This window comes from Sander vitreus, chromosome 1 (genome assembly GCF_031162955.1).
Source record: "Sander vitreus isolate 19-12246 chromosome 1, sanVit1, whole genome shotgun sequence".
Lineage (NCBI taxonomy): Eukaryota > Metazoa > Chordata > Actinopteri > Perciformes > Percidae > Sander > Sander vitreus.
Genome location: NC_135855.1, coordinates 36823890 through 37096389, shown reverse-complemented (window position 1 = coordinate 37096389; position 272500 = coordinate 36823890). Strand labels below are relative to the sequence as shown.

At 41.1% G+C, this 272500-nt stretch overlaps 7 protein-coding genes across 25 annotated transcripts in view; 2 read left to right on the top strand and 5 right to left on the bottom strand.

The window, feature by feature from the left end:
• The window catches only part of otog (otogelin), an 86340-nt gene extending 13039 nt beyond the window's left edge, over nucleotides 1-73301 (bottom strand). Inside the window, exons 1-45 of the mRNA XM_078258779.1 lie at nucleotides 73226-73301; nucleotides 72831-72888; nucleotides 72024-72081; nucleotides 69959-70064; nucleotides 67236-67337; nucleotides 66028-66185; nucleotides 63742-63863; nucleotides 62804-63012; nucleotides 61311-61441; nucleotides 61091-61197; nucleotides 59913-60022; nucleotides 58352-58477; nucleotides 58013-58121; nucleotides 57548-57594; nucleotides 55883-56028; nucleotides 52285-52417; nucleotides 49431-49608; nucleotides 47544-47668; nucleotides 45704-45916; nucleotides 43316-43481; nucleotides 41496-41570; nucleotides 40725-40768; nucleotides 39851-40016; nucleotides 28915-29022; nucleotides 28144-28282; nucleotides 27445-27579; nucleotides 27061-27207; nucleotides 23679-23798; nucleotides 23163-23279; nucleotides 22351-22507; nucleotides 22067-22093; nucleotides 20958-21134; nucleotides 12413-12691; nucleotides 10395-10512; nucleotides 9758-9837; nucleotides 6552-9373; nucleotides 5633-5810; nucleotides 5218-5369; nucleotides 5029-5118; nucleotides 4728-4914; nucleotides 3240-3460; nucleotides 2701-2839; nucleotides 1990-2178; nucleotides 1392-1601; nucleotides 1174-1278 (exon numbers count right to left, since the gene is read on the bottom strand). Of these exons, the coding sequence (XP_078114905.1) occupies nucleotides 1174-1278; nucleotides 1392-1601; nucleotides 1990-2178; nucleotides 2701-2839; nucleotides 3240-3460; nucleotides 4728-4914; nucleotides 5029-5118; nucleotides 5218-5369; nucleotides 5633-5810; nucleotides 6552-9373; nucleotides 9758-9837; nucleotides 10395-10512; nucleotides 12413-12691; nucleotides 20958-21134; nucleotides 22067-22093; nucleotides 22351-22507; nucleotides 23163-23279; nucleotides 23679-23798; nucleotides 27061-27207; nucleotides 27445-27579; nucleotides 28144-28282; nucleotides 28915-29022; nucleotides 39851-40016; nucleotides 40725-40768; nucleotides 41496-41570; nucleotides 43316-43481; nucleotides 45704-45916; nucleotides 47544-47668; nucleotides 49431-49608; nucleotides 52285-52417; nucleotides 55883-56028; nucleotides 57548-57594; nucleotides 58013-58121; nucleotides 58352-58477; nucleotides 59913-60022; nucleotides 61091-61197; nucleotides 61311-61441; nucleotides 62804-63012; nucleotides 63742-63863; nucleotides 66028-66185; nucleotides 67236-67337; nucleotides 69959-70064; nucleotides 72024-72081; nucleotides 72831-72888; nucleotides 73226-73301 (8662 nt within the window). The remainder of the gene's footprint in view (nucleotides 1-1173; nucleotides 1279-1391; nucleotides 1602-1989; nucleotides 2179-2700; nucleotides 2840-3239; nucleotides 3461-4727; nucleotides 4915-5028; nucleotides 5119-5217; nucleotides 5370-5632; nucleotides 5811-6551; nucleotides 9374-9757; nucleotides 9838-10394; nucleotides 10513-12412; nucleotides 12692-20957; nucleotides 21135-22066; nucleotides 22094-22350; nucleotides 22508-23162; nucleotides 23280-23678; nucleotides 23799-27060; nucleotides 27208-27444; nucleotides 27580-28143; nucleotides 28283-28914; nucleotides 29023-39850; nucleotides 40017-40724; nucleotides 40769-41495; nucleotides 41571-43315; nucleotides 43482-45703; nucleotides 45917-47543; nucleotides 47669-49430; nucleotides 49609-52284; nucleotides 52418-55882; nucleotides 56029-57547; nucleotides 57595-58012; nucleotides 58122-58351; nucleotides 58478-59912; nucleotides 60023-61090; nucleotides 61198-61310; nucleotides 61442-62803; nucleotides 63013-63741; nucleotides 63864-66027; nucleotides 66186-67235; nucleotides 67338-69958; nucleotides 70065-72023; nucleotides 72082-72830; nucleotides 72889-73225) is intronic.
• A 4933-nt stretch (nucleotides 73302-78234) lies between these two features.
• Nucleotides 78235-87896, bottom strand: aph1b (aph-1B gamma-secretase subunit). The gene is made up of 6 exons (XM_078254205.1): nucleotides 87607-87896; nucleotides 84788-84958; nucleotides 83728-83801; nucleotides 82432-82554; nucleotides 81670-81797; nucleotides 78235-80467 (listed from the first exon to the last, which is right to left on the bottom strand). Exons 1-6 carry the CDS (start codon nucleotides 87717-87719, stop codon nucleotides 80300-80302), a joined length of 777 nt encoding a protein of 258 aa, XP_078110331.1. The 5' UTR covers nucleotides 87720-87896; the 3' UTR covers nucleotides 78235-80299.
• Nucleotides 87897-88618: 722 nt separating this feature from the next.
• On the bottom strand, nucleotides 88619-98702 carry LOC144520462 (troponin I, fast skeletal muscle-like). Its single transcript, XM_078254193.1, has 6 exons — nucleotides 98609-98702; nucleotides 95459-95495; nucleotides 93657-93785; nucleotides 90284-90373; nucleotides 89465-89641; nucleotides 88619-88973 (listed from the first exon to the last, which is right to left on the bottom strand). Exons 2-6 carry the CDS (start codon nucleotides 95486-95488, stop codon nucleotides 88887-88889), a joined length of 513 nt encoding a protein of 170 aa, XP_078110319.1. The 5' UTR covers nucleotides 95489-95495; nucleotides 98609-98702; the 3' UTR covers nucleotides 88619-88886.
• LOC144520452 (Golgi apparatus protein 1-like) lies at nucleotides 98572-130588 on the top strand. Of its 2 annotated transcripts, XM_078254169.1 has the most exons (27): nucleotides 98572-98923; nucleotides 109436-109465; nucleotides 111364-111450; nucleotides 112318-112533; nucleotides 114821-115024; nucleotides 116403-116474; nucleotides 116553-116739; nucleotides 117559-117776; nucleotides 118428-118549; nucleotides 118707-118808; nucleotides 119505-119658; nucleotides 119990-120007; nucleotides 121891-122028; nucleotides 123091-123177; nucleotides 123276-123338; nucleotides 124110-124223; nucleotides 124475-124563; nucleotides 124650-124767; nucleotides 125727-125819; nucleotides 125924-126061; nucleotides 126679-126802; nucleotides 126902-127044; nucleotides 127443-127544; nucleotides 127909-128016; nucleotides 128629-128749; nucleotides 128898-129004; nucleotides 129537-130588. In XM_078254169.1, exons 1-27 carry the CDS (start codon nucleotides 98591-98593, stop codon nucleotides 129702-129704), a joined length of 3456 nt encoding a protein of 1151 aa, XP_078110295.1. In that variant the 5' UTR covers nucleotides 98572-98590; the 3' UTR covers nucleotides 129705-130588. The 2 variants fall into 2 exon arrangements, with proteins under 2 accessions (XP_078110295.1, XP_078110305.1); XM_078254179.1 differs by lacking the exon at nucleotides 119990-120007.
• A 2442-nt stretch (nucleotides 130589-133030) lies between these two features.
• pacsin3 (protein kinase C and casein kinase substrate in neurons 3) lies at nucleotides 133031-178984 on the bottom strand. 6 transcript variants are annotated; one of them, XM_078254118.1, is made up of 12 exons: nucleotides 178543-178984; nucleotides 175559-175709; nucleotides 171236-171301; nucleotides 157651-157751; nucleotides 156593-156749; nucleotides 155946-156181; nucleotides 153758-153913; nucleotides 151061-151236; nucleotides 147418-147538; nucleotides 142211-142350; nucleotides 139459-139628; nucleotides 133031-135251 (listed from the first exon to the last, which is right to left on the bottom strand). In XM_078254118.1, the coding sequence occupies exons 4-12, from the start codon at nucleotides 157702-157704 to the stop codon at nucleotides 135136-135138; spliced, it is 1326 nt and encodes a 441-aa protein (XP_078110244.1). In that variant the 5' UTR covers nucleotides 157705-157751; nucleotides 171236-171301; nucleotides 175559-175709; nucleotides 178543-178984; the 3' UTR covers nucleotides 133031-135135. The 6 variants fall into 6 exon arrangements, with proteins under 6 accessions (XP_078110244.1, XP_078110267.1, XP_078110250.1 ...); XM_078254141.1 differs by having other exon boundaries at nucleotides 175559-175628; XM_078254124.1 differs by lacking the exon at nucleotides 171236-171301.
• A 786-nt stretch (nucleotides 178985-179770) lies between these two features.
• On the bottom strand, nucleotides 179771-205497 carry ero1a (endoplasmic reticulum oxidoreductase 1 alpha). Of its 5 annotated transcripts, none has more exons than XM_078254083.1 (17): nucleotides 205300-205497; nucleotides 198519-198590; nucleotides 195066-195159; nucleotides 193999-194118; nucleotides 193310-193393; nucleotides 193171-193212; nucleotides 191989-192065; nucleotides 191777-191850; nucleotides 190580-190700; nucleotides 188521-188582; nucleotides 188399-188425; nucleotides 188212-188304; nucleotides 186030-186276; nucleotides 185360-185429; nucleotides 183172-183258; nucleotides 182039-182175; nucleotides 179771-181868 (listed from the first exon to the last, which is right to left on the bottom strand). In XM_078254083.1, the coding sequence occupies exons 3-17, from the start codon at nucleotides 195138-195140 to the stop codon at nucleotides 181808-181810; spliced, it is 1377 nt and encodes a 458-aa protein (XP_078110209.1). In that variant the 5' UTR covers nucleotides 195141-195159; nucleotides 198519-198590; nucleotides 205300-205497; the 3' UTR covers nucleotides 179771-181807. The 5 variants fall into 5 exon arrangements, with proteins under 5 accessions (XP_078110209.1, XP_078110231.1, XP_078110204.1 ...); XM_078254105.1 differs by having other exon boundaries at nucleotides 198519-198587; XM_078254078.1 differs by lacking the exon at nucleotides 205300-205497 and adding an exon at nucleotides 199558-199655.
• samd4a (sterile alpha motif domain containing 4A) lies at nucleotides 198553-266472 on the top strand. Of its 9 annotated transcripts, XM_078254014.1 has the most exons (14): nucleotides 198553-198726; nucleotides 199848-199955; nucleotides 200040-200778; nucleotides 234070-234666; nucleotides 238389-238676; nucleotides 243931-244040; nucleotides 244905-244991; nucleotides 245895-246141; nucleotides 246445-246530; nucleotides 247824-247942; nucleotides 249675-249876; nucleotides 252221-252347; nucleotides 255098-255181; nucleotides 263548-266472. In XM_078254014.1, exons 3-14 carry the CDS (start codon nucleotides 200583-200585, stop codon nucleotides 263607-263609), a joined length of 2205 nt encoding a protein of 734 aa, XP_078110140.1. In that variant the 5' UTR covers nucleotides 198553-198726; nucleotides 199848-199955; nucleotides 200040-200582; the 3' UTR covers nucleotides 263610-266472. The 9 variants fall into 9 exon arrangements, with proteins under 9 accessions (XP_078110140.1, XP_078110163.1, XP_078110156.1 ...); XM_078254037.1 differs by lacking the exon at nucleotides 199848-199955 and having other exon boundaries at nucleotides 243931-244034; nucleotides 244908-244991; XM_078254030.1 differs by lacking the exon at nucleotides 199848-199955 and having other exon boundaries at nucleotides 243931-244034.
• The last annotated feature ends 6028 nt before the right edge of the window (nucleotides 266473-272500 follow it).

Sequence of the window (272500 nt, the reverse complement as noted above, 5' to 3'; positions counted from 1 at the left end):
CTTCCTCCCCTCTCGTCTTAGTCCCTCCCGCCTGAGATGTGAGTGGAGGAGGCGAGGAAGAGACATGAGACGAAAGGAAAGAGAAGTCGAGGCAACATGCATTTAACAAAATGAAACATCCTTGCTTCGGAGCTGTCATTTTAAAGCGACATCAATTAAATGACGTGTGAAACAGCTGTTGGTTTGCATATTCCAGCTGTGTGCCATGCCTCTTTTATATGTCACACATGTCGAAAAGGTCTTCCGCAAAGGATACACCTGTGCATGCTCGCTTATAGCTCCTCTGGTAAGCCTTCTCTCTCCTTGAGATGAATTTTAGGAATTGAGACATCCTTTAAGATGGCGCGCTAAGATTGATTTCGTTGGTCACAGGCAGGAGGACGGAGGACAGAGGAGACGAGGAGGCACAGAATAGAGAGAGGAGAAGAGCCCAGTGACTTCCTGGAGTCTTGTTGTCACCGTGAGGCAACCAGCTGAGACTTCAGGAAGTCACTGCTCCCTGCGAACAAATAGTAAAGCACATAACCTCCCATAAAACCAAAATGTTTCATTTTTACACTTACGTGGAGGTACGTTTTAAACACATTAGGGGCCCTATCTTGCACCCCGCGCAGCGCAAGAAGCAGAAGTGTCTTTGCTAGTTTAAGACCGACGCAGTTGTCAATTTCCCGTCCAGCGCCCGCGTCGTTTAAATAGCAAATGCACCTGCGCCCATCTGTGCGCCCATGGGTGTGCTGGTCTTACAGGGAGGTGTGTTCAGATGCATTCTTGGCGTATTAGTATCTTGAGGCAGCGGAAAGTGATCGCGCCATTGACCAAAAACACCTATGAATTAAAGAAGACACTAAGTACAACCCTTTTGAACCATGCGCCTGGAGCACGGACCCTTTTGTGTGGATTTAATTAAAATAGGGCCCTAGATGTGTTATTTAGTGAGCTTTAGAGGTGCTGGTAGACACATTTTTGCTTTCGGTACAGTTACTACTGAAGCTGTGTATTCATGAAAGGCACTAGTCACTGTGACAGTGGGTAAACTCCAACTGGTGGAAAAAAAAGACACAAAATATCTTTGTTGGTATCACAGTTGGTTGGTAACACAGTGCATCCCTTATACAATAAAGAGAAGCCATAACTCTATTGATCAGAGTTTATTGATCAGAGAAGAAAACTCACCGCACACAAAGTCCGGACAGCAGGATTCCTGTCTGTAGTACGACACCAGCTTCTCCCCGTATTTACACTCAGGAGGGAGCAGGTCACACAGGCTCTGGTTACACACTGCACACAATAAAACAAAGAGTGAAACATGTAATGAGCCTCAGATATGCTGTTCTCTGGTACATTTTAAACTAAAGAGCGCGTAGCAGGCTAAGGAACCCCCGCGGCCTCACCGCAGACTTTCTGCGGGCAGCAGCTGGTGTCGTCGGCCAGACTGATGATCACCTCCCCTGCTCGATGGCACGCCGGCACCGCCATGCTGGAGCAGTTGTACTCCACGGGAACGATGGTGTCGTTGTCGCAGCGGTACATGCAGCAGGCGTCTTTCGAGGCTTTCCACACATCGCCGTGTGCGCGAGGAACGCCGGAGCTGTCAGTGCAGGCTGCAGACACACACACACACACACACACACACACACACACACACACACACACACACAAACAGCCGTGTTTCTAGTTCTGACGGTGCTGAGGCAGACTTTAAGCACTGATTATCTAGAACATTATCAACAGTTATTTTATAATTACGTCAATACTTTTGTGATTCTGCAACAAGAAGTTTAGGGTTTTGTAGTTTCAAGAACCTACTATTCAACTACTTTGCACTTTTGTGTTAGAAAAAAAATGAAAAGCATCAATCAAAAAGATTAAAGACAGATAATTTGGAGATGTATTTTTTAGGTTCTAACAATCTAATGCCATCAATATCTAATGTTGTTGTCTCCAGTTCAAGACCTCCTGCTCTTTTGTACGGACAGGTAAACTTCTTACCACACTTCTCAGGTGAGATGCAGAGGGCGGAGTACGGTCGGTGGAGGAGCGTTCCCTCGGGGCACACGCAGCCCTCAGTCAGGCCTGAACACTGGTCCGGGTCCGAGTCAAAGTCGTTGTTGGGGCAGGACTGAGACGTGCATGCCGGCAGACAGGCCTGATACCGCAGACTGTCACCACACACAAAGGCTGCAGGAAGAGACACAAACGTCAAATGTCAGTGCCTCAAACACATCACTTTACTTTAGATAAGTCTCCACAGCATAAGTCTGGCAATGTGAGACTACTTTACTTTAAAAGATAATGGTGGAATGAATAGTTCTGAATTGTGCTGAGTGGAATCTAGAAAATGGACTCACCAATGCACACCATCACGTTTTGTTACATTTCAAGAACTACACACTGCCTTAAAGACTCTGCATAACTGACAAAACTGATTGCCTGTGTGGGTGACAGGCGATCAGTTTCGTTGTTCTGGCTGATTCAACTTCTGCTCAGTTTCAAGGTGGTTGATGAACTTCATGTCTACTAATTACAATGATACCATGTACAAAGTCTGTCCCAACAGATGCAAGAAACCTAACAGGTGTGTGACAGATATTTAACCAGAGTTGCAGTATTTTAAAGCTCTGTACACAGAAGAGTATCCCTCCTGCTCAAAGAGCAGCTGCGAGTGCTGATTAATGTTTTAACGGCAGACAGCAATCTTACGGCAGTAATCTGGACTCCTCCACTCAATGCAGATGTTGAATTTGTGGCAAGAAGCCGCGTAGGCAGCCAGCGCCACACACTGGTTGTTGACGTACTCTGCATCTCGTACCCAAACCTCACAGAAGGTGCTTGGCGGGACCTGGAAACAAAGAAACAATCAAATAAATTATTTTAAAAGCTACTGATTTTTATTATTATCATACTGTATGTTAAGCTAGAAGTTATATTGATGTTTACATCATTAGCTCTTCTTCACCAATAAGTCATAATTATACCATTTAACATGATCTCATTAATACACATCATTGACCTATTTGTCAAACATGTCTTTAACTCAAGAGAAGTGAGAGCAATAATGGTAGAAAAGTGCTGATGAATTAAATACATAAGTAGGATTTTGAGGAACTGGTTAATATTGATTTAGACATTTGTTATCTTTTTTAATCCTGCCAAGAAATACAACTTTGATAGCAGCCTTTCAAAGGTTTCAGACATTAAAAACACTGGCTCCTGTGTAAGGAGAGGATGGGTTAACGTACGAAGGCGTGGCAGGGGGAGAAGGCGGGGTTCTGCAGCATGAGCAGGCAGACGGAGCAGTCGCTGGTGGAGCAGTTGAGCTCGCGGCGGCGGCTGTGGCTGACGTAGCTGGTGGTGTTGGGAACCTGCCAGCTGTCGATGAAAATAGCCGGATCCTCGCCCGCGCCCACCGTGGTGCCGTCGGCCAGAGTCAGGTCGTTTGTTGGGTCTCCATCACAGAAACCTGAGGTGGGTGGTGAGAGGCGGATCACAAAAACACTACATTTACTACAGCCATGATATACTGTATGAATCCCTCAATGTGACAAATGGATCCCGGGCAAGCTGGCAGTGTCACCTGGTCACATGGTGCAACACAGGGTGTATCTTGACACCAGGGAGCACCAATGTCGTGCTCATGGTGCTCCCTGGTGTCCATATTCCAGGTTTCGCTCATCTTAACAACATCATTTGTAAATAAAATTACACTTTTTCTCCATCCCAAAGAGGTAACATTTATCTTTCAGGACAAAATTACAATTTACAACAATTTTTTTGCTTCCCTGATACCTGAACTTTTGTTTCGGCCGATACCGAGTACTGATCTGATACTAGTGTGTCATACATTATATTATGTTTTAAAAGGTGTATACTACTGTCCCTGTATGGATGTGATATGATTTCTATCATTGTTGTTCGGCCTGGCTCAGGTTAAACCTTTTGTGAAACCTGAACAAACACAAACGATGACCACCGTAGAACTTTCTTTCATTATAAAGTTTGATAGTGAGTCATAACGGAAAAAGAACATAAATAAACTACTTTAACGTAGATTTTCTTCGGGGCTAAATTACGTGGTATCGGATTGGTGTATAGACTCCAGTACTTTTACGATACCAGCATTTTAGGCAGAATCGGAGGCTTTTCCGATACTGGTATCGGTTTCGAAACATCTCTAATTTTTAGTGACTTTTTTCTGTGTGATCACTCTATTAAGATAAAACTGTGTGGAATACAAGCAAGACAGGTGTTTTAAAAGGAACTATTACAATGTAACTTGTGCGTGGCGTACGACTTCTGGGATTGCTCCGGTGCCGCAGGAAATTCCCCCGGATGCGTGTCTTTTTTCCATTTTCTTCCGCTTTCTTTGTGTTGGAATTTTAAACTCCGGTGGATTTATGAAGACTATGGTTAACTGCTCCTCAGATCTCTGCAGGGTAAATCCAGACAGCTAGCTAGACTATCTGTCCAATCTGAGTTTTCGGTTTCCGGACTAAAACAACTTTTGAACGTACACATGTTCCACCAAAACAAGTTCCTTGCCGAGGCTATTTTGCAGAGGCACGGTGCGGAGCTTAGCGCCGCCCATGACAATTGTGATTGGTTTAAAGAAATGCCAATAAACCAGAACATGTTTTTCTCCCATCCCTGAATGCTACGTGGACTAGCCAGACCCTCCTCCACAGCGTCTGGTGGATGGTCTGGCAAAGCGAGACTAAGACTACCCTTACCACAGAGGCCCATGGTGTGAAGCTTGTTGTGGGAGCTGCCAGTGTCGATCACCATCATGCCAGTGCTGTGGTACCACTGTAGCTTGAGACCAGCCGGGCTGCGGATCAGGTACATGTTGCCTGTGTCGTAGATCTCAAAGCCAAACTTTTTGAATCGAGGCTTAGCGTACCGCGAGTTGACGTAAAGCTGAAAGAGTGCATGTTGCATCAGACAGATTTTATCAGTTAGAAAGCTTTAATATGCCAATGTGACAGTTACAATACAAAGTAAAAATCAGGATAAGAAGAGAGTGCTTCTAACCCTCCTCTGCAGCCTGTTGATGATGATTTGGTTGGATTTGTGCGTGATGTTGAGCGCCACCAAACACAGATTGGTGAAATTCCAGAGCAGCTTTGAAAAGAAAATCAGGTTAAAAAAAATGAATGACAAATCAAAAGTCAGTGACTTCTGTTCCAATCACTCGACCAGCTGAGTGTGATATTGACTTACCGGTGACTCTGAGTCGGCGGGACACTCCTGAACCAGGACACTGACAGTCTCATTGGGCAGCTGGGTCACTATGTATGAGGCAGCCTTGTAGATGGCAACGCTGTTCCCATCGAATGTGATCACATTCAGATCCGGAAACATCGAGCAGCGACCTGGAACACACAGGTGAGATGACAATGAAAGCTGAAAGCAGCTAAAAAAAAATAATAATTATCTGCCGCAGCCGTACATCTTAAGAAAATATCCCTGGTCTGGAGAAATGTAAAAACAACATCAACAATTAGTCCAGTCAAATTTAAAAATGCAAAGCTATGGGCTGAGTCTGAAACTGCAAGTGTGTTTTCTTTGATTTTAATTGACACAAGATTATAAATTCAGAAATTGAACATAGTGTCATTTTTAAGTTTTTCCTCACATGGACAGTCCCACTTTGGGCAGCACTTGTCTCCATTGACCAGGATGGCAAAGCCAAGCAGGCCGCAGTTCGGACGGTCAGAGGTGAATTGGCAGCTCTGAGATTTGTTGAACAAGACGAGCTGGTTGTTGACGCAAATGTACTTTGTGCATTCATCCACGATCTCTGCATACGGAGGCTGGACAAAAAAAAAAATGAAAACCCAGAAGTCACACAACAGAAAATAAAACAGAGAGATGTTTGTAAGCAGGAAAGAAAACTAATATTTAGTGTGTCATAGAGACTAACACTCAACTCAAAATTTACCTAATCTCTATGTCAAATGTTGAGGTTCATTTCAGACCTTATCTGAGAGCATATCTGTGATATAATATTATAATTTCTTTCTGGTGCTTTTGACAGTATACCATGGCCTTCTTCAGTGATTGAAACTTCTTCACACTATCATTACAAGACCTAAGTACCGAATTGTGATTACATGCGTTGCCCTCCCAATATACGACCACGTGAGACCGAAGTGTCCATTCAGTGGACCATGAATATGGTTGAAAGCTACGAAAAAACTAGTAAGTGAACCATAGGTTTAGAATATTTGAACACAGATTAACTGTATGTTTTGCAAAATGCACATATTACTTCTGTAAAATATAAATAAACATGTCTGCTGCTCTAGAGCAGAAGAAACACTAAAAGAACTTTAAGCTTGAAGCTGAAGTCGGTGCTCTTATTTTGAAATTTAGCTTTCCAAATGTTCCTGTAGGGCTTTTTTTTGGTACAAATGTAAATATAAATGGGTCAGGTTTGACAATAAAGTGATGGAAATCATATATAAATTACAAATAAATCCATGATAGAAGTTGTCTTGTTACTAATTAAGAATTATGTGAGTGAAATGAAAAGGTATAATAACTGGACCTACAGTGCACATCCTTGTAGATGATACAGCCAAGGATGTTGTGCCCTCTGTGTGTCTGGTCGTTTCCAGTGGTGTGTAAGGCAACGCCGGTGCACGAGGCGTCGTTGGACCTGGACTGGTGCGATCGACTCTGTCCTGCTCAGTTTGGACCGAGGTGGCTGCTGGGAGTGAGGTCGGCGTGGGAACACCAGGCGTCTGGGTGGAGATCAGGTGTGTGTCAGGTGGAGGTGTCACTGGTTGGGACGTGGATGGTGACACTTCACTCTCTTTGGTTGTCAGGGTTTTTTCAGATGTGGCTGACTCTCTGGCGGTTGTCGTGGGGACGGCTGAAGATACCTTGACTGCTGTTAAAGTAGGAATGGGTGCTGGAGCGGTTACGGTGGTCCGGCCGGTAACTGCTGCGCTTGTGTCGACGCGTTCAGTCGTGCTCGCTGTGGTGAACGACTCGGCGGACGTTGCGACAGTTGTAGGCGGCACTCCTGACGTTGGTGTCATGCCAGGGCTCGGTGTGACAGTCGGTGGGCCGAGAGTGGTTGATCTGGAGATTACTGTTGGGGTCCTTGTTGCCACGGTAACCCTTGCAGTGACCGGCCCGACGGTTGAGCTCTCAGTCGACGTGATTCTGGGGGTAACTCTTGTTGTGACCGGAACTCTGGGCGTCGTTCTGACGGTGGTCGTCCGTGCGACGGTTGTAGTTGTTGTAGCAGGTGTAGCTCTTGCGGTGGACACCAGCCGGGTGGTGACTTTCTCCTGGACAGCCGTTGGCCTCGGAGCTGCGGTGGAAGCAGTTGTGTGCAGCGGAGACCCAGACGGAGGCGGCGTGGTCGTAGCTCTCGTCGACACCTCCACTCTGCCAGTCACCGGATGTGTCGTCTCTGTAATGGGCTGCAGGATGACGGGTCTGAGCGTGGTGGTGACAACACCCGGTGGAGCTCTTGTAGGGATGGTGGTGAGAAGTGTCTCGGGAAAACCAGGTGCAGGTGGAGGCGGGGGTGTAGTCGGTCTCCTGGTTGTGGTGGTGACAATTTCTGCAGTTGAGATTTCAGGAGACGTTGTGGTTTTGGCTGTGGTGGCTGTGGCAGCAGCCGATGTCGCAGAGGTGACAATCGGCTTTGACGTTACGGGAAGGCGAGGCACTTCGGTAGTTTTCGTAGAAGTGACATCGTGGATGACAGTTTCAGAAGTGAGCCCTGCTGTAGTCTTCACTGTGGGGCTGTGGACCAGAGTGGAGGAGGTCTCCCAATGCCATGGCTCTGAGGTATGCACGGTCGACGCAGGATGGGTGGAGCTCTCTGTTTTCGGTAAACGTGGCACAGCGGTGGTTTCTGTAGGAAACACTGGTGTCACAGTTGCTTTCGTTGTGACAGGAGGACCTGTGGACATGGTGGACATTCCTGGAACATCCGGAGGTCCTGAAGTTGTGGTCTGAGTGGTTTTCTCCGCCGTTGGGATGGCGGCAGACCAGGAGGTTCTCTCGGCATAGGGTGTGGATTTGGACAAAGGAGAAGTTGTGGTGTCTGTAATCTTCGGAGATGGAGGTGCAGCCGTTGTTGTGGTTGCTACATGTATTTCAGACACACTGGATTCAAGTATGGTCACTTTCTTTGTTGTTGTTTTCCACTCCAGTCCAGCTGAGGTAGGAGCAGACGGTGCGCGTGTAGTAGGTGCAACATGGATCAGGGTTGACGTTGGTAACTCAGGAACGGTTGTTGTAGAAGTCTTCAGTTCAGTGGGAGTGGTGTGCAGAATTGTCTCTGTGGTAGCCGGCGGCGATGTTGTCTCTGGACTTATGTACGGTGTTGTTTTACTGGTGATTAAAGGTGCAACTGGTGTGACTGATTCTGTGGTTTTAGCTGAAGTGACTGTAGGCAAAGACGCGGCTCCTGTTTCCACAGGAGCTGAGATCGGGAGAGGCGGGGAGGTTGTGGAGGCTGTGCTTGGTAAACCGGGAAGGATGGGTGTAGTTGTCGTTGGGGGACGTCGCTCCACTGTTACAGGCGTTGTGCTGGTGTCTGTGTATGCAGTGGTAGCTGTGCTGGTTACAGTAGTCCTATCTGTAACTGTAGCCCTCTCGGAGATTGGAGCAAGACTTGGACTAGAAGTGGTTACAATCGGAGTAACTGCTGCCGAATGTGTTGTAGCCTCTGTGGTCTCTTTGGTTGTTTGCGCGACAACAAGAGGAGGGGTTGTTATGGTGGTTGGCCCTTCGACAGGGCTTGTGGTCGGTGCTGCAGTTGGAGATGGCTGCAGGGTGGTGGCAGTGGTGGTGAAGAGCGGCTGCGGGAAGTGGGTGGGCTCGGTGGAAGAGGTGAGCCAGAACAGAGACGTGACGGCGAAGGGAGCACTGCTCTGCCCGGACGTGCTGGGGCCAAAAGAGCCGGTGGTGGAGCTCACCGCTCTGGTCGTCCATGCTGTTGTACCTGCTACAGTGGTGGTGGACGACGCTTCAGTCACACTGACAGTGGACAGCGGCTCCTCCACCTCTGGCCTGACAGCAGGGGGCTCTGTTGGAGGAGATGGGGGTCCTGCTGTTCTGGAAAGTTCAGCCGCTGCGGAAGGAGAGACAGGGACTGGGCGGGTCGGCTGGTCAGGGGCGAGCGGCGCCTCGAATGAGGACGTCTGTGTGCTCACGGCAGGAGTAGTGGGGGTGATTTTAGCAGTAGGGCCAGTGTGTGGAGGGGCTGAGGATGCCGTGGTGGTGATGGAGGTCTGGAGGGGTGTGGTGGAGACAGCAGTGCTTTCGGTGGTTGCAGAAGTGACAGCTGCAGAGGTCAGCTGAGCAGTGGAGGGTGTCACAGGCTGCACAGCAACTGGGATCTTAATGCCTGAATCCAAACAATAAAAAGTGTGTTAGAGAAGCGCAGAGCTCGACAGAGACAGTTTATGAGACGGCTTAGACACACAGACAGCTTCCTTTGGGTCTTATTTCATGGGGGATTAGGTATATATGTTATTAATGTTGTGCTTTGTACACTGGAAAATGTGAAAGTCAGTCACTAGTGACAATTGTTGGTCTCTAGTTCACTGGTATTCAGTACACCTCCCCCACCTCTTTCTGTACTATATGGCATGTATTGTATGCCTTTCTGTAAAGCCAATTACCCTCGGGGGACACAAATAAAATTGAAGTTAAGGCATCCCGGTTCCACTAAGAAAACAGTTTAATATCTGAAGCAAAACCCCACTGAAAGAAATCAGAGTATACTCACAGTCTTCAACAAAGACACACCGACGGGTGACCTCATCAAGGACCATGTGTGGGGGGCAGACAGGAAGGCAGCCCTCCACTCTGCACAGAGAGCAACACACAGACATGAATAAAAACCCGTCCGCTGTACAATAAACGTCAATTTTATAAACCGGTTATAAAACACATTGGTTGTGACTGAATCACAGTTAGGCTGGATTTAAACGCAGGTCTTAATCATCTCAAACATCACCTCCACATCTTTTCAATGCAGGCATGATGACTCGAAGAGAAAATCTAAAAAATGAAGATGTGTTCGTAGTTTTGCCGACCGGATACGGCAAAAGTTTAATCTATCAACTGGTGTTGCTCTGGTTGGCTATGAGTGCAGAGGGAATTTGAAAGACAACCGTTTATCCCGCCCCTCGGATTGAGCCCTGCCAATGGTGAGTTCCCAGGCTTGTCAGGCTAACATCCTCCCTGCACTTAAAATAAATAAATAAACATATTTGAAGACCTACTTGGTTAAAGAAGCTCCATAAAATCAGATTGTGGATGACATCAGACATTTATTTGAAGGTCTGTACAGACGTAATCTATGTCTACAAACTGCTGTATGATTTGTCTTGAGAGTAATTGAAAAGGTCAAAAGGTCTCACTGTGGGACAGTGACGCAGGCATCAGCTGACGGGTCGCTGCAGGTCTTGAAGCAGGGGATGACGCAGGAATCGTACCGCCACTGACAACGTGGACCGGGCGGGGCATCCGAGCTGGGGCCTGATGAAAAACACACAACACTCGATGCTTTTACTTCAAGCTCCCAAGACTGTTAAGGCCAGCTCCGGTATCCCTGTCATCTTAAAGAAACAGTATTAACCTATTGAACCCTGAACGTCCACATTTGCAGTAGCTTTAAAGCTTTAAACATTATGATACCACATCTTCTTGTTGAAGCACTCAAAGTTGTATCATGATCACTTTCGTGTTTCAATGGTTGCACCATTTCATAAAATGGAAAGGTTGTGTATCAATTTACACGCAACATATTTGGCATTTTTGGAAACTTGGGAACTTGAAATTGATTGAAATTTGAAATAAAGTGTGTAATAATGAAACCACTGGTGGTTGCAGCAGTGTCAAAAGTGTCAAAAAAAGGTGTATTTTTTAAACTGCTTATACAGTACTTAGACAAAGTAAAAATAATTCTGATGTTACCTCAATATGCAGGAAAACCTACATAGGAAAAGTATATCAGGTTACTAATCTAGACTGCTTAAAGGGACCCTTAAATGTTTTCACAGACCAGTAATGTGATGAAGTTAGAAAGCCATTAGTGTGCATCTGAAGGCAGCACTTGTTATGCATTCACTGCCGTCAGCAGGAAATCCAATCTGCTATTGGCTCCCAGGCTTTTTCCATTAACTAACACAAATGCTGCTGTATTTTTAGCATGAGTGATTAGCCTGGCTGCTTTGACCCCTGACAGCCAGCTGAACCCTGAGCAAAGCTTCTTGAATCCTCACTGAGGCTTAAAAATATAACTAGAACCTCGGCATCGGGACAACATGCCTTTTACGGTCCGTGTTTCCAACTCTTGTCAGGTCAAAATCCAAATATACCATAAAAAAGTTAATAAGGAAGCACATCGACATTAAAACACTGGCTACGTGTTCTCATAGTTATGACCAGGGGCGGGTCTACAGGGGGGGGGGGCCCGGGGTGACACCCGCCCCCCCAATCCATTGGACTAGAGTGGTGTAAATCTGACAAATTTGATTTCCAATGGATCAGAGTCTGTCACTCTGCTGCCTGTTCTGACAATCACTGCCTTTCCATTTGGTAAATGGATATATACTTTAAACACGCATTGTGTAACTGTGTACTTTGCGAACTGTGAAATGTTGAGGCCAGTTTAGAAGTAGAAAAATACTGACCTCACTGTACTTGCTGCTGTAAGAAATAAATGTGCATTGCACTTTATTTATGTTCTGTTACCTATTCTCTGAAAACTGTGTACAGCAAGATTTTCTTTGTTGAAGTTTGAGGCAAGTTTATTGTAAGTGTATTTCACTTTATTTGTATGCGGTTCCGTGAAAAAAATCTTCCCAGCCCTTGTCACATGACCAATTAATGTTTCCATGAGGACTATCCAAATTTGTTGCATTAAGAGCCCATGGAAAATGTGTATTGTATTTGGATACACAATTTGTTGAAAATAAAAACAAGTGAAATTAATAATGAATGTGATGCGTTTTATCTAAATGACATTGTGCTGTTCTATCCTATCCAATATTTCCTATATTTCTAAGCAGATTTTCTATGCTGTATTCTGATAAACTCACCTGGGCCTCCCCTGACTGATTATGAGTTCCCCCGTTTCACCACACCTAAAGAATCCTGCAATTGCCCCTGGTTATGACTTCTGTAAATTATAATAATAACTTATTGCAATGAGCGCGCCAGAAAGCTAATTTGAGAAATGTAGGTGGAACTCTGAAATCCAAACAATCTGGTTGGAGCCTCTGTTTTTCTTTCCTATATACATGTATATTTCCCTGTATATTTTAGTTCCTGGAGGCAGCACAATCATTTGTTGATATAATGTGGTGTTTTCAGTGTGACCGCAGCCTCAGTAACCGTGACTTTCAGTGAGCGCTGTGCGTGTTGTGTTGCTGACCCGTCAGTCTGAACAGCGTGGCCTTGCGGAAGCTGTCGATGTGTCTGTACTTGAGCAGGTGGAGGCGGGCCAGCGTGGCGTGCAGGAAGAAGCCGGGCTTTGCGTGGGACTCCAGCGAGTCGTAGCCGGGGATCCAGGTGTTCCTGTGGAGGACGAAGGTGGCTCCGTCCCAGAATGCCTCGCTCTCCTCCCACTTGGCCAGCCTCACCTGGCCGCTCAGGCTCGCGTGCAGAAAGTAGTTTGGACGCTCGGCCGCCTCGAAGGAAACCCGCGATGTGTCTGTGGAGATGGAAACAAAATGATTCGTCAGTACACCGGGAACCAGGGGAGAGTACAGAAGGCAGATATGGACACACAGGAAACACAAGCATCATCTGCATAATGTAATACATGTGAACATATAATGAATGGACTGCACTGATACAGCGCTGTTTAACCTGAGAGTTTTACAATCAGTGTATTGTTTTAGGACACTCCAACATGGACAGGGGGAGCTTTTGTTGTACAGCAACTCCTGAAAAACAAAAACCCTCTTCAGCTGCTAAACGCTCCACCGTGTCAGCCTGCTAGGAGCTGCTTTGGAACGCTCTGCCTCGTCCAATACGCTCTACCGTCTCTGTGCACTCTTTTCAAAACCAGTTGAAGACCTACTTTTTTAAACAGGCTTTTGGTTGACCTTTCTGCACTTTATTTATTTAAACTTAGCACAAAAAGTAAGGAAATTTGACCTCAACCCCATTGAACACTTGTGGGATCAGCTTGGACAACACAACCACGTTGGTTGACTTGCGACAAATGCTGGTTGAAGAATGGGATGCCGTCCAACAGCAGTGTGTGCCCAGGCTGGTGACCAGCATGAGGAGGAGGTGCCAGGCTGTGTATGGTTCTTCCACACGCTACTGAGGATCCTGTTTGTGAAATTAATAAATTGTTAAATTGCCAATATGTCTTGTTTCTTCAATCATCCAATCCACCAAACACCAAACGAGTCAATGGCAGAATAAGCTGTTTGGCATTGGCAGAGAAGATTTGGCAAATTTTTCATGGACGCAACCCACATACTCAGCGCTGCTGCTCATCCCACAAATGCATGTTCCTTACAAATGGGTACCGAAACCCGGTTCCACTATGGAACCGGTTCCTACGCAAACAGTAGTATTCGGACCGGATTAGAACGCAAATTTCGGTTCCGACTGAAATATTTTCCTTCTGTCGCTCCGGTCAGCGGCAGACTCTTTTTTTCTTTCTCCCTTTTCTGCCGAGTGGCGTACGTGCCTGCTCGCGGTGTGAAGCGTGTGTCCGCGCTATTCTCGGACATGCACTCTACAATCACTGCTGATAGACGGCTTTTTGTACACGCTCCGAAACGGACATAAAAATATCACACTTTCTCTGTTGTCTACTGTTGGCTAGCTACCGTAAATGTAGGCTACTTTTAAAATGGCGTATTTTCCCTCTGGGCTCACCAAAACGGATGTAAAAGCATATTAACCATTCACTGACTGCACGTGATCGCTAGTAAACATGTTACACTTGCTCTGACGACCCTGTAGCCTGGTGGTGGGGGAGGCGGGACAGCATCCCCAAATTGTCTGCCCTTTCAAACTCATACCTGTGTGTTCAGGCCTCTTGGACACCATCTGAGAGAGTTTTCTCCTGTGCAGGACATGCCGTAAGTCAGGAGAGGTGTAGTATCTTGCCAGAGAAGGCAAATATGGTCATTTTTCTGCAAAAGAACTGCTAAAGTTTGAAGCTGGTTGGCATACCAACTCAACATTTTTTGTTATTGTTACTTGTTAATAGTGTAACTGTTATTTGTTAAATTATTGTAATTATGTGTTAGGTGACTTAGGTTTACTTATTATATATTTAAGTACTTTAAAGCATTAATATATTGTTACATTTAAATAATTTTCAATTTAAAAAGCCTTTCTTTTATGTCATTTTTCACTTTTTCAAGAATCGGTTTAGGAATCGGAATTGTTTTAAAAGTACCGGTTCGGCATCGGAATCGTAAAAATCCAAACGATACCCAACCCTAATAAGATTTATTGCCAAAAAACATTGTTACCACAGAGAAATAATCTACCAAACACAAATGTCCTTACTTTTTGTGCCAACTTTATTGTATGTATAACTTTGTGATTTAAATTGTGCACTGTTTTAATATGTATTTTGTTTTATGTAAAGCACTTGATTTTTTGTATCTGTGAATAGCTCTATATAAATACATTTCACTTACCTAGTCTCTAACTGTGTTAGACTCTAACAGTAAAGTCAAATTGTGAGCCATAAAAACCCAAACAATGAGTTGCAAGAAGCCAAAAAGCTATTATATTGTTTTTTTCCACTATTACAATAAGAATATTGATTAGTGCAGCTTTATGATAGCTTTTCCACCTCATTTATTTCAACGATTCCCTCCAAAAATCCTCCCTGTGTCTTGTCACCAACCATTTACAAGGGCAGCTGGATTAATGATTAGATAATCACCTGCATGAATGTAATACAATCAATTTGGTTAAACTCTTTAGTAAGAAAACCATACTGGAATAATGACCTACAAGGCCTGAAAAACATCTAACTGGGGAAACTCTTCTTCTCTGATTGAAAGGGGCTTAGAATTCAGGGACTGAATTCATTTTGTCCAAAAAAAATAAAAGCAAAACTTGGCTTGCTGACCGGCCTGTAGCTCAGGTTGCCATATTATCATTTGGCAATCTGATTTCAGAGCCCTTCTGCCACTAGAAGTCAAAGGAAGTCCATCTTCTCCCTCAGTGTTTTCACTGACGCGCTCAAATCATCCAAAACACTGTCAAGCGCAGAGGAAACAGTGGAAGAGGAGAATGCTGACTGGATGGATTTCAGTCTCTCTGAAAGTTTCAGATTCTGAGCTGAAGGAGGACAGACAGCGGTTGGATGTTTGATATCTACACCAGCATACTATAAAGCTGTTTTTAATACTTATTGTTAGTTTGGATGTGTATTGCAAAAAGGGTAATAAGACATCAAGCTGTAGCTTCAGCCAACACATTTTTCATTTTTCAGACAGCAGAAATCTCTAAGGTGTGTTTTTGTGTTGTCTTGTTTTCAACTGTGGTATTTGAGTATCCATCTATCTCCATCCATCTTCGTCCGCTGATCCGGAGTCGGGTCGCGGGGGGCTGCAGCTCCAGCATTGCACCCTAAACTTCCCTGTCCCAAGCCACATTAGCCAACTCTGACTGGGGGATCCTGAGGCGTTCCCAGGCCAGGGTGGAGATATAATCCCTCCGACTAGTCCTGGGTCTTCCCCGAGGCCTCCTCCCAGCTAGACTTGCCTGGAACACCTCCCTAGGGAGGCGCCCAGGGGGCATCCTTACCAGACGCCCAAACCACCTCAACTGGCTCCTTTCGACGCAAAGGAGCAGCGGCTCTACTCCGAGCTCCTCACAGATAACTGAGCTTCTCCAGGGTTTTTCCTGACTCAGAATCTGCCTTTGGGGGGTGACTATGCACGACAGTAAGCATGATCTGTTTGCGTACAGTAAAAGCAGTAAGTCTGTGTTACCTTATTTGACAGAAATCTATGCATTTGCCTGGTATTTCTGACAGTTTGATAAACAAAAATGCCTATTATGCTTGAGTAAATGAAACCCAAATTAACAAAACTGCTTTAAAAAATAAAATAAATATTTAAATACTAGCATTAAAATCATAGGGATAGTCAGACTCTGGACGGTAAAACTGGACGGTAAAACTGAGATAAGCTGTCCTATTTAAGTTTATGTTCTTCTTGTCCAACAGTTGTTTGGTAAACTGCTATTAAACACATACAGAGAGGAGCTGAACTGCTACTTTTTCTCTTAATTCTTATAATTTCGGCACTGGTGATTTTCCTTTGGTGCTGGCTAAAACGCCAAAAATTCCTCTATGCAGGAAAAAACCTGTTCTCACCCTATCTCTAAGGGAGACGCCAGCCACTATACTGAGAAAACCCACTTCGGTTGCTTGTACCCGGGATCTCATTCTTTTGGTCATGACCGTAGATGAAGGTTGGAACGAAAATTGACCGATCGATTGAGAGCTTTGCCTTCCGGCTCAGCTCTCTTTTTCGTCACAGTCGTTGCCTCTTTTTACAGTGTCAATTTTAAGTAATTTCTATATTAACAAAGAATCAAATGTTTTGTGAAAAGGTTGTTAAGGAAAAACTCAGGAGCAGCACAACTCATTTCACATACGTGAAGAAGGTTCGGGAGACCTTGATGAATTACACAGAAGCATTTAATGAACACTCAATTGAGGAGACAATTAGGCAAGCAGTACAGTTTCAACACGATGTGTTATTGTGCAGTGGCGTCCCAACTCTCTGAGCCCCAACTATCAAGTGTGTGATATCTCAAGATATCCATGGCGCCAAAGAAAAGATGGTCACCTTGAGCATAGTTCTGGGATGCATGAGAAACTATGTCACCTTGTTACTAGGGGGAGGTACGGTTCATGAAAAAACATCCGAACTGCTCGGTCCGCTTGTCTCGGTTCGGTGTGTGTGCCGCACGGTTCGATGCATGCGCAATGTAGCCTCGTGCCCGTCAGGTGCCCGTATGTGACCTCAGACAGTGTGTTTCCCTTTCGCGCGAAAGAAGAGGTGTGGACAAGTTACCAACAAAACGTACAGCTAAAGACCGTGCAAAACATTTCAGACCGTCCTGCCAACCTGTATACATTTTAACATCAATGTGCTGTAACGTTTTTTTCACTCTAAATTCGCTGAAGCGGCTGCAGTTTAGATCCTGTCGGGTCTCTGCAGCGGGCGGGGCTGCTCATTTCTCCCCGCGACTGACGCGCGCACACACACACAAACACACACACACGGTGGATGCAGGAAAAAACGGAGATGAGACGTATACAGGAGGACCTGACAGCTACGCTCGTTATTGTAAGTGCAATGATAAGTCCAATAAGTACTTTATCAAACTGTATGACTGTGTGTCCCAGCCCAGGCCAGGATAGGAAATTAACTGACAATGTAAACTGTTTTTATGTTTAACGTATTCTGACTTATTCAAAAGACGGAGCTTTAAGAGTTCCTCTCTTTTTCTTTTAAAGGATACATTTTTGTAAGAGCTACACTGAAGTTGGCAGTTTGATAAACGCAAGTTATTTCAATTGATATTCTGTAATATTTCAATCTTCATGTGCTAAAAAGGCACATAAGTTCCTGTAGATGGCAATACACATTCTCCTCTTTTTGCCAAATAAATGAAAAGCATGTTGAAATCATCAATGTCTTCCCTCTTGCTGTATCAAAATCTCAGCTAGCTTTCCTCAGAGATGGTCCCAATAATGTGCTTAAAGTCAAGTCAAATTCAGTTTGTGCATGATTACATGATATAACTATATAATTATTTAATAATGTATCCTACATTGTGGATAATTAAGCTATATATCATATGCTGAAGTATATTTCTGGAGTGTTAAAGATTAAAAGAAAAAATAACAAGAACCGTACAGAACCGAAAACCGTGACCCTAAAACCGTGATACGAACCGAACCGTGGGTTTTGTGAACCGTGCCACCCCTACTTGTTACGCTGCTTCCACTGACCTCCAAAAGGAGATGGTCCTGAAACAAAACATTTTACCATGCAGCTGTCTACATAGGCTCCCTGATTAAGACAGGGAGGCAAGGACAGAACAGGTTTGGATATCAGAGACTGGATGAATACTCTCGTCCCCTGCCCTGTGACCTATGATGATCTGATGTCTAAGCTTTCCTTTTAGTCTCATCATACCACTACATGGTGTTTCTGGAAATTCCACCACAGTGTCACTCGTAGTGACAAACCAAGAGAGAATTATAAACAGACTTTTAAACTGGACGACACGGTTCACATCCTGTCCCATGGGCTGAATCTCAGGTCTCTTATTTGATTGCTCCTTGCTCCTCGGTTGAACCGGAAGTTGTTCTGGCCCTCCGACTTGAAGGCCGTCTCATCAGAAAACATTCATATGAGTTGTATGTGTGAACATTGTCATTAAAGGGTAAGTACCGTTTTTTTTCAACCCTATTTTAATAATTATTATTTTAATTTTAATTATGTTTTTGTGTCTAAGTGACTGATGGGAACAACAATCTTTGACATTGGTCCAGTATTAAGCAAGATCGCCGCAGTCGGCAGCGGCGAAACAAGCTACAATGTAAGTTAATAGGACAATTTTCCAGCTTGTAAAGTGGTCACACAGGCTCAGATTAATATTCTAAGTGTCTGACAACATAATGGAAATGATTTCTAAGGAGGTCAACCTGTCTGTTAAAGAGTAAGATCTTTTTTTTAAACATAAAAACATCCGCGAAATTGCATTCGCTAAACCCACCAGACTCCATGTAAATATACAGTAATTTTAGCATCATAAAATACACACATTAAAAGTTGACAGAAACTAAATAAAACTATGAAGAGCCGTTTGGGGTCATCTTTCCACTTTTCCAACCATTACAACTCTAGTTTTGGTTGAAATAAACACATAGTTTACTGATTTACATGTAAAAATATGTTGGCTCTACACACGCTAAAAGTATATATTTTTTAAGCTTTTTTAAATGGAGTGTGGTGGGTTTAACGCTAGCGACTTCAGAGCTGTTTCTGGTTAAACAGAAAGGTCCTAAAGAGGTTTTAAAGGTCAATCTCTGAAGGAATCCTTTCCATAATGTTGTCAGACACTTAGAATATTAATCTGAGCCTGTCAGCGACAAAACAAGCACTTTTGTGAAGGTAAATATAAGCTGGACAATTGCCCTATTAACTTACATTGTAGCTTGTTTCGCCGCTGCCGCGACCTTGCTTAATACTGGACCAATGTCAAAGATTGTCGTTCCCATCAGTCACTTAGACACAAAAACAGAGGAAAATAGAGTCCAGGTTGAAAAAAACGGTAGTTACCCTTTAAGATAAAAGGTTGGGTCTTGTGGTTAAATAGCGTCTTCCTGCTAATTTCTCACAGCCCAGCAGAAAAACAGTCCAGTTGTCTTGTGTGTCTTTCATTCAGCAGCACTCTGTATTCTGCTGACAGGAAAACATATCGCTGTGGTATCTACACACCGATCGACTTTCCCAAACCCCACTACAGAAGTTCCCTTTCATGCACTGATACTGCATCTACTGTATCCTCCATTAGTAACGCAGACACTTCTTTTTTGTTCTATGGTGACACAAAATGAGTGTAAAATAAAACTATAAAGCCTCTCAAATAGCTACAGGGTTCCCACAGTCACTCAGACACAAAATTCGAGGGTATTTCCCCGATTTTCAAGGTCTTGTTCGAGGAAATTCCTGCACACTGCTCTTAAGTTAAGTAGGAATGTTCAACTATCAGTTACATCTAGTATTTCTGTCCATGTCAACTTCTACAAAAGCAAGATATCGCTCCTTTCTGATGCATATGGTTATGAAATATTTGTCATCTGCTGAATTTTCCTCAAAAACTAAAATGTTAGGGGGTAAAACAACACACGGATCAGTGTTGCCTCAGTGTTTTTTACTCCTGAGTCTTGTCAAGTTAGGAAATGCTGATGAAATCCTCTTTTTAGACGCTTGCTATGGCAACACACAATAAATCTCCATGACCACAACACCAGGAGGTGTTCAGATACATAAGTAAATCCAGGGTCTGTTGTGTATTTAAGAAAACAATATTTTTTAAGAAAAGTAATTATGAAACTTTGAAGGTTTTTTTTTCTTCATTCTCACATAGATATCTATGACTTCTGAAAAAAACAAATCCAAAACTGAAGGAGAAGGCAGCAGAGAAAGACGGAGAGTGTGGCACAGAATATGATATGAATAGGAATATATCAAGGGTTAAAGGTCTTTGGGAAAAACATGTCCGTGCTTGTACCTTCAGTAGACTGGACTACTGTAACGATGTCTTTACAGGTCTCCCTAAAGAATCGATCAGACAGCTGCAGCTGATTCAGACCGCTGCTGCTCGAGTCCTCACTAAGACCAAGAAAGTGGATCACATCACTCCAGTTCTAAAGTCTTTACTCTGGTTTCCTGTCCCTCCAAGAATTGATTTCAAAAAGACTCCTGGTTTATAAAGCACTGAATGGTTCAGGGCCAAAATACATTTCTGATCTTCTGCTGCACTATGAACAAGGTCGTCTGGATCAGGTCTGCTTTCTGTCCCCAAAGTCAGAACTAAACATAGAGTTGCAGCGTTCAGTTTTTATGCTCCACATATTCAGAACAAACTCCCAGAAAACTGCAGGTCGGCTGCAAGTCTCCGTTCTTTTAAATCAAGGCTAAATACTTTTCTGTTTGACGCTGCCTTTACTCAAATCAAAGTAATTGTTGATTTCTTACACTGCATTGTATTGTATACCTGTCTTATTCTATTTTAGCTTGTTTTGTTTTTCTATTCTCCTTCTTAATTGCTTTTAATTGTTCTTTTAATGTTTTATGTAAAGCACTCTGAATTGCCTTGTTGCTGAAATGTGCTACAGAAATAAAACTTGCCTTGCCTAAATGACGTCGAACCCTGCAGTCTGAATAGAAGTCACTCACCGTGTGGTCGGGCTCTGCTGAGGCCCGGCGTCATCATGAACTGCGAGAGGACTCCAGGGGGGGCGGCGAAGCTGAGGTTGCCCCACTGCAGGAACACAGAGCCACTGGAGCTGCTGGCTGCCAACAGCGTCGCCCGATCCCTGAAGGTGATCAGCCTGAAGGGACCTTTACCCAGAACTGCCGACAGGAGGCCATGTCAGTGCAGCAGGGATTATCGTTATAGAGCATTCAGGCAGTTTTATCTCATATATTCAACAGATCCTGTATACTGCACTGTACTGTACTTAGCAGCGACACATTTTGCAAACTATACTACTCGCATTTGAATTTTCCGGATGGCTTTTTCCATCAGTTCCAGGCAGCCACTGGTGTCACCATATAAAAATCAAGAGTTACACCATTGTGATTGGGTAATGTCGTGCATTACCCACGTCGTGACGTTTAAAATCAACCAGTGTCTGATGGAGCGGAAGCAAAGATACATCCAGTTAAGTAGCTCAAACTTGCATAAAACAGTAGTATGTTTGTTTCTTCTCACTTATGGTGAAACGGTGCACATGAGCAAGTGACCAAATGCCCACTTCCTCCAGTAGCCACGACTGAAGGTGGACACAATCCTGTTTAACCTTTGACAAAAACACTATCATAGATTGTATGGCTTTAAAGGTGTGTTGCGTTATATGCATTGTATTCACCTTTGCTGTACTTTGGGAGAAGCCAAAGACAAATTTTAGTCAATGAAGTCAATCGATCTCATCTAATCTATTCTAACAGCACCAGAGGCACTACAAGAGCTTCTGTAACATTACACACTAACACATACAGTGAATGACAAAAGTCTATTGATTGATCAAGTCTGACTGACTAAAAAACTCACAATTTGGAGCCATAAAAGTCTGAAAGGCTGTCATGAAACTCAAAATAAATCATTGTACAATTTCCTCTGACACCCCATCTCTGTATCACGCTCAGCTCAGCCCAAGAACAACTTCTTATATTTCTGTGTGGAAAGTGCTTCAGTCAGTAAGCAAAGGTGTGTGTGCGTGTGTGTGTGTGTGTGTGTGTGTGAGATGTATATAGCTCATAGGTCAGTGCAGAGATTTTCATACCTTTGTTGTAGAATTCACAATCGTACGCTGCAAGATAAAGGCACAGAGAAGCACAGAGACAGTTACAATCAACACTATTAACAATAGTAATAGAAGTTACAAAGTGCTTCATAATCAAGAGAAAAAAGTACCACTTTTTAATAAGGCATAAAGTACTTTTTAGAAAGTATGCTTAAACTGTGACTAATGAATGTATTAATGGTTCATTATTACAAGAAGGAGAAGATCTGTATGAACTCTTGAAACAGATTTTCAGGTGTTTGGCTCGCTGCGTTCAGACTCACGGCACAGAGACGGGGAGCGCCAGTCCACAGGAACGCCCTGGTGGCAGCAGCGCTGGGCGTATGCCGCCACGCTGGTGCAGAAACACTCACAGTCGCCTCCACGACTGCAGGCACACGTGTCTGCCAGGCAGTTCATGTAGAACCAGGTAACGTCCACCTGATCACGGAGAACAACAAACACCGAAATGTGCCAAAAATGAAACTGACGATTTAGTTTAAAAAAATTCTTCCCAAACCCTCACGTATGGGTCAGACTTATAACTATAACTAGTTTACATCAAAATACGGTATTATATAGATTCTTAGGACAACGATACAATATTTACTGATATCACAAAGTCTGCCACAATATGATTTTGATTTGATTCAATTCAAGGGCCTGCGACCGATACGAGACGCTAACATAAGCCCATTTAACACAATCAGTTACATTTATATATATTTACAAAAAGCAACTAAAATATGATTTGATAAGTTCATTACTGATCTCTTCCAGACATTTAAATTAAAAACAAACTACTCTTTTTAATAAAAAGAATAAATATAAAGTGATTTCAAAATAAAGGCGCATCTTCAAGATGACGATACGTATTGATAGTTTCACTTTGTTTGGGGACTGAAACAATATGTCGATCCGGATCGATGTATCGTTACACCCCCACTCACGACGTACTGAGCTCGAGAAAAATTGTTTCTCAAGTTATACCCCACCTAACTTTTATTTAATTATCCATTTAAATAAATTGTACACCTAACAATCCTCCTAAGTGTACTCCAAAGAGATGGAGGGCTGTTGTTGTACTGTTACTCACCACCGGGTGGCAGGCCTGGAAAACCTCACTGAGCAGGATGCCACACTGCCGCTTTGCAAAAGGCTCTCTGAGTGGACTGAGGCTGCAGGGGTGTCTGATATCTGGACTGTTCACACACTGAACACACACACACACACACACACACACACACACACACACACACACACACACACACACACACACACACAGTGATGCTCAATTACAACTTTTTCTTAGAGGTTAAGTAGTCAAGTCTGAAAGTCTTGTTTACTGTAATTTGTCGGTTGAGGAAGTTTAGATGATGAATATAATCCGTTGTGAATAAATATTAATGTGATGAGAATCTTTGTATCTGATTTACGAAAAACAACGGTGATTATAACACATATATTGTTAATCACATTAACCATATCACATCATTCAAGTGTTGGAAGCGGATACAGAATAAGAATTTCTTTTTTTTCTGACATTAAAGCTACCGTACTCAGTTGTAACACTGAACAAGCTTGATGATAATGCAGGCGACGTTTCTCTCACCTCTGCTGCAGTCCAGCTGTTTCCAAACTCCTGTGGAGTCGGGGAGTCGATGTTGTCGGGTGTCCGCATCTCGTTCACAGTCTTCATGTCGAAGTTCCCGCACAGCCCACTTAGCTTCCCCTGAACACATCACCAGCATCCCTCTTTCATCGGATCTTTTTTATACATTAATATTCAATTTATATCATCATGTCCTGAATCCAATATCCCCTTAAAAGGTTCCATAGGGTCAGAGTTTACCAAACAAAGTGAATCTCCCTGTCTGTTTTTCTTATTGTGCTTTAAAGGTGCTCTAAGCCATGTCACGCGTTTTTTAGGCTACAACATTTTTTGTCACATACAGCAAACGTCTCACTATCCGCTAGCTGCCTGTCCCCTGAACACATTGTAAAAAAAAATGCTGTCTCTGTAGACAGCCCAGGCTCCACAAACGGCAACAAAAACAAACTGCGCCAACCTGCACCACAAAACATAACAAACAGTCTTCCAGCGTTCCAGCCAATAACCGACAAGAAGGATTTGTTTGTTTTTATTTTTTGGGGGGCTTTTTCCCTTTATTGTATAGTGACAGTGGATAGACAGGAAAGGGGGAGAGAGATGAGGGATGACACGCAGCAAAGGGCAGCAGGTCAGACCCGAACCCGCGCCGCTGCAGGACTCAGCCAACATGGGGCGAACGCTCCCACTGGGTGAGGCCACCCCCGACAAGAAGGATTTGGGGGTGGGGGTAGGGAGGTTAGTGCGCGGAAGGGAGAGGGAGGGGACGGGATGAGGAGGAGGGAGGGGCGAGCTAGCCTCCGTTTTGTTTGAAAATACTTTGAACGTCAACAAGAAGTGACATCACCCAACATCGCTTAGAGCACCTTTAAGATTGGGAATAACAGTCTATGCTCTGACTGCAGCGTTGTTTCAATGCAGCCTCTGACCACCAGTGGCAGCACTGAGCACACTGTCGCTGAGCAGTCCTCCAGTTGGTGAGCGAGGCAAAAAATCATGCACCACGTTTGATTTAATGTTTTATGAATGTCTGTGTGACTAAAATGTTTTTCAAGGCATTGTAAACTCCAATATTTGGCAGAACAATCTCAACTCAAAGTCTGCTTACTTGCTTGTTCTGCAGCCATCTTTGACAGCTAGCTACAGCAACACCACTTGGACAAACTGCGAAAAACTCAATACTTTCACCCAGGAAACGCATGTTTGTTCCTCTGGAGTGATTTAATCCAAACAACATTCTTTTTTTCTAGACTTAACTTGTCGTTTCGGTGCCTAAACTTAACTGTTGTGGCCGAATGACACTGACTTTTTCTGGCTAAACTGAACTACCATTGGCCCCTGATAGGAGCGTCATCTGGCAGTGCCTTTGCCCGGCTCACAGTCACCTATTGGTGGCTGAACACAACTACCAACTGCCGCTGATACGACGGAGCTCTGTACCCGGCGTCGCAGAGCTCTGTAGCGGCTAAACACAACTACCAACTGCCCACAAAAAATAAAAGGAAAATAATATATATATATACAGTACTGTGCAAAAGTTTTAGGCAGGTATGACAAAATGCTGTAAACTAAGAATGCTTTCAAAAATGGAAGTGTTATTTTCATCAATTAACAAAATGCAGTGAATGAACAGAAGAGAAATCTAAATCAAATCAATATTTGGTGTGACCACCCTTTGCCTTAAAGACAGCATCAATTCTTCTAGGTACACTTGCACACAGTTTTTGAAGGAACTCGGCTGGTAGGTTGTTCCAAACATCTTGGAGAACTAACTGGCTTCCTCAGATCCTTCTGTCTCTTCATGTAATCCCAGACAGACTCGATGATGCTGAGATCAGGGCTCTGTGGGGGCCATGCCATCACTTCCAGGACTTCTTGTTCTTCTTTACGCTGAAGATAGTTCTTAATGACCTTGGCTGTATGTTTGGGGTCGTTGTCCTGCTGCAGAATAAATTTGGGGCCAATCATACGCCTCCCTGATGGTATTGTATGATGGATAAGTATCTGCCTGTATTTCTCAGCATTGAGGACACCATTAATCCTGACCAAATCTCCAACTCCATTTGCAGAAATGCAGCCCCAAACTTGCAAGGAACCTCCACCATGCTTCACTGTTGCCTGCAGACACTCATTATTGTACCGCTCTACAGCCCTTCGGCGAACAACCTGCCTTTTGCTACAGCCAAATATTTCAAATTTTGACTCATCAGTCCAGAGCACCTGCTGCCATTTTTCTGCACCCCAGTTCCTATGTTTTCATGCATAGTTGAGTCGCTTGGCCTTGTTTCTATGTCGGAGGTATGGCTTTTTGGCTGCAACTCTTCCATGAAGACCACTTCTGGCCAGACTTCTCCGGACAGTAGATGGGTGTACCTGGGTCCCACTGGTTTCTGCCAGTTCTGAGCTGATGGCACTGCTGGACATCTTCTGATTGTGAAGGGAAATAAGCTTGATGTGTTTTTCATTTGCTCCACTAAGTTTCCTTGGCCGACCACCGCGTCTACGATCCTGAACGTTGACCGTTTCTTTTTGCTTTTTCAAAAGAGCTTGAACAGCACATCCTGAAACAGCAGTCTGCTTTGAAATATTTGTCTGGGAGAAACCTTGCTGATGCAGTATAACTACCCATATACTATATTTGGTTGATCATACACCTGACTACAATCCTACAAAATCCCTGACTTTTTGCAAGTACCTATAAGAATTGATGCTGGTTTGAAGGCAAAGGGTAGTAACACCAAATATTGATGCGATTTAGATTTTTCTTTTGTTCGCTCACTTTGCATTTTGTAAATTGATAAAAATAAACAATCATTATTCATATTTTTGAAAGCATTCTTAGTTTACAGCATTTTTTCACACCTGCCTAAGACTTTTGCACAGTACTGTATATATACATATATATTTCGTATCGCGTCCATCGGTAACTTTGTGGTTTGACCAAGTGGTGTTGCCGTAGGTAGCTGTCAAAGATGGCGGCCGTTCTGCACATGCGCGACTCACATTGTGTATAGACAAGCTCAACTTTTAGATCTACATGGACAGGAAGTCATAAAAAGTTTGAACATCTTTTGTCTATGAAAACTGAGAACCCTCCATCTGCTGATGACGAAGTCGAAAGCTCCCGGACAAGTGAGTAAGAGGAGCATGACTTAAGATTGTTTTGTCACCTGCTGTTTCTAAAGTCAAGAATGAACTGTCGACTTCAAATAGTATCTATTCTCTTCAGGGAGGACAAGGGGAAACAGGAATCTGATGGTAAACACAGTCTGAATATGAAGGAACACATTTTTTTAACTGTATATATAGCAGCTAAATGCAACCTAAAATCTCAACCCTGCACACTCCACTGAGTCAGAAAAAGGCACTGAAACCAGCGTCCTACCTGCCAGCGAGGTCCGACCTGGATGTGGACGGTGGTCTTGCGGTCCCAGAGGACGGTGACGTCTTCCTCAGGGAAATGAACCACTGTGAAGTACCCGGCTGGCCAGATGAACATCCTCTGCTTCCTGTCAATCACACTGGATGGATTCTGCAACAGACAGAGGAGTTTAATTTTACTGATATGTTTTCAAATGTTATATTCGACTTGACTCGGCTATGATTAACCAACAAAAAGAAGTGACAATGAGAATTCCTGCTAATGCCACATAATCCACTTCAAGGTGCAACGACCAAACCTTCACATTTTTCAGCTGCAGATATTTGCGAAAATTCGCTGCTGGCAACCTGCGTCATCCTTTAACACATATATGAAAATATATCTTACTGGCTTTCCAGAGTCATCATCGAATGCTATGAAGGATCTGCCGATGTTGATTAGCAGAGATTTCCTGCAGATGACTCCGCTGTCGAAACAGTCGACGTTCTCGGCGGTTACACCGAGCATCACGTCAGCGCTGCTCTGTGGAGGAGAGAAAACACAAGCACAGGGACTACCAAAATGCTGCTGACAATAAACTGAATAAATATTTATACTTATAAATATAAATAAATATATTATCAGCTACTTCAGAGTTTTTTTTTCACCCACCTACATTTATCAAATGCATGACCATCCATTTCCTTTTTTTTACCTCTGGTGAGGTGGTCTTCTATGAGTGGGTCCCTATTTTGTTTATACCATGCACACATATGCACGCACACGGATGACACGATGCACATGTCTGCCACAATGGCACTATTAATGACAAAAATCCATAGTACTGTAAATAAATACAGAGGAAATGTTTTTTTTTACTTACTTTTTTGAGCTGCCAATGTCACAAAAGGACTGTGTTTACCTTTTTCACTGGAAACTGCAGTGATCAACTGTAGTATCACTATTTTACAATTAATATTATAAAACCCCCAGTTTCAGAAAAAAAAAAAAACTATAAGCCTTAAGTGTACAGATGAATAATTAATGGGTTAAAATATGCAAAAACACATTTTTGGCTCTCTCACTATGAATAAATACGTTCAATACCTTTACAAGATAGACTTTGCATGCACCAACGTAGTCAAACAGCAGTCCATCAAACGTCCTGTAGTGGCGGTCACCGTAAGCCATGCACATGGATGGACACGGATGAAACACACACTGGAACGTCCCGTGCTGGCAAACACTACAAAGACAGCAAAGCTTCAGTGATTCGGCATCAACTTGTTCCCACTTAGTGCGAGGGCCTTTTTTTTTTTTACGTCTAATGGCCTACTTTTATCGAGAGACTCGGGTTTACAGCGGGCAGAAAAGTGGCCAGTGAATTGTCAAAGGCTGAATCACCGCTTATTGCGCTATTAGGCTGTCATCTACATCTTCTTCCCTGGCTATGGCTTGAAGAAGAAATGGAAGGATGGGAGAATGACTGAGATCACTGGGAGAGTGTTTCCTTTCACCAGCGATGAACAGCCTGAAGCAGAGGGAATCAAAGAGTCATACAAGGGCCCGCTCTGTTTCCCCTGTGATAACAGAGAATTATGGATATCAAGTAGCCACTTTCGCTGCTCGGACAATCTCAGGACTTTACGCTTTCAGGCAAAAATCTGACTTTGAAAAATTAGCAGCGTTGTTGGAGATTTGTCTTAATTCTGACAGATATTGTTGGCGAATGATTGGTGGGGATAATGCAAAGTTGAGCGCCATGACAGAATGAATGAAGACCACCACAAGATGTGGAATCACCAGACATCGTGTTTTCATGAACAAAGTTGTCTATAATAGCTTGATCTGATTTTATATGCGATGACATAAACTTACCACTGATGGCAGGGGGAGGAGACTCTGTCGCCGGGGTAATACTCCTTTCCTTTCCAAAGACAGGGGCAGGATGCAGGTTCAAAGCACTCGTCTCCATGTTTCAGCAAGCTGGGAGCAAACACAAACTTGTTAAAGGACAAAACATTCTAAAGCTCTTTATTTACTGCTATGGAAAATGGAGCTTGGATGTAGTGGTTTGAGATCAACAGATTCTGATGATATCACAAATAGTTTACTTGGGTTGAACACTGCAACTGTGGCCCCTTAAACTTACAGAGGGCCCAGATGTTTCTTGTTCAAACATCCGTGAGAAAGTCGCTCACTTCAGTTTGCTTGGTTTGTCCATTGAGAATGATGGCATTCATCAATGAGATTCACCCATACGCCTACAACTATATGACCACTGTACCAAGAGAACTGCAGTAAGAATTTAATCCAAACAGCCACAGGAAACAAACTACAAAACACAAAGCCGTATTTAATCTTTTTGTGTATGGTCTGAACTATAATGAAAGAGACTGAACCAAAATAATGGGAATAAAGCTGCACTGAACATGCTGTAGCAGAGCATTTGGGACTTCCCAGAGTGTCTCGATAAACGTACAAAAGGACCTTAAAGGCTGCTGAAAAGCATTCAGAGGAAACTGTCGTTAAACCAGAAAAACCTTTCAACCAGTGCAAAATGTCTCCACGTGATGACACGTCACTAAGTCTGCCCATTACAAGGCCACATTCAAATTGTTCGCTTTGTCTAACCAACAGTCCAAACCCCAATGAGAAAAGCAGCAAACCTCACATTTAAAGCTTTAGTGTGTAACTTCTTGATATTATTGAACGTCTGTTACATTCAAGCCATTGCCAAATGAGTTGCTACAACAGCAACTCTCTCTGTATTTCTCAGTATGACTATGTTCAGAAGATTGTGTTGTCCGGTGACTATCCCGCGTAGAAACTCGAGTGAAGATAATGACCTCTTCTGAAGAGTCCATCATGGTTTTTTTTTCTCTTTGGCTACTAGCAACTGCGTGGAGGAGGTGTAGGGGTGTGTGCGCGATCACGGAAGGCTTGCATCATGTGGATGCGCCGACAGTGTTGTTGTCATTACTTAGAATTCCTCATGGGGGGAGACAGAAACTACCCACTATAGCTTTAAGAAGCTGGACCTTTAGAATGTTTGCATTATCTTTTCACTCAGAATGATTCATTGATTTTCCAAATAGTTGCTGATGTATTGTCGATCGCCTTATCAATTAATCGTTGCAGCTCTAAGCAGTATAAGATTCCTTATGTGTTCTTTGCTTAGCTATAAAATGCACAAAACAAAGCTGTAATGTTTAACCATTGTTCGTTGAAATGATACTATCATTATATTTTTTTTCCTACCATGAAACCGACCAATCATTCCCTAACCTCAACCTTGAGTAGTTTTAGGTTTTTTAAAGCTAAATAGACTTTACCACAGTGGTGGCAGATCAGAAAACGTTTGTTGAAAGGGTTGTTCGGGACGCACTGACAACCTACATGACTTATGTCATCATTTAGGTGCAAGGCTGACCGTCTTGGTAATTTAACCCTTTTGTTTTGTCTTCCTGACCTCGACCATGCACTTGTTGTGCTGTTTTGCCTGTATAAATTATCACCCATTGCTGTGTTACATGTTCGTAGCCAACTTCATTACAACTTAATGTTTTACACTTCTTTTTGAAATTCATGGTCAATATACCTCATTTACATGAAATTATAGACTACCTATTTTTTTAGTTAGGAAAAGCAGAAATTGCAAATTATTTTTACTCATAGTTAAGGAACGCATGTTGATGGATTATCACAGACTGGTATATGTCAAAGTTTAGTCAGGATACTGTTTTAAAACCATAAACATTTAATTTTTCCTTTTTGAATGGCAACACATAATCACACTTGTTGTCAACAAATGCTATAAAATTGAATAAAACACCCAAAATTCAATGAAAGTAGTGATCATCAACCTTACTTGTGAGGAGCGTTGTATGGAACCATCCATGTTATTTTCGGGGGATTTGGATGAAAGAAACCCACATTTCTGATATAAAAACTTTGAAAACGGGTCAAATCTGTCGCGAGAAAAACATGAGTGTTAAACAAACTTCTCATCAATGGACAAAAGACGAGAAGTAGAGAAGTAGACAGCTAAGGATCTGTGATGTGAAGCCAACCACACTAAGAATAAGCTGATTGAAATGTTGACTGAAATCATCAATAGGCCAATAAAAGAGCCTCCTAAGTCAGTGCAGTCTAATTTGGAGTTCTTATTCAAAAACTGTGGGCTAACAAGATGCTATCATGTTATAACACAATCATGATTTCGGAACTCCTGTGTTCATCTCTAACCCAAATATGAAGACTGTCCTGACTGTGGCCAAGAGAACGACAGAGGCAGAGCCAAAGCAGGTTGGCTTCCAGAGCGGAGCGATGCCAGGAAACAAGAGGGAGAGAGTTTCGGGGGTGGGCGACTATGGATGAAAAGCGGTAGCACTCGTTAGCTACATGAGAAAACCAGACAATTAGGATTCTCAGAGATAGAGAGAGAAACAGTCTTTGTCTGGATGCCTCCATTTGCTTTCCACTCTGCGAGACGAAGCTGATAAGTATCTTGTAATATCCAGGGTTGAGCTATATCCACTGGCGAGGCTGCAGACAATGAAGTGACATGCTGAATGGTCCCGCCACAAACCTCAGGTTCATCTGAGTAGAGTTACACCCCAGATAAAACGGTGTTAACAGCTTCCTTTATCCGCCCGCCAAGCTGCCGTATCAATTACTCTGATCAAAGATTCTACAATCATTCATTCTCCCGACCTACGTGCACATTATGAATAAATCCACATAAACACAGCCCTCATTTTCAATTTAATTTCATCAGACGATGTAAAAGTGGCTGAGGAAGATGCCGTTGCATAGAGTGGCGACAGACGCCAGACGACGCAATGGGTTGACTGCAGTCTGTGATGCATCCAGTGTTGTGCACACCCTCTGAAGATCACAGGTTTAATTATACCAGATAACAAAAGCAGAAACTGTCACACATACTGTTAATAACCTTCAGTGTTCGGCTCATGAGTGATGGTGTGCAGGCTTCCGCCTACAGTATTTTATGAATATCAAACCTACTAAACTATACATCATTTTCATGTGCCGATATCTTTATTGATTTTCTTTTCGTTCACACGAACATAAGGTACAACTTTAAATGCTGACAGAGAATCCAGAGCTCTCTCCTGGGGACAGAGCAGGCCGGTCAGCGGCCCAAAATGGCATCCAGCCCATTCATCCACGTTGTAGTTTTTCCGTTTGCTCAACTGCATGCATTGTGTTCCTGTATCTTTTCTATAATCCTATTTCATTCTTGGCTGTGTGTGTTATCCCATTTCCGCCAGACGTTGAGACATCTCATGGTCCACTTTTACGTTTCCATCCACTGCCTCTGAATGGCTTCTTCTTCTTTCTTAAAGTCTTGGTTGTCTTGGTTGTTACAGATGCAATAGCAAAATGGTGCTTACTGTTGTGTCAAAATGCCTCACACCAAAAACAAAGGTACCAGGGTACAGAGAGGACAAGAAAATTAAAGGAGCAGAGAGCCAATGGCCAAATTTCTGGCCAAAACAAAGCCAGCTGTTGATGTTTCATAACTCAACATGGTTCACAGTTGAGTCATGTCAGCTTTATCACCTGCCAAACTGCATCCTCACTGAGAGGTTTGAGGTTGGTTTGTGTCTTTATTCCATACTGTACGTAACACTCCGTATTAGTTTATAACACCGCCTCTCCAGGTTCGTCTACAGCAGGGATGGGCAACATTGATGATAAAAAATGTTATCCTCACTACCTGAGGGCCAGATTGTGACAGTGCACTTCCACCAGTAGGATACTGTAACCCTTATCATTCAATTAGCCAAGTATAGCTACCAAATGTAAATGACAAAATGTATACCAGCAATCAAAGTTTATTTTACCAGCATCTCTCTTTTTCATATTCAAATGCATTTAGTAATGCTTTTAGTCATTTAATGACCTTAAGACGGAAACAAAACGTCCACATTCCTGAGTGATATAACTTATTTCAGTGCAATGTCTCAAAAAATCATCATTCAATATTGGCACAAAAGTTTAAAAAAAAATAAAAAAAGATCTTTTACAGTTGTATGTACAGTATGTACGTACTGTAACCAAAACCTGATTGTGGTATGCTGCATGGTCCTGTGCTGCACCTGAAAGTCCTTGTTCATATGAGTGCAGCTGGGCTAATTGTCACAAAATGAGGAATGAATGAATGGTCTACATTTTGATCATAAACAAAGTGTGCCATTGTGAGCGAAAACACAATGGATTCTTCTGTCAGCATCTCAGCTAATTATTTCCCATTAGAGGTTTTTAAGTCCTGCTGCAGATGAATACCATGCAGTTGACTTTGAGTTGGGATTCTTTTTTCCTGATGATATTCATCTAAGTGTAGTATTAATATGGCAGATGGAACACCAGCTTATCATCCGCTGTCTGGTTTTAGAAATGAAAACCAAAGACAGCCAGTGGAAGACATGCGGCTCATGTGTAACAGTCCAGCAAAGGCAATGTCTAAAAATGTACTTCTTAAGTCAGGGAGGAATATGAGACTGAGGTATTGGCTTTGTGTTTTGTGATATTGTATTGGTCTTTGGCTCATGTTCACCATCATCCATGACAAAAACAAGGCACAGTCATCTGGTTATGTTCCTCACAGGATACAGGTTGTTTCACAAGAAAAGTAGCTCTCTGAATATGTCCATAACATTATCTTGCACCACAGGAGTTTTCAACCACTACACACAAGAGGACGCAGGCAACGCTACACACAGTTCTGCCTCTGGTTAAACACTATTCCTCTGATGGAAAGGGTGGTTGTAGATTTTACAAAATTCTGCTTTGCAAATGTTTTTTGTGGAAGGATATGCATTCAACACGTTTCTTAGACCTCAAAGATTGCATTTTGGTGAAAAACTACAGAGCCCCCTAGGGATCCTATGGTTGAAAATAAATATATTGATGTAGAAATCTTTGCAAAAAGTACTATACCGTGGAAAGAGAATGCTAAACTGAGCACACAACCGTGCCTGTGGATTTGACTTCATGACTGTAATTTACAGGGGGGGTGGGGGTGTTACAACCCCCTCAATAATCGAAACTGGCCAGAGCAACCCCCGCAAAAACCTATTGTAATTTCCATTACATAAATAAAGACATAATGTGCACAAATGAATGCAGAAAAGGCACAACTTGTTCAAAATTCACCAGAATGCAGATAATGAAGTGTTTGACGTTAAAAATTTCAATTCTGGAGATCTCAACCCCCACCCCAATGCTAAACCCCAAATTATGCCCTTGTAATATGCCTTTATACTGACATGCGGACGGGAGATCGACCCGCCAACCTTAAAGGACAACCCTCTCTACCTCCTGAGCCATAGCTGCCTCATAACATAACACTTGTAATACCTTTAATTTATAGGATATTTATGTGTAGGACCAAACTGAAGACAACTTAACATTTAAAAGACTTACTGTTGGAATTACAACAATAAACACTGCAGGGTAAATCATTTCGGCCTTCAAACACTGTGATAAATCTTTTCTTTTTTTTTCAAAAAGAGAAGCTTGCAGTACAGCCCGGCATTTCTTTATCTACTCTGCTGAAATAAATGGTCATAGATTGTAATGACTATTTCACACAACTTTCTGCTTCTGGTGTGGATGTAGCCAAGAGAAATTAAGTCAATAAACAAGTGGATGAAAACATACTGAAAGCACTGGAGCAACTATCATAGGTGTGATTGGCAAAGGACAAAAAAGCAGGAAAATATACACCGCACCCAGGACGCTGCAACAGAAAAAGATCTGTGTTTATACAATAATTTATGGAGGTGAGACATGGAAAAGCAGTTTTAGAAAGATGGAAATATATTTAAGCCCACCAGGTAGGGGGTCGAGTTTTCCCATGTTATCCTATGGAGACTGACGGGCTGTGGGTCGTGATGGGCACTTATTTGGCTGTGCAGTGCCCTAACCCACGTAAAAACCTAGTGAAACGACATTTTCCACAATAGAAACATGATCTAAATGGGAAAACGTACTGTTCTAGGTATAAAAATGGCAGAATCATCCAAAGTGCATGATATTTCAATAACCGCTTCATGATGACGGCGATTAGTTGTTAACAGACATTGACGAAGACGTACAGCCCAGCAACAATCTATCTAAAATAACACCTTTTGGGAGTACCATTCATGATATGTAGTAAAATATTGAAGTTGTGGGAAGTTTAAATGGCTTAAACTGTATGTTTCATCCGTCCCCCCATGCTGTTTCAATTGTCCCGGCCAGGAGGGATGAATGAAACATTGCGCACGCCCCCACTTTTGATGTAATAAACGGTTTTGTTCAAAGCTGAAAATTTGCACGATTTACAAGAGCTTCATTTTCAGGTCGGAAAAGCCGGAAGAATCACACCCCTGAACTATTGAAGAGACAAATCCCAACATAAGATGGTCAATAATCAACTTCATTCAGTTTCATTCACACAATGCCGTCCGATCTGAGCCACAAACTAAAAGTCTGCCGCTGTAAAAACAACTCCCTCGTTATTCTCAAAATTGTGGAAAACAAGTTTCTGAAAAACAGACTCATGCCTGAACCTTTAAACTGTCTAGTCGTCACTGCACTCTTTAACAGCTGTCGTCAGGGAGCTGAAAGACATCTCTTTGTGTCCATATTTACCCTAAAATTAGCTCACAAACTATCAGGTTCCAGGGAGTTATTAAACACTTGTACCATGACTGGCAAGATTTGTGTCACCATAAAGGTCATCTTGCTAAAACAGGCGAGTAGGAATAAATGAATCACACCGGTGAGGTCAACAAAGGTACCAAAATGCCTACAGGGTGCCTCTGTACCTGTCTAACCTTTTCTCTGTGTCACTGTGTTTAACGCTGTTAGACGACGCACAAACACAAACTGATGCTATTTATAGACCTGACCTGAGAAAGGATGTACGTGTTTCACTTGTGTGGAAATGATTTGACGATGTTGAAACGCATATTCACCTTCATATTTAAAGCTATAGTGCGTAGTTTCTGTCTCCCCCATGATGAATTCTAAGTAATGACAACAACACTGTCGGTGCGTCCACATGATACAAGCCTTCCGTGATCGCGCGGTGTAATTAGATAATTGGAATTTGTATGTTGTTCAACTGGCCATAAATTAAATATGGCTGTATTTATTTTTTGGTGTTAGAAAGTAAGTTTGACTTTTGTTTTGTTTTTTGTTAAATCTCCCAGCTTTTCAGTGTGGCTACACAGTTGTAATTAAACTCATCCCTGATCTACTGGCTCAAAGTTAAATGTCCCCGAAATTTTTGGACCTCTTTTTTTTCTCGGATCAACTTACCTGTCATACGTTTTCTTTTATATTTTATATTATATTATATTTTATCATTGGTTGTTTTAAGGTTCATAAGGTTACGTGTTTAAGGTTAGAACTAGCTCCGTATAAAACCAATAAAGATATAAAAAATGATATTTAACGTGGCCAGGATAGCTTATTAGTAGAGATTCATTGCTTTCCTATCATTAAAGGCGGTAATGCCCAAAAAATAATCTTTAAAAAAATGATATTTAACAACAACATATGGTGATTTTACTGCTTTGTTGACTAGATTTCTAGATTGTGACTAAAGAAATTTCCCACTGAGTACATATATTGTCGCAATTCTTTAATAACCAAATTCAAGCTCAAAACACTTTGAGGTTAAAAAAAAAGGTTGATGGTGGATTTTTTAAATATCTCTGGTGTTGACCGACATTACTTGTGTTAAAAAAAACCTCTAAGCATCAGAATTCATTTTGTGTGGTAAGGTTCATTTGTGGGTTACTTGTATTACCAAAAATAAACTTTTAACGATATCACTGATTATTTGTGTTGTGCTTCTTCTTCTGCATTTAGAATATTAATTATATATCAAGTGTGTATTTGAGACCAGATCCTGCAGAACATAGGGCCTCTGTTGCCAGCTACCATCAGCTATATAATCTGTACAAACCCTTCATAAACTAGGATATGTTTTGCTAACCCCTGCCTGTGCATATTGTAATCAGGATGACTCTTGGTTGATGTCACAGAATGAAACCACTTAACTCTCCTTTCAGGCCGACAGCCAGAGGGCATCACAGGGATCACGTGATGTCTGTCCACCTTATCGGCTGGATGTAAGAACTTTTGTCTCATACAGATGATCTAAGACTAGTCAAAAACATGTGGCTACTAGCAGTACAGAACATCACCACATAATAAAATACGTTGTCTCACTAAACATTGGGACTGAGTTTAATTAATGAAAACTCAACAGAAGTTCCAGAAGTTACTTCACATCTTAACATATCAACACATTAGAATTGTAATTACTTTTGTCCTGACCTGTTTGTTTAAAAGAAGACCCCGCTGAATGAACCTGACAAACTCTGTATTAAGTTATACTGTATAAGTTACATTTCTTTTGGAAAAATCAAAATAACGTGAGAAAAATGGCAATTGCGGCCACAGTTGGAAATGCAACTGGCCTAAAAAGAGTCTCTTCCACAATCAAAACACTGAATCAATTTTTGGGGGATTTACAAACACTCCAACATGACTCTTTGTATTATCAGATTAATCCAAGTATTCAATGGTAGCTGTGGTCCTGTGACACAGTCAGCCTGGTACACTCAGAGCTTTAGGGCGTTTTCACACCGACAGCCTTTAGTTCGGTTGAATCGAACTAGAGTTTGTTTGCCCCGCTGGTGCGGTTCGTTTGGGCAGGTGAGAACGCGGCAATCAAACTCTGGTGCGCACCAAAAGTGGACCAAACAAGCGTACCGAGACCTGCTTGAAGAGACCTGCTTGAAGAGGTGGTCTCGGTACGCTTTCAATCGAACTCTGGAGCGGTTCATTTGCGGTGAGAACGTGATCCGTACTCGAACCGCACCAACTATATGTACTCCGCAAGTCTGAGCTAATGTCTCCTGTAGTCAGGTGTGTTCAGCAATCTGCGATGCAGCAGAGCAGCAAACTGTAGCAGCTTGCAGTGTTTCTATCACAGAAATAGACAGCGGTCAAGCTTGCCGGTCATCACTCGTATCTCCGTGGTCAAACCAGCTGCCGCTAAAATTGGAGACAGACGCCGGCAGAGCAGAGCGAAGTCTCGGTGACCAGAGCAGACGTAGTAACGTCTCTCACGAAACAATGTCTGATCATTTTAATGAAATGAGCTGGTTTGATCACTAGACCAGAACACAGGACCTTCTTCCTGTATTTACTTTCTTGTTCCCGCCCCCAGACATATCCGACCAATTAGAGGGCTGGACATTCTTGCCTGATTTGTAATGACGCATTTTGGTACGCTTGGATTTTTCCAGGTGTCAAACCAAACCAAACCAAACCAAACCGACCGAGGGCAAATCGCTCCAAGTTTACTAACTCACCAACTGATTCAGACCAAAGCAAACAGGTGTGAAAACGCCCTTAGATTTCACCACACCTCAACAGTCATTTCTTAACCTTTAGTCTCCAGGAAAGGTCATGCTCTTTTGCAGAATCAACCTCGGTTCACCTTCATACACATAACACACCGTCCTACAACAACAGCTGAGCGGGACAACTACAGTCTGCTACAATCGGCCAATAAGCACAGGAACATTTGGGGGTTCAACTGCACATTATTTCAAAAATGTTAGCTCCTAGAAAAATCTAAATAAGTGTCAGTCAACGACAAGCAGGGCTGCACTGTGTAGGGAAAGTGTGTGCAATGTTTGATAACTTTGCAGGATATTGCTGCGGTGATTTGACCTGTGAGGAGGATTGACAAAGAATGTCATGGGTGTACAGTATGTGCTACAACTAAGGGTGTCACGAGTCTTCAAATCAACGACTCGATATGACTTTCGATTTCAAGGTGAGGATTTGATTACATTTTTAATTAACAGTAATGCCATAACAAGAGCCACTAGATAGCAGAAAGGTACTTTGCAACAACAGTTTAAGATTCTCAGGTTTATCTGTGTTTTAAGCCTCCAACGTCTCCTTCCAGGCAGCGCTGCCTGGAAGGCACTAGGATTAGGCAATGGTTATGGTTAGGGTTATGGTTAGGGTTAGGATTATGGTTATGGTTAGGGTAAGGTTATGGTTAGGTGCCTTGAAGTCAATGGTCGTAGCGCTGCCTGGAAGGAGACGTTGGGGACTTAAAACACCATTCAGCGTTTCTCAGAGGGTTTTTTTGGCGCAGTTGAATGCACCATTAGTTTAACAACATGTACCTGAAGGCACCATGGAGTCCCGCGAGAACTCACATGCTTTACCTTCGCTGTTTGTTTCCATAACTCACTCACTTACATGGGCAAGTAGGCGGGGGTAGAGAGGGAAAAAATAATACTGGGGGAATCGCTGGTCCTGCTTTGGATTTCGGTAGTCGCAATTTAAAGCTTTTTACGATCAACTGTTTCGTGTTAATTGGAAATTGTGACAACCCTAGATACAATAGATTGTGTTTGCTGACATAAAAGTGTTAAATGGGCTGGCGATTGAATTTTCAAAAAACATTTGCAATTTTTTTTCCAAGTGCAAAGTCAATTTCACATTCTCTTTACTTTTTACTCTTTAATTGTGGCATCAGAAGTAAAGTTGGAAGGAAACCAAGAATGATTTAATGTTGCCAGCAGTGATGCACATGCAGACACTAAAATTAAAACTTAATTTGTTTTATTTAAGATTTCTACAATGCATTATGCACGCTAAAAAGAGGCAAAATAAATGTGGCGTTCGATTAAATTGCTTCAATGTAATACGGACAGTCATGAACTTCCAGCAAAGTAACTTGGGACAAGGCATCACTCACCCAGGAGGGCAGCTACATCCGGCCACGCAGGGCTCATGTGTCGAGCAGGTGAGGTTGAGCAGGTAGGACTCGCAGGTGTGCTCGCAGGCCACGCCCCTTCCCGACAGGAGGCCTTCGTCCCCCTCTGAGCAGTTCTGGTAGAGCTGACCAGCTGGACACAACATGTCTGCAAGAGGAGATAAAAAAAACTCAGTTGCTACAATGGAAAAGAGTTCTTCTCAGCTCTGAGGATCTTCGAGAAACAACATAAGATCCAGGAGCTCCAGTAGTATTCTCTACCACACTCTAACCATCCTCTTTCAATCAACCAATCAAGCAATCAAACTTTATTTGTATAGCACCTTTCATACAAAAGTCATGCACCACAAAGTACTTCACATATTAAAACAGAGACAAAGTCACCCCATCCCCGTCCACAGACACACACACACACACACACGCACACGCACACGCACCCACACCCACACATAGACACAGACACACACACACACACAGATTTAATGTAAAAGGCTAAAAGGCAATCAAAGCATAAGGCGAGGAGACATTATCATGAACCAGCATAAAACAAGCAAAACCCAAACCTACAATGAGGAAACACTACAAAAAACATCCCTTCCCTCCTATGTTTTCTGTTGCTTCTTATAATTAATGTTGGCTAAATAGAAATATTAGTATAATCTTTCCATGTTTATGTTTATTACTGTGATTGCCATGGTGTAAAAGACTCTTTCACCCACTGAGCCACAAAGACGCATATGAAAAAAGCACAGATTTTATGATCAGAATAGAATAAAATACATTAATGCAAAATGTCCAACAAATGGATCTGACCACTTATTGTCAGCTTAAGAAATAACTGATCAAAGCATCTTACCACCGTTTGTTGTTTGGGACACCAGTTTACCGTTCAGGCAGAGTCTGCAAGGAAACACAGACAGGGCAGGATGATGGTGATGATACATGATGAAGGTAAACACAGAAACAACACAGGAGGTTAACACATTAGCATAATATTACACATTAAATACAATAATCTCTTGAAGACAATTAGATTGTGATAACAGTTTCTACTCATTTCTAGTTTTTTTGCTTACAGTTTTCCACAGCCCTTTTAACTTTTTCCCTGCAAGACTAGTAGAACAACATTGTCTGTATATTAGTATTAGTCTAGTGTATTGTCCCGTTCTTACTGTCTAATATACTTATAACACTAACACTAGTGAGGCTTCAGACTTTTACTTTTGTTCACTGTAAATATTCTGAATCAAGTTCCTCCTGTTAATACAGGGAGCAGCGCTGTGACTGACAGGAGGCGGAGCTTCATGTAACCACAAAGCCTTTTTAGGAGGAAACGTGAGGAGATCTGACCCACAGCAACAACAGACATCAACAGACAGCTCTGTCTCTGTCCTGATACATGTGTTCTGGTTGTAGCTTCTCATCCATGGTAATGAATTAGCTTAACTAAATGAACTGCAGCCTCCAGTTGTTTCTCTCTTCGTTTTGCTAACTTAATTGCCTGAAGTCAGTGTTTCTTTAATCATCATCAAGTAACATTAAGTTAATGCTGAAATAGTCCTTTAAGATGTGGTAATGTTTTGAAGGTTAAGATGCAGGAAGACAGAGACGGAGGAGAGGATCTTACTGAACACCTGCTGACGTCATGATCACGTCTCCTGGTTCGTAATCGGTTCCGAGGAAACTGCAGGGGCACTCGCTCCTGAAAAAACACAACCAGTTAACAAAAACAGAGCACACACAAAATATCCCCGATGTAATTATGTGGCTTAAGCCTTTTTCCAACCAAGTAGTTACAGGAACGTAGTTATAGGAATGCCCTGAAGTAGGAGCTAAAAGAGTTACAGGAACTGCGGCTGGCTGCAGTATAGGTCATAATAAATCCCGCCCCTTCAACCAAAGTACATGTCAAATATCTGGTACGCTGCTGCCACTGCTAAGGACAAGGGCAGAGTGCAGCGAATCATCCGCTCTGCTGAGAAAGTGATTGGCTGCAATCTGCCGTCTCTCCAGGACCTGTACGCCTCCAGGATGCTGAGGCGGGCACACAAACACTTGAATCTCTCCCCTCATCAGGACTAAAACCTCACGCCCCGGACCCCCACCCCCCCATCCCTAGTCACTACACTTTGCACTAACTATACATCTGCCCATTGTGCATACTAATTTATATATTTCTTTGCATTCTGCACTAATGCCATTCAGCCTCCTTTCTCTTATGCTAAACAGCTATTTTGTATATATTTGTTTCTGTTTCTGTATTTATTGTTTATTTCTTATTAATGTTTAATATGTTTGTTTATGTATGTATGCACCTATCGCTAATTCCACATAGGGTAACTACTGTGGCAATAAACTCTTCTAATTCTGATTCAGGTAGTCCTTATCGGCTGATGTTTGTTTAAGTGTTCATTCTTTAGATATTATTTATTTGATGTTATAAAAACGGGGTGAAACGCCATGTTTTTTTTGGTGATGGATGGATCTTTGGTGATGTAAACCAGACACTGCTCAATTTGTTCATTATTGTGTAAAGAATTATGTTAAAGAGGGCTTTGTGTTACCTTAAACAGTGTATTACAGGTAAGTGGATAGGGGACAGATAAGCAGGTTTTAGTGGAGGAAATCAGTGCTCAAGGTGTCAAATCCACAACAAACCTTCAACAAACGTAATATTTTCAGACACACATATTATCAAAAACAAAACATCTGAAAATAACAGAGGATCTCCGTTGTGGTAAACTGTGTTTAGTTTAAGCTGAAAGCCTTGTAACATATAGGCCAGCGCCACACATCGGCCTCTGTACTACAAATTCTTTCTCACTGGTTATCAGATATCTGTGTCGTCCCCAGCCCGAGCGGGAATGAAAGGGGGGTTTCACGGTGAATTCCTTGATGTAACTCTATCACAAGGTAAGTAAGGCACCGCGCAGCACTAGGATGTAAAAACCTGGGACATTTAAGAGGAATTAAGCTGCATGTCTTCTAGGGCAGAGCAGTCTGAAAGGGAGGGCACAATTACTGAGGTCCTCTGGCTCTGTAACGTCTGCAGGAAAGACACAAGGCTTTCCACTTAAAGGCTGACCTAAACTTCAGAGCAGATACAAATATCACTTTGAGAGGATTTGTTTGGTGGAGTGACTCCAGCCAGTTAGCCGTTTAACGGGCTTCACAACCTTCAACAACACTGCAGCAGGCAGCGCTGGAGCTTGGACACTTGGTGACTGATTCCTTCCTGCTTCCTGAATTTAACACTAAAAGCTCAAAATACAGTTACAAAATATATTAAAAAAATATATCATTATGGTATAAAAGCCCCTGTTACAGTGATACGCATTACATATATCTCCTTGTGTTTCTATTTTGTGCACAAAAGTGAAAGAAGGGTTGTTGTTTTTATTGATTTATATTTTGTTCAGCGACCCCCACCGCCTCAGCCAGCCTTACCTGTGCACGCAGGTGTGTGTTCGATGGTTGTAGAAGGATCCCGGGGGGCACACACAGCCCTCCTCACACTCCTCCCCACAGTGCTGTGGGACGGAGAGGGCGGAGCAGCGGCGCTGGCAGGACGACACACAGGTGCCGTACTCCATGCTGGCAGGACAAGTGACCGCTGCAGCGAGAGACAGTGTTAATGGGACGATTCAGATTTCATATTCCATATTACCTCAGGGCTCTACAGAGCAGGAAGCTACTCAGTGTGGCTTACAACACAGCAACCTTTGGATGTACAGTTCTAATGTCCCAACATCATCACATTTAAACCTGCAATAACTTTTTTTTTAGGGCAGTGGAAACACATTTTTAATAACTTTTAATAGTTACCCCAATGTTTTTACTTTTGCTTCATTTATCTGCGTTTATTGTCTTGTGAAGCACTTTGTAATATTTTTTTTTTTTAAATGCTATGTAAATAAATGTATTATTATATTATCAGTTGAGGAGCAGGCTATAGCGGTCTGATAAGCACACCTCTTTTTATATGTACACCTCCAGACATTTTCATTTTCAAAGTTAGTCTTAGACTTAAAGCTATAGTGCGTAGTTCCTGCCGCCCGCATGAGGTAGTAACGACAACAAAAATGTCACCGCGTCCACATGATACAAGCCTTCCGTGACCGCGAACCCCCCCTCCTCCACGCATTTGCTAGTAGCCAAGCAGGACACGGAGGATTAAAAAAAAAAACATGATGGACTCTTCAGAAGAGGTCATTATCTTCACTCGAGCTTCTGCGCGGGAAAGTCGCCGGATGCCACAATCTTCTGAACAAAGTCATACTGAGAAATACAGAGAGAGTTGTAGCAACTCATTTGGCAATGGCTTGAATGTAATGGACGTTCATTAATATCAAAAAGTTACGTACTAAAGCTTTAAGTCTTAATATAGTGTGCAGGGATAACATATTTTTGTAGGCCGGCCCCGGAAGTTAGCATTGCCCTGGTTCTCTCAACAAAAAGCCAATTGGATTTGTCCATTGGATTTTGGATCATAGCAGAAAAAAAGCTCTGTGGCAAACAAATGTTTATGATACTTACAAGTTTTGCTCAGCAAGATTATCTTCACAAATTAACTCCACTTTTATGATTTTTGAAACGTAAATGCAATCGCCAGAAGCAGAAAGCTAACGTTAGGCCATAAACAAACTACACCACGATTGATTGACTACATTACCACCACTAAGCTTCCAACTGATTCCGCGTGTTGGGGGTTCTGACGTTTGTAGTCTCAGTTAGCCACTTGTTAGCCAACGCCTTTTATAAGAAGCCTTTTCCAAGCCATTTCACAAGTTGGGTATTTGCTGACGTATTTTAGAACAAAACGTTAAAATCTCTTAAGCTTGGGGCGGCCTCTAGCTCACCCAGTAAGAGCATGCGCCCCATGTTGGCCGAGTCCTGCAGCGGCCCGGGTTCGAATCCAACCTGCGGTCCTTTGCTGCGTGTCGTCCCCCATCTCTCTCCCCCTTTCCTGTCTATCCACTGTCACTATTATGTTACAAAAGCCCCAAAAAATAATGTTAAAAAAAAAATTCTCTTAAACTTGTGTTTAACCGCAGACCTTATTTGGGCATCTACACAAAAACCCATCAAAAAATCCCATCGATTTCGAGACGAGGGAACTGTAGTGCAAAAATGCTAACTCATTTCTGGGTTTTAGGACTCATTCCTGCAACACTCTTTTTGAGGCTGTTTATCTGATTTTTTTTACAGATGCAGTAGTAATACTGTAAATAGACTTTAATGTGTGAAAACGTTGAAGTTCCCCTTTAACAGCTGTAACATTAAGCTACTGGAACAATGCATCCATAAAGCATGGTATCACAACCATTTTTATTAATATATGTTTATGGGCAACACATCCTCCTCACGTTAATACCTAATTTTCTCTCTTCGGATCCGAGATAAAGTGTTATTTTATCATAAACATTGCAACTTTACGTTTCAGAGACAGACGATAAGCTTTCTGATTTTGTGATAGTTCTCCCAAATCCCAAAGGTTTATGTTCTGAAACTAAACACAGAGTGGGGTGAAAGTTTGGGATTTGGATTAGATACAATATTGGGCACTATATCGAGAAGAAAAGAAAGAAAAGTCTGAGAAGTAGCATGGCCGGCCAATCAGATTTCAAGGATGGCATCCTTTGGTTTCGTGCCTTCCTTCAACGCATCATTATTATTCTAACAACCCTTTTTTCTGCCGTTAAACTAGCAAAAGTAGATTTGTACACACCCTAAAAGCACCCGCACCAGGCGCCTCACGCCGTGCGCTTAGATCGTTACAATAGGGCCCAGCGTCTTTGACCTGTATGCATATGTGTCAGTATGCTGAATGCTCACCACAGTCGGATATCTGCGATCGAAAGTCAACGACGATGGAGAATCTGCGGCAGTGGCGAGCGTAGTGGGCCAGCGCAGAGCAGAGGCAAGGCGTCCCGCACTTACAGGTGTCCGAGCGACACTGCTGATGGAAGGATGTCGGGCTGAGGTACTCGTGGCAGGCGGAGAACAGATCCTGGTTCAGCACATCACACATCTCTGAGGCATAGGCCACTGAGCAGGAGAAGGAGCAGGTCGATCACACACATGAACATATTAAAACAGGGAAAGTTATTTTGACACGCGACAAACACAGTTTAGCGTTGACAGACAACTTTTTGCTTCAAACTATTTTATATGACTTAAATATCGACCCTGAATAAATTATAAATGGACTATGTTTGTTTCTTGACGTACAATTATATCAAGTATTTCTAAATCCTTGTAATTTCCCCCCGGGGATCAATAAAGTATCAGTCTCTCCAGAAAAACAGATTATGCGATTGCATAATTCAATGCATAATCAGCCAAAGTCCGCATATTTATGCGGGGGCCGCATTTCTTAAAATACGCCGCACTTTCGCCGCATAAATTGCCGATTTCTGCGCAAAATATGCGGGGCTTGCATGATTTCATAATCCCCACATTTTCGTTGCAAAAAAGTTCCATATATCTGAGCAGAAAGTTGAAAAATGTTGCGTTTACTTCACACAAGAGCAGTCATTTTCCCCTGTTGCCATGGGAACGTTATGAAGTGACGTAATTACGTGACGTTAACATCATCGAAAAGCTGCAAACCCCGCGACGAAGCCACGGTGAAACCGCCGTTTTTGCAAGTTTGCGCAATTTCATCGCATAAAATTGCATAAATATCCCGCATATTCCATGAAATATGCGGGATATTTAAGAAAACGTGCCGCATAATGAAGGATTTTTGCCCGCAACAATCACAAAAAAACTCCGCATTTTTTTTTCTGGAAGGACTGGAGTACGTCTTCTTATTATTATTATTTTATTACTGGGAAAAATAAAAATCTGCCTACAACATGTTGTAAATACAACATTGAAAGTTGGATTACCAGGGTTACCGTGCCAGCGGGTGAAAGCCAATGACAGATTCACTATCGTTTTGGAACAAGCTTTGTCCGTTTGGCACTATCGCTATATTTGCGTTTTTTCGTCACTGTGTCCATCATTTAGTAGCTTCCTGTTGGATGCGTGCATTAAGACATGGCACCTGGTCGTTACACTATTATAGAAGTTGACGCCCAGAAACACAGCAACGTAAGAAAGTACAGGCAGAGGGCAGCGTCTGCCGATACAGATACCACCACACACTTCTAGTGGCTCATAAGTGATTATTGAGAGAGATTACTTTTGTATTAGTCCATAAATACTTTTTTAGGAAAATCCTACTCATTGTGCCATTAGAGGAGGTAGAGCGAGCCGTCCTTTAACTACAAGGTGGGCGGTGTGCTGTCTGCATGTCCAAGTATCTTTGAGCAAGACACTGAACCACAAGTTTGTCCCGATGGGCAGTCCAGCGCCTTGCATGGCTGCTCCGCCACCATCGGTGTATGAACGTGTGTGTGTGTGTGTGTGTGTGTGTGTGTGTGTGAATGGGCAAACGAGAGGCAAATTGTAAAGCGCTTTAAAAAGGCGCTATATAAATGCAGTCCATTTACCATATCACCATCACAATATACATTCGCATATTTTGAGAGGCTTTTATATTTTTTACCTGATATTAACACACTGAATATTCAAAGATACAAGAGCATAACACATCATTTATAACATTGTGAATGTCCTGTTTCCCACTACTGAAACAGAAAAGGCTAAAGCAGAAAAGAAAACTGACCGGCCTGCTGGTGTGTGTCACAGGGGTCGAGCTGAGGCGCGCTCAGGCTGGTCGAACAGGCTGACGAGACTCTCCAGGCGTTTCCAAACAGGTGAGGAGTGCTTTCTATCATACCTGATGGAGATCTGCGGGAAAACCAGAGCAAAGATCCATTTAACAACAACATGGGGCGAGAAAACAGAAAACAGCAAACTCATTTTGTTTCGAGTTTGAGTTCCAAAGGCTTCAATGAGATGACTTAAGACCGGAATCATTTTTTTGTTGCACAAGAAATTTAAAGAAAAGCCATAAAGCAACTCTCTCTCTTTAACGCAGTGACAGATCAGCGTGGCCACGGAGTTAAAATGAAACATTTTTGTAACTTTCGAAGGGAAGGTGGAAGATTACGTACATGCGAACTTAGAGAACATTTGCTATCCAAATGTGAAATTTAATTTTGACGCCTAAGCGGCTCTGTCTGCAGCCTGCTGGCTACAAGTGATTGACATGACTACAATGCTACATTTACATTGCCACGTTTTGGCTTAAAAACAAACATTTACAGCTCGCATTCAGACTTCAGACGGCGTTTCAAAGCCCTTAAACCGGAGAAATTTGAAAATACTTCTGACCCCGTTTTGGTTTGGAATCTGCAGGGTTGTGTTGCAGTCTCAACAGCCGCAAATGGAGACCTTAGGCAACACCGACACTGACGGCAATGTTTTCACCGCCTGATTGGGTCATGACGTCTCGTTCTCTGAGACTAAGCTAGTAATGTTACCATGGCAACTACCAGCAACAGGCGGAGTATACATGCTGCGTCGTGTTTACCCTGGCACGCGCATGCCCAGTATACGAGAATGTTGATGAGCTATGCGGTTTGGGCGTGTTAGTTTAAACTGAGATTAGTTCTTCTTCTTCTACTGGAGCTAAAAACACTTGTGTGCACGGAGATCCCTTTTGGCTCAAAACTGCTTAAAAACCAAAACGTAGCGATGTAAATGTAGCCTCAGCCTCCCAATCGATTGGTCAGATGGATCCATTTCGCTTTTGGAATTAGTATAACAGAGGACAGGAGCTACGGCTGTTTGAGTTTCTGACTTACTGTTCTGTTGGTTTTGACCACTGAATGTGTCTGAAACAACCAATAATCCATACAGATTATTTTTTAGGGCTTATCCGCCTTTAATTTTTAACAGGACAGCTAGGTGATGAAGGGGAGAGAGAGGGGGAAGACATGCAGGAAATTGTCACAGGTCAGATTTGAACCCTGGACCTCTGCGTCAAGGCATAAACCTCTAAATATATGTGCGCCTGCTCTACCACTGACCCAACCCGGCCACTAATCCATACAATTTAACTACAGTAGTTTTAAGGCCAGTAAAACCAAAACAAAATGTTAAAAACACAACAGTAGTCCCCAAAGATAAAGAAAAAATATAAAGTAGAGGATTGTGCAAGTCATCATTTTAACTGCAAAGTCTTTTCTGGAGAACTGTGGGCAAAGTGAGTTCCAGTTCTCTTTCTAGTAGCATGCAACCGCTTCAGTCACCAACTGTGATGTATATCCATTTACAGCTGTTATAACAACATCCGCCCTTTATGGTCGGCCATTACGCTGCGGCACAGTGGAGCCCCTATCCCACTAACAGTAAATTCCTTGTTGAAGTGGTGTGTCCAGTTGGGCGCTCATCTGGCCCGCCTAAAAGAGCTGATCAGAGAGCGGGGCTTTTGATGCCGAGCCGCCGAGCCAGTGTGCATTACTGAGAGAGAGTGTGAGAGAGAGAGCACTTCCCCATCGCCTCCCTCCCTGCCTCTGAAACAGGAGTATGCTCTCGCTTTTTATCATCGAGGAGGGGGTTAAGGGAGGGCGCGGGAGGGGTCAGAGGTCAGCCAGCACACACTTACAGGAAGTCATCTTGGATGTTGCCGTTGAAGGTGCCGCACAGGCCCACCGTGTCGTCCTTCCACAGCTCGTCGGCCTGCAGGTAAAGGCGAAACTCTGTCCAGCTGTACTGCAGACGCAGGCCGAAGGCCGTCTTCACCTGGAGGAACATGGACGACAGCTCCTGGATGTGGAAGACGTCTGTGGGAGATGTGGGAGAACAACAATTAGGCTTTCAGGTGGCAGTAGATGAGATAATAAAAGCGCACGGTGCATTCACTTCTGCACAAAACATTTGCATTTCTATTAGGGCTGTCAAAATGATCGTGATAATGCTTTTAACGCACTTATTTTTTCCACGCGTTAATTGACGCACACGTATTTTGTGATTGTGGCCTCAGGCGGCTCCGTAGTTTGGGAAATCAGGAAGCGATGCAGCAGTAACATTGTTGATGGCTCACAGAAAAAGATAAAGATAAAGAAATGGATAAAGAAAAGGGTTGTTTGAATGGCACGTTTAGTTTCAAAGCCCTTCCAGATAGTTCTCTCCACAAGACTAAAGTTATTTGCATGTACTGTCGATGTGAATAGAGTTACCACCGGAGTACGTTGAGTCTCAAATACCACTTGAATATTAAAACTTTTCCAGAACCCAAACTGATGTCCTTAAATTTCTTGTTTTGTGCAACCAAATGCCCAAACCCCAAACATATCTAACTATCTTACTAAACTTAGCACAAAAAGTAATGAAATTTGTGTTTGATAGATTATTTCTCTGTGGTAACAATGCTTTTTGGCAATAAATCTTATACCGTTGGAAAGCCTGTTTAGTTCCCTTTCAGATGGTGCCCCATTTGTAAGGAACATGCATTTGTGGGATGAGCAGCAGCGCTGAGTATGTGGGTTGCGCCCATGAAAAATTTGCCAAATCTTCTCTGCCAATGCCAAACAGCTTATTCTGCCATTGACTCGTTTGGTGTTTGGTGGATTGGATGATTGAAGTTTGAAGAAACAAGACATATTGGCAATTTAACAATGTATTCATTTCACAAACAGGAGCCTCAGTAGCGTGTGGAAGAACCATACACAGCCACAACAGCCTGGCACCTCCTCCTCATGCTGGTCACCAGCCTGGGCACACACTGCTGTGGGATGGCATCCCATTCTTCAACCAGCATCTGACGCAAGTCAGCCTACGTAACCACGTTGGCTTGAGGTAGTCTCTGATAAACCCCGCCCTGTGGGGGGAAACGAGGCTTGTCATCATTGGAGGCAATCTCAATGCAGAGAGATATAGAGATGAGATTCTGCAACCAGTGGCAATCCCGTATCTCCACAGTCTAGGACCGAACTCTATCCTCCAAGATGACAACGCTGGCCCCCACAGGGCGGGGTTTATCAGAGACTACCTCCAGAATGGGGGAGTGGAGAGGATGAAATGGCCTGCCAGCAGTCCTGACCTCAACCCCATTGAACACTTGTGGGATCAGCTTAGGCGTGTTGTTCGTGCCAGAGTGACCAACACTGCTGGTTGAAGAATGGGATGCCATCCCACAGCAGTGTGTGCCCAGGCTGGTGACCAGCATGAGGAGGAGGTGCCAGGCTGTTGAGGCTGTGTATGGTTCTTCCACACGCTACTGAGGCTCCTGTTTGTGAAATGAATAAATTGTTAAATTGCCAATATGTCTTGTTTCTTCAATCATCCAATCCACCAAACACCAAAGGAGTCAATGGCAGAATAAGCTGTTTGGCATTGGCAGAGAAGATTTGGCAAATTTTTCATGGGCGCAACCCACATACTCAGCGCTGCTGCTCATCCCACAAATGCATGTTCCTTACAAATGGGGCACCATCTGAAAGGGAACTAAACAGGCTTTCCATGGTAAAATGTATTGCCAAAAAGCATTGTTACCACAGAGAAATAATCTATCAAACACAAATTTCCTTACTTTTTGTGCTACGTTTTATGATACAAAACAAAGAAATCATCAGTACTGTAAATGTTTTGCATTTTTGCTTGATAAGTGAAAAATGAGTACTCTGTCAGAACGTGTTTGTAACAGAACATAATGTTATGGTTTTGGTGTTTTGTCTTGTCTTATTGTAGTCTGTTTTCTTGTCATTTTTGTAGCCTGGTTTTCTGTCATGTCTTGTTTCCTTCTGTTGTGTGACTATTGGTCTTGTTTTATGTTCTGTTTCCTGTTTTATTTTGATAGTCTGTTCTCTGTCTTGTCTTGTCTAGTTTTACTCTCTGTGTTTTCCCGCTCTTGTGATTGCCTGATGTTTTCCACCTGTTTCCCAGCCCTTTTGTCACCTGCCTCTTGTTACCTCGTTACCCTCTGTATTTAGTCTTTGTGTTCCCCTTGTTCTGTGTCAGATCATTGTATGTGTTTGTTTAGGTCGTGTTTCTCTGTGTCAGCTATTCTCTGGACTCCCTTGGTTATTTTTTTGTGTTTTGGTTTAATAAATCCTCAACTTCAACATTCTCCTGCCTGCCTGCCTGCTCTCTGCCTATGGGTCCTCAACTTCCTGGAACTTAACACATAAAGTGTTCTAAGTATTGTTTCTATCCCTTAATGTACCAAAATATCAGATCATTCTCACACAGTTCATCACAAAACACACTGAAGGCTGTTGACTCCATCAACAGAATGCCACAGTCATGAAAACACTGGGGTGAAAAGGGAGTAATACTCAGAGGGAAGGCATTTTGTGCAACACAATGCAAGCGCTAAACCCAGTAAAGTATTGGGAAAATGTACATTCAATAGCACAGCTGTCATTCAATCCGTCTCTGCCGTGACCCGCAGAGTGCTGAAAGAAGTCTGGCGCTGGATGTGAACAATGTTGGAAGGTGATAAAAGGTGAGAAGGTTACCGTCAGAATATGGCAGGGAGATGCGGTACTGTCCGGCCATGAAGACCTCCCCGACGTGACTCAGTGTAATCTCCATTCTTGGATCCTCGTCAATAACCAGGTTAACTGATTGGAAGCAGGCCCCATCCAAATTCTGCAATTGAGACAAGATGGCTTGATAATGCATGCTGGCATTCTCCCAAACCACAGCAGCAATTCAGATACACAACAGGACACACAATGAGAGTGAAATAATGAGAAGGAAGGAAGAGAGAGAGAGAGAGAGAGAGAGAGAGAGAGAGAGGGAAATTAAAAGCTTTTGTACTCTTAAAACACCCACAAGTGTTTTTATTTGTTGCGGTGGAGCTAAAGTACTCAAATCCTTAAATATGTAGTCTCGCTTTGCCAGACCATCCACACGCTGCAGAGCGGGGGAGGGTCTGGCTAGTCCACAAAGCATTACAGGATGGGAAAAAAACGAGCTCTGGTTTATTGGCATTTCTTTAAACCAATCACAATCACCATGGGCGGTGCTAAGCACCGGACGGAGCTGCTGCAAAATAGTCGTGCGAGAGAAAACTCCGATTGGACAGATAGTCTAGCTAGCTGCCTGGATTTACCCTGCAGAGATCTGAGGAGCAGTTAACCATAGTCCTCAGAAATCAGCCGGAGTTTAAAATTCCAACAAAAAAACAAAGAGGAAGAAAACAAAAATCGGCGAAAATACATGGAATTTGGAATTTCCTGCGGCTGGAGCAATCCCGGAATTGGAACGTCGAGGATATAGACTATTAAATATGTAACAAAAAAAGTAATATATATTTAAGCTGATGAAAAGTGTAAAAAGTGCCCCACTAGCGGCCCCTAGAGGCTGCAATGTGCATTACAACCCACAACACAAAACTGTGATTTTGCACTTTACTTGTGATGATTCTTAAGGTGTGTTCAGACGGAAACCGTTTGTTTATTCGCCGTTAACAGCCAATTTAGTGTACCAACTGTACAGACGTTAGCTCGCTAGCTAGCAACGGTGCGAGTGTGTCTGTTTGTGTTAAAGCTGTAGTGTGTAGTTTCTGTCGCCCCCATGGGGAATTCTAAGGAATGACAACAACACTGTCGGTGCTTCCACATGACGCAAGCCTTCGGTGATCGCGCACCACCCCCACCCCTCCTCCACACAGTTGCTAGTAGCGTTTATCCCGTCAAATCAAGGAGGACAATAAGGATTAAGAAACATGATGGACTCTTCAGAAGAGGTAGTTATCTTGTAGTTTTTACGTCCTATTCGTGTCCAAAGCTGACCGCTGCCGTTGTCCTATCTCAGCGGGCTGCTGCGCGTGAAAGTCGCCAGACACCATTTCTTAAACATAGCCATACTGAGAAATACAGAGAGAGTTCTGTGGAGCTGGTAGGCTTAATTGGCTTTGTATCAACTCATTTGGCAATGGCTTGAATGTAACAGACATTCATTAAATTAAAGGTGCAGTAGGTAAGACTTACAAAACTAGCTTTCTGTCATATTTGCTGAAACTGACCCTATGTTCCAGTAGAACTACATGAAGCAGGTCATTAAAAATAATCCAGCTCCTCTGGCACCACCTACAGCTTGTAGTGTGATTTGCAAAAATCCACAGCTCCCTGTTCAGATGCTCCAATCAGGGCCAGGGGGGGGGTGTCTAACTGCGTGTCAATCACTGCTCATGCACACGCATTAATTCTCCCTTGTGGGGGGGAGGGGCTTAGGAGACCGTTTTGGGCTTTAGCAGAAAGGGGGGAGAGACTGAGAAGTTGTCGATGTTCAAATTTTTTTGGCTAAGTCCTGGATCTTTGCAATCCTACCTACGGCACCTTTAAAATAGTCGCTTAATATAGTTTTAAGCTGACCCTCTAACTGAACACAGAATTCAGCAGAACCTCTGGTGTTATTTCCTTCCAGTCCGTCTTTTTCCCTCTTGCTTCTGTACAATGTGACGGAGATTCATGAAGCCCTGGAATACGCACAAAGCTTTTGCTCAAGTTGAAATATTTTCAACTCACACAGTCATTGATTTGTACCACCGCAGGCGAATTGGCGTCCACTCAAATCTTTCCATAGATCCATCCAAGTATTTGGGCGCCACCATTACCCTTAGCCAGGCTAATAATGAAAGTCTTTGAGTGGTGCAAGAGGAGAGACCACGAGGTCATTTAGAGCTATGTGTTCAATGAACTGTACCCATTAGATTTGAATATTTCTTGTGTACGTCGTGTGACGTTATACTTGCTGCAAAACCTCTTGCAGGGCGTTCAGACAGTAAAAACACAAGGGGTTGTGTTGATGTGGGCATGTTGTTTCAGATACTAGTGAGACGATGAAATATGACCCAGGACGTCCAAGTTTGAATAACGGATCCACAAGTTTGAAAACACTGTGTAGCCATTTATAAACTATGAGACGGTCAAGCAGTCATTTTCTCTTTCGTCACAACGAAGTGAAACAAGTGATCCATTAAAAAATATTGATTATAGCCACTTTAGGGTGATCTAATCCTTTTCATAACTTAGTAGTTTTAGTTGCCTAAATTTAAGCAACTTATAAAATGAGCATTTGACTCAGGAACAGTCATGTGGGGAAGTAATTTTGGAGGACAGTGACAAAGAGTATGGATACAAAAACTGTTTTCCAATCTGTCCAGCAGTAACAACTGATAGACATTGCCATCATTAGGCCAACCATTATGAGAGCAAAACATTTTTTTTAAAAGTGCATGATCAACGCATGAGTGTATTGTACATTTTACATTTAAAACTGTACTTAAGTACATCACTTCAGTAAAAGTGCGACGAGTTGCTCTGTCGCTCTGATGTTTTTAAAGTAAGGAAGCCTGCGCGTCGCTGACAGTAAGCGATCTGCCTCTATGAATCGTCTCTTTCATAAGTGGCAGAGTCTCATAGCCAAAAGGTTTTAGCAACCCCCCCACCACCCCCTCCTCCTTTTACTCTTCCCATCATTCACCTCCTGTTTTCGCATAACCTTCTCTCTGTCCAAGTCTCCCACCCCATCCAGTGCCTCTCTTCACCTCCCTCCTCACTACAAAGCCGTCCACAGCTCTGTCAGTCAGGCCAGATAAGGTAATCCTGTTCAGTTGGCTGTTAGAGGTCTCGGGCCTCGGCTCTGATGAGTGGGACATCTTATATCTCGCCTCCTCCCCTCCATCGCCCCCTGTTTGCCGAGCAGCTCAAAGGCTGCTGGGAAACTGAAGGCTTGGAGAGAGGGGAGAGGAGAAGAAGCTCTCAGTCTATTGTTGCTTTTCGTGTTCATTATCTGCCCTGTTTAGATCGACGACGCTTCCTCAAGGCTTTCATTTCTCTAAGTCACAGCAAGGCTCTTGAACAAAAATGAGCTGGACTCAGCAGGGATTATTGAGCACTTAAGTTATGATATGATCTACATGACAGACAAATTGCATAAACCTGTAAGCCGAGACAGCAGAACACTCGCAGAGGCTGATTGTGGAGGTGGAGTTGTGGGAGAGTTTTCCAAGATGTAGAAACGTTTGTTTCAAAAGCATAGAAAGAAAAAAAAGAAGGGAATTATTTTTGAGATAAATATAAACAATTCAGATTAAACATAACTCACGGCTCCACAGGGGGCATTCTGGACGGTGACTGTGAACTTCCCAGAGTTGCGACTTTTGGCGAGGACATACTGACATGTTGCAGGGAAGGTGTAGATCCGCCCGTCAAAGGATTGAAAATACATATCGCCAGTCACCGAGCACTCCCCTGTAGAGAGAGAGTGAAACAGTTTTCACTGGCACCTCTCTTGCTACCTCTCCAGCTACCAGTCCACCTCCATATTTCGGTCCGTACGGGGAATTGAAGCAGCAACCCTTCAGGTCCCAATCCAACTCCCTACGGAGTACTGCCACCCTAATTTAATCATTCATCTGAGGAAACTTTTAACGTAGAACCACTGTCTGGTAGTCACAGGGCAGATACCTTGCTCAATGGCACTTTCCATGATCTCTACTTAGAAAGCTTCATCTTTCCTTGGCCCATAACTAGGGAACTTTCTCTATTCTTGTTGCCTTAATGAGATGCCTTCTCCTTTCTTGCCTTGGTTCCTTTTTCCTTATTTGTCAGTATGAATTTTCTTTTTTCTTTTCCAAAACTAGGAAGCCTCATTCCTTTCTCTTGAAATAGGAAGCTTCGGTACAACTTCATCCTTCATTGACCCCTACCTCGGAAGCATGCTACAGTTGGTCCTTGCACCAGATTAAGGAGCCTTTTTCTTCCTGGCCACCCGAGTAGGAAACTATCACTTTCATCACCTTGTTATGATGTTTTCTCTTTCCTCCTTTTTGGTTCCTATCTAGGAAAGGTCCGCCATCCTAACCCTTTCTTATAAGTCCTTTTTCCTCCCAAACTAGAAGCCTTCTCCTTCCTTTCCCTTCTCCTAACTAAGAAACGTTTCCTTGCACCATATCTAGGGACTATAATCTCCCTGACTGCAAAAGTAGGAGACATTTCATTTTCTTGTCTTTTGCTACAATGGTTCTTCCTTTCTTGTTCCCTAACTAAGATGCCATTTTACTTTTTCTTCCCAAATTTGGAAGCTTTCTTCTTCCTTTCTCTTGAACACGGAAGCTTTGGCCTGCCTTGCTCTTTTACTTCCTGATGTATTGCTCTCAAAAACTAGAAAGCCTCATCTTTCATTGCCTTGAAGCATCCTCTGACCTTGCACCATATTTCTTCTTTGTCCTTGCCCTTTGTTATGATGCTTTCTTCTTCCTTCTTTCTTGCTCCATAACTAGGGAAGATCTGCCTTCCGTACGTTTATTACGACTCTTGTTCCGATTTTTCCTTTTTTCCTCCCTAACTAAACAGGATACTCCTTCCTTTCTTTCTCACGAACTAGGAAGATTTCCTTGCACCATATCTAGGGACTTTCTTCTCCTTGACTAACAAAGAAGGAGACAAAGTAGGTTCTTCCTTTCTTGTTTCCTAACTGAGATGCCATCTTCCTTGCCTTGTTCCCTTACTATGATGTTTCCTTTTCCTTACACCCTTACAACCTTCCTTTCTTCCAACCGCAAGCTAGGAATATTCCTTTTTTCTTGCTTCCTAATTAGAGATGTCTACGTAGAATATACGTATAAGCTTGAAGAAAAGATAACTTGTCTTTTTTTTAGCATCTTTGGGCTGTAATAAAATGATCACCTACCATCAGCATTGAATTTGAATGTGACCTGCAGCACAGTTTGAGTTTAAATTCAACCACCCACAGAGGGAAGGCACAAACCTGGGCAGCTGTAGTCGGTGCAGTTCCACACTCCACCCACGCATGTGCTGAAACAGAAAGCAGAGACGTCCACAGGTGGGGAACATGAAAGCCTGAGCTAATCGGCAGGATCACTGATAGAAACTGGACACACTGAGCCCAGGTGGTCAGATCTGAGAAGATTAAAAGGACTGTATGGAGTCTGCAGGACAATAACCCGTTTTTTTTTTTTTTTAATACATGATGATGACATGTAATGCAACATGGTCTCACATGTGTCCATCTAGGCTTCATTTAAGATCCAAAGGGAGTGAATTAAGGTTATTAGGGAAAAAGGAGATATCAGAGGTCATTTAAATACTATAAAAAGCATTAAGCTGGTTCTCCTTGCACACAGTTTTATGGGATAATAGAACACTAATTGAACAGGTGAATCAAAGATGTTATCCAGTTACTTCCAGACCAGAGAGGTTAAACACTGCTCACCAGTTGTTGCATTCCTCCTGCAGTGTCTGTCCAGACGGATAAAACATGCCGTGGTACTCGCAGGGACAGTCAGAGGGTGTCACACAGCCTCCGTCCTCGTAGATCAGACCTGAGGAGAGACAACAGTGGAGAACGATAGATAAGAGACACTGAAGATTACTGCTGTTTTTGTCTCATGTGTATAAAAGATGAGTAATTGGATGCAAAAGAAAAGTGATGAACAATTAGGAGGAAATGTAGTTTGTGACAAGACAGAAACTGTAATAAAAGGATTTGCAGGAAATCTTTTTAGGGGAAATAGACACTACAATATATACTACATACTGAATAAAAACTCACCATCAGGACAGTAGCATCCATCCAGGCAGGCCAGCTTGCTGTCTATGCATGTTCGCTCCAGGTTGCAGGACGCAGGGCAGCAGCTGATGCATTCCCTGTACTTTAGACCAAGGGGACACTGCTTCGCTGGTCGCAAAAATGAAGCACAACAAAATATGTCAAAAACTTTCCGTTGAAAAGACTGGGGGTTCTCCATGAAGCGGACAAATCAGACAAGCAGTGGGCAGCTTTAACAGATAACTTGCAGCGTCTGGAGATAACACTACAACCTACAGCCTTAAAACTTGTTTTACAGTTGAATAAAAACCTCTGTTCCACTAGCTACCTTCTTTCTGCTGCAAGTTAACGGTTCTTTAGCTAACCTTAAGTGAGCTACGACAATGCAAACATCTGATTTCTACATGGGATGTGATTACATTTTGACAATTTTACGCAGAATATAAATGTTAAAATGTGTGTTTTTCAGTTTAATTTTAAGGCCCATCTATAAGTTAACACTGCTGCAGTTATGCCGCGTTCTATTTACCTCGGAACTCGGAAGCCGGAGCTGGGAATGACGTCATACCCGAGTTGAATGCGTTCTATTTAAAAGTCGGATTTTCATTGTTTTCATTAGCGCTAGCCCGGTTAGCTATTGTTAGCAATACCAGTTGATAACAACGCATTACGCGTTTTTTTGTGCATGCAAACAGTGTAACATGTCCACAGATAGAAGTTGAACATGCCTGTGTGAACGACTGATTTAGTGACGCAAAAAGACAGAATAGCTTATAACTTTATGTTACTGCAGCTTTTCACAACTGTTGATACAGGGGGCAGCCATGTTGGATTTTGAACTCGGGCTACTGCGAGGTTGTACGAGTTCCAAGCTCGTAAATCCGAGGTCAGGGGGCGTGTTTACGACCTTGACCTCGTTAAAACCGAGTTGCGAGGTAAATAGAACGCGGCATTAATCTTAGCCACAGTTAGCTAACGGTTCTTTAGCTAGCTAACGTATGTTAGGTATCTACACGTATCTGACCGATATAAATTATTGTAGTGGGCAGTAATTATATTTTTTATATTGAATGGACTAACATGTAAGAATTGGGGTTATTTTCACAGTTTTATGTTTATGTGCTGTGCCTTTTTAAAGCCACTGTTCCACTAGCTAGCTACCTTCAACTGCTTTAGCTTATGTTTATTTAGCTAGCTAATGTAGCTAGCTACATCAGGTAGGCTGGGGCAGTGTGATCCATATAGCTACATTTCTTCAGTGGGAAAGGTGATTAAATATTGACAATTTTTATATTAAAGAGACTAAAAATGTAAGGAATTGTGTTATTTTCACCATTTAATTTGATGTCCTGTGCCTATAAATTTGTTAGCTAGCCATTGTATTCTATTTTAATATGAGTATCCTCTACACTGGATAATGTTATTTCAGCCAAACAATACACCAGCTGAATTCCCTGATCTGCACACCATCAACCTACGAAAAGTTCACTGCATTCACCAAAGAAAAATGCAGCTTTTACGGTCCTCTGTGGCACACAGTTTAAAACACCTGGAAAAAACGTACCACATTGAGGAATGTGCTGCCTCCAGTCGTGCAGTGGGTGGTCAGCGTGGGCACAGGCCCGGGCGTACTCGCTCAACACCTGGCATACCACATCACCGTTGGGACCCGACCTTCAACAGAGAAACAGACAGAGAAGGACTCTTTGAAAGGAGCCAAGAGAGGTGTGGCCAAAGGATCCAGGTACGCTTAACTAATCAGACTGTGTGCAGCTCAAACAAATAACTACCCACCAACTGTTATAGTTAATAAATGAGTAAATCTAACTAGGCTTTAAATTGGAAGCTGTAGTATAGCTGAAGTTTGTTGTGGCTGTATCAATCATCTGATAAGGTACATTTGTGTCCAAACACGGTAAACAGTTTTGTCTTTATCTCCAGTCTCTGTTCCACATTACTATGAGTTAACAGTAACAGACTGCCATGAATTATGTTACTTACAGAAGGAAGATCAGACCTGAACAACCAAAAGACACAAGGAAGCTGAGTGGGATCATTTTAAACCAGACAGTAACAAAAAGGGCTTCTATGTGGACACTGTAATGTAAAAATCCAAGAAATCTCAGAACACACCTCAAGTGGCTACACAAAGAAGAATGATGGCCAATACCACATACATAACATAACTGCAGCTGGAATTGAAGATTTTCAAAATACCAACTGCAGTATGTTATTTATGTTAAAAAAGATAAAAATGGGCTATGCTGCTCCAAGCCAATGTCCCCAGTTCTGATCACAGGGTAGTGTACATTGCTGTCTCCCATGGTGCATTTTAAAATACTGCTAGGATGCACCAAAGTCAGAAATGTTCAAATCCTGCACCTAGAGGCTTTAAAAACTCACATGGAAATTGTCCGACAAGTAGATAACTCAACTGATGATAAAAATGAAATGCAGAAATAGTCAGTAAATTGAAAACGTGTGACTAAAATAACCTTGGGATTTAGACCTACAGTATGGGGTGGCCTGAGAAGTATGAGTACCATTCATTCTGCAATTACTGCAAGACAAATGAATGACAGTCATCCATTGTACAGCTTCTTGCACTACTGAATAAATGTTGCCTCTATCTGTTAAGTGTCCCGTCCCCCCCAGGATTTTGGTGACACCCTGACGTTTCATCAAGGGCCACCATCAGGACGAAAAGATCTGAATGGGCAGATCTGAATCTGGTGCACTTACATGCAGAGGTCGTTGGAGCAGCTGGCCATGTAGGACAGTGGGCTGACAAAGTCGTGGCAGCTCTGAAATGGCGGATCCAGCAGCATAGCACACACCTCTTCCACTTTCTGCAGCCACAAAACACACAAAGACAGTTTTTTGTTTTTTTTAACTCAGAACATATAAGCATAAACATTTGTCTGCAGCAAGGAAGCCTACACTTTTTTATTTGACATCTCACCAGCAGGACATGAGCTTCGACTGCAGCACAGGGTGAAGAGAAGCCAGAGAGCACCATGGGACATCGGGCCTCGTGTGGCTCCGTCTCCACCCAGCTATTCCCGAACATTTGTATTTCATGAGTCAGCACGCCTGGGAAAGACAGAAATAATGATTTCTTTTTTAAAGGCCTGGTTCTGCTGAAATGAAGTGAGGAGATCACAATTAAATTGCGTATACTTTTCATCACAGCTGACTACTGTGAACATTTGCTTGTAAAGACTTAAGTGATACATTTATCTGACAGCTTTAGATATTTGACATACAAAACATATGTACATTTATAAAATATGACAACAATACATCATGATTTGGATGTAAAATATATTAAACTACCAAACAGTATATAAAACGTTTCAGGTCAGCTCCCCCTCGACCGAAATACAACAGTAAAATGTTAATTACACATGAATGCATCAGCAATATTAACACGATGTAATAGAGATTTAAGAACCAAATTCTACTTCACAGAATCAATGTTTCCTTATTGTCTGTCTTCTGCTTTTGATTTGCCCATAACTGTAATGGATAATCTTGCCACATCGAAGGTAGTCAATATCATAATATCGTAATGAGTATAAAGCTTATGCTTTTTAAAATGATGAACAGTTAAGTATACATCATTTGTTTTGACAGAGCTAAAACAAAGCCACATGGTCCTATTGTTCTGCTTCCTGTTTGATTCCAAATATTATACGTTTATTTCTGTCATCGTCGCAAGGGCTTAACTTTAGGGTTCAACATTGAGGGGGTTGAGATTGTCTATTAAATAAAGCGACGAAAAACTCGAAAAAAAACTCGAAATAAATGTTGAAAAACCAACAAAAGCCTTGAAAAAATTATCAAAAAAAGCGACAAATGTGGGGGGGGACGTAAAGGGGGTAAAAACACAGCAGAGCCCGTCTTTTCAGGACTAATTTACTCAAGTCGGTAAAGTAGCCTCTAATGAGCAGATTTCTTATAGAAGTACTGACAGGTGGTACAAATACATGGAAAAATCGGGAAAAATATATGGTATATCTTTGGGTGAAAGGGTTAATCCCGGCTTGTGTTGGTAGCAAATTGGCCTTATATGTTACTTGGAAAATCTGGCATACTATAACTAAAGACTTGTTGGCCCATTTTGGCATTTTTTTTTCATTGATTTAATTTACTGTATTTATCATCTTTCATTTTTTCTTCTTTTTTTTTTGTAAAGAGTCGCTTGATGTTTTTGTCAGTACTGTGTTAAAAAAAACTTAGAAAACTGTCGGACGGGACATTTTTATACTTTAATATTTAAATTTTAATTTAATATTTTTCTGCTTATACTTATACATTAAATGTACTTAAGTAAAAGATCTGAATACTTTTTCCAACACCGGATACTGAAATGCTGTAATGAACTAAATTTAGCCCAATTATCACCCTGACATCTAGACCGCAAATAACTGCTTACAGACAAAATGACTGTACCATAACTGGTCTTCAGGTCGTCCTGGACGTCTGCGTTGAAGTTCCCACACAGGCCGCAGGTTCGGCCCACAAACTCGGGGCTGAGTTTGATGTAGACAGAGCCGCTGTGTCCCTCCCAGGCCAGCGTGAAGCCGTGTTGCTGCGTCACCAGAACATACTGAGAGATCTGCTCCAGCTGCAGGTCGTGGATGTGATTAGGCAGCTGCAAACTAAACACAGAGACAGTGAATACACCGCGAATTCAGACACAGTCCTCCCTTTTATATGACGCTCACACTGACTGATATACGGCGTTAATCTTTCTACAGATTTATACATATAAAATATAAAATTTAAATATACAAATACACTTTTAGAGCACATTTCATTCATGTCAAATAAAGCATATAAGGAGCAAGCAGCCTTAGACAAATAAGAGAAATAAATAATAAATCCCAATATTAGTCCATGGGCCAGACCAGATATCAGTACCATCTGAGTGGGCAAACTTTACCAATACGAAATAGTTTATAGGGTCAGTCTGAGTAAATTAATATATGATAGACTTTCCACAGGAGCAGCTTTTCATATTTTTGGGACATTTTGTTATTTTCCCCTATTAGCACCTTTGCATAATTTCCAAAAACCACACAAACTGCCAATATCATATTAAAAGTGATGCAATCTTAAACCTAAGGCAACTAAGATACCTATAAAGGTTGTTTGTTCATCATATCAAAATATAGCCTAGGGATGTATAGCAATTTAAAAATCACAACTAGAATGGTACCGATACGTTAAGTTAAGTTTTGGGTCTTGGCCCATGGAATATATATATAAGCAGAAATATATATGTATGTATATAAGGAATTCCTAAAACAGAGAAAGCGGAAATAGACACATAAATATGTATTTGGTATATGAAGATGTTCAGTTGTGTCTTGTGCTACACTGCTGACCTTTGGCCCTTGAACGTCACGTTGGTGGCGTGCAGCCGAACCTCCCCGTCCCACGGGAGGAAGAGGCTGACAGATCGTTGGCAGGTGTAAGGGGCAGAGCTGCAGCCCGGGTCATTGTGGACCTGCAAACAGCAAGATGCAACGTGGAAATAATATGATAATAATAATAATAATAATGTGCATTTTAAGAGTGAATGCAGATTCATTTCAGTACATCATGAAGATTAACTTGGAGAAGTAATAGCCATCATAGTAAGTGACATATGCGTGCAGCTTCCTCCACATTGAAGCCACTTGATGCAGTTTATCACTGCCCTAAGATTTATATCTGTATATTTAACTAACTTGCTGAATTTTAAATTGTATCACTATGGCACTCGCACTAGTGACTCCTTGGTCGTAAATATTCCATTTGTTAGGACAGACTTAGGCAAATCTGCATTTGAATATTATGCACCATATAAATGGAATAGCCTGCAGTTTCTAATCAAATTGAACAGCCTAATTCCATTTAATCACTTTAAATGTCTTCTTTATGAAGCCATGTATAGTGAATGCACATGTGCATTTTGAGTTTAACATTCTGTAACTTCTGTGTTTTATGTGTGTACTGTGTACTGCAACTGTCTAGTGTATATTAATTGCTATGTTCAGTGGTCTTGTTCGGTGGTATGTGTTATAATTTTGTATGGCATGTAATCAGGGCGTCATTGGAAATGAGAGCTTGCTCTCAATTGACCTTCCCTGAATAAATAAAGGTGATTTATATATATATATATATATATATATATATATATATATATATATATATATTAATACTGGTCAAAAGTTTGGGGTCACTTATTAATTTCCATTCCACTCCATTACAGACAGAATACCAGCTGATCTGAGTGGGTGGCTGATCTTTAATGCAATATCTACATTGCCCATCACCAGCAACCATTCATCCAATGTTCCAAAGGCACATTCTGTTTACTAATCTGATATCATTTTAAAAGGCTAACTGAGAAAACATTGGGGAACAATTTTGCAATTATGTAAGCACATAATGTAATCTAAAAACTGCTGCCCTGGTTAAAAAAAACAATGCAACTGATCTGAGATCTGACAGTAGGTGGCTGAACAGCAACTTTTTTATGTGCAAGAAAACATTCACTTCGCGGTCAGAGAATTGGTCCGATCAATCGTTATGGATACTGATTGTTCTTCAGTTTTGGAGTTAAAGAGAGTTATGTTGACGGAGAGTTTTATTTTGATCATGCCATTCTTTGGACTTCAAATAGACCAGCAGATAATAGACCATTTACAGTACAGCACAAATGAACAAACAATGAACAATTTAAGCCCCAGCTCTAAAAGACTGGTTCAAACGCTGAAACTTGACCCTGAAAGTAACACGCATTCTTGAGCAAAGTGTGGGTTTGTCAAAGAAAATGTCATCTCCTTCTAACATATTCTTGGATTTGCAGCAATGCAGCTACAGTATATATTCTTTTTGTTGATGAGATGCTGCTTATCATAAATACCGGTATTAATATACAATCAATAATCATAATGTGTTTGGATCTTTTCGTGTTCCCTGTTCGGTTTGGTTTTCCCATACACAGATATACTGTATCTGCTGCCTTTTCAGGGGAACAAAGTCCCGGTCTGTTGCAGATGCTTTCAAGGCATAGTGGATAATTGCAGTATTTAATGGTAATTGACTCTAATAACCAGATAGCTTTCACTAGTCTTCAGAGCAAATCTTCTCCTCAGGCTGAGACTGAACCTCAGGAGTCAGAAAGGAGAGTGTGTTTTAGAGCAGGACGCCACCGAGTCCAAACTTTCCTCGAATGGAAGCAGGTGTCGAACCAGAACCTTCTGGGCAGCTTCTTATCGGGAGGATTTATTTTGTTCTGTTGAGTCTGAACTAGTCTATATCGACGACGTTTCACAAATTCCACCGGATGTCCCTAATTTTGGCCGGATGTCCTGTCACCTTCCTCTTTCTTTGCGTTGGCATTTAAAACTCCGGTGGATTTCTGAGGACTATGGTTAACTGCTCCTCAGATCTCTGCAGGGTAAATCCAGACAGCTAGCTAGACTATCTGTCCAATCTGAGTTTTCTGTTGCACGACTAAAACAACTTTTGAACGTACACACAAGACGATTGTGATTGGTTTAAAGAAATGCCAATAAACCAGAGCACGTTTCTCTCCCATCAATGCTGTGTGGACTCGCCAGACTCTCCTCCGCGGCGCTGTGGAGGAAGGTCTGGCAACGAGAGACTAAATCTGAACTAACCTGGACGACGACGCTGGCCTGGGTGGTTTCCTCGCAGTCCTTCAGCAGAGTGTACGTGCATCGCCCGGGGAAATGGTAGTAGAGGCCGTCAAAGGTCTCAAAGTTGTACTGACCCCACGACCGACACGTCATCTCCCTCTCAAAGCCAGGATTCGGAACTGGGCGGATGATTAGAGGGACAAAAGAAATGATTATACCCTTCACTTAAGTTCAGTCTGAAGACACGCTCATTTTTCTTACACACAGGAGTCATGTCACTTATATGAATGAATATATGTCTTAACAAATCATTTAGTTCCATGCATCTTTCAAAATGCTTCATTAATACATTATAGCCATTAAGGGGCAGAAGAAAACACTGAAAAGCTTTAAATATTAAAGCAGAAATATTGATTAATACAGCTTTTTCTGCCAATGGTTCTCAGTGTCTTGAGACAACGTTGTCGAAAAACTTGGGAAAAAAACTCGAAAAAAATCTCGAAAAACCAATCGACCGAAAATCGACCAAAATCACTTGTTAATAAGAATGAGATATTTATAGTGTCAAATATACGTTTGCGGTTGAGCAGTGATGAAAGGACTCAGGTTAGCAAAACCACGGGTGTATAAATACTCTGTTACAAGAAAAAAAAGTCCTGCATTCAAAATCTTACTTGAATGAAAGTACAAAAGTATTAGCATCAAAATATACTTAAAGTACCAAAATTAAAAGTACTCATTATGCACAATGGCCCATTTCAGGATAATATACATTATTTAAGTGGATGTGTTCATCACTTGTTGTAATGTTGCAGCTGGTAAAGATGGAGATCATTTTAATTACTCCATATACTGCTGAGTAGCTTAATCTGTAATAATATATCATTATTTATTAGTTAATTCATATTTTGTATTAATAATCAGAATGTCTTTAGTTTAAAGGAACAATCAAAATGAACAACTCTACTTTTTTTTTTTTTTATTTGGCCTCATTATAAGTCATAAAAGAGCTAAATGTGTTTCGCACAAACCACACACACTGTTCATATTTGCAGTATGCCAAAATGAAATAAACTAAAAAGACTTAATAGTAATTCATTTTATATAGTTTAATCACCACCATATAATGTTGTGAAAATAAGCCTTCATTCTGTAGTTCGTATAATGTTATAATGGTTGATGATGATTGTTGTTCTCATTTCAAACATTTATATACTCCAATGGTTTACCTGTCTGACATCTGTGTCCAGTGGCCTGATACAAGCTGCAGTCACACGACTCCGGCTGAACGCACTGTCCTCCGTTCAGACATGGAAACACACATGGCTCTGCTGACAGAAAACAAACAATTACACACAAGACACTTTGTTGTCTTTGGAAGCATACAACGAAATTACGTTTGGTAACTTTTCAGTGCAAATCAGCAGCAATAAGGAACAAGGTAAACACACGATAAGAAACAAGAGAGCAAGATTAAAACAACATAATAACAGGGTATTGCATAATAAGCTAGGTGTGTATAATAAAGTGTTGGAGTGCTTTAGCAGCAGCTAAGAGGGGGTGGGGGGGTGGGGGTTGCTGCTCATCTAACTCAGAACAGTGATGTTGGTGTTTCACTACAAATTTCACCTGAATCTTACCTGGCTCAACATTATTACAAAAAAAAAAAAAAAAAAAAACAGTAAAATTTATTAAAAGTGTGACGGATTTCTGGTTTCTAATCATGTAGTATTTCACAGGTAAACAGTAAGGAAGAATAGACAGGATCATACATCTATAGAGCAGAAATACTGTATGTTTCTTTCAACCGCCGCTAAATTGTCTCTGTATATCCACGCTAAGAACCACGGAAACAGACGACAAACTATGCGTATCTGCAGGCCTCGGCTTTAAGGAGAAGTCGCCATCTGTCAGCACTCATGGAGTTGCGGGGCCCCAACAAATGTTCCAGTCACTGAACGCACCACCAAACACCAAATGATGGCTCCTCATCCTGCAGTAACACCATCTGCTCGGTGGACTTACAGCTGTCTGTTCAGCCAGCCACGTCCCACGCAAGTAGGTACCATACAGGGGTTTGTTGGGGGCGGGGGGGGGGTCTATTTTCCTTTTGCTCACACGGCGATGGGGAAGTAAAACAGAAGGGTCACTTGTTGATCTGTTTAAAGCCACATTACACAACTTGGCGACAAAAAAAATGGCATCCGGAGGTTTGAAATATGTGGACCTCTTTAGCCAGAACACCTGTCAGGTCTGCAACAGATAAAACTGATGATGTTGTGAGTGTCTCAGGACACAGGACTCCTTCACCTGTTAATGTTTATTGCAGCCCAATCACCCATTACGTTAGTATGACATGATTCTGCAACACACAATTTATGCCAAATATTCAGTGCTAATGTAGGTAATAGTGTGCAGCTTATGTGGCATGTTGACAAGTAAAGGTGTCATATTGTTAGACCAGTGGAGAATCATATCTCAGATCAACAATTAATACTTTTTTCTACTTTGCCATCAAGAGCTAGATGAGAGATCAATATCACTCTCATCTGTCAACGTCTGTGTGCTAGGTCTGAAGCTGGCTATTAGCTTAGCTTAGCATAACTAAGGAAGTGTTTCTTGGTGACCAGCAGGAACAGGCGCAGTTGTTTTTACTGTTATTTTTTACATTTCAGTTGGTAATCAGATTAAACAAATTGAACAGTTTTAGATATGTTGGTATATGTTTCTATCTTTGGACCTGGTTTCAGTCTTTAAATTAAGCTAAGCTAATAGCTCCACAGACATGAGAGTGATATCTTTCTGTCCATCTAACTCCCAGCAAGAAAGCGAATAAGCATATTTCTCAAAATGTCAAACTATTCTGTTAAAGCCACATGTGTAGGGTTTAAAAATGTCAGACATTGGTGTCCTCAAATTGAAGTTTCATAAGGGACAGTAAAACCAATACCTCCTCCCCACAGATCTAAAGTGGGCGCTAAATTACGAATCCTATGGAGAATACATGACATGCCCTACTCTGCCTCTGATTGGCTAATACGTCAAACATGATACTTTACAAACATACCTTGAATCCTACGAATCGATGACCTTAGGGCTTCCTTCGCCTGCCTGGCAAGCAGTGAAATGTTAACTGGACGCTCTTCTCCGCTGACTGTGTTTCCTGGTGAACCAGATGGTGATTGGTTTGATGGTACTGAGCTGGTCAGGGATTGGTTGTGGGATGTTAAGCTGGATGATATGTGCTGTGATGTTTTCAAGCTGTTTATGGATTGATTAGCTGCTATCAAAGGGGTTGGTGATTGATTGGAAGACGTTGCAGTGAGTGATGATTGGCTTGATGTTTTTGAGCCATTTGTTGATTGGCTCAATGGTGTTTGGATGTTTAATGATTGGCTAGGTTCGGTAGTACTGCCTGCTGAATGGTCAGATAAGGTCTTGGCTGGTGCATTGATGTCTGGTGATTGGCTGGCTAGCACTGTGTTGGTTGGTGATTGGCTGGATTTTGCTTTGCTGGTTGGTGACTGGCTAGGTTGTGCCTTCTTTGTTGGTGTTTGGCTAGCTTTTGTTGTACTGCCTAATGCCTTTCTGACTGATGCTGTGCTAGTTGGTGATTGGCTAGCTGGTACTGTTTTTGTTGGTGATTGGCTGGTTTGTGTTGTGCTGCCTGGTAATTGGCTGGTTTGTGTTGAGTTGCCTAGTGATTGGCTGGGTGATACTGTAGTGGTTGGTGATTGGCTGGTTTGTGTTGTGGTGCCTGATGATTGGCTGGCTGATGTTGTGCTGGTTGGTGATTGGCTGGTTTGTGTTGTGGTGGTTGGTGGTTCGCTGGCTGATGCTGTGCTAGCTGGGGTTTTGCTGGTTTGTGTTGTGGTGGTTGGTGATTGGCTGGTTGGTGCTGTGGTTGCAGATGATTGATCAGAGCTGAGGGTCCATGAGAAGGTTGGTGTACTTTCCCTGCTTGAGGACGTCAGGTTGGACGCAGCGGTCTGGCTGACCAGTGAATGACTGGAGGAAGACGTGTTGGTTTCTAACGCAGCAGCTGCTGGCTGGAGGTCCTTCAAGGAGAGAAACTGTATCAACAGGTATTTCGTGCAACAGTTGCAACCATTCAGTCATTCAGCCATAACCTGATCCTACCTAACAATGTTTCAGAGCCTCTTCCAACCAAATATATTAAAATCTCATCATTTTCATATTGGGCATTGGCACTGTTTGGCAAAGAAAGCAAGGGCCCAATTTCCGCCATGTCCTCGCAACACAGTCTGATTCTTTTAATTAATTCCAAAAGTTTAATATAAAATCAAGCAAATCCGAAAAACAAGCTCAGCTCTCGGGTGACGGATTAATAAAGATTTGATTAAAGTGTAAGACACCCAAAGCTTTTACAATTCTATGTTTTGTTGGGGCACAAATTCCTCCCAGAATTACGCTGGTTGTTGCCAAACCAGAGTCCGGACTGGTGAGGATAGAGCCAAGGCAGCGCTGGGAAAAGAAGAGACTTGAGAGAAAAGAGCTGTCATCCACCCTTCATTAACGACTCCTCTGTGACTTCCAACCCAGCTTTCCCATCCCACTCTCTCCTCCAGCAGCCACCACCTCTCCCCCTTGTTGTTGTCTCCCCCATTTTGGATGATTTTTGTTGTATGAGATATGCAGTGAGAGGTTTATCAAGTAGTTTACTAAAGCTAAAATGTACGGGGGGGGGCACTGAGTATCTGGAATATGTTGGCGTGAAAATGATCAGATTTTGGCATTAAAAAACTATCATATCTTGGCGGTCAGATATTGAACAGAAAATACACAGTGAAAAAAAATACTGGCAATCAGAAACCATCAGTCAAACATTGTTTGTACGCTTCGAGCCTCAACGGATACCTGAGCTCTCAAACTAAGGCTTTCATCTGAAAGAGCACAAACAAAGAGTGAAAAGTAGGGGGGCATGGGGGGTGTGTAACAATGAATTATTAATCACTGATTAGTTTCAGAAGATATTGATACTGAGCAGGTCAAACATCTGTCTGTCTATCTATCTATCTATCTATCTATCTATCTATCTATCTATCTATCTGTCTAAAAGATAGATCAGCTCTCTAAACCTGTGACCTGTGCTACTAATTGCTTTGTTCGTTTACTAACCCCCCATAGTTTGGACCGGATTCTCATGCCTGTCTGAGCCAAAGGGAAGCCGGACAAAAGCAGCGACCACATTCAGGCTGATGGAGGCTCCGATAGCGAAAGAGCGAGACAACAGACCGGCTACTGTATATTCCTGCTGGGACTCCCTAACATGTCTGTTTCTGAGTAACAAATGTCACTGTGGAGCAGTTTAACTTTTGCGCGCTGAAGTGCGCATCAGTAGGGAACAATACGGTGCATTTTCAGTTCATCTCTTTACGTGTCACCTTCAGTGTCAGCCTGATCTTAAGTGTACTTTGGACTTTTCTTTGTGCAGAAATACATGTATTTTAAAGACACTTAACGTGTATTTTTGTTCGGCTGTTTGGACTCAACCAGCGCAAATTCTTGATGAAATGAAAATAACTCTGAAATACCACAATACAACCACAAAAAATACTGTCAGTGACAAGACATTTTTGGTATTGAATTCAAATCAGTTTTTAGTCATCTTTAAACTAATGGCTGCCACTTTTTTAAATCTATGATACAAAAATGCTGACAATCGGAATTTATAACTAGACCATCCCACATAAAAATCGAGTGTTTATTTATATATTTACATCCTTGCGTATATTTAAATTGTATAATTTACTCCTATGCATACATTGTCTGTGAATCTATCTTCTGTAAGCAAGTAGAGAAAATATTGGCAGTTTATTCTGGAGCGCTGTGTATAAATGATTGGGATGAAAGCCCTTCAAGGTGACGGTTTGTTCTTGTCTTTTCTTGGGCCCTGTGTTTTGGTGTGAGCGTTGCAGATTTTTCCGTGATCTCTGGCTGTGTGTTTGCCGCCTGAAGCAGCTCCATCAGCATCAATGATCAATGCGGCTGCCTACCTGCCCTCCCTGGGAAGCGGTGTCCCATTTCTGCTGCTTTATCCTGCTGCTCCCGCTGCTGGGACAGAAAGAACAAGGAGAGGTTTGTTCCCGCTGCAGTTTTCCCCCTGACACCACAAACCCACCACCAACCGGGAACCAATCAAACCACCAAAAAACCAAACAATCCAAGAAAAAAAAAAAAAAACTACCAATCAATCAATCAATCAAACAAACACAGCCTGCTCCACAAAATACTACTGACAAAGGGCTACCTAAAAGTTTAACTAGGGCTGCAACAAGTCAATTTCTTCTGTGGATCGTTTTCTCAATCAATTTATTGATCGGTTGGTCCATAAAATGGCAAAACTTGGTGAAAAATGCTCCTCGCGAATCCCACGTTCACATATTTAGTTATATTTAGTGAGAGGATATTCAATATACTATCAGAGATGACTCACATTTAGAAATAATCAAGTCTTCGTTCACTTTACTTTCATAGAGGACTAAAAAAAACGCATTTGAGAAGCAAACAACCAATGAATTTCTGCCAATTTTGCCAGCTAAGAAATCACTTCAACGAGGAATTGATTATCAGAATAGTTTCCGATTAATGTTCCGTCATCGACTAATTGATGAATCGGCCAATGATTTCAGCCCTAGCTCCAACAATAACATGCTTCAGATATTTTATTATTACTTTAAATTAGTATCAATTATAAATTATGGGAATAACATTTTTTTTTGTACAATATATATATATGTGTGTGCTATAATGCACCAAACTAAAAAACTAAAATATTAAGTAACTATAAATATATGACTCACTTATTAAATTCATTCCAGTTAGAAAGGTTCACTCTCTCAACACCCCAGGACAGATGCGCTGAAATCAAGGAAAAGAAATAGTTGAATAAAATAAATAATAATTGAGAAAGTCAGTGCGACTCCAATAAAATGAGAGTAAAAAGTTAACTCAACTGAACAGTTAATCCAGATTAAGACAAGTGACAACAGTTTGGACACTGCTGAGCTGCTTAAAGCACACGTGGGAAGTCAATTCCATTTCCTAATGTATTATAAACACTCTTATAACAAGAACTGGAAAAACAAACACATTTGGGAGTTTGTTCTGCATGTTCCCCCTTTCATTCAGAAATCACACTCCATCGCATGTGCTGCGTAAAACCCGCAGCTCACAGTCGCGTGCCTGGATGACTCACCTTGATAAATTAGGATAAAATACAAAGATAATGAGCGAAAAAGCCTTTTCCAGCTACGTCTTAAATAGGGATCCATTCGTGTTTCGCGGATCCGCAGTCAGTCGGGTTTGGACAGCATCACCTGGTGAAAACCCTCCGGCTGGACTCCCGCTGCTCCCTGCGCTGCTCCATCCGGATCATCCCCGAGCGACCAGCCGCGCGCCTCAAGAACCGCTGCACCTGCTCATTAGCATAAAATATGCGCAGGTGAGCGCGCAGGTGGGCGGGGCCGAGCCGCGGAGCCAAACACATGCATGGGAGCTCTCTGTCTGCTGTGGAGGGGATGATCTGAACCTGCCGAAAACACTTCTTTCTGCAGATTCGGTTTCATTTGACATGATTCACAATTCAATTCAATATATATATATATATATATATATATATATATGTTTTTATATGTGTTATATATGTTACATAATATAACTATAACTAACAAAACACCAAACCCAGTGAGAGGCCTTGTATCCACCAGTTTGCTATTATAAGTCTAAATCAAACCTTTATGATAACATAATGCTCCCACCCAAGGGTGTTACTTTGGTTTGAGAATGAGGGGGGGGGGGAGGTCTGGGTGTCCTCTGGCAAAAAAAAAACAACTTTAAGTTTAAAAGTTTAGGGACTATGGTGATACAAAATCCAGGAAGTAATTAAGTTGATCATAGTCTATATCCACGACGTTCCACTTCCAGGATTGCTCCGTCGCCAGCGGAATTTCCGACGGATTTCGCTCATTTAGGCCGGATGTCCGTTGCCTTCCGTTTTCTTTGTGTTGGCATTTTAACCTCCAGTGGATTTCTGAGGACTATGGTTAACTGCTCCTCAGATCTCTGCAGGGTAAATCCAGACAGCTAGCTAGACTATCTGTCCAATCGGAGTTTTCTGTTGCACGACTAAAACAACTTTTGAACGTACACACGTTCCACCAAAACAAGTTCCTCCCAGAGGCTATTTTGCAGAGGCAACGTTGCTCCGTACGGTGCTTAGCGCCGATTGTGATTGGTTTAAAGAAATGCCAATAAACCAGAGCATGTTTTTCTCCCATCCCGGAATACTGTGTGGACTAGCCAGACCCTCCTCCGCAGCGCTGTGGAGGAAGGTCTGGCAATGCGAGACTAGGTTGATCATAATGATAAATTCTTCAAGAAAGAATAGTACTAAACTATATATAAGAAGAATATGTCTTACTTTCTTTATTGTGTAAAATAGGGTCCGATCACAGAGAATTATAAATATCACACAAATTTGAAAGTGTGTGTGTGGGGGGGCAAATTGGACTGTCCCCTGTGGAAATTACGCCCTACCTCCCACAAGCCATCTGCGACACTGACTTTCTCCCCACATCAAAATCCCGTCTAAAAACCTACCTCTTTAAACTGGATAGTCTGTTGTGTTGTTCATTGCTTTGTAGTTATGTGTGGTCTTCTTTGTGCATCGGTTTTTATCTTTTACTATGTGTATATGTAAGGTGTCCTTGAGTATCAAAAAAGGCGCCCGTGAATAAAATGTATTATTATTATAAAATATACACCCCGGGTTGTGTTTATAGCACCACCAGACAGGTTTAACTAGATTTACAAAGAACAAGAGCCATGTGAACAGTGCCCCTTTGTGGTCCACAGTCAGTGGAGCATCACAGCAGCCCGTGGAGGGAATGGAAATGATCATGCAAAATGAAAATGTGTTTAAAAAAATAAGCTGCAGGGTAAAAAAAAATGATTTCTGTAACTTATTCCTGAGCAGAATATCTGGTTCAGAAGTGGTGAATAAATGATAATTTGTAAAAAAAATAAATAAATAAAATGTATTAAGTCTAATACAAACACTCACTCACTAAAACTCACTCTGGACTCACCTTGCATCTTTTAATTGTCTGATGCATTACTGCACCATACAATTTTACAGTATACTTGCATTTATTTTTGCCTCATTTGCATGTCCACCTCACCAGGTGAGCTAAGCTGCTGTGACGGTATAATTCCCAGCTGAGATTAATAGTGCAGTACAATAGTAAGTACAGCATCTACAAGTACGGTGCATTTGCATGACATTAGAAAGGAAATTGAGCTGAATAAAAAACAAACAATCTACAATGCAGGAAAATAATTGACAGATTTGAACTACAGTTATTAAAAAAAAAGACTTAATTATGGACTTAATTATGACTTTTCCTCTACTGTCACCTGAAAGCTAAAAATATCAACTCTTCATGCAGACAGACTGTATGTGGAATTTGTTCAGTGATAAACTTGATGACCTCTCAATAAATCTTTTCGATTTTTTAAAATCTTTTTAGTCCCAGTTCATATGTTGTTTATTAAATCCAACATTTAAAACTGGGGCCATTAGGGTTAAAATATTTAAGGGAGCATTTCTCCAAAAACAGGCTGTTTCGAAGTGAACCCCTTTGTGTTGGATGGCCTCTCCTCTGGTTGCTGTTGGGACTGTGGCGACCTGATCTGAACCTGAACACACAACCTCCTAACACCCGACAGGAAATGGACACCTTTAATATTGCTGCGGTGACCCCAGTGTCACCAGCTGCTCAGATGAGTATTAGCATGTGAAATCCGGATTTTCAGCAGAGGAAATGCTTCCTTCGTCTGTCTGTCTGCCTGCTGTCTGGGTAAAAAAAAAAGGCCTTTGACTGACTGAAGCCCTCAGAGACCCCAACAGGCTTTGTGTCGCCCAGCCAGGAGGTGTCTGCTTTCATAAATGGAAACAAGACCAGGAGAGAGAGAGAGAGAGAGAGAGAGAGAGAGAGAGAGAGAGAGAGAGAGAGAGAGAGAGAGAGAGAGAATGGGGGACAGAGTGAAACAGGGTTTAAGAAGCAACATTAAAAACAAACTGAGACATTTCGAAATTTGTTTGTGCGATTAGTCTCTTAGATCTCACACACCCCTACAGTTGCTCGTCTTTATGGACGTGAAAACTTAAGTAACTTCTGTAGCATACAAGGTCTCACACACACACACACACACACCTGGCGCCTCCTTTGTGCCCTGCAGACTGCTCATTAAAAGGTCCCATGAAATGACTGATTGTTTCCTGTACATTTACATTTAGAAGTGTTTCTGTATGAAATTAGATCAAGAATACATCTGATGTTATTTTATCTCCTTATTTCCTCACTTCTCTAACCCGTTTGCGTCACTCCGCCCCAGACTCTTTCGATCAGTATGGCAGATGATCAGCTATAGCTGCTCTGTAAGGCTGTACGTAAAGCCCATAATGTTAACATCAACATAACATGCTGATGTTTAGCAGGTACGTTTAGAATGTTTACCATGTTAGTAAGGGTGGGAATCACCAGAGGCTCCATGATAACATATTATCACGATACTTTTGTCACGATACGATATATATTGCGTAAGTATTGTGACATTCTGTGATATAATGCAATTTATTACCTTTTTGAAAACTTTGTCAACATCTGTTTTTTCTAAACAGATACATTTCTCTTTTGGTTCATCTAACAATTGATTTTATTATTCTAGTACCAAGATGTATATAATATGTATTGCCACAAAAAATATCACGATACGTTGCGGTATCGACTCCTCCCCCCCCCCCACCTCTACAGGTTAGCATGCTAACATTAGCTAATTAGCCATAAACAAAAATTACAGCCAAGGTTGACGAGAACGTCTTTAGATTTGAAAGTATTTAGTCAATTTGAAACAATTTTAAAAAGAGATCAGCAAAGTCATTACAATTCATCCTGAGGGGAACATGAATGTCCGTGTTGTATTGGCAGGTGTTTCTATTATTTTTGTCCACCTCGTTTATATCAGCAAACGTAGACTAAATAACAGAAACATCTCTCAGTTCAGCAGCACCACAGACTGCATCCTCCAAAATGACCATACAGATGAATGAACGATTCTTTTAAACAGTTTCAACAAAAAACTACTTCTAACCTTGATTGGAAGAGTTTTGCAGGACTGTATAGCCTGCATTAGCTTTAGCTGGAAGGTGTACCTAGTAAACAGCCTTCTCGATCTGTGTGAACAAGCCAAATTTGATTCTGTCTGGAGTAAAGTGGCAGCGTGACGCAGGAAAGCAACATGCTGAACGCAAAAGGTTCCAAGTTACATCTTTAACTAGTTAACTAGTAGAAAGACGGCAGACTGTCGTCTACACAAACCGTACAAGCAGATCAACATCCAAACTAAATCAGGTGCAAAAGGAAAACATTCATTGTTTAGAAACAGGGTACAAATCCACCATCTACCAGCCAACTGCTGGTCAAATATACAAGTGGCTGGTAGCTTGGCTTCACTCACCAGTAGGGTTGGGCATCGAGAACAGATTCCTACTTGGAATCGGTTCAAAAATTACGATTCCAGTGGAATCGTTTCTTTATTGGAATCGTTTGGGAGGATTTGGTTTCAAATCTGATCACGGGTTACAAATTTAACATTAACGCAAGTTTTGGTTTCCGTAGCGACCAGGCTCTTGTTGCGTGGCAGCCTTGGAGCGCAGTAAGCGGCGCTCTAGTGTGGCTTTATTTTACTTTGAAAAAGCCCCGGTAAAACTACAACCCACCACTGAATCAAAATAAAACGTTCCTCTTATTTGTGAAATAAGCATGTGAGCCGTTTCAACTCCACCCTTCAAAGAACCGGAATCGAAAGGAAGAATCGGAATCAGATTCGTTAAAATCCAAACGATGCCCAACCCTACTCACCAGACAAAACAAACAATGGTTCTACTGAGTGGCTGGTAACCATTTGAACATTCACTAGCCATTTGGTCGGTGGACCAAAACATGTATTTTGCACCCTGTTTGGAACGTATCGGACACATTTTGCTGTAGCTCCTGCACTCGCTCACAAACAAATAACAAAAAACTGAACATTCTAAAAGATCCCAGAGCCAACACTTCCACCTGTTCATGGGCGTATTTATGATTTTGAATTGTGGGTTTGTGTACACAGAAGAGTGAGAAATAAAGTACATGAGCCGTCTGCTAATCTATATAGAAGCTGAGAGTTTTTATTTGACTCCAGTTACCTTCAGATAAGGACTTTAGTATCGTGGTTACGATATTAAACATTTTTCTTCTCGGGTTGCTGACAGCTGCTGCTGCCGGTACCGATTAAAATGTTCTAATTCCTGCGGGACAAAACTTGTGATATGTTAGAGCGATTTGGGATAACAAGAGGAGAAATAATAATGACCACACAACCATGCAAATGAAATTTGTTTAAATGAAATTGTGCATTTAGCCTTTAAATTAGTAACCGTTATCTTTGATGAAGAGCAAAATACTCGAGCGTGAAATCAAACAACTAAAGGAAGTCACGAGGTGACTTAATAAATATTTCCAACAGAAGTAATTAAGTCGTGACCTCAAGACAACTAATCACTAGTCCGTGTGTCCCCTCTCAGCTTCCGTAGCTCATTCGTTCAGCTTTCATTTCAAATCAAAAGGCAAGTTCTTACACAGACTAAAGAGATCGCATCATGAAAAGAGGGTTAAAACTTCTCACTATCTACACATCAGGGAATTAAAAATGCATAAATATTTACACAAAGAGTTTTGGTTCACAAACGATACACCCACCCTTTGAAAGATTTGACACGTCATTTGAAAGGAAGATAGCCGTCAGAAAAGTGGAAAACATTGGAATATGTACAGAATGTAAAGAGTGACGCCAACTTAAAATACCGTTTGTCGGTTTGTTGTTTCTTTTAGAGCGCCGGGCGACAAACGGGGAACACCATCAGCCAGATATCAGATATACTGGATTTTTTTGGATAGAACCTCATCATACAAACAAACTAAGCCTCTGAGCCGCTGGAATCTAAATGATCTTTTTTTTTTTTTTTTGTTTCCTTTGCTTCAAGGGACTTCCACTGCTTTTGCTTTTACGTTTGGTAACACTTTACTTGACGGTATCTACTAGTGCTGTCAAACGATTCAAATATTTAATCGCATTAATGTCATATCGCACATTTTTTATCTATTCTAAATGTCCCTAGATTTCTTTTTGTCCCATTATTTTTTCTCATTTCCATGCTCTTATCAACATGGAAAAGTGGATCGGCTTGCTTTGTGCTTTTGTCGCCTGGCTTTGACGAGGGGGCGGAGAATTGGCATCAGCTGTGCGCTTGGCCATCAGCCGTGCGCTTGGCCATCAGCCGTGCGCTTGGCCATCAGCCGTGCGCTTGGCATCAGCCGTGCGCTTGGCCATCAGCCGTGCGCTTGGCCATCAAGTGGTATTTCAGACTGGACGTGCTGCGATGATAGCTCAGTTCAACAAAACACACAGATCACTTTGGTCTTGTCAATGGAACCAACTTTTTAAAAGTAAACTTTCCATTCAGAATCTTATTGGTATCAAAACGTAACGTTAGCCTACTACTCTTTGGCCGGCTCGCAAGCCCAAACAAGTGTGTGCGGCGTGCCTGTTGTTTTGTTTCCGGTCTAGCTAGATCCGGTGTGGCGTTGTAGTTTTTCTAACGTTACTAGTTGTTGCAACAGCATGTGGAAAAAACTACAAAGTTTGCTAGGCCAAAAAGAACGTTAATCTCGCGATAAAAAAATTGACGCCGTTAAAATGGGTTTGCGTTAACGCCGTTAATAACGCGTTTAACTGACAGCACTAGTATCTACATAAGAGTGACATGACAGTGTCATGAACACACGACACTGTCATGAACCCTAACTCTGACCCTAACCCTAACTTGTCATGACAAAACCCTTAGTTTTAGTAAGACACTTACTAGAAGAAGCGTTATGTCATAAACTTTTAGGACTTGTTTATAATGTTTATGACCCGTTCATGACAGTGTCATGTCACTCTTATGTAGATACCTTCAAGTAAAGTGTAACCTTGTGTTTTTTAGATTTAAGATGATGAAATGCCTCTTAAGTGAAACAGCAGATTAACAGGAGGTCAACACTGCTTATTTGCTGTGTTCTGTGTATGTGTGTGTGTGTGTGTGTGTGTGTGTGTGTGTGTGTGTGTGTGTGTGTCTGAACTCGGTGATCTTTGGATAGAGTCCTGCACACTGCCAGGGCGTGCTGCGTTATCTGGGCCGGTGGTTGGCGAGCAGGAAGTCCCTGTCTTTGCAGGTGATGCAGAGTTTGAGGTTCCTGAGGGAGCCGCCGGCCGAGTAAAACGCCCAGACGCCCATCATGAACAAAATGACGTAGGTGGGAACCAGGCTGCCGAGATACTCGGGGTTCTGGAAGGTCTGTGCGAGAAGACGAGAAACGGATATTAAAAAACAATACATAACATAATCATTTAGTTTGTGGTCTTGGTCGTGGCCTTGACCAACTGCCATGGGCAAAGCAGAGAAAGGGGAGGTAACCCTTCCTCTTATGACGAAATAAGGTTCCAGATTGGCCCATCTGAGCTTTCATTTTCTCAAAGGCAGAGCAGGATACCCAGGGCTCGGTTTACACCTATCACCATTTCTAGCCACTGGGGGACCATAGGCAGGCTGGGGGAACTCATATTAATGTTAAAAAACCTCATAAAGTGACATTTGAAAACGCTACATACACATCAAAAATGAAGTTAAAACACACAATGGCACAGTGACACTACGCCATATTTTCTTTTCAGGCTTTTTTTGGACGGTGTATTACTTTGTTATTTTCATCTTCCTGTACGTTTTTCATGACTGTTTCTGTAATCGTTTTGTTCCACTGAGCTGATGAATGGTCCACCTAGCTTTACCACCTGTTAGCCAACATGTTTCCAGGTAGATCCAGGCCTTTGGGGTTACCGTAGCGACCCGGGTGGCAGAAGCACCCACCATACTTCACCCTGAGTGGCAATCCCGTACTTTACGTACGTTTCCACCTCTAATGACTTGGACGAGGGGTTGGAAAATCGACACTTTTTTTTTTTTTTTTTTTTTCCCACATTTCGACACATTTTTCCGATGCTTTTTTTAAAAATATTTGACGGGGTTTTTTTTAAACGTTTTTGTCGCTTTTTAAAACATGGTTAGTGCCTTGTTTGACGTTTTTTTTTAAACATTTTAATTGCGAAGAGCGCTGCGTTGAACCATCCATGTTCTTTTTGGGCACTTTTGTTGAAAGAAACCCACATTTCTGATATAGAAAATATTGAAAAGGGGTCAGACTTGACCCGAGGACAACAGGAGGGTTAATGCAACACTTCTACCACTATTACGGATTCAAGCAGACTTCTTTTATTGCAAACATGTGAGACTAAAACAATTCTAATAATTTGGGGTGCTTTGCCCCGATTTTGAAGGGCTGCTTTAGCTTTTAAAAGCCACCAGATCTCACTGCGTTTGCAGTGTTTAAAGCCACCGAAGCTTTGAATCCTTTTGGCGGCACAAATGGAAAGAAAGAAAGAAAGAAAGCCCCAAAGCCCACCCAGCCCTCATCGCCCTGAACCCACCCCAGCAACACTCACCAGACAGGAAACGGTGAGGTGGCTTATGACGACAGCAGCCACCGCCCACCAACGCTGCTTCTCGCAGGCGTCAAAGAAGACGATGCCCCAGAACATGTGAAGCAGGATGATGGCCAGGGTCATGAAGGCTGAAAAAGGAAAAGTGTTATGTGCACGATTGCGTAAACTCAAACTAAACTATACCTCATCAAATGAATGTCATTAATGCACCCACTGTTCTTTAACTTCAGAGGAAAGAGGTGGGAACAACTTTACAGACTAAATACATGCTCATGACATCAAGTCCTATATTTCTGGGTGGGACAAAGACACACACACACAGACCAAACAAGAAAAGTACACACTAGGGGGTATCGTCATCGCGATATCAACTGTCGCAATAAACATAATGCAAAAGGCTGCGACATATCGCGAAAGACACTAAATAGAGTTTTTGTGTTTAGTTGAAAGAAAATATCTGTAGAGAACTGCACTTTAAAATGTAACTCTCACTTTTTTAGTGGTTCCTTTTATATTCAATGTTCAATTTGTGAAATAAAAGAATGTTGGAACTTATTTTCTTATTGTTTGCTTTAAACTCAACAAGCAATTTGTTGCAGAACGGAGTACACTTAAATATCTGTTTATTTATCGCAAAAAATGTCGATATTCAACACTATCGCATGTTTTCCTCAAATCGTGAAGCCCTAGGACACACTGTAGCTGACAGCTGTTGAATTTGGGGTTTGTCCAAAAACTGGAAATGTCTGCGTGCATTGGTACCTGAGGACAGGAAGTAGTGCTGCGAGTCTCCATGGATCCCGACAGTCCCCGGTCCCACAGAGTCCGCCAGGATGTTCACCACCGAGAACGCTCCACTCATGAAGCCGAAGCCGAGTCCGGACACTGAGGCAAAAACAACAAAGACATAGGAGTGTTCAGAATAAGAGGAAAACTTGGCTTCATCAACCATTTCCAGGTACTTATAAATGTGGCCTTTGCAACCATTGTGCTAATATCCGTTTCCTTTTTCTGCTTTGCACACCTGTGTGTGTTCTGTTTTCAGTTTTTACTTTGCATTTGTCTCCTTTGAGATCCCTGGCTGTGTGCTCAGGTGTTTGTAATCATGATGTGTACTAAAACTCCTGCCCGGCTGTCAGAATGCCCCGCGGCTCGCATGAAAATAGACCTGCCGCGTATCTTGAGCCGAGCCGAGAGGTCGCTCGGCACGCTTCTGGGACGCGGCTGGTGGATTATCAAACATTGACTTGAATGGCCACAATTGCTCGCGGGGCACGTGACTCGCCCGGAGCGCAGCGCAGACGCACCTGGTGGAAATTAGGGGTTATAGAAGAAAGGACGACTGGACTAAAACCCTCTACTGTGGATGCGGTGTTTTTTTCCTCCATGATGCTTTGTAAGAGACTGTGCTTCTGGCTTTAGCGTGGATTCGTTTAGATTGTAACGGCCCATTTGTTTTTCCGCACATGGCTGCGAGCAGCAGCAGCTGCAGCTGCAGCCTGCCTCCGCTTGTCAAAAATGCCTTCTTACTCTGCTGGTCCTGATAATAAACTAACATTGTGATATGCTTGAAGGGTTTTATATCTATGGATTTTATTGCAGGAAAATCAGGCGTTGATTTGAGAGGCTGAATTGATCAAACATGTGGTCAACTCACTGTCGGCATGCTGCTCAATTAGTCCACACTTTACAAATTAAGTTCATTTAACAAACAAAAAATGTTTCAAACAACAAGCGAAAAGAAATATAACCACTTTGCCATTAAAAACAAAACTGAACTATTTTAATGGAGCCCTCAATAGTAGCTGTGTTATGATGCGTCTTGACATAGTACTAGTACTTCCGTGACAAGTAAGCTGAATTTGATGTGTAAACTTGGAAGAGTACCCCTTTAAAAAAAAAAAAAAGGAATACTCTGTAAAATATAGTCATCAGGTGTGGTTCCGCAGTTGGGAAGCAGGAATGACACTTTTTCCAAAGCGTCATGCAAACACAGTCAGCGTTGAGTAAAATAAAAATAAGAGACAGATAGTGATGTGAAGTGCAGACTAACTGTACCGTAGGCCAGCTGTCGTATGGAGATCGGCATGGTTTCCTCCTGGCTGAGAGTGAGGAGGCCTTCATTAGCTTTCCTGAAGGAAACACACACACACACACAAGCATTTTAGCTCCTAATGTCACTGTATGCTGCTGTAAACAGGAACATCAAGAAGTAAATATGTATGTTAGTTAGAGGAGGATAACCTTTAATAGAAAAAGACGAAAAGGTGAGAAAATGAAACAAACTGGGACACCAGAGAGGACAAACACACCGGGAAACTAAAAATCAGGGTGGAATGATGATGAGAAAAGTGCAGAGGTTTTCTACACAAGTTGAAAGTTGACTTCATGTTAAAAAAAAAAGTCTCAAACTATTGTCTACTGTTAATTTTCTTGTACCCAGTCTGTCAGATTTCTTTGTTTATCTATACAATTTGATATCATTGTGCAATCTGTGTATCTTGTCTCGGTTTTCTTATAGACTTGTGTTAACGGCTATTTGTTGTTTTGTCTTTTCTTTCTGTTAAAAAAAAACATAAAAACTACCGATTACACAACATGGCATCATGATTTTGCGTAAACATACACGCCACTTTCCTAAAGCCAAATGGCGTGTTATCTCTACGCATTTTGAGCTATCCACGTGTATGTCTACGCTGTATACAGCGGATGTAAACATACATGTTATTTGTGTTGGCTGTGTATTTGTGTTATTACTTTATCTGGGTCACATAACAGGGATATAACCCAAAGATGAAGTCACTTAAAACTTTAAATTTGTTCAAAAAGTAATAAGTAAATAAATATTTTTTTAAATTTGACTGAAAGAGACAATTATATTGTTGATTGCAATTATTTCTGCGACAATTCATTGTAGAGCAAAATTTGGAATTGTTACAGCTCTACTCTTACAATGGAGAATGAGATGGAAATGTGATAACAATCATAACAGTCAACAGCTCCGGACCAGTTGAAATGAGTCACACTGAATATAATCAGCATCAGACTGTCCGTGTTATAACACAGACTGTGTCGAGAACATCAGACTCAGGCTGTGAACTACGTGGCAGCGACTTACTTCAGCAGCTTGTAGTAAGCGAAGCGGAAGGTTTCCTGCAGCAGGACGGAGAGCACTACGCCGAAGATGAGGAGACCTTTCTGCTGTGTCGCGCTGTCCTTATTACTGATCTGAACCGAGATGAACCACACAAGAGAGGCCAGCAGCAGAGACACCAGCCAGAAAAACGCTCTGAGATGAAAAATAAACAGATTCACAGTTACTTATAAGAATGAAAAAGCTCTGTAACATGCAGGTGTGACAATAAGTCAATTATGGCAACTGAACAGGGCTGGGTACTGAATTCAATACTTTTTAGGCACCGACCGAATTGCCTCCTTAGTATCGAGTATCGAAAAAAGCCTCGTCATTCAATACCCAATTTTAAAGTGCTCATATTATGCTCATTTTCAGGTTCATACTTGTATTTAGAGGTTGTACCAGAATAGGTTTACATGGTTTAATTTTCAAAAAACACCATATTTTTTGTTGTACTGCACATTGCTGCAGCTCCTCTTTTCACCCTGTGTGTTGAGCTCTCTGTTTTAGCTACAGAGTGAGGCATCTCACTTCTGTTCCATCTTTGTTGGGAGTCGCACATGAGCAGTACCTAGGTAAGGACTACTAGCCAGTCAGAAGCAGAGTATGAGGGCGTGCCACGCTAGCAGCTAGGTGAGCATTATAACGTGTGTTACAAAGTGATTCACGTTCATCACGAAGTAAAGGCTGGACTACAATAGAGCTGTTTGGAGCAGTTTGTGAACAGTGTTTTCTGTTGGAGATGGTAAGTCTCTTTGGGGTGGACTTTTTCACTTTGTAAACCTATAACATGCACAAAAAAGATATATAACACAATAAAAGAAAGGGAAAAAGCCAAAAAGCATAATATGAGCACTTTAATACCTAAGGAGTAAATCTCATCAGCGTCAGTGAGCCAATACGCATGCAGCATGCTTCTGCGAAGATCTAATAATGTTGGTGATTGGCTGTCATAACTACACATCATAGAGACACACAGAAAAAACTTACGTACTAGGAGCTAAAAAAAATAAATAAAAAGATTTGTGCCGTAATGTGTAATGTAATTTCTTTTTGTTAAAATAGATTTCATAAAATTGGTATTGAAAAAAAAACTATTGTTTAGGAACAGGTATTGGTTTTGAAAATCTGTGAACGATACCCATCTTTACACCTGAATGTATTCTTTAGTTTGATCTCAGTCCAGTAACTGTCAATTCTCTGTATAGAGGGTTTTCACCGACGTCACGTTCTGGGCGGTAACCTGGATGCGCGGCCATATTGGAGGCACTCGGTGTTAACAACTGAATGGCGTAACGGAGTATTGTGCAGAAAAAAGCTCATCAAAACGCGTCCAAGATGCAAAGGCATGGAAAGACTTGGACCACAAAAAAGGCGCGATATTTTGAGAAATTAGTTTACTGGTGGTGCAGATCCCTACAAGTTGGCTCCCTCTTCTTGTATCCATGGCGACCCGGTGATTCTTCCTTCAGTTGCATATCCCGATATAGTCAACTACCTGGTTTTCTCGCCGAGCCCATACACAGCGGAAGACCTTAAATCCTACAAAAGTTTGGAGGCTTATAACCAGATGGTGTGTGGATGGGTGAGGGAGACGCAGTACCAAGTCATTAACGACCAATGTGTTGTGAAGGCCAAAGTAAGTAATGCAATAACGTCTTTAATCAACCTAACCGTAACTGTATGATATCATTGTGATACTCAAGGTGTAGCCAAGTGACTCTCAATAGTTGTTTTTTTTCATTTCAAAGACCGAACAAGACAGAGTTTTCCCTCGTAGATCCTGGTTGAGCTTTGCCAACCACAAGCGCCTCCATTCCTCTGATAACGTCTGGCTTTCCTCTCCCTGGTTTTTAATAACTTTTGGAAGTCGATAATATTCCAAATGTTTTTCTCGATCTGACCTATTGGTACAACCTGAAACACGGCAATAATTAACCATTTTCCTTAACGCCGTTCGGGATCTACTTCAGTGCCTGTCATTTGTTGTGATGCGGAGTACCTCCAACATGGCGACTTCGGGTCTGATGACGCGCCGTGAAAACCCTCTATATGTCCAGATGTTGCCTAACATCTATATTGAGGTGACCCGTTTATGTTTTATTAAGCCTTCCTTAGTAGTCACAAATGGCTGTGAATGTGGATGCAGACGTGTGGCTTTTTGGTCTATAAAGTAGGCTATTCACTTCACTTCGCCATTTTTGGCACGACAACAGTATGGGTCGGGTACAAAACCAGGCTGAAATGTCCTTTAAGGATGCTAAGCAAGAGACAGCAGGACATGAACGTTCATTTTTTGTCATTGAAATTATTAATGGCAGGCCACTGCATTTAGCATAAGACATAAGATAAAACCTTAAGTGAACCCTTAAGGTTTATCTTAAGCGGAAGTTCGGTGGTTGAAACAGATGTAAAACCGAATGAGGATCTGAGCATTTAAACAAAAAGGGCATTTACAAGTAGCGTTACTGGGAAACGGAGAAACGAAAAGATAAGCTCATGTTTGGAATCTACAGTTACCGTATCTGTTGTTTATTATTGTACATGTGTGAGAACAAGCCTGGAAAAGCCTAGTATTTAGCCTAGCACTTAATGTATTAAGAATAAGAAAGAAACTAGCAAGATGTCCGAAAATGGAAGCTAATAGTAGCAGCTAGCTAATGAAGCGGTCTGTCTGTTAGCTAGCAAGCTAGCTCTGGTAAATCCTGTGTTTTATCTAAATAAACACGACAGTATCCCCCTGTTATGATGAAGATACGTTAACTAGTCTCCATCTTTGATAAATATAGATTAAGTCTCACCCTGCTATGAGGAAAATGACCCTCAGTGGATCCCGGGCGATTGTAAACAGGAACAGAGAGATGGCTGGGCCGAAGGCGATGAAGGTGCAGCCGAAAAATACCGCCGCCGTCATTTTTGTCTCTTTGTGTGGGAAATTAGCGACCAGCAGCGCCTTGTCTTATTCCTTTAAACGTTGGTTTACAGATGTTTGCCTTTAAATGTTAATATTCGCAGCCTGATGGTATAGTTGATGGGACACTAGCTGGCGTATCACATGACGTCTCTTCTTCTTCTTTAAAGGTTTATTCAATAGATTTGGTGCATTACCGCCACCAACTGGAATATCTAATATTTACATGTTTAAATAAATAAATGACAATGACAATAATAAATCAATTGTTTGTCTTGTTTTACTCTTACTTAAACAGAGTTTTAAGGAGTAGGTCTCCATTCCCAACTTGGCCACTGCCTCTAACAAGATCTTCTTTTCACGTAAGCATCACACGTATTATTTAAAGTGCTCATATTATGCTAATTTTCAGGTTCATACTTGTATTTAGAGGTTATATCAGAATAGGTTTACATGGTTTAATTTTCAAAAAACACCATATTTTTGTTGTACTACACATTGCTGCAGCTCCTCTTTTCACCCTGTGTGTTGAGCTCTCTGTTTTAGCTACAGAGTGAGACATCTCACTTCTGTTCCATCTTTGTTGGGAGTCGCACATGCGCAGTAGCTAGGTAAGGACTACTAGCCAGTCAGAAGCAGAGTATGAGGCCGTGCCACGCTAGCAGCTAGGCGAGCATTATAACGTGTGTTACAAAGTGACGCACGCTTGTCACGGAAGTAAAGGCTGGACTACAATAGAGCTGTTTGGAGCAGTTTGTGAACAGTGTTTTCTGTTGGAGATGGTAAGTGTCTTTGGGGTGGACTTTGGGCTTTTTCACTTTGTAAACCTATAACAACAAAAAAGATATACAACACAATAAAGGAAAGGGAAAAAGCCCAAAAGCATAATATGAGCACTTTAATTTCCATCACACACAAAAAACATTTACAAACAAACTTACAAACACACCCAACCCACATGCAAACACACCACAAAAATAAAAAGACAACAAACACAAAATGCCAGACAGTGTAGCACCCATTTATATTTCTTGATTTATGAAATTATTGCCATGAAACACACAAGAGCACCACATGGTTTCTTTTCTTCATACCCAGTTCCAACCAAATGGAGTCACATGATAAAAGAATTGAATAATTATAGTTAACAGAAGAACAACACACTGCTGTTTAAGCCTCTGTCTCGAACATCTTCTTCCTGCCACCCATCCCAGCCTTGTCTTCGATGTTCTTCCTCCAGTCGCCTGTTTGCTTCTCCTGCAAGGAAAAACATGCAAAGAGCAGCAGCACACACTTTCAAATCATGTCTATGGTAGGCAATAGGTAAGGTAGTCACTAAGGTAGCCATCCACAGATACAGTTAAGGATTCACTGTGCTATGTATTTTTAAACATTAAAACATGATTTATAAAATCATGCCAGCAATTATTATTTTAATAGCTTAGTCTTCTATGCACTAAATAGGTAAGTATAAAGGCTTAAGGCTACCCACACATTATTGTAGGCTCAGTTTAATATGCAACTTAATTTTATACAATATACTGTATGTGCTGTAGTAGGGGGTCCCTGCTCTGTCTCTCTCAGTTAAGTGTTCCTTGGCTTATAAAACATTGAAGACCCCTGATCTAAAATACTCTCTGTTGGTATTTTTTTGCTGGGTGAGCTAAAGTTTGAACTAAACCAAAATTAAATGTAATTGTGCTGTGTACTCTCCTTGAGTGTCTAATGTTAAAATCCAAAGCACGCACCTCCTCTTTGACTTCCTTCTTAACCTGCTTCAGGTTGGCTCTCAGGTCCATGGACACTTTATGTTTGGATCCCAGCAGAGCGGCCAGCAAGGCGTCGGCCGACATCCGCACCTTCTTCAGGGCCGGCTTCTTAAACTTCCCATTCAGATCCTGAACCTTCAGCTTCAGGTCCTCAATCTGACAGAGAAGACAGTCACTCAGACCTTCTGGACGTGTGGTGGGTCTATATGTAAAAATCTACATTGCTGTTTCAATGGAAAGTGTTTGGTGTGGGTTTTCTTGAAGATGCATATAAACTTGTTTACAATATTTTCTATTGTGCATTATTTCTTCTATTGTCCATATTATGACTTAAGATTCAAATTTAACAGTTGAAGTAAAAGAGATGAGGCAGGATAACTATCTGTTTGTTTTTTTTGAACAATTTGCAGACTTTTTAGAACAAACAGGTAAAAACGAAGACTGCTTTGCATTGACGATTCTCTGTCTGGAAGTGACATTCCCAGTTAGTTATTTATTTTTCAGTGGCTATAGTTTTGTTTTATGTACGAAATGTTTAGTTCTAGTTGGACAATTGATGGGTTGTGGCTGCTGTAATACGTTCTCTTTATTTTGTGCAAAGTAGAGAATGTTGTGTGTGGACATTGGACTGAAAGCTGTGGATGAAATGACCCATGTATTGGTGTCGTGTAATTCCGTGCGGGATGCGTCAGTTTGTGGCATGACACATAATTAAAATATCATATGTAAATAAAAAAAAAACAACGTTAGTTAACAAAATAACTGTGGCAGAAGTCAAACTAAAAAAATTAAATCTACCTCCTTGTTGGTCTTGTTTACTTTGAGCTCCATGTCGTATCGCTCGTCGTCCACCAAATCAATCTGCTTGTGAAGTTTCCGGCACAGCTCCTGATTGTTGTAATAGACAGGAAGAGGGGGGGGAGGGTGAGCGTTCAATAGAAACATTTTTGTCTGTTTAATTGTTATGTGTTTGAATATAATAGGTAACACAAATCCACAGTGTCCCAGACAGGATTTAGGTGTTTCAAAATTAAAGCTGCATTACTACCTCAGACCAGGAAAAAATAACAGTAGGAGAGACCAGGGACGGTTGTAACACTTTTGCAATTTTCCCAATAAATCAAGACTGCAATTCACACTGCAAAAGCCACTGCAATTTGCTATATTATACACTTCACTGTGTCACCTACTGAAAAAATGTGTTTAAGTGGTTTTATGAAATATGTACAGGATGCAAAATTGATTTGAATACAGTTACTCCCCCGTTACAAGCGTCCCAGTGTTCAGGGACGGTTGTAACATGTAAGAAATACATCAAATTAATCTATCAAATACTCAAAATGAGAGATTATTTATCATTCACAATTGTGTAACTAGTTATAAAATGAATATTTATTAGGCTACTATTATACTACAACTAACCTACTTATATATTAGAGGTGTGTATCGTCACTGAGCTCCCGATTCGATTACGATTATCATGTCAGCGATTCGATATCACGATGCGTCAAATACATTTTTCTATTAAAGCCATATAGGATATTTAATTCATAGCTTTTCAAGCTTCAAAAACAAAACATTCTGCAGTGCTCTAATACTAAATAAATTGGATACATAAAACTACAGCACTGAGCACATGGCACTTCCTGAATGTGCAAAACATAACAGAATATGTAAACAGAAAGGTTGCTAGGCCTACATTAAATTGTAAACAGAAATAAATCGATTAATATATCGATAAATGTACTACGCCGCTTCACACACAAGTGAGTTGAAGAGAGAGTCTGTTGCGTTAGCTCCGCCTACCCTCTGTGGCAGACCAACCACTGCAGGTTGATCGAAAGTGCGTCACTAACTGATCGCCGCTTGTGATTTTCCCCCGGGAATGTCGCCACAGACACCCGGTTCAAAATACTGCAAATGCAAGGGCTTTCATCAGTGGGCCAATAAAAATTGTGTTATTGTACTAGCCTGGCTCCGCCCTCCTACGTACTTCCGCTCAATTTTCATTTTCCTTCAGTACTCCGTCTGGGTTTGCAGTATATTCTTGGGTTTTCCCCGGTCAACTCTTTACCGGTCCAATCAGCGAACAGAGGGAGTGGCTGAGAACAATGACGTTGAGGACGTGCGCTAGTTTGAGTTGTAGTTCTGTAATGGCGGTGGAGAAAGATGCGAATGCAATCCAGAAGTTAAAGTCCGAGCAAGAACAATCTTTGCTGAGTTTTGTTGGTGGCCGTGATGTTGTGGCCCTCCTCCACACGGGGTTCGGGAACAGTTTGATTTCCCAGCTCACTCCTTTAGTAGTGAAGGAGTTGGCTAAGGCGAACGCTAGCGATGCTAAGCCGACGTCACGACCAAACGTTAGCGATTGGTTATGGCAGATCCAGAGTGGCTCTGGGCAGATCCAATAGTTTTAAACTTCAACAGAGTACCCGCCTTCAAGGAAGTTAACACTTGTCAATGGAGAGTGGCCAGACTCTCTGTACAAATGAAATGTACCAGAGTCTGGTAGGACCAGGCTATTATTGTACCTCATTCAGCGATTAAAGTGACTTAACAGACATTTATTTTTACTTTCTGAAACTGTGTAATGTTCCATCTGATGATCATAAATGACCTGTAACAGCAAACAAGACTAACGCTATTGTTATATAATTTTTATTAATGCCTCTGCCCGGGTCCGATTTTTTCCCGCGAAGTCACAAAATAATTTACGGCAGGTAGACGGCGCTACAGAGCACACAATCTGACGGGTCACAGATTTCGGCTGAACACCGGAAACCTGTGTTTGTGAGTATTCAGCCAAGTAAAAGGCAGCAGGAGATTTCTTTATATAGGCCTTATTGTATTTTTATTACAATTACAATAATTATTGCCACTTTAATTGAAAATCTTCAACATATATACCTTAAAATTGTGAGCCGTTAAACCAAAAAGCGAGCTAAAAGGCGCTAAAAAAAACAACCTCTGTAGAGCTGACGAGAACTGCATGTAGTCATTTTATTATTATTTTATTTAAGAATGAATTGAATGCAGCTTTAAATCAATAATCACACATAAGTATGGTTTCTGCCTTGGGTTTGGCTTATGTATTGTCACATGGAAATAAACGTTTTAGACTAAAGCCCAGGAGGAGGAAGTCGTGATATGTGATTTATGCCCTCCCCGCTGCCCATAATGTGATACTTGTGGCACTTCCAAATGAGCAATCCTCAGATGAGTTACTGAATTTTTTATTTCTTTCTTGGCCGTGACAGCTGGACAGTAGGGGGTGGGGGAGGGGGGAACCGATACAGCATAGCATCGCGATATTTTCCGTGGCAATACTGTATCGATAAACAGACGCCAAGTATCGATCTATTATTATATATGTGTTGGTCAGTTTGTCTGCTTGACAATCCCATTTTGCAGCAATACACTTGAAGTGAGATGAACAAACAGAGAAATGTATCTCTCCAGTGGATTTCACTGGTCTGCGGGTCCCAATTAACACGCAACTTTATTGAACAGTATAACAACAATTGTGTTTATTTGGTTGCGGTTTTTGTACAGTACAAAGACGCACGGCAGCCGTTGTTGAATGCTAAGAAAAAGAATCAATATGTGTTTGTTAAAATAATACGTGTTCAAATGTCACAGGGGGTATTGAGAACCGATTCCAGCTTGGAATCGTTTTCAAAAATTAAGATCCCAGTGGAATCGTTCTTTATTGGAATCGTTTGGAAGATTTGGTTTCAAATCCGATCATCGGTTCCAAATTTAACACGCGCAAGTTTTGGTTTCCATAGCGGCCAGGGGCTTGTTGTGTTGCAGCCGTGGAGCACAGTAAGCTCTAGCGTGGCTTTATTTTACGTTGAAAAAGCCTGGTGAAACTGTAAATCGAATCAAAATAAAATGTTCCTCTTATCTGTACAATAGGCGTGGACCCGTTTCAACTCCACCCCTCAAAGACTCGAAGAATCGAAAGGAAGAATCGCAATTGGAATCAGAATCATTAAAATCCAAACGACGCCCAGCCCTAGCTGTGGGCCAAGTGCAGCAATACATTTACCTCTACAGCCTCTACAGTACAGTCCTGTTAACCTGCTAAGACTAACATCTGTCATGTCGGTCCTGTTTGTCTCTGGCCTCCACCCAGCGCATCTAAGCTAAGGTGATGGAGGACGTTTACCTGGAGCTCCTGCATGCACCCTGGGATGGAGGGGGGGGGGCAGTTCTCCTCCATGTGCTTCATCTTCTCCTCCTCGGCCTCCTTGGCCTCCTTCTCCAGCCACACCTGACCGATCAGCAGCAGCAAGCTCTGAGAGGGAGAGGAGGAGGAGGAGGAAGAGGAGGAGAGAGAGTTCAGAGCACCACGGCAACAGGCTGACGCTGAAGGACCACCATGACAAGTTAAAGTTAAAGTTAATTGCGTGCCACTTGTTTGTGTGTCTTACTCCCTTTTGCTTAGGCCTGCTGCCAGTATAGATGTAATGGTATTTATTTTATTTGAATTTCCTTTAACCATTGTATTTTAGGATGCCTATTGTCAACTGGCCGACTTGACAACTCCCAACTACAGCTGAAAACTAGCCATAGAGGCTAAAGCGGCTCCTTTTATTGTACAGTTAATTAAAAGGGGACTGTCCACGACATTCTAAGCTTAAAAAAATAAAATAAAAAAGTCTTAATCAAGACTTTGTTTATTAGGTAGATAGAAGCTGCTTTTTAACATCTCTTATCATGTATATAACATCGTCTAAATGTCTTAGTCCAATGTTTGTTATTCACAGAACAGAACTACTCTTATTCCATTGCTTCTACTGTAGTGCAGCTACCCTTTTTTTTTTTTAGATTATTCTTTGGGGGCTTTTCCCTTTATTCGATAGCGACAGTGGATAGACAGGAAAGGGGGGGGAGAGAGAGAGAGAGAGGGGGGGGATGACACGCAGCACAGGGCCGCAGGTCAGGTTCAAACCAGTGCAGCTACTGTAATGTCTAGCTTTTCTTTTTCTTTTTTAAAAGTGACTAATGTTATCCAGCCATTTATGTTTTCTTCTCTTCCTATCTTCTTCTTCCTGCAAATGTTGATTCTGGGTTCATGTTACAATTGTTCTGCCATTCTTCATTAACATCCCGGTTCAACAAAGAAATAACATAAGAAATTGTGATTGTGAGGACTACAAATATGTATTTTGTTCTAAGGATGACCATGCATTCATTAACATCATGGAGCATGAATGTCCTCAGCAAATTTCATTAAGTAAGTCTGAAATATATCAACTACATGGGCTGCAAAATCTTCATTATCAGGTAATCTGTTGGTTGTTTTTATACCATACGATTAATATTCATTGTTAGGTCTGTAAAATGTCAGAAGATATTCAAGCATACCTGACACATTTTCCTGTCCTCAAATGTCCAAAACATCCAAAAAAATATTCAGTTTTAAAAACAAATATAAAATCAGAGAAAAGCAATTGTTACAGATTCAATTACTGGAGAGTGTGCAAGGTTGACATTTTATGCTGAGGGTGAAACTAGAGTAAAGCTTCTCTGAGCCTTAAAATGGGAAGGGGTGGTTGGTGGGGGAGTATGATTTGTAATCATTAGACTTTAAGGCGCCATCCCAGTAGATTGTTCATATTTGAGGAAAGGTCGGGTTAGTCACAAAAAACACTTGAGAATTCTTAGTGAATGAATATCCACAATACATTGGGCAGTCAGCTCTCCTTACAGTGCACTCTACTCTCAACCTAAAAACTGAAATCTTGTGTGCGCAAACAAAAGGGGTGATATTTTACATCAAGCAATTATACTGTATTACTGTTGTATTTTCCCACAAAACACTTATTATTATTAAAACGGCTTTGACAGTACTGTAGGCAATTGCCTATGAAAATGTATGATTGCGATGATTAAAACACTGTCTCACAAATTTTTAAGATTTTGGAAAAGAAACTTCAGGAAAATAGCAGCACCATCTGACTCTACCTTGAGCTGATTCCTCCGGCTCAACGACATCTTTTTCCTTTAGAGAAAACAGAAAAAGGAAGAAGAAGGAAGATGATTAATAGGGACTCTGGAGTTTTGTAGATTCTGAAAAAGTCTCCTGAGTTCAGGACCAGGACTTACTCTGCCATCCTGACTGCAGCCGATTCCTGAGAGATGAATGAAAATACCGCAGCTCAGCTTTGCAGTCTCTTTATAAGTGTGTGTGTGTGTGTGTGTGTGTGTGTGTATGTGTGATGGACCAGTTGTCTTCAGAAGCTGCCGGTTAAATTCCAAACAGAGGGGTCGATGCCCGGCAGCTGAGCCTGGAACAAATGCTTTAGGATTTCTTTTTTTCTTCTGTAAGCATCTTTAGACAGTGTGGGACCATGATGAGGACTCTACACAGAATTGGTTCAGATTGTAAGGGTTAGGTTTACCTTAAATTATCTCAAATGAAATGATACGGCTGGTGATGTTCTATAGTTTTCTTATTGTCAACAAATCTAACGAAAAGATGTGTATCCAAAGACAAAGATACATCTTCTTCCTCTGTGCCATAGAGCTCCATTGTTGATGGATCCACACTGTTGCAATGGCTGACATGTTCCTTCATTACCATGAGCGCACACACACACACAGGTTTATTTTGACTCAATACCACACACACAGTCCTACTGCCACAAATACTACCTAAAGCACCAAATGTGGATTAATCCCCCGTTGTAAATAGTCCCCAACAAATTCTGTTTGTTTGATAAAACTACAGTGTACAGCTGTTTTAGGAAATTACTTTGAGACTTTTTTAAATGTGTGTGTATACACACGTCTACGTATGTATATGAAACTACAGGCCTACTGTATATGAAGATTTACGTCTTCAGTAGAAACCAATGGGCTTTATGCTGACTGTCACAGACAGAGGAATTTGGTAAGTATCGAGGGACGGGCTTACACATTTTGGTCTTTGGATTTGTAAAAAAGTCTGAGTAAAACCTCAAAAGTGGCTTGGTTAAATAATTCAGCCAGTAGACTGATTGTGATTCATCACTGAAGTCTGCCTTCAGGAGACAAAGTCGGATATTTATAGAGAACCGTCTGTGATATTTGAAGAGATGATCTTCTACAAAGACAATGAAAGCTCAGTTTCCTAAACTGTGGAGGGATTTCCCTGCCGTCCTTGGTTTCCTGAGTCAGCTCAGCTGTACAACAGCTGATTTCTCCTTTCATCTCTCTGTCCGTTTGTGTCATTTCTGCTATTTCACAGACAGTAATGGGAACTGAGCCGAGAATTATTCCGAATAAATACAAAGACAAATTTGGATAGGCACTCGTGTAAAGTCAAGCATTACAATTAAAGTACACATTTGTAATCAAGTTTTCTATTGTAAAAGAAAGATGTGCTTAATGTAAAGAGATGACAAAGCAGTAAATAGATATTTATATAGCTTACTTTATTTATCTCAGGGAGGAATTTGAAATTAGTATAATAAGAAGAATAATATATAGACCCTTTTTCATAAATATAAAGACCAAATTTAAAGAAGCCAGCTGAGAGGGATAAGATATCTGTTTGGAGGTATATCCTCCAGTTAAAATGAAGATTAAAAAACTCCCACAGGCAATTAAAGTTATTGTTTACCAAAAGAAACCATCTACCGGTCTAACTTTTCATTTTTTTATTTGGTATTAAGTCACAATATGCTTCTTCCATTACACTTCCACTGAACAGCTTTCAAAGATGTTTGTAGATAGACATGTTCTTCTGATATAACTTAATATATCAAAACCCAAATGTAGCTTAATAAGAGAAGTGTGTGACTCAAGGATTACCTTCAAAATAAAACAACTAACTCTGGGAGCAGGACTGACGTTTGATTGGTGGTGAACCAGAACAAGCCTCCCAGCAGCTGTCAGCTCTAAACTGGGAGGATTTATTGCTCTGACTGGTTCCCATTATACCCAGCTGCTCAAACACACTGGGAGGGAGGGAAGGAAGCGCACACACACACACACACACACACACACACACAATGGCCGTATTGTAAATGAATACATACACATGCATATTTATTCAACATGTATATTTAATCACTTTATAGGCCCCTACGTATCTTTAGGGTGAAATTGAGAATATTGTAGAGTCTCACAAACTCACTCACTCATGTTTACCAGGGGCACGTTCAATCTCAAAAAGGTGTGCACCGTTTCCCACGCAACAGCAGAAGTATTCCTGGGACTGGTTGGGAGTCACTGTATACAGAACTATAGGAATTCCAAAAGGTTATAGGCTAATATTACAGGTGAGGAAAATATAGACTGTTGTGTATAGGCCTTTACATAATTGAAAGTTATGAACACATAAATGCATCAATAATTATAATCCAATACTATAATATATAGGCTAATGATCCTGAAATGGGCCATTCTTCATAATAAGTACTTTTACATTTGGTACTTTAATTACATGTTGATGCTAATTCTAATTCTTTATGTGAGTGTAGGTAGGTAGATATACGGTGTATGTGTATGTAAACATGTATAAATAAGTGAAGCATCAAAATGTTTTGTTTAACTAAAGGATAAAAGTAGAAAAAGGGGATAGGACCAGAAAAGGTTTTTTGAACTTCTTCCTACTCCCTTTTGAACATGGCATTTTCTTATTTGAATCATTTACAATAATTTTGAAAAATTGTGCTGAAATGTACATGTCCTTATTTATCTGTTATTTTAATTTTATATATATATATATAATTTTTTTATTTTTTTTACATCTTCAAAATAAACTACTACTACTTTCTTGTGCTGTATTCAATAAATTGAATATTGAATGCTTGCAACAAAGTAGGCTATTTCTATACAGTGGTTAACTAATTTTAAAAGATATGAGTAGCCTACTTCTCCCAAGTCATACATATATTTTTATATATTGAGGATTTTTTAACAATGTAGGCTATACACAAGCGGCAAACTATGGCTGATTTGTTTAATTAAAAAAATACATTCCGAAAAGCTTTTATTTTTGATAAAATTTCCGGAAAGTGTGCATTTAGGCTGGTCAACATGCTTTTATTATGAACAAGCTGACCGGAAATTACGCAGTCTCTTAACGACTAGCTTGACAGTGGTGTGAAGATGGCGGCGTACAGTTACCCTCAGCTGCTGCCGCTGCTGCTGTTATTGTGCGTGTGTCTCTGCGGTTTCGGCTCCGTCCTCGGCTTGAAGGCTGTCAGCGGCCCGGCCGAGTCGCCCAACCCGCCCAACCCGCCCGTCCTCAGAGCGGTTGATCCCCCGGCCAAGGATGCACCTGCCGCCGCTGCTGCCGCTGGGGCCTCTCAGCCTCGAAGGGCGACCAGTTGGAAGCTGTCGGAGGAGGCGGCCTGCCGCGAGGACCTGTCCCGCCTCTGCCCCAAACACACCTGGACCAACAACCTGGCCGTGCTGGAGTGCCTGCAGGACCGCAGAGAGGTAAGCGACTCCCGGTAGAGCTAGCAAGGGTGCACACCCGCCCCCGTTAGGTGATGGGCATCTCCTGGGTGTGTCGCCCCGGTGGTTTAGATCCACACCGGCTGTCAGCATGAAGAGCTGATGGAGAGATAAACATCTACACCTGCGTCAGTGTCCGAGCAGCTGCGCGCACACACACACACACACACACATATACACACACACACACACATATACACACACACACACACACACACACGCGCGCGCTCAACCAGGTTAATTTAGGACAATAGAAAGCTATGTTTTCCTTCTAATGTTATACCTCCAGAAACTACAAATATTTTTTACCACAAACAAACTAATTGTGCAAGATTATGTTGGAGTAACTGTGCGTACACTCTTACAGATGTATGTTTTGTGTATTTCCATTTATTGGGGCCACTGTACTTTTACTGCAGCACATTTATCAGGTAGCTGTAACTTTGCAAAACATGGCTTTAAATACACACTTACAAACGCTACAATAAATTATGCATTATTGGAGTAAAATCAGCCCATAAATGACAGGTAGCCTATATTCACATACTACTAGTCTACTGAATGTAAGAAGAGTAAAGTCCTATAGTACTATAGTCCTGTTTTACTGCTGAGTTACTGATTGTTAAAAAAAAAACATTAACAGTAAAATAAGACTTTGATATTTAAGGTTCAGATGTTGTTCTGATGTATTAAAAGACCTGTCAGCCCCCCCCCCCCATGCCACCAAAGATTGTTTATTTAAGCAGCAGTTAACTGTTTAATAACATTATATGACAAAATAAAGGACTTAATGCTGTTTCACAGTCGTTTCCACACTGTCAGGATAAAAACCAGATAGAGAAACAATGAATTGATTAGTCGCTGGACCGAAAATTATTTGACAACAATGTGCGATCATCTTTTAAGTCTGGCTCCAGCTTCTTAAATGTGACGATTTGGCTGCTTTTTCTCTGTTTTATATCAACATAACTTGAATGTGTTGATTTTGGATTGTTGGTCGAACAAAATAAGCTGTTTGAAGACTGCACCTTGGCCTCTGGGAACTTGTGATTGTCCGATTTGTCACTATTTTCTGACATTTTATAATCTATAATGAAAATCGTTGTAAATTGCTGGTTTAGAATCCTCATTCGGGTGTTTGTGTGTTTGTTTATGTACTCCCCACCTGTGCAACTGGCAAACTATTTGTCTTAAGGGAAGGTGTTAATGTGTGCACACTCCACAGTACAGCTGCTGACTGCGACCTCAGTGAGGTAATTATTAACCTGAGTGAGGTGTAAAGTGAGTGCATGTGTGTGTGCAGTCAGCTGACTTAAAGGGTGAAGTTGAACCACACAGACTCTGCCTGCTTCTCTTGTGTCTCTTTGTGATGAAAAAATCCAAATATTTGTCATCACAATCTGCATCAAGGCATGAGCCTTTGGCAACGGTAGGCAGAAGGCTAATATTAGTAACATTTTCTCTCCCGTCTCTGGAATGCTTCGACGATATTGACACGCGCTTCATTGTGTTTATTGTCAGACTCTTTTTAGACTCTTTGAGAAGTCTGTCTTCCTTTTTCCGGGTCGCTTTCCAGTGAAGGCAGTTTTTGCCAATGCTGGAATAGGCATCTTCTTCTGCAGGATTTTCCGTCATTGAGTCAGGCTTTCACCATCTGAAAGGACATGCACGCATCTGCATTGTAGCACAAACGCCAGTAGGAACGCTTTCTCTTTCTGAAATGACTTGTGATTGGCCAAAGTCTCCCGTCATGGACAAGATTTTCGAAAGCCTGAAACCGAGCCAAGAGGAGGTGCCGGAGTCTAGTTTTCTCTCAGATTACTTGAATTACAATATGCTGAAAGGTTATTATTAGGGATGCAGCGAATCCAGATTTTTGGGGTTCAGCCAAATACCGAATCCACTGGTTAAGATTCTGCCGAAAACGAATAGCGATTCCTACTCCCATCCTCAGTCCATTTAACACAGTAAGCACATTAATGAAGTAAACCACATCCACAGCAGTGTATTTTGGTCCTTTTCTGTCCTTCCTTTGCCGTACCTGAAGTTGCTGCATTTTGGCTGCTGTCTGTATATTCCTTCGTGCACAACTCGTATTCTTTCGGATGTTTCATATGTTTGTATACGGCGATGTTGTGTATTGTTTAGGGTCCTCGCCACCACGAGACAAATCGGCATTGCAGATTGAACATGTAGCTGGACTTGAATGGCCTTCTTTTGATTGAAAGTACTTAGTATCGACACTTTTTCTGCTCACGAGTTCCATTTTCACTTTCTCACAGCCTACTGCGTTGAACGCTCCACCTACGTAAACACCTTCCCGTAATCAACGGGAGTCATTACGTCGACCAGCGCAGTGCAAGCGTAGGGTTCGATTCGGTGGAAAAAAACTCGGCAGAAACCGAACCCCGTCAAAAAGCCCAATATTCGGCCGAATCCTGGATTCGGTGCATCTCTGGTTATTATAGAATTTTTGCCCAATGACGCCAAAAAAACAGCCAACCCCAGCTTTAAAATCATTGTTTTGTTTTTTTGTTTTTTTGTGGGAGATATTTTGATAATCGTTGAATTGTTTAAGTCATTTCTTAAGCAAAAATGCTGGTTCCAGTTGTTAAAACCAGCAGCTTGATGAGCTTTAGGAACTTGCGCTAATAGTTTTTCACTATTTTCTGACATTTTAAAGACCAAAAGTTGATCCATTAATTGAGAAAATATTTTTCAGATGAATTGATAATGAAAAGAGTCCTAGATTCAACAAACAATCATATATAGTGATATTCTGTGGAATATACAGTCGTTTTTTTTCCTCCACTCCCTTCAGAGTTTTGGACTCAGATGTGATGTTGGCAAGTCTGGTGACCCAATTTAATCTGTCCAGTTTTCTCTCACTATCACTCTCTCTTTTTTATATATATATATATATACACACACACACACACACACACACACACACACACACACACACAGAGTTGGATTACTCATCAAACTACGCCAAAAAGGAAACAACTATTCTGTGAAGCTAACTGTCCTAGAGAACTACCTAATAGCAGCACTGAAATATTTTATTTATTTATAATAAAAAAAAAACATTTAAACATTAAAGTCAAGTAAAAATAAAATCAGGTTTCTCAAATGGGAGTGGTTAAATTCAGACATATCAACATGTTATGATTTATGTTATTTATTTTATTGATTTAATTAATTCAGTCAGTCATAGGATCCACACATACAACCTGTCTAAAATAAAAGAGGATGAAGTCTCAGATTGGCTTTTGAATGTTGGTTGACTTTAATGTTTAGATCAGAATTGACATGTCTGTGAAAAACTATTGTCCCTGTTGACGTCACCCCCTGCCTCTCCACTATGCTGACGTCTCACACACACACACACACACACACACACACACACCCCTTCCTGAGTAATGTCCTCTTTACGGAGATAATTACATTGCTTCAACTCTATAACAGCTGTGGCCTCCTGAAGAGGTAAATGGCTCTTATAAATCTGCCTCTTCTCTAGAGAATGCCACCCCGACGCACACGCACACACCCACAGCCTAGCTGCACAGTTTGGTTACAGTTCAGTTTGAGTATCTATTTGTGGTGGTTTAAGCCCTGAAAATCTGACAGTTGAGAGACGTCTGAGAAACGGCACCACACACAGTGATAAACTACCTGCTGGACAGGAAGTCACTTTGCTGCAGCACAAACAGGCCTGTGGCCATCACAGACATTTCCAACCGTGGTCATTGAGTCAGTCTGGCACAGATAAACTGTGGACTGACAGGGTGTAAGGAAGTAGATTATGTCCTTTTTTTTAAAATGAAGACTTTTTGTTCTCCACCAACTAAATATTTGTCGTGTTAGCTGTTAAACGTTCCACTATTGGTTCCCCAGCTCGTCTCTAACTGTGTCTGTCTGCGGTGTGGTGCTGAGCAGGAAGTGTACGGTAGGTTTATCAGAGGGATGAGACTAGGGCTGGGACGGTTACTGCATTACTGCAATACCACGGTCACGTGACGCCTACCGCGGGTCTGAGCTCGTCACCGTCATCACCGCAAAAAAACATTGGCCTGCATGTGTGTGCACGTTGTGTCTAATGACATGGATTCATTGATTCTAATGACATAGATTGTGTCTTGCATGGATTCAAGCAGAGATGGGGACTCGAGTCTGAGACTCTGACTCGAGTCGCACAAACGGCTGACTTCAGACTTGACTTGTGACTCAACCCAAAAGACTTCAGACTTAACTCGGACTCGAGGTTTGAGACTCGTCAACAACCTGTTTTAATGCAATTATTGCCTTTTAAATCAAAATGTATTCATGTATTTCTATTTTCTTTTATTGGCGCATATACGTTGGGGAAACGTATGACGAGCCTCATGTCCCCTGCCCTTTGCCATAATGTGCAACGTAACGCATGTGCTATGCCTTATGTGCGCACACTCAGAGTTGTGCCTTTTGTCAATAGGTTTGCTTTCAATAACTTCGTAAACAGTGACAGTAAGCGAACAGCTAAATGCAAGGTGTGTGGCACCGGATCAACAACGTCGAACTTCATCAGGCATCTCAAAACGCATCCAGGCAGGTCAGTCACTTGCTAATGTGAAAGAGACGTTACATTTAGCATATATCGTCACAGGTAACAAGCTAACCATCGCAAAGTGTTGTGCTAATGCTGGGAACAGCCACATTGTATCTTATAGTTAGTAGTTGCTGAGGCTCAGACATCCATGGCACACAGGAGGCGGCTCCCCAGGAACAAACGCTGTGTCTGTGTGGGCAGGCAAACTCATGTGATGCGTAATTGATCCCGTGAATGATCTGTAGGCTATTAAGTGAACAAGGTATACCCGGTCCACCAACACTGGACCGTCTTGACTGTCTTAATTCTGCACATATTTCTGTTACTGTAGTCCTATTTACTATTTCATTATTTCCGTGTGCACTGTCACCTGCCGTGGAGACGCTGGCCTCACTAACCTCTCCTCTTCTGAGTCGGGTCTCCTTCGCGCTGGACTCAGTTTCACTGAGCATACAAACACTTAGAAAATAAATGGCATTACATCAGTGAGTTCATACTGCTTATTGTGCGTAATTTGGACTGACACTGAGATGCATGTTGTTCTGTAACTGGTGTGGCGCTGCTACTATCCTCTTGATTTCCACTTTGACATTAGACATTTTTTTTGAGTGAAAGATATGTTACATTTAGCATATGTCGTCTAACCATCGCAAAGTGTTGTGCTAATGCTGGGAACAGGCAGATTGTATCTTTATAGTTGTATCCATATGATGTGACCGACTTAGGTTAATATTTCACCAGGTCTGAGGGCTAGAGGGATGTGTTAAGTAGACCCCATGAAGTTATCCTACAACTGATTTTGATACTGTACTGTCTGGATGGTAGCTACAGGACATGCTTTGAATTCATAAGATTTAACAATACAGTGTTAGGGACAGATCAGATGGCCAGAGACTTGAGACTTGACTTGAACTTGCCCCTCAAAGACTTGAGACTTGACTTGGACTCGAGCTCAAAGACTTGAGACTCGACTTGGACTTCCAAAAAATTACTTGTGAACATCTCTGGATTAAGGTTTTCTAAATAAAACTTATCAAAAGATGGAGCAAATCCGACCTTTCGCAAGTTGGAGAGAACAATGTTCCATGGCACATAACATTCACTGTGTAATGTCTTGTATCAGAGAAATGTCTTTGCCTTTCCTACCGTGTATTACGGTAGGAAAGGCAAAGACATTTCTCCATTCTCAGCTGAGGTAGACACATTAACTAGCTTAACAAGCTGCAGTGTTTACCATTGCACATTAGCAATGAATTTCAGCCAGCATGCACGTTTCGTAGCCTAAAACGGAGCGGCTTATATTGGTAGAGAGAGCAACAAGTTGGCGAACTGCCGAGTCGCCCTCTCTGCTCTCTGTCTGCTCAGCTGCAAGACGGGCTGCACTCGGCATTGTCAGCAAACTATTGTATTTATGTTTTACTTTATTGACAAAAGAGCTTTTTCTGAACTGTCTGTGGAATGGATCAACGGAGACGAGAGAAACCATTGTGGCCCTAAATGACAGCAAAACGCAGTAAAGACTCTCACATTGAGCTGAAATGGAAACACTGTGCTGCAATCTTTTTGTACAGTCTATGGCTGCAACATATGTTGTAAGGTTTAAGCCGATGTTTTTTCGGGGGTGACGCCATTCACTTTACCGGCAGTATTGACAATAGATGAAGCCACCGTGTCTTGAGAAGCTCTAGCTTGTTGTTTTATTCTTCACTTTTTCCTCACAGTGGCACTCATACGCTACTCTCTGTTACTGCTCGCTCTCCTTGCGCAACCACACGGGCACTGATGTCACTCACTTCAGGCACACTGCCATTCTCGCTCTAACTTAAGCTACTCTCGTAAGGGGGTTGCGGTATACCGTGATACCGTGGGAATTTCTTGCTCTTCAACCGCAGTAAGAAAGAATCCATACCGTCCCAGCCCTAGCTGAGACTGAACCTAACAGTAAATGTGCCGTAAAAACCGAAACAATGATCTAAAAGACGCTAAAGATAGATAATAGTAGATCATTCTCTGTGTGTTAATCACTTCACAGTCACTTTTATTAACCGATGAAAGAAACCTGGTACAGTCTGGTGCTTGCAGAGCACAAACTGCTACTGTAAATCTTACAACAAAGCTTCTGTTAGCTTTAATGTACAGAGGTTGGTTTCACACTGTGAACGTCTCAGTGGATCGTATAAGGTTTTCTGTGATATAAAGGGAGTTTGGTCACATTACTCCCCTCCCTTCACCCAGACACAATTAGCCTCTGTTACCACTTCAGTATGAGCAGTCTAGTTGATTAATCTGGGCTTGTTTCAGAAGCCTTTGAAATGAATGGAACGGCTCCTTCATTAATTAATAACTCCTGGTTTAACTAATTGGTACTTCTAATCTTGGAGGCCACTGAGGGTCTGTTTCCTCGTGACATTCGTTCCTCTGTCTGTAAAACATTTAGTGGAAATGAGGGTTTAAAGAAGGAGTTTTTGTCTCTGTTCCCGTGAGCCAAGCCAGATATAACATGAAGTGCTTTCATGTCTTTTTGACTGCAAAATAGCAAGAAGCTGTAACAAAAGCTTCTCCTGCTATGTTTCGTGTGATAGTCAAGGATGTTGTCGGAGAGTCTGTTGAAGCACTGCTGCTGCTTTGATCACATTAACTTTGGCTTTAAATATTGGAAGGGACATTTTTTTTGTGGGAGGATGTGTCATAGGCACACAAAGAGCTTTATTCTTCAGAACTGTTGCTTTATGCAGTATGTATTTGTATGTACGTGTACTGTATACTAGGGCTGAAAATATATAAATGCCATTATTTTGACTGGTATCGAATTGAGATATGATTCACGATATTGGAGGAAATGATCATGTGTGTATACTTATTCTCATTGAAAAATATTCAAATGAAAAAAAATTGGAAATGATCATAGTGTTATTTATTTTTATTTATTATTATTTTTTTTTTGGCGAGGATCTGTACCAAACAAAAATGTTTTCTTTAGTTTGTAGGATACGTTTTGTAGGCCAGGACGTCTCTGCTGCACCACAATACTTAATTCAGAATGGTTTGACATATATTTTGCCTTAAACAAATATTGCGCCCCCCCTGCGATATTGCACCCCCCACCCCCCTGCGATTTGGATACTGCAGTAGTCCATATTGCGATTTGGATATAATTGCGATTTATTATGCAGCCCTACTGTATACTGTAATTTGCCCAAAACAAAACTTGTATCATGTGGATTTCTTTTTTTCAGATTCATTAAATAATATAGCTAATATGTAGCATTTCTGCATTAAAGGTGCAATATGTAATACTGACAGTGTTTAAAATAGTTACTGCAGTACAAATTCAAAATACTGGAGAGAGTCGTCTCCCCCGCCCCCTCCTCCTCAGACTCGAAGTTCACGGAGGGTTCCAGGTTGAGACCGCAGAGTCCACAAAAATGTTGCTAGACGCTTGTTGTCTCACATAGCCAGACATTACTTCACAGCACAGCGGAGTAGCTAACGTTATATGCTGGCTATATTGACAGTCCTAGAAGCCCATGCTCACGTGGAGCTCTGTACCCAACTGACACACACACTTTTTCGGCTTAGAATTACAGTAGGAACTGCAAAAAAACACAACAACCTCACCATTCTCTCCACCCAAGTGGCCGGGCTGGGTCAGTGGGTAGAGCAGGCGCACATATACTGAGAGGTTTATTCCTTGACGCAGAGGTCCAGGGTTTGAATCTGACCTGTGACGATTTCCTGCATGTCTTCCCCCTCTCTTTCACCTAGCTGTCCTATCAATTAAAGGCGAAAAAGCCCAAAAAAAAGAAATTACGGGAACAATCGCATAAACACACTGCAAACTCACGGTCCTCTCGATTTACAGTCCGCCTCTCTTGGCTTAAAATAACTCACCTTTGTCGGCTACGGCCGCTGAACTACACGTTGTAAACAGCCGCGGCCCGCTTGCCTGGTCCTCCGGTAACGTTAGCAGTTAGCAGGGTTAGCATGGCAGTGTTAGCCAGGACCAGTCAGGATCACTTTACTGGCTGTGTCTCAATTTGTTTTTGCAAGTAACCAACTCAGGTACTCTAGCTACAATTCTATGTGAGTAGCTACACAAATGTTGAAATGACATATAATGCCCGTCCCTAGTAGCCGTGATAAATTAGCCTGAAGCTAATGCTTACCTGTTCAGGAGGAAATTAGCCAACTCGGCGTCCTTTTGGGCTCTAAGCTGTCTCCATCTTTCAAATACATCTCCAATATTTACCCGGGGTTTGTTACGTCTCTGGTCACGCAACTGTTAGAAACATGCCGTTTTTTTTAGGTCTGGTAGAATTTATCTTCGTTATCCCATTCGTTTAATGGCTGTACTAACGTTACAGCTGTAGCGCGCTGGGTTTATGTTTTTACAGGTCTATCTGGCAACCCGGCCTGGCTGTCAAACTGGGCAGTTGATAACACAGGCCAAAACACAAACAGAAATTCTGTCATGGAATGGACATTTCAAAAGGAGAAAATACTGGCATTAGCATTGTTGTCAGAAAAGATAGTATTTCAACTTAGCATGTTTCCTTAATATCTGATGACACATTGGGGTCATTTGGGGATTTATTACAGTAAATAGATTACATATTGGACCTTTTTAAAATGTCTAAAAACAACTAGACCTATGTTCTATATTTTATTTATTTGTTATTTTGAGTTGTGTACTTACATTATCCCAAATTGTTTCCAACAATGTTCAAATCCAGAGACGTCTGTAGTTTTAACAATGCCAAAATGACACGATCCATGCCATTTGGTCGCTTGTTGATGGCGTCATATCCGCTTTGCACATCCGTAAGACACCAGACACCACAACTCCAGTATACTGAGAAATACAGAGAGCTTTCCCTGGCAACAATGGGCTTAATCTGCATTGTGTGAACTTGCATCATTTATGTATATGTAAAAATTCCACACTCAGTTGACTGAAGCTAACCTGTAGCCTCTGTGTAGCTTCCCCTGGCTGTGGGTGCGTCCAAAGTTAAAAAATAAACCCACTAATTAACCATATTATATCTTGCTTGTTTAATCCGTACACATACAAAAATGTATATATATATATATATATATATATATATATATATATATATATATATATATATATAAAAATAAAGCTATAATGCGTAGTTTATGTCTCCCCCATGAAGAATTCTAAGTAATGACAACAACACTTGGCGCGTCCACATGATACAAGCCTTTCCGTGATCGCGCACGGGCCCCCACCCCTCCCCCACGCAGTTGCTAGTAGCCAAGGAGACACGGAGAATTAAAAAAACATTCAGAAGAGGTAATTACCTTCACTAGAATTTCTGCGCGGGAAAGTCACCGGACGACACAATCTTCTGAACATAGTCATACTGAGAGATACAGAGAGAGTTGTGTGGAGCTGATAGTCTTAATTAGCTTTGTAGCAACTCATTTGGTGATGGCTTGAACGTGACGGACGTTCACTAATATCAAAAAGTTACGCACTAAAGCTTTAAGCACACAGTGCACTCTAACACTACACACACCACATACATAACTCTGTTTGAGTATGGATTAAACAAAGAGATGTAATATCTTAACTGCTGAGCTTTAGCTGTGTGTAGGTGTGTTTTTTCACTTTGGACAGAGTCAGGTTATCTTTGGTTGTTTAACGCACAGACATGAGAGTGGCTTTAATCTTCTCATCCGACTTGCAGAAAAAAGTGTTGAACTATTCCTTTTAATACGCTGGGTTTAACTGTCAGATGTGCCAGATGGAGCACATCTCAAGCATTTCCATCTCCTTGTCAAACTTCCTTGTTCTGTCAGGATGTTTTTTTGTTCATAAATATTTCAATTCACCTGAAGGAAACAGCCTTTGACTTGTGTCTTTCTCTCTTGTTTTTCTGCAGGAATCTGAGATTGCTCCTGACTGTAACCATGTAAGTATTTCCTACAAAACACACATATTCTGAAATGTGCCTTTCTGCATAATGACTACTTTTACTTTTGGTACTTTTAAGTTGTAATTTTTAATGCCACTACTTTTGGACTTTTACTTGTAACAGAGTATTTCTACACTGTGGTATTGCTACTTTTACTTAAGTAAAAGACCTGAGAACTTCTTCTTCTCAATAATCTCTGTTCGCCGTCTAAAAAGTAAAAGAGCTTTGACGATCCTCATTTCACGTACTGTACGCAGTGGTGGAATGTAACTAAGTACATTTACCCCAGTACTGTACTTAAGAACAAATTTGAGGTACTTGTACTTTACTCATACCTGCAAACTAGTCGCTTTTCGGGGGTGTAGAGATGTGTCACCTTTGTCAGCCCTTCTGAGTTTGCAGGTATGTTTACTTGAGTCTTTGCTTTTCATGCCTCTTTCTACTTCTACTCTGCTACATTTCAGAGAGAAATATTGTACTTTTTACTCCACTACATTCATCTGACAGCTTTAGTTACTTTAAAAATTAGGATTTTACACACAAAACGCATGTAGTTTATAAAATCCCATGTTTTGTTATAAATTGAACTAGCCAACAATATAACAGCCTACAAGTCCAGCTGAAATGATTAGACCATTAAACACACAACTGTTTGGATTGTTTCCAGTTTCTAAAATGTGAGGATTTTTCTGCATAATGACTACTTTTACTTCTGGTACTTTAAGTTGTAATTTTCAATGCAGGACTTTTACTTGTAACGGAGTATTCTTACAGTGTGATATTAGTACTTTTACTTAAGTAAATGGACCCTAACCTTAAATACTTCTTCCACCACTGACCGTACGACCATAACTGACCTTAAACTTTCAGTCTGAGGTTTCTCTTTTTTTTTTTTTTGAGGTCCCTGAAGCTCTTCTCAGTGTCTGCTGGATGATACAACTTCAGTGTTCAGAGTTCACTGCAGTTAACGGCAGACAGGTTTATAAAACGCCACAAGGTTAATGAACCACTTGGACTGTCTTCATTACGGCACTGGAAAGCTCTGGCTGCAACACACACACGCACACGCGTTCTTGTTTTGGTGTTATTTTCTGGCCGTCAGTAGCTGTTATCTTTCAGCTGCTACAGCTGGAGCCTGGCTGACAGGAAACCAATCTAAAAAGAGAGAATAGAATCTAAAGACAAGAGACATCTTGGAACTTCTTTTTTATTACTCCATTTAAGAAATCCAAAATGATTAGGTTTAGGGATCCTGTGAGCTGATCTGCAGGGTCACTATTGGGGTACCACAGGAATAAATTGGATAGAAAGGCCATTCCCATTCAAATCAACGTAGCAGAAAAATGTCAGAGCGACAGCCATTTTAATGTGTACTATTGCCATGGCAGCGTATAAACTTCCGTATAAACCGGCATGCAGCAAGTGGCGGAGGTGGGGTTTTGCACTAACCGAACGACCGTGGTGGAAGAAGTATTCAGATCCTTTACTCAAGTAAACGTATGTACCTAAGTAAAAGTACTCGATGCAGAAAAATCCTCACATTTTAGAAACTGGAAACCATCTCAAAACGTAATGCTTCATCCACACAAAGCACATTGCTATCGACCATCAGGTGACAGGCGGCTCGTTTTCTCGTTACCAGTGTGGCGCGGAGGTTATAACCTCTTGGTTGTACAATCATGATGGAAGGAGCAGCCAGGGGCCGAGATGTGCTGAACCGTAGTCCCTAGTGTCGGTCAAGCTCCATAAATGCAGGAATCTTATCATTTCCATAATGCAACTCAACAGCTTCTTATCATTAGATAAATAAACTGGATGTCTATGTATACATGTATGAAAGTTTTATATTATTTTCTCTCTCTCTCTCTCTCTCTCTCTCTCTCTCTCTCTCTCAGCTTCTGTGGAACTATAAACTCAATCTGACCACAGATCCAAAGTTTGAGTCGGTGGCCATGGAGGTCTGCAAGAGCACCATCAATGAGGTCAGTGCAGTGGTGTTGTGTACGTAATACGCATATATACGCAGTACACCCACTAAGAAATCTCCAGGTTTTCCATATACCCACTTAAAAATGTGCAATGATATGCAACAACATAATTTTGTGACAGAACTTTCACTTTCACAGAACTTTCACTATTGTATTCACAAATATGGGGTCGAGTAATGTGACAGCAAACTAAACTAACACTGCAGAACATGCAGAGAGACTTTTCTCATCTTTCATCGACCCGCTCCTCACTGAGCGCAGAGCGTAGTGTGTGCATATCCTCCTTTCACCACACATTTAAGATGAATATAAGTAGCCTATTTTATTTTGTCCTCGTTGCTTTGGGGTCAACTTTTGTGATCCAGACTTAGGTCCCTGATATGAAAGCCCCCTTACTGCTTTATATTCCATTATATTTTTGATATATTTTGAATGTCATCTGTGTTTTCCTTCTCATAGGATACATAAAGGTATTACCAACATAAATTGGTGCATAAAATGTATCAGAATGCAGGATATTAGTCTTTGACGCTCAAAATAACCCTGGCCAAAAGGCCCATTCTGAGCCAGAAAAAAAAAATGGGACAGTATACCCACTACAATACATTAGACTACACCACTGGGTCAGTGTGCACCACGGACGAGGCTCGGGGTTCAATTTCCTGTCGGGTTAAATATCAAAGCAAATGTACCTTTTTAAAACCTCTAAATTACCTCTCTTTAAACTTTATCTCTTAAACTTTATCTCCTTACTAAAGATGAATTTTCAACATCTTCACCGAGACAAACGGCTTTAACTTTGATATGTCTCGTTTAATTTAAGTTGAAGTTAAATACAGCCTGTCTGTTCGATGCCTTCAGATAAAGGAGTGTAACGAGGAGGAGCGAGGGAGGGGCTACCTGGTGTCCTGTCTGGTGGATCACCGTGCCAACGTCAGCGAGTACCAGTGCAACCAGTACATCACCAAGATGACCAGCATCGTCTTCAGCGACTACAGACTGATCTGCGGCTTCATGGACAAATGTAAAGAAGACATCAACAGCCTGCGCTGCGGCAGCATCAACGTGGGACAAAAGGTGAGCAAAGCTACTCGCTACGGAGAAGAAACTACAACAAAGAAAAACGGCGATGATACGCAAAACCGCTCAGTGGTGTTTGGGTCCACATTTCAGGGTCTGAGCATGAAAGATCATTCTTTAACTTGAAAAGCTCCAGTTGCCAGTTATTCTGGTTAGGGCTGCTCAATTAATCGCAATTTTATCGAAATCGCAGGGCTAGTGCAATATCCAAATCGCAGGGGGGGCGCAATATTTGTTAAAGGCAAAATATGTGTCTAACCATTCTGAATGAAGTATTGTGGTGCTGCAGAGACGTCCTGGGCCTACAAATCCCATCCTACAGCCTAAAGGAAAACATCTTTGTTTGGTACACATTCTTGCAAAAATCACACTACATGACTATAGCACATTTTTAGTTGTGTTTCAATGAAAATGAGAATGATGATCCAAAAAATTGATCATTCCCTCCAATATCGTGAGTCATATCGCAATCGCAACATCAGTCAAAATAATCGCAATTTGACATTTTCCTCATATCGTGCAGCCCTAATTCTGGTAGCTTTCAACCGCATCTCACCGTCTTCATCAAGACAGAAGACGGTTAGCTTAGCTTAGCATAAGGATAAAAAGAATCTGCCTAACAGCACCTCGCAAGCTCACAAATTAACACCTTATGTCTTGTTTGTTTAATCCTTAGCAAAAAAAAATCAAAATGTAGAAAAGACAAGTTGTTTTACGGTGACGTTGTCCTGAATGTTCTCAAGAACAGAGCTGACAGTATTCCAAATTTTTGTCCTCCAATGTATTGCTTCTCCTTTATGATCGATGTACTTTATTATCCCCAGTTAGCGTTTAGTAATCCATTACACAGCTTTAAAGTGTTTGTGTGACCTGGATCTGACCTATATGTCAGGTTTCTCAATGTAACGTCTCAACTGATGGAAACTGAAAAGATTGGTTGTCTGTTTTTTAAGATGCTGAAAATTCTTAATTAAGATAGACTTTATTAACCCCACACTGGGGAAATTCCTGTGCTACAGCAGCTCAAAAGAAAAAAAATGACACGCATCAGAATAACACAAATACACATTAAGTAGACATAGGAGAAAAAATATACATAAAGTATAAGAAATAGAAAAAATAGAATTGGTAATAATAATAATAATAAAAAAAACATATTTACACAATAAACACCCTTATACAAACAGACAGTATATAAACACAGATATACAGATGAGTAAGGTGCGGATGAATAGAAATGACATATTGCACAGTTGGAGGTAACACACAGTAATAAATAAATAAATAAATATGCATAGTGCAGAATATTGTCTAGCGATGGCTCATATTGCAGAAACAGCTAGCAGTGCTACATTATGATGTTGCTCTGTTAGGTTCTGTTTTTTTTTTTGTTGGCAGCAAACAAAACAGTTCAGTGTTTCCCACAGATTAGAAAGCAATTTGTGGTGGGGGGGATACTTATTTTCGTAACAATCGAGTATCAAAAACTGAGGCAGACACGCTGTTGGATGCTGTCCTCCTCTCCTACTCTTCCTTCAATGCCTAACAAATCTATCTCTCTCCCTGACCCTGTCTGTCAGCACTGGTTGAATCCTGAAAATATTGTAAACAAATTAATAACATAACTAATAACACTGGTCGGACTGTTGCCTCCGGTTCAGGCTGGTCCTCATCCTCAACACGGGCCTTTTTCAGTCGCGGAAAATACTTTTCAATACTCTATCTGGATTGAAGCAGCAAACATTCAGTGTAAGAGTAAAAAAATGACATAACATTATTTATAATACGTTTATTTGGTTCACAGCTGCTACATATAGTGTTTTGACCTCGACAACCCAAATGCATTTTACCGCAAACTTGCGACTATTTAACTTTCTAAAGCAGGCGCAATCGCTTGTTTGCTAAGAGTCAGGTCGGGACTCCAACATTAACACACTGACAACATTGTATTCAGAATATAAAATATTTTTATAGCACTTTTTAATGTGTGATTGTGTAAAGGTGTTCATGAGATAGGTGTGTGTGAGAGACGCGTGAGGGACAGAGAGACGGAGAGAGCAGGGAAAGGAAATGCAGCTGAACAAATACGCTACGTGTTTTAAATAGCGTTAAAAAAATATATGCCGCAATATGTGGCGGCCGGTGTTGATTGTGTGGCACACCGCCACAAATTGGTCTGTGTGGGAAACGCTGGAGTTGTGATTGAGCCATTTATAAGTTTTTCTATCTAACTTACCCTACTTACTTACTTTACTCATCCTGATTTCCCGCCGTTCCTCGTCAGGACGTCCACTCTCAGGGCGAGGTCATCTCCTGTCTGGAGAAGGCGCTGGTTCGGGAGGCGGAGCAGCAGGATCACGTTCATCGAATCAAAGAGGAGTGCCAGAGGGCCATCCTGCGGGTGGCGGAGCTGTCGTCAGACGACTTTCACCTCGACCGACATCTTTACTTCTCCTGCAGAGCCGACCGCGAGAGATTCTGTCGGAACGTAAGAGACTTAAACAACAGTTTCTACATTCAGATCATGTTGAAATGATATTCAGAATCATCTGCAGCTTGGTTTCCATTTAAAATGTATAAGCAAATTAGAATCAATCAAAACGCAAATACAATGGGGGGGAATGGAGATTTTATTACAATTAACTCAAACCAAGGGTGGTGATGGCGCAGTGGGTATGACACATGCCTTTGGTGTGGGAGACCTGGGTTCGATTCCCACTGCGATACATCAACCAATGCGTGAGCAAGACACTTAACCCCTAGTTGCTCCAGAGGCGTGCAACCTCTGACATATATAGCTATTGTAAGTCACTTTGGATAAAAGTGTCAGCTAAATGACATGTAGTAATAATAATAAAAAGTATTCACACTAACTTCTGGCTGTTAAAAAGACAAATGAGAAAGTGCTCAGAGTCTGCAATCGTTTGAATTTGTTATTCTAAAGAATATACTGTATAGCTCTTTCATCTAAAAACAGATATATTGTACATCACATTTTATAGTATTTTTAATTTTATATTCTGTATTTTTTTTTTCTTTACTTTGCAGTACTTTTTCACTCACCAAAACGGTAGCACAAATTCCTTTTATGTGAAAACCAACTTGATCGGATTCCGATTCGGTTTAAAATCTGCATGAAAATTCACAAAGTGACCGAGTCAAAACATCTCCTTTGTTTCAGCGTTAAGAAATTCTTTCAAAAGTTGACTAATCAGAAACATTTCCAAAAACACAAATACTTTATAAGGTTTATTACAATTTAGTCAAACCAAGTATTAACACTAACTTCTGGCTGTTAAAATTAAATGAAGAGGTGCTCAGTCTGCAATCGTTTGAATTTGTTATTCCAATAATAAACCTTATTTTTGTTGTTTTGTTTTTATCTTATTTAAAAACTGATATATTGTACATATTTTTATAGTATTAATTCACATATTTTAGTACGTTTCTATTTAACTATACAGTATATTGTTTTACTTTGCCGTACTTGCTTTTTATTTTGTATTTTCTCTCACCGAAACGGTAACGCAAATTCCCTGAATGTGCTAATGTACTTGGCAATCAATCTGATTCCAATTCTGAGAAAATGTTTGAAATCTGCATTCAAAATACACAAAGTGACAGACAGTTTTCCCTTCAAGTTGCATTCAGGTAAGTGCAGTAGTTCAAATGTCAAAGAAATCTCCTTTGTTTCAGTGTTAAGAAATCCTTTCCAAAATTCCCAATCGGAAAACCAAATTCCATAAAAACGTGTTCAGGTTTGTTCTGATAACAAACAAACATTAAAAAAGCCCAAGGTGGAGGTAATTATCGCTAGTGAATTAGCGGTTATGATATGATGTCATCTCTTTTCTTCCTCCTCACAGACTCAGGCAGGGGAAGGGAAAGTCTACAAGTGTCTGTTCAATCACAAGTTTGAGGAGGCCATGTCAGAAAAGGTACGGCCAGCTCAGTTGTGTTTCGGGATCTTATAGTGAACTTGTTTTGCTCACTAATAGTCCCCTCTCCCTCAACAGTGCCGTGACGCTCTGACCACCCGTCAGAAGCTGATCTCTCAGGACTACAAAGTCAGTTACTCTCTGGCTAAAGCGTGTAAGGTGGACCTGAGGAAGCAGCGCTGCAGCCTGGACGCCAACCTGCCGCGAGCGCGCGAGGCCCGGCTGTCCTACTTGCTGCTGTGTCTGGAGGCTGCAGTGCACCGCGGTGAGTGGGGGAGGACGGGAGGTTGTTGTCAGGTGCACCTCTGTTCCCTGACAAACTTCTAGAAAAACTAGCAGCAAAGAATTTAGCAGCTAAAGAGCAAGATATTTTTTCTCTGGTGGAGACCAAAACAGAGCTCAAAGTTCAGTAGATATTGGACCTAACATTCATCTGGTGGACACAAACATGACTCCACTTGAATACTAATGTTGCTCTATATCTGCTGGATGTGTAGAAAGGCTCAGACAATAGCAATATCAACTTGTGATAATATGTCAGCATTGTGTTTACATGGTGCCCACAAGTGGTTGTTTATTATTATGATGTTAATACAGTGTTAGTCTCGCATTGCCAGACCTTACTCTACAGCGCTGCGGAGGAGGGTCTGGCTAGTCCACACAGCATTCTGGGACAGGAGAGGCGTCTGCAAAATAGCCTCGGGAAGGAACTTGTTTTGGTGGAACGTGTACGTTCAAAAGTAGTTTTAGTCGTGCAACAGAAAACTCAGATTGGACAGATAGTCTAGCTAGCTGTGTGGATTTACCCTGCAGAGATCTGAGGAGCAGTTAACCATAGTCCTCAGAAATCACCCAGAGCTTAGAATTCCATCACAAAGAAAGCTGAAGGTAATGGACATTTGGCCGAAATGAAAACATCCGACAGAATTTCCGGGCGGCACCTGAACAATCCCCGAAGTGGAACATCGTGGATATAGACTAATACAATGTGAATACATGCCAAATATGGTTTGAAAGGACTTACCTCCCCTTGTGTGATCAGGAATCAGCTGTGTCAGTAATGGTTTGATCTGGTGCTGTGCAGGTCGTCCGGTCAGCGGCGAGTGTCAGGGGGAGATGCTGGACTACCGGCGGATGCTGATGGAGGATTTCTCCCTGAGTCCGGAGATCGTGCTGCACTGCCGCACGGAGATCGAGGCTCACTGCTCCGGCTTGCACCGCAAAGGCCGCACGTTGCACTGCCTGATGAGAGTCGGACGCGGCGACCGCAGCACCACGGTCGACAGCATCTGCCAGAGCGCCGTAAGACTTACTGTGATGCTTCAGTGTTAAAGAGATCCAAACAGCTGAGAGGCAGCACTGCAGCTGGAGGGGTCACTGACTAACAACTGGAGTTATTATCGTGCTTTGCTTTTTGTGTGTGCTCTGACAAAGCTTACTGGGCTATTTTCTTCTAAAATGTTCTTCTAAATAATTCACATACTCAGCATAAATCATTCAGTGTTCCAGCTTTCAGTTGTCGGGCTCAACTGATAGATTTTCTACACTAACGTCTTGTGGCTAAAACTGCCAGTTCAGTTTTAATTAAGAATGTTACATTTCGTTTTTATAACAGCTGTGCGAAGTCGCTTTTTTGCTGAATGACGTATTTTATGTTAGTGTAAAAAATGTCCAGAGATTTCCAAACTGGACCTGCTGCTTTGTAGCAAAGTAGTTTTATTTTATGGAATATTCTGCAAGAAAATAAAACTTTGAAAATGACAATAAAAAAATGTGTTGTACAAACTATATCATATAAACTAAAATGTTTTAAATTCACATATATATATTACATATATACATAGTATTGTGTATCACTGGGGGTTTGATAGGTTATCAATAAATAAAATCTAGAAATATAGATAAAATCCAGCTGCTGACATTAGATGTTTTCCTACTTTGTTTCCGCTGCAGCTGCAGACTTTGATCCAGTCGGCCGACCCCGTAGCCGACTACAGGATCGACCGAGCACTCAACGAGGCCTGCGAGTCTGTCATCCAGACCGCCTGCAAACACATTCGCACCGGAGACCCAATGTGAGCTGCTTGCACGCACGCACGCGTACATACTGTGCACATATTACTACCTTATGTCAAAAATGATCATTTTGTTCTTTAAACTTGATAAACACGAGTGTGTATGTCCCTAATAGTCTCTCTCTCTCTCTCTCTCTCTATCTCTATCTCTATCTAGGATCCTGTCGTGCCTGATGGAGCACCTGTACACAGAGAAGATGGTGGAGGACTGTGAGCACCGGCTGTTGGAGCTGCAGTATTTCATATCCAGAGACTGGAAGTGAGTCTGCATCCACAAACATCTTCTGCTCTTCACCTTTTAACATTATTGACATGACAATTAATATTCCACAGATACAACAAAACGTTTAAAAAGAAAGGGGGGGAGTTCATTCTTGAATTTGGAAATAATTTGACAAAATGATCTTTAACTCAAGTTCCACTTACTTGCTTTTTCCGGAGTCGTCTTCAACATATGGAGATAGCTCATTTGTGTCTCACCTAAGTATATGAGGGATTTGTATGTAAGGACATTTTGTGTTTAAACATGAGAAAATATCAAGCCAGCGTGCTCATTGTCAACTCTGTTGTGAGCCGAATTGAGCCAAAGCAACAATACTGAATTGGCGATAGGAAGAACAAGCGATTGTTATTGGCGTTGTCTCGACAGCTTCCCACTAGAGTTAATGTTCCTGAGACTAGCAGAGTATTAGGGCAATGTGAAAGTAATTATTTGAGTCATGAGATTAAAATCTGATGGATGGATGGAAGGATTCAACAGATATCTCAGATGTCTATGGTGTCACTTTATTCATTTTAAAGAATGGTGTTTATCTTGTTTTTTGGAAATGAACTCTTCAAATATTGTTTCCTCAGTCAAACTATGACTAGTCTTCGTATAATTTGTTTTCACATGGCTCTAATGCCACAGAAGTCGTGGGATAACACGGATAAAGTCCCTCTGTTTGTCTTTCAGACTGGACCCCATCCTGTATAAGAAGTGTCAGGGTGACGCTGCTCGCCTCTGCCACACACACGGCTGGAACGAGACCAGCGAGCTGATGCCGCCGGGCGCCGTCTTCTCCTGCCTGTACCGCCACGCCTACCGCACCGAGGAGCAGGGACGCCGGGTACGACTAGAAACACACTCTCTTTATTTTGCTTAATTGTTTCTTCTAATGCTGGGAAACTTTCTGGCCTTCAAATGTGATGCCAGCTAGGGCTGCAACTAATGATTATTTCCATAGTCGATTAATCTGTCAATGACTTTTTGGTCTATAAAATGTCAGAAAATAGGGATCAGTGTTTAGTTGACAACTAATCGATTCATCTTTGCAGCTCTAATGCCAGCGAGAGGTTTTCATGTATTTTGGCTTCATTTGATCACTTTGGTGAACTCTCACTCTCTGACTGCAGGATCCGCAGGTGTAACTGTTGTTGTTTTTTTTTTAAATTGAACAGGTAAATTCAACCGAGCAGGTACGTGTTTCACCTAAATCGGTCAGTATTGATGCTGGTGATGGGGCTAAATTGATGATGACGGCAAAGATTTAATCTATGTCTGTCACTCTCTGCCAGGCTGGGGTGATTTGATGTGATGGGGTGTGTTTGTGTGACTTCCTGCTCCACAGCAAGGCCAAGCAGTGTTTGTCGCTCTGTCTGCAACAACAGCAACTCAAATCACTAATTTAATTTAGCTGGAAATTAAATAGACCATAAATGTAATTTCTCATGTTATAGCCTATTTAGTCTCGCATTGCCAGACCCTCCCCCCCCCCCCACCAGCCCTGCGGGGGAGGGTCTGGCGAGCAGACTTCATTATTTTTCTGTACTTTGGCGCAGTTATGCTCTGAGCTAAATGTTAACATCAAAATGCTAACATGCTGATGTTTAACAGGTATAATATTGTGATGCATTGCATGGTAATGTTTGCTAATTAATTAGCACTAAACACAGAGTGCAGCTAAGGCTGATGGGAATGTCTTTACTTCTGCAGGTATTTGGTCAAAAACGCATGAAAGTATTGGACAGCTTAAAGGTTTGACCTGATGGTGGCGCCAGATGAAAAGTCAGAGGATCAACAGATTATTACGATCCCTGAGAGAAACATGGATGTCTGTACAACATTTTTTTGACCATCCATCCAATAGTTGTTATATATATATATATATATATATATATATATATAAGGGGTGTGCAAAAAAAATCAATTCGAATCGCGATTCAAGCTCTACCGATTCAAAATCGATTCATATTTAAAAAAAAAAAAAAAAAAATTAAAATTGTATGTCTACTGCAATCACTAGATAGATAGATAGATAGATAGATAGATAGATAGATAGATAGATACTTTCTTTATTGATCCCCAAGGTGAAATTCAAGGTCCCAGTAGCTTACAGACATACTACCACTAGACACACACAACATACACATACATCATAACAGGATGTTAAAATAACAAATCACATGAATAATATGGACAACATAAGATACTAAATAAAAAATCCACATGAATGTACTAAGGGATGTATAAGATATCTATCCATCTATCCATCCATCCATCCATCGGAAAAGTAACTACATTTACATACTGTGAATCGTTTTTTTAATTTTTGAATCGATATTGAATTGAATCGTGAGCCTAAAAATCGGAATCGAATTGTGACATTTTCTGAATCGTACACCCCTAATATATATGCCACAATTTGGCCTTCCTCAGGTGTGTACAAGTACTTATACTGAACATCATTTTAGCTGTTTGTTTCAAGTGGGTGCATTTTAAACAAAAGCGTGAATGTAATGATGAACCGGTTTGGCCCTGCTCGGCCCCGGTGTCTGTCCTGTAATCAGTGTCTCAGTAGGAAGGTCCTCTTGGCCCTGCTTTAGGTAATTACACTCATCAGTGAGAAGAGCCCCGACAGCTTGATCTGATTTGATTATAGGGTCTGTGTTTATATGCAGTGTTTCAGACCTTCAGAGTTAGAACTTTGTAGTTGGTTCACACTTCTTCAAAGAGCTGTTTAAGACTTGGTTTGTCAAAACTGTCACTGGGTGGAAGCTGGTAAATTAAGTCCATTGTGTGCTTCATGCCAGCAAGAAATAACGTATGTAATAAAGTATGCTTGAAAAATGATTAATTGATTATCAAAACAGTTGCCGATTAATTTTCTGTCAATTGACTACTCGTTTCAGCTGTACATATTTGCTTACTTCGGATAAATCGGTCGTAACTACTGTATGACAGGAAACTACAGACTTGGATGTTACAAGTCAGAAACTGGTAATTACGGTAACTGAATGTGTCATTAGGGGCTGGGTAATACATTTTGTGTGCGTGTGTGTACGTGTGTGTCTACGTGTAGTTATCTCGGGACTGTAAGGTGGAGGTTCAGAGGATTCTCCGCCAGCGGGCGCTGGATGTGAAGTTGGACCCTGATCTGCAGAGACGCTGCATGACCGACCTCGGCAAGTGGTGCAGCGACAAGACGGACGCTGGACAGGTGAGGCGGACACACGCGCGCACACACATACTGTTACGACTGCTGATTTCTGTCACTACAGTTTCACTGTAACCCAGTGGTGGATGTCTGAGCGCCCTCTGTTGGTTCATCACAGGGATGGATGCAGTGTAAACTTTCCCGAACCAAATACAAAGCAGGACAGGGCTGTTGACATTTCCCTAAAGTCCTTATTTTCAGGAAAATACACACGGCAAAACACAAGCAGCCAGAAACTGTCTGATCACACAGTAATTATATAACCGTATGAATCTAAGCAAGCATTTCTTGACCGTTTTCGGTACTTGGTGTAACCGATGGTTGATGCATCGCCTGTATAAGTGAAGCCAAAACATCAGTATCGCCACCTGGTGGCTGGCTGAAGCATATGTCATAAATCCCCCTCCATGTTATCGGATGGGACATGGGCCAAACTAAAAAGTCAATGTGCACGTCGTTTTCCCAAAGATGGTTTCTGTCATTTTAGGAAGTTCTTATCACGCTGCTGTCTGTTCAAGTGTCCATTCTTCTGATAAGTTTGGTTTGTATTAGTTATTTGATGCTATGAAAACGGGGTGAAACGTCGTGATTGATTCGCGATTGGTTGGGCGGGTTCATGGGCGGGACTTGGATCCCGCGCTTCCACTGCCAGATCCCCACTGCGCAGACTCTGGCTCCAAAATTACAAGATGGCAGCGCCTGTACCCGGGATATTTTGGCTTCATTTTTGTACAGTGGGAGGAAGTGGAGACGAGGCGTCCGTCTTTGTATAGACCCAATCTCAATGTTTGTTTACAATAACACTCTATGGTTCATCACAATGTCTCTTTTCACACCCAGTTGTGTTAGTTACAATGAAAATTCCTTTACCTTTTAAGTAAGCAAACCTTAAAACTATTGAAAGACCCTTACAGGAAGGTTTTGCATGTTGTAGCCATTTAAATACAAATCTTGTATTTTACTGACTATATTGTGTGTATGTGTGTGTGTGTGTGTGTGCGTGCGTGCGTGGTAGCCATTTAAATACAAATTGTGTATTTTACTGACTATATTTCGTGTGTGTAGGAGCTGGAGTGTCTGCAGGATCATTTGGAGGACCTGGTGTCAGCCTGCAGGGAGGTCGTGGGCAACCTGACCGAGCTGGAGTCAGAGGTCATACAAATTAAGTGGAAATCAGAATTATTGTTCACCTGAGCAGCTCATGTGCTGATACGAGTGTTTCTTTGTCTGTGTCTGTCGGTTTGCTGCAGGACATCCAGATTGACGCTCTGCTCATCAAAGCCTGTGAGCCCGTCACTCAGGCCTACTGCCATGTGAGTACTGCACTTTCCTATGTGTGTACAGGGGGGAGGACAAAACCAAACGACTGGTAATCTAATGAAAGCATATACTGTAGCCGTGCAATTTGCAATGAATCCGAATTTTGTGAAAATGGCAAAAATAGGTTTGTCGCTCGGCAGGTCTTCACATACAAAAAGGGATTTGCCGTTTTGGTGCACAGGCGTGACAGTAAACTTAGTAAGAGAAAGTAAAATAAAAATGTATCGTACTGCAAAAGTCATTAATATAAAATAGGACGTTACAATGAGAAATAAGAAAGGTATTGAAGATATGTGAAATGATCTGTTTCTAAAATGAGAAGAGCTGTACAGTGTTTAAAATGAAGAGGATGAAAAGTGCAAATGTTGAGAGAATAAAGAATAAGTACAATGTGCAAAATATATTATAATAAGCTCACCATGTTGAAGTGGTTAGAGAGGTTTTGGCTTAACACTGCATTCATTTTAACACCTTTGCCCCGTTAATTATGAATATTTATGGTCACCAAGCAATGATTCTTAATTTTATTTCTCTCGGAATCATTAGGACAAACAGCTTCCAACGAAAATCAAAAAAACTAAAGTTGCTCCCTTCTAATGCAGACATTCTGCTTAAATGTCAACTTCTAAGCTCTCGTAATGGCCGCCGGATTGCTGTAAAATAAATTGCTGAATGCTTTCGATTTTAGGTGTGTTTATGGTTTGTTTCCTTTAAGGATATGTAAATAAGTGTGTGTGTGTGTGTGTGTGTGTGTGTGCGTGCAGGATGTAGCTGATAACCAGATCGATACAGGTGATCTGATGGAGTGTTTGGTTCAGAACAAACACCAGAAGGAGATGAACGACAAGTGTACAGTCGGCGTTACACACTTCCAGCTGGTCAGTTACCATGTCAACATCTGCTTCTCTTTACTTCTCTGCTCTGTTACTTTACTTTTTTTCTGGTTCCACTTCCATTACTCAAATGAAACGTAAATTGAAAAGTTTTCATGTTGAGTTAACTGAGGAGACGGCAAATGATCGTACTGTGTCTCGTGACCCTTTTGTTGCTTCTGCCAACGAGGTTTTCAGTCCTGTTGATATCCTAAAAACATGCGAGGTGTGTTGTATGGTGAAATCCCAACTTTCAGGTTCAAATGAAGGATTTCCGGTTCTCCTATAAGTTCAAGATGGCCTGTAAGGAGGACGTTCTCCGCTTGTGTCCAAACATCAAGAAAAAGTGAGTTTGATTTCCATGAAAACATCCATAAAACTGAACCCCCCCCCTAAACCTAATTGACACTTTCCTCGTCCGTCGCGCCCCAGGGTGGATGTGGTCCTCTGTCTCAGCTCCACGGTGAAGAACGACACGCTGCAGGAGGCCAGGGAGCAGCGGGTTTCACTCAAATGTCGTAAACAGCTGCGTGTGGAGGAGCTGGAGATGGTAGACACACACGCACACACACAGGCACACACACAAAATGTATTACCCAGCCCCTAATGACACATTCAGTTACCGTAATTACCAGTTTCTGACTTGTAACATCCAAGTCTGTAGTTTCCTGACACACACACACACACACACACACGCTCACGCTCTCGCTCTCATTCGCTCTCTCTCGCACGCACAGACAGACCTTGGTGCGTGATGCCCTGGCATTACTGGGTTTCTAGGGTTCGCAATGTTATTTGCTGGTAAATTTTCCAGCTAAAACTAGAAAAACCAGAATAGAGAGAGAGAGAGAGAGAGAGAGAGAGAGAGAGAGAGATGTAGAGAGAGAGATATATATATATATATATATATATATATAAAAAATAGATTGTAAAAAGGGTAGGTGTAATAAGCAAATGCTTCAACCTACACCTTTTTGGTCAGTATTGATTATAAACGAGTTTAGATGACACTGTATGAATTAAGGCGACACTTTGTTTGTTTTTTTTACTATAAATGTTATTAAATGTTATATAATAATAATAATAGTAATAATAATAATAATTTAATAATAAATATTAATAATTTTTATTTGATATTGCACCTTTTACAGACAGTCACAAAGTGCTTCACATGATAAACATTTGTTAAAATACAGTAGGATCCAAAACAGAAAATAAGCAAGCCAAAATGAATACAATATGAATGAAGGTAAAAGATGAACCCTCCTGTTGTCCTCGACTCAGATTTGACCCATTTTTCAGATTTTTAAGATCAATTTCCTGAAGATGATTTTTGTATTCCTCTTTTTAGTCAACTTTAGCATGGGTGTCCTCATTTGGTCACATGAGTGTACGTGTATCTATGCGAGCGAAATAAACTAAACCGTGACACTTTGCAGCTAAACACATTTGTCAGATCAGACTCACCTCTTCTCCTCTCCCCTCCCCTCCCCTCCCCTCCCCTCTCAGTCGGAGGACATCCGGTTGGAGCCAGAGTTGTACGATCCCTGTAAGTCCGACATCAGTCGCCTGTGTCCCAACGTAGCCTTTGGTAACGCTCAGGTGAGGAGCATCAGACGCAGAAGAAACGGCTGAACATTTTGTAAGTGTTTCTGGTGTTCTACTCTTCCTCTCTCTCTCCCTCCTCCCCCTCTGCTGCTCCTCAGATGATCGAGTGTCTGAAGGAGCAGAAGAAGCAGCTGAGTCAGCGCTGCCACCAGCGGATCTTCAGGCTGCAGGAGGTGGAGATGACCGACCCCGAGCTCGACTACCAGCTGATGAGAGTCTGCAAGCAGATGATCAAGGTGACGGTCGCCACTGACGTCGACCACGCGTACTTGCCGTAAATGTGCGCGCGCCGTTTTCCGTTGCAGCGAGGAGGGACTATCGGCTACACTTTGGCTGCACTCACTTTTAGTTTGACCTCCACATACAGTTAGATCACTTGGGCAACATGTGAAGGTTTAGATAATCTGGCTCAACAGTTGCTGTTGCGGCTGTAAGCAGTCCAGCAAAGTGCTGCCGCGAGGGACTAAACACAGAGATGAGCACTGCAGTTACCAAATGTAAAGTTACCTTGTGAGTCGAAATAAGTGCCTTAGTGCGGCGGTCAACAAAGTGTTCGCTCCCAGGCTCCCCCACCTCTCTGTCAAAGACCAAAAAACCAACAGGTGAAGCAAACAAATACGTTATCACTTCCACTCAAACCGCGATGAAAACGCCCACCACCTACAATGTAAGTGCACAATACAATAATCAATAAATAACATCAATGAGACCATAAACAACGTACAATATGTGGCTCCTACAGTTGCTTTCGTTGTAGCGATGTCACCGTGTTCCCAGATCTCTGCAGCTGTAATCAAATGACGTAACGAGCCTTTAGGTGTATTGGTTGTTGATGGGAACTTCTCTCCCGCAGCGGTTCTGTACCGACGCGGATGCCAGAAACGTCCTTCAGTGTCTGAAACAGAACAAGAACAGCGAGCTGATGGATCCCAAGTGTAAACAGATGATCACCAAGAGACAGATCACGCAGAACACGGGTCAGTGAAAGGGTTAGTGATATTACCGGGAGATGTAGCGAGTCTGAGCCTGATCTGACTCGACGTCCACCCCTCCTCTTCTTCTCCCCCCTCCTCCAGACTACAGGTTGAACCCGCTGTTGAGAAAAGCTTGTCGAGCCGACATCCCAAAGTTCTGCCAGCCCATCCTGAACAAGGCGAGCGAGGACAGCGAGCTGGAGGGCCAGGTCATCGCCTGCCTCAAACTCAAATACGCTGACCAGGTCAGAACATGACTACATCCCAGTCGGCTTCCTAAAACCTCTGGTGGAGAATCCAGTTATATCTCACTATTACAAAAACATTTAGACAAGCAATCAAACTGGCAGAACGTCAAATAAAAGATAAGGATATAATCAAACCAGCAATAAATACAATTTGAAGCTACAGGTAGGTTAAAGTTAAATCCTAAAAAGCTGTGTTGGTTTTGAAATGACAGGTACTGTACATGGTTTCTACTATAAGGTATACTGCTTCTTTTTCATGACACGTTTTAAACGTGTGTACATCTCTTTTGTATATAGCACTGGTTAAATGAAGACAAGAAAAAAAAAGAGTGATTTTTGGATCACGGTTGGCTGTTGTCTTAATTTGTGTGTTTTGTGGCTGGGGTTTGGTTCAGAAGTTGTCTTCAGACTGTGAAGACCAGATCAGAGTGATTCTCCAGGAGTCAGCGCTCGACTACAGACTCGACCCACAGCTGCAGATGCACTGCACAGATGAGGTACACACACACACACACACACACTCTCATATGGTCTATTTTGAATCACTTTCTCTACATTGAACCAACTTCTTTTCCTCAAATACTTCCCTTGTTGTTTTTGTCCTGTTTCTTCTATTTTTTTTACATTATCATCCTCTCCTTACCTTTCCCTCTGCTTTCTCCTATTTCCTCTCCTTTTTCTTTGTCCCCTCCTCTCCTCTCTCCTCTTTCCTCTTCTCTCATTGCCTTTCCTCTGCTCTCTTCTGTCCTGTTTCCTCTCCTTGTCTCTCCTTTCTCCTCTTCTCTCCTATTGCCTCCCCTCTCTCCGTCTCCTCCTTTCCTCTTCTTCTCCTCCTCTCCTCTCCTTCTCCTCCCCCCTCAGATCTCCAGGTTGTGTGCGGAGGAGGCAGCAGCTCAGGAGCAGACCGGTCAGGTGGAAGAGTGTCTGAAAGTCAATTTGCTGAAAATCAAACTGGAAGCTTGTAAAAGGGTAAGTATTATTTACTATTATTGTTTTGCCCGGTGCACAAATTTAGAATTATTTGGCCCAAAATAGTCTTGACTATCTTTGTGTGTCTTGATATTTATTCAAAAATCCTCAGAAAGTGTGTGGATTGGGTGGAAATGATTGGAGCTGAACTAATTGTTTTGTAAACCTCTCAAAAGACTTTAGTGTTGATGCATAAATCAGTTTTAGGTCATCTTGAGTTAGTTAACAACATAACTTATTCTAATGAAGTTACATTTGTATTATTGTGAATGTGGTAATGCAGTGACTGTATCTACAGGGACTATTTTTTTCTTTTAAATGTCCTCCTCCTGTTGGTGTGTTCAGGTGTCTGTGCACTGTAGGAAAAATGCATTAATTAACCAAGAAACCAGAGTTTTGCTTCAGAAAACATTGACACAAGTTTGTAAAGCATGCATGGACTTTTGTTGGAAAAGGTTTAAAATGTCTTGAAATGTATTTTTTTCTTTTTTTTCTTCGGCTTTTCACCTTTAAACTACTTTTCGAAATCTCATTTAGATGATTCAACATATGGTCTGAATTGATTAGGCGTTGGTGCAGAAACTCCATCTTCCTCCTCTTTCTCTGTTGCAGGAAGTCCTGAACATGCTGAAGGAGAGCAAGGCGGACATCTTTGTGGACCCGGTCCTCCACACAGCCTGCGCTCTGGACCTCAAACACCACTGTGCTGCCATCACGCCCGGCAGAGGACGACGTGGGTGCTTTCACACAATAGATTTAGATTTGTACAGAACATGTTGTTGGTTTGGGGGGGGGTGAGATTATCCATTGTGTGTTTGTATGACAACCGGTTGCTCCCTCTCTCTCTCTCTCTCTCTCTCTCTCTCTCTCTCCCCGTCCAGAGATGTCGTGTCTGATTGAGGCGTTACAGGACAAGAGAGTTCGTCTGCAGCCCGAGTGTAAGAAAAGACTTCAAGACCGCATCGACATGTGGAGCTACGCTGCCAAGGTGCAACACCGGGGGGGGTGCTCTTCACCTCGTCTTTATGTTTTTACTTTAATTCTTCTAGTTCTAGTTCAATGTCACAAAAAGGCATCAAATGTCATCTAAGATACATTTGAATGAACATAGTATGTGTATTACTGTTCTGGTTGTATATCAGCTCATTACACTTAAAGGAATATTTTTGACATTTTGGAAATTATACTTATTCGGTGTTCTTAGCTTAGCATAAGCACTGGAAACGGGGAAAAGCTATCCTGGCTTAGAAAGTTTAAGAACTACGCGTACCAACTTACTCACTAAAACGACTCACATGTTACATCTCATTTGTTTTTTTTAAATGATTTTAAAGTTGTGATTTTAGAGGGAGTTGTGTGTTGAAACCTTTTCTTGCCACCTAAAGAGAAATCATTCCAGCACCAACTCCTCCATTTAAAAACTTGCCGTTTGGTCTTTGAGCTAAGTGCTAACGTCCGTATGCTGACAGGCTGGTGTTGACCATCTCAGTTGACTTTTCATCTTTGTCTCCGGCCTGCAGGTGGCGCCAGCAGAGGGCTTCTCAGACCTGGCCGTGCAGGTGATGACATCGCCTTCCAAGGACTACATCCTGCTCATGATCGCGCTGAGCGTGTGCATCCTCTTCCTGGTGGGTCTGCTGTGCGGGCGGATCACCAAGCGAGTGACGAGGGAACTGAAGGACCGGTAGAGGACCAGAGGGCTCTAACAAAAGACTGACTCCTCGCACCTTCCTCCTCCTCCTCCTCCTCCTCCTCCTCCTCCTCCGCTCTCTGATGCCTGGTCTGTAACCAGCCAACCTGCACAGTGCCAACGCCAGTGCCCACAATTGGAACTCCTCTGTTTATTGGCGGCTGCTGAATATTTGCAACAAAATGCAAAATGGTCCCCCGACTCTCACGAAAAGCTTAAATTCCCTCCATTTGGGCATCTCCAAACTGATCGTCTGATTGGAGCGATTTTTGCCTCGATCGTATTTCTCTCCCCACAAATCTGCTTTTGCCGAGGATGTTGTTTGGGGTCGGATGAGATATTTTCCGGCATCTTTTCAGTTTCCAAATAAGCGCTGTCGATGATGTGACTGAGGGCTGCTGCTTCTGAGGTTCGGATTGCTTTCCACTCGTTGAGACCTGATGCTTTTTTTTTTTGTGATATTTAACGGAGACTGGAGCATGTAGAGCAACGGGACATTGTTTTTTTTGTTTTTTTCTAAGTGACCTGTGGCTGCCTGAATCGCACACGGAAAACTCAAACTTTTGGGGTTGAATTCTTTGAGACGTTCCCGTTGCTTTTCAAAGGTTTTCTTATAAATCATGAAGTCCCATTCCTTTTCGCTCCTGTACAGGATCACGGCCGGCTCGCCAGGTACGGCTCTCTGCATCAAGCTTCGGATTCTTCTGGATATTCTCACCATGATCTGTGTCGCCCCCTGTTCTCTGTTGCCTTGAATGAACGCAATCTGTCACGTAACGCACAGAGAGGCTTCATCTTCTGCATTCTTTAACTGAACCTGCCTGTGCACAAACATGAGCAGTCTTTTCTGTAACTCGTGTAACTGATGTTCTCTGCAAGCTCTTTTTTCTCCAAATGTCTGATAATGTAATTATCAATGGCATACTGTAGGTCAGACTTTATTATTAAACCTGCACTGAGCTGCTAACATGAACATTGATTTCCCCTCGGACTCGTTTACTCTGCAGGCCTTTGGGCCCAGTTCTAAAAATCTTTTGCCATGATTTAAGTTTTTGTTTCTACCTTTTGTTTAAAGTGCATTTACACTCCTACATGTACACAAACAGTAGATAAACTTCAGACATTATGCTTAACATTGTCACTCAGAAGTAAAAAAAATTCAAATGCCATTTTTACACGGAACGAAAAAGGAAAGTTACTGAAGGATGTTTAGCTTTATGCCGACGTTACAACAAATGAAATCAGTTTTGGAAACACAGATTGAAATCCCCTCTTGGTGTTCGAGAGAGAGAGCTGCAAACTGGTGTAAACAGCTGTTTCTGATTTTTGTGAATGCTCAGATTAATACATGTAAACAAATAATGCTTTGCTTTAATGACTTTTTAGTTGAAGCACCTAGCCTTGTCCAGTGTGCTCCGGGCTCCGTGGATTTCTGATGCGTTTTTGTTTTCTTATATATATATATATTTTTTTCTCCCTAACCATCTGGTGACCACCAGGAATTATCCTGCGACCCCCTTGGGGGTCCCGACCCCCAGGTTGAGAACCACTGCTCTACCCGATGCTGATCGTAAATAAAGATCATAACCAGTTTTGTATGTTAAGTCTCAACTTTATCGATGCGCAGTTTTTCCTTTTAACATTATGCCATGTAATATGAAGACGTAACAGATTTATCATTGTGAACTGTTTGATTTTGCTGTACAGATAAAAAAAAAAAGAAGAAATTGTCAATTTAATAAAACTGTCTGCAGGTTTTCATATCTTTGGCTCAACCTGAGTTTATTTATTTTTTTAAATATTATTGTCCTTGACTGAGGTTAATCAGTTTTCATGCTGCTCTATTAAAAAAAACAAAAAGCAGTGGTGGACAGTAACAAAGTATATTTATTTGGTACTTGTACTTTACTTGTAATTCCATTTTTTGCTGCTTTATACTTCTACTCCATTACATTTCAGATGGAACTATTGAACTCTTTACTTCACGAAGTTTCTTTGCTAAATTTAGTTTCTAGTTCCATTGCAGATAATATAATCAAATGTTTTTTTTATATATATATATATACACACACACACACACAATGAGCTCCACCTTTACCAGCTGCAACATTAAAGTAATGAACACAATGATAATCTAATATTTGTTATTCTGAAAAAGTGCCATTTTCCATAATGAGTACTTTTACTTTTGATACTTTAAATATATTTTGATGCTGATACTTAATATCAGGGGTATTTCTTCCACCCCTGCTGTTAGATAAGAACTTTTAGAGGGGGTGAAAATAGTAAAACCTGCATATGTTGTTATCCGAGTGCAGGTTGAACCACCAGATGGCACTAAGATGTGAAACTGTCTGGATGGGGGGGGGTCACCTCATCACACTAGACCAGTGATTCCCCCCCAGGGGTTTATTACATTTCAAGTGTTCAAACACTGACTTTCAACCTTTCAAAGCTCCTTTTTCAGTATCAAATTATGACATTCGCCCCATGGATACGTCTTTGATTTAAAGTTTATTTTGTATTTAGAGGTTATATCAGAATAGGTTTACATGGTTTCATTTTCAAAAAACACCATATTTTTGTTGTACTGTCCATTGCTGCAGCTCCTCTTTTCACCCTGTGTGTTGAGCTCTCTGTTTTAGCTACAGAGTGAGACATCTCACTTCTGTTCCATCTTTGTTGGGAGTCGCACATGTTCAGAAACTAGATAAGGACTACTAGCCAGTCAGAAGCAGAGTATGAGGGCGTGCCCTGACAGTAGCTAGGTAAGGACTACTAGCCAGTCAGAAGCAGAGTATGAGGGCGTGCCACGCTAGCAGCTAGGCGAGCATTATAACGTGTGTTACACAGTGACCACGTTTGTCTCTGAAGTAAAGGCTGGACTACAATAGAGCTGTTTGGAGCAGTTTGTGAACAGTATTTTCTGTTGGAGATGTTAAGTCCCTTTGCGGTGGACTTTGGGCTTTTTCACTTTGTAAACCTATAACATGCACAAAAAAGATAAATGACACAAAAAAGGAAAGCCAAAAAGCATAATATGAGCACTTTAAAGTCAGATTATAGAATATTTTAGAGCACAGTTGTTAATCTAATGATTCAACTGTAAAAGTTTAATGCCAATCCAAGCTGTAGAAGTGTTCCAACTGTGAGTAACGTAGCGCTGTCTGTGGAAAGAAATTAATGGGTTAGGGCTACCCTTAACCTTAACCCTTCCAGAAACCAACTCTATAATGTTCTTACCTGTAATCTCTGCAGATACTACATTAATTACCACGGCACAGTATGAAAGCTAGAGGACAAAACAAAGTCTGTTAAACCAACTGCAGAAAGCTCTTTATTGTTGCTTCCCACTTTATGTTCTGTACATGTTACAATTCTGGAAAGAAAGGGAAAGAATAAAGGAGCAGCACAGTAGCGTTAATAATCTCCATTATCTCTCTTATTATTCAGATTTATACGTGGGTTAACTGAAGCGATGCTCAGCAGAGACAGAGGAGGCTCCCTCACACACTAACCACAAACTTAAACAACAACAAAAAAAACCTAAACACTGAAAAATGATGATCACTTATTTCAGATGTTTAAGGTGCACGTGCTTCATGATCACAGCACACCGAAAGAAAACTAGCAACAAACCACCTTCCGCAGGTTAAATGACCCAAATCTGAACAGTCAACCGTACTCTCCCCGCCTGTAGTCTGCCTAAACATGAAGAATGACCGCTGAGTTGAAGAGAATAAATTAGAAAGTACATAAGTCGACTGTAAAAATGCTATTCTTAAAAAAGAAATGGGTAGCAGTTTACATCGTCCATAATCAAAATCAGTTGACTTAATACAAACATACAGCTATCACATAAAAAGAAAATCAAAAGGAAAGAAAGTGAATTCAGTGTCGCACCTAAAAAAAGCAACCGAAGCATACCGTTGTGGAGCTAAATGATCCAATCAGAAGTTAAAAGGTTTTAAAGGTAACAGGACATTCTACTGGTTTCTACATTTCTGGCCTCGCTGACTAAGGCACTGACAGTCTTTTGTTAGATTTATTATTATTATTATTATATTTATTTCATCTTTTTGATTCCAAACCGGTTCGATTCATCCAGCTGCAGGTCCTCTAACAACCACTAAACGCTGGATCAAAGACTGCACTGACATCTACTGGAAATAAAAGTGCCAAATTATCTATTCAAATATTTTTTTTCACCCCCACAAGAAGATGATTTTATCCAAAGATGAGAATACCAAAGGCTTTCGTAAAAATAGTTTGACATTTTGGGTTACATCTTTGTTCGCTTTCTTGCTCTGCCCAGAGTTACATGTGAAGATCAAAACCTCTATCATATCTCATACAAGACTACAGCCGGTTAGGTTAGCTTAGCATAAAAACTGGAAACAGCTAGCCCGGCTAAACAAAGGTAACAAAATCGAAGCCTTTTCAACCCCGTCATCGTTTGACGTCAGCGATCTGAGTTTTAACCTTGTAAATCGGCGTTTCTTTCCAAAAATGCACCCTTGGAGTTATATTTAACTTACACCTCAATGTTTTTACGCATACACGCGTCTAACTTCGACTTTTTTTAAAAGAAAGAACCAGATGTATTCTAAAGCAGTTGTTATTCTTATGATGATTCAACTGTGAGAGTTTCACGTCGCCCCGAAATGTAGGAATGCTCACGTAACGTCGTCAAAAATCAATGGGACTTTTACTTCCAAAAGAAAAAGACTGTAAAACTCCCAGTCGTCATGCTAAGCTAAGCTAAGCTAACAGGCTGCTAGTTTGACGCTAATATGAGATATGAGAGTTGTATCTAACTCTGCAAGAAAATGAATAAGCCTATTTCCCAAAATGTCAAACAATTGTCTATAATAATATAATAATTGTCTATTGATTTGTTTGATTGATTGACCGATGTTTCAGCCAATCACAGCCAGCCGTTATGGTTGCTCTCACTGCTGCACCACCCAGGTTTTGTCCTCTTTGATTAAATGTGGATTTTCTGACTCTAGTAACTGAGAATGATGGCAGCGAGCAGAAAACCAAAAATCCAGAGTTCGGATAAAACGTCCCATCAGAGAACTTGGGTCCATGTTTCTCTAAAATGTCTGTTCGTGTTGGCCGGCCTCCGGCAGACTTCTCTTCGCCCGTAGAGCTTCTTTCAAAACAACAACGTCGTTGACCTCATGCAGAGTCAACAGCCTTTCACAACGAGGGGACTTTTCCCACTGGCTGAGTTCCAAAAAACGCAGCTCAAAACAACAGAAAAAAACAAAAATAATCTAACTCCGTGACGAGTTCTACAGTCCATCACCAAAAAACGCTCCGGGTTCACTGTCTACATGTCAGCGCTAATAGCTTTTGATTGGTCCTGGCATCTTGAGTGCAGTTGTACCATTGGCTGGGTGACCAGCAGAGAGGGCGGGCCATCAGGATGCCACGGCCTGGACGTAGTTGGCGGGGTAGAGGCCCACTTTGCCGTTGCTCAGCTGTCCCTTACACCAGCCCTGCTCGTCCTCCTCGCCCATCTTCAGCAGCTCCTCGCCTGGAGGGAAGATGAGGGACACCAACGTTAAATCAAAGCAATGGTTTAAATATTGAACACTGGAAGTAAGAGGAACCATTCATTTGTGATAAATATCAATGAAAACTATCTCTTATCTCTCTCTTCATCTTTATTTTGAATTTTGAAAAATAATAAATGAATAAAAGAATAACAAAAACAGTAAAAAAGTCCTACCCCCAGTCTTTACCATAGACAAGTAGAACTAAACTGTCCCAGTTCATCAGTGATCTGGTCCTGGCTCAGGATAAGCTAGCTGAGCTCGGGTAAGCTTTTCCAAACTAAGGTCTCCCCCTCTGTGGTCCCTTCAGCTTTCATTAACTCAGTGTCCCTCAGGACCCCCCCTAGAGGACGGACTAAAAGCTCCTGGTTAAACCAACCAGGGCCACCTTACCTCCAGCTGAAAAGTGAGTCCCCATACAGACCTGAGAGTTTTTTTCACCAAACGCTGCAGCTTCCCAAAACGCTTTAGCCTCTTTCAGCTAAATGTTTATCGTTTTACAGCACAATATGGTTCAGTCTCTATTCTCCCCCACACTTTTTTTTTTTTTTAAGATTATTCTTTGGGCATTTTTAGGCCTGTATTGACAGGACAGCTAAAGACATGAAAGGAGAGAGAGAGAGAGAGGGGGAATGACCTGCAGCAAAGGGCCGCAGGTCGGAGTTGAACCTGGGCCGCTGCATCAAGGAGTAAACCTCTATATATATATATATATATATATATATATATATATATATATATATATATATATATATATATATATATATATATATATATGGGCGCCTGCTCTACCAAATGAGCTATCTGGATGCGCCCCCCCCCCACACTTTTTTATTGTAAGGTCAACCCAAATGAAATCAACATTTCTGTAAATGTGTCCAACTTTCAACTGCAGCACTCTCATCAACCCTGTTTTCAGCAGCAGAACAGAAAATAGCGTTGCTCGTCTCACAAAATAAGACAATAAACACACAAAAAACTATCCTCATTATTTCAAGCCACACGCAACTTCGGTTTATTCCTTTCACCGAACCAGACAAAAAAGTTCAACTTCCGCTTAGAAAATGACATGGGTGACCGGCATTGCTTCCACAGCGTGTGGCGCACAGAGCAGGCGTAGTAGAGACCTCCGTCGGCCGAGCCGGCTCCTCCCGGTTTAGGGCTCTGCCTACTTGAATGGGGATTAAAGGATTTCCCCCGTGAGGCTCTTCTAGACTTTCTAAATGATCGAAACAAACGGATCAAATTCTGATAGTGAAACGAGTCACTTCGCGGGGGTTGTGACGCTCAAAAAAATTTATCCACTCATTTACAGACGCGTAAATCTGTCGGAAAGCGTCTTTTTGAGCCCCACGGCATCACGTGACGGGCACAGAAATTGGAATTCCGCTGTTTGGCCGCTATGTCAAACTGGGTTCAAAGTCCGGCGCACTTCCTGGGGGACCTGGCTTGTACCGTATGCGTCTGCTCGGATTTGAAAGTTTGGTTCAATCAACTTCTCTTGTCCCTCCCTGACTGTGATGAAATAGGCGAGACTGAGGTCCATTACGCATGTTCAAGTTACAGCAACCGGGCACGGTTTCATTACAAACAAGAGGTCAAGCAGCGTCCTACATTAAGTGCAATGTATCTGCCGAGGTGGAGCGCAGAGACGGGGGGAATTTTGCCAAAAGGCAGCTGTGTGGAGTATAGGAGAATATGGGAATAATAATCTTCCAAGCATCAGAAAAACACAGTACACACAGAGAAACTGTTGTCATGAAGATCATTTGATAAAAGAGCTCATTTGCTCTGAAAAGACAAACAAATCTGCATATTTGACTGTTAATACTTTCATGTCTATACGGTGAATAGTGTATGTCTGATGACACCGATTCATCAAACAACAAAGAACGTTGATGTGTGTGTTTTCACTTTCTTCCTTTTAAACACTTGTTTCTTTATTATATTAGCATTCAATTAGCATTCTTGATATATAAAACATCCAGTGGATCAGGAAGAGAAACCCACTCAGAGAAGGTTTTATTTCCAACAAGAACACCTGTGTGAGTATTTAATAAAGCTTTTGTTTTTTCATTCCACGTTAAAAGAGAAAACTAGAGCAGCAGATTGTTCCATCAAAATAAAAGCATCAACGCTCCGACTGTCTGTTCTGAAACACGTCATTAAAAATGCTTTTTTTTTTTTCTTTTCCAGAACCGAACAGATGATGTGAAGCTGCTCACACTTCACATCTGTCACATCTGTCACACATCATGCAGAGAGTTACAGCAGAAACACACAGTTCTCCTGTTATCAGCGTCTTTACATTTGAAAATTTGCCAATAATGACACTTTAAGTCACAGAAAAAATAACTTTATATCTTAATTATGAAAAATGATTATATATATATATATATATATATAAAATTTAGAGATGAAGAGAAATACTTTTTAGTGTTCAAAGAAGTGAAACTTCATTTGAAACTTTCGCAATCATGATCCAATCGCAGAAAATAAGATGGTTTCATGTCTTACTTATGATATATTTTTATAAGATGAAGAGAAATATTGTCTTGCGTTCAGGGAAGTAAAACTCGTTCCATGTCAAGAAGTAATTTTTCCAGACGGCAGCCAAATGAGGAAACAGCTTTCATGTCCAGCTTTTCAAAACTGTTTTATTAATCCACTAAAAGATGCAAAGTTCCAAGTTTTACTTAATTTTTTAAAATTTATTTTACCAAAGTTGAGACGTTTCTGTGACTCAGAATCATTAAAAGCAAGATCCATGAACTTACAGCGAGCAGCTCGACAGGTCACAGCGCTGACTGACATGCAGAGGAAAGATGTCAACGCTGTGCCCACCACATTACAGTTTTACTGCATTTGATCATCAGTACTCATGTCTGAAACAATGTGTTTGACATGAGAGTGTGTGTGTGTGTGTGTGTGTGTGTGTGTGTGTGTGTGTGCGTGTCAAGACGAGAGGCATCACAGGTGAACAAAAAGAAATTAGAAAAAAAAGAAGTATCTTTCCGGACATTTTCAGGCTCTAAAATATAAACTTTTTTCTACTAGGACATAAATGCATTTATGTTCGTGAAGCTGTAATTTCATGAACATCTGCAAGTCAGTTGTTAAAAGGTGCAGTAGGTAAGACTTACAAAACTAACTTTCTGTCATATTTGCTGAAACTGACCCTATGTTCCAGTAGAACTACATGAAGCAGGTCATTTAAAAAAGAATCCAGCTCCTCTGGCTCCACCTACAGCCTGCAGTGAGATTTGTAAAAATCCACAGCTCCCTGTTCAGATGCATCAATCAGGGCCGGGGGGGGGGGGTGTCTAACTGCGTGTCAATCACTGCTCATGCACACGCATTAATTTTCCCTTGTTGGGGGGAGGGGCTTAGGAGACCGTTTTGGGCTTTAGCAGAAAGGGGGGAGTGAGAAGTTGTCGATGTTCATATTTTTTGGCTAAGTCCTGGATCTTCCCAATCCTACCTACGGCACCTTTAAGTTGACCGATAAAGGAATTCATTTTCGCATTTAACTCTGATAAATATCTTTGGGCCATCTTTAGGGAAAAACAAACTACTTAGTGAATGAGGAAAATATGTTTTGACATTAAATGTATCGTGTGAAAAAGATCAGTAAGAAAGAAAAAAAAAAAAACGGGGGGTTGACACAATATAGTAACCCTTTAATAAATACTACATTTACTTTTAAATGGCCTGTAATGTTTGCACTTGTAAGAAGTATTGTAGTGAATTTTATTGCTGTTTTTTTTATAGTTTTAACTTAAGATCAAAACTGAATCATCTCATTATTATTATCATAACGTGTTTTCACCAGATCATAACTTTTCACATTTTCTGTATAAAAAAAAAAAAAGTATAACGTTTTTGTGATAGTTTGATTTTTTTTTTTTTTTTTATCTCTTCATCTTACCATTTCAAAACCTTCTCTTGGGATTAAGTTGTGATATTGAGATAATAATAATTATATATTAAATAATAATAATAATAATAAAACATCTGAATACTTCTTCCATCACTCCAAGTTTTGTCCTTTATGGTTTTTTAGTGCAGCTAAAAAACTTTTCGCTTTGCACATTTTATGAAACGACAGAAGTCATAACACTAAAACCGAAAATCAAAAACCTGCGCTGTGATGCCTCCCCTTCTATAAGCATTAGTAAGTGTTAATACCTGCTTTAAAGCTGAGCTCATCGGCTTCCTGGCCCACGTAATCATAGAGCGCTCTGACTCGCACCGCTTCTACCTGATCCTCCTCGTCCTCCGCCTCCCCCACGCCGTTCTGTGCCAGCACCTTCTTAGGAATCTCCTCGTCTGACCAGTCTGACGAATAATCTTTCACCCTGAGAGAGGAGACACACAAAGTCAGCCAGACGCAAACATACAGAGTCTGAAATTTCCGCCAAGTGTTAGTTATGTTTCTTTGACATAAAAATCATGTTGTTCCCGGTTTCAACAGCACCTGAATGCAGCATCACAAGTTACAGAAATATACAATCATTGCTCAACACATGGTGCACTCAAAGCTCGCACCTCCAGACTGAAGGACAGTTTTTATCCAAGAGCCATCACTGAACAAAATCAAATATTTCCCCACCTTCGTGTCATGAGCTAGATGTGCAATACTGTTTCCATGCTTTTAAAATGCTTATCCATATATGTATTGATTGGGATGACTGTGAATGAGTGTATGTAGTGTATGAGTATTTTTGTGTGTATTTATTGCTTTTATATTCAGGTACGGCACAGCAAATTTCATTGTACACAAGCTTGTGCAATGACTATAAAGTCTATTCTATACACTCTTTTTAAGCACAAAATATAATAAAGTTAAATTGGTTTGGCTGAAGCATGGTTTTCTCAGTTTTTTTAGTTGCTCGACCATCTCCCTGGGTTACCGTGCATCATGTGTACCCCTTTAAACTTAATGTGCCCCAACTGAGGTGTTGTAAATAAACCAAGAGAGGCTCTGTAGCTACGTCACACATCTCCTGGCAACCACAGCCGTCGTCATCACGGATGTCCAGTGGAGAACCGAGTGTGTGAAAATGTCTGAGTGGTAGACGTTCAGGCACCACAGTGAGTTTATGGAACGACAGCGAGCTCACAGAGGAAGACCAGTCTTAGTTTGGAAACCATGACAAAATAACAGATGAGCAGGAAGCTGCTAATAGCTGCACAGAAAGTCACAATGTCTGAAAACACACAATTTTCAACTTATGTCTTCTACTGTACATCATATTCAAACTACTAGGGCCTATTTGAGACAATTTGATGCATAAAAAATTGCTTTTTATTTCAAAACAGCAAAACTTGACAACCTACCTACCTACACACACACACACACACACACCACTTTGATTTTCAGTTGACACCAAAAAAGTCTCTTTGTAAAGCTAAAAGAGCAAAGGTTTAAGAGAGGAAGACAATATTAACAGTATTATTATTATTATTATTATTATTATTATTATTATTAGGTAGGGGTGTGACGAGACACTCGGCTCACGAGACTGAGTTCACGAGACGAGACTTTAACACTGTTTTAAAGAAAACTTTTTAAGACAATTAAGAAATATGACTGGAAATAGTCTTTACTCAGAGAACCAAGGTTACAATGTAACCAAGCCTTTCATTGCAGCAGTAAACAAGGAACTAGGCTGCTCTTGTATTGATTTATGACCATTTTAAGACAAGAGGAGAACAGGTCTCTTTGTTTAATATCATTAAGAGTAAAGTTAGGTTTTGTTTTCTGCTTCCGACTCATTTAAAAAAAGACAGCGAAAGAGAGCGGACTGCGCGATCAGCACGCTGCAGATGTGTGGGTGTGTGTCGGGTGCGAGTGAGAGCGTGAGAGAGATCGCGGCCGTACCATCTAACGTTCTAACGCTGGGTTCTACCGGCAGCTTTGTACAATTGCAACTCCGCTACCGCTCTGCAAAAGTAAACTAAGAGTCAACTTTGGCGAACGGGCAGGTGATCTTCCATGCTAATTTAGAGGCCCAAGGCAGACTCCTCTTCAAAGCCAGATGCATTAAAAGACCAACCAGACTCGTCTACTGGCGGCTGCTCCGCACTTGTGACCGATATTGCGAGATCATTTTTACCTCGACAAGAAATAATTTCGCGAGATCTCATGGGACGAGATCTCGTCACACCTCTATTATTTGGTGGAGTTTAATGTGACTGCTTCCTGCCTCAATCGCAAAAGAAACCTGCTGTTTTCCAAGAAAACACACACGTGAACCGGTATGGCAGTTTTGCAGCAGGTTTAGGTTCCCACCCCCGAGACAACCAGTCCAGTGGCCCCCCAGGTTATTTGAGACTCCTACTCCCATTCCTCCAGTCTTTCAAATTCTAAATGTGAATGTTTTCTAAGACTTTTTTAGAGATTTGCTACAGTTGGAGGACGGTGTGTTCATGGAGCACCGCCAGCAGCAGCATGATGGGATTAGATGAAGAAGTAGAGCAAATGACTTACTGTCAAATATCTTTTGCTTTTGAGAAAACGTACTGTTGGGAGGTGAGTTTGTACAGAGGCTAAATCCAGTAACAAAGTCTCTAACACACAACACACACACACACCTTTCTAGCTGCTAATTAGAGTGCATTTTGTACAGGAGGTTAACTCCTCAGGGTGACTACAAACTAAACTGACGACAAACAAACTAAACGACATGCTCTATATGCTACATGCTGCCTGTGTATCTGTCAGTAACGCACCCACAGACTCAAACCCACATGTATATATTGTGCATCGTGTGTGTGTGTGTGTATGTACACAGAGAAAGGGTGATACAGCTCAGGTTTATACTTCACGGCTTACTCTGATAAACAGAGCAAATAAAACTAGGTGTTGGATCGAGTCCAATAATGAAATAATGAGGGCTGTAGTTAGTCTGCAGCGGACGTGGAGATGTCCTCCTACCTGCTGTCCAGGGTGATGGGACTCGGCGGGACCTCAGTTCCACCCGAGGAGACGATGTTGGTGAGGGTGACCACGCTGTCCTCAGAGTGTCCGCCTCGCTCCTTCCTGCTGATGGAGCGACTCGCCTCCGGAGACCACTCCTACACACACACACACACACACACACAAAAAGTTTAATTCATAAGCAATAAAACGCAACATTGCTCAACTGAATACTCTCAGGGATTTTGCTGCTGTTCAGTTTTGTAGTTTTGTTTTAAAATTCTGACTTATAAAATTCAAAGTCAAATTGTGGTGGCGCGTGGCCGGGTTGGGTCAGTGGGTAGAGCAGGCGCACATATACTGAGAGGTTTATGCCTCGACGCAGAGGTCCAGGGTTTGAATCCAACCTGTGATGATTTCCTGCATGTCTTCCCCCTCTCTCTCCCCCCTTCCTTCTCATCTAGCTGTCCTATCAAATAAAGGCGGAAAAGCCCAAAACATTTTGGTGGCACAGGCCATATTAATTTTTTAACTGCATGTACAGACAGATGCAGCGTGATTGCATATAAAGTCAATGGAAAGACACGACTGCACGAGTTGAACAAGTTACTACATAAAACGTACAGAGACAAGAGAAGAGTTAAACACTGTTGGTTGATAAATATCTTGATATGTTACAGCTAGTAGCCAGTTGCAGTTGTAGTTGGTATTTATATTCCATTCAGAGGATTTATAATCATACAGTACACTGCAGCATTTTCTAATATAGAAGACAATAATCAGATGTAAGGTTATTGAAAAATGATAAATTAAAATTACAATGAGAACAAAACAAAAACACCTGCTGTGACAAAATATGTTGCAAATACAGTAAGTAAATTCATTTATTTCATATGGGTAGAGCAATGAATGTGATTAATGAACATCCGTCAGTATAAAATATGTAAACATGCCGGAGTTAGCAAAAATGCTAATTTACATCCACGTGTTTTTCTGTCTTAGTGGCCATTTAATGATCACTCCTGTCCTGTGGTAGATAATCAATGGAGTCTGATCACAGCCAGACAAAAACAAACACACAGAGAGACACTTTGGCCATAATAACAGGCTGCTGACAGACGTAGGTGGCTGGGGATACAGTTACTGTTATTTACAGTCTCAGTGGAGCACAGAACAACCTCCAAACTATCAGCACTACAGGAGGTTTGCGCTTATATATGCGTGTGTGGACCAAATGGCCTCACAAGCATAAAAGAACACCACACATGCACAGTATGTTCAAGGACGAGACAAAGTGAGGTCATTTTACTGCTCCTCTCTCTTTAAAAGCCTTACATTTTAAGGTATAAGTATGCAGCAGAGGAGTTCAGGTTGGAGTTATGAATGAATGTAGTTAACAGAAAGTCCTCAGAAGTACGGAAAGACAAATGTGTGTGTATGTGTTGGGACAATGGCTCTCTGTTTGCGTGTGAGCAGTGCTGTGGGAACGCCAGGAGATTCCTCAGAGAACAGAAGAGATTCATTGCTTTCTGCCAACATCTACCCCCTTTCTTTCTCTACTCTTATTTTTCAATTCTGGAAAACCTGTGGAAGCTAAATAGATATAAATGTTGACAAATACAGTAATATTAACACTAAAAAGCATTTCCTTATAACTGCTTACAACTACATAATAGTGTGTTAAAGTGGAAAACTGAGGAGTAGGGTTACCGGTTACTGATTCTAAGATTCCTTAAGAAACATACTTTTCAAATCAGCTTATAGATTCCTGAAGGCAAAGATCAGACTGACACACACACACACACACACACACAGGTCAACATACACGTTTGCTTACAATGTGGCCAATCAGACCGAGTGATATGGCAAAATGCAACCACCACATTAAAACACTTTAAAGCTGGGGGAAGTCCATATAACATGTCAAAGAGTTTCCTGCAGCCCTGAATCGGCTAATGTTACTCAAGTAAAACAGCACAGGACACTCAAGTAAAACAGCACATGACACTCTAAAAACCAAAGACCAAGCCCAAAATCTTGGCATTCTAATAGACTCAGATCTCACTTTCACCAGCCTTATCAAAGCAATTACTAAAACAGCCTTCTATCATCTTAAAATATAGCCAGCATCAAGGGTTTTTGCAAAAAGTAAGGGTTTGGTATCCAAACACGACCAAGAGAAGCTCACCCATGCCTATATTTCCAGTATGGTGGACTACTTTGAAGGTCCTTTTAACTGGTCTCCTCAAAGAAACCATTAGGCAGCTGCAGCTCGTTTAGCTCGTTTAACCAGGACAAACCAAGCACATTACTCCAGTTCTGAGGTCTTTGCACTGGCTCACAGTTAGGTGGCTGTGACTCAGAGGTAGAGAGGGTCGGCCCTCAACCACAAGATTGGCGGTTCGACAAGACATTGAACCCCAAGTTTCTCCCTGGATGCTATGTGGCTGTCCGCTGCTCCTAATGCTTAGGATGGGATGGCTTAGAATTTCACTACATTGTACTGTACGATTGTGTGTGACCAATAATAAAAGTTTCTTCTGGTTAAATAAAATATAGTAAAGTGCTGCTACTTATCTATAAATCACTGAGTGGTTTGGGCCCAGAGAATATCTGTGATATGCTAAAAGAATACAAACCAAGTAGAGCTCTTAGAGACATGGTCAGGAAGTACAGCTGTGATGACCCACTCTGTGGGTGGCTCTTTGGTATTTTCCATGGATGTATTATAAGGCGAAGCCTCGTTCATTTCTATTCCTATTCACCAACAAAAAAAGTTTCCGGGGCTTACTTCCGTGATATGCGGCCCACTTTTCAAATGGATTAAAAATTCAGAATAAAAAGAGTCATAACCGTCCCTGTTTGCAGTTTGAGGTGTCCTAGCAGCAGTTTAATGTCTCTTTTACAATGGTGGCCTGTGGGGAAAATCCTCGTTGCATTACTGCCAGTGGCCACTGGACAAAATCAGTGGAAAGGCTGAGCGCTGTTCGTGGGGGCCTGGTATTTTCCCTGTCAGCCGTTTAGGAGGCAGTCCGAGTGGCAGAGGTGTGGCAGGAGGATGAGCCACACTGGAATCCACTCCTCTTGATTCCTACTGAAGAGGGCTGGATATGCAGTTCTCTCTCTCTGTCCTCACAGCCAGCAGGGCTTGTTTTTGGTTTGTTTGTCCTTTGAGTTCTATTAGCTTTGCTTTCCACAGAATCACTTACACCCATGGACTCACTACACCACTGATTAAACTGAAATACACGTTTGATCATTTTTCAAGTATGGTTTAATATGGGTTGAATATATTGCTGTTAATTGAATCCTTAATTATGTGTGGTGTTCATTATTTTGTCATACATTTGAGCTGGTTCATGACAACAGCCCAGAGTCTAAACTAAACATGGTAAAGCAGCATTTGGCTGTTATGCCGCATGCATATACCACAAAGAAAAACTTACATGCGAGCCAAATGCAGCAATTAAAATGAAAAAAAGTTAAAAACATTTGTCTTTTCATGCGCCTATGATTGAGCTCTAAAACTTGCACTCTATTCCTACTACACTTTCAATTCTGGAAGTACATCTCTAGTTTGACCACGGTTTTTATGTACTTTGTATTTTCTTTCAGTCATATTGTATATGTGGATGTTTCTTTGTGCTTTACTTAATGTAAAGCTTATTGAATTGCCCGTGTGTGAAATGTGCTATAGCTATAGGAATAAAACTTTTGTTCTGCATAGCTTTTAAAACACGAGGGAGTTTTGGTTTTCATGTGTCAACATTTGCTTCTTTGTAACCATAAATGAACAACACTGCAGCTCTGCACTGACTGAATTTTGTTCAGCATCGTGCGACCACTTGACAGGCTTTGTTTGTACATGGCCAAAATAATTTACTCACACACATCAAATGCGGAGAACAGACCAAATGGATTTGAAAACATCTGAAACCTTCAAACAGACTTTCTGGGGTCCAGTTGCTGCATTTCTGAGTGTTATATGTCAACTCTTTTGTACGATTCGAAATTCAAGGATCCAGGTGTGGACCACACACACACACACACACACACACACACACACACACACACACACACACACACAGTGTGGTGCAGCCAAAGATAAAGTGGAGGGCAGGAATCCCGATGATTGTATCTCTATTATGACTTGACAATTGGGTCTGCAGACAGAAAATAGGACAATACAACGATTCCGTCATTGTGAATCAGAAACAAAGAGTGAAGAGGGTGTGGTAAAAACCTGTGTGTAACTGATTACAAGCTGTTATTTCATCCTCAGGCGGAATTCACAAAACCTCTCAGGAAATTAAAAAAACTGATCCTTTCTTCCATTTAGAACTTTGGGATTAAAAGGGCTTCTTGAAAGCAAAAGTTACCACAGACTGAAACTGTGCAAAAGGTATATTTGAAATTGTTTTCTTAGCTTAGCATAACGTAGCCTGGCTCTGTCGTGATGTACATAAAAGAATAAGATGTTTTTACGCTTTAGTTTATGTACAGGTTAAACAAATGAGATATAACATGTTAATTATTGAGCTTTACAGGAGTTGGAAGGCTGATTTTGTGACCTGCAGACAGAGCCAGGCAAGCGGTTTCCCCGTTTCCAGTCTTAATGGTAATTTAAGCGACTGCGGCTTCATATTTAACCTAACGTACAGATATGAAAGTGGTTTGATCAAAACCAAACCAGCGTATATCTCAAAATGTAGAACTGTTCCTTAAAAGTCTGTGAAGAAACAATCATTTGTACTTCTGTTTTGTCTTATCTTGTAAATATTTGTTTGTCCTCGGTGGCCTGCAGGTCTGCAGAGCTGTAGTAAAATCTGTAGATTTCCACAAACATCTACATAAAATAAATCTGCGTGTGTGTGTTCAGACATTCCTGACCCCACTCAGAGGTCTCAGTCACACAACAAGGCTTTCACTGGTAGCCTGTTTAATATTCAGTCCGTCTCTTTGACACACACGCACACACAGAACAACGATAGCTAGTACTGTGCAGTACTCTTGTTTTCAATAAGATGTTTAAAGAAAGACTAAATCAATTAATGAAGTTGTATAAATAATCCCAAGAGTGAATTAAAGCGAGTGTGTGTGTGTGTGTGTGTGCGTCTGAGAGTGTGTGTCTGAGAGTGAGTGAGAGTATGTATGTGAGTGCGTCTGAGAGTGTGTGTCTGAGAGTGTGTGTGTGTGTGTGTGTGTGTGTGTCTCCGTCTCCACACCTCAAACTGTGGCCAGTTCATGCTCATGCCCGGTCCGTGGGTGTTCCTCCACCATCTGAGATCTTCGGTGTCATTGGCTGCTTGGATGGTCTGACCCAGGTCCCGGTGCAGGCCTTTGAACCTATTGGGCAAAGTGACTGTCAATCATCACATCTACTGTAACCCCTCCTCCTCCTCCTTTAGGTCTGTCAATAGAGATTTTAAATGCTCTTTCATACTTTAAAGCTACAGTCTCGATTGAACTGGGCTTTATAAATTCAATGTGTTATATTTTAATTTCGCCCGTTAACATGCAGCTCCTCTGATGAATTATCAGACACTGCAACAATGTGAAAGGATTCGCTCACCGTGATGAAGATACAAAGAATAATCACCTTAATCTGCAGCTCCCCTCGGCTTTACGGAGATTCATAGTTTCAGCTTTTGTTTATCTGACTGGTTGCAACTTTACTGTTTTGGTTCACCCTCATCGCTCTCATAGCTTCAAAAACGCTCCAAACACACTATACACAATACCTGCATCAGCAAATAGCTAGTCTTGCTTTGCCAGACCCTCCTCCAAAGCGCGCTGAAGGAGGAAAACGTGCCCTGGTTTAATGGCATTTCTATAAACCAATCAGAATCGTCACGGGCGGTGTTAAACTCCACACGGAGCCGCTGCAAAATAGTCGTGCGAGAAAAAACCTCACATTGGACAGATAGTCTAGCTAGCTGTCTCAATTTACCCTGCAGAGATCTGACAGCAGTCAACAGTAGTCCTCATAAATCCACAAAGAAAGCGGAAGGAAACGGAAAATACACGCATCTGGCGGAATTTCCTGCAGCACCAGAGCAATACCGGAAGTGGAACACAAAGGATGTAGACTAGCAAATAGCAGACAGTTATAGACGAGCTTGTGAACATACTGTAGTGTAGTATAAAGCAGCTTAAGTGACAGATATTTCTCTCAGAGTTGGTAGAGACCAAAAAAAGATAAAAGATTATTTTTTGGGGCATTTTCGGCCTTTATTTTTACAGGACAGCTGAAGAAATGAAAGGGGAGAGAGAGGGGGAATGACATGCAGCAAAGGGCCACAGGTCGGAGTCGAACCTGGGCCCGCTGTGACGAGGAGTAAACCTCTACATATGGGTGCCCGCTCTACCAACTGATCTATCCGGGCGCCCGTCAGGTGCACTGTTGACAGTGTAAATAGGAAAACTGTTTGCTAACAAGTTTATCAAGGTGACAAAATGTCGGTGTTGCGTTTACTACCTTCCTCTGCCCCTAAGTGGCCAAAAAACACAGATGGTATCTAAAAATTACTGACAGAGCCACTAGTAGAGAACAGTTCAGCCTTTTTTTTTATCTCATCAACGTGACTGCTGTGTTATTTAGTTAAAAGCTGCATTCATTGATTTTTTTGGTCACTTTGTGGCAGCAGAACAAGCTGTAAACAACACGGACATATTATCCTCTTTTGAAGAGGTGTATGGTTGTATTGAATGGGTTTCATTTACACATTAGACTGACATGGAGCAACATTAGCATTATTGTGAAGTCACGTTTGTGTTCACTTGAGGAATGTGATGAAGTCCAATATTCTCAATGGTCTCCATTAACTTCTAAGGGACATAGCTGTTTCTATAGCTATTAAATGCTCCACTACAGTATGTTCCCCAGCTAATTTAAAGCCGATTTCCCTTGTTTTATATGATAGTAAACTGAATGTAATGGAGTTTTGGATTGTTTGACATTTGATGACTTCATCTCAGACCTTACATAAATTGTTGGGCACTTTTTAGTCACTATTTTCCGTCATATTATAGACTAAACGATTAATCGAGAAAATTATAGTCTGATTAATTAATTGCAGCCCTTATTTACACATCAGCAGACACAGAGCAACATTAACATTCATTTGTTTCTGGCCATCTGATGAATGTGAGTTCAATGTTCACTCTACTTTTAGCTTTAGCTTAGCAGTTTTGGTCTCCTCCAACTCCTGAGGTCTCTTTAGCTGCTAAAAGCTGCTAAAACTTTACTATGTTCACCAGCTCGTCTCTAACTGTGTCTGTCTGCTGTTTGCTGCTGAGCAGGTAATGTTCAGTGGCTTTATCAGAACGTTTTTGCTAAAAAAAAAAAAACAGCTGCATTCTGCTACTGGAAACATGTTTGATGAGACCACAGAGAGTGAATCAAAACAATTAGGTTGCTGTAAAACCAAAACAATGGCTGTATTCAAGACCACCTACTATATTAGCAGTACGTACCGATTTGGCCAAAATGTGGCACGTAGAATGCAAACAAAGCAAAAACTGCAGTAAGCCAGGAATACACTGTACTGTACACACAATTACACTGTATGTTAGTGTTACTGATTATACTGTGTATTCCGGGGGCTGGGCCTTCAAAATCCTCAAGCCTCTATTTAAAAGGTGGAATTCCAGATAAGACTATTGTATGTGCATATTTTCTAGTAAGACGTATCAGCTCCTTGCTGGCTTGTTTACACTCAGAGGTGATATGAAGGAAAAACTTGCATCTATTCATCTACATCCAACCTTCCCAGGAGCTGCAGGTAAATGACTGATGGGTTTTTGGACACTGGACTTCCTCTTAAAGCCTGTTGACTGTATTCAACAGAAAACAGACCGGAGGCCAGAAATACTTTTACATAAATACATATAAACCTTCCAAAACACATCTAGGAGCTAATGCTTTCCAAACCCAGTCATATGTGGTGGGACAGTTTTTGCACAGGTCTGGATGTTATTACATAGTTTGTCTATGTAATCGTTTTTTGTTGTTGTTTTTTTACACCTTATTAAGGTCCACTCACTAGCTTTTTATGTTGAGCTTTCAGGCACATCTCACAAACTTCCAAAGTGGATGAATTTTGTAAATTGTGATGCTCCAACAGTTCTTTGTCAAACTACTCCAGGGTCAAAACCTTCAAACTCAATATTCCACTAACTGTATGCTTTACAGTTGAGGGATTTTCTTAAATTTATAGTATAGTACATGTACTCATTTACAAAATTGTCAAATACTTTCGACTTTTTCTTGTATTGGGACAAGACAGACAACCCAAAAACATAAGGCCTCCGGCCACTGGCATCACAAGCTAAAAAGCTTGGGAACCACCGCTCATAAGTGTCCTCGTAATTCACTTCAGGTAATGACAGAGCTCAGTCTGTGAGTCTGGAGTTTGGGTTTAGACTGAGGTCACTGTAGGAGGACAGGTGGTCTCTTCTATACTTCAACTTTACTGTTGACTTTGATTTTAGACATTTTACTGTAACGTAAACCTGTAAGAAACAAAAGACAAACAAGTCACTGGGTGGACTTTTTCAAAGTACATTCCTATCAAATTGCATCACTTCCTATTCAAATAGTTAATTAAATATGAAGTTTTTGTTCAGTATTTGAACAAAGATCTGGTCGGACTTTACCAATCGTGGTCACTGTGGTAACAGTGGCTTGTTCAAATACAAATGAGAGGTCAATAGTTAATGGACAACTCCATGAGTTTTCTATTAAGCCCTGTGTACATAGACACATGGTCACACACACATTCAAACCTAAACGTTTTGCATGCCTACACCATCACCTAATCACTCTGTGTGTGTGTGTGTGTGTGTGTGTGTGTGCGCATGTCCTACCCTTCTTTGACGGACAGGTCGAGGTGTGTGTGGATGTCCTGCAGGACGTCTTTAAAGAAGCGCAGCCTCTTGCGCTCGGCCTCCTGGGTGAGGTCGAACACCTGCTCCATGTCCTCCATGTAGCGAGGGTTACAGCGGTTCAGCTCCTCCAGGGCCTTTGTGTAGCGCTCCTTCCCCTGCAACACACACACACAGAGCACACACTGAGCTACTAGGGCGGCGTACACACTTAGTTCAAGTCTACTGCTGGTGAGAATGTGGCTGTATCTACTGTATGGAATGGTCTTCAGCTGTGAGCTGTTTTAAACAAAACTGCATTTTTTTGCAAATGTGCTCTTGCTTGTCCACGTGGGCTCGATGGTGTTTTAAGTCCCCAACGTCTCCTTCCAGGCAGCGCTGCGACCGTTGACTTCAAGGCACCTAACCCTAACCATAACCATTGCCTAATCCTAGTGCCATTGGGGGCTTAAAACACCGATAAACCGTGGGCTGACGCCTTCTCCAAACCACAATAATGTTAAAGAACGATATTTCGTACCTTTCCTTTAATACAAAAGTATTCAAAATAAAAAAGAATTAACCCAACCCAATTCCAGACCAATCTCCTTCTCAGGGAGTCAAATGTTTTTTGTTTTTTTTACTCCTCTCAACTCCTGTAAATTTAAAAAAGAATGTTTAATGTAAAGTATTTAGATGCATAATTGTCGTAAAAACAATACTGTCCATACAAATCAGTTTTGGTCGCTGGAATCATGTTGTAACTGACCATGAAGAGTTCCTTACTTGGCTGATTTCAAAGTAAAGTGATGGGGGGACAAAATCAACAGTCTTTGTTCGGTGTAGAAACTCATCCTAAAGTTCAGCTGTAGCTAAAATGAGAAAATTTGAGCAGTTTGAGTTAGACAAATGAAGTTGGTTTTCTTCCAAAGTTAAAGCTTTTTTTTGTTTCAAATTCCTTGTTGTTTTCCTTATAGAGCTGCAAAAAGAACGAGAGGAAATTTGGTACTTAAAAGAACATCATTTTTTTTTTACAGTGAACAGACAAGCCAACCCAATTCTGGATCCGGAAATGTTTTTCATGTGTCAATCCTCTCAACTCCTGTAAGTTTCAAAAAGAATGCTTGATGCTAAGTACCTAAGAAACATAATATTCCTTTTCAGGATTGGGACACTTGTACCACACTGCGAGCAAACGCAATCATGAAACAGCGTGTGAGGTTTTCCGTCCAACAGGATGGCATGCTAAGCGTTGTTTACCTTGATGACGTGTTGAAGGTGTTGTGGTCCGCACTAACTGCAGTAAGAGCTTGTCTTCTGCAACTTTTCACACAATATGCTCAGTGTGGCTGCTTCTTCTTCTACTATTCCTCCCTTTCATATTCAAAACTTATACAATGAATTAAAAAAAATCATATTGTTTACACAAAGTTATAGTCAACAATAGACTGTGCTGCTGACCCAGTGACAAATGCAACACATCTCCTGTAGCTGCTCCACCATAAAATCCTCCATGTGAATAACTCATGGAAAACTTTTAATGTGGAGGAATAGTATCAAGAAGTGACTGATTAGAATCAGCAGTAACTTAAAGTGGCCATGTTATGCTCATTTTCAGGTTCATAATTGTAATTTGAGATTGTATCAGAATAGGTTTACGTGGTTTAATTTTCAAAAAACACCATATTTTTGTTGTACTGCACATTGCTGCAGCTCCTCTTTTCACCCTGTGTGTTGAGCTCTCTGTTTTAGCTACAGAGTGAGACCTCTCACTGCTGTAACATCTTTGTTGTCAGTCGCACATGAGCTAGCTAGCTGTTTCTCCAACTTCGGCCTGTACAAGGCAGGATTAGCTGGGAGAATTCTTCTAAACGAGGGCGCACTTCCAACTTTGTGTGGAATACCTGCAGAACAGGGACATGTAAGTAGTTCTATATAATTTATTTTGTAGATTAGGGTGAATTTGTGTGTTTTAGCAGTGTTTTGCCATTGAGAACGAGCTAGCATGCTAGTGCTAGCATGCTAACGGTTAGCCCCTAGGCCCTTCGTTTCGGCTAGTGACGTAGAAAGCCGTGCAGATTTTGACCAGCTCACCCGGAGACTGAAGGCAGGTTACATTCAGAAACCGTATCTCGCTCAAAACAGCATGGATGTTTTTTTTTCAAATGTTTATATGCGTGTGGAAGCACCAGAGACACAAAATAACACCCCAAATCACAGAAAAAGTGTTTGTTTTTTTCATAATATGGGCACTTATGGGCAACAAATGAACAAATTACCTATCAACTGAAATGCTTTGTGATAACCTGAACAACACTAAGGGGCTGCTGATACATACTGTCTGGTTGTGTGTCCTGACAGTGAAGTGTAGGGGCTTTTTCAGGTATTGTTTTCCCAGAGTCTACAAATGAGTCGTGATATTGGATTTCATGTCTTTTGGTTGCCTGACACAGCTCTTTGTCTCTTTGTCCCTGTTTTCGATTGACCATTTCCCTTATCGGGACCTGGAGCTTTTTCTCTGCTGTTTTTTTTAAGTTGTTTTTTTTTGCAGAGCAGGGAACAGTAGAGACAAGCCCGGTCACGTTTCATAACTCAAAAACACACACAGGTATGTTTTTTCTGGCATCACTGACACACCTAGACTGGTACAAGTGGAGCTACACATGGGACTGTATGCATGTACTGTATGTGTAAATGTACTTTCTCAGCCTCCTCGGTGCAGCGCTCCGCCCGGGTCGTGTATTTGCGGACTTCCTCCTGCGACTTGGTCGGGTCGGCCTTGGCGTGCGTTTCCCTGGTAAACGCCGTCCACTCCTCCTTCCTGGCCTGATGGTAGCTCTTCTTACAGACCTCCACCTAAACACACACACACACACACACACACACACACACACGCACACACACATATAATTAACTTTTAGGTTTTATACATATGTACGTATATATGTATGTACATAATATATCGTTTTTTTAATTCTCTCCTAATTATGCATATACACACTATTCCTTCTTACTTTTCTTTTCATATTCAGTTTTATTCATTTGGCAATGCTGTCTACAACTTGTATTACTTCATTTATATTTTTTGTTTAGATGTTAACACTATGGGCCCTATCTTGCACCCAGCGCAATTGACTTTGTACACCGACGCATGGATCATTCCTATTTTGCACCCACAGACACACAGCAGACTTTTCCCTCCACAGACTGACGTCGGTAAATTAGGGAATGAACTCGCACTCCAGGGGCGGTTCAGCAAAAAGAGGAGGCGTGTTTTGGCGCAAACGTTCCCTAGTGCTATTTTGCAGTTTCAGAAAACAATTCCACCACAGACCAGGAAAAACCTAGTCTAAAGTCAGTGGCGCGTTATTCAGATGCTATTTTAAGGGCGCATGCTTGGCCGTAATGTAGAGTGTGCACACCGCGCGTACACTTTGCTTCTCTCATCTCACGGACCCAGCAGTTCCCATTTTTGCAAACCATACATAAATACAAGGAAAAATATGACCTTGTTTTACACAACATTTCCATGAATCATGGATGTGTTGATGACATAAATGAGGAAATATTAGAGGACTTAAGATGATGTGATGTTGAACTGTATGTGCCGATGCCACTTAACCTAAATGCCCCAGCAGCAGCACGGGAGAGGAGAGACAGAAGAGCTGCATCGTCTATAGTGAGGTCATCTCGGTCTAATGTTAGACTACATTGCAAAAATATCACCATGCATTCATAACCTCGTGATTCAGTGAGAGTGGGCCCAAAACATCAGAAAGTATGTTTTTGTGACATTTCTTTATTTACATTTTGTCAAAAAGAAAAATCAATAGCAAACGTCAGTCTCCTCGGCTGTGAACCGCTCCTGGCGTGCGCCCATGGATGTATTAAGAGCGTGCGCCTAGCAAATCCGACATTATAATAACAATCCGCCATGGAAAAGCGCGCCTGCTTTTAAAGGGAATGTGAGATAACGCTTTGATTGGTTTATGGCATGTTATGCCCAAACCACACCTATGAGTAATGTAGCTACTTCAGACCAACCCATTTTAGATTTGCATCGGGCGCAAGAGTCATTTATCCCGCCGGTATAATAGCAACAGCCTTCGAGATCCGCCCACAAAGCTTTTGGGTTTGGTGTTTGATACTTGCGTTTCAGATCGTTAAAATAGGGCCCTATATCTTAACTTGCCCCATTTCTTTTTATCTTAGATACAGATTTTGCTTTTACTTGTGTGATTTTCTTTTTAGTTATTAAACAAGCATTGGTGGAAGTGTGTGAAGCCAAAGATTTTCATTGCCAACAACTTCTGTTATTGTTGAGCACATGATAATAAAGAGCCTTGAACCTTGAACAAAGTGGCTCCTCTCAAAGTAGCATCTCTTCCCAATAACAAAGCTATCTCATACTTTGCAGGGCACAAAAAAAAAAAAAAGATAGAAAAATGATGATAGTGAACAAGGTCAAGTACAACAATTATGTTCAATGTTATTTGTACAGACATAATATAAACATATTAGATTATTAAATATATGGTAAAATGCCACTGTAAGTTGGAAGTTAAAAGAGTAAGTGGTCTTGCGATCTCCTCCTATAAATGTCATCAACAAATGTTAAGCTTTTGATCTTGCTACAATTTAATAATCTTTACGTCCTGTTTTAAACAATCTGAACAGTTCTGAAGAGGTCAAAATAAAGACCTTTATAAATATAATGTTATAAGTTGCTATAAACGTCTGTGTGTAGCTCACAGTCGCTCTGTATCATAATGTAAATGAAAGAACGTAAACACAGTTACTACCGGGGAATATGAATCACAAGATGGCCTGATCATATACAACACCGGCGTCTAGTGTTACAAAACAAACCACTCAGACAGCACCTCACCTCTTTCAGTTTGCGGACCCAGGGTTTCTGTGCTTTGCGGAAGCCGTCATCCGCATCCTTGGTCTCCCTGAAGCCTCCGATCATCTGCTTGTGGAAGGCATCCTTCTGCCAGTTGCGCACCTTCTCGCTGTCCTCCCCCGCCAACCGTTCCCGCATCTCCAGATGCAGCTCACTGAGTCGATCTGCTGCCTGCATGAAGGCGTGCCACGCTTTCTCCAGCGTACCATACTGAGGACCTGAGGGACGCGAGTGGGGAGAGGAGACACACTCTTACCATCCCATTTAGCTTTAAACAGAAAAAAAAGACAGCGACCAATCGCCCTTGTTGGTTGGCTTGTTTGTGTATATAACTGTTAATTCTTGGGCCAAGGTCAAGAACGTGAACTAACTCACTGAAATGTTTAACTATTGCAGTGCCCGTTCAAAATGTGCTTGTTCGGGACGGACCAACTGCTTAACCTCCGGTATTGCTTGCAGCTTTCTCAAGAATCGGCTCATCCAAGTAACTTCACACTCGACACTGTGCTTTCTTGGGTCCTGAGCATTACACCTGCCATGACATAGTTGGGTATCCCTAGCAATGCTTTTTTCATTTTTCGTTGTCTGCTGCAGCCTGCAGCCCATATGATCTGGGTTTTTTGACTCACCTTTCTCCACAACACCCCTCCACCTCTTGGCCCAGTCGCTCAGCTGCAGAGAGTAACTCTTCTCTATCTTTGCCCTCTCCTGGAAGCAACTGACGATTTCATTACACAGCCGGTGGCCATCGTCTATCCGCTTCACCGTCCTTTTGTAGTTTCCCGGCTGCAGAGGGACACACACAGATACAGTACACACACAATAAGTGAGGAAACAGAAATAAGACTGAACTTGGGCATTGAAATGCTTCTCTATGGTTATATCAGTTGGTCTTGTCAGTTCAATACTTGTTACCAACATGCTAATATTTAGTGTCGCAAAATGTTAACAGGATGTTTAGTAGACTAGAGATGATATACACAAACTAAAATACATACAAACTGATAATAGTGAAAGAGGACAGACAGAACAGAGAGTGAGTGGAAGGTATGTCGTTTTTCCAGATGGAGGGCTGTGAAGCTGGCAGTCAGTCAGCAGGGACTCATTATGTGTCTGTGCCTCTATCTAAACACCACCTCCGACTGCTCCTCTCAGCTGCTCCAATAGCCTCAACAAGTACACAACACATGGTGGTATAGTAGTATCGTTTCCAGACCAGTACAAAATATAGTGAGGGTATTATTGAATAATACTGTATCTGAGCTGGTGTAATAATTCACATACAAAGACCGTAACGTCTGCCGTTTGTTAACTAAGTAACTGATTTTGTAATTCTGTGGCTCAGTAAATAGAACTGGGTTGTCCTGTAATTACAGGGCTGGTGGTTAATTTTCCCCAGCTCCTCCTGCCCACATGGCAAAGCGTCCTTGGGTAAGATACTAAACCCCTAATTGCAACCAGAATGTTTGCAGCTTAGCACCATGGTAGATCACTGGGCGTTTGAACGAGAGGCAAAATTTAAAGCGCTTTGGATAAAACAGCTACATACATGCATCCAATAATGTGTGAGCAAGCACTACCAGTCCGGTGCATAATGTAATAATTCATCCTTCCCATTAGAGTTTTCTCCTAACGTTAGTAATAAGTCTGCATGTGTGAAGTGTGTGTGTGTGTGTTCCCACTGTACCTCCCAGAAGCTGTCAGAGCTCCCCAGGTCGCTGAGGTCTCCATTGGAAGACATACTGGGGTCGGCCTTACAGCACAGAATGGTGGCAGCTACAGAAAAGACTGCACAGAGAGAGAGAGACAGAGAGAGACAGAGAGAGAGAGACAGAGAGAGAGACAGAGAGAGAGAGAGAGAGAGAGCGCGCTGGTATCAGGTTTCACAAGCTAGGTAATCAGCCTAGTTACTGATTGACAATGGTACAATTTTGTATTTATCAAATCAGACTTATCTCAACACAGAGAGGACACAAAAATCAAGTAAACCGACATCTACCAATCACATTTGTTTCACGGCACCTTTTACACAGTTAAGTGTAGTTCAAAGGGCTCCAAACTGATTGACCAAAAATGTGAATATAACTAAGAAGAGTGAAATAATAGAATCAATAAACGCAAAATAAAATATAAATAATGCATTGTATGTCGAGGGGTCAGGGGGCTTTTATGATTTCCATAAAAGACATCTGTAAAAGAATACGTGTCCTCTGTTTCAGGTATCAGAGTCTTCATCGTCGCTGCCTAACAGGGCTGTTTTCTCCACACCGCTGCCCAATTTTTCTCTTCTACACACAACCGGACTGTGTGTGTCCGACAAACACTGATGCACACACACACATCCGCTCCGTTACTGAGGCAGGAATCTGTGTCAGCCAGTCCCGTTCGTCCACAATGGATCTCATTCATCAGAGAGAAGACGCACAAACATTTGTACAGACTCATCTCTGATAATAACTCAAATACAAATCATATTTAACTGTGTTATGTCTCTGCCTTGTCATGCTCAACAATATCCGCCTGTACTGTACCTTAAAAGAGGCCCTGTGGAGTTTTCTTGTAAACAAATAAAAGTTATGTTTAACTCAATGTGTCTAACAATTGTGTTGAAGGCATTTCCTTCCTCATACATTTGCATTGCTGTTTTTTTAAGTACCCCAAATCCAGTATAGTTTACATTCATGTTTACTAGCTAACTAAGTCTTCTACTTCTCTGCTAGTTGGCGCATTGCAGCATATCTTGGCGTATAATAGTGTGAAACCATTGGCATTGGAGTGTGTATCGCGTCACCCAGGTGTGCACGTGCATGCATGTTGGGCGAAATAAACAAAATGGGGATCCCTTCATTGAAAATCAGCTCCATGGGCGCCCAGATAGCTGTTGGTAGAGCAGGCACCCATATATAGAGGTTTACATTACAATACATTACATGTCATTTAGCGGACGCTTTTATCCAAAGCGACTTACAATTGCTACATATGTCAGAGGTTTGCACGCCTCTGGAGCAACTAGGGGTTAAGTGTCTTGCTCAGGGACACATTGGTTGATGTATCGCAGTGGGAATCAAACCCAGATCTCCCACAGCAAAGGCACGGGTCATATCCACTGCGCCATCACCACCCTACTCGTTGACGCAGCGGGCCCGGGTTCGACTCCGACCTGCGGCCCTTTGCTGCATGTAATTCCCTCTCTCTCCCCTTTCATGTCTTCAGCTGTCCTGTCAAATGAATGCCTAAAATGCCCAAAAAAATAATCTTAAAACATTTTTTTTTTAAATTGAAGAAAATCAGCTCCATAGTGCTACGAGAAGTTAAAAAAAACTCCACAGGTAACCTTTAAAGTCCAATTATAACAAGAAATCATTATTAACACATTAATAATATTAATGATAGGTTTTTAAATAAAAGGAGGGGTTCCCAACCCTGGAGTCTGGACCCCTCGGTGGGTCCCAAAATAAATCTAAGTGGTCACAAGATGAGAAATAAATACAAATATTTATGTTGGACAAAATTATGTTTAGTATTTCTAACTTCTGGCCCCCAAACAACAGCATCATAGTGCGTTTAGATTATTAGTAGGGCTGTCAATCGATTAAAAAATGTAATGTAATTAATTACATACTCTGTGATTAATTAATCAAAATTAATCACATACATAATTAACGGTGCCTGAACCGATACTTTTTTAAGAAAGTAAAAAAAGAAAAGAAAAAAAAAGGGTACTAAACAACAGTTGGTGACAGAACGGCTTGTTTATTGCTAAGGCCATATGGTCAAAATTAAATGATTTAATAATAATGTATAACAATAACAATAACTTATTTCACTAGTAAATTGCTGTTGAACGACAAAAACAACAACCAGATAGGAAAAGGACATTTACAATAACTTCAAGGCTGTAGTTTACCAGTTTCATTGAACGCACCGGCTGTGTTGTTTCTCCGACGGCAGCTGCAGATTGTTACGTACCGGTGTTGAATCCTCTACAGTAAAACTTTACACCATTTAGCATTAGCTGTCAGCATTTTAACCGTGTTTAATCCGGCTACTAGCTAGCAGTAGGCTAACGTTAGCTGCTGTTGAGTATAGTGTTAACTAGCGTCACGTGCAGCGGGGTTTGTGTTTCCTGTAACGTCTGTTTCAGAGCATCAGAGAGAAGTGCAGACATATCAGTGGAACCAGATTTTCGTCTGTATGCAAACGTCAATATGGAATGGATTAATCTGCGTTATTTTTTCTCAGATTAATTAATCGAAATTAACGCGTTATTTTGACAGCCCTAATTATTAGATATTTATATATTGCTTATAAATGTTACATAGGGAGAGGGGGGTGAGGGGAATTAAAGTAAAGTTTTACCGATTACCTATAAGCAAAGAAATTCTACAGAGCGATAACCAACTGCACAGAAAGAGGCCATGGTCATTAAACTAAAACATATCAATTTAATATAAATTTCTCCCTTCTGGGTACTGACTTTCAGTTGCACTCCAACATGACCTGAGAGGACTTCTTCAGCTCTGCAGTGAATCTGCCGACAAACCCTGTCAACAGTTCACTGTGACCTGACTTCTCTATACATTGCCTTCCTCCATGCTGTCCTCCCATTGGACAAAACCTTGTCTCAAGGCCAGACAACTTCCTGTGGCAGACGCAACAAAACTGTAGAGGAAAACATGCCACTTACTCTATGGTAAGTCTTTGCTGTGTGCAGCAATCCTCTGTCCGCAATGATAAATCATTGTTCACTTCCACTGCATGAATCCCGTCAGCACAATCAATCATTGTCACACTCTGGGACCTATTTTAATGATCTAAGCGCACGGCGTGAAGCGCATGGCGCAGGTGCGTTTAGGGCGTGTCCAAATCCACTTTTGCTAGTTTGACGGCGGAAACAATGGTCCGTGTGCCGGACGCATGGTTCAAAAGGGTTGTATTTAGGGTCTTCATTAATTCATCTGTTGTTTCGGGCGTGACATGCAATAAACCAATCAGAGTGTCATCTCCCATTCCCTTTAAAAGCCAGGCGCGTTTGGACCTTGGAGCATTGCTATTATGATGGCGGATTTGCACCTTAATATTTTTATTTGTAATCTTTTGCATGTTTGTGTGCTGCTGTTTTCCCATAGTGTGTGCACGCTGTGCATGAGCCTAGGCGCATTTTACTAATGCGCTGTTAAAATAACAATGAGATGCTGCGCTATTGACTTTAGACCAGGTTTTTGTTGGTCAATGGTGTGATCACTTCCCGCTGCCTCAAGATAGCAATACGTCAAGAATTCGCCTGAACACACCACCCTGTAAGACCAGTACGCCCATGGGCGCAAAGATGTCCGCAGGTGAATTTGCTATTTAAATGACGCGGGTGATGCTCTGTGTTGCTCTGTGAGTTTGTATTTTTAGCACAAATACTGTTTTTACTCATCGATTGACTGTTGATAATGATTCTCTACTCTACTTAGCCGTGCTTTCTCGATGACAAAAACATTCCTGCAGATATTCTGTCCCCTGAAATGCTGGGAGGCTTTTAATGTGAAACAGATTGAGGAAATGTCGAGTTTAAAAGTTTGAAATTAACACAATAAGTGAGGGCAGATCGGAAAATATGATAAAATTAATATATTTAAAAAAAATAAAGGTCTCTAATAAGCTTTTTTCAAAAAACAGGTCAGGTTCTCCTGTAAGTTGAAGTCGATAAAAGCCCCACACACTTTTTGATATTATGTTGGCATATATGCAAAAACAATTGCAGTATATTAATGTTGTATGGGATAGATTTTTATGTATTTGACCACAAAACTTTACATTAACGTCAATGTTGTAGATCAACTGGATTTAAACTCTGCTGCCGAACAAAACCTCAATTTTTAAAGTCAAAATTATATTTGTTTACACCAGTATTTTTGTCTACAACTGCTGTATACAGTATTTCCTTTTATGACCAGTAAATAGACAAAACAAATGTTTATTTGCATCTATAAGTCAAAATCTCAAATCTCAAATTGATTACATTGTGAATATACCTGTGATTTAAGTGATCAAAAACACACCAAGAGGGTTTATTTAATGATGTTATTACTGTAGAAGAGTGTCAAACTGAGTAGACTATACCTTTGTTATAAACTGTTGTTGTTGCTCTCCAACAACAGGCTCAACTTGACAAGACTGTGAGACGTTCCTGGTTATTTCTCCTCCTCCCTGTACTTCACAACGTTCTCTCTCACTGTAAATGACTAGTTGACTCCCAGAATAACAGCATTGGATGTAGATGTGCACTGGGAGCAGGCTGGTGCTAAATTAGATGCTGTGTACAACAGTAGCCTTGGTGAGCTCTGCAGGGAACATTGTGGGAGGGAGTCTAAATAAATAAATAAATCTACAGTTAGCCCAGACTATAAGACTGCAACGACAGAACAAGGACTTGCACTTACTTGTGTGACATGCTAACACCTGGTTGAGCCTTTAATAAAAAGTTTACTATGCATCTGTAGGTGTGTGTGTGTGTGTGTCACAGGTGAATGGTAAGTATGCTAGCAGTGGCGGTATATGCTAGCAGCGGAGGTATCTGCCACCAGCATGCTGGAACATGAGTGAGTATGAGAAAAATGACTTCACCATGGATTGCTAATTACTGCTCCTATATCCTACAGGACAGAAGTGTGTTTGTTTGCGTGCGTGCGTGTGTGCGTGCGTGAGTGTGAGTATCAGGGTGCGGCTAATAGAAAGCAAGGAGGTTTGGCTGCTTGCACTTGTATTATTACTATAACTGCTGTCAGAATAAATACAACTGTTAAAATATCAACAGTGAGCTACCGTTCACCACAAAGAGCTTAATGCAACAGGTTCCCTTCATAGAAAACAGCCACTCAGCCATGAATTTCCCGTACGCAACATTCAAACACAAACAGATCTCTGTTACAGGAGCTGGGGCCTCATTCTAAAAAAAACTACAGCTGTATTTAAGAATAGCATTATCGTTTTTCATCAATTAAGTTTCTAAAACAAGAGAGAGACAAAGCCCCTTCATGTTAATGCTTTTATGTTTGTTTACAATACAGCTGGAAGGTTGGGAAGGACTGGAAGTTCCCTGACTTTTTATTTGTATCTGGTGTTTTGGTTTTCACACCGACACAGCATAAAGCAGGATCTGCCTTGGCTAAAAACTCACTGTAAAGAAGACGTGCAGGTGTACAAGCCAAGATAAACTATCCTGGTATTGACGCGTTATTATAGACCGTACGTAACTTCTAGACAAGTCCCGCCCTACGAAGCAGCTCGATTGGTTGGGGTTAGGAATTGACCTTGAGTGGTTAAGGTTAGGATAGCCGATTGGTCAGGGGATAGGAACTGAACAAATCGGGTTACGTTACCTTTCTTAAGCATGGCTAGTAGTAATAATAGTAGTGTGAATGCTATTGAAGGGTGTGTCTTGCCTAGAAGTTGGGTGGATTCCATAATAACGCGGTACTGACCCACCTCTCTACCTGGTACAAAACTCAGGATCAGAAATGGGTAAAGTGTAAAGAGAGGCCAGCTCTGGCCTTGTTTCTGCCTGATAAACTGAGTTATAACAACGTACACACAGAGCGTCACGCAAATAGTAACACATACTACATGATACATGACTTGTCTTGAGTCACGACAGTCCCATAAACTGTGACGTGTATAGTTTCAGTTTAAGTGTACACGCCACACTTTACTGGACTGGCATGACTCAGCTGGCTCTGGATAACTAAACTAGTGATCAAGAGGGGTAGAGTGACCACAAGACTGCACACGGATCTAGGTGTAGGTTTGTTACCAAGCGAAGCCGCTGGAGTCAACTGAACAGTGTGCAGTTTCTGAAGCATGTTGCGATACCGATAAATATACTGTGTATTTTATATATATATATATATATGTGTGTGTGTGTGTGTGTGTGTGTGTGTGTGTGTGTGTCAGTTTTGACAGAGACTTGACATCAAACCGTGGGATGTCAGTAAATTTGAGTAAAAAACAGACTTCACTGTGGCCGGGTAGCTTCAGTGGGTAGAGCAGGCGCACATAAACATGCCTTGACGCAGAGGTCCAGGGTTTGAATCCGACCTGTGACGATTTCCAGACTTCACTTATCTCATGTAAATGCGCCGCGCGAAAGAGAGATGTGGGGAGGGGGGGATTTCTAAATCAAATGAAGTCCTCCGAGACTCTCCTCCCCTGAAAAACGCTCCCATAAGTCGTTTGTTCAAGCAACAAATATGACTCATGTTGACGTTTATAGTGGCGCCGCCCTCTAGCGGGCGCATTAATTCTGACGGGAGCAAAGCAGAAAGTAAGGTGATGAAGTATAACCCCTATTTTCCACTGGGCGTGTCTGCGCTGCGTGCTGGAGGAGGAATTACGTCACGTACTGTGTCACGTATATAACCGGTGAAGTAACGTAACAAATGTCCATGATTTTAACCCTAACCACGACGTTTTTCTTTTTTCCCCCCTCCATGGTTCATTTATTAGTATCAATGTAGAACAGTCCAGAATAACAACAAAAGTACATACATAAATGAATACTTAAATGAGATAAGCAACTAAATAAAGTAACAGAGGGATGATAAAGTGTCAGGAGCAATTACATCGAGATGGCGGTCTCAGGTTTCTCAAACTAACCACGATGTTTTTCTAAACTTAACCAAGTACTTTATATACCTTAAATACCTAACCAAACAGCGAGCATTTCACACGTTTTAAACCGTAGGGTATTTACCCTGGACCTCTGCGTCAAGGCATGTTTATGTGCGCCTGCTCTACCCACTGAAGCAACCCGGCCACAGTGAAGTCTGTTTTTTACTCAAATTTACTGACATCCCACGGTTTGATGTCAAGTCTCTGTCAAAACTGACACACACACACACACACACACACACACACACACACACACACACACACACACACACACACACACACACACACACACACACACACACACACACACACACACACACACACACACACACACACACACACACACACACAGTCTCCTGGAGGCCAGGGACCAGCTGGAGCTGTAGATAAGTATGGTCAGAGGGCGGAGAGTGGTAGCCGTAGGAGACTATGTACCAGACCATTGTCACCATTAGAGCCAATGTGATGATCTAAAGGAAATCAATTATCAGCGATCTGGAAGATGACGCGTCTGTTTTTGACAGGCCATCATTTCTAAAAACTCAAAGATGACCCCTTGATGATAAGTATTGCACTGTTGCATAGTTCCACGTAGTTTTTCCCCTTTATTACAGGCCCAATCACAAGGTTTGTTACAATAACTTCCGGGTAGAAGACCCCCAAGCCTCCCTTATATACACAATTTAACAGGGCTGAGCAAATGGTGGCGAGGAATAACGTGACATACTCTCATCTCATTTATATTAAATGCATGTTTGATGTTTTCATATTTCAACACTTTCACTAACGTTAGGTTAAAGACCTAAACCTGGTGGTGGCTTCATATGAAACACACACACACACACACACACACAGCAATATCAATCTTTTCATATACATTGGTGCTCCTAAGTTTATGAACCCATGCTAAAGTTGACTAAAAAGAGGAATACAAAAAGCATCTTTTGGAAATTGATCTTAATGCCTTAATTAAAAACATTATGAAAAATCCAACCTTTAAGGGCACCAATTTTCTTTGTGAATGAATAATGTATCGTAAATAAATAAATGTTCTTCCTTAAAATACAGGGTCTAAGGTCTTAAGGGCACCAAAATTGGTGTCCTTAAAAGGTTGGATTTTTCCTTCTTTTTTTTTCTTTTTTTTTATTAAAAAGGCATTAAGATCAATTTCCTAAAGATAATTTTTGTACTGCTCTTTTTAGTCAACTTTAGCATGGGTTCATAAACTTATGAGCACCACTGTAACTATCTGAAAGAAAGCCACTATACTGTACAATATATTGAACTTTCCTTTAAGCATCTGCACTCCAGGTTTTCAACCACCCAGGTTATAAATCATCCCTCTCCTCGAGACATAAACAAACCGTACTGTTTGGATTATACATAAAATCTGTCACTTGAAATAGTGACTGAGGCACACAAGCTGTTTTATCAGCCCTGTTTTCATGTTACAACTTATGGGGATTTCTATGATCTTACAGAAATACCCAGGGATCATTAAAAACTTTAAAAAATCTGTCATCCATCACAGCTTTGTTTTTGTCTCAAGAATGTTTGTGTCAGTTTAGCCCCTGGTTTAATTTCCATTCACTCCATTAACCATCTGAAGGCATCCAAAAGCTACAGGTTGGTCCTTGATCCAAATCTGGGCAGCAGGGTGACCGACAAAGAACAGGAGTGCCGTTGAAAGAGGGCAAAAGTGATGGAAGGAATGCTGAAAGACGAGAGGAATGAGAGAGCGAAGCTCGCGACGTACAAGTGATGAGACGAGGGAAGTGCAGGAGAAAACAAACTCAGTCCGGGATGAGATAAGTGTTGCTTGCCACCGCTGTGTGGAAAACGGAAAGTGAAATAGAGACGTTTACGAGCCTGACAGACAGAGTGAGGAAGAGAAAGAGGAGGTCTGATAGCACAGCAACACACAAGCATCTTCTCACACAGCAACAGCATAGAGGACATGTGGAGCTGGTTTGTCGAGCTCAAATAAACGAAGGAGAAGTGCGCACTTACTACAGATGCAGCCGAATACATTAATCACGTATCAAATGACATAAACAACAGAATTCTACACCTCTACTTCCCTTTGTGCTTGTGTGCTGCTAAGGTGTGGCTGCCTCACCACAAAGACTTAAACAGTCATTTTATCGTGTACATCTGTATTTTAAGGACATACTCGCAAAGAAATCTCTTTTGAGTATCATTTAGCCTGGTTCCAGACCTCTGATTGCTGCTTCAAATTTCTCCCGGTTGGGGAAAACTACTGAGCAAATCAGAGCTTTAAAAGGTGGGATTAAAAACATAAAAGACATAATCTTCCAAGTTCCATCTTTGCTAGCAGAATGTGGACAGAAAAGTGCTAAGAAAATGGCGAGCAGCTGCACAAGTTGATTTACAAAACTTTACTTGTAGAAATAAAACTCTTAAATCTGCCTTTGTTTCTGTGATCAACCTAAAAAATGTTAACTGATCCAAGCAACTGCTACCGCAACTTCTGTGTCAGCAAACAAGACAAACTGAAATGTTGACCTGGTGGTGGCGCTAGATGAAAAGTCAGGGAACATACAGTTGAACATTGGAAAGTGGATAATGCTGCAGGAGTGGTTTGAGAAGTTTCTACTGAAGTGTTGATGCTTTGTTAGCAGCCAAGCTGACAAGACACAAAACTTTCACGACCACCTTTAAAAGCCTACAGAATGAGTTTTGATACTCAAAAAGATATATTTTTAGTGCAGTATTCCTTTAAATGTTGTGGTTGCATTTGTCATCTGTGGTTTTGCATCAGAGTTCTGATTGAAAAAAACATTTTTTCAAGTGAAGACACTTTTTACAGCTGCAGATCTGTAGTCCAAACTACCACAGCAAACACCATTTCTGTTCCTAATACACTACAATGCCACTAGATGGATTGATCTCCTGTCAGTTAAATTACAATAAATTATGTTACCAAATAATGGTTCAGGCATTTCCCATTCAAAGCACAGTACAATTTACTTCACTATTTATATCTTAGTTAAAAAAAGAATTCTCAGTTCAGAAGCACAAAGAGGATCAGAGACATGGAATCCTGTCAATCATGTCATTCAATAGACAATACGGAGATATCTGCATCTAATACAGGCCTGCTAAAGAGGTGGGTGATGGTAGCAGAGAGAGAGAGAGAGAGAGAGAGAGAGAGAGAGAGAGAGAGAGAGAGAGAGAGAAGTCATGGCGAGACAGAAAGAGGATTCTAGTTGTTGGTTTATAGAGAAATGGGTCAGGCCAGTAAAGAGGAGGAGGAGGGGAGAGACCAGCTGAGGGAGGGATGAGGAGGAGGGAGTGACGGATAGAGAAGCAGGTCCAGACCTCATAAGCTCCACTGGAAAAACTCACGGCCATTAATCTGATTAATGTACACCAACAGTTTCCCTGCAGCCAGGCTCTTGTCTATATGCTTCTACACATCGAGCACTTGGAGGCCTGTACGAGCATTAGTCTATAAGCTCCTCTGCATTCCAGCAGAGTTTGCGAGAGTATGTACTGTAGGTACACATTGGGAGGAACACACATCAGGGCCTGGAGGCTTCAAACATAAAGCGTTTTCAGATACTTTTTTTTTTTTGCTCCAGCTGCTGTTACTCTGCCAACAGCAACAGCAGTGTGCCAGAGCGCTGCTGTGTCTCTTTGCCAAATGAGAGACTCACTGTTTAAAGAAAGAAAATGATAAACAAGCTCACAATGATTACAACATGATTGAGGTTGGCAAAAAATAAAGCACATTATGGGTTTGTTTGAAAGTCTGCATGCTGCACTGTCCGTCACTTGACGTGGCAACTTTAAGTTTGTAAACGTAGTGTTTTGGAGTGAAGTACTTCTTGGATGAGCTTGCCCGCAGGCTGTTTCATTAGCCTTGTTTCCATGTTACAGGATAACTTGACTCTCACTGCTCCTCTGGCCTCGGTGCCGTCACAACTGCCAAGTTAGCACGCGCACGCTGAGTGACGAGTGAAGGCTGTAAGAATGCAAGAAGGAAGAAGTGTCTACGCCGTTGTCACAGCCAGAAGCTTCAAATCTTATAACAGCAACACGCTCCAAACTAAAATGAGATAAGCAAATGTTGTCAGACTGCTGTCAAACACAGCAATGCAACCAAACTCATTACGATATCGAGGAACAATTTAAAGTATAATGTTTGTTTGCACACATTAAAAGCCAGAGTTCAATTAAAAGTCATCCATTAACACGTTGAACTTTCAGGTCTCAACTGCTGCCTGTAAAATGTTGACAAGCTTTAAAAATGTCCCGCAGAAACCTAGTCGGTGTGAAGAGGTTTGATAGAATACTTTTGACATTTTGTGAAATATGCCGATTGGCTTTCTTGCCGAGATTAACATGAGAAGATCGATACCCCTCTATGTTTGTACAGTTAATATGAAGCTACAACCAGTCATCTTAGCTTAGCATAAAGACTGGAAACAGAGGAAACAGCTAGCCTGGCTCTGTCTAAGATAACAAAATTCACCTACCAGCCCCTCATAATCCGTAAAAAAAAACAAGGTGTAAAAACAAAATGTTTCGGCTCTACGGGGCGGTTGTGTGCCGGACTACAGTATTTCATGCTGTTTCAAGTCTTTATGCTAAGCTAAGCTAGCGGTAGCTTCATTTTACCATACAGACATGAAAAGAGGTGTCGATCTTCTAATCTTAGTCTCATTTCCCCCTGATATGTAGTGGATTAGCATAATACTAAAGGCAAGAGAGTGAATGTACTTAGTTACTTTCAACCACTGAATCAATATATTATTGATATTTAAATTTGCAACTACTGAAATAAAGTTTTTTTCAGATATTCAAGTTACTGTTTATAGGCCTAAAACATTGTCTAACCTAAAACCAAAGTGATATATATCGCGACCAAATTCTTCAGCCTGATGGTAAAGCCAGACTGCCTTTCTGATGATTGGATAACTGTTATTAATTTGACACCAGTCTCACTTTTGAATGTTCCACGAGCCAGAGCCACACCCTCTTTACCCAAAACACAAACACTGAATGCCAATGGTTAGCAACAAAGGTCAAACAATGCAAAACCAGTACAAGCTGCTTCAGGACACAAGATATTAGAGAGCAGAGAGAGGTGCAGACAAAGACAGACCTGTTCTAAGAGAACCAAAAGCAGAACTTCATTTGAATGTGTCATTCCCTCAGTGATGCTTTGTTTGTAAATGATGGGAATTCATCATTCTGGCTTCAAAATTAAACAACATGTCAATTTAAATAAAAAAAAGATCAAACTAGTTTTTACCTTGTTAGAGGATACAAATGGTTCCATTTCTATAGTCCATGTTCATTTAATTGTTTGATAGTTTAGTCATGATTTAACACTGATTCAAGAAACTGGTCATGTCTTCTTGATTGCCAAATAGAAACGATATATAGTCAAAAAACAAATATTGGGAGAATTTATTGTCTGAGATATTGGTTGTTGCAATATAATGATAAAGCTGAAATGTCATATTTTCCTGATCTTTAATAAATTAAAACCATAAAGTGACTTTTCTTTTTTTAAAGATTATTTTTAGGCCTGTATTTCCACAGGACAGATGAAGACATTAATGGGGAGAGAGAGGGGAAATGACATGCAGCAAAGGGCCGCAGGTCGGAATCGAAACCGCGGCCGCTGCGTCGAGGAGTAAACCTCCATATATTTGCGCCCGCTCTACCAACTGAGCTAACCCGGCCACACATAAAGTGACTAAAGACACATAAAAGAACAAGTGATGCCTTCATCTCCATGGTTGTAATAGCCATATGATAATTAGGGATCAGTTCTAAAAATAAAAAAATAAAAACCCTGTCAATATAAAGAACATTTATGCACTGTGTCTGGGAGTGTGACAAAATTAAAACATTCTGGAGGGAGGTGATCAATAAATGTTCATCTTGTCTGTGAACATTCCACTTGACCCTAAGATGATGATTTTGCTGCACGTGTATTCAACAAATCTGAAACCCCAAGAATATAAATGTATTGATTTTGCTATACTCAGGGTTCATACGCATTTTAACCAATACTTTTCCATGACTTTCTCATGACTTTTTGGCAAATTTCCATGACTATGTATTCCTGAAAATGTCAGTCGACATTATACAATAAGAATAAAAATCTGTGTTAAAGTTTACCCTCAGAGGTTTAACAATAAACTGAATGACAATTTATGTAGTTCATAGTGGGAGTCGTAATATCGCGCCCCAAAGAGAACGTTGAGGTTAGGACGACGTGAAATACATTTATTAATCACGTATTATTATGCTGTGTTAAAAAAAATCCTGTTTCAAGTCTTTATGCTAAGCTAAGCTAGCAGTAGCTTCATTTGACCATACAGACATGAAAAGAGGTGTCAATCTTCTAATCTTAGTCTCATTTCCCCCTGATATGTAATGGATTAGAAGTATAAAGTATTGCATAATACTAAAGGCAAGAGAGTAAATGTACTTAGTTACTTTCAACCACTGATGACAGGAGCACAGTAAGAAATGCATATGAACAGAAACAGCACACAAACAACATGCTGTACTGGACCAAAACAATGCAGGCACTGTTGAAGCTTCGAGTCCAGAGTGACAGCAGGACTTACCTTATCAGAGATGAATATATAGATGGACAGACGTCCAAACAGAAGACAGTCTGTGTCTCCGCGGGCCTGAGAGGCAAAAAGAAGGGACAGACGGAGAGAGGAAGAGCCCTCAGAAGCAGATGCGACAGCAAAGGGAAAACACACAGAGAGGTTTGTTAGTCAGCGGAGCAGCATGCGGTTAGATCCCAGCAGCGTTCAGACGGGGCTGGACGCGCGGGCCGTTATATGGCTCGGTGCTGGCTGGAAGGTGGCACATTCTGGGGGCCGCGGTGAAATGCCACACATGGAGCCTGTAGTGGACGGATAATGAAAAAGCCAGAGGAGCAGCGGCCCCCCATAAGAGGAGGTGACAGCAGTTAGCTCACACCTCTAAAATTACCTGCCTGGGCATTGCAATGAGTTGGGAAGGGAGTGTCAGGTTTAAAAAAAAAAAACACCAGGAATTTTCATTAACCGATTTACTACAAGTACTTCTGATCATCTTCAAAGACATATCATTGTGGGTTTTTTTTAAAGATTACTGAATGTCCCCCCCCCGTAGAGACTAAAAAAAAAAAAAAAAGTAATATAGGTCATCCATCAGAGTAAGCCTCATATCTGCTTTTATTTTGAAGTTTTGTTTCAGATTAGTAGATTTAAAATGCCAAAATAAAAACAAAAAATTAAGATGAAATATAATACACACTATTATGTTTATATTTCTTTTTAGCCAAATAACTGTTCTTTTGACATATATTTTTATTAAGTTTTTTTCTTGTTTGATTTGTTTTTATTTAGGCATTTAAATCTTCCTTTGGGGAAATGTTTTCAAATGAATCCCTACTACAACTACATTGCCACACAATGATAAGGTAACTTTAACAATGATTTACCCATTTCCAATACGTTTAAAGTAGAGATGTTCCGTATCGGCTCCGATACTGCCTAAAACGCTGGTATCGGTACTGCCTAAAACGCTGGTATCGGGAAGTACTGGAGTTAATGCACCGATCCGATACCATGTAATAAAGCCCTAAAGAAAATCTACGTTAAAGTAGTTTATTTATGTTATTTTTCCGTTATAACTGACTGTCAAACTGCAGAATAAAAGAAGGTTCTGTGGCGTTCATTGTTCATGTTTCAGAAAGAGTTTAACCTGAGCCAGACTGACAACAAAGATAGAAATGATATCACATCCATACAGGGATAGTAGTATACAGCTGTTACACATCATATCATCCATACAGAGATAGTAGTATACAGCTGTTAAAACATAATAAAATATATGACACACTAGTATCGGATCGGTACTTGGTATCGGCCGATACGCAAGTTCAGATATCGGAATCGGTATCGGGAAGCAAAAAATGGTATCGGACCATCTCTAGTTTAAAGTGCTCATATTATGCTCATTTTCAGGTTCATAAATTGTATTTAGAGGTTATATCAGAATAGGTTCATGTGGTTTAATTTTCAAAAAACTTTGAAACAAGCTCCTGTGTTGAGCTCTCTGTTTTAGCTACAGAGTGAGGCATCTCACTTCTATTCCATCTTTGTTGGGAGTCGCACATGCGCAGTAGGTAGGTAAGGACTACTAGCCAGTCAGAAGCAGAGTATGAGGGCGTGCCACGCTAGCAGCTAGGTGAGCATTATAACGTGTGTTACAAAGTGAAGCACGTTTGTCTCTGAAGTAAAGGCTGGACTACAATAGAGCTGTTTGGAGCAGTTTGTGAACAGTGTTTTCTGTTGGAGATGGTAAGTCCCTTTGGGGTGGACTTTGGGCTTTTTCACTTTGTAAACCTATAACGTGCACAAAAAAGATATATAACCCAATAAAGGAAAGGGAAAAAGCCAAAAAGCATAATATGAGCACTTTAAAGTCTCTGCAAGGTAATTTGAACTTTTATTTCAGTTTGGGGTAAAACCAATATCAGTACCATGCCGGTCAACTGTAGTTCAAGTCTTGGTTGAAGTGTTTGCAGTAAATGGGACTAAAATATGCATAAGAGCGGGGGTTTTCTTTCATATCTTGGGAACCTGAATCAACATTAACACTGGCATGCAACTAGGAGGTATTAAATCAAAGGATTAAATCAAAGAAAAAGGTGTATTCCTCTTTTGTCTTTACTTACTTTTTTAATCTCAATAGTTGTGATACTTATATACTATATATAAATGATTGTTATACATGTTTCGAAAATTTACAACACAGTCATGATGATGCAAAATATGATCGGTCATAATCAGTTAATGTGAAAATAAACTTTGGTTGGAGGAGCACTTGTTTTGGTAGTGATCCAGACTTGGTTGTCGCTGTCGGGCAGAAACCTTGTATCTCCATATTTCGTCATTTTGAATATCTTACCATAAATCCGTTCTATTGGTCACCCTTTACGTCTGTCTGTGGGTTTTACAAATTTTTAAACAGTGACGAGGCGATTTCATCGGACTTCGCTGAAAGTAAATAGCTCAATATTGTGTTTTCAAATGAGCCTTTTTCATTTCCTGAAAAGCAACCGTTTTGGGCATACAAGGTTTTCACCCAACAGAATCAATATATTATTGATATTTAAATTTGCAACTACTGAAATAAAGTTTTTTTCAGATATTCAAGTTACTGTTTATAGGCCTAAAACATTGTCTAACCTAAAACCAAAGTGATATATATCGCGACCAAATTCTTCAGCCTGATGGTAAAGCCAGACTGCCTTTCTGATGATTGGATAACTGTTATTAATTTGACACCAGTCTCACTTTTGAATGTTCCACGAGCCAGAGCCACACCCTCTTTACCCAGAACACAAACACTGAATGCCAATGGTTAGCAACAAAGGTCAAACAATGCAAAACCAGTACAAGCTGCTTCAGGACACAAGATATTAGAGAGCAGAGAGAGGTGCAGACAAAGACAGACCTGTTCTAAGAGAACCAAAAGCAGAACTTCATTTGAATGCGTCATTCCCTCAGTGATGCTTTGTTTGTAAATGATGGGAATTCATGATTCTGGCTTCAAAATTAAACAACATGTCAATTTAAATAAAAAAAGATCAAACTAGTTTTTACCTTGTTAGAGGATACAAATGGTTCCATTTCTATAGTCCATGTTCATTTAATTGTTTGATAGTTTAGTCATGATTTAACACTGATTCAAGAAACTGGTCATGTCTTCTTGATTGCCAAATAGAAACGATATATAGTCAAAAAACAAATATTGGGAGAATTTATTGTCTGAGATATTGGTTGTTGCAATATAATGATGATGATAATGTCATATTTTCCTGATCTTTAATAAATTAAAACCATAAAGTGACTTTTCTTTTTTTAAGATTATTTTTAGGCCTGTATTTCCACAGGACAGATGAAGACATTAATGGGGAGAGAGAGGGGGAATGACATGCAGCAAAGGGCCGCAGGTCGGAGTCGAAACCGCGGCCGCTGCGTCGAGGAGTAAACCTCCATATATTTGCGCCCGCTCTACCAACTGAGCTAACCCGGCCACACATAAAGTGACTAAAGACACATAAAAGAACAAGTGATGCCTTCATCTCCATGGTTGTAATAGCCATATGATAATTAGGGATCAGTTCTAAAAATAAAAAAATAAAAACCCTGTCAATATAAAGAACATTTATGCACTGTGTCTGGGAGTGTGACAAAATTAAAACATTCTGGAGGGAGGTGATCAATAAATGTTCATCTTGTCTGTGAACATTCCACTTGACCCTAAGATGATGATTTTGCTGCACGTGTATTCAACAAATCTGAAACCCCAAGAATATAAATGTATTGATTTTGCTATACTCAGGGTTCATACGCATTTTAACCAATACTTTTCCATGACTTTCTCATGACTTTTTGGCAAATTTCCATGACTATGTATTCCTGAAAATGTCAGTCGACATTATACAATAAGAATAAAAATCTGTGTTAAGCCGCAAGGAAATATTAATAAAAACACTGTTAAAAAAAACTCCTTGTCAATATCCTGTGATATCAACACGTAATTGTCCCTAAAGTAGGATATACTGAAAACTTTTCTCATGTTCATGAAACAATGCAGCAACATTTGATCTCCAAGTTGTGAATCAAATGTAATTGCAGGTCTTTTAAGCAATTAATTCAACATTTCACACCCCCGCGCATGTGGTGATCTCATGATCTGTTAACGTCCGAGGCTCTGAGTGTAACTGACAGCAAACCATGTCACGGGTGTCTGGTCGAGACGAGGGCAGAAAACAAAACGGGATCACAGCGAGGCGGAGTACAGCAGACTGAAAGAAAAGGACAACTCAGCCACACACACCCACACCCACACCCACACACACCCACACACACAAATCATACCTCCTCTATGCCAGCTCCCTTTTAGCTCTTCAACAAGCCTGCAAGCGCCGGGATGGTGGCTGGGGCTGGCCTGGCACAATCATGTTGCAAAGATTAAAGAAGAACCTGCTTTGCCATTTTACTGCAGTGCGACTGTATGAAGCCTCGCTGTCTAGAAAATTCCACACAGAACGGGGGAGGACTTAGATTCTCTGACAAAAATACAGCTTTAATGAAAAGACCCTGACTGCAGGTTAATTAAAAACAGAGCTGACAATCTGCGACTATTTGGATAAATGAATAAGTCAGGTTAATCATTAATAGAAAAGAATCAGTACAGTAGTAGTAAAAATGAGTGTGAGTGGCTGAAAAAAGACTACTACCTTTTTTAAACTTTTTTTATTGTTATATTCTAGTTTGCTTAGTTGTTTTTTTTATCTTAAACTCTAACCTTTTATTACTTTTTATTTATTCATTTTTACCTTTTTATTTAGGTACTCTTTTATGAGAACTCTTACCTGCCTAAAGAGAAATAATTAATACTTTATACTGTCGGTTAACAGATGGGGAACAAAACTAACATGGAGTCCGTTTTGTTTAAAATGTGTCTATATGTGATGAAATTAAAAACAGAAACACAAAAGTGACATTGCCCTGACCTGCACTCTTCAGTTTTGGACTGCTAGCGTCACTTTAAGTTTTAAAAACGAGCACATAATGGGAGCCAACCAGAAGAGAGCTGACAGACTGGGTGGGAGTTCACGTTCTGCATTGACATAATTCATGTCTCCATGGAATTCCAATTGCTTGGCAGGATTTGAAGCCTGAAGCTTGAGGAAAGTTTCAGCCTGCCTGTCCCACCCATCCATGGATCCTACTATAATACTGCTGCCTATCAGGGACTCCCAAACTCCCACACATGGATTTCTATTAACCAATTGACTACTGGTCTCATCTGATGAAACCTTTAGTGGTTCGAAATTATTTAGAGGAGAATGTGTCCACTCAACACTCATTCCTTAACCATCATGAGGTGTCAGATTCACAAAGCATTTTAAACATTAAGCATTTTAGGTTTAAGGTCTGTAATCTGTCTGAACTGCGTGATAGGAAAAAAGGTCACTTGTAGTGTCAAACAGAATTATCACCCAACTCTTGAACTCTATAAAGCTTTTCAGCCTCTTTCGGCTCAATGTTTTGGTAAATTATGGCACTTTTGAAGTTCTGCCATTCTTAATATTTCCCAAATAAACTCCAGTTTATTATTATTATTAACTTTATTTTCAAAAACACTCCACATTTATAAGAACTTCAGATATCCTTCTATCTGAAAATCAAGTACCACTACTTTTAAAAAAAGGTTTCCCCACAACTTTCCCCCCCAACAACAACATTTAATGAAATTTACATCTAGTACTGCAGTATTGGTTCAGCACACTGTTTGTAAATGATGTGTATTGTAAAGGGAGCCACATGATACGCCTCTTGGCTTCTTAAATCTGTCACTACATTTAGGCTATTGATTCTGTATTACTCCTTTATTTTGTTACAACCTGTTCTAAGGTTGTTTAGACTATTCAAATAGCATTTTTTGGTTTTCATACAGTCGACTTGTGTGCTGTAGGTTTATTTGCATGATGCAAATGAACAAGCAAATAAATTGACCGTTTGGTCCACAGCACCCTGCAGCAGAATGACAAATTTAGTAACCAAGTGGTGAAGAAATCATCAAGCAGCTAATGAGTCAGATGTTGTTTTTTGCTCAGGGGTTGGTGGAGACCAAAACAGAGCTAAGAGGAGGGTGAATATTGCCAAGCAGAAAGACACAGAACAACATGATCGTCCCAGTGCCGACCAACATATTAGCCATAACAACTTGTTAAGATAACAGTATGCTGTGGCTGTGCTTCTGTTTGTTTTGTGGTTTCTACTGATCAAATATACTTAAAGCAGCTTTAAAAAAAAAAGTCTTAAAAAGTTTGGCAAATCCAACATCTGAAAAAGGAGAATGAATGAATCCCTGTAATTGTTTTAAATAATTTATGGGAGTATTGATGTGTCCATATGTTGGCCTATTTTGATAATAACCACATGCTGGTAATGTTATTAGCGTTAGCTAACACCTGCGCTTCTAAAATAATAATATTGCTCTGCGTCTGCTAGATTTGTAAACAGACAACTGTCGGCTAACATGTTAGCAAACAACTTGATAAGCTAACAATATCTTTTAGTTTTTCTGCTCTTACTGGTAAAAAAGAAAATCACTTCATACAGCTTTAAAATGGGAGCTAAAACTGTTAGGTAAAGGAGAATGACCTATGTAAACTATTGTATACTTCATGCAAGTACAAATAAAATGTATTATTATTATTGGCGTGTCCATATTTGGGCATATTTTGATAATACAAAGTTAATGGCACTCTGTACACACTGGAGCAGCATCTTTGACTAAGCTAAGCTAGCAGCAGCACCTTTAAAGCTAGCTAACATTTAGTGCAGGTACTAACATTAGCAACGCCTGTGCTTCAAAGATGTTGCTCCATGTCTGCTGGATTTGTAAACAGACTACTGTCGGCCAACATTGACAGCAATAACAACTTGATAAGTTAACGATGTCTTTTAGATTTTCTGCCCCCTACTGGTGAAAAAACACTTAATTCAGCTTTAAAATGGGAGTTTTAACTGTTTGGTACATGTATTATCCCTGTAAACCTTTGTATACTTTATAAGAGTAACGTAACTGATAGCTAGGTTTTTAGAGCTTTTTGATAAAAGCATATTGCACATTTTCCTTATATCATGCAGCCAACTGTCAATAACCTTAGCTATGTCAGTTTTCGATAACGTTAACTATTTCGGTTGGTAAAAGTACTGATGTTATATATATATATATATATATATATATATATATATATATATATATATATATATATATATATAAAAAAACAGGATTATGATACCGCAGTGTCAACATGTGCTGTGTGCAGACAGGTGAAGTCTCTTACCTGATTCTCTCTGAGGAACAAACCAAAATCCTCTCGGAGCTGCAGCCGCTCTCTTCTCCGGGTCTGACCGCCTCTCCTGATGGATTTCCTCGTTAAAAAAAACACAGGCGTTTAGCTAGTCCTCTTTCAAACCTCCACAAACTGCGACATCTTTCAAGTTTACTCCGCAGTCACCCGTCGGCCCCCCTCAGCCATTTATACGGTGGGAAGATCCGAAAATGTACCACTAGATAACCGTGGCTTCGGTGTTTCTCTCCTCGGTTAAAAAGTAAAGTTCCTGAGTGAAATTTAAAACATAAAAAGGGTTTCTTCTTTAGAGGGGACTGAGGAACAGTTTCGGCTGGTGGATAAACAGTTACAGTGTCTTCCCCCCTCCGATGCCTACTGGCGTGTCTGTGTAATCAGATGCTGCTCGCCACAATATCCATTCATCCTATTACACAGTTTAACCCTTCACTGTTTGCTGCCCGGCTTTATGCTGCCTTACAGGGCTGTCGGGAAAACCGCTACTACAGGCTGGGAAAAAACATCCATCTTCTCACATGAGCATAGTGATGAGTTCATTTAATACATGAATGAGAATTTTTATCAATGTAAATTATTATTAATACAAAATTTAAAAAATCTCCTTTTACTGTACCTACGTACAGTAGGCCTACAGTTAAAAAACAATCTTAATAGACTAGTGGAAAACCCTGTCAGATTAATTCAAAAAGAAACCAACAAACAAAAACGTTATATCTCTTTATCTCCAGTCCAAACAAAGACTTATGGTAGTTAATTATGTATTAATAATTGTGGATATTTAAAAAATAGATGTATTTTAAAAGCCAATTTATAGTTTTTCATGTAAGACAAATTTAATTTTAAAATTGTACTAACAAAAAACATATAATCTCTTGACATATTTACAAACTTATTATAAATTGTGGATTTGAAAAGTTTTTTATTTTACAAGCCATTTCATCTTATGCCTGTTAATTAGCTTGATACTGTAAAATAAAGAAAAATAAAAATACCTTTATAATCTACCTTTACCTCCAAACCAAAAATAGTATAGTTAACAATATTATTGAAAGGTTGATATTTAAAAATACATTTATTTCACAAACCAATAACGCTTATACCTTAACTTGTACTACTCCTCACTTTTTCCATGTTTTCAGTCCTAAAACACATTTATGTTATTTACTTCTGAAAATTAGCCAGTAATCTATACCGCAAACAATCTGTGTCAAAACTGTTTATTATTTTAATTTAGACAAAGGTTTTGTGATCTGTGTGTCCGTCACATTTCTAAAAAATTACCAGCATACAAACAACAAGTTTCGGTATTATTCGTAGGAAAGAAATCTTAAATAAATGTCAACCAACAAGCTAAACATGGAGGACTGAGTTCTCGAAGTGTACCTGAAGGCACCATTAACCCAGACCTGCTGATTTTGCTGGGTTAACACACACACACACGCGCGCCGCGTGCGCACGCACGCACACACGCGCACACACACACACACACACACACACACACACACACACAGAGAATTAAATAAAAATATATTATTTTCATTCTCAAACAGTTCCTTACCTTAACACACTGCAAAGGTTTCTTGTTTGAATTAAATGAAGATTTTGCAAAGCTATTACATATACAGTATATTCATCAAAAATCAGTTAACAAACAGCGCCATCCTCAGGACACCAGCACAATCACAAAAACACTGCGCAACTGGCCACTTGAAGCACATTTCCATATAAATAAATCAGTTTCTTCTAATCGTTGACTTTTTACAGTTTCACTCAACAAAATACTTTAAGCCACATTCATATAATGGTAAGTATTAAATATTATCAGAAGTGTAACGTGTCAAGACTTCAAATTTCATTTTAGAAAAATGACTATATTCTTTCCAGAAAACAAAACTCAGAGTCTCCACTCAGCAGTGGTGGAATGTAACTAAGTAGGCTACATTTATGTTGTGCTTAAGTACAATTTTGACGTACTTGTACTGTACTTGAGTATTTTCATTTTATGCTACTTTTTTTTTTACTTGTGCTCCACTACATTTCAGAGACAAATATTGTACTTTTTACTGCACTACATTTATTTTACAGCTTTAATTACTCTGCAGATTTAGATTTATTAACACAAATATAATCCACAAATAAATTATATATTATATATTGAAACTGGACGACATCTTAACATAGAAGAAGAAAAGTGTCCGATGTTAGTTTAAATTATATAGAACATGAGTTACATTTTGTTTCCTACACTGTCCTTTTTTACTGTGAACAGCATGATGCTTGTTTAGTAAGACAATTCAGACAGATTTTGTAAATATGGATGATGCTCAAAGACTGAAATGGCTGTTCATATGTGAAACAAATAAATGATCCAGTAATATTGAGAAAGCTTGGGAGAAGAGAGAAGAAGAAAAAAGCTCTATCTGTAGATATTTGTTTGTTTGTACAGTTTTTTTTCTGTTATTCATGTATTTCTCCACATGACTGGTATATGCGAGACTGGAAGATGTTAAATTGTGCTATCCTGTAATCCCATATGGGATGGGCCAAATGTTTGGCATGACACAGAAATAAAAAGAAAAACTATTATTATTATCTATAACTATTGTAGATTAAGCTATCCAGCAGTATTTAAAGTAATTACAATAAGCTCCACCTTTACCAGCTGCAACATTAAAGTGATGAACACATTAACGCATCAATAATCATAATCCGGTAATATAATATATTCTGAAATGGGCCATTCTTCATAATGAGTACTTTTACTTTTGGTGCTTTAATTTGCTTTATTTTGATGCGGATTCTTTTGTACTTTTACTTGAGTAGGATTTTGAATAGGAGTATGAACTGTGCTCCATGAACCGAACTGTGCTTTAAACACAGAATATCGCGGAAAAAAAAAGACAGATAACGTTACTCACAGTTGGCTGCACGATATGAGGAAAATGTGCAATATGCTCTTATCAAAAAGTTTTAAAAACCTACCAGTAACGTTGACGTTACTCTCATAAAGTATACAAAAAGTTTACAGGAAGCCTTCTCCTATACCAAACGTGATGCTGATACTTTTGTACTTTTACTTGAGTAAGATTTTGAATGCAGGATTTCTACTTGGAACTGAGTATTTTCATTGTTCCTCCACCACTGCTTCACCCTGAAAGCTGATCTTCACGTTAAACTCTGATGGAAGTTTAAATGACATTTTAGCAGGACTGAGGCAGGAGAGTCCATCTCTCCATCGTCACCGCTCCTCTGCGAGCAGCGATCTGAAGTTCTTCAGCTCTCTGATGCTTGTTGAAATCCTGCGGGACGATTCATGAAGAAAACAGTTACAGTATCTCCTGGCGTGTACACAAACGTGTTATATATTTACAAAGAATACAGTAACAGAAATGTAATTAGAGGCTCCGGTATATATGCTCGCTGCCATTAACGGCTGTTTTGTCTGAGGATATCATTTGAAATGAATCACCTTCCAAAGGCGTTGAGCAGGGAGGAGATCTCCTGTCGGCTGAGCTGAAAACTGGGTCGCTTGCTGCTGGACGTAGGCAGAGCTTCAATCTGGCGCTCTGAAAACAAAATCTTTAGCGCTGTTCCTAATCCCTGAGTCTGATAATGAGAGAGAGACAAAGAAGCAAATCACAATGAAATCGTACTATACAGTACATACAATGGTTTGACTGCATCGTTTAAAGGTACACTGTGTAGTGTTTTAAGTATTTTATTAGCTAAAATCAATGTCTTCATTCATAAATATGTCCTCATTGGTGTAAAATGACCTCTGCCAACGATCTGACTTATCCTCGTAAGCGAAGAATTTCTTATCTGTATTTACACTGGACAGGCAAGTCCAAGGAGGCTTCCATGTCGTTCCGCCATTTTGAAAAAAAACTATAATCGCTGAGAGGGAGATAAACAGTCCTTCCAGTTTTTTTGTGATTGTTGCGGGCAAAAATCCTTGATTATGCCGCATGTTTTCTTCAAAAATCCTTGATTATGCCGCATGTTTTCTTCAAAAATCCTTGATTATGCCGCATGTTTTCTTCAAAAATCCTTGATTATGCCGCATGTTTTCTTAAAAAATGCGAAGGAATATGCGGGATATTGCGGGAACTTGCAAAAACTGCGGTTTCACCGTGGCTTCGTCGTGGGGTTTGCAGCTTTTCGATGATGTTCACGTCACGTAATTACGTCACTTCATAACGTTCCCATGGCAACAGGGGAAAATGGCTGCTCTTGTGTGAAGTAAACGCAACATTTTTCAACTTTCTGCTCAGATATATGGGACTTTTTTGCAACGAAAATGCGGGGATTATGACATCGTGCTTATGAAATCAGCAATTTATGCAGCGAAAGTGCGGCGTATTTGAAAAAATGCGGGCCCCGCATAAATATGCGGACTTTGGCTGATTATGCATTGAATTATGCGATTTGGTACATAACGGCTAACGTAGCTGCAACACGCATTTGAAAAAGCGAGGCGCTAGAGAGCACTATTCGTTTGAATGCCGCTAGATGGGAGAAATTCCTTCACAGTGTACCTTTAACATTCACCCACAGATCATACTGAACGTCATTAATATAACTGTTGTAAAAATGACTGGCCTGCAGTTTCCCCCACAGTCGACACTTGAAGCAGCCCACGCAGTCCATGATCCTGGAGATGTTGAGGAAGGCCAGTCTGATGTCCTCCTGAGGAAAACACACTCATGTCACTTTCAGAAATACGTTAAAACTGGTTCATGACAACAGAAAAATAGACTAGACTCGAGTGTACTTTTTCATTTTACTGCTTTCCTAATGAATATTAAGTTATCTGTGTTACAAGTGCAGTTCAACTCAAATTCTTTGACTGAATCACTGCACACATCCAAGCAATTAACACATTACATTTCTCTCAACTGCTGAATCTATGATATCTATCAGACGTTTTGGAGTTATTTGCTCCAAAACACCGGAGCCTTTCCTTTAAATCTGGTGGACACATAGAAGTATATAAACTGGACCAACAGATCCCGTTGCTCTGGACGGAGACCAGTGAAGGATATTAGAAGCACTTTTCCGGTGATGGCTGAGCATTACTGCGCAGCCTCCAACTGAGAGAGAAGATGTAAATGTGATGTGAGCAACCTGTCTGAAAGTTGTAAGTCTTCTGGTAGCTGTGCCAAGAGAAATCTCAATCATTCCCAATCTTACAGAGACGGAGAGTGTAGGTATATGTAAGGAGACAACATAGATACAGGCTAATTATTGCTAACTAAAATGCTAGTTAACATTAGTAATTACACTTAAACAGCTAAAGTAAGTCCAAACTGCCTACGAGCTTCTCCTGTACTATACGGTAATTTCTCTACTATGCGACAGTAAGTCCCGTGGTTATGACACACAATCGTTAGCCTATTATTACAAAAACGTCTGCTACGGAGCCATAACGTGAGGTACAAGGTAATGGAGCCTTTTATACATTGTCGTGTTTCTTTAGAAATAAACAATGGACAAATAGAGTCTTTAAACGCTTCAGATGTAAAGTTATTCGCTGATGAATGGCAGTCAATGGAATGCTAACGGCAGGTGATGGCTTGGTAGCATCAAAATGGCGCCATAGGAGCTACGCGTTCTGGGGAGAAGCTTACCCCCTTGGGTGGACATTTAAAAGGTGCACTATGAGTTCCTGCATGACGTCACTTCTGTTGACGTTCAAAGTAAATACCAAACAGAACAGAGCAAGCTTGCCCCTCCCCCATGTTTCCGTAACTGTCATGACTAACTGACTAACTGTCACTAACCCCCACCCCCTCCCCCAACCATCATGTCGGTGATTGGCTGGAGTGGTTTGTTGTATTTTGGTGCCTATCCTGTCCCCCTAGTGTTTGTTTGACGTTTACGACCCCTGTGTTGTCTCCCGAGACCGGGCTTTTTCACAGTGTGTTCAGGGGGCAGGCAGCTAGCGGATCAAGGACAGATGCCTACGATTTGAGACAAAAATGAAATCACACTGAATCCATGCAGGAACTCATAGTGCACCTTTAATACATTTTCTTTGTAGCTAAGAAAAGAAAACATCAAAGTCAGTACTTAGGAAGAGGTTGGGGAGGCTCGATGGTGTTTTAAGCCCCCAACGTCTCCTTCCAGGCAGCGCTGCGACCGTTGACTTCAAGGCACCTAACCCTAACCATAACCATAACCATAACCATAACCATTGCCTAAACCTAGTGCTTTCCAGGCAGCGCTGCTGAGACGTTGGAGGCTTAAAACACCGATAAACGTTAAGGAGGCACTGGGTTTTGTTTTTTTTAAGGTTTTTTTGGGGGCATTTTAGACCTTTATTTTGACAGGACAGCTGAAGACATGAAAGGGGAGAGAGAGAGAGAGAGGGGGAACGACATGCAGCACAGGGTCCGCAGGCCGGAGTCGAACCTGCGGCTGCTGCGTCGAGGAGCAAACCTCTACACATGGGCGCACGCTCCACCAGCTGATCTACCCGGGCGCCCAACACTGTGTTTTTCAACTTCAGTACAAACCGAAAACAGAAAAGAGTTTCAACTGCGGTGTGTAAATGATGACTGACTTTCAATTAGAAGGTGAAGTAGTCATTTAGTTAGCCATCGTTCTCTTGTTTAGTGAAAGAGGTACAAGAAAAAGTCGTATCATGTCCACAAAGCCCTGCTGTCCATGTCTGTCATAAAACATGGGTATTATTCTTGCTTGATAAATTCAGCTGGATTCTCCTTGAATATAAGAAGTAATTAATCTGTCCTTTATTTTTATTTCTGCAGTTTAATGATTGACGAACCTTCAGTTTGGCTGCTTCTTTTTCATCCCCAGCAAACAGAGACGTCTCATCAAAGTGCAGAGGGAAAGATCTGGAAGAGGAAAGTCAAGTTATACAATGAAGATGACAGCAGCGCAAGAAACTAAACTAATGAGAAGTGAAGAAATGTCATTGGACATCATCTATAAGCTGCTCCCACCACTAGTGCCTGCATAAAATTAACTATTCAGAAAAGATGTTACAGGAAACTAAAACAAATGTAAAAATGACTAGCAAAAAAAACCTGAGAAATAACTATTAAGCTGGCACTTTTATCTCGTAATTCTGTTGTCGTAATTTCTCTTGCATAATTTATATTTTTTACTTTTATTCTTATTTTAGTTAAAAAATACCTCTTATCATTTATTTTTTACTTGCCCTATCTGTACTTATTTCTGTCCATGTGCTGTTGCAACAACTGTATTTCCCCTCTGGAGATCAATAAAGCCTTATCTCATCTTAAAGTGGAGTTTCTATATATAAAAAAAATGATTGTTGGTTCTAGCTCGGAGGATGTTTCCCAAATTGACCGGAGTTTAGAATGCCAACAAAAAGAAAGTGGAAGGTGAGGGACATCCAGCAGAACCTCCAGGCGGCAACGGAACAATCCCGTGAATGAAACGTCGCTGATATAGACTAGTATCAGACTGACCGGGCAAGCTGCAGGATGTGCAGCAGCAGCTCTTTGTGTCTCTGGTCCTCCTCCGGTCGGCCGGTGTACAGGCGGAAGGAAGGCTGCTGGAAGACAGGCAGAGCTTTGGCCAGCGCTCGCAGCTCGATCAGAAACAGGAAGTAGAGGTTGCGGAGCCTCTTGGGGCCCTCGCCGGCCGTCAGCTCCGAATCAAAACGCTGCCTGAACTCGGACACGTTGTGACCCCACTTCTTCTGAAACCAGCTGTCTGAAGGAAAGAAAGGGTTAACAGAGAGAGAGAGAGAGAGAGAGAGAGAGAGAGAGAGAGAGATATGGTTAGGAGTAAATAACACAGCTAAGGAAAGTCAGCGCTGACAGGACAGTTACTTAAAGGCAGTTACACACCAACCAGACGGCCGACCGTCGGCAGAAAAGGCAGTTGGACTGATCAGTCTCCCCGAGTTGGTGAAAAAAAGTGCCTCGGAACACACCAAAGCGACGAGACGTAATACGTCTCCATAACAGCAGGCGGCGCTAATCTGTGTTGTCGCCCAAAAAAATGAAAACTGGCAGTTGATTGGAAGAACGCGTCACGTGGCTTTGTTTTCTCCAGAAATTCAAAGACAGACTGTCATGGCGGCTTGCTCAGAATACAATCTCACATTGTACTAAAATAGTTCACAGAAACGTGTTTCTGAAAACATTTTAAGAGAGAAATAGGCCGTGCAGTTGCTGAATCGGTCTTCATTACAGATCGACAAAGGTCAGTTTAAAAGATTTTCGTCAGATTTTGAGATGCTTAGTCACGCTCATTCCGCTCGCCATATCCGGGTGAGTCCCGACTGCCCTGTCTCCGACTGAACACGTCAGGTCGGACAAAATGAAGGCCAACGGCCAACACACCTAACCGACTCGAGTCACCGACCTCGCCAGACTGTCCGACGGCCGATTATCGGCCTGGTGTGTAGCTGCCTTAAAAAGGTATAATATGTCACTTTTCCGCCTAAAAAAAATGTCTAAAAACGACTACCTATATGTTTTATATTTTTTCGAGATGTGTACTTACATAATCACAAATGTTTCCAACAATTATTAAACCCAGACAAATCTGTCATTTTATTCAAGCTAACAGTCAGAAGCTGTCATAAATTGACTTTTTATCCAGTTTTAAGCCACTTCTTTACAATACACTTTCTAGATCTTGGTGGTTTTTAACTACATATTTTAACCGGATGTAGGATTTTGGTCATCGGGCGTCTCGATCGTAAGTTATCAAAGAAACAAGTGGAGCAAACATTAGCGGCAGCTCGGCTCGCAGCCCCTCCGAGACGTCCTTTTCCTGCCGAACAGCGCCGGAGAAATGCTAGACTTCTAGCATGAAAAGTGCTTTATTCAGTGTTCTTACCAGTTTAAATCACCGGGTCCATTTGTTTTGGAGAGGAGAAAACCTCTGCGGATAATTCCGCTCCTGGTAAAAACCTCCTGAACCATGAACACTGAAGGAATCCTAACCGGGAGTAGGTGACTGCGAGGACGGCAACGGTGTTGAAGACAAGAACTCCTATGATCCCACGCTACTTCAAGATGTCACCAAACTGTGTCTTTTGTTATTGTTCTGACTGAGAGACCCCTAGTAGCAGAGAACTACATACTGTGCGTTTAAAGGAAAGTTTTGACATTTTGGGAAATGTGCTTATACATTTTTTTGCTGAGCTTTATTTGAGGGCGTTGATACCGCTCTCATACGCTAAATATGAAGCTACCGCCAACAGGCCGGCTAGCTTAGCTTAGCACAAAGACTGGAAACAGTAGGAAACAGCTAGCCTGGCTCTTTCCAAAGGTAACAAAGTCCCCCAACTCTAAAGCTCACTAATGACAACGATATATTTAGTTTACTTAATTTCAGCATGTAGCTTTCCACCTAGATATTTTACATTCCCAGAACGTTCTGAGAATGTCCCCGCTGGTGTCAAGGATGTCGTCTGTTAACGTTTTCAGAACGTTCCCAGACAGTCACGATGTGGAGTTCTTTAAAGGGTAGGGGGACACAATTTCTGTTCGGTTGTGCGCTAAAGAAACAAGATACACAATGTTTTTCTTCCACTTTGGACAGAGCAAGGCTAGCTGTTTCCCCCTGCTTTCAGTCTTTATGCTAAGCTAAGCCGAACGAACGAGCCAGTGAGGGTTTGTGGGATTGTCTTACCATCCAAGAGGTATCTGGCACTCAGGTGTATGTTGATGCTGGCGTGGAGGCCGGAGATGAGCCGGTAGAACGCCCTCTTCTCTACACACTGACCTGAGGGAGGAAGACAAACAAACAGAGAAGAGAGTTTAAGAAAAACTGGACAAAAGACCAACTTTTTCTCTCTTCAGGTGAAATGTCAGCTCACCTTCCAACCAGCTGTAGAAGGTCTTTGCTGTAAATAAATGAGCACAATGTTGTGGTCAGACACACGGAGAACAAAACCGACAGTCCAAATGAAGTGAATAGTGGTGAGATGTAACCTCTTACCTTCACTTCCTGAGCTGCTGTGGAACAAGTTGGGAATTAGTGGTCGCTTGATGGTATACGGTCTGTGAGGGGGAAGTAAAGGGACAGAACGATGAACTCTGCTTCTTACTCTTCTCAGATTGGACATTTAAGCAATAGTGTACCGGGCTTCAAATAAAGGCCTTCTGACCTGATTGATGCAAAAAGGGTATACTATGCAGTACTCTCCTCAAATTTCCATGTATAGACTACTAAATAATACTAAAGTAATCCCTCTTAATCACCACTTATGACCCACTAGAAGTGCGTGGTGCAGGGGCGATTCTAGGATCAGACCTTTAGGGGAGCTCAGCCCCTAATGAAAATGTGAAATAAAAAATAAAAAACTTTCCTTGACTGGGTTACAGGCGCATAGCATTGGCGACAGCGACACAGGATATTAAACCTGTTTGTTTGAAAACTCTAACTTGAAGCCTTGAAGATTTCTATTCGAATAGAATTTGTTTTTTTATTATTATAATTTTTAGGGGGGCTGAGATGAAATTTAGGGGGTCTTGAGCCACCATAAAAAAGGTCTAAAATCGCCACTGGTCTAGTGGTGTCTGTATCTGTAGAGACCCTGCCCCTTATTTATTTTTATTTTGCTGTGTTCGGGACGTTTCTGGGCGGTAACAAAGAGCCTTTGGGCCCCATGTGTTTCTATCTGACAAAGACAGACAGAAGCAGACAGGACGAGGTTCTGCATTCATTCATAATCTGACAACGCGGCCCCTTGGGGGCGGGTGTATTTATTTGGGTTTAGAACATAATCTCTGAGAGACAATGAGAAAAGAGACTTTTATTGCCCTGATTAGTGCTTTGTACGGCGCTCCCTCTGATCATTTATGCTCTAGCTCGCTCAACCAACACTGTTTTACATTCACACCTGCTTAAGTATGAAAAGTAAAGGTATGTATAATGCAGTAAAGTGTTCCCTCAGTGTTTTCCTTTTCTATTGGATGTTTCTGGATTAATATTCCTGCTGCATTAATGTTTATGTTGCATTTCCCTGCTGTAGATGTTTAAGGTTGTGCTCATTTTAACTCCTTTATATACTGCTGGGTAGTTTAATCTACAGCAATGCATTATGGTCTATAAGATCATCATATGTTTGTAGCGTCGCTGTCCTGTGAGAACCACGTATCTCTAAAAAGTCAATTTTTCATGGTGTTATGATGAAACAGCCCTGTTTTCAGCTTTGTGACGATGCATTTTCCAGCTGATTCAAGAGGCTTTTTAAAGACTTTGGGCCTTATTTTAACGATCTAAGCGCACGGCGTGAAGTGCACGGTGTGAAGCGCACGGCGCAGGCGCATTTAGGGCGTGTCCAAATCCACTTTTGCTAGTTTGACGGCGGAAAAAAAGGGTCCGTGGGCTGGTCGCATGGTTCAAAAGGGTTGTACTCGGTGTCTTCATTAATTCATAGGTGTGTTTTGGTTGTAACATGCAATAAACCAATCAGAGTGTCATCTCCCATTCCCTTTAAAAGCCAGGTGTGTTTGGACCTTGGCGCATTGCTATTATGATGGCTGATTTGCACCATTATATTTTTATTTGTAATCTTTTGCATGTTTGTGTGCTGCTGCGCTTCCCTGTGTGTGTGTAACAAGCATAGTGTGTGCGCGCTGTGCACGAGCCTAGGCGCATTTTACTAATTTGCTGTTAAAATAACAATTAAATGCTGCGCTATTGACTTTAGACCAGGTATTTGTTGGTCAATGGCGCGATCACTTCCCGCTGCCTCAAGATAGCAATACGTCAAGAATACGCCTGAACACACCTCCCTGTAAGACCAGCACGCCCATGGACACGGGCGCTGGATGGGAAATAGAGACTTGCGTTGGGCTTTGTGCTGCGCCGGGTGCAAGCTAGGGCCCTTTATTTAGCTTAAAAAGTAGGAGAATTTTCTCAACACATCAGTTTATCACAAACATTCAACATCAACACATCTGAGGATGAAACTGCCATCTGCAAAGCAACAAAATATCTGAAGATCATCCTCTGATCTGCGCTGTAATCGTTTTATAATGTGAGTGTTTACTTGAAGCAGTTCTCCTCGTAGATGCTGTTCCAGATCTGCCACGCCTCTGGTCCTCTGTAGGCCGTGAAGCGCTCCGGGTTCAGCAGCAGGTCCACATACTGGGAATCTGGTGACTCCTCATCTGGGAAACAACAACACAGTCAGCTGGAAGTCACTACAACAACTTCCCAACCAAAGAAAACTAAAGAACAAGCTGGAGGAATATTTACACACCGGCAGCGTTATAATAATCCACCTATAATAATATTATATAATAATAAACACCTTGCATCTTTCACATCTCAGACTATACTGATATTGCACTATACCTTCACTCTCTTCAATTGTTACTGTATATTTCTTGTAAATTTTATTGTACTGTTATACTGCATACTTAACAGTATTTGTTTTATATTTCTTACTGTCCTTTCTGTTTTTATTTTTTATATGAGTGTGTATAAGTGAGTGTTGTACTTTGAGAGCAAAGATTAACCAGAGTCAAATTCCTTGTTTGTTTACGCAAACCTGGCCAATATCGCTGATTCTGATTTTGTTGTGATAATGTTACAGGTATTGTCCCCGATAAATAAATAATAAAATACAATAAAATAAACCAAGATCACAACATCTTAGCTTCTAATGATCACAAAAACAGAATAAAAATTACATTTTGCAAGTAAACTCTTATCTTGTCTCGTGTTCTGAATGAAAAAAAGAAATTTCAAACGGAAAAAGTATTAACGGAAATTTCACAGTTCAACGTGTTTTCACTGTTGTTTCAGTTCAATGATTGCAACATCTTTCCAAAGGACGAGTCATTGTGTTAAGTAATCAGGATTTCAATACTGAACAAAATAATCATGATTATGATTTTACGGGGACGACCCGACAGATGGATGGATATGATTTTTTTTTTTCTCCATTATTGAGCAGCCCTACGTCTAGTGTGCACTGAATCAAATACACAAAAGTTCGTTTATGTTTGTTCATCTGGCTTTTTTTGCTCAGCTGATTGAAAAGTACCGTCGACCGGGCGCCCGGATAGCTCAGTTGGTAGAGCGGGCGCCCATATACAGGAGGTTTACTCCTCGACGCAGCGGGTCCGGGTTCGACTCCGACCTGCGGCTCTCTGCTGCAGGTCATTCCCCCCCCCTTTCATGTCTTCAGCTGTCCTGTAAAAAATAAAGGCCGAAAATGCCCATCAAAATAAAAAAGTACCGTCGACCACGCAGAAGCGCTCTGCCTCGTCGTCGTGTTTGCTCCAGTTGAGCAGAGCCTCTCTGGTCTCGTCGCTGGAAATGAAAACAGAGAAGTCTGTTGGCTCAATTATTATTTTTTATATTACACATAAACCTAATATGACCCAGAATTTTTTAAGTAGTAAGTAAGTATTTAATGTTTAACAGTGATCTTATATTATCGTGACTCACCTTAAAGAAACATCTACAGCTCCGAGATGCCCCGCCTGCTCACACTCAACCGACTGCTCGTTTAATTCTGCTGAATACTGTGCACACACACACACACACACACACACACACACACACACACACACACACAGAAAGTGTTACTTGTAATGCTCAAATTTGTTAGAATGCCTTAAAAAGCCCTTATCTACTGTATAGCAGCAGTACCCCCAACCTTAGTTATTTGTGGTGATACCATACTTTGCTATAAAGCTCCAGAGTTTATTTCTTCAAATGTCTTTTTTTTTTTTTATACTGCCTCTTAACCATAAATCTCTTATAGTTTACCCAAAATTACTTATTTATTATCCCAAAATGTGTTATAGTGTGCCAAAAAAAATATTTATTTGTTATAATCCCGTTATGAATCCCTTTTAGAATCCCCATAATTAGTTATTTGTTTTAATTACATTGGCAAAATCTGGTTTAAACATTTAGGGGATTTAGGGCGTACTACTAGGCACTGTACTGGAAATGAGTGGTTGCTTGATGGTATACAGTCTGTGTGAGGGAGAAGTAAAGGGAGAGAGTAATGAACTCTGCTTCATTCATCTATTTCCTACATTTCCCAGATTAGACATGGAAACAGCAGTGTACAGGGCTTGAAATGAACGTCACCTAACCTGTCAGATGCAACAAAGTTATTCAGTTATTATGCTGTTTTTACTGCACATTGCTGCAGCTCCTCTTTTCACCCTGTGTGTTGAGCTCTCTGTTTTAGCTACAGAGTGAGACATCTCACTTCTGTTCCATCTTTGTTGGGAGTCGCACATGAGCAGTAGCTAGGTAAGGACTACTAGCCAGTCAGAAGTATGAGGGCGTGCCACGCTAGCAGCTAGGCGAGCATTATAACGTGTGTTACAAAGTGACCACGTTTGTCTCTGAAGTAAAGGCTGGACTACAATAGAGCTGTTTGGAGCAGTTTGTGAACAGTGTTTTCTGTTGGAGATGGTAAGTCTCTTTGGGGTGGACTTTGGGCTTTTTCACTTTGTAAACCTATAACATGCACAAAAAAGATATATAACACAATAAATAAATAAAGGAAAAAAGCATAATATGAGCACTTTAAATAAAAAACAAATGAACATAGAACTCAAAGAGATTCCACACTGGGGACTCCTGATCAGCTGACCCTGACTGACTCACCTTGTTGTGGGAGGAGGATCTGATCCCCTCTGGCACTTCGTTCTGCGGGCACACACAATCTTTAGTGAGTCTGATTTGAATACAGGTGAGTGGTTAGTTAACAGCAGGTAGACGAGAGGAGAGGAGAAGAGGAACTCACAGGAGAGCACGGCTGCACAGCACAGTCCTTCAGACCACAGTGACTGCGGACCGTCCAGAACGGACACGCCTTATTCAGGTTCACCTGCGGAGAGTCCAGTCCAAACATTGCATGTATTATTGTCCCATCTTGCTCATTTTGCAATCATCTTCCTCTCCCTTTCCATTTTCTCACATTCCAGTTGACACCAGTGAACTTTCCAGTCTGACTCTTGTATCCACCCCCCTTCCTTCCTTCTTACCTTCCTTATCCCTGTGTGTGTGTGTGTGTGTGTGTGTGTGTGTGTGTGTGCGCGCGCGCGCGCGCGTGCGTGCGTGTGTCATGACTCATGTCATGATGCAGAAATATCTGGCTGTGGACACTTAAATGACTGATTAATTCATAATTACAGTTTCCCCTGTTTTTTTCTAAAATGAAATGAGGGTGGTGTCCAAATTATAGTTCAGTTTAAATGCGGCCATTTAAGATAAACTTACTGTCTGATAACTGAAGTTGAGTGTCATCACTCTCCTTCATCCATTATACAAATGTATACGTTTATGATGCATCATTTTGTGTTATTAGTTAGGCCTATTGTTATATACTTTGAGTCTTTGTTAATTATGAGTTGTTAATAATTGCTACTATTACGCTACGTGGGTGTGTGTGTGTGTGTGTGTGTGTGTATTTTATCCATCAGGTCGCCTCACCTTGTAGAACCTGAAATAGTCGGACTCCAGAAGAGTTTGAAGTTTGGAGAAAAGCTGGTCGTTGTTAAAGCCATCGATGGTCTCCACATCACAAGTGCAGTCGTCCAGGTCTCCTGTGACCTTCGTTAGACACAAAACACACGCACAACTTCTTATCTACTGAGCATTTCTTTCAGAGTAGGGCCGCAACGATTTATCGATAAGTTCATCAGTTGTCAACAATGGAATTAATTACCAACTATTTTGATAATCTTTTAATCGGTTTGAGAAAAATGATCTGATTCCAGCTTCTTAAATGTGACTATGTTCTAGTTTCTTCTCTCCTCTGTGACAGAAAACTGAATATCTTTGAGTTGTGGACAAAACAAGACATTTGAGGACGTCATCTTGGGCTTTGGAAAACGCTGATCAACATTTTCGGGACATTTTATAGACCAACTAATAATTTATAGATCAACTAATCGATTAATCGACATGTTTTGTGTGCAAACATTAATTTGTAAAGTAACTAAAGCTGTCAGATAAGTAGGGAAGTCAAAGGTACAATATTTGCCTCTGAAATGTAAAACACAAATGCCTAAAAATGAAAATACTCAAGTACAGTGTCTGTACCTCAAATTTGTACTTAAGTAGGCCTACGGCACTTGAGCAAATGTACTTAGTTACTTTTCACCACCATTAATAAAGGCGTGTATAATTTACCACATATAGGCCTACATGTGTTTATTTTTTCAAACAACATAGGTTAGTTAAAGTTAATCTTTTTTTTTAAAGATTATTTTTTTTAGAGGAGCGAGAGGGGGAATGACATGCAGAACAGGGCCGCTGCTCGGAGTCGAACCCGCGGCCGCTGCGTCAAGGAGTATATATATCTGCGCCCGCTACCAACTGAGCTAACCCGGCACAGGTTAGGATACATTTAATTGCTCTAGCAGGTGGATGTCTTAAACACAAGCAGGCCTATTTGAAGAGGTTAGAAAGTCACATTACAACGGAAACTACATGCAGAATATTAAATATACCGAGCAAAAACAAATATCAGGTTTGTGTGAGTGGCAGTCGCTGACCTGACAGAAGCACCTGCTGTCCGCACATCCGGACACCTGGAGGAGGAGCAGGAGGACCAGCAGCTTCTTCTTCATAACGAAGTCCGTCTGAAAACTACACCATACACGCTCTGGAATTAGCTTAACTTCTGTAGTTTATCAGAGGAATATGGGCGGGCCAATATGGGTGAAAGGCGGTGAACTGATGCCAAGTTTTGCTCTTCCTAGTTCCTCATTTCCAGTCCGCTACGTGTAATACGTGACAGGTTGACCAGCAGCTTGACTCACACGCTGTCAGACTCACTGTAATCCTCGCTGTGTGTTTACAATCAATCACGTTGCCCTGTAATCTGTTTTAGCTTAATATTCTTTTTTTTTTTTTTTTTTTTGGTCAACTGGAAGTGCATTTTCTTCCTGTTCGCGCACAAAACAATCCGACTGAAACCGTCAGCATGTCCAAAATACAGCCTAAATACTTTCTCCATTAACTATTATACTCCGAAAATAATATCCACAAATATATTTTTAATTTAATATTATACAGGCCTATATTTTTTTATATACACTGGAACAAACACATAGCCCTATTTCCCAAACTGATAAGATTGTATTATTTTACGGCCGGATAATATAAGTAATTTTTTATAGTGTTGAGAAAAAATATCTGCAAACGTGCTGATAACCAAACTCTATTCGGTTTTATCCTGTTTTATGATATTAAAATGTTTTTTGTATGTGTTTATGTGCAGTTTAGTTTAAAGTGGGCGGCGTCTTTGTAATGTAATAACATTAGTCGGCCACACGGCGGAGCTAGAGGACACTCATTTATTTACCTCTACACTTAAAGGGACATTCCTGCTGAAAACAAGGCTGGGTTTCTGACACCATAACAAGTTGACTTTTAAGTGGTTCTTACAGAACAGCGACGCTACAAACATATAATGATCGTATAGACCATGATGCATTGCTGTAGATTAAACTACCCAACAGTATATAAAGGAGTTCAAATGAGCACAACCTTAAACATCTACAGCACTACAATGCAACATGAATATTAATGCAGCAGGAATATTAATCCAGAAACATCAGATATAATAGGAAAACACTGACAGGGAACATTTTACTGCACAACAATACACAGCCTACTTTACTTAGCATACTTTAAGTACATTTTGCTTGTTTTACTGAAATAGGGTTTTGAATGCAGGACTTACTTTTCCAACCAACAGTCCAAACCCCAACAATATATAAGAACATTTTAAATTATTAACAAAACGTCATCTTTTATAAACTCTTCATGTGTTAGGCTATGCAAAATGAATACATTTGTAACACTGTCAAAAAAAATGCAGAAAATGTGTCTCTATTGTAGTGAAGTAGAAAGTAGAAAATGTATAGTGGAAAGTAACTAAGTTTGTTCTCTCTCTCTCTCTCTCTCTCTCTCTCTCTCTCTCATATCCTGATATCCAAAATAGATATCATATTCTTGCTGCAAAACAAATCTACCTGGACGAGTACAAATAAAGTAACCTGAAGTAAACTGTACTTACAGTAAGTGCAATTTAAAGGTACTTTATTTGAGTATTTCTATGTTATGCTATTTTATACTTCTACTCCACTACATTTACCTGACACCTTTAGCACTAGTTACTTTACAGATTCAGATATTAATAGACATTAATAATACACATTATAATTAGGATGTATTTTTATTGTAATTGCTTAATTTTGGGGGGAATTCACAAGCTACCCAGCAGTATATAAAGTATTTCAAATGAGCTCAACCTTTACACACACTCAACATTAAAAAGATGAGTACATTATTGCATCACTGATTACAATAGCTAGAATAATATAATATACCTAAGTTTGTAATGGGCCATTTTGCATGATGAACACTTTTACTTTTGGTACTTTCAGTTTATTTAGATGCTAATACACTTATACTTTTACTTGAGTAAGATTTTGAATTCAGGACTTTTACTTGTAACAGAGTATTTCTCCTCTTATTGCTACTTTTAATTAAGTAGAAGATCTGAGTACTTAGTAGTTACTGGGTGAATGCAATTTCACCACTTAAACTCATTATATGTTTTAACATAAAGTTAAAACGTAAAGAACTATAGCTGTAAAATATAAAGTAGAAGTAGGCTATTAAAAGTAAACTTTGGAAGTGTAGGCCTACTTTCCACCTCTGCTTATCTCAGTAGGCTATGAGTTGTTTAAACATTCAGCTTCATGTCTGGTTGTCTTATTTCTTACATTCTCTCTCTCTCTCTCTCTCTCTCTCTCTCTCTCTCTCTCTCTCTCTCTCTCTCTCTCTCTCTCTCTCTCTCTCTCTCTCTCTCTCTCTCTCTCTCTCTCTCTCTCTCTCTCTCTCTCTCTCTCTCTCTCTCTCTCTCTCTCTCTCTCTCTCTCTCTCTATTTTGGTGCTTCTCGCGCTGCCAAGCCCCTGACGTAATGCTCCGCTGTTAATGATTAGCATGTGGAAACGAGCAGCGTGAGCCTCCCTGCATCAAGGCGGCAGAAATGCAACCGGATGTTTTCATGTGCCTGCCTTCAAAATAAAAGCCGTTGGCATTTGTCAAAAAGTTGATTGAGGTTGCATACAACAACAAAAACACCAAGATAGTAAGATTAAGTGCATGTATTCATTTTGTTTTGGTAGAACTATGAATATATGGCAAACTGTATAAAAACGTTTTGGTAGATAAATGTACAGTAGCCTGTTGTTCTAAAATCTTATATTGAATTTAGAAATATTTATATTTATATAATATTTTAAATGTGAATATTGTAATAATGTTTGAATTAGTGTTGCTGTGTCTGGGTCACTGCCCTTTGTGACTATATAATTGTTATATATATATAATTTGTTCTCAGGTCTCTCTTGTAAAAGAGATCTTGAGCTAATGAAAACTACCTGAATGAACAAAGCTTAACTATGATTTTCAACAGCAGTTGATTCTAATAATTGTATTCAATAGCACAACAGCTTGTAATGTTATTATGATCAGTCATTGCTGTCATCAATAGTCGTTTGCCAAAATTCATTATTCACACTTACCTGACACTTAACTTTAGATTTGACATTGGCGTGTACATATCTAGACTATATGCATCCCACCAATGTCAATTTATTTGTATAGCGCCTTTAACTACACGTAAACCCAAAGTGCTTTACACTGATTCTACTGTTAACCTGTCTATATTTTAAGATACTTATCTTTAACCTGTTTATAATGCATGATCCTTATCATTAACCTATTTATATTTTATGATCCTTATCTATAATCTGTTTATATTTAATGATCATTACTGTTAACCTTATTTAGCATTTTGGATTTGCAACTTCTTTTTATTTTATATTTGTACTCTTTATAATTCCATTGTTGCTCTCAAGTCCAGTGAAATTCTATGTGGACAATTGTTTGGCTTCGCCGCACTGCAGTACTTTATTTTGAAAGCTCTTACCAGAAGTTATGCGCTGCTTCCGTTCATCTTGACTGTGGTGTTTTAGACCAGAGCAGCCGAGCAGCCCGTCTGCTGGGGAGAGACAGAGGAAAAGTTAGTCAAGATGGCAAATCCCACAGACCCGGAGTGAAGGGGCACCGCTCCCCGATAAAAGCTGAGCCTGTCGCCCGACCTGAGACAAACACAACGATGCAAACTGCTCCAGGAGGTAAGAACCATCCAGCTCGGTTAACCGTTTCTCCGACAATTCAACCTGAAGTTTCTAAAAAAAGATTTCGTTGTTTTGTCCACTCTCCTTTTCGGCTTCAGTATTTATCCAAGAAAGAAAATGCTAACGTAACCTTTGCTATCTCTCAGATCCAGACTTCATGTTAACATTACACAATGTTACCAGTTAACTAGCTAAATGTTTTTCATTTGAGTTAGCTAGTGGCAACCGTTAAGGGATTTTTATACCGCCGCGCGGCAACCGCCCTGACAACCGCCTACCTGCAAGAGCGTTTCCGAAAAAGCAAAGCGTTATTAAAAGCGGTTCCTGCCGCCCGGCGGTTACCGCCAGAAGTTCAGCACGGTGACTCTGGGCGGCAGAACAAAATCTGCGGGCGTTCACAAAACCGTTTTACCTCTGCCGCTTTCTCCTCATTGAAATGACTGGAGGCTGCGAGTTATCGCGCGGCGGTGTGAAAGATCCTTTTATGTTAGTCGTTTTGCTGACGGTGTTCGGAATAGTAACTTTGCTTACGTTAGCTTACGTTAAAGTTAAACAGTTCTTCCATTGGAAAGATCTAGACAGAAAAGGGGATACCATAGAAATAGATATGGGGGATACAGATAAGGTTGTATTTGTTCTTTGTACAAACTGCTCACACACTTACACACATTCGCCACCGGTCATTCCCTGTGTGCTGATGAAGCAAAGTGACAGTTTTAGACAGCGGTAGTCTGCTCCTAGCTTACTCTCCGGTATTTCTTCTCTTCTTGCTAAAACTCACAACTACAGTCAGTACTCGGTTTTAAAATACAGCTTTATAAGACTAACCTGTCATTAAAATAACGGAGGGAAGTCGCTGCGAACGTCTCTACAGCAGCACACAGCCCTGCCAACGGCCGCCGTCGGTAACCCGGCGTCCTTCCTTTGGAAAATTCCGGGATGCAGCGCCAGTAGTACCGACAGCTGTATTTTTAGGAATGGGTGGATACCAAAAACGAAAAATATTTATTTTTGTCTCGGCGGTGAATGCCGCAAGCCCATAGGCGATGGCGAGGAGGCGACCTATAAATGCTTGTATGAGTTTTTGAAGGCTGTTTTTTTTTCTCCCCCTATTGCAGCAGAACAAAGTCTGCAGAGCTGAAGCAACAGGGACACTGTCGCATTTCTAGCGAGTCTGTCTTCTCTCACTGTAAAAGTCATTGCATATGTATAAAAGAGAGGGAGAGGTGTGTACAAAGAGCCACAGAGAGCATTGTCTGTTACAAATGTGTTTTTTCCCCCCTTCCCTAACTTCTAACAACCTCTTGCAGGCTTAAGAGGGATTCCCTGAAGAAAAATGCCAGTGAGGCTAATGTGCTGATGTGACACAGCGTGTGCTGGAAGAAAGCTGACTCATCAAATATCAATCGGCGACAAAGGAGCGACAAAGCAACAGAGAGCAGCTCATATCACCTAATGCCTAGCTAGAAGAGAGCCTTGCAACCCCCCCTCACACACACACACACACACACACACACACCAAGGGAGATCATCAGACAGGACAAGACATTGCAGAAACCCCCTCCAGCAGGAATATATGCAGCATCGACTGCAGGCAAAACAAATTTTGGCACCAGAAGGCCTAACAGTGACTGCTGCCCTAGCCGCCGGCAAAGCTAAGAATGGCATCACAGTGCTTCAGCTGAACCCCCCCAACTGACTGACCGTGTGTATAGAAACATCAACAATCAGCTGATAAGACCGCCGTCATCCTCCTACATCAGTTTTACCCCAAACCATCAGTGTAAAGTTTGGGGGAGGTCGCTCCTCTCATCCCGCCGTTCCCCTCCCCCCCCCCCCCTGCCTCGCAGACCATGATGTTTCGCGATCAGGTGGGCGTGCTAGCCAGCTGGTTCAAGGGGTGGAATGAGTGCGAGCAGACGGTGGCTCTGCTGTCCCTGCTGAAAAGGGTGAGCCGGACCCAGGCCCGCTTCCTGCAGCTCTGTCTGGAGCACTCACTTGCCGAGTGCACCGAACTGCAGGTCCTGGAGGGAGAGGCCAACAACCCAGGTAGGACAGCCAGCTGCTCAGACACTTTTAACTGCTACATTACACATCCAAAGCGACTTACAATTGCTATATATATCAGAGGTTGCACGCCTCTGGAGCAACTAGGAGTTAAGTGTCTTGCTCAGGGACACATTGGTTGATGTATCGCAGTGGGAATCGAATCCAGGTCTCCCACAGCAAAGGCATGTGTCATATGCCACTGCACCATCATCGCCACTCCATCTACATCATCCACCTAGACGTAATGAAGATGCATTTACATTTTTATTCTCTTTTGCCCACTCATCATTCAGAGGGCTTTCAAGGGCATGTTTTCCCAAAGGACTGTAGTCCCTGACCTTGGAACAAAAACATATAGGCTCCACGCAAACATTAGAAGACATTTCCTGTCCAAAACATTCCTGCAGATCCACCAAGAGTAGTTTTAGCTGAATCACTGATGGTATGAAACTGTAGCCAGTCAGTAAATGATTGTAGAAGGAGGTTGGGGTCGTGCAGGGTGTTAGCTCAGCTGGCACTGTGGCTGGCAGTCAGTGTGCCAGCCTATAGCGCTGTAGCCATAGAAATATAATGGCTACATTTTTTATTTATTTTTTCTATGGCTGTAGCTTTCTCTAAGGCACCCAAGGGGTCTTCTGGTTGGGATTTGTTCCATCAGACTGCTGCGTGGCCATGGAAACAAAAACCCTGGCAACCAACTGGGCTCATGAAAAATAGAAAGAAGTGCTGCGATGGAGAGCAGGCATCTGTGTGTACCTATGGCAACATCTGCATGCGTTAATACATCTGCTGGCTTACACTGGGGTGACATAATGTCCCTGCCCCGCAGTGACACTCGCACATATTACATCAAGTTTCCATCTGGGTTTACAATGGGCAGTGGCTGCAGTTAATGCAGGCTGGTCTTTGCTGTTGTTTAATATGAAGCTGGAGTATTCAAAGTGCACTACACTACATGACGTTTCCTCCCAAAGTCAGGCTGGTTCATACTGTCAGAGACCAAAGCAGATTGACTCAACAACAGGTTCTTTTTTATCTTTTTAGTTTTCAGAATACAGTGCATCACATATGTGTGAGTCAAAGAGACATTGTCTTGTGATCTTTGTGGTGATACTTGAATCACGGTCATAATTCACTCTCGTGTGAATCTTAATTTCCCAGCTAGCAAGACTGATTTATGTTCTAGGTGGAAATGAAACATGAAAGAAACGTCTGTGGGTGAAAGAGGCTAGTTTCTAGTTTTTTGCAGCGTGTGATTATTGATTTGCACAATGGACACGTTAGTGTTAATTTCGTCAGGCGAGACTAAATATGTTCGTCAACGACCTTCTTTGCCATGACTGAGACGAGACTGCACCAATGTCCAAAAACGCTGACTAAGACTAAATTAACATGCATTATTGTTGACGAAAAAAGACGAGACTACAATGTTTTGCATGAAATAAAAAAAAAAAAAAAAAAATCTCTTCATTTTTGTCTCCAATCGTCCCTACTTTTTCACCATGAGATAGAATATTCAGCTTGTTACGCCTTCAAAATATTCCGGATGAGTTTGTGCTGTTGCTGCCAGCCTCTAGTCTTTTCTCATACAACACTTCTCTCCAAACTCTCTCTATCTCTGAGCTCAGATCGCTGTCTTTCTGTTTTCCTTGCCTCTCCTTTTTCTACTGATGGTGTGTAATGACCAGCGCGTCTGACTGCTTGCTGTCATTGTTGCTGCTGTTGTGCTCATTTGCGTGTCGTTGGCCAGCTGATGACAGATCTGCTGATGGTCTTTTATTCGGGATCGATTTGTCGTTTCTCAACGTTCGGCTCGACGGAGAGAGTTTGATTGGGCCATTGATGGTTGACGTGCTCTCTCAGTTATTCTTTGTGTGATACTGCACAGTGAGTGGCGCACGTGTGACAGAGGTGAGCTACACACTCTCGCTTTGTTTACATATGAACGCATTGTGCATCAGTTTCATGGTGTCTTTGCGTTTCAGGGCCGTAGACAGGGGGAGGGGTCCGGGTCTTTGACTGAAATGGTTATCAGAAATAAACTCAGAAATGATTTGTTATTTAAAAAAAGACAGTTTTGACTAATACTTGAGTAAAATGACGAGACTTTTAGTCGACTAAAACTCGACTAACAAAAAAAGATATGTGAATGACTAAAACTAACAAGGACATTTGGCACAAGACTAAGACTAAATTAAAAATAGGTGACAAAATGAACACTAGGACACGTACACTTAACTGTTAAGTGTACGTGTCCTAGTGTTCATTTTGTCACCTATTTCTTAATAACGGTGTTGGATGGCGTGACAGGAAGACAAAATATTGTCACATTTGCCTTGATTTATACATTATTTAGTTTGAATTGACCTTGACTTACAAAGACTTCATTTAACACTACATTATGGCTTTCTGAAAGCTTAATGTATTTGCAGACAGAACAGAGAAAAATGAACACATAAGCAAACATTTAGGCATCACATTTAGTTTTTAGGCCTGAATAATGGTGGTGCTTGTTTCTTTTTGCTACACACTCAGCACATTCTGCAACCTAATTTTATTTCATTTCCCTTTCATAATTGCAGGATTTTAGCTGTTTATACATAACTTGTTTTACCACAAATCATGTAAAGCCAGGTTGTTCCCAAACCAACAACTCAAACAGAATCACTTTTCAGCTGATTCAGTGTCTTAAAAATGAGTCTGGTTCAGCATTAGGGCTCGGGCTATTTATTTATTTGACTTCGTACAGTATGAAGAATTTCACCCAACATAATGACCCGATGAGATCACTGAGAAACTCACTGTCCAGGCTTTGTACCGCTGAACAGACTGATGACGGCGGCCTGCACTCTCCGTGTCATTTTGGTTTGCAATCGCTTACTACATCTACACGAATAGAAGTATTTCAGCTTCTGACTCAAGAAAATGTTCTTCGTAGTGCTTCAGTCTCATTAATTCAGGTAAGGTCATTTTGTCCAATCTGTACCTGTCAAAGGTCAAGACGCAGAACAAAGCAAACTACGTAGTGCAGTGGAGTGGCAAAACTTAGAGTTTAGGTTAAAGTCACTTTTTTGTTTGAAGACGAGTACTTCCAACAATGTTCCCCTTTCACACCGTGGGCGGGTCGACTTTAGTGTGAATGGCACACGACCAGGGTCGCTAACCACCAGGGCGGGACAAATTATGTCATTGGTTGAAAACGGGGTTGTGCAGTCGTGACGCAGTTGTCACAGGTCGGACAAAAAAACAAAAAAAAACGACCAACAACACATTTTTGTCTCACTGTGCTTTAGAACGTAACTGCTGAAGCAATCAGAAAACGTTTTATTTCAGTCCGTGTTGACTGGCTTGGTTTGAATTGACAACGAGCTCTGTCCCAGTGGAATCATGCTTAAGGAGATTTTAATGGACTTCTACCTTCTGTATCTCCCAAATAAAATGTTGGGCCACGCCCTTGACTTTTCTCCCACCTCTGTCAGTTTGTGGTCGCTTCCTGTTCGCTGATTCAGCTGAGTGAGATGGAATCAGCGGGCCTGTTTCAGCGCTGTGGACTTAACGTCAGGACACATGCTGCTGAAAAGAGGGAGATTGAGAAGGTTGTCTGGTTACGTGATCCCTCTGGTATGTTGTGGTAGCTTGTTTGAGTGCTTATGTGCTAGACTAAGGCAGATACATTGGTCTGCTGTTTTACCAGGCTTATACTGATCTTGTATTGATTATGGAATATTTTCCAGTTGGAAGTTATTTTGTGTGTGTGTGTGTGTGTTTAAAAGACTCACCTTTCTTTAAAAAGCTGCTGCCCTAGAATAATTAGTTTTACAGGCTTTTAACAAGAATAGGAATAAAACACAGAATTATTTTGGGAACGTACCGTAAGTCTAAAAATAGCTATTTGAAAATCCTTTCAAGCAACTCTTCAGTATCTGCTTCATTCTCTCCCCTTTCATGTCTTTAGCTGTCCTGTCAAAATAAAGGCCGAAAATGCCCATAAAAATAATCTTAAAAAAAGAGCTTTTCTCAGACCATGAGCCCCTCCTGCACAATTGTTAGTCTACTAACAGCTTAGTAATGAGTGCAGGATGATTTGGTGCTGGTGCAAAAATGAGAGCTGCAGGCTGTTAAAGGGTTAACATGCAGCTGTAAGTCTTGGGCTGAGTGGAAAAGCGCAACTATTTGGAAAGCAGTGTACAAATGAATGGAATCCTCAGTGACCTACTTCCCTGAGCGGCTGAGAGGCGGCCTTGTTTTGGGACCCAGCGAGTGATGCGACTTTATTTGCGACTTCAGATGCAATCGTAGTTAATGGGAGGGGGGGGGGTCACTATCTCACTGAAAGACGAGCAGAGTTGCATCACACAGGATTTAGTTTTATTGTAGTTTTTCATGTTATTTTTAGATTGTCATGTTTTTCCTTCCTCCGGTGAGTAATTTGGTATAACTTTTAAAAGTTTGTGCAGTTTCAAGCCTCTGCATTTCTGTCTGAACAGCCCAGTACCGGTGTGTATGGTGTTCAGACCTTACCCTAAGTCAACGAGGGAGATGCCGTTCACAATCCTCCCGACCAAATCGCCTCACAGATTTAACAGTTTTTGATGAAGAAAGTTTAAATCCTGGTTGTCTTCTGTGATTTTTGACGGGGGTAATCTGTAGCCTGTAGCGTTCCACTTGTGGTTATTAAGGAATGTAACTTCCTGTTTTTCCTCCCCCTCTTAAGGAGAACAAAACTTCTTTTGAGACAATCCCAAGAGGGACGATATCGGATCAAGTTGAGAGGACGTGAATAGTGAGCGTCTGAAGGACGACGCACACACACGCGCACAGGGTGTAGGCTTAGTGTAAGGGGTGGGGTTAGGACAGGACAGTGGGCCTGGTGTTCTGAATGACTAACTTTCTTTTCGTGCGCTGTGGTGTATTGCTGACCTGGCCTGCACGGCTGTTTGAGCTGGAAGGAGGCAGGCAGCGATTCGATATGTACAAGCAGCTGTGTTGAAGAACTTGATGGTGACAGAGCTAGAGCTCTGTGTTTGGGAGGAGTGTCAGCAGTCGCTGTGTTCCATTGAGAATTCATCCATTTCAGTTTCGTAGTCCCAAAATGTCTTTTTGATTTGGTCTCCATCTGTGTTCGTTCAATGTTTTTTTTTTTTTTTGCTGTGGCTGTTTTTGTACTGCCCAGAAATCACAGTGTACTACAGAATGCTGCTAGTTAACTGTTGTGTTAAAGTCCCCCTCCATTTAAAAAACGTAATTAGGAAAAATATCACCAAAATAGACATCCTGCCATCTACAGTTTTTCAGAACCAGGACCACACGGAATCTGCGGACGCAGAATTCGGCAGAACTTTCCGCAGATTTTAAATAAATTCCAAAAATGTAAACAAAACTCAGAATGTTAACAAATCTCCATCCCAAGCAGAAAAACTGTCCGCTAAATTCCACAGATTTTTTTAATTCTGGATCACCGCTGAAAACTGTAAACCTTCATCCACACATTCCGCTTGGGTCAGTTAGCATTAGAGATTAAAATACACTGTCATTGTTTGCACACGATCTAATGTACCGTCAGTATGTACAGTTTGTGAATGACAACAGAAAGAGATGAGTGATGGCAGAACCTGAAGGCTCTGTCTATCTTTTGGTATCATGAAAGGATTTGCCAAAGCATGTCAATGGAAAAACATCTGTATTTACACCTGGAAGCCCCAGATCCTCAGAAATGTCAGTATTATACAAAGGGGTGGGTGGGAGAGGGGTTAACCTCAGTGGAAAATTTGAAATGAATGTAGGTCAAAATATGACTTCTAGCTAAAGAATTTACATTTCATAGGAGCTGCCGGCACTAGCTTTACGTCTAATATTGTAGAGAGAGAGAGAGGGAGAGTAAGCATACTTTTTGCATTCGTCTGTGTGTAGATGATTGACATGGAGGGAAAGTCTGCGTTGTATAATGGCAAGTATTACTCAGTGAATTCCTGTTGCACTCTCTGCCTAAACTAGGTCTGATGAAAACCTGGGCTGGAATTCAGCATTCCTGGCTTAGGCGGTAAACGGTTCCGGTGTTGGGGATACTGTCTAGGAATGTGGGCACGTCGGAGCACACTTGAGTCAGGCGCTCGGCGAGAGTTGGCTGGGGGCTTTTCCAGCGTGGGGGGAAAAAAACACAGTGGAAAAGGAAAACTGATTCCACCTTTTAGTGGAGCTAAGGTCTCTTGAGTACACCGCGGTATGGAGGGGGGGGGGGGTTGATGAAGGGAAAAGATGAAGACTCAGAGAATACTGGTGCCATTTACAGCTGAAGCTCATTCACTCCTTTCTCTGCTCTTCTGGTCTAACGTTCCCAAAGTTTTTAAATATTGACTTGCTTTTGAAAGTCCAGATTTGATGGTGTCCTGGCCAACAAGTTTATAACATGTTTTTGATTTTGTTTGTTTTTTTTTTCCTGGGGGGGGGACACTTCTGTCAACCACCTAGGCCCTCACAGAAATATATTTAACATGATCAGTATTGATCTAACACTTAATGGCACCATGAAATAATAAAACAGAATCTTTGACCAAACCAATTCAAGGCTTCATGATGTAAAAAAAAACACCGCTATCATCCTTTTTACTTGAGTCTGATGTAGTTCTCCTGCTCTGCCAAGGGAGTATCTATAAATACTGGACCCTGTAGAGATACAGATTAAAGTGGAAGTGATCTGATCTCATCTTTCACACTTTTTTTCTATTTGCCAACACCCTTTGTGCCTTTTCTAAACATTTAATTGGCCAATCTGTCAAAGAGAGAGCGATGGAAAGCGAAAACTTCTGTCTCTGGTTTGGGCGCCAAACTATTTCATCGCACCCACTCATGAGCAAACAGTTTATTTCTGGAAGTTGACGGCGTGTTCTGTGAACTCATACTGAACCTCAGGAATGGGGACAGACAACCTGCCAAAATGACCAGAAGGGAAAACGAAATAAAGCTCATCTTTTCCCCTCTATAGCAAAGGCTTTTTTTCTTTTTCTTTTCTGTGTGTGTGAGACAAGTCAGGCTCTTGGTATTATATCTGAGAGGTGGACGATGTCACTGATAGCAGGGATTAAGCAATCAAGTACTTCATAAATCCTCGGTTTAGTTTCTCACCAAACCCTTCTGTGCTCCTTTATAACTCTCATCCCAGCTTTTCTTTCCACATCAAGTTGGATTACTGCGTCATGTGTGTATCTGTATATGTTTACACCCGGCCTTAGGGCTGGGCGATAATTCAATATGATCATTTATCGTCTTTCAATGGAATCATATATCGTGATGTACAATTACATTAATCTAAATTGATAATAACAAGCACACACTAACTCAATTTCCTCAGAAAGTCTGTTGTGAAACATTTTAAGGGGAATATCATTTGAAGAATTGCGGATTTGTTTAACATCACACTATTTTTGTGCATGCATGTAGGGCTGCAGCTATCGATTATTTTACTAATCGAGTATTCTACCGATTGTTCCATCGAATAAGAAATACTTTTTGTTTTATTGAAGAGCAATAATATACAATAGTTTGGTTTAATTTTCGGAAAAAGCTACATTTCTATTGCCTACATTGCTTACAATATCATCTCTCCAAAAAACTAAACCTATTAAGTGCCATATTACATTGTTTTTAAAGAAAACATTTTCTAAAATGCAATAACAACCTCAAACTAAGGCATACATTAAACATACATAAACATGTGCAACTTAACTTTCAGAACTACAAGTTTCAACCTGAGACTGATCTGTATATAGGCCTATATGTAAATATTAGTTATACTCAACCTATTTTCATTTATATATTTGATTACAATGTCACACAGCTCTGTTACACTTATGCTAGTAGATTGTTGATCAGCTGTTTCTCCGTGAAGAGAGAGAGAGAGTGATAGAAAATGGTGCGCGACAATCAGCTGTTTTTCCGGCTCTTTAGATCAAATTGTGGTCACCACGTATTGTCTTGTCTTTGATTTTGGTAGCTGTTGTGTTTTGGTGTAGTTTCATCGTACTTTTGTCGGGTCCGCTTCGTGGAATGGATGATTAAGTTAGACTCGATGTTTTCTGTTGAGATGCTGAAGCACTGACGTCGTGCTATTATTGTGGTAAGCTAGTTCCGTTTTTCAGTAGACACACTGTACAGAGTTCTCGTTTTAATTACGTTTGAACTGATTCCAAACTTTGGACTCTTTGTCGTTTTCTCCAGCCTGTCTCTTCTCTTAGCCCCTTGCACTCTTTCTTCATTTTGTAATCAGTCTTCATGGCATGTGTCGCCAGCAGCATCAGCCCAGTGTGCGACAGTAATAATCCTCCGTGCGGAAACACCGTGAGTGCTACAGCGTTGTTAACTTTAATAAAACGAAGTTTCGAGGCAAATCATTTTGCATCGAGGATTTTTAGTAATCAAATTATTCGAGTTACTCGAGGAATCGTTTCAGCCCTACATGCATGTAAACAAAGTCCATATATAGCTGGAAAAAAATGTCAACAAACTGTTTACCATGTGGTTATTTTCTATAGACTATTTATATATTGAATTACCAGAAAACTTGTAAGGGATAATGTAGAGTGAGGCGGTCGTTATAGCGAATACAGCCCCCGACGGCGTGATCAGGACCCTGACTCGAAGCGAAGGGGTCTTGAATCAGCCTCGCAAAAGCCCCCCCCCATTATGGGCTGTAGTAGTAAAAAATGAGTCTGACTGTGATAGGGTGCTGTCCTGCTTTCGCTAGCTAGGTGGACAAATTCATTCATCCAGCAGCTGTATTAAATCACTGCGGGTTGACACAACATTAGCGGCGTTGTTAAGTGAGCTAGCGGGCTATCAAGGCTGCTGTAATTTACATTAAACTGAACATTTCCGTTGATGGTGAAGTGAGACAAGGTGATTTGGACTACTTTGGGAATATTTCTGTCCTCATTCATCTTGTATCCGTCTTGCACAGCCGCTGCAGTTGACACACCTGTAAACACGATGTTGCAATGTAACTAATTAATGTTGTTGTCCCTACGGCTGAAGTTACTGCGTAGCGATCATAGACCGTATATATAAAGATGTAGCGATAGGCGCTCACCAGATCTACTGTCCTTGCCTGAATTGGAGGACAGGAGTTGCTCCACTTTTCCCCACTTTTTGCCACAGCTGATGAATTAACCGGACTTCTTTCAGCAGATTAATAGCTGTCCTCCAGAGTGATCAGAACTGCGTCCATGGCAACGCTCTGCTACGCATGGCAACGGTCTGTTATTCTTAGCAACGGTCTGTTTATAAGAATTAGCAGACCGCAGGCTGCCGTCGAATTCAACCAAGTTGTGTAATAAGCTATATTATAATATATATCGTTATCAATCTATATCGTGATAGAAGATTTTGGCCATATATCTCAGCCCAACCCTTAAACTAAAAGACCCACTATCATCAGTTATGATTGAGTAGCCAGTCTACTAGCTTTAAGGAAGTGTTTCAAACAGACAAAATACACATTGAATACATTTTCGGCTGGTGGATTATATGGTTTTAATGGTACACAACATGAATAGGTTAACGTACCCTGTGGCTTTTGGGTCTGAAAGGGGACTTTGTATGTTTTTTGGTACAGCAGAGGGGAAAAAAATAAGTTTTTAATTTATTTTGAAAGCTGACAAACAAACAGTCGCTCAATCACTATGATTACTCCGTATGGACACAGTAATAAACACTCCTACAGTGTTGGCGGTTGGTTTGGCCCAGCCTGAATCCTTAGTGAGGGGCTGGGTGAATGTTAAGAGAGGAAGGACTGGACTGGTCCCTCTTTCTGTCTGTCTGTAGCCTCTCACTTGCATCGCAGATTAATTGCATGTTTGATGTTACTATTTCCGTACACATAATGTTGCCTGACTTGGTCAGGGAACCTTGTTGACACAGAGCTTCAATCCAGTCACTTACACTTCACTGGACACTGTACAGTTTTGCTACATTATACTGGGAAAGCATAATGCCAACTGTAATTCCAAGCAGAGGATCTAAATCATATGGGAACATTTTGAACTCTGACTTCACATTTACATTTACTATACAGAAAGTAGTAGCCCAGTGACTGTCCCTAGCCCTGTACAGGCTGGGCTAACCTGACTAGCACGGTTTAGCTAACGGGCAACAACCAACACACCTTCAAAAGCTCTCCAGGTGAAACTCATATATTGTAACTTATACATACACTGTAATAACACTGTGTTGGACTAAGAGAAGTGGAATGATTTAGTTCTCAGGGTGCATCCAAGCACAACAAGTTGCATATCAGCGAAATGCCTTTTATATCTGCGTGGGCGTGTGTGCGCATGTAAGAAAGAGAGCGTGTAAGAGAGAGGGTGAGAACAGGTGAGGGCTACCAGTCTGTCTCATAGATGACCAGTCAGTCTTGTCCTGACCAGACCAGACATACAGGCGTATAATATTTCCTCATATAGCCCCCAGCCCTGCCCCATCCCCACCCCGCTCCCAGGCAGCTGGCTGTGCTATACAGTACAATTCTTGTGTAAGGGGGTTGTTTAAGCTCAGGGGCCATCCCGTCCCAACTGCACAGATCTGAACAGACAAGGCAGCAACGAGGAAAAATGCTGGCCCTTAAGCCGCCTACACATGATCCGCGGTAAAACCGATACGCGCTGGCCGTTCCATTGTTTTCTTATGGGGAGAGCGTTGCCTCCCAACTAGGCGGATCTAAAGTGTACACCTGAAGCTGACATCTCTAACCTCAATAATAAACATATAGTTAAAGTAATACCTCTCTAACAGCATCAGTCAATTTAAGGCTGAGCTGTTGTATTGGACTGCATTAGATTTCACAGGTGTATCTAATATAGCAGCCACTCACAGAGTATATTTTCTAGGGATGTAACCATACACTCGACTCACGATTCGATATGATTGACGATTTAAAGTTCACGATACGATTTTCTCACAATTTATGTTTTTAACAGAAGGAAATGAATGGAAAATATTTCTTTTTTTTATATAAACTGAAATAGTATTCCATCTTAAATAGTAGGCTTACGTTACCTGCTGTATGTTATCTAGCGTCACGCCCTAGGAACGCCCTAGGCTTACTTCATGTTTAATCTCTACCGGTTGTAATCTTTACACACATAAATAGATTTTTAACCGATTCATGATGCATCGTTACATCCCTAATATTTTCTAATACAATCATAAAACGTTCTTTCAAAGATGACAGTAACTGTAAATTTAAGAATATTGAACTATTAATACTACATAAAGCTACAGATACATCTGTGATAAGCCAGTATTAACAGGGGATATCACCCTCCTAAAGTAAGAACCCTGTGTTATTTTAGTCTTTGTAAACATCAACTCCTCTTATTCGGTGTTGAAAAAGACTAAGGACATCTAAATATTGCCTGTTACAAAAATCAATCGGGGACATTTTTAGTTTGCTAGCCCACAGCAGCTGAGCCAAAACCTTAATTTGGGACTCCGTTCCAGTCTCAGCTGTGTCTCTGACTGTCCCCTCTGTCCTCACATGAATGGACGCTGACAGTGGAGACACAGCGAGGCGCCGCCGACCACACTTATTTACTTCTCTTACTGGTTGACACGCTGTTGGCCACAACAGACAGAGTGACATCAGCAGAACTGGCCGGTGAGAGAGCCCCATGGCAACGGTTGCCGTGACGGCCATACAACCGGACTCTTTGAATCCCCGTTGGGTGGAAATGACCTCATCCAAACCAGACCCGTCCAGGAAGCTGTGTTCACCGTCTGCTTCCAGACTCACCAAGGTGCTCACTTCCAGGCCAGGTGTCGGTGTAGAACTCATCAATCACTTTTCACACAAAAACAATCAACTAAGAGAACCAAGCTAACGCTTTAAGACTTAAGTAAGGATAAGTACCTGATTTGATTTACATCAGATCAGTTTTACTACCAAGCATAAACATGAATTTGTGTACACCAGGGTCTGACTGGCATGAATCTTTAAAGGCCAGTGCTGATTAGGGTTGCAAAATTCCAGGAATTTTCAAAGTTGGAAACTTTCCATGGGAATTAATGGGAATAAACTGGATATTTTTAATATTGCTCGTTATAATACTGTTGGTCTATAACAGGGAACCTAAATGTAGTTGAAAAAAAACAAACATCTTGCAGCATAATCCTGGTTAAAACAACCTGATTTAATGCAACTTCAGTTGAATGTCCTCCCTATATTCGTCAATGAAATGCACACCGTAATCAGCAAAGGCTACTACATACTTGCCAACATTTAGTTTTTTAAATACGCTGCTCGCCAATTCTACTGTGCAATATGTAGATGCTGCTGTTGAACTGAGGAATATCAGAAAGTTCAGTTTACCGGAAAGTGCTGAGAGATATATATATATATATATATATATATATATATATATATATATATATATATATATATATATATATATATATATATATTTATTTTTTTAATTATTATTATAACTTTTAACTTTTGTGATAAATGTTCTGTGTTTGACTGTTCAACGTTCCATTCAAAACCACTTCTTGCTGGCAATTCATATCAATGTTCTCATCCTTGCATATGAATATAACGCAGTTTCGATGTGTCTCATGATCTTATAATGCTCCATGACATGTTTTATCTGTTACACAGTGAATATTGAACTTTAGCTTAAAAAAAACAAAAAAAAAAAACAACCTCAAATCGTAATTGTAATCTCTGACAGTAAAATCGCAATTAGATTTTCCCCCTAAATCACTCAGCTCTATTATTAATCTTCACTCAGTGTTTCCTCTAGTTTTTTTCAGTGGGGGGGTGAATTGGACGTCCGTGTACGGGCTATCTGCTATCTAGCTGCCGACCGTTACCTTGAAACCATCCAGCAAATAGACGCTACCGTAGGGTGATTTAACGTCACCGCTCATTTTACACACAGTTTAACAACAAAACTAAACGCTGAGTGAACATTACTAGCTACGTTTTTCATGTTGGTTTTGAGCGGTATGCACCCCCACTAACCTGGAAAACGGCTTTTAAAACAGTAACGTTACTACAGCGTGTCGGAGGAATACACAGTCTCTTGCAGCGAGAGGCAGAGGGACCGTCACAGCAGCGTTAGCTAACATTAGCTTCTTGTCTCATCTGGGTTCTGATAAACAGTAAATTCATCAACTTCAGTGTCCACAGTGCTATTTTCCAATAAACTGTAGCTGTCATATTTCACGGGCGTGAGTGCGGATTTCATGTCGCGGCTTTCGTCGCTGTTCATCACTTATTGAGTGAAGTAGTACTCGCCCTGTTGTTTATTTGGTTGCCATGACTTCGCGAGTGATGACGTCCTGTCACTGTTCCAGTTGCTCTGCTCACCCTAGGGGGGGAGAGAGCTCACCCTAGGGGAGGAGAGAGAGCGGAGTTCAGTAGAGCAGACGGCGCTACGACTTTATCACTTTTCATAAACAGCTGAAGGAGCGGTGGTGCGCGGTGTACGTAGCGGAAACCCTGTTGTGCGTCTGCCCTATTTCTGACACCGTGGCGCTGGGAATTTTGCCGTGGCGCACCGCCACTATGCTATCAACATAGAGGAAACAGTCATTATTTAAGTTTTCTAAATATGAATAAAGAACTTATTATATGTAATGACTGTGACACAGCTGTTCATATCATGGTTGACTAAAACGTACTATTTAAGAGCTGCAGACATTTTGTTTTACTCTAGTTTTGTTTATAGTAGGCAGGATGACCACCACACGCCTTCATTCATTTCAGAGAACAATATCCAAAATAGTCTAAACGAGTAGTTGATTGTAATCTGTAAATTAATCTGCATACCAGTTTATTATTACAATAAACCTAACAATTTGCATCCTTATATTTAGTGATATTGTATGTCTAATGTATCAATTAATCATATAATGAACAGTAATCCTGTTAAAGTTAAACCGAGCTAAGCCTGTTCTTTGCTGACGTGACGTTACCAATCGCTGACACGATCATACCAGACATACAGTAGATACAAGACACTCTAAACGGCTTACTTGCTTTATGGGCTTCTATGTGGCTATTGCAGAATATGTGACCACAGTCACTTACATGAACACTCTGAATTGTCTTGCATTTATATGAAAGTTAAATGTCCCATACAGAATGCAAAATGAATACCCCCCCACCCCCAGAATTCTGATAAAATGTGTCTAGGGCAGGTTGGACGCCAGCCAAAATAACGTTTTGAATGTGTTGGCAATAAACTGAATTAGCTTGTTCTCAGACTTCTTATTTTATTTTTATTTTTTTATTTTTTTTTTGCTGACTGGCATTATTCTCTATCAGAATAGCTTTAGGCTGACTGGCACACGTTTCTGTTTTGTCCAGATAGTAAAATAACATAAGTTGAAATGTTATGTCATTGTTCACAAACTTGATCATATAATTCATGTAACCCTTTTCAATGTTTTCCCGCAGTATCTAAATCTATAGATGAAATAACATTGAAAACAAGTAGCTTTATATTATCAAAGATAAATATTTGGAATACTGGGTTTGCTGCTAAACTGTCGAGTTTCGTGATGGTTGCCCGCACTTGTCTTTGCTTTTCGCACAATTTGAAAACCCACCTTGAATTTTCAAGTGCTAGTCGGATTTTTGACATTTCAGAGAATAAGGTAAACCATTCGGCTGCCATCTTTAACCGCTGATTGACGTAGAGTAGAGCTCTGGTCGACCCTGTGCTGTCGTGTTTTTTTTTTTCTGAATGGGTCTCTATGTGTGTTTGTGCTGTGTCTACTCACGTGGTGTTACAGCCGGATGCTGAAGCTATATCCCTCAGGCTGTGGACAGCCGACGATGCTGGGTAAACACGTCTGCCTCACACTCACAGAGCCACACTCCGCATTCCACATGACACTTGAATGTACATTGAAAGCTGCAGCAAAACAAACACACACACTCATACAGCGCTGCAGGAGTGACCAGTGTAGCCTGAAAGCCTGGGCTGTAGATAGTACACATACTGGTGTGGTCAAACCAGTTAGTTAAGTGCTATTGGCCGGTCAGCTTTCTCCATTAGAGCTACGAACTTTTGGAACCCAATACCCAGCACTATCAGACAATGCTCTACTCTCTAGTAGGGCTGGGCGATATGGAGAAAATCAAATATCACAATATTTTTGACCAAATACCTCAATGTCGATACCGCAACAATATTGTAGTGTTGACTATTGGTGCTTTCACAAAATATTTACACAATGAGATTTTTGATAAATAATCATCAGTAATGTGGATATAATGACTAAGTGGGTAAAGGCAAATAATAGAACAGTTACAGTCTGGTAAGTTCAGAAAATGACATCACTTCACTGTAATGCAGCCTTTAAAACCAGGAAAAGACAACACTTATGCCATATTACGATATCCAAAATCTAGGACGATATCTAGTCTCATATCACGATATCGATATAATATCGATATATTGTCCAGCTCTACTCTCTAGTTTTAAATCACAACTGAAATCATGGCTGAAACATAACCAATCATGTTTCGTAGTTTTTAAATTTAAAGTGTTTTTTTAATTTTGTATGCCTATAATGTTTATTCTCTTTTCCCTGAATCATACCATTTGATGCCATAACTCCTTCGCGGATTTGCCTGCTCACTGCTGATGAAATGTAGTTCTTGAGCTAATTGTGGGACAGTCGGTGACTGTTAAATAACCAAATAAATATATGTATCATCTGTCCTTGAGTTGAAATAGTTATGATTAATACACAGCAGATTTGGAAGGCCAGACCCAAAGTAGTTATTCTGATATCGGCAATACATTTCGCACCAGTATTCAGCATATTTAGACTTCAGTGTTTATAGGGCCACACATCTTAGATTCTGTTTTTAATTTATAACGTGGAAAAGCCATCAAAACAGCATTTAGACCATCATTGAACAGAAAACCAAAAGCTTGTCTAATGAAATATATCTGTAGGGTTTACTCAGAGGGTGACCCACAGCAACTGTTTAATGGTATGAATAAATGAATGAAATAATTGTTGTGAAAGGGAGAAACATTCATATTATCAGAAGTGGATCATGTTGATATCCAATTGTAGGTATTTATTCCAAGCCTAATTTCTGACCCTAGTGTGAAAGCATTTAAACCTCCGCCAAGGAGGTTATGTTTTCGGTTAGTTTTATTTTTTGTCTATCGGCAGGATAACGGAAACACTGCTGTCCCAAACACGGTGGGTGTAGCAGGGGCCAAGGAAGAATAGGGCTCATGTATACATGGCTCACGATACTGATAATATCACGATACAGCAATTCTGCAATAATGAATATATTGCTAGACAATCCTATAAAGATACATCACGATATCGGTCTATCTATGAATGCAAAATGCCTGTGAAAAGGTTCAGTTTAGGTTTTCTTTCTTTATTCACTGCAAGTCCAAGCTGTTAGAAAACAGCAACATTCTGCAGCACAGGTTTATCAGTCTGTAAATTAAAATTACAGAACTATAGAGCAACTATGGGTCCAGACTGGACTTAAACAGGGCTGGGGCATCTATTTTCCTCTAATTGCTGTCCGCCATTCCTTTTAAAAACCTCTTTCTCTTCGGGTGGTTAACTTCTGTTCAAGTTTCCCTCATTCATGTGTGGAGCGCCACCTCGAGGAGCCATGAAGTAGCTATGCTGGGAGCAGGGAAATCTATTTAGAGCACCTTATTTTATTTATTAAAATATCTTTATTTGGCGCCAGAATATTGATTCTCGTATCGTACGAAGGACAGCGATATATTGCCATATCGATATATTGTCCCACCCCTAAGGAAGAACCCATTACATTTTGGAGCAGATCTTTACCTTCTAGTTTCTTTTGTTATTATTTGGTATTGAGGCCAGGACAGTGCTGCATACTTGATAGTTTTTGTGTGCGTGTTGAACCATTGAGCTGTGGCAGTTATCAGTAAAGGAGGGCTGCATACCGAGTGTGTCCCTTCTTCTAGTAGACTGAATCTTTCACCTTCTTTCAAACTTTTCCTCTCTTTAACAGGCTTGTTGTTGTTGTTGTTGTTTGGCAGACCGCAGCCATCAAGCAGTTTACAAAGACACATCCTTATTAAGCTCACAAATGTACCGGAAACAATTACCCAAACCACACCACCAATACTCTGTTACCCAAACCACACCACCGATACTCTGGTGTGTGTGTGTGTGTGTGTGTGTGTGTGTGTGTTTGTGTTCTCCTGCCCAGCAGGTACGAAAATAAACAACGAAAAATAAGAATCATTCTAGTAAAAGGAAGTAAGGGGGGGGCTTTGAGCAGCGCGGGACGCTGACGGAGCAATGGAGAGGCAGGGAGAGGAGAGCGGCTGATGGGCCCCTGACTACCATTTCCTTAAATAGAGTTGTGGGCTTCTCCGGTCCAGCCCTGGCTGAGCGGAGGCTCACATTCCCAGCATAGCTGCGACTGCCACATTCAGAGCCTCCCCAACACTGGAGCGCTACGTACGCTTCCACAGGTAGACTGCAAGTCATTTGCTCTGCTCGCAGCCCCCACCCTGCTTCCTCCAGACCCCCAACCACCAGTTACTACTGCAGCAGGGGAGAAGAGGGGATGTTGATGAAAGACTTGAGAGGAAGTGGGAAGGGAGTGGGGGGTTGGAGTAAAGGATAGCAAAGAATTGTTCTCCATTCAAATAGCAGCCGTGTCCTACTAGGAAACCTCCCCCACCGCTGGGAAAAAGACGAGACAATAAGAAACCGTCATCTGGCCTTTTCTCTCGCACAAACTACACAAAGATATGTCTAGTAGCCTGCAACAAGTACTCGGGACAGAAAGGCAGAAACAATATCAGTGCATATATAGTTTTACTTATGTGGAAATGAAATCCAAACTCGAGTTATGATGTTTGAGCTTTTAACATATTTTTATAAAAAATATTGCCTGGCCCGTGAACAAGTATAATCGCCTCCCTCTGTTAGACAGGACACATTGTTTGTAATGTTTCTGACAAGAGATGAGGAGTTTTGACTTGTTTTTTAAAATCTTTTTCATGTACTGCAACCTGCCACATGACAGCAGAGTGATGTCCAGGTTAAGTGCTGCAGTGTGCAGGGTTTGCATGGGCCTTGAAAATATCTGAAAAGTTGTGGATTTGACTAGGGATGCACCGATCCGACTTTTTCAGTCCCTATACCGATGCCTGGGCTTTGTGTATCTGTCGATACCCGGTACCGATCCGATACCGTTGTTGAATTAATAATACACTGTATACCTTCCACCTTATACCTTCCTTCCACCATGTGGAAGAGACTGAAGGCACCAGACTTTCCTAACTAAACATTACTTTCCTAACTAAGACAAAATAACGTAAATAATAACGTATATTCAATAATATCTATATTGAATTGATGATGATTTGAAACGTATGATTTTCTGAAAGACACAATTTAAAAACTATGGTGCCCAAATTCATCAATATAAGAGGCTTGTGTTGTTGATGCAGCAGCAAATTTTAGGAAAATATCTAATTGCGATTATTTTTAACTGATATTGCGATTGTGATATGATTCACGATATTGGAGGGATTGGGGAATGATCAGTTTGTGTATCATTGTTCTCATTGAAAAATATTCAAATTTAAAAAAATTAAATGGTAATATTTTTTTATTTGTTTTGCTTCGCTCGCATCTTTCTAGTGCACGTCCTCAACGTCATCGTTCTCAGCCACTCCCTCTGTTCGCTGATTGGACCTACAAATATTTGGCCGGACAAAACCTGCGAATATACCGCAAACCCAGACGGAGTACTGAAGAAAAATGAAAATTGAGCGGAAGTACGTAGGAGGACGGAGCCAGGCTACGTCTCTGCAGCACCACAATACTTAATGCACAATGGTTTGACACATATTTTGCCTGTGATTTGGATATTGCACTAGTCCATATTGCGATTGCGATAAAGGTGCGATTAATTGTGCAGCCCTAAATACCACCTGGATTTCTTGTCTTGCCAGACATGGTTTGAATGAGATCCAGAGTGGATGTGGAATTATGTCAGACATTGTAAAGAGCACTTCACTGTGATGAAGCCAACGAAGCTAGATGCTGCCGCGTGATGATGCTTTTCCTTTTCCTGTGGAAGAGAGACACGCACTGGCAAACATGTTTAGCTCATTGTCAGGCAGGTGCTTCCCACTTTACAAGTATGATCACACGCACGCACTCCCACTCATCTTGGCCACTGTTTTAAACATTACACAGTATAAATAAATAAACAGGGACCCCAGAGGAAAAGACCTACTTTACACCTACTGTACACCAACACGGCTGCACACAACGCAATGTGAAAACCAGATGAACTGGGCTTTACATAATGTTCTATAAATTGACCAGGTGTCCTGGCTGTGATGATGCAAGTCTGCTATGAAAAGGTGTTCCTCTGTTCTATTGTGGGTCTCTCTCTCTCTCTCTCTCTCTCTCTCTCTCTCTCTCTCTCTCCCTCTCTCTCCCTATGTATGTTGAGGCGCCCTGGATCAATCGCTGTTTGATCTTTCACTGATTTCATTCAGAAAAAAGTCACTCCTGTGAGCTGAACACAGGAGGGGCCATGCACCTCTTTACTACAGTATTTCCTGTGGAAATGAGATAGTGGTCTAGTTTCCACATTGACCTGTTGACAGTTTTTATTGTTTCTTTTAATTAGAGCATCAAAGACATTATCTGCCATTAAAAAAAACAACAAACATCACAAATAATTACCTGCAGGATCCTCTGGTTTCCATGCAGGAGTGTTTTTGTAGCCTATAATATGTTCTATAGTGTCTCCTGGTTTTCATCATGAGAGAAGAGTGATGTGGCAGGAAAGCCCTGGACTGACCAGTTGGGTTTGGGTGATGACCAGTAAAAACCGCAGGGCTGCCTCCTACTGTAAATGATGATTTGAATCATCATTCGAGGCGCTCCCAATTCTAAGCTCATATTGTAAGAATCATTAGCCTCTTTATTTGTTTTGTAGTACACAAAGCAACACAGGAAAGCGACACGACAGGCTATAAACCTTTACAAACAAAATCTTGTCTCACAGTCACCAAACCGTAAAGTTAACTGTAATGGAAATAGAGAAGGTTGGTGGGAACATGGGGCAGAGTGATACAGAGCAGCTCGATGAGTGCCCTGTTTGTCCCTCTTTTCTGCTCGCTGCTTCGGTGCTGAAATCTACCAAAGTGAGCAAAATGACCAGATGTTGGCACCGCGGTCTCTGCTGCCGTCCAGTGTGATCAGTGCTGTCAGCAGCCACGCAGGAGAGTCGCTTACCAGTCTGCTAAGCTTGTTTTTCTGAACTATGATCAGAATGCAGACTTTAAATGTCTTTAGACTGTGCTAATATTATGTTTTCACATCCCACACGATGAATAAAGGCACTAAAACACGAGTTTTGTATTCATATCTGCCCCGCAGATATGAATACAGGCATGCTATCACTTACAATTTAGCAGAGTAGTGATTGGTCGTCACCACAGGTCAAACAGTTGTTGTTGTTGACGAAAACCAGGTTTCTCATTTACCTGAGCTTTACAGGTCCCATGTTACGCTAATTTTCAGGTTCATACTTGTATTTTGAGTGTCTACTTGACATGTTTACATGCTTTAATGTTCAAAAGACACTTTGTTTCTCATACTGTCAGTCTGAATATTCCTGTATTCACCCTCTGTCTAAAGGCAGCTACACACCGGGCCGATAATCGGCCGTTGGACAGTCTGGCGAGGTTGGTGACTCGAGTCTGTTCGGTGTGTTCCGTGCCGTCGTCCGTCCGAGGGGCCGTTGGCCTTCATTTTGTCCGACCTGACGTGTTCTGTCGGAGACAGGGCAGTCGGGACTCACCCGGAAACGACGAGCTGAATGAGCGTGACTAGAGCCTCTCAAAATCTGACAAATCTTTTAAACTGACCTTTGTCGATCTGAAATGAAGACAGATTCAGCAACTGCACGGCCTATTTCTCTCTTAAAATGTTTTCACAAACACGTTCCGGTGAACTATTTTAGTACAATATGAGATCGTATTCTGAACAAGCCGCCATGACAGTCTGTCTTTGAATTTCCGGAGAAAACAAACCCAGCTGCGGGTTTTCATTTTTGGGCGACAACACAGATTAGCGCCGCCTGCTGATGTGGAGACGTATTACGTCTCGTCGCTTTGGTGTGTTCCGAGGCACTTTTTTCCACCAACTCGGGGAGACTGATCAGTCCAACTGCCTTTTCTGCCAACGGTCGGCCGTCTGGTTGGTGTGTAACTGCCTTAAAACGCTCTGTTTAGCCCCTATCTCTTCAAGCCCCCCCCCCTCCCGAAAAAGCCCAGTCTGCTCGGAGTGGTCATCGTTTCCGGGTCTTCCACATCTGCGTTCTTAGCGTCTCTGCACCGCCATTGCAGCTGAGGAATAACTGTAACAGCACTGAAGCAGCACTTTTGACACACACACACACACACACACTTATACATACATACATACATACATACATACATATACATGTATAATTGTTTTCAAATCTCACTTTTTACAATATGGGAAATCAAGAAATCAGCTTGCTCACTATGTACACGTAGAGCTGTAACAATGAATTGTCTCAAATAATTTCGATCTACAATATAATTGTCTCTTTCAGTCAAATTTAAAACAAATCTATTTATGTATTTATTTTTCAGACAAATTCAACTTTTGAATGAATCCCAGGATACATCTTTTGGTTCTATCACTGTTATGTGATCCAGATAATGTAATAACCCAAGTAAACCACGCCTCTTTATTATCATAAAACACTGAAATGTATTCTTTAATGAACACAAAACTGATAATCACCATCAGTCATAGGTCGCCTTAGGACATTAGCTAATGTTAGCAATTTAATTGTGGTTAAAAAAAGAAACGGCAATACTTCCCCAAAAAAATGATTGCGGTTAGACAATTGTGCAATAATTGTAACAGGACTATGTAAACACACTGTATGTTAACGCAAAATGGATGTATATCAGTTAAGGCTGGGCGATATGGAGAAAATCAAATATCACAATGTTTTTGACCAAGTACCTCGATATCGATACCGCAACGATATTGTAGCGTTGACTATCGGTGCTTTCACAAAATATTTACACAATGAGATTTTTGATAAATAATCATCAGTAATGTGGATATAATGACTAAGTGGGTAAAGGCAAATAATAGAACAGTTACAACAGTCTGGTAAGTTCAGAAAATGACATCACTTCACTGTAATGCAGCCTTTAAAACCAGGAAAAGACAACACTTATGCCATATTACGATATCCAAAATCTAGGACGATATCTAGTCTCATATCACGATATCGATATATCGATAATATTGCCCAGCTCTAATATCAGTCATGTTTGTTTAAAACAACCTATTGTCCAAATATCCAGATCAGAGCAGCATGTGTGCAACAGAGAGTCCAGTGAGAGCAGTGTAAATTACCTGCTGACTGGTTTCCTGACAGCTTGACTGCCTGTTTCCTCCCACTCTGCTCCACCTGTCCGACATGATGACACACACAGATTATTTAGATGGACGAGGAGATATTTTCTCTCTCTGCTCTCCTCTTCCTCAGTTCACCACTCTCTTAGCGGACTTCACTTGGTGATGATATGTACATTGTTTTTCAGGGTGCATTTAGTTGATTTTAAGCGATGTCAGGTTGAAATCTGTCACGCAGCTGTAATGGAGAATGATGGCAGATATTTTCTCTGTTAGGGCCTGCACCAAATGAGTAGTTTTATATATAATAGATTATCAAATCATCATGTTCTCTAATTACAATACCGCCCTCTGTCTAATTTCATAAAAAGACAAGACTAGAGCTGTCAATCTTCCTCTATAATAACATTCAAATTGTATTCTTTATTTTTTTTTTATATTCGAATCTCTCTGACAGCTGAAGGGCAGCTAACATTAACATTAGCTGTCTCCATAAAGCTCCCAGCGGAGCTCCTATAACTCACAACGCAGTTAGGAAACAAGAACGAGCTAATTAATGATAACCTAAGCATTTTGACTCGGTGGATGTCAATGAGACTATAGTCTATATCCTCCTCGTTCCACTCCTGGGATTGCTCCGGTGCCGCAGGAAATTCCGCCAGATGCGTGTATTTTCAGTTTCCTTCCGCTTTCTTTGTTTTGGATTTTTAAATTCGGTGGATTTCTGAGGACTGTGGTTAACTGCTCCTCAGATCTCTGCAGGGTAAATCCAGACAGCTAGCTAGACTATCTGTCCAATCTGAGTTTTCTCTTGCACGACTATTTTGCAGCGGCTCTTTTGCGGAGCCGTGACGATTCTGATTGGTTAAAAAAAAATGCCATTAAACCAGAGCACGTTTTCCTCCCATCCCCGAATGCTGTGTGGAGTAGCCAGACCCTCCTTCAGCGCGCTTTAGAGGAGGGTCTGGCAAAGCGAGACTAATGAGACTATGACTGCACGAGTCACAGACATGGCAGAAAGACATGGTCCACCGGCTGCAGCTATATCCACATACACCAGCCTTTCAATGGTGTGTTAGCTATTAAAAAATGTCCCATATCACTTACTGGTATTCTGAGAAATGGCTGAACTTTACTAAGGCATTAAACTAGACTACACAGGAGTAAACAGCACTCCTCCTCCTCCTCCTCTTCCTCCTCTTCTTTCTTCAGTCAGTTATGTGTCATTAGGTCAGGCTGAGGCCAAGGTCAGGCTGATCCCACAACACTGACTCCCTCCCCCCCACCTCTCTCTCTCTCTCAAACAGTTTCTCTTTTCTCTCTTTCAGTTTCTCTTTCGTCTTCTTCCTTTTTCTCTCTCTCAGCTCTATTTTCCTCTCTCTTGATTATTGTCCCATCTTCTTGTTTATTTTTGCAATCTTCTTTCTTTCTCTCTTTCCATTTTCTCCCCCTCCGGTTGAAACCTGTTGACACCAGTGAACTTTACAGTCTCACTCTTGTATCCACCCCCTTCCTTCCTTTCTACCTCTGTGTGTGTGTGTCTGTGTGTGTGTGTGTGTCTGTGTCTGCACTTCTTGTCAGGACATGGACTCTCGTTCCCCCCCTCTCTCTTTCTCTGGGTGGGGCGACGCAGCATGTAGTATTAGATCATTTCCATCATGTATTTAGTGTTTTGTTTGTTCTTTTTTGCTTGTCTTCTGTTTCCTACTTCTTTCTTTACGTTCTTTCTTCTTTTGTATGTCTTCTTAACTAATATTAGTTCTTTAGTTAGTTATTTATACTATACATTTTTAGTCTTTTTCTTCATTTTGCTTGTTTACTTTATTCTGACTTGATATCCTCTTCTGTTTTGTATCTTTGGTCTTGTCTTGTAGCCTATTCCTTTAGTTATCTTGATTTCTTTCACTTTATTTGTTCAGTCATTTGTTTCGTTTCTGTCTACTTTTGCTTTATGATATCTTACTCTTTCTCGAACATTCAGTATTTTCTTTTTATTCCTTATTCACACCTCGTCTTCTATATGTGGTCTCTACAGATTGTAAAGAAACTTAAGTTGTTAGCCAGAGCTACCACACTTACGCCCCATTCATAACAATGAACGGTACACTGTTGTTTTTTTGTTGTTGTAATATTGCTTTAATTTGTAGTTTAATTGTAATGTATGTTATCTGCTGTTTCAGTCTCTTTCAATTTGAAGTGAGAGATATACTTGTTGGAAGAAAAACCTAATAGTTAAAGTGTCACAAGTGTACTATAGACATCAACCATCAACTCATTCATGTGCCGTATTGGCTGACCAGCATCCCATGCCAGTGTTTTTTGTCGACTGGACGTTGTGATATTGTGGCTCATTAAATGTGGTGTGAAAAAGACGTGTTTTACTTAGTTTTAAAAAGAGCTTTAGTACAGAGTAGGGATAGGTGTGTGTCTGTGTCTGTGTCTGTGTTTGTGTGTATCTGTGTGTCTGTGTGTCTCTGTCTGTCTGGGCTTGGCTGTGGATCCGTTAGAAATCACTGCATTCTTCAGCTGCAGCTCTCTGTGGTATGCCAGCACATTCCCCACTGCTGAGCTGGAGAATCCACTCGGAAAGCAGGAGCGGGAACTTTTCCTTTCTACCCTGTCCCACCCATCTACTACTCTGTCTGTCTTAAGTTTGTTCTCTTCAAGTAAGACCCACCCTATCCCCCCTTTCCTCCTTCCACAACTTCTTCTTAGTTGTATAAACTACGTTTTCCAAATTCCTTCCCCATACCGTCTGGGCCTTTTGTCTAAACCATGACGTCTTGTTTTATGGACTGTATGCGAGTCTAAGCTGTGTAATGTGATGTTCCAGGACCTTTCATACAGACATTTAATTCACCTTCCATCTCCTCCAGCCATGTCTCTCTATCTCTCTTGGTGTTTTCCACTTAGCTCGTATTGGCCTCAATGATAGGTGGTTTTCCTAAATTAGGCCCCCTTCTCTGTTTATTGTTGGTCAGCTCTCTCTCGCTTTCTCTTGGATTGCTGTCCTCCAGTTGGTAAAGGGAACCCACTGTGTCGGACGTGGTGTTGAATCAACAATGGCTATAGCAGGTTGCCGGCAGTGGGACAAAGTGAGCCAGTCTCATGTTTGTTTTGCTAACAGCAGAAGCACAGGACAGAGGATTAGAGGACACACACATACAGAGACGTGCAAGGATTTTCCATGGACTAGATTCATTCCTTAAACCGAAGCCATCTTCATTACACCTCAGCTATAGCTTCATCTTAACCCTAACCAAAATGTAATCTAATCTTTACGTTAAGCTCAAAACCCCAAACTTTATTTTAGTAACCTTGCAATCCACACAAACGCACACACACCCTGGTGGTTAACCAATTTCATAGTGGCTGATATGGCACAGATTTTTTAGGTGTGAGTTGGGGTCAAGTGTAAATACACACTTTTCCACACGTTGTCTTTCTCACGTACATTCACTCTCTTTGTCTTTCTCTCTCTCTCTCGCTCTCACACACACATACACACAATGCTGTTGTGTCATTGTCATTGGAAGTTAATGTGTCCCTTTGCTAACCACTAATATGGTCTTAACTGTTGTGCTAGCTGCCTTGTTGTGGCTTTGTGTGCTGTTGACCTATCTATATTTAGAACGAGAGGAATCATGTGTCTAACAAACTGTGTGTGTGTGTGTGTGTGTGTGTGTGTGTGTGTCCGTCCACTGGGTTGTGTTTGCACATAACCAATGTGTAACAAATGAGCTAAAACCATCACATTGTTTCCACCTCTGTCACTTGTGTCTTGTGATCACAAAGTCTGATGGGAAGAAGACACGCTGTATGTGTGTCAGCTCAGGGTCAAAGTCAAACCTAATGAGCATCTGCTGCTCTGAGGCTCCGAGTCTTGGTCAATATTAAGTCATACTGTATAAGTCAAGTCTGTCTTCAAAATGTCAGTAAGAGACCGCCCTGCTTTTCCACATAGATGGCTGATTTTGTTAACCCAGTCACATTTCTCTGGGTTTTCCAAGGATATGACCGTGTTCAATGTAATAATTGATGTTGCGAGAAGAGCTTTCATTTTCTTTTAAGTACCCACATTCCCTCGAACTGACTTGTGCACTTCTACTTCAGTGCCACCCAGAATGGGGTTGAATCACCCTCGGAGAACGAGAGTGAACTTGATACATTCAGCTGTGTGTTGTACACGTAGGTGGACAGTATTGATAGATATTGCCGAGAAAGAGATTTTGCATTTTAGGAAAAAATGAGTCACACCTAGGGTCGGGTACCGAAACCCAGTTCCACTATGGAACCAGTTCCTACGCAACCGGTAGGAATCTGACCGGATTAGAACGCAAATTTCGGTTCCTCATTTCGGTTCCACTTAATGTCGACTGAAATATTTTCCCTCTGTCACTCCGAAACGGACGGAAAAATATCACACTTTCTCTTTCTTATTATATATTTAAGTACTTTAAAATGTTAATATATTTTTAAATTAAAATAATTTACAATAAAAAAAAAACAAAAAAAAACTCTATACTCTAACTCTCTTGTTTGCCATAAAAACCATTAAAGGCCCAGTGTGTAACGTGTTAAGTTGTTCATTATCAAAATCTGTGTTGCCCGTTCACAAACTTGTATTCCTTATTCCGTATTCCTTTTGGCTTGAAATTTTACATTTGCATTCGCATGAACTGAGGTAGACACTCCACAGTCATCTTGAAATACGTTAGCCGGTAAGGGACATACTGCTCCGCCTTTCGCGTTTTCGCTGTCACATGATAAACTCACAGATGCTGCTAATGCTGCTAATGGGTATCGTAGCTTCCCGGCCGCGGCAAGTTTGAAGAAGGAAACATGGAGGACCACACGTATTCAAAATCCAAATTTCAGGAACAGGAGTCTTCTTCTTTTTTCGCCCAGAAAAAGAAAAAGGATATTGAAAAGAGCAAGAGACCGGCTTTTTGAAGCGTGAAGGCTACCGTAGCTGTAATACGTACTTTGAACTGCGTGGCGCGAGAGAGTTGATTGCGATACATGATCTCAACACTAGATGGGAGAAATTCCCACACATTTGGACCTTTAACTTCTCCTAGCAGCAACTATTTCTTTGTGCAATGTTGACTGCTTTGTTTGGCGGCCATTGTGGAATTAGCCTGCCTATTTGCTAACAGGAGTTTGCTTCATGTCTAAAATTAAACATTAGACCTGCGCAGACATTAGAATAACCTTGGATTGGAAATGCCAGAATTGGATGGAAACTGAATTTAATCAATCCCTTGTTGTGGAGTTTTAAGCTGTCCTATGAGAGGAGGGTTAGCATATCTATCTATGTATCAGACTGGATGTGGACACCATGGGAATCGTGTTCAACAAGTGACCAATGTCCATTGCCTGTTACAACGTGTAGAGACCAAACTTGGCAGCTGAGTAGATGTCAATAAGATTTCAAGCTTGCATCAGCTTTTTTAATAATACTCAAAGCTCTCAAGGTCTCTGTAGGAATAACTATCGGAGTGACCTGGACAATTTTCTCGTCTTAACGCTGTGACCCTCCGTTTCTGTTGTACTTTCTTCAATGCAGACAATGTGTCCAGGTTGTGGATGAAAAGGTGGGCGGTTTGATGCCAGGTTGACAGAGGAGGGTTTGTACTGAGAGAGGCAGGGCTGTGATGAAAGCAGCACCCTTGTCTTGGTGCCAGAGAGGGTGTTAGAGGGCAGCGCCTGGGCAGGGTGGCACAGAGTTCACCAGCAGGGAAATGCTGTGTCAGCCCCCGAACAAATGACTCTCTCTGTCTGAGGTTTTAGTGTTTGTGTATGTCAGACTCTCTTTTTTTTCAGTGTTGCTTCTCAATCATGCTGATGTGATTCATCAGTTCCCAGCATGTCCCTGTCTCTCTGTCTGGCATGAAAGAACAAACTTAACATCCTTTGTCTCGTTGAATACCTCGCATTGGCTTTTTCTCACTTTGGTTTTGTATTGTTTAGTCTGTTGGACTGGTTTAATCAGTCATGTCACACCGTATGGGGCACGCACGCTTAATTCACGTGGGATGCAGAGGTGGGCGAATAGACTCCTAATTCCAGTGTAGTTCACAGTGGGGGACCTGGGGAGGTTTCACATCTGTAATTCAAACTGAAAAGTCCGAAGGTCCGGACCAAACGAGGTAGGTGTGAAAGCCCCCTAAGACTGTTAATAATTAGTAGGGCTGCACGATATGATAAATAAACAGATATTAAAGTGTGCTCAGTTCTGCATTTCTGCTGCTTTCAGTATTCTGCTAAAATACAACTGGCTTGTTGAATTTAAAACAAATGAAAGGAAATCATTTCCAACATTCGTGTATTGAACACATTGAACATTGACTTGAATATAAAAGACACCACTAAAAAAGAGACGGTTACATCAACAGTATTTCTACTGTTGACAAATCTCTGAATGTCTTTTACGATATGTCACTAGGGTTGGGTACCGAACCCTGTACTTTTACCGGTACCGACCGAATCACGTCGGTATTACCGAGTATTGGTTCACATAAAATCAAACGGTGCTGTTGACGTTACACTTCTGTGAGACAAGCAGGCACAACAGTGGTTTCTATGCCCTGGGGACTGACTGACAGGTTGAGGTTGTAAGGCAAGGCGACTTTATTTCTACAGCACCTTTTAAGCAACAAGGCAATTCAAAGTGCTTTACATGAAACATTAAAGAGCAATTAAAAACGGTCATGATGAAAATAAAATATAATAATATACAAATACAAGAATAAAAGCTGAATAATTATTCAATTTAATAGGTTGTAGGGACGGGTTTGGGAGGAGAGAGGGAGGGGTTTTATTTGTATTTAATTGTCCGTGTAAAATATTCTAAATAAGTAACATAATGTTCTAAGTAAATAGGATAAATAGGTTTAGAATTATTTTTACAACTGAAATATTTTTTTGTAATTACAAAGTACCGAAAAAAACTACTGTTGGGTACCGGGAATCCGAATTTCAGGTATTGGTATCGGTGGTGATATTGGTTCAGGTGCAGATGGAAAGACACCCAACCCTATATGTCACAGCCTTCTTTTGGGGGGGGGGGGGGATACTTCTCCCAGGCGGACTCCTTGACTTTCTAACCTTGGAGTAAGAGGTCAACAAGCATGAAGTAGCTTCCTGACTTGTAGTTGTTGAGTTTTTCACACCTTTACCCAGTCCTTCTCTTTGGATTTAGTTTTTTAAAAGTATTTATTCAAGGAAGGGAGACCTAGCTTCTAGCTTGCACACTCCAGACATTGTAACCAGAATACTATTGATCAAAGGCACTCTTTCTTTTTTAATTGCTAATAGCTTTAATTGCTAATAGCTTTACCTCCTCCCCTCCAAAGATAACTATATATAAGCAGAATGAATGTAAAGTCAAGTGAGCATTAAAACTAACTAAATGACTTTTCTCAGATCTAATGGTTGCTGTTGGTCCCCAGTGGACTTCTTTAGCAAGTTTTGGCTTTTAAGCTTTTTAAATGTTATTTATTTATTATCTGTTCTAGCTTTTCCAATGTTTTAGACAAATATATGTTGATAATAGTGATCCAAAATGATGTGGAATTGCATTTATTATTTTTTTTTTTATTGAACAACGCAACATCTTGAGGGAAGATCCCTAAAATGCTGGTAGTGTTGGCCATTATTTGCAAGTTATTCCAAAGTGGTTTCTCTATGATTCTCTTCATTACCGAGCTCTGGTGGAGTCAGGTCCTATAAGTTACTGAAAATCTGTTCTTACAGCCAGTAACCTACAGATGAAAACAGTTGGTGAAGGGGTTGTACCTCCACAAAGGGACAGAGCATGATGTCACTGAGAACATGATTATTTTCATTTATTTGCTTTGAAAAATCAGCCCTGTGGTAATAACAGCAAAGTTGTTGAATTTAACTTGAGGGATTTTAGTTGCCGTTGGTTGAGTCTCTGACACGTCATATTTAGTCCTTCTTTATGGTCTCTGTGTAATATGTGTTAGTAGACAAACTTATACTGTCATACAAATGTGAAAAAGTTGAAAACATTTTACTGTCGACGGTGAATTGGAGATGTTTAAAAGGTGGCAGTGCACCACTGCTTCTGTAGTGTTCTTAGAGGATGTATCAGGGTTTCTGTGTTACATCTTAATGTTTTCCAGTCATTTGGAAATAAATGTGTTTTAATCATGGAACAATTCCTGTTCTCTGATGGACCGAGGCTTGCCTCATTCAGAGGAATGAAGGATTGCATCATCCCTGGAGCAAAGGGGAGTAACTCCCTGGCTCCCCTCACACACCTCGCTCCCTCTCAAACTAGTTTCTACCGCAGTCTTCCCCCACCTCCTCTTTCCTTGTGCTCTATGTCTCTCTCTCTTACTCCGCTGTCTGCTGAGCTTCGGGACAGTCTGGCCAAGTTCACTTTGTCTTGTCCCTTCATGTTACCCATTCACTGACATGGATCTGAAGGTCTTTTCTTCAAAGAAATGCCCGTTTTGTTGGAAGCAAGCCTGTGTAAAACTTGAACTTAAAATGAGTGGGCAAATTGAGTAGGAGTAGCCCATCCTTTTTTTTTTTGGCTCAGGTTCACATTTTTTTATGTGTGAGATCCAGCAATAAGGTGGTTCTTTTGTATTATGTTCTGAGAGAGTTTGATCTGTAAAGGTTTTTGTGGTATATTATTATAAATACACATTTGATGGTAGGGGTGTTGAAATTAACCGTTGGACCTGGACGATTCTGCATCGATGCAGTGACAGACCATAATCGATTATTGCCTAATGATGTTACTTGTTGATTTTCCGGTCGTTGCTTTTTTTGTTATTGCCTTTGTCTGTTGTCTGCTGTGTTCAGATTTCGCTACATTCAGGAAGTGTCGTTTTTTAAGAGCAGATACAATAAAAAGCGGAGTTTATATCTATCTATATATATATCTGACTGCTTTAATTTGTTGATGAAAAAACATGTAGCAGTATATAATAATATTGAGGAGGTGACACATTGTGATATTGAATCGATTCAAACTGTTGACAGGATAATCGCAATCTAATTGTGACACCAGTGAAGATTCACCCCCCTGCTTGATGGTGTGTGTATATATAACACAATAGCTTACATGGCCAAACTAAGGAATTGTCTCTGACCTCATCTGAACAATATCAAAGACAAAAGACAAAATTAAAGCTGCTGAGATGCATACATTTGACTGTGTTAATGTGCAATTTCATCTCAGCACGGTAGGTTGATATTAAAGTGCTCATATTATGCTCATTTTCAGGTTCATAATTGTATTTGGAGGTTATATCAGAATAGGTTTACGTGGTTTAATTTTCAAAAAACACCTTATTTTGTAATAGATTGTATGCATAAACGTGTGTGTAAAACTGTCTGTTTCATGCTGTGACTAGGCTCAAACCTGAATTATTTAATCTCTCAATCCTGGTCCTAGCGAACAGGATGACATGCGTGTGAACCTTGTTTAGTAAGCTTCAGGGTCTGTGGTAGGCCTGCACGATGAATTGTTATAAAATCGTGACCTCGATTCACCCTGTTCACAATACCTTTTTATGACTTTGATTCTCATTTCATTTTACGAGCCGACTGCATCACAAACGCTACTACTTTCTTCTGTGAGTTTTAAACATGGACTGTATAAAAAAGGTTTTAAAGCGCTCCGAAGCGCTGCAATGCTCTCCCTTCTCTTCAAGCCTCTATGTTTACAGGCTTGTGGTGATGTGCTATAGGTGCCAAAAAAATCTGTTTGGTACTGCCAATTTGTTTTGTTTTGTCATGGTTCATGTGTGCAATAAACATTACACTTTGTGAGAAAAAGAATCGTGATATCAATTTTAAGCTAAAAAAATCGTGATTCATATTTTTCCCCGACTCGTGCAGGTCTAGTCTGTGGTTGTCCATCTGCCTGGTCAGAGCTGCAGGTGTCCTCTCGACAGGGCAGAGAGAGCTGTACATCATCACAAAGTAGACTTTGACATTGGGATATCTTTGGACAGAAGGACTAGCAGGTGTATTTTCTAGTTTAACCTCATATGTCTGATTTAGAGACAAGATCCTTAAGGGTTAAGGATGACCGTGGTGGTCAAATTCACACAATGCTCCCAAGACACATCTCCCAAGCAGGAAGTGAAGCCGACCTGCGTCCTGTCTCTATTTGTGTGGCTGTCCAAGCTGTCGCACTGATCAGTTGATATCTATAGCCCTGGTCCAAGATGATAGGAATGGGCTCCTAATGGCCCACTGACTCGGACAACAATAGAGCTCCATGACCTCTGGGTTATGTATAGAACTGTACTGCCACCATTATCAGCCTACAGAGTTGGCTGTTTAGAGAAGGATGACAGTGCAGTGGGCCTGACATCATCTTTGTGTCTTCTATTTTAACCGTACATGTGTTCACCAATCCATCTGTTCATCCAGCAATTACATTCTCCTTTGCTACCAGCTCAGATACCGTGAAGCTAAAATCTTAGATTATGTATCCAGTAGGGGTGTGCACATTTTTTTTTATTCACATTAGAATTGCGATTCAAGCTCTACCGATTCAAAATCTATCTATTTTTTTTATTGTATGTCTACTGCAATCACATGGGAAAAGTAACTACATTTACATACAGTTTTCGGTTCATAACTATGACCCAGTCAGGTCTGTCAGGGTCACCCACGATTGGCTGGTAACATAATGATACGCTGGCATTTAAATTCATGCCGTCATACACTTAATAGCCATACTCTGCACAAGTTTGATTTTCTTTTGAGCACTGTTGAAACAAATAGTGAGTCATGGGTTTGTAATGCTTATTGTGTTTTTGTCACCTACAGGGGTGATCAGCCAGTGGCAAGGCGAGTCTAAGGAGCGGGTCATCTCGCTTGTCCTCACCCATCTCCCGCTGCTCAAACCCGGCAACGTTGAAGCAAAGGGCGAGTACATGCGCCTGCTGCCACGCATCCTGGCCCACACCATCGAGCATGGCCGTCACCTGGAGGAGTCCCGCCAGCTCCTGTCCTATGCCCTCATCCACCCAGCCACCTCCCTGGAAGACCGCTCCGCCCTGGCACTCTGGCTCAACCACCTGGAGGAGAGGGCTGCTGCCCGGGGAGACTCACTGGAAAGGCCTCCTCCTTCTGGGCCGCACCACCACCACCACCAGTCCACGCCTCCATCCACCCTCTCCTCATCAGGATCCTCCTCCTCCACCAACACCTCTTCATCAGGCAATCTCTTCTCCTTGCATCACCACCAGCGCTACGGCTCGGACGACCGCCTCAACGGGTGGCAGAGCTCCAGAGATTCAGGGCTGGGCGGAGGCTGGCACCCGCAGCAGCAGGGCTGTGAGAACGGGCACCTCCTTCTCTACCCATCATCCTCTGTGCCGGCAACCATCAACACAGTTGGAACTGGTGGAGGCGGTAACGCTAGTAAGTATAGTTCAGGGCTGCAACTAACTCACCGACTAACATGATTAGTTGTTTGGTCTATAAAATGTCAGAAAATGGTGAAAAATGTCAATTAGGGTTTTCCAAAGCCCAATAGGATATCCTGAAATGTATTGTTTTGTCCACAATATAAAGATATTCCGTCATAGATGAGCCAAGAAACTGGAAAATATTCACATTTAAGAAGCTGGAATCAGAATTTTGACTTTTTAATAATAATCAATTATCAAATAGGCAATTTATTTAATAGTTGACAAATAATCGATTAGTCCTGTGTGCCTTGTACTGTGTTCAGCTCATTTCTAATCATGTGATGCTTTGGCAACACATAGATAAAGTTAGCGTGCGTGGTTGGTTCTCACAGTGTAGCGCTTGATAATGTAACGAATACAATAATGTAATATAATAGTATGTGTAAAATGACTGCAACAACTTTTCAAAATGTGATCTAATAATAAAAATAGACACATGTAAGGTAATAATATTAAAATATCTAAATATTAAAAGAGCACCAGCATTTCTAACTCTGGTCCATTTTGGTATTTTCATTCCTTCTTTCCGCCTATTATCGTTATTTTAAACAATACATTTGTCTCCCTTATCTGTACCCATGTCATGTTTTCATGAAGATAGAGAGCTGTTGACAGACATTAGGGATGACTGTGAACCTTGATTTACATACTGAAGGTAACCAGCATCACTGCAAAATGATAGAAGGCCAATAAACCTAATTTAAAGTTGTCCATGAAGGGTTTGCTCCATACATTTTATCTTCTGACTGACTTGTGTAAAAACCTTTTGATACTGTGCCGTCATTAACTTATGGATTTAAAGATGGGATTGACCTCCCAAGAATTGATTTTAAACCAGCCAAATTATTAACTAAAATAAAATGAAGTGAGGTGGGCTGCCTTTTAACCCCAGACTGGCTTGTGTACTTCTAAAGTCAAGGTAGCCAATACCACCATCTGAGAACACGTCAGTGATTACAGCCACCTACTTTGGGCTGGCCTGATGATAGCTTCTCTGTCTGGGATGGCCACCTGATCGCCCGCGCCCTGGCCCAATTTCACACTAGGGTCTTTAAGCTTCTCTCTTCCTTGTAGTTAAAATCGTAGGAGTTTTTTTGGTATCAGCTGTGCTTGATTGGATAATGATAATAATTGACATTAAGCACGCACAAAAAACATCTGTATAGCATTTGGCAGCACAAAAAATGCAACGCTTATTTCAATTCGGTTCAAATGTTGGTTTCATTATAAAGACACTCTGTACACTCTCTAAACTTACCAAACACACTAAATACACCCTGAGCACACGAAATAGCCTCTACACAGTAAATACACTCTGAACAGCCCACATAGCAACTACAGAGGCTGTGTGAGGTGGAAGACAACACACAGAGAGGGCAGGGCTGTTGAAATTGAGCATAACTATGGTCAGAGCAGGATATTTCCAGACAAGAATGCAAGGGCTCTGTATTTTTTTTTTCTTTTCTGGGAGATGAAAGAAACAGCTGAGGGTTTATAAATAAAGACACATTTAAAGCCCTGCTCACTGCTCCAAGAAAGATCCCCTTATATTTGTGACTGCTAGCAGCTTCAGTCCCACACAAAAGACCTCAGGATTTCACAACTGATAAACTAGAGTTACCCCAGCCGCCAGCACAGGATTGGTGGACCCAGTGAGCAGATGCTTTTCTCCACAAATGAAAGTGAGTGTTGAGTAGACTAGAATAGATGTGTAGATATTTAGTTGGATGCAAAGTAAGAAGATAGATGTGTTTCGGTGTGTCAATGCTTTTTAGCATCAAAGCTTCTCAATGGGCCAATCAAAATGTCTGTCACAAAACAACGAATACAGTCATTTTGATCAATAAAAATCCAACATTGACAAAACCTATTCCACACACACACACACACACACACACACACACACACACACACACACACACACACACTGTTCATCTAGTCACGATGGTGATTACAGGAGTATAATTGTCCAGCCACATCAACCTGTGTGCCACTGATACCACATCCTGTTGCCCCCCCCCAACCCCTCACCCCACCCATACTCTGCCGTAGTCCAAGCCACAGCAGCACATACCACCCATCCTATCCCTTCTAAGGCAGCCTTTGTGGGAGACTGTATTTAGGGAAAATGGCTAATATTTAGGGACTGGAACTTGTAATGGTAGCTGGGCACCTATTTTAAACGGGGTCCATGAAGTCCTATACATAGCGCCAACAGAAAGAGGACCGCATATAGGAGGAGAGAGCCTGGAGTATTGGTGGCAGCTCACGCCGTCAGAGCGGCGACACAAAAAGCTGTCTGGCTCTCCACCTTTTTATTCTGTCTACCTCCTTTTTAGCAAGAAAAATCAGTGACGTTAGAGCTGCTTTTATGGACTTCAAGGTAGCGGGATTTCAGTTGTAACAGTTAACTTGGTTTGACCCCAGTAAGCCTCCATCATGAATTCATCCTGAGCACAGAGTTTAATTATTAATACAGAAATGAGGTGAGAGAAGAAGATGGAGAAAGGAAGAAGGTTTATCATACAGACAGATTGTTTTGGTAATGGACTTATTCTATTGCTATTGGTACAGGATAAAATAATGTGTAAAACATCAGTGATATTTCATCCTAATCCGGGAGGTGTTTGGCACATAGCTTCAAAGGTTGAGTCTCCAAAACCAACAAGAAAGTGAAGGAGCGAATTTAGATCAAGCCCAAGTGAATATATGTGAGGGAGTATGGCTTCGTTGCTTTAATGAAACTCGATAAATTAACTGTTGAGCAGACATTTTGCAGTAGTTATAGATCTAAGAATATCAGAAGGCTGTCCGTGTGAGAGAAGTAGTTTATTAAAGTCTGGATGGCAGCAGTTGCCGACAGCTAGTTCTCTCACAGACAAATACGGTGTTTACATTTTACATATGAGCAGGATAAGAAATTGTGCAGTTTCCATATTCAAAACACAAAATGTGCTTTTGCACTGCTGCATAAAAGACAGGCATTGTTGGGTGGAGGGCAAGCGTACAACGAGATACATATCTACTTGCGTAGGTATATTTATTTCAACATAAACTGGTCTCCTAAAAGATCTACATGCCTACACGCTAATTAAATAATGTCTCATCCCGTTACACTTAATTTAAACATCGTAGACCTCTCTCCCTCTGCACCGTGGTTGGTGCTAGACTGAGAACTGAGCCCCCTAGCAAGCAAGCTGCGGCCGGCTGGCAAGCAGCGGGCTGCTCTGTTCCTTCGCTTCCTCACCGCAGGGAGACTTCTTGCCAAGAGAATGGATGACAGCTACCCATCTCCCGGTGTCTGCTGTCATCTTGGTGGGGAGTGAAGCAGAGAGGTCGTAGGCTCTGTGCTGTTTTGTTGTTTGTATCATAGCAATGGTTTATACATCGGGTTTCCCTTTTTGAATGACAAATAGATTACCACCGCCTGCTGCCATGGAGAGTTATTTCCTCTCGCGCAAGACATACAAGTTCGTTGGCCATCGCTGTAGTCTTGCGGTGTCTTCAAGTGCAACTTTTCTGGCCAAGACACAGGCGACTTGAAGAGACGTAAGGCGACGCCAGAGTTGGGCTTCGTCGCCACTAGTTCTTTGCCGTCTACCTGGTATGTCAGCCCCTTTAGCTAAGCTCCATCTCACAGCCTGCACCTACCTGTCTTATTGTTGTCTGCAGTCCTGACGAGTGGAGGTGGCAGCCAGCAGCACAGTCCCTTGAAGCGCTCAGTGTCCCTCACGCCTCCCATGAGCGGCCCCAGCAACCAGCCTCTGGGCCACGTCTGGCTGTCCCAGGAGGACCTACGGACTGCTAGAGGCCCGGCCCCAGACCATGCACCTCTCTCACCCCAGAGCAGCATTGCCTCCTCGGGCAGTGGAGGCAGTGAGCATCTGGAGGAGGCTGGTTTAGGAGGAGGTTCAGGTCTGCATCGCAGTTCCTTCCATGATGAGGGCAGTGGCATGAGGGGTGAGTAGTATGAAGGACAGGAGTACACTTCGTAGGACAATTCAATTGACTGATTCACACACACTGTTGAAATGCACATGCACAACAGGTTCAATCAAACTAGTGTCAACCTTTCTAAGATCTTTTTGTTCAGACATACTTTCCCTTAAAAGAAGTCACCAATACTGCGTAAGAAAGTAAGTTTTCCTGAAAAACTACTATCGCGAAGTAGAGGCTACGTGTCGTCTACTTCTTCATCGTCTTATTCCATAGTGTTAAAACAAAGTTATTACAATTTATTTGACAATAAGGTCATGTCTTTGCAAAATATTTGAACATAAAAAATATTACCTACATTTTTTTATTTTATTCAAATGACTTATTTTGAACTGCTCTATGCAGATACCATGTTCTGTTATAGTAAGATAGAGGCAGACAGTGCAGTCTAGAGAGCAATGGATCAGGTTACAGGAGACAAATGTTACCATCATTTGGTGCAAATATTTTTAAAATGGATATCAAACCCTGTGTTTTATACTGCCGAATGGACTATGAAGTGGAGCTGAAGGGTTTTATTGTTGTAAAGTGTTTGACGATGACCATCTGAGTGGTCTTTGCTTTTCTCTCCTAAATATAGGCTTTTCTATAAGACCTACAGTAGGTGTTACCAAGGAGACATATATGACCAGTTCAGTGAGGAACCTTATATGACAATAATAATAATAAGGTTAGCAGAGCATTAACTTCTCAACATTTAATGTAGGTGTATAAAAATAAATGTTTTGTTCTTCACAGACTTATCACAATAGCCGTTATTCAGCTAGATCCAACAACTGTCTAATTGTGATCAAAAACTCAGCTGAAGATTGTATTACTTTACTGGAAATATATTACGTGGGATGGGAAATTCAGTGTCCATATAGTTCCTGGTTGCTCTCAGAGCTTCTGCAAGTGTGTCAAAATGAGTCCTCATATGAATATAGCGCAGCAGAATTACAACAAAACCATACCATTAACGTGTAAATACACCAGTCCCTGAGTTTCACAAAAGGGACTGCTTGTTAGAAACAAGTAATACATTCTACTACTCCACGCGTGCATTCTGGGATAGGAGAACAAAACACTCTAAACCAATCACAATCGTCTTGGGTGGCGCTAAGCTCCGGGCGCAGACACGGTGACTCTGTAAAATGGTCTTGGGAAGGAACTTGGAACATTTGCACCCCCCAAAAGAAAACGCCACATACAATATTAAATGAGGTTAACTGTTCACACAATACAGTAACATGAGCTATTTAAATTAGCTGGATGCATGGAAACGTCATCTGCTCTTACCAGTGTATCCCCGTGTGCACTTTGTCCACAGCAATCCCACCAATCGCTCCCAAAACGTCCCAGTTAGAGATTAAATGCCGTAAACATATTCTTTGTAAATCTTTACAATCATTCCCTGAAAGAACCAAGCAGGCCTGTCTTATTGCGCGATCTAAATTTTCTTAAAAACTTGCCATTTTCAGCGTGTAGCTTGCTAGTTCGAAGCTGTTTCCCGAAGTGGAGGGAGTTTGAGAACGCCAAAACCGAGATTGGAAGGTGAGGGGCATCCGGCGTGTGAGCCACGCACGGGATGTCAGGCAATTATCCTGAAAATGTACCGTTGATCCAGAATAGAAACAAGCAAACCAGCCCCAGGCTTCACTCCAGAATGAAAATGAGACAAGCTGAGCATTATTGAGCCTAACTAAACATACTGTATGATTGTTCTGCCAACAGCATGTCTTTGCTGCTTATCTTTCAGGTTAATTTAATCTCATTTATATATTACATACGTACATACAAATGTACCTTTTTTTTAGGTATTATTTTAGCTATTTCTAAAATATGTTAAACTGTGATAAACATTAAACAAATGGATGTACATATTTGTTTCCAACATGTAGACTATGTGAAGGTTATTTCACAAAGTATTTGTGATAGTATAATATGTTTAATGTTCATCTATGATAAATACTTTCAAAATGCTTATGGAATGGACTGAACAATGACATCAAACTGAGCCATAATATCATTCAGTTCAACGATAGATTAAAGAAATCATGACTTGACCAATAGAGAAAAGAATAGACCGAAACAGGAATGGAATTGTACTGTAAAGGTATTGTTGTATTGTTGTAAGTTACTGTAAGACCTGAAAATGTTATGCTGTATTTGCATATCTATTTGCTTTGTAATAATATGATTTTGTGAAATAGGGGCAGGACCAAATAAGCTATTTGCTTCCACCTGCTCCTTCTCGAACTAATCCTTTTTTAGTTTTTGATTAAATTCTGATTGTTGTGTTTTATTGTTGACTGTTCGAGATAAATAAATTGAATGAAATTGAATATTGTATATATCAGTGTATGGGAGCATAAGTTGAGGGATCAGTACAGTATATGTGCATAGATCTATTTAATCTGGAATGATGTTCAGGTTGATATCCAAAGATGTATATCAACACTTCTTTTTTACAGATGATTTGTATAGGTTTTTAATTAGGGCTGTCAAACGATTCATTTTTTTTAATCACGATTAATCGCTGAAGTTCTATAGTTAATCGCATATTTTATCACATGATTAAAATTCTATTTTGCATTTCGGAACAGTTTTTAAGTACATATTAACAATCAAAAGCAATTGTTACCAGTGTATCTTGATTGGGAATCAAATGAATGCAAAGAAAGTTACTTTATGAACTTGATTTTAAGATTTGTAATTATTTATTTACTGTAAACAAAAGAAAAATGTGTGAATCTGTCATTATTGCACAATTCCTCCAAGTACCTAACTAAAAAACTAAAAGTCCCTATCCTTACTAGAGTCAATATAGTGTTTAGTAACTCCTAAATAATGTTGATTCCTCACTGACGTCCAGTGATCACCGGTTAATGAGACAGCGTTTGCAGCAGTTCCAGTGTGGCTGCTTTCTCCGTGTCATACAGGCTGTGTGTCCGTGAAAACTACTGTCCCCCTCGACGGCAACGAGACAGGTCAACCGTAGTACGTCTTTAAGACCCGAGTCCTCTACGATGCTGACAGGTCAGCAGTTAGTTGCCACCCGTTTCGCAAGAGCTGTAGTCATTTTTTGGGATTTGGTTTCAACCACAGGTCGGCAAGTAGCATGCTAGCGTTAGCATCACGTTAACTGAACTACAGGTACTGGTCATATAATTAGAATATCATGAAAAAGTTGATTTATTTCAGTAATTCCATTCAAAAAGTGAAACTTGTATAATGTATACATTCATTCCACACAGACTGATATATTTCAAGTGTTTATTTCTTTTAATTTTGATGATTATAACTGACAACTAATGAAAACCCCAAATTCAGTATCTTAGAATTATTAGAATATTGTGACAAGGTTCAATATTGAAGACACCTGGTGCCACACTCTAATCAGCTAATTAACTCAAAACACCTGCAAAGGCCTTTTAAATGGTCCCTCAGTCTAGTTCTGTAGGCTACACAATCATGGGGAAGACTGCTGACTTGACAGCTGTCCAAAAGACGACCACTGACACCTTGCACAAGGAGGGCAAGACACAAAAGGTCGTTGCTAAAGAGGCTGGCTGTTCACACAGCTCTGTGTCCAAGCACATTAATAGAGAGGCGAAGGGAAGGAAAAGATGTGGTAGAAAAAAGTGTACAAGCAATAGGGATAACCGCACCCTGGAGAGGATTGTGAAACAAAACCATTCAAAAATGTGGGGGAGATTCACAAAGAGTGGACTGCAGCTGGAGTCAGTGCTTCAAGAACCACCACGCACAGACGTATGCAAGACATGGGTTTCAGCTGTCGCATTCCTTGTGTCAAGCCACTCTTCAACAAGACACAGCGTCAGAAGCGTCTCACCTGGGCTAAAGACAAAAAGGACTGGACTGCTGCTGAGTGGTCCAAAGTTATGTTCTCTGATGAAAGTAGATTTTGCATTTCCTTTGGAAATCAAGGTCCCAGAGTCTGGAGGAAGAGAGGAGAGGCACAGAATCCACGTTGCTTGAAGTCCAGTGTAAAGTTTCCACAGTCAGTGATGGTTTGGGGTGCCATGTCATCTGCTGGTGTTGGTCCACTGTGTTTTCTGAGGTCCAGGGTCAACGCAGCCGTCTACTGCTGCTGACCAACTTTATGGAGATGCAGATTTCATTTTCCAACAGGACTTGGCACCTGCATACAGTGCCAAAGCTACCAGTACCTGGTTTAAGGACCGTGGTATCCCTGTTCTTAATTGGCCAGCAAACTCGCCTGACCTTAACCCTATAGAAAATCTATGGGGTATTGTGAAGAGGAAGATGCGATGCGCCAGACCCAACAATGCAGAAGAGCTGAAGGCCACTATCAGAGCAACCTGGGCTCTCATAACACCTGAGCAGTGCCACAGACTGATCGACTCCATGCCACGCCGCATTGCTGCAGTAATTCAGGCAAAAGGAGCCCCAACTAAGTATCGAGTGCTGTACATGTTCATACTTTTCAGTTGGCCAACATTTCTAAAAATCCTTTTTTGTATTGCTCTTAAGTAATATTCTAATTTTCGGAGATACTGAATTTGGGATTTTCATTAGTTGTCAGTTATAATCATCACAATTAAAAGACATGAACATTTTGAAATATATCACTCTGTGTGGAATGAATGAATATAATATACACATTTCACTTTTTGAATGGAATTACTGAAATAAATAAACTTTTTCATGATATTCTAATTATATGACCAGTACCTGTACATGCTTAGCTAGCTCCGTAGGTGGTAGCTCAAGCTTGACGTGCTTCGGTGATATTTTAATTTGGCTTTACACAAGGCCAACAACACGAGCCGTCCGGGAGTTTTGGAAAATAAAAAGCTCTATTCAGTGTTATTGCTGCTGTCTTTCTCCATCATACCTGCAGCCTGCAGCAGCAGGATGTGATACGAGGAAGTGGCAGCTTGATGATATGTAACGTTGCTGCAAAGGGTCAAATAGTCAAAATAGTAGCCCGTTAGGCACGACGCAAAGCCGAGTGAAGTGTAAAATAAATTAATAAATGCTGGCATGCGATTAATGTGATTAAAAAAAAATTGTCGCGTCGGCCCTTAATCGCATCGCGATTAACGCGTTAACGCTGACAGCCCTATTTTTAATATGTATTATTTATTATTTTATTTCTTATGTATATTTGTATTGGCAAAAAAAAACAACATTGTATGTTGTCTGCAGCAGTGATTATGTAAGAATTGTCTACTGCCCCCCCCTCCCACAGATGTTCCTGCGTGGCTGAAGAGTCTCCGTCTCCATAAGTACGCCGCTCTCTTCTCCACAATGACCTACGATGAGATGATGTCACTGACTGAAGAACAGCTAGAGGCACAGGTTTTTATATATATACACACAAACACACATAGACCGAGTTAGTTTCAATTTAATTTATAAGAAAGAGAAGAAAAAAAAAACAAGAACTTTACATGAAAAAGCTGTAGTTCTGGTTCATGAGGGGCAGAAGAATAAAAGCAGAAACATGTCAGCACTATGTACTTGTATTAAATAAAAAGAAATATGTCATTGACCAGTTTTAATCAATCTTAGTTTTGAAATTCTGTAACTAGTTTTAGCCAGGTCAAGTTGATAATGTTGGAATAAATTGTAAAAGACTAATGTAGCCATTGCTGTGCTCGTACTTAAAGACATTAAGCAGTTTATTTTGAAACGGAGGATGCAGCTAAAATTAACACAGCTCACCGGGAAGCTGGATACTTCCTCCAGGTGCTGCTAACTCTTTTTGTCTGACCCGAACATAATGCACAGCTACACTGAACTGAACTCTAATAAAGGTGTGTGACAATGGATTCAGTATGCTGCTATTGGCTTGAGCTGGGAACATCTGGATTGTCAGTATATCAGTTCTTCATGGGACATATATGAAGTTGCATTAGCCTCAACTGAAATTAATTTGCTGTAATCAGTTTTAGCTCTTTCTGCCGTCCCAACCAAAGATGAGCAGTAGTTTAGTTTTTTTTTCCCCCGCCCTCCACTGGCTGCATCTCCTGCTGTTACATTTTCCCAAAAAACATCTGCCTCACTGAAAGAGAACTAACGGGCCAATTTGAAAGAACCTTCACACCCTGTATTCGTACACTGCATTTCTCTTTATCTCAAAGAATAGCTATCAGTCTTTTAGACCAGCGTTTTGCCAAAGAGCAAGGAGATGTTTGACACAAAACCCTTTTCTTCCAACAGAAGGTCACTAAAGGAGCAAGACACAAGATTGTTATCAGCATTCTGAAGCTCAAAGAGAGGCAGAACCTACTTCGCAGCTTGGAAAAGGTCAGTGACTCTATACCACATTTTCTACTTCTTCATATACACAAATAAATATCATAAAGCCTATTATTATTTGAATTTGGAAGTTGTTGTTTGTTTTTGTTTTTTTACATTTTTGTTATTGGTGATTGTAATGTTAGTGGACACCACAGGACACCCCCCTCTCATTTCCCGTGCGTTTGTGAGAGAAAGTGAGAAGGGTGGCCATTCTGAGTCGGTGTTATGTATCTGAGATGGCAGCTAAAGGAACACCTAATCCAGGAAGGAGAGTTTTGGGCTCCGAATTTAAACCCATCCGCGTCACCCCTCACCCCTCCATTCAGCCTTCAAAGCAAGACAATGGCGCTCAAGGGCACGCCACAGGAGGGACATCTTGGGCCAGCTAAATTCAGGCTTAACCTTTTCACCAACGCTTCATTTAAAAATGTGTTACCACTGCATTGGTAGAGCTGGGGAAACAAGACACCTGTTGCTTGGTATTTTGGGTTTACACAGACTCATGTAGAGCGCTGCTATGTGAACGGTGGGAGGGAGGCTGATATGATGCACGCGGACAGAAGTAGTGAAGCAAAACCGCATGCATGTATTTTTGGTATTACTTTATTCTCTGCTCTATCACATGGCAGTGTGGTCAAGGATCCCTCCCCCATCTGTTAGTCTGTTAATATTCACCATGTAGGTCTAAAGTAAACAGATTTGTCTTGTATGATTATATTGAACTTTTTGTGACAGAGAGGTGGTTCACCCAAGTAAAGTAAAGCTGCAATTCTTCTCTCTTGACATCTTCATTGTAAATGCCACAGCAGATCTATCACTTGGATAGAGAGTCCTCTTTCTGATCTACTCCTCGCTTACTCTCCACACCTTCCCTCCCTCCTCTTCCCTCCTGTCATTTGCCACCACCAGGATGTGTTGGAGGGCAGTAATCTGCGTGCCCCGCTGCAGGAGCTCCACCAGATGATCATGACGCCTATCAAGGCTTTCGTTGGTGGCGAGGAGGCCTCCCTGCAGCGCCCCCTGCTAAGCCCTGAGGGAAAGAGCGCAGCGCCCGGCTCCCACCTGACCGGGGTTGGTGGAGGGGAGGCTGAGTCAGGCACAAGCGTCATCGCAGAGGGGGATATACCCGGCCAGTTTACTCGTGTCATGGGAAAAGGTGAGCTGCATGCACCGGCACTCACTTGAGATTGTTTTTATGGACTGAGAGAGGTTTATGTTTTGTTTGTTTTTTTAATTATTTTTTGGGCTTTTTACGCCTTTATTTTGATAGGACAGCTAGGTGAGAAAGGGGGGAGAGAGAGAGAGAGAGGGGGTTGGGAAGACATGCAGGAAATTGTCACAGGTCGGATTCGAACCCTGGACCTCTGCGTCGAGGCATAAACCTCTCAGTATATGTGCGCCTGAGCCAACCCGGCCACACTATGTTTTGTCATAATGTCTTATTTTCCATCCTCCTCAGTTTGTACCCAGCTACTGGTGTCGAGGTCAGACGAGGACAACATCAGCTCCTACCTACAACTCATCGACAAGTGCCTTATCCATGAGGTACCCACTCCCTCTGGAATACACACCATATATTTCTGACTCTTTTTTTATTCCAAAATGAAAAATGGAAAAAAATGAATGAGAAAACACCACTTATACATACAGTAGATATATACTAGGAACAGACACTACAGAGTGTTTAGGACTGATGTCAGTTATTGGGAATTTAAAGGTGCAGTAAACAGTGCTGTGCAAAGATTGTTGATATTTGAACTCAACTGCCAAACAAATACAACCCCCCCCCCCCCCCTTCAAAAGCTCTGCCCCCCAGATTCACTGACGGATAACTACTGGCCGGCCGGCACGTTCACATGCTGCCTCATCCCCTCGCTGCCTGCTGCCAATTGGCTGGAATAGTGTTTTGTGGCTCGTGCATTCCTTTCCTTTCTGTTTCTGCGTGTTCACACCAGATTTTATTTTTTCGCTGAATTTGACAAAAAGTGTATTGGATTAACATCCCTTACTATATCTTTTTTAAATTCCCAATAACCCACATTTCTGCCATTATATAGCCTATTATCAAAATTACATTTTTCAATGTGTTTTTCTCTCTTCCGGAAATGACTATAAATACTCACAAAAAAATCTAATAATATATATTGAAATTTCATGATTTACGTCTGATTTCATAATTACTTTTTTACTGACTGTTATCACTAATGCGTGATTTAATATCGGCACGTAATATTTGGTGAACACATAGGTTTACCCTATATACATTCAGTAAGTAAGTAGGTCAAATTTATTTATAAAGTGCTTCTCACAGACATATGTAACAAAGTGCTTTACATTGGCAAACACAAGAAACGCAAATCAGAGTGAGAACACAATACACAATCAGTATTACACATTAGTATTGAAAGTACAGACCAGGTGCAGACCGATAAACCAGATGTGTCTTTATTTGATTTTTAAAAGAATCCACAGAAACAGCATTCCATAGTTTCGGTGCCAAGTATGTAAATACATACATTGTACTGCCTCCCTGTTAACTATGTGCAAATATCATTATTTTCAGCCTAATTATTAACATTTTATCCCCCTACAGAAACCTTTTACAAAATTGAAATGTTTTTTTCATTCATCAGCTTAATAATTTGAGTGTTTTTGTAAAATATCAGTTTCATTATGTTTTAGTCTAAATGTGCTTTAGATTTTACTCTTATTTGAAGGAGAGTTTTGGGTCATTTGTTGCGACTCAATGTACCTGAAAATCCTCAGCCATGCTCTTCACCAGTCACTCATTTCATCCGTGATTCGTACTCCCTGTTCTCCCCTCCCCCTCCCTGTCAGTCCTTCACTGAGACGCAGAAGAAGAGGCTGTTGTCATGGAAACAACAGGTCCAGAGGCTGTTCCGGTCCATTCCAAGGAAAACCCTCCTCGATATAGCAGGGTACCGACCGCAGAGGAGGTAAACACACAGACATGCAGTAGCTATCATTTCCTGGGTTTTATTGTCTATGATTAAAAAAAGCCTTTAAATCAGAGTCGCTTTAACTTTAATAAAACAACCACACAAATCCAGGTTTAAGAAAGGACAACAGACTTCTGGCTGTAATTGATCCAGTGAGTTAGCCTGGATACCAGCCGAACTTAGCCCCGCCCACAACATTTGAGGTCGGGAAGTTCGGTCTGGACTTGATCCGTTGTGGAGCAACTATGCTCGAACCAGAGCTGTTTGGACCAATCAAATTGTCAGGGCGGGCTTTATACGATGATGGATCAACAGTAACGTAATCAACCACGTCACCAAAGAGCGATTGGGTTGAATTTGTTTACAACAAAGATGGCTGCCGCTGGAGAATTGAGATGTGTAGATTCCGCCATCGCGTCTGTTATAGAAGATATCGACAGCTCATTCATTTTAAAAGAGGAACAGAGAACTGAGCTCAAGGCATTTGTCGATCGGAAAGAGGTTTTTGCCGTCCTTGCTACGGAATTCGGCAAGTTTAATTTATCAGCTTAGATGGTCACTAAGAAGATGGGGCGCTCTGATTGGTTGGTTGTAGGTCTATCCAATTGAGTGCATTTTCCTGGTTCAGTTGAAACACGCCCCATAATCACAGCCCAATGGAGCAGTATCAGACTCCTATTCTGACTAGAATCTGAGTATGACAACGTCAGGCTACCAATGAGTGGGAAATGTTAAAAAAAAGTTTATAATGGTACAACTACTGTATATTTTGCATACACACATGGTGAAAGGTATTGTGCCAAATGTAGCAACACTTTTCATGAAGTTCACTGATTCCTCCTAGTATTTCCTTTTGTTGAAATGTACTGTATACAATTACAAAAGCATACATGTAGACAAACAGAAGTGAGTAAGAAAATTATTTAGTAATTTGATTTTAAACAGCATGGTATTTTAATCTTATTATAACCACAAGTTTAACTTAGTTCAGAACATTTGTCTTTCTCCTCCCTAGCACTACAGCTTCATAAAACTAGAGGAAAAATTGCAGTTGTGATGAAGATTGCAAAAGTGTTATTGCTGCTTGTTATTTTAAAGGACAAATCCGGCGCAAAATGAACCTAATGGTTAATAACACGTGTGTACCGAGTCGACCGTTCTCTGGGATATGTTTTCATGCTAATCGAATGTGACCAGTTTTAGCCCAAACCGCTAATTAGCTTATAACGCTAGTCGTCGGGTAAAGTAAAAACCTCAAAATAGCACCACACTTCAACAGTAGCATAATGCTTCGGTTTACATGTAGGACCCTCGTTATGCTACCGTGGAAGTGTGGTGCTATTTTGAGCCTTGTTAGTGGTATAGAAATAGCAATTTCTTTTTACTTTACTCGTACCCCGAGGACTAGCTTTATAAGCTAGTTAGCGGTTTGCTCTAAAACTGGTCACATTCAATTAGCATGAAAACATATCCCAGAGAACGGTCGACTGGGTGTGTTATGAACCACTAGGTTGATTTTGCGCTGGATTTCTCCTTTAATGTCTCACTTTTATTAGGTTTTTACATTCATATTTGAGTATTTATTTAACTAATCTTGCTCCTCTTACTTTACCTGATTGTTAATACTCTCGTGTATGCATAACTGCTCCTTTGTTAACACAAGTTACCGTGATGGGGAACTTTCCCGGTGCTTACCTGTATCTCACGTTTTTGTCTCGTCCTGCTGCAGCCGTTTCGGCCAGTCCAACTCGCTCCCCACCACTGGCTGTGTTGGGGGCAGCGTGTCGGCCAGGAGGAGCCTTCGCCAGTTCCAGATGCCCTCCAGGAGCTTGCCGGGTGCCAGGCTGGGCCTGCTGGGCAGCGGGGGGCTGCTGGGACCCACACCTCGCAGCTCCAGCAGCACACCCACTGGTCCCAAGCAGGGGAGACAGGTGAGTCAAACCAGCAGTACATTTCAACCAACAGGGCTGTCAGCTAACGTTTCCCCATATTTCCTGGGTATGATAAGCCTTTCAGAGTCCAGAGAGTGTTACTAGTAATACAGATTAGTATTTATGTACTACATATTTTAATATATGGGATGCTAAAATAGCATGAGATTATGCAGTATTATTGTTAGATTAGCGTATGGCAGGCAATTTCTTTTGAAACCGTTTTAGAGCTACAAATAACGATTATCTTCATTATAGATTTAATATGTAGGTGAAGTCATGGAGTAATTGTAAAATGTTAGAAAGTAGTAAAAAAAAATAGCCCACACAGTTTCCCAGAGCTCAAGGTGACATCCTAACTAGTCTTTTCTGTCAGACTAACGGTCCAAAACTTAAATGAAACACCTTCACATTTGAGAAGTTGCAACCAGCAAACGTTTGGCATTTGTGTTAGATAAATAAACAACTAATCAATTAATTGCTTAATAGTTACAGCCATAAACTTTTTAAAGATGTATGGTTTTATTTATTTTTTATATTTAGTGTGTTATTACTTTATCTAACATCCTTTGAGGTGATCAGATGAGGGCGGATAGTTCAGATGATTTCCTAAAAGGCCTGATAATTAAAATTCCCTAATACAGAAAAACTAGAGCTAAATGTAAGATTATTATCGTGTGTACGTAGTGACTGGAGTGCTGAATGGCAGTGATGTTCGTGACTGCACAGAGGAACATTTTGAAATGCGTAATACATTCCAGGATGTTTACAATAACCTGGGCAGCAGAATTCCTTCTTCAGCACGTATTCTGCCTGAAATAGACTTTTTTTTTAATTTATTCTACGACAAAAAAAAAAAAAAAACGGGAAGAGGGGCTGCGGTGGTGTTTGACGAATGAAGTGAGGTGGATGGAACTTGTAGCAGGTCACCCAACATACCAGAGGCCCTGCGTCAGCGCCAAACACTGAAATAGGAGGAGCTGCGGAGCTGTTTCAGCCCCATCCTGGCACACTCTGGTCTGGGCTTACCCAGTTCATTGGGAACCTCTCTCTCTCTCCCACTCTCTCGCTCATCCCTTACAATGACAGGAAATACCTCTGTTCCTTATGCTGGACCTTCTTGTGTGGGGGGGAGGGAGAGAGAGAGAGAGAGAGAGAATGTATGAGTCATAATTTGGGAGAGGTAGCTGTGGTGTTGGAGGAGGAGGGGCAATGAGAGACAGAGAGTTTATATATGTGTATGAGAGAGAGAGAGAAAGAAAGGCAGTGAGAACAGTGCACAGGCATTTCCTGTTTTTCCCTGGCCCATGGCACTGCTGGGCCACGAGAGGGGGGGTCAGAGGGAGAGAGGTGAGGGGAGGGGCATGTGGTGGTGGTGGTGGTGGTGGTGTTGGGGGTATAATAGGCAGGTTACAGTGAGGAATTCATGTGGCGAGCATCTGAGACTGTCATTAGGTGTGGGCCAGACATCCAGACAGGAGCTTGGGGGGGTGAAAATGTTGAAGAAGCTGTTGCCTTGATCTTACACCAGACTTCTTTCAAGCTTGCATATTTCATGTTTGTCTTTGATCAGTGAAAGTTTTAGCAATGTGTGGAAAGCAGTGCTGTACAGCACTTTGGTCAGCTTTGGTTGTTTTAAAGTGCACTATAATAAAGATTGATTGATTGATTGATTGATTGAAATGAACCTAAAACAGGAGGATCTTTGAACTTGAAATTTCAAGTTATCATTATCAAATTATGATGTATTATTATATTGCCTTTTAAATGTCAGTATTTAATTACCCAGGTTATCCGCAGGCAATTAAAATGTCTAAGGTTGGAGCATCCTGGGGGACAAGTGTTGTTGTCTTCCAATTAAAGAACTGTGGAACTAAAGATAACGTCTGAATGCAGCATATGCTCAAAACTATGTTTAACTTTCTTTGTACCACAAGGAACATTCAATACATGCAATGCACCTCAAAAACATTTTACATTTAATTGTGCTTGAGCTAGTAAATATTCATCGATTATTTCTATTTTTCAATACCAAATTAGTCTTTCATTCAGACAAAACTCAAAAATAGAATTTGGCGACACCTTTAGATAACTTGATAATGTTTATCAATCCTGGGAAAAAGTTAACTAAATTCTATGTTAAATTTAGATTAGTTACTGCATTTTGAGAGCACAAGCTGAAATAGTACGTCTAATACATGAAAATGTGTAAAAGTGGATGGACAGATTTTAATTTCTGCCATTAGACGATAAGTGTTCAACCATTACTATGACACTAGTCCTACAGAGGTGTTTGCATGTTCAAGAAGTTAATTTAATTCTGTTGTTAAAATGTTCTCCTCAGGGTCTCTGGTTTGCCAACCCCGGAGGAAGCAACAGCATGCCCAGCCGGACACACAGCTCCGTGCAGAGGACCCGCTCCCTGCCGGTTCACACCAACCCACAAACCATGGTCGTGTTCCAACAAGCCGGTAAGAAACGCAGGGAAACATGCTTCAAATGGTTTATTGTTACCAGTTTGTATACTTGTATATTTTGTCTTTTTATTCTGTATTAAATATTGGCAAGTTATAACTTCCACATCTAAAATGATGCTGAAATCTGCAGTGACATATACTTTTCTTTTAACACTTTATTCCCTTATTATTTTTCTTTTAAAGGCAGAAATACAGTATATATCCCATAGTGCAGCTATTGGTGAATAGAGACTTTCAGCTCTATTCACTTTCTCCTTGCTATCGAGGTGAAAACCCTGTTTTAGCACAAGAATGTTGTATTGTTTCTCCCAGAACACAATGGAAGTTATCACCCAGTCATTGGCTCTTATGAATTGACAATATTGGTCTTTATGCAAGATTAAACGACATTTCAACAAAACAAATAAAAATGAAAAAGTACTCCTAGTTATCTGGGGGTAATTTTAAATGTCACAGGCCTTTTTTTAAATCGTGAAAGGTCTCACCCTGAAAGCCCCCCACTTACAGTGTCCACACAGGCTCGGGTCATGGTAACCATCGGCGCCAGGCAGAGTGACCTTTAGTAGCCTCTGCTGACTGGACTTTGTCCCACAGGAACAATGGACAGTAATAGGACAAGCTGTGGCTTCCTCCACTCACAAACACACGTACACACACACCAGAAATGTCCTCTTTTTAGAATGAAGAGGAAAAACTGATTTGAAAAAAATAAAAAAGCAGGCCGAGTGGAGACTGCATGGGAACGAGGAAGAGACAGAGGCAGGGAGGGAGGAAAGAGTCAGAGGAGTCTCTCAATGAGGCTCTTTGTGCAGTGAGTACATGGCTCTCTGGCCCACTTTTCCTTCCCTCCCTTCTCTCCCTGACTCACTCTCTTTCTTAACTTTCCCTCCCTCTTTCTCCCCCATCTTTCCTTCTTTGACAACTCTGCGGAGTCATGCACTCACAGCAGTCACCCTCGAGGGTGGCTGTAGCTGGGTCTCGGCCAGAGTAACTGATTTGATAGGCTAGGCCCCCACCCTCCTCTGACTCTGTGCATATATGTGCGATCTGTCTTTCTCTCTGCCAACAGATGGATAAAGAGACTTATTAAATGAGACACAGCAGAGAAAATGAGAGGATGAAGTAACAAGTGTGTGTTTGTAGAGTTTACTTCAGTGTGTTTGTGTCGCTGAAAGTCTGTGTGTGTACAGGGGTGGAGGGTGTGTGTGGCAGAGGGGTTGTTGGAGGGATTTGGAGCCTATAAATAGTCCAGTGTGGACTACTGGGCCTAACTCAGCTTTTCTCTCTGGCCACAAGGGATTTTCACTGCCCGGCCTGTATTGAAGACTCAGCTAAGGACTAAATGGCTGGAAGGGGTTGCTAGGCTGAACTGTGGCCCAAATACAACCCCCACAACACACACATACTCCCTCTCCAACCTCAACCCAACCCTCTACAAAACAGTCTCCACCCTGCTCACAGTTGAGGCAAAGACAACCAGCACCAAATAGCAACTGAGTAAAAAAAAAAGACAAAATGGGGGCTTTAAGTCATGTGTAATGTCTGATGTATGTGATGAGCATCCATTAATAATATTATAATCTTAATAATCGGAAACTCGGAAGTGATTAACTGGAACCAGGATGTGCAGTATGTCTGATAATTAAGTCACTCTGCTGTTATGCTGCTGTCTGCCATATGTTTGTTTGGGTTGGGGAACAGTAATTTAGTATACTGGCATATCAGACTTGCATATCACTATTCTGTAGATCAATATCAAGTTATCAGCTCGGTTGTCTTTATTAATCACAGACTATTTAAGTGATAACAAGTTAGATCTGATCATTGGAGTGACAGACAATTCCAGTGATGTCTCATGTTACCATGCAGTTCAAAGCAAAGAACATCAATTACATTATATGTTATTTTGAATTGCTGAATGTACATTTTGTCCCCAATCCAGTCTCTCAAACCCTACACACACACACACACACACACACACACACACACACACACACACACACAGCCCCTGCAGTCATTGTTTTGATGTAGCAGTGCTGGAGATAACAGTGTGGTATAATCTGATTATTGAGGCTGAATTTTGATTAAGTGGACGACATTGTTCCACTGTACTGTTTTTTTTTTATTTATTTTGTTCTTTGCCAACTTGTCGTCTGGCACCAATATATTTAAAAAATGAGGAAGAAAAAACTTTAAGCATTATCATGAATTTTGTTTGATTATGATTAAAGTAAATAATTTGATTAAGTCAAGTTTTCCCTATGTTGTCATCTGTTTTAATGTGAATATAATTAGATTAGATTAGATTCAACTTTATTGTCATTGTGCAGTGTACAAGTACAAAGACAATGCAGTTTGTGTCCAACCAGAAGTGAAAAAGCAGAAGAGTGCAATGTGATATTCAAGTATAGACAGATGGTGCATAGGCAGGACAAGAAATATATTGCAGTGTTATAAGAGCAAAATAAATATGGCTTTGTAATATGAACAATGTATGAACAACATGTACAGATATGTGCAATGTATGCAGTAGCAGTGACATTATACTAGTAGTAAGAATAATATAGATATAGATATATGCATTGTTATCACTGGGATGCAGAGTTAGAGTTCAGTAGGGTGACAGCTGCAGGAAAGAAGCTTCCTCTGAACCTGCCGGTACGGGTGCGGAGAGACCTGAGACGCCTCCCGGATGTAATCACTGATACTGATGTTGCTTCAATTTTGTGTTTGTTACTGTACAGATCTACAGTTACCAGTGACAGAGCCAGACATCAACAATCGCCTTGAGTCTCTGTGTCTGAGTATGACAGAGCACGCCTTGGGAGGTAACGCACAGTTTTTAATTGATCCTAATTATTACACCATAATACATAAATACAGTTGTTCCAGAGATTAAATGTGGTCCAAGGGCATGTAAGGTTTACCTCCTGTAAAGGCCAGCAGATGCATCTTACTCACCCAGAACTTCTGTGTTGTGTTCAAAGCCAAAAGCAGACACAAGTGTCCCAAAGTCATATCAGTCAGCCAGTTAGTGAGTCATGCTCAGGTTACGTCACTTTGATCTTAATACTGATCTTAGGGCTGGCTGACTGGCCCATTCCAACACTCAGTCTATTATCCTGTTGTGGGAACAGTTTAAAGACTGGAGTTTTTTTGCCCATCGATAACTCCAGACTTGTTGGAGCCCAGCGAGGGGTTTTCAGATGTGTTGTATTCGTTGGTCCAATCTGACCAAGTAGGTCCAAAACTTGCCAAGTTTGAGATCTGACAGCGACTGACAGGGGGAAATAAAGTCGGAAGAGCCAGATGAGAAAAGCTGGTTAATAGCAAAAACTTTCATTCACAAATATAATACACCAAAAAACTGAACTTTTGAATTTGAACACTGGCCTCACAAAAATGAGGTGTTAATCTCAGACAGCCGATTGTTATACGATCCGAGAAAGAGATCAAATAAGACAGAATAGCCCACTAGACGAGATGCAAGCTTTTTTCCGTTTCGGCATTTGGTATGAATGGCAAACAATATGAAAATTACTTGACATACACACATAAAATGCGCTTTTAAATAACTTTTATATTGAGTCAAGCCAGTCAGTGGATGACCTGACTTGTGCAGAATATTCCCATGTACAGTAAATTGCAGTCTGGGTTAAAGTCAGTGGCAACTCCCCCCATGCCAAAACTTGACTGAGGTGAAGACAGTGGGCCTCAGTGCTCAGTGCAGAACGGTGGACAAGTGCTGCTTTGTGCGTGTGTTAGGTGGACAGAACTGGGCAGCAGAGCGAAAGAGTGCGTTTAACTGAAGAAACTCCTCCTTAATCAGTTTCACCTTTTTCTAGTCTCTTGCACCCAAACATCCAGCTGGCTGTGGTGAGCTTCAGAAACATAACTTGGTAACTGAATCCAAACAAGCTACAGGAAATGACCCAAAACACAATGTTTTATTGGTACGAGGAAAAGGGTGGTTACACTTAAACACAGTTTATCTGTATTTTTTGCTGCGCTGTTCAACAAGAGCTTACAGTTTTCTTCAACTGCTTACACACAAAATCTTTTCATGTCACACGATTTTTGAAACCTCTCTCTCAAAGTGCAAAATTACACAGCAAATCTCCAAAACCAATAAGCTATTTCTCAGCCTTTCACTCAGTTTTCAATTGCATAAAACACTTTTTTCAAAACATTACACACAATTCTTTACCTAAGACACAAAAATCTAACCGGAAGTGACTTGCTTTCCTTTTCTAAACACAAACAATCAAAATGCTACACTTGTTTACCAGGACACACACACACTCCTCACATTTGCAAACACATTGTCATGTCGTAACTGAACACTAACCAATCACTGATTTAGTATAGGCCTATACATAGGTCAAAGGTCAGATTACCTGTTTTGCACAATGGATGCCAACAAAAGACAGAGAGCAAGGAAAGGAGGAGGAGGGAGAGACGGGACGACAATGAGGAGGAGGAGGAGGAGGGGAAGAAGAGGAAGAAGGAGAGCCATCTCTGATGAGATCAGGGCCACACTTATTCATCATGTGATCAACCACGGATTGACCATGAGAGTCCATCTTGAGTAGCTTTACAGTGGCGTCCATACTGCATGCAACTATCTAATGACTATTTCAGCATTAGAAATCAATCAGACTTTGTTTTGCACAAAGTGCATACAATCATCCCCACACACAAGCACACACACACACACACACACACACACATACACATATTCTTTATTCTAAAAATGATACCTTTGGTTTACATATGTTTGTACTTTTGTTTTCTTGTTTCATGCTACTGTATACAACACTGTGCTACTCTTACAAACGTAATGTTTTGCCCAATAAATATTTTCAGTTTTACTGTAACTTTTCAACCACTTTCAGCAGATTACTTTCTCTCTAGAACATTGTAAATGTAGATATAGGCCTATGAAAGACAAAAGAGCTTTAGATTTAGAACAACAGTGTGTACATGGTATATCCAGAAATTTTCTATTATGAAAAAAGTTATTTTGAGATGTTTTTATGGTATTTTGAATGCAGTGTTTCATTTTGAAGGAGATGTGAGGCATTTTGTGTGTGCAGTTTTGGGAATTGTGTGTAGAGTTTTGAAAAAAGGAAACATAGTTTTGAAAACGTGTGTAAGCAGTTGGAAAAAACTGTAATATGACATTAGCCTGCCCTTTCAGTGTCAATGATGGAATGAAATTGTCCACCAGTGCGTAGCTTGATAACGTTTTCCTCTTCAGCCACACCAGAGGCAACAGATGTCAGACTGCTGTTTTCCTCTGAAAGGCTCTATCAGTATTTTTACAGATGTGTTGTTCTCTCACCATGACACTGGGCTCTGGCCCCTCACTGTTCACCAAGCCAGAAAACGCTTCAGGCCTTCTTTACAAAGAGTTGACAGGGAATTGCAGTTAAAAAGTGTAACAAGTCAAATTATTTTTTAAACCTTTTTATAGAATCTGTTCCGGAGGCATACAGGGGCATATAAGCTGAATGTGCTGAGTTAAAGTTATAAGTTACAGAATTGGACATATAAGTTGCTACGAGATCTGAAATCCATCCCTGCACCTGTTTCTATTCGGGGTCACAGGAAAGCTGCAGCTTGGCCCAGCATGCACCTGGCGTGAGGGTTAGTGTTAGCGTGAGGACTCATGGCTGAATTCTAAGTGTTACAGCTTGGTCAGCTCAGGACCCTTAAATCTCCATCCACACTGTGGAAACACTTACCATAAAGCCGTCTGGGGATGCTGACGAAGTTCAACACTAAAACCCCCCTTTTTTCTGTCTGCTGTTCCTTCTTTAGACGGCGCTGACCGCACATCAACGATATGAAATGAGGACCTGAGTGAGAGCAGTTAGGACAGCGCGGGTTCCTGAGGCTCTCTCACGATAAGTCACCTGGAGGTCCCCCAGCCCTCCTGTCCCCTCTCCCTGTAGCCAGTGGCAGAGCTCAACCAAAGGATCGGGCGGGATCCAAGAAACACAAGAGAGCCGATCACCAAACGGCCAACACAAGCTATCACATCGGCACCGTCCATCGGGTCGGAAAAAAACACACTTCCTGCTCCGCCAGCATGCTCACAGTCACCTGCATCTGGGTGAGGCGAGAGAAACACATTGAACACGGCCTGGACAGTATGTGGACAGCGCGCCCCCCTTCCCCACACACACACACACAGAGACACACCCACCCATCCCCCTGTGGGGAGGCCAGAAGCAGTGCTTCAGCCCAGCAGAATGGAGACGTTGGCCTGTGGATCAGGGCCCAGTGAGACTGAGGCCCTTTTCCCTCTCCGACACCCTCTGGTCCCCGCACGTCGACCGCAGCTCGTGGCATCCTTCAAATCCATAACAGTACCTCAGACCCCAAAAACAAGACGAGACAAGCGGAGCTAGAAGGACGCCAGAAGGAAGTTTGGGATTTCCTTGACTGTTTTCAGTGAGGACTGAGCGTCCAGCGCGGACACTTGTAGAGCTCGGGAAGGTCTTCTTGCTCAGTATTGGGTGGCAAAAAAAAAAAAAAGAAATCATTTATTTGTTTTGTATGTATTTATTGTTTACATAATGATGCTACTTTCAAAGGGTACAGAAACGTGTATGAATTTCAGGTATGAATTGTGTAATATTCTGTAAAGCCTTGGCTGTCTACCAGCTCAATGTCCCACGAGTAGCCATCACGCTAGTTTACAACCGACGTGCTTATTCTTTATTTTAGCAGCCAACCGCAAAGACGTGTCGGCGTGAACATTTATCAAGAGGGAGGAGAGCGAGAAAGAGGTGGAGGTAGAGCAGATGTGTGAAGAGGGATAAGAGAAGGACGTGGAGAAGGAAACAGAAAGTAGTAGAAGAAGGAATCAAGCCGAGGTGATAGCGGAAAGGGAAGTGGATGTTTAAAGGAGAGAGACATCAGAGGCGGGACCTTTGATCGGCCGAAGTTGACCGAGGAAGATGATGTCATGTCTGGTCATGTTGTGGGTATAGTGCAGGAGGAAGTGAGTTTGGCACCGGTCAGTTACATATTGTTTATCCACAGCATGTACTGTATGATCTCTTTGAATTCAGAGCCTTTGTAGGCTCGATACATTGAAAATGTGGGTTTTTTTTATACACAAATGGGAGATTATTATCGTCAGTGGGATCCGTCTGCATGTTCAGATACTGGGTTTAGTTTTTTTCTTTTTCTAAAGCAGGGTGATATGCTTAAGCTGCATGTTACAACTAAATATCTTCACGGAGGAAAATTATGGAGAAGATGGCAGAAGAGGAAAATACAGGAGATCGATCTGGTTTCTACTCGGACTCGTTTTGCAACATTGGAGAAATCACACACTGTCAATCCATGAAGGGTAGTTTTCCCAGAGATTGGCTTCATAAGTGCTTACCTCCACCTGCTGGCCAAACACAGTCATGACGGGACAGGCGCTGAAGTCTGTGGACACGGGCAGATCATTGAAAAATCATTTACGAACATTATTTTGGGAGATATCAGAGCTGCAGCAGTCCCCTCAAAAGATTGCCCGTGTAACATGGTCTTCTGTCTGCACAGGCCTATATGAAATTTATTTTCTTGTTTTAGATTCTGAATCTCATGGTTATTCTGTGTCTTAATATTTATCCTCAGTTTATTGTGTGTGGAATACAGACTTTATAAGAATAGGTTTATATCGGAATAAGCTGGTTAGGAAACTTCCCTCTTTGCCACTGTCAGCGTTGTGCTGAGAGTCCTGACCCTGAACGGTTATCATCATCGAGGGTTGTTTATTATTGTTTAGTTTCTTTCATTAGTTTGTTGCAATTCTCTAGTACTTCCTCTGTATCCTGCACTTGATATGATAATGTGATACACTAAAAATCCAAATGTTCAAGGCTCACGCAACAGTTTTGTGCTTTGGAGTCTGATCAAACGGAGCAGATTGAGGAGATGAGATCGACGCTCACTCTCGACTGCAGAGCTTCAGTCTCGGTGGACGGACAAAAGTAGAGCGGTAGAACCACAACAGGCGGCGATGTTGAATCCCGCAGCAGAGACGAAAAGGCTCCTGGCGCCCCTCGTTGACCTGAAATGATTTCTGTTTGTCTGACGGTCGATGTTGGGAGTTAAAAAAAACACTTTCTGTTCTCATGTCACACACAGTTTAAGGACCACACCAGTGTTTGTGCATGTTTTAGCCCGTTTACTACGATTTTTAATACACATTACAACACTACCAACTCATTTTATTTTATGTTTTTCCCAACCTTCCAGGCAAACACAAGTTTCCATTTAATCTATTATGGTATTACAATGAACTTGTGTAGTCTTGGCAACTCCCTGAGATAGTTCATCCATCACTGCGAACTTTTGTAAGTCCGTCTTGTTCTATAGTGCTGTTCACACTTCTTCAAAGATCTTCGCCTGCAAAGGAATTAACAAAGGATAAAACACTTTCTTTCAAGTGTGTTCAACCTCAATTTCATACCATAGTAGTAACCGCTGGCTACCTACAAGTTTGGGGAAACATAATAAATCAATTTAAAACACTACCGTATGCTTACAAAATAATAATATATATTAGCAGTGACGCATTCAGTGTGTGCACTATATCTAAGGGACTAAAACATGCAGACACTCATTGTGATGTCTGGAGCCCAAACTGTCATCTTGTTTTGGTGAACGTGGTTTCAGATCCAGTGATGGTGGCTTGAAACTGCAGTCTAGATCAGTGCGCACACGCACCACAGATATATGTGTGTGTGTGTGTTGTTAGTGGCAGCACTGCGCACTCTTCAGATTTTTGTCTTGTGTTTCAAGTGTGTGTATGTGTATGTGTGTGTGTGTGTGTGTTTTCTGCTTTTATACTTTGAGTCTATAAGAGCCAAACAGACGCCGTCTGTACGTTTGTGAACGAAGATGAAGATTCCACCAAAGCATGAATGTGACATGAACTGATGTTCCACCTTTTAACATCTTTGGGTTTTTTTCTGATGCTCCTCACTGAGACGTAGCATCGTGTCTCATCGTAGACCGGTTCAGTGTCACTGCCATATGAATCAGTACTTAAAGTAGATACAATTATTTATTCTTTTTTTTTTTTCTTTTTTTTTTTTTTTTTTCATAATTTTTGCAGAGGTGATACTTTTACTCATTTAGGTGTATTATTATTTAAAGTACCATGTGTATTAACATGTTATGGCTGGTGACCATACGTACATCTCAAATATTAACATAGTTATTGTTGACTTTGACTGTTTTTCTTTTGTTGCTGTTGTTGGACTATAACCTTGTTTGTATCTATCGGTGTCATGTTGAGATTTTTTTTTCATGTGAAGCTTTGCTGTCTGAGCGCAGCCGAGGGCAGCAGCCGGTCCATCACAGATACATCGATTCATGTTCGGTTACAGAGTTCACGTCAGACGAGCTGTCGGCAAACAAAACACCGGTGTGCTGCTGCTGCTGCTGCTGTTGTTGTTGTTGTTGTTGTTGTTGTTGTCTTTGGCAGGCCAGGCCAGGAAGTAGACTGGTTCATTGTGATCTGGAGTCTGAGCTTGGTGCTGTGGGCGTATTGCCACCTAACTGTGTTCTCCTGAGAGGGAGAGGTGAATACTGTAGGTTTCAGTGTATGTTACTTTAAAGGATAAGGCGGGCTTTATTCTGTATTTGTCTTATTGTCAACAAATCCCACGAAAAGATCAAATTCAAGTCAGTACTTTGACTTCCTGTCTGTGGCACTCAACACCAAAACCCTTGCGTTCCTATTGATGATGGAAATCTTTAAACAGCTCACACACATAAAGTCTCTCTTTTAAAACAGAATGGACTGGGTAAACCTGTACATTTATCTACAGGGTTCATACGTTTTGAAAAAACCTGGAAAAGTTATGGAATTAAAAAAAATGCAAATTCCAGGCCTGGAAAGGTTTTGGAAACAAAAAGACCCAGAAAGTTTTGGAAAAGTCATGGATTTTTTTTTTTTTTTTTTTTAAACACAGCATAATAATACGTGATTAATAAATGTATTTCACGTCGTCCTAACCTCAACGTTCTTTTCGGGGCGCGATATTACGACTCCCACTATGAATTACATAAATTGTCATTCAAATAGTAAACTTTAACATAGATTTGTATTCTTGTTGTATAATGTCGACTGACATTTTCAGGAATACATAGTCATGGAAATGTGCCACAAAGTCATGAGAAAGTATTGGTTAAAATGCGTATGAACCCTGTATCTATCCTGCTTCTGTTACAATTTTGTGGGAACCAATCACAAACTGGCTTATCCACCTGGCGCGCTATAGGCGGGTTTAACACGATGACGATAGAGAAGTAACCAAGCAGCTTTTTGTTTACATTCAACAAGCCGGCGACCAAAGCACAGCAACCCGTTGATGCCGCTGTCGCTGCTACGTCACCCGGATCGTTGGTCTGATTGGTTGAAGGACTATCCAATTGCGTACAGAGTCATTTGAACTATGGCCGTTGATCACGCCTCTTGTGCAGTAGAAAACACAGAGCAGACTCCCCAGACTGATGTTCCATCTTAAAACATTGAGCTTGATCTGGTGATAGCCAGACTAGGAAATTGTGACTTTGTTGGGGACTATTTTCAGCGGCGCATTAATCCACATTTGGTGCTCTAGTGGCAGCAGGACAAGGCGTGTGTTGGATTGAGTCAAAATAAACTACAGTGTGTGTGTGTGTGTGTGTGTGTGTGTGTTCATGCAATGAAGGAACATGTCACATGATGTGTTTCTATGGCGCAGAGGAAGAAGAGATATCAGGCTCTGATGCACAGACAGACAGGCAGTTGTTAGTGGATACATTCACTGTTGGTTTTGTCTTTTCATGAGATTTGTTTATATTAAGAGAAGTAGAGAATATCACCAGGCTTGTCCTTTTTTAAACATGTTTAATATCACTTATTGAAAAATCCGTAATGTTATCAAAGGGATTATTGAAACTGTAGTACGTTTGCAGTCATTTTTTTGTATTGACTTTCATATCACTTTGCAATGTTTAAGGTATAAAGGTGTTGATGGAGAACTTCAGGAGATTTGTTTCAGTTTTGCATAAAAAAAACTAGTTCTTGTCTGTGGCTGACAGCGTTTGAATAACCTGAGTTTATGTGATTTTTTTTATTTTTTTTTCTAGGTGCCATAACAGAGTAAAGTTACACATGTTTTGAATTTTTTAGAGTTCCAAACAACACCTCCAGTTTCCTGCAAGCACCTCTGGGTCAAAGAGACGTCCATGTGAACACAGAACATCCCTGTGACGGGACAGTGGAGGGTTACGGCTCTGAGGTCTGGATCATTACACATCTCTTCAAACCAAATGCTTTATTTTTATTTTTCATAAACGCCTATCAGCTCTGTGGGTGTCCAGGAGTGCTTCTAACGCCGTGCACACTGCAGTATTAACAGTTAGATAACGCCTTGATATTCCCAAAAAAAACCACAACATTAATGTACTTTAAATTGAGACATATATGCTGTTTTGTATCTTTTATTTTTGTCAGATTCTGCAGTTTAGTCAGTTTATGTCAATATGGGATGCCAAGACTTTTCTTTGTGTGTTTTCTTTTGTAAATTCAGCAGCATCCATTCTGTAACAAAGTGTTACCGCTTGACTGTGCTCCTTCATTTCATTTAGTTTTATTTTATCAAAGAGCCGATGTCCTGTATTGACTGCAGGCTTGCGTATATATTTGACAAAAGAATATTGTATGTTTAATAATAAAAAAAACACAAAAAAGACAAAAAATTGAAGAAAATGCCGAAAAAAGAAGAAAGGAGGGGGGGGGGGGGGAATTGAAGAAGGGGGGGGAAAAAAAAATAAAAAAAAGTGTAATTTATATTTTAAAACTGCATGCACAAGGCTGGGAAAGTCATCTTTAGAATAACAAATGGCAGTGCCTTTTTTTGTACTCGAGACATTCACCCCAAATGTAAGATGGTTTTATATAAACTTTAAAAAACTGAAATGTTACAGGATGAAACAGCTGTGTCGGGTCTCGTTCACACTGCAGCTACAAGTGTCCTAATTCAGATTGACACCCCCCCCCCACCACCACCACCTATTCCTGTATGTGGGTTAGGGTTACCATGTTTTAATGTAAATACAGTACAGGGGAAAATGAATGCATCTTTTTTCCGAAACAGAAATCTGATGCTGGTTTTATGTCACTACCCACCGAACTGATCACTGTGTGCAAAAAATTCACTTGTTTGATAGATTTGATTTTCACAGAGGACAAAGAAACAATGAAGATTAACTTAGTTAGTATTGGGGGAAACTACCACATCGTACCTCTGGGCCGATCTTTAACAAACATCGGGCTGCAACTTATAATATGCTGATTTTTATTTTTTTATTTCTTGATTAATTTGATTAATCATTTAGCCTATAAAAGGTCCGAAAGTGTAGTAGTGAAAAATGTCCGTAAGGTGATGTCTTTAAATTGCTTTTTTTGTTTTTTTTGTATGTGTTTAACCAACAGTCCCAAATCAAAAGATATTCAGTTTCTAACTATGTATAATCCTCACATTTGTGAAGCTGGATCCTTCAAAAAGAAAAAAAATACGTATTAAATGATTCATTGATTATCAAACAACATTTTCATCACTTCCTCGGTTTGAGATTCAGTGTAACACATGGATGAGCGTACACGTGTAGCGCTCTCTGTGGTCTGATCAGTGAAATGTCGCGTTAAAGGGATAGTTCAGATGTTTTGAAGTGTGGTTGTATGAGCTACTCCTCCATAGTCAGTGTGGCAGAGGCAGCAGCTAAACGTATTTTAGACACCTAAAGAGTATATCGGTTTAAGTGTACGCTATATTTGGAATATTTTCACAGATTTACCTTGCTGTCAGACAGCCCTTTACAGGGTACTGATGCCGTTTTCTCTGCTCTCTTCAAACCCACCAGACTCCTTTCGCAAAAACAGTCATTTTACCTCGCAGTACACGGGAGTTGCTGCTCTACCGCTGCCCCCATCATGTCGTCCAGACGTTAAAAACTGTTTCTTTTTCACAATTCTGTGATTCCACCTTGATTCAGTCACATTATCCTCTTTCTGACCAATTAATTACAGGAACGCAGTTATAGGAACAGTCCACTTCTAAACAGTTGTACTAACTACTCTCCCCCAAAACCGGTTTTCCCATTTGCATTCACATTGGCCAAGTGGCCATAGGAACTGACCTTTTGTTATTATAACACAGCCATCTAACCACCACTATGTGGAAAAGGGAAAAGACCCTGCCCTGAAGTAGGAGCTGAAAGAGTTACAGGAACTGTGGCCAGAGGAACTTAATAATCCCCAAATTGGTCCAGTCGGAACAGGAGAAAAAAAGGGTTCTAGGAACGTGATGTTCTAGGAACTGCAAAAATCCCTCCGGTCGGAAAGCGGCTATTGGGCCACCAGCAGGAATCCTTTGTTCATTTAGTTGCCTCATTTATCAATATTTGACACTCGTTTTTTGTGTACTTCAACATAGTAAAATAAACCCATATAAATCCTCTGCATCAGCAGAGAAAATCATCTCCCAAGTTCAATAAAAACCCGACAGTTAAACTCGTTAAAACCCGATGACACAAATCCTCGTGAAAGCTGAATTCAATCAGCGATGTCTAGTTTACTGCACGTGGTCGACAGCTCTTCAGATGTCTTTTACAACCTCACGGCCAAGTTTGTCTTTTTCGAACTGAACTTGAATGTGTTTTAGCCATTAAACCTTCACACACAGTCACTAATTAAAGCAGCTTCATGTCTGTTTTTTTTTTTTCAGCTGCTCCTGAAAACTAAATGTGAACATTAAAACACAAAGTTGAATCTGAATTGAGCGTTGTGACGAACAGTGTGAACGACGCCCGTGGCGGTGAACACGGTCTGTTGTTTCTGTACTCTGTAGGTACTTCTTAATGCTGATATGAAGTTAGGAATTATTCTGGTCTATACAAAAAAAAAAAGTGTGAATGAGTGTGTGACAGTGAGTAAATGAGTGTGTGTGAATACATTCAAGTGTTTTTCAATGTGTCTTGCTGTAATTTTGTGGCGACATACCAGAATGCTGTGACTTGGCATGCCCCCGTTATACATAAAGAAAAGATGTAAGTCCTCCAGCGTGTCCGTGTGTGTGTCTGTGAGAATCGGATTCAGACAGTAAAACAGGGTTCAAGAGGGCTTTTAAAAAAAAATTTCCTTAAAAGTTTTTATTTAGTTTTTAAATAAAAATGTTACACCTAAATTCAGCTGGCTGAGATCTGCAGATTTAAGATGGTTTTCACTTCAATGTCGTTTCACATTATGTCGTACCTTATATATATATATATATTTTGAGGCCCTTAATTTTAACCAACAAAAACTTTCACCCAAACCTTGCAATTGTAGTTTCCAACAATGAGTGCAGAAATACGTAAGAAATCCGAGGGGTTAAAGGTCAGGCTTTCCCCCTAAACTCTGCTACTCTATTAAAGGGGAACGCCACTGATTTTATACACAAAATGTTGTTTACTTGTCTTGAGAAGTACTCAGTGGTGGAATGTAACTAAGACAATTTACTCATGTTCTGTACTTGGGTATAAATTTGAGGTACTTGTACTTTACTTTAGTCTTTTCATGCCACTTTCTTTTCATCCCACTACATTATTATCTGACAAATTGTTACGTTTTAGTCTGTGTCAGCTGCTCGTGTGTAGCTAGCCTGATGAGAGGGTCAGACGGACAAATGACACATGAGGGGGGCATGGAAGACAATCATGGAAACAGCACGCTGCAGGCTAACGCTGAAAAGACAAAGACGCTGAAAGACTTTCCTTGTTTTCCCACAACACAACTTTTGTAAATACACCTTTTAAAACCAAAACTACAACACAGAGAGCGGGCTCGCGGAGTCCCAACGAAGGAGAGGGCGCTGGAGAGCGGACGCGGAGCAGTCAGTGCGGAATAGCGGCCTCCCGGCGGCAGGAGAGACCAACACCAGCAGGCCTGGCTCCAGAGCGGCTGGGTTAGTCAGTTTAACACAGCACAAACCCCTCAGAAGTAAGGAAAAACATACACACACCCCAGGTTATCTTAGCCTTGTAAAAATATAAAGAGCTTACACATTTTCGATCAATTAACGGAGAAAATAATCAGCAGATTAATCCATAATGAACATAATCATTAGTTAATAGTTCAACCAACTAATAGTTCAACCAACTACAACAGTAAAATCCTGCTTCAACATTAATGCATGAGTGATAATAATCTATTGATATTGATAGTAAGTCAGGGGACATTTTTATACTTTTAATACTCTTTTTTTTACACTTGCACTTTTACTTAAAGCGTAACTCTCGCCAAAATGCAACCTAGGGTCTTTTTGTGAATGTACCAAAGTCAAACTTTTTGTTAAAAGCAAAATTGGGACGGAAACGCCACTTTTCAGATTTACCGTATTGCCGTTTTCGGTCAAAGAGAGAACATTGTTTGTGTACACAGAGTTTACTAAAAAGAAAGGTTTTGAACAACTCACTTTAGCAGTTGTTTCCGCTCGCAGCCATCTTGCCAGTCAAAAAGTCGATTTCCGAATTAACGTAACGGGGAGGAGCGTAAAGATGGAAAGCTCCTAAAGCTTAGTTCCATATAAATGCACGGATAATTTGTTGTTTTGTCGTTAGTGAAAAACAATATTGACCTTGTAGTTGAAAAAGGAGCCTCATATAGGAATGACATTTCCTCCTATGGAGTCCGTTCATTCGCATTCGGAGATGGACTCTTTGACTGGTAAAGATGGCGGCGAGCGGAAACAACTGCTAAAGTGAGTTGTTCAAAACCTTTCTTTTAGTAAACTCTGTGTACATAAACAATGTTCTCAATGCTGAGTTCATGTGTAGAGACCCTGGTCATACTTGGAGAAAAGTTTCATGTTGTGTCGAGCCTTCTTAGTGTTTTAAAAATAGTGATTTTGATGCTATCATAGTAGTGTCCCTAGCACTCCCATTCGAAAGGCCATTTGACCGAAAACAACAATACGGTAAATCTTAAAAGTGGCGTTTTCATCCTAATTATGCTTTTAAACAAAAGTTTGACTCGGGTACATTCACAAAAAGACCCTAGGTTGCATTTTGGTGAGAGTTACGCTTTAAGAAAGAGAGTATTTTTATAGTGTGGTTTAAACCCGTACAATTTGAGCACAAACACGAAACTGATCAAGATGCTAAACACCCCTAACTTTAAATCTTCTCTGAAATCTTCTTTAAAGGCACATTTTCAGTTATAGACAGAAGATTAAGGAAGTGCAGAGGATGTCCGTGCACCAATCCCTGCCAGTGTCTTTATTGATATCTACCACTGGAGGGTGCTAAAGTCGTACAAGTTGACTTTTAACACACAGTGACTGTAATTATGATCAAAATGTCACAAAAACCAATCACTATTGATCACGTTTGGTGTGATATTAAGCACCAACCCTGTGTTTTGAGTTTTTTTCTTATGTCAGACAGATTTTTGTCTTTTTAAAGCTGCAGTTTGTAACTGCAGCCAGGATGATACAGCATGTTGTGTGGTTATTTCACCTCGCAGGATGTCATCAACTGACCAGGTAACATTAGTATACATGCTTTATTTGAAGTTAAAACACATTGTGTAGACACAAACACATTTCAAAGTTTCAGCTTGAACTGCTCCTTTCGTTGTAGAGTTGAACGTACACTCTTTACATGAAGAAGCAGATTGAATTGCCGCTGTGAGATGACGGTTAATTAAATGAAATGCATGAATGTGATGTTAACTCTAGAGCTGGAGCTGCTGAGTCATACCTCTGTCAGACATCCAGATTAGGATCAACTCCATGTCTCTGCTGTTCTCTCTGGGCTCAGGGCCAGATTAACCCTTTAATGGGCCATCGGGCAAAAACAAAACAAAAAAGAAAGAGCTGTGGGCCCTCTTTTTTTTTTACCAGTGTTGTCTTCTTTCACTTCAAGTTCATGGTTTTCTACATTTTACCTGAGTGCCTTCCTTTTAGGGGGCTCCAGGGCTCCAGAGTTGTGAGCTTATTGCAACCAGCTGTTGAAGGCTCGAGTGTCGACCGTCAGCCAGCAGGTTCAAAGGTATTCCGGTTCACTATTTTCAACATACACACAAATAGGAAGCTCCTCACTTACTGAAGAACAAAGCTCATTAACTGTGTAGAGATCCATGCAGCTCAGCTCGAGCTCAGTGCTCCAGTGGTGGAAGAAGTACTCTGATGTTTTACTTAAAGTGCTCATATTATGCTTTTTTAGCTTTTCCCCTTTCCTTTATTGTGTTATGTATCTTTTTTGTGCACGTTATAGGTTTACAAAGTGAAAAAGCCCAAAGTCCACCCCAAAGGGACTCACCATCTCCAACAGAAAACACTGTTCACAAACTGCTCCAAACAGCTCTATTGTAGTCCAGCCTTTACTTCAGAGACAAACGTGGTCACTGTGTAACACACGTTATAATGCTCACCTAGCTGCTAGCGTGGCACGCCCTCATACTCTGCTTCTGACTGGCTAGTAGTCCTTACCTAGCTACTGCTCATGTGCGACTCCCAACAAAGATGGGACAGAAGTGTGATGTCTCACTCTGTAGCTAAAACAGAGAGCTCAACACACAGGGTGAAAAGAGGAGCTGCAGCAATGTGTAGTACAACAAAAATATGGTGTTTTTTGAAAATTAAACCATGTTAACCTATTCTGATATAACCTCTAAATACAATTATGAACCTTAAAAAAATGAGCATAATATGAGCACTTTAAGTAAAAGTAGCAATATCAGTGTAGAAAAACTGTGTTAAAAGTAAAAGTCCTGCATTCAAAAACCTTAAGTAAAAGTACATAAGTATGAGCATCAAAATTCAAAAATGTTTATTATATTTATTTTTTTAATGTGACTCTGCAAAGTAAAATGCTAAAATTCAAATTCTAAAATTTCCCTCGGGATAAATAAAGTATCTAAGTAGCTAAAGTTATCAAATAAATGTAATGGAGTTAAATGTACAATATTTCTTTTTGCGAGATGTAATGGAGTAGAAAATGGAAATGCAAAAGTAAAGTATACAAAATTGTACTTTAGTACAGTACTTAGTTTAGTTTCCCTTTGTGTAAATCTACTTGTAGATAAACCTCTCTTTTTGATTCTGGTACTAAACATGCATTATTAACGGCGTTAACGCAAACCCATTTTAACGCCGTCAAATTTTTTTGCGCGAGATTAACGTTCTTTTTGGCCTAGCAAACTTTGTAGTTTTTTTCACATGCTGTTGCAACAACTAGTAACGTTAGAAAAACTACAACACCACACCGGATCTAGCTAGACCGGAAACAAAACAGACACACTTGTTTGGGCTTGCGAGCCGGCCAAAGAGTAGTACATATCTGTAAACTAGTCGCTTTTCGGCGAAAATCACCGTTTTGAATGGGAAAATGTCATCCACGTGAATGGTGTAGATCCGAAGAGTTTTTAGTTTGGGGGGTCCGAGACCCGGTGCTAATACGGCACGTTATCTACTGTACCGAATAGCAACGTGGATTTCGGTGCCTTATTTAGGTGCCACTTAAATGCCTGCGCTTCTCTCTGATGCTCCGAAAACGGACGTTAGAGAGAACTGAAACATCGCCGCACGGGACGCTAGTCAACACTACATTTAGCAGTAGCTAACGTTAGCCTACCGTTAGCTAGCAGCTGGAGTAAACACGGTTAAAATGCTGACAGCTAAACTGTGTAAAGTGTGACTGTATTTCACTGTAGAGGCTTCTAACCAGACTGTAGCAGCCTCGCCTCACCAGCCTCATGGTGCATTCAAAACTATTGTGAAATACCCTTTTCCCATCCAGTGGTTGTTTTTGCCGTTTTGTGCGCCTTTTTTTTTTTTTTAGATCAACTTTTTATTGTTTTATATTTTTGAACATACAGAACAGACAAATACAATTGAACAAGGTGCTCATTTTTTAATATATATATATATATAAATATAAATATATATATATATATATATATTTATATATATATATATATTTATATATATTTTTATATATATTTATATATTTATATATATTTATATATAGATATTTATATATTTATATATATTTATATATATATATATATATTTATATATAGATATTTATATATATATATATATTTATATATAAATATAAATATATATTTATATAAATATATATATTTATATATATATCTATATATATATATATTTATATATATATATCTTTCGGTTCAAGCACCATTTTAAAAGTATTGTTGATAAGAGCATTAAAATGAGAAAAAAATAATGGGACAAAAAGAAATCAAGGGACATTTAGAATAGAGAAAAATGTGCGATTAATTGCGAGTTAACTATGACATTAATGCGATTAATCGCAATTAAATATTTTAATCGTTTGACAGCACTACTACAAAGCTATAATTCAATTCAATTTCTTTTTTATTTATGTGTAACATTTGTATTACAACAAAAAATAGCTAACGTAGGCTACTTCCATGGTGTAGCTATGAGGCTAGCAGAGTGGGGCAGCCATCTTGGAGTGAGTCAAAATAACAGGTTCAGTTTGAAATGAAGTGACGACACACTTCTGTCGTTGTCACATAGAGATTTATTTCATTTGATTAAAAAGTATCTGAAATGAACACAGTACATAAAATGACAATGATGGTGAAGAGGCCACGGAACAGGCTGTCCTCCTCAACAAGGCCACAAAAACATCACATCAGAACACACACACACACACACACACACACACACACACACACACACACACACACACACTTACACACTTGATTTGCCTGCCTCTCATGAAAATTAAAAGTTTCAGTTTGTTTTTAGACGGTGAGTCTGCAGCTCAGCGTCCCGTCGGATGCCTCGTCTCGTCACCGTGAAGTCGTTTTTTTGGTTTTAAATTGAGAGGCAAGTTGGCACATACAGGCAGACCCACACACAGGATCATAATAATAATAACACGTTGAAAAATTAAATGTAAAAATGAGAATACTGTTTATTTTTCACTACATGAAGCTCATATTTCACCACGATGATTTTGTATCGAACACTTAGCTGTTTTATATTTAAATAGTTGTTTGGATAATACAAACTTTAGGTTTCATTTCTACTTTTAAATTGACTGAT

Bases quoted from the DNA above. Each gene is read 5' to 3' on its own strand.
- aph1b (XM_078254205.1), bottom strand. From the start codon at position 87,719: ATGACGGCGGCGGTATTTTTCGGCTGCACCTTCATCGCCTTCGGCCCA. The intron at 84,959-87,606 runs GTGAGACTTAAT...TTTTCATCTCAG, and splicing joins GTCATTTTCCTCATAGCAGG to AGCGTTTTTCTGGCTGGTGT. The intron at 82,555-83,727 runs GTACAGTTAGTC...TTTTTGCCTCAG, and splicing joins CATACGACAGCTGGCCTACG to TGTCCGGACTCGGCTTCGGC.
- samd4a (XM_078254006.1), top strand. From the start codon at position 200,583: ATGATGTTTCGCGATCAGGTGGGCGTGCTAGCCAGCTGGTTCAAGGGG. The intron at 238,677-243,930 runs GTGAGTAGTATG...CCCCTCCCACAG, and splicing joins TGAGGGCAGTGGCATGAGGG to ATGTTCCTGCGTGGCTGAAG. The intron at 255,182-263,547 runs GTAACGCACAGT...TGAATTTTTTAG, and splicing joins GACAGAGCACGCCTTGGGAG to AGTTCCAAACAACACCTCCA.
- LOC144520452 (XM_078254169.1), top strand. From the start codon at position 98,591: ATGGCGGCGTACAGTTACCCTCAGCTGCTGCCGCTGCTGCTGTTATTG. The intron at 126,803-126,901 runs GTCAGTGAAAGG...CCCCTCCTCCAG, and splicing joins ACAGATCACGCAGAACACGG to ACTACAGGTTGAACCCGCTG. The intron at 127,045-127,442 runs GTCAGAACATGA...GGTTTGGTTCAG, and splicing joins AACTCAAATACGCTGACCAG to AAGTTGTCTTCAGACTGTGA.
- ero1a (XM_078254083.1), bottom strand. From the start codon at position 195,140: ATGAAGAAGAAGCTGCTGGTCCTCCTGCTCCTCCTCCAGGTGTCCGGA. The intron at 193,213-193,309 runs GTGAGTTCCTCT...GTGTGCCCGCAG, and splicing joins CTGTGCAGCCGTGCTCTCCT to AACGAAGTGCCAGAGGGGAT. The intron at 181,869-182,038 runs GTGATTCATTTC...ATCGTCCCGCAG, and splicing joins CTGCTCAACGCCTTTGGAAG to GATTTCAACAAGCATCAGAG.
- LOC144520462 (XM_078254193.1), bottom strand. From the start codon at position 95,488: ATGTCGTTGAGCCGGAGGAATCAGCTCAAG. The intron at 93,786-95,458 runs GTAGAGTCAGAT...TCTCCCTCTCAG, and splicing joins GCCGGAGGAATCAGCTCAAG to AGCTTGCTGCTGCTGATCGG. The intron at 89,642-90,283 runs GTAGATTTAATT...CTTCTCTGTCAG, and splicing joins TAAACAAGACCAACAAGGAG to ATTGAGGACCTGAAGCTGAA.
- pacsin3 (XM_078254118.1), bottom strand. From the start codon at position 157,704: ATGTCTTCCAATGGAGACCTCAGCGACCTGGGGAGCTCTGACAGCTTC. The intron at 147,539-151,060 runs GTAGGACATGCG...TTTGCCCAATAG, and splicing joins GACCTGTCCGTCAAAGAAGG to GTTCAAAGGCCTGCACCGGG. The intron at 139,629-142,210 runs GTAGGAGGACAT...CTCCTCTCTCAG, and splicing joins CCCATCACCCTGGACAGCAG to GGTGAAAGATTATTCGTCAG.